The 273,670-nt window shown below is 42.9% G+C and overlaps 20 protein-coding genes and 2 pseudogenes across 31 annotated transcripts; 5 read left to right on the top strand and 17 right to left on the bottom strand.

Moving 5' to 3' along the window:
• Positions 1 to 444: 444 nt before the first annotated feature.
• LOC306783086 (citrate synthase-lysine N-methyltransferase CSKMT, mitochondrial-like) lies at positions 445 to 7,199 on the bottom strand (annotated as a pseudogene). The gene is made up of 2 exons: positions 7,082 to 7,199; positions 445 to 1,117 (listed from the first exon to the last, which is right to left on the bottom strand). The product of its transcript is annotated as a citrate synthase-lysine N-methyltransferase CSKMT, mitochondrial-like (transcript).
• A 3,536-nt stretch (positions 7,200 to 10,735) lies between these two features.
• LOC306783782 (citrate synthase-lysine N-methyltransferase CSKMT, mitochondrial-like) lies at positions 10,736 to 11,371 on the bottom strand (the record flags this gene model as incomplete). Its single annotated transcript, XM_079277593.1, has 1 exon — positions 10,736 to 11,371. The coding sequence occupies one exon, from the start codon at positions 11,369 to 11,371 to the stop codon at positions 10,736 to 10,738; it is 636 nt and encodes a 211-aa protein (XP_079133719.1).
• An 11,753-nt stretch (positions 11,372 to 23,124) lies between these two features.
• On the bottom strand, positions 23,125 to 23,760 carry LOC306782961 (citrate synthase-lysine N-methyltransferase CSKMT, mitochondrial-like; the record flags this gene model as incomplete). The annotated part of the gene is made up of 1 exon (XM_079276474.1): positions 23,125 to 23,760. One exon carries the CDS (start codon positions 23,758 to 23,760, stop codon positions 23,125 to 23,127), a length of 636 nt encoding a protein of 211 aa, XP_079132600.1.
• A 10,781-nt stretch (positions 23,761 to 34,541) lies between these two features.
• Positions 34,542 to 35,177, bottom strand: LOC306783259 (citrate synthase-lysine N-methyltransferase CSKMT, mitochondrial-like; the record flags this gene model as incomplete). The annotated part of the gene is made up of 1 exon (XM_079276835.1): positions 34,542 to 35,177. The coding sequence occupies one exon, from the start codon at positions 35,175 to 35,177 to the stop codon at positions 34,542 to 34,544; it is 636 nt and encodes a 211-aa protein (XP_079132961.1).
• Positions 35,178 to 47,544: 12,367 nt separating this feature from the next.
• LOC306783085 (citrate synthase-lysine N-methyltransferase CSKMT, mitochondrial-like) lies at positions 47,545 to 55,254 on the bottom strand (annotated as a pseudogene). The gene is made up of 2 exons: positions 55,137 to 55,254; positions 47,545 to 48,217 (listed from the first exon to the last, which is right to left on the bottom strand). The product of its transcript is annotated as a citrate synthase-lysine N-methyltransferase CSKMT, mitochondrial-like (transcript).
• A 3,701-nt stretch (positions 55,255 to 58,955) lies between these two features.
• On the bottom strand, positions 58,956 to 59,591 carry LOC306783862 (citrate synthase-lysine N-methyltransferase CSKMT, mitochondrial-like; the record flags this gene model as incomplete). Its single annotated transcript, XM_079277682.1, has 1 exon — positions 58,956 to 59,591. One exon carries the CDS (start codon positions 59,589 to 59,591, stop codon positions 58,956 to 58,958), a length of 636 nt encoding a protein of 211 aa, XP_079133808.1.
• An 18,020-nt stretch (positions 59,592 to 77,611) lies between these two features.
• On the bottom strand, positions 77,612 to 78,247 carry LOC306783457 (citrate synthase-lysine N-methyltransferase CSKMT, mitochondrial-like; the record flags this gene model as incomplete). The annotated part of the gene is made up of 1 exon (XM_079277106.1): positions 77,612 to 78,247. The coding sequence occupies one exon, from the start codon at positions 78,245 to 78,247 to the stop codon at positions 77,612 to 77,614; it is 636 nt and encodes a 211-aa protein (XP_079133232.1).
• Positions 78,248 to 87,634: 9,387 nt separating this feature from the next.
• Positions 87,635 to 88,270, bottom strand: LOC306783786 (citrate synthase-lysine N-methyltransferase CSKMT, mitochondrial-like; the record flags this gene model as incomplete). The annotated part of the gene is made up of 1 exon (XM_079277597.1): positions 87,635 to 88,270. The coding sequence occupies one exon, from the start codon at positions 88,268 to 88,270 to the stop codon at positions 87,635 to 87,637; it is 636 nt and encodes a 211-aa protein (XP_079133723.1).
• A 10,793-nt stretch (positions 88,271 to 99,063) lies between these two features.
• Positions 99,064 to 99,699, bottom strand: LOC306783664 (citrate synthase-lysine N-methyltransferase CSKMT, mitochondrial-like; the record flags this gene model as incomplete). The annotated part of the gene is made up of 1 exon (XM_079277396.1): positions 99,064 to 99,699. One exon carries the CDS (start codon positions 99,697 to 99,699, stop codon positions 99,064 to 99,066), a length of 636 nt encoding a protein of 211 aa, XP_079133522.1.
• A 16,975-nt stretch (positions 99,700 to 116,674) lies between these two features.
• Positions 116,675 to 117,310, bottom strand: LOC306783730 (citrate synthase-lysine N-methyltransferase CSKMT, mitochondrial-like; the record flags this gene model as incomplete). The annotated part of the gene is made up of 1 exon (XM_079277505.1): positions 116,675 to 117,310. The coding sequence occupies one exon, from the start codon at positions 117,308 to 117,310 to the stop codon at positions 116,675 to 116,677; it is 636 nt and encodes a 211-aa protein (XP_079133631.1).
• Positions 117,311 to 128,772: 11,462 nt separating this feature from the next.
• On the bottom strand, positions 128,773 to 129,408 carry LOC306783672 (citrate synthase-lysine N-methyltransferase CSKMT, mitochondrial-like; the record flags this gene model as incomplete). Its single annotated transcript, XM_079277409.1, has 1 exon — positions 128,773 to 129,408. One exon carries the CDS (start codon positions 129,406 to 129,408, stop codon positions 128,773 to 128,775), a length of 636 nt encoding a protein of 211 aa, XP_079133535.1.
• Positions 129,409 to 145,263: 15,855 nt separating this feature from the next.
• On the bottom strand, positions 145,264 to 145,899 carry LOC306783345 (citrate synthase-lysine N-methyltransferase CSKMT, mitochondrial-like; the record flags this gene model as incomplete). Its single annotated transcript, XM_079276944.1, has 1 exon — positions 145,264 to 145,899. One exon carries the CDS (start codon positions 145,897 to 145,899, stop codon positions 145,264 to 145,266), a length of 636 nt encoding a protein of 211 aa, XP_079133070.1.
• A 20,490-nt stretch (positions 145,900 to 166,389) lies between these two features.
• gpr156 (G protein-coupled receptor 156) lies at positions 166,390 to 176,965 on the top strand. 2 transcript variants are annotated; one of them, XM_079277529.1, is made up of 10 exons: positions 166,390 to 166,515; positions 169,024 to 169,176; positions 172,257 to 172,384; positions 172,490 to 172,625; positions 172,710 to 172,820; positions 173,084 to 173,209; positions 173,527 to 173,622; positions 173,767 to 174,003; positions 174,513 to 174,671; positions 175,165 to 176,965. In XM_079277529.1, exons 2-10 carry the CDS (start codon positions 169,060 to 169,062, stop codon positions 176,509 to 176,511), a joined length of 2,457 nt encoding a protein of 818 aa, XP_079133655.1. In that variant the 5' UTR covers positions 166,390 to 166,515; positions 169,024 to 169,059; the 3' UTR covers positions 176,512 to 176,965. The 2 variants fall into 2 exon arrangements, with proteins under 2 accessions (XP_079133655.1, XP_079133656.1); XM_079277530.1 differs by lacking the exons at positions 166,390 to 166,515; positions 169,024 to 169,176 and adding exons at positions 169,821 to 169,894; positions 170,295 to 171,361.
• A 2,494-nt stretch (positions 176,966 to 179,459) lies between these two features.
• On the top strand, positions 179,460 to 204,203 carry gsk3ba (glycogen synthase kinase 3 beta-a). Of its 2 annotated transcripts, none has more exons than XM_079276473.1 (11): positions 179,460 to 180,296; positions 186,547 to 186,740; positions 192,549 to 192,632; positions 196,693 to 196,803; positions 197,878 to 198,008; positions 198,650 to 198,756; positions 199,005 to 199,102; positions 199,243 to 199,338; positions 200,157 to 200,343; positions 200,577 to 200,675; positions 201,143 to 204,203. In XM_079276473.1, the coding sequence occupies exons 1-11, from the start codon at positions 180,209 to 180,211 to the stop codon at positions 201,211 to 201,213; spliced, it is 1,266 nt and encodes a 421-aa protein (XP_079132599.1). In that variant the 5' UTR covers positions 179,460 to 180,208; the 3' UTR covers positions 201,214 to 204,203. The 2 variants fall into 2 exon arrangements, with proteins under 2 accessions (XP_079132599.1, XP_079132598.1); XM_079276472.1 differs by having other exon boundaries at positions 199,243 to 199,350.
• Positions 204,204 to 205,255: 1,052 nt separating this feature from the next.
• On the bottom strand, positions 205,256 to 208,306 carry nr1i2 (nuclear receptor subfamily 1, group I, member 2; the record flags this gene model as incomplete). The annotated part of the gene is given in 10 exon segments (XM_079276613.1): positions 205,256 to 205,412; positions 205,489 to 205,577; positions 205,579 to 205,595; positions 205,735 to 205,822; positions 205,824 to 205,852; positions 206,910 to 207,055; positions 207,207 to 207,332; positions 207,437 to 207,477; positions 207,561 to 207,730; positions 208,120 to 208,306. Coding segments are annotated over 10 exon segments (1,050 nt in total).
• Positions 208,307 to 210,571: 2,265 nt separating this feature from the next.
• Positions 210,572 to 215,415, bottom strand: cfap91 (cilia and flagella associated protein 91; the record flags this gene model as incomplete). Its single annotated transcript, XM_079276612.1, is given in 18 exon segments — positions 210,572 to 210,643; positions 210,646 to 210,776; positions 211,014 to 211,105; positions 211,194 to 211,342; positions 211,460 to 211,681; positions 211,762 to 211,908; positions 212,093 to 212,164; positions 212,257 to 212,361; positions 212,439 to 212,572; positions 212,678 to 212,854; positions 212,976 to 213,133; positions 213,440 to 213,617; positions 213,765 to 213,949; positions 214,034 to 214,090; positions 214,281 to 214,361; positions 214,463 to 214,620; positions 215,191 to 215,261; positions 215,334 to 215,415. Coding segments are annotated over 18 exon segments (2,271 nt in total).
• A 2,801-nt stretch (positions 215,416 to 218,216) lies between these two features.
• LOC306783250 (cell surface glycoprotein CD200 receptor 1) lies at positions 218,217 to 222,908 on the top strand. The gene is made up of 7 exons (XM_079276823.1): positions 218,217 to 218,309; positions 219,380 to 219,421; positions 220,036 to 220,341; positions 220,542 to 220,811; positions 221,019 to 221,115; positions 221,212 to 221,254; positions 221,351 to 222,908. The coding sequence occupies exons 1-7, from the start codon at positions 218,240 to 218,242 to the stop codon at positions 221,438 to 221,440; spliced, it is 918 nt and encodes a 305-aa protein (XP_079132949.1). The 5' UTR covers positions 218,217 to 218,239; the 3' UTR covers positions 221,441 to 222,908.
• A 543-nt stretch (positions 222,909 to 223,451) lies between these two features.
• On the bottom strand, positions 223,452 to 225,923 carry LOC306783461 (uncharacterized protein). The gene is made up of 4 exons (XM_079277110.1): positions 225,808 to 225,923; positions 225,132 to 225,151; positions 224,993 to 225,021; positions 223,452 to 224,638 (listed from the first exon to the last, which is right to left on the bottom strand). The coding sequence occupies exons 1-4, from the start codon at positions 225,825 to 225,827 to the stop codon at positions 224,453 to 224,455; spliced, it is 255 nt and encodes an 84-aa protein (XP_079133236.1). The 5' UTR covers positions 225,828 to 225,923; the 3' UTR covers positions 223,452 to 224,452.
• A 4,562-nt stretch (positions 225,924 to 230,485) lies between these two features.
• On the bottom strand, positions 230,486 to 240,754 carry LOC306783770 (OX-2 membrane glycoprotein). 8 transcript variants are annotated; one of them, XR_013772311.1, is made up of 8 exons: positions 240,568 to 240,754; positions 239,934 to 240,009; positions 239,475 to 239,804; positions 238,019 to 238,348; positions 234,825 to 235,109; positions 234,102 to 234,203; positions 232,532 to 232,631; positions 230,486 to 232,102 (listed from the first exon to the last, which is right to left on the bottom strand). XR_013772311.1 is itself a non-coding variant. In XM_079277573.1 (7 exons), coding segments are annotated over exons 1-7 (1,140 nt in total). In that variant the 5' UTR covers positions 240,573 to 240,754; the 3' UTR covers positions 230,487 to 232,094. The 8 variants fall into 8 exon arrangements, 1 of the variants encoding a protein (XP_079133699.1); XR_013772312.1 differs by having other exon boundaries at positions 239,934 to 240,006; XR_013772313.1 differs by having other exon boundaries at positions 239,934 to 240,047; positions 240,572 to 240,754.
• Positions 240,755 to 241,755: 1,001 nt separating this feature from the next.
• LOC306783279 (Golgi pH regulator) lies at positions 241,756 to 246,948 on the top strand. The gene is made up of 14 exons (XM_079276864.1): positions 241,756 to 241,980; positions 242,292 to 242,351; positions 242,472 to 242,575; positions 242,667 to 242,773; positions 242,897 to 242,998; positions 243,139 to 243,259; positions 243,427 to 243,507; positions 243,591 to 243,700; positions 243,814 to 243,902; positions 245,230 to 245,322; positions 245,506 to 245,601; positions 245,920 to 246,009; positions 246,127 to 246,192; positions 246,288 to 246,948. Exons 1-14 carry the CDS (start codon positions 241,939 to 241,941, stop codon positions 246,492 to 246,494), a joined length of 1,368 nt encoding a protein of 455 aa, XP_079132990.1. The 5' UTR covers positions 241,756 to 241,938; the 3' UTR covers positions 246,495 to 246,948.
• A 470-nt stretch (positions 246,949 to 247,418) lies between these two features.
• pdzk1 (PDZ domain containing 1) lies at positions 247,419 to 251,349 on the bottom strand (the record flags this gene model as incomplete). The annotated part of the gene is made up of 7 exons (XM_079276700.1): positions 247,419 to 247,463; positions 248,022 to 248,333; positions 248,407 to 248,625; positions 248,702 to 248,898; positions 248,977 to 249,327; positions 250,036 to 250,249; positions 251,143 to 251,349. The coding sequence occupies 7 exons, from the start codon at positions 251,347 to 251,349 to the stop codon at positions 247,419 to 247,421; spliced, it is 1,545 nt and encodes a 514-aa protein (XP_079132826.1).
• Positions 251,350 to 262,048: 10,699 nt separating this feature from the next.
• Positions 262,049 to 272,038, top strand: cckbrb (cholecystokinin B receptor b; the record flags this gene model as incomplete). The annotated part of the gene is made up of 5 exons (XM_079277541.1): positions 262,049 to 262,211; positions 267,270 to 267,521; positions 268,288 to 268,549; positions 269,886 to 270,013; positions 271,491 to 272,038. 5 exons carry the CDS (start codon positions 262,049 to 262,051, stop codon positions 272,036 to 272,038), a joined length of 1,353 nt encoding a protein of 450 aa, XP_079133667.1.
• Between the last annotated feature and the right edge of the window lie 1,632 nt (positions 272,039 to 273,670).

The raw sequence follows: 273,670 nt of genomic DNA, 5'->3' as shown, positions 1-273,670 counted from the left end.
AGCGTGTCTATTTGTCTTCCCATATTCTCCGTCGGTGACACATCTTTTACTTCTTTGTATTTTTCATGCTCAACCAGCAGAGAGCGACATTTAACCATAGACTTTGTGCATTTAACCAACGTCACTTTAAAGTCCCCATTTCTGATTTTGCTTTGTTCATTTAGCTGCTATCTGCCAGCATCTCAGCTGCACTCAAATCCACTAGAGCGACATATTGGGCACCCCTGGTTTAAGTGGTTTGTCAACTTTTATCATTTCATAAAGAGGTCATTCTTTACCTTCAGGTTATTTTATAAGTAGTAAATCTATTGTCTCTGCTGTCGGAATGTGGAGGTCCAGTTTGGTGGATAACTCACTCTGTCTGTGTACCTTATCAATTACTTTTTACAATCACTTCAGTAGTTTACTCATTTAATATTATCACCATCCAGATGAAGAAAGTTGCTATACAATAGAGCGAGGAGTCACTTGGTAGCAGTAGGCAGTCCCCTTAGCTCCCCAACCTCCTGCACCCAAACATCTGCTGCCATCAACCCCGGCTCCTGTGCCTCCGTCTCCAGCCACAGCAGCCTGGCATCAGGGTCTTCATCAGAGAACTGGAGCAGAGACCCTGAGCTCCGCAACACCGACAAACACTGCTTCAGCACCTGATTGGCCTTCCATTTCCCTTCCTTAGACCTCAACAAGGCATCTGTGGTGCCCTTATCAACTATAAGGTCCACACTGCTACAACCGTAGTGCTCGTGGAGCTGTGTGCAGTCCAGCTCTACGAACTCAAGCCGAGAGGAAAGATTGTGAGCTTGAATGGCTTTGGTTTGGACGTGTTCATGCATTAGTCGCACAGCTATGGGGGAAATGTCTGCACAAGTGACCCGGACCGGGAGAGGAGAGCGTCTGTAAATACAGGGCCCGAAAGCAGAAGTGCCACAGCCCATAGCCAGGACTTGGAGCAAACCGTCTGGGTGGGGCTTGGTCTGCAATAGGGGCATAATGAAGTCCCGGACAGCATCGAAGCCAAAGAACCACTCAAAGTGTTTGAAGGTGTTTGTGCTGCTGCTGCTCTCAGTGTAGAAGCGGTCCCAAGTTGCTTTCTTATCCATGTTTTCAATCAGTTCAGCTAGGCAGAAACACAGATGGGATTATGTCACGAGTTAGTGAGTGAACGTTAGCAGTAAAACACATACAACTTGCCTTAATGCCTCCATCCTTCTGTCATATTTGGAGGGACTTTATGCTGAAGTAAATTTAAAATCCATCAATTTAATGTGTCAAATGTCTTTTCTTTTAATATATGATTTAAGACCTTTTCTTGGGTCCTTAGAAGCCACTAAGCTCGGCATGAAGACGATCTACCAAGCTGACAAACTCAAATGACTCACATTGCTCATTAAAATAAAAAAGCAACATACACTCAACAGTCCTGCATTGAATCCTCCCTTTGTGTACTTTATAATGCTCAGTTCATCTTTAAACTGTTAAATAGATGTGTTGATGTATCCAGGCTGTGTTATATTAGACTGCATTAGCTTGGTGTTGCCAACAAGTTTGCAACTGAGTGTGACGTTATTGCACAACAAAGTGCTACTTTATGGTCAGCTTCTGTAGCTAACATATCGGTGACAATTAGGTAAGACATCAGTGCACACACCTGCAACTCACTTTAACTTTTCTTTCTTACTTATTTGGAGGTTCACGCTATTCCCCCCCAGACCACTCGCTGTGTGCAAACACCCTGCCTGAGTCTCGGTGCAGTGACAATACAATCAAAGGTGTTATGATGTGGTGCGTTCATGGACCCAAATGCAGACTCAGGACAGCAGAGTTATTTTTCAAAAAACAATTTTATTTATTTCTCACAGGCAGAGGAAAAGACAGGAAATACATAGTCAAAAAGGAGGCGTCTCTATGCGCTCCGCATGGGTCCAAGCCGGAAAGTGGCAAAATCCTCTGAGCGGCTGACGAAGCCGACAGGTAAACAGTCACGTCAAACACAGAGGCGCGTCCTCGCGCTCCGCTCTGATCCTAGCCGGAAAGTGGCTGGCAGGCAGGCTGGAACGTCTGTGTGATACCCGAGGCTGGACACAGGAACGCCAAGACTACACAGTTGATCTCCGAGGAACTAACTGGAAGGCTTCTTCGTGCAGGTGAAAACCCGAGGCTCGACACTGGACGGTAGGTAAGTTGAACAGGTAAGGTAACCCTCCGCTCTGATCCTAGCCGGAAAGTGGCTGGCAGGCAGGCTGGAACGTCTGTGTGATACCCGAGGCTCGACACAGGACGTCAGCTAAATTAAACACAAAAACAGATTGTTAGAGCTAGAAGAGCTAGAAGAGGAGCGAGAATAAATAGGAGTGGAGAAGACACAAGAGGAGGGAGGAGATGGGTCACAGCGAGTGGAGGAGCCAGTCCTGACGTGAAGCGTTGTCGCGCCTGAAGGTTTAAAAAAATAAATACAACCATCAGACCACTGCTCCCCATCGTGGAAACAAACCAAGGACTGTTACATCATATAGACTTCTCTGCAGGCAGTTCTGTTAGTCATTCGGTATGTGAGTCTCAATGGGAGATGATGAAAGAAACGTATCAAAGTGTTAAAATAACTGTGTGACATTCAGGTTCTTTGTTCTTACCGTGCTCCTGGTTGGAGGGACTGTGTCCGTGCTGCCAGGGTTGTAGTCTGGTGGGGGACTAGGTGAGGAGCTAGAAGAGGAGCTAGAAGAAGAGAGAGAAGAAATATGAGTGGAGAAGACACAAGAGGAGGGAGGAGATGGGTCACAGCGAGTGGAGGAGCCAGTCCTGCGTTGTAAGGCTGGGATTCTACGGAGGATGATCTGTGGGGCGTCGGGGCGGTTGGGGTCCGGGATGAGGAAAGTCCTCCACGTGAAGCGTCGTCGCGCCTGAAGGTTTAAAAAAATAAATACAACCATCAGACCACTGCTCCACATCGTAGAAACAAACCAAGGACTGTTACATCATATAGACTTCTCTGCAGGCAGTTCTGTTAGTCATTCGGTATGTGAGTCTCAATGGGAGATGATGAAAGAAACGTATCAAAGTGTTAAAATAACTGTGTGACATTCAGGTTCTTTGTTCTTACCGTGCTCCTGGTTGGAGGGACTGTGTCCGTGCTGCCAGGGTTGTAGTCTGGTGGGGGACTAGGTGAGGAGCTAGAAGAAGAGAGAGAAGAAGAGAGAGAAGAAATATGAGTGGAGAAGACACAAGAGGAGGGAGGAGATGGGTCACAGCGAGTGGAGGAGCCAGTCCTGCGTTGTGAGGCTGGGATTCTACGGAGGATGAACCGTGGGGCGTCGGGGCGGTTGGGGTCCGGGATGAGGAAAGACCTCCACGTGAAGCGTCGTCGCGCCTGAAGGTTTAAAAAAATAAATACAACCATCAGACCACTGCTCCACATCGTGGAAACAAACCAAGGACTGTTACATCATATAGACTTCTCTGCAGGCAGTTCTGTTAGTCATTCGGTATGTGAGTCTCAATGGGAGATGATGAAAGAAACGTATCAAAGTGTTAAAATAACTGTGTGACATTCAGGTTCTTTGTTCTTACCGTGCTCCTGGTTGGAGGGACTGTGTCCGTGCTGCCAGGGTTGTAGTCTGGTGGGGGACTAGGTGAGGAGCTAGAAGAGGAGCTAGAAGAAGAGAGAGAAGAAATAGGAGTGGAGAAGACACAATAGGAGGGAGGAGATGGGTCACAGCGAGTGGAGGAGCCAGTCCTGCGTTGTGAGGCTGGGATTCTACGGAGGATGATCCGTGGGGCGTCGGGGCGGTTGGGGTCCGGGATGAGGAAAGTCCTCCACGTGAAGCGTCGTCCCGCCTGAAGGTTTAAAAAAATAAATACAACCATCAGACCACTGCTCCACATCGTGGAAACAAACCAAGGACTGTTACATCATATAGACTTCTCTGCAGGCAGTTCTGTTAGTCATTCGGTATGTGAGTCTCAATGGGAGATGATGAAAGAAACTTATCAAAGTGTTAAAATAACTGTGTGACATTCAGGTTCTTTGTTCTTACCGTGCTCCTGGTTGGAGGGACTGTGTCCGTGCTGCCAGGGTTGTAGTCTGGTGGGGGACTAGGTGAGGAGCTAGAAGAAGAGAGAGGAGAAATAGGAGTGGAGAAGACACAAGAGGAGGGAGGAGATGGGTCACAGCGAGTGGAGGAGGAACGTAGGGGGACGTAGGGGAACTGTCGTGCCATCTGAGGGTAAAAACACACACAACCCTCAGACCACTGATCCATATCATAGTCATTTCTCATATCACATTGAAAGGATCAGTAGCACAAAGCAGTGTGACTAGATAGAAAGTAAATGTCATACAATAAATGATACGCTCGCAAAAGTATTAGCAGAAACAAACCCAGTACAGTGCAACATGTTTGCATTTGTTTCAGTATTGTTACTGCAGGAGGCCTTCCATATGTCTACATTGACTAAAAGTCAGAAACATATCAGCACTTTTTCGATAGAAAATATCTTTTAGTGGTTCTTTCACTCTGCTGTTCATTGTGTTAATATGTATGAAAAATATCACAAGTATGTAAGAAATGTGTGAATTGTGAGTTAATATGGATTAAATATATTATCATGCGTGCATCACTTGTGATCCGTATCACCGAGAAGTTATATAAATATAAAGAAACAATATTTCTATTAGCATTTCTCAGTTTAAGCTAACGCTGGACGGTCGGGTCTATAAAGCTAACGTTAGCTAACCAAGAAAGCAGCTTTTGTTCAGATAAACTTGTTTAAACTTGGTCTCAACAGTCAAAAGTCAGTCCTAGTGGATTAATATACACTGATAACTGAAAATATTATCAATATTAGGATAAACATCGGTTCAGATAGATACATAAATAAATACATAAAAAACAGTGGTGGAAAAAGTATATAAATATCGCTTTTTTTCCTGCAAAAGTTGATCAGAATCAGACTTACCTTTATCAGTAACGTTAAGTCACGGATGCAGAAAAATCCTGGTTTGAAGGTGTTTCTTGGGAGGTTTCTTCGAGTGAAAGTAGATTTCGGCTTTTTCGAGTGAAAGTAGATTTCGGCTTTTTCTGACGGACCAACGGTTGGAACAGACTGAATTTAGAAAAAATGCACAATTTGGTAAACATGGTAACGATGGAACGTTCGACTGAGAACAGCTCGTTCTTACCTCAGAGTCTCCATCAGGTCCTCAACAGTCCTCCGCTGCACAAACAGACATTAAATACAACTTTAAGAGGAATATATCCACATGAGCTCAAATAATACAACTAACATGACATTGTGACTCAGTCTCCTGTCGCGTTTGAGAGTCACGTGACCTGCCCAGGGGTTAACCACACATTAAGTCTCCATTCAGGCCTATTTAAAAAACACGGTCTCATATAATGTCCAATAATATAGAGATGCATGTTTGCATGGAGGTTTGAGGGTGTCAGGTTGGACCCTGTCCTTGGTCCTATGTGGTCCTCCAGTGTCCACAGATTGACAGCACGTGGACCTGCTGTTTCACGTTTCCTACATTGTTGTGACAGGAAGCCAGAGTTTCAGAATAAGTGACACAAACATCAATTTGAAATAAAATGAAAACATATTTTCTGAGGTTTGTTTACTGGTCCACATCCTGTCTGTCTTTTGGGCCATCGTTGGACAAATGTCTCTCCAGAGACATTACATTTACACACCCCTGCATCACACCTGTATTACTCTCTTTGATCCATTTCCTTTTTTTTAAAGTAGAAACTTGATGTAACTTTACTAATTGATATTGTGCATAGTGGCATGTATGCACATGTTAAATGAGTTGTTTAACAAGTACTTGTGGGAAGAAGCAAAGTTAGTAATGTGCACGAATGAGTTCTTTGGTCCGAAATATTCTGCTAGGATGAACACTGTACACACTTTGGTTAGATTTTAGTCTAAAACACTGACCAAGGACTTGCTGTCGTATAATGTATGTAAATGTAGATAATGGTTGGCTGCTATGTAATAGAATTTGTCACCAAGGAATCAAACCCGAAAAACAAATGCTATTTGTACACTTGAAGCACGATTGAGATTACTTACACTTCTTTACATAATTGTTATTGTGGAAAGCATTTTGTACACAGTCTCATCTATATAGTAGTTACAGACATAGATAAAGACAAATATGATGCATATGTTCATTAATACCACTATATTTGCTGTCATCATTACTGTCTGTTTTGCTAACATGAGTAAAATATAATACAGAGATGTGTTTTATCACATCAGAGCTACAATGATCTCAATAAGTTAATGGAACAAATTGTTTTCCTGTGACGCCAATACACACATTTGTGCACTTCTAGCACTCAACCAAATTAGTTGTCAAATACTGTGTTATGCATTTGTTGGCATGTGTGTATTTGTGTGAACTTTGTAGTTTGTGGTTAGATTTTCCTTGAAAGATGTTTTGCATTCTTTACTTCACAGCTATATTCATATATATATATGTATATATATATATATATATATATATATTTATTGTTTTCTTCTTTCTACGGTCTTTGCTTCAATTAACTGCTGCACACTCAATCTGCCCTCCCTCTGGAATAACAGTATTCACAGTTTCCTGGCATGAACAGGACATCACAGAACATTGTTATCCTCCTTGTTTGTCCGGCGCACATGCTTGTGTCCGCTGTAGGATGATGGGGTAAGATACTGGCACCAAACTCCTGTCGTGTAAACCAGCAGCATATCTGACCTGTAGCATTGGATTCAGAATAGATTTTGACCGCTACCACTTTTCATAATTTGGCTCAGGATGTTTGGTGCCACCATGATGATTTTAGGATTATCAAATCCTCCTTGAATATCAAATTGTTAGCATTGATTATTTACTGAGAGTAAAGTACAGTACAACTTAGAGCTTTGCGGACAATGTCTTTATGCTACCGTTCACTCACAGGTTTGTTTGGATCATATGTATTGTCTGGCACTGGCCTCTGGCCACTGCCGTTGTTGTGGCATATGAATCACGAGATTCGATCGCTGTTTTTACCGATGCTGACAGTGAGAGTTTGAACTGTTGGGGAGAGACAGTTCTTACATTCTGCAAGGTGGCTAGGCAATCCACATGCTGCTGTCAGTGTCAATAGTGGGCGTGAGTCTTCTTCCTCGTCATATGCCAGTCTGCGTGAGGGTACTCCCGGTGGCCAATGTAGCATGATGGGGTAATATACCCTCACCAAACTCCTGTCCTGTGAACCAGAAGCATATCTGACCTGTAACTTTGGATTCAGAATAGATTTTGTCCGTCAGCACTTTTCATAATTGAGCTTAGTATGTTTGGTGCCACCATGATGATTTAAGGATTATCAAATCCTCCTTGAATATCAAATTGTTAGCATTGATTATTTACTGAGAGTAAAGTACAGTACAACTTAGAGAGCTTTGCTTATAGGAGGGATATTTTGAAATATAGTATTTATAATCATACAGTTGTAAATGAATTAACTAACTGTATAAAATGTTGGGATTTACTCTAACCTCCTACATTAGGACAGTCTTGCTATGCTCTCATTCACTCACTCATCTCTCTGGCTCTCGCTCTCTGGCTCCTCTATCAGCTGACAGTGGGCGATTTCGCCACGGCCTCCCTCAGCCAATCATATATTTCCTGTCAAACTTTAAAGACCTGTTCTCTTCTGTGCAGTCAGCTGTCATTTCAGTAGAACCCGATGTGACCCTCCTCCCCATTCATCATCACATCCGGTGTTCAAGGTTTCTTCCACTGAGGGCAGTCCCACTCCACATGCCGTCATCGAGATCTTCAGCCTGCCCCTGCTGTCTTCAACAACTCCACCAGTGTCGACTCGCCAACATTTAAACTTTACTTTGCACATTTTAATAAATGTATTTGTTCACTGTAAATGAAGTTTCTCCTGATTTAACAACCTGTGTCTCCCTGTATAAGTCTGTCAATTATCTCCCGGTGGCTTCAGTTCTATTTATTATGTTTTTTGTGATGTATGTTATGTTATTTCAAACTAATTTGCAATCATAAGAAGCGTGGTCTTTGTTGGTGAAATGTTTCTTATATACAAAGAACTTTTACTTCTCGTAAAAAAAACTCCAAATATATATATATATAGTAGAGTAAAATGTTTTAGGTGTGTTTTCTAGAAACTACAGGTCTGATGAGGAAAGTGGGAACAGGTGTGTAGGTGGGAGGGGATGTCATGTGACCAGGACTGGCAGGTCTGGGGAGTGAGCAGGGGCTGGAGAGAAGGACAGAGAGACAGGACGGGCAAAACCACCAACCCACTACAAAGTCTCTGCCCTCCCTCGAACTTCTCACACAGTTTAAGACCCTAGGTAACATAAAGACGAGTTAATGTCACTGTCTCACTATAACCATGTTTTTACTGAGATGTCTTCAGAAGGTACGAACGGAATTTTACTTAGCAACACCACGATGTAAACATACCCCAAAATCATGTCAGACAATCTTAACAAAATATGAAACTGACGAAAGGTAGGTCAATTATCGCTCCTAACTGTGCTTTAATGCAGAATGGGCCACTTAGAATTGTTTTTGATCGTTGACATCTGGGATTTTTCTGAATGAAACTATAGGCTCACTGACCTTTATTCTAATGATGCAAATGTTATGGAGCACAGAATCCAGCATGCTCCTCTAACATTTAGTAGTAGGTTAATACTTTGAAGTTAAGCACAAAATACCTCAGGATTGTACCTCATTACTTCTTGAAGGATGCACAGATTTCTGTTTGCATAAACTTACAACTGACACAATCAAGAGGATTGGAAGACAGTTAGAAAAAAAACAGATTTATTGTAATAGGACAGTATAATATGAAAGCAAAATGTACAGCAGTTACGTACTGATACTTTTATCATTTGAACTTCAAAAAAGTTATTCATCTAAGATTGAATTTCAGATTTAATTCACCTAATAATCCACATTACATGATTATTTTCACTTCACTTCAGCAATCACATACACGACAAAGGACTAAGCACAATACTGTTTCATCTAACTAAAATACAGAGAAAGCATTTCCACCTATTCCTGAGATCTGGGTGATCTGTATCTTCAGAGACCATTGTGAAAATCACGATGGAGAATGAAGCCGAATGTACCAATGTAGCAGCATGGTGATTAAGTAAACATGCATGCAGTGAAAGTACAGATCTTCCCTTGAGACCATATCTGTATCTTTATGTGGATGTCTTGAAAGACAGTGTGAAACTCCAGACCAACATACAGACAGGAAACAGGAATCTTTGACATGTGTCATATTTTGTAAATCCGGGGTGGAGCTTCTTAAACGAATGGACTGACATCCTCTTGACAGGGCCCTGAGGTCAGCACAACATTGTCCAGTCCAATCTCTCCTCCAACATCTTTCCCATGCTGAGCTTCAAAGACAACCTGAAAGACATTCAAAGGTACCATAGCATCTTCAGTTTGTAGATTCGAGAAGTGATTCAACAATATTGGGCTTGTCTTTCAAACATAGGCCACCGTGAACCACAAAAGAGTGCTTTGGCTGGTTTTATTCTTGTTAGCTGTTACAGCGCTATCGTTCAACGATCGTCGATTGAAAATACGTGTTATGAAACTATAACATTACTCACAGATTCTGGCGCTTCCTCTTTCCAGGCCACAGTGAGGAGCTCTGTCTGCCAGCCCTGGTCTCTGCTTTGGCTCTGCTCCCATACGGGGTAAGCATTATTATTATCCAGCAGCACCCTGAGAGTTCCCACATTGTGACCCACCACACGGTAGTCAAAGGTGAGGCAGAAGCTGCCCTGCTGGGTCCGGTCACTGAGAAGCAACTTCAGTTTGGCTGTATCCTCCGGCTCCCCGAGGAGCCCACTCATGGATATGTAGTACTCAGCACCTGAGAGAGTGTGTCTCATAAGTGAATGCATCTACATTGTAAAATTATCTTAAATAACCTGTAATACACATATCATTTTGTTACCGTTATGGTAGGCTACGCTCCAGTCCATGTCATCAGCCTTGTCTTGGATCCACTCACATGCTCCCTGATCAAAGTTGCAATCCAGCATAAACTCTAGGGGGTAAAACCAAAGGAGCACATTAGGAAAATGTCTTATAAATGGTCATGAAATAACAATGGAACATAAACAGATATTTGATTACTTGATTACTTGATTACATGAGTGACTTGCTGTCACTCATGTCTTGAGATACACACAATATTATTCACAGAGTTGCACATTCTATAGTTTGATAAATTAATTTCAAACAGCGTGTCTATTTGTCTTCCCATATTCTCCGTCGGTGACACATCTTTTACGTCTTTGTATTTTTCATGCTCAACCAGCAGAGAGCGACATTTAACCATAGACTTTGTGCATTTAACCAACGTCACTTTAAAGTCCCCATTTCTGATTTTGCTTTGTTCATTTAGCTGCTATCTGCCAGCATCTCAGCTGCACTCAAATCCACTAGAGCGACATATTGGGCACCCCTGGTTTAAGTGGTTTGTCAACTTTTATCATTTCATAAAGAGGTCATTCTTTACCTTCAGGTTATTTTATAAGTAGTAAATCTATTGTCTCTGCTGTCGGAATGTGGAGGTCCAGTTTGGTGGATAACTCACTCTGTGTACCTTATCAATTACTTTTTACAATCACTTCAGTAGTTTACTCATTTAATATTATCACCATCCAGATGAAGAAAGTTGCTATACAATAGAGCGAGGAGTCACTTGGTAGCAGTAGTCAGTCCCCTTAGCTCCCCAACCTCCTGCACCCCAACATCTGCTGCCATCAACCCCGGCTCCTGTGCCTCCGTCTCCAGCCACAGCAGCCTGGCATCAGGGTCTTCATCAGAGAACTGGAGCAGAGACCCTGAGCTCCGCAACACCGACAAACACTGCTTCAGCACCTGATTGGCCTTCCATTTCCCTTCCTTAGACCTCAACAAGGCATCTGTGGTGCCCTTATCAACTATAAGGTCCACACTGCTACAACCGTAGTGCTCGTGGAGCTGTGTGCAGTCCAGCTCTACGAACTCAAGCCGAGAGGAAAGATTGTGAGCTTGAATGGCTTTGGTTTGGACGTGTTCATGCATTAGTCGCACAGCTATGGGGGAAATGTCTGCACAAGTGACCCGGACCGGGAGAGGAGAGCGTCTGTAAATACAGGGCCCGAAAGCAGAAGTGCCACAGCCCATAGCCAGGACTTGGAGCAAACCGTCTGGGTGGGGCTTGGTCTGCAATAGGGGCATAATGAAGTCCCGGACAGCATCGAAGCCAAAGAACCACTCAAAGTGTTTGAAGGTGTTTGTGCTGCTGCTGCTCTCAGTGTAGAAGCGGTCCCAAGTTGCTTTCTTATCCATGTTTTCAATCAGTTCAGCTAGGCAGAAACACAGATGGGATTATGTCACGAGTTAGTGAGTGAACATTAGCAGTAAAACACATACAACTTGCCTTAATGCCTCCATCCTTCTGTCATATTTGGAGGGACTTTATGCTGAAGTAAATTTAAAATCCATCAATTTAATGTGTCAAATGTCTTTTCTTTTAATATATGATTTAAGACCTTTTCTTGGGTCCTTAGAAGCCACTAAGCTCGGCATGAAGACGATCTAGCAAGCTGACAAACTCAAATGACTCACATTGCTCATTAAAATAAAAAAGCAACATACACTCAACAGTCCTGCATTGAATCCTCCCTTTGTGTACTTTATAATGCTCAGTTCATCTTTAAACTGTTAAATAGATGTGTTGATGTATCCAGGCTGTGTTATATTAGACTGCATTAGCTTGGTGTTGCCAACAAGTTTGCAACTGAGTGTGACGTTATTGCACAACAAAGTGCTACTTTATGGTCAGCTTCTGTAGCTAACATATCGGTGACAATTAGGTAAGACATCAGTGCACACACCTGCAACTCACTTTAACTTTTCTTTCTTACTTATTTGGAGGTTCACGCTATTCCCCCCCAGACCACTCGCTGTGTGCAAACACCCTGCCTGAGTCTCGGTGCAGTGACAATACAATCAAAGGTGTTATGATGTGGTGCGTTCATGGACCCAAATGCAGACTCAGGACAGCAGAGTTATTTTTCAAAAAACAATTTTATTTATTTCTCACAGGCAGAGGAAAAGACAGGAAATACATAGTCAAAAAGGAGGCGTCTCTATGCGCTCCGCATGGGTCCAAGCCGGAAAGTGGCAAAATCCTCTGAGCGGCTGACGAAGCCGACAGGTAAACAGTCACGTCAAACACAGAGGCGCGTCCTCGCGCTCCGCTCTGATCCTAGCCGGAAAGTGGCTGGCAGGCAGGCTGGAACGTCTGTGTGATACCCGAGGCTCGACACAGGAACGCCAAGACTACACAGTTGATCTCCGAGGAACTAACTGGAAGGCTTCTTCGTGCAGGTGAAAACCCGAGGCTCGACACTGGACGGTAGGTAAGTTGAACAGGTAAGGTAACCCTCCGCTCTGATCCTAGCCGGAAAGTGGCTGGCAGGCAGGCTGGAACGTCTGTGTGATACCCGAGGCTCGACACAGGACGTCAGCTAAATTAAACACAAAAACAGATTGTTAGAGCTAGAAGAGCTAGAAGAGGAGCGAGAATAAATAGGAGTGGAGAAGACACAAGAGGAGGGAGGAGATGGGTCACAGCGAGTGGAGGAGCCAGTCCTGACGTGAAGCGTTGTCGCGCCTGAAGGTTTAAAAAAATAAATACAACCATCAGAACACTGCTCCCCATCGTGGAAACAAACCAAGGACTGTTACATCATATAGACTTCTCTGCAGGCAGTTCTGTTAGTCATTCGGTATGTGAGTCTCAATGGGAGATGATGAAAGAAACGTATCAAAGTGTTAAAATAACTGTGTGACATTCAGGTTCTTTGTTCTTACCGTGCTCCTGGTTGGAGGGACTGTGTCCGTGCTGCCAGGGTTGTAGTCTGGTGGGGGACTAGGTGAGGAGCTAGAAGAGGAGCTAGAAGAAGAGAGAGAAGAAATATGAGTGGAGAAGACACAAGAGGAGGGAGGAGATGGGTCACAGCGAGTGGAGGAGCCAGTCCTGCGTTGTAAGGCTGGGATTCTACGGAGGATGATCTGTGGGGCGTCGGGGCGGTTGGGGTCCGGGATGAGGAAAGACCTCCACGTGAAGCGTCGTCGCGCCTGAAGGTTTAAAAAAATAAATACAACCATCAGACCACTGCTCCACATCGTAGAAACAAACCAAGGACTGTTACATCATATAGACTTCTCTGCAGGCAGTTCTGTTAGTCATTCGGTATGTGAGTCTCAATGGGAGATGATGAAAGAAACGTATCAAAGTGTTAAAATAACTGTGTGACATTCAGGTTCTTTGTTCTTACCGTGCTCCTGGTTGGAGGGACTGTGTCCGTGCTGCCAGGGTTGTAGTCTGGTGGGGGACTAGGTGAGGAGCTAGAAGAAGAGAGAGAAGAAGAGAGAGAAGAAATATGAGTGGAGAAGACACAAGAGGAGGGAGGAGATGGGTCACAGCGAGTGGAGGAGCCAGTCCTGCGTTGTGAGGCTGGGATTCTACGGAGGATGATCCGTGGGGCGTCGGGGCGGTTGGGGTCCGGGATGAGGAAAGTCCTCCACGTGAAGCGTCGTCCCGCCTGAAGGTTTAAAAAAATAAATACAACCATCAGACCACTGCTCCACATCGTGGAAACAAACCAAGGACTGTTACATCATATAGACTTCTCTGCAGGCAGTTCTGTTAGTCATTCGGTATGTGAGTCTCAATGGGAGATGATGAAAGAAACTTATCAAAGTGTTAAAATAACTGTGTGACATTCAGGTTCTTTGTTCTTACCGTGCTCCTGGTTGGAGGGACTGTGTCCGTGCTGCCAGGGTTGTAGTCTGGTGGGGGACTAGGTGAGGAGCTAGAAGAAGAGAGAGAAGAAGAGAGAGAAGAAATATGAGTGGAGAAGACACAAGAGGAGGGAGGAGATGGGTCACAGCGAGTGGAGGAGCCAGTCCTGCGTTGTGAGGCTGGGATTCTACGGAGGATGATCCGTGGGGCGTCGGGGCGGTTGGGGTCCGGGATGAGGAAAGTCCTCCACGTGAAGCGTCGTCCCGCCTGAAGGTTTAAAAAAATAAATACAACCATCAGACCACTGCTCCACATCGTGGAAACAAACCAAGGACTGTTACATCATATAGACTTCTCTGCAGGCAGTTCTGTTAGTCATTCGGTATGTGAGTCTCAATGGGAGATGATGAAAGAAACGTATCAAAGTGTTAAAATAACTGTGTGACATTCAGGTTCTTTGTTCTTACCGTGCTCCTGGTTGGAGGGACTGTGTCCGTGCTGCCAGGGTTGTAGTCTGGTGGGGGACTAGGTGAGGAGCTAGAAGAGGAGCTAGAAGAAGAGAGAGAAGAAATATGAGTGGAGAAGACACAAGAGGAGGGAGGAGATGGGTCACAGCGAGTGGAGGAGCCAGTCCTGCGTTGTAAGGCTGGGATTCTACGGAGGATGATCTGTGGGGCGTCGGGGCGGTTGGGGTCCGGGATGAGGAAAGACCTCCACGTGAAGCGTCGTCGCGCCTGAAGGTTTAAAAAAATAAATACAACCATCAGACCACTGCTCCACATCGTAGAAACAAACCAAGGACTGTTACATCATATAGACTTCTCTGCAGGCAGTTCTGTTAGTCATTCGGTATGTGAGTCTCAATGGGAGATGATGAAAGAAACGTATCAAAGTGTTAAAATAACTGTGTGACATTCAGGTTCTTTGTTCTTACCGTGCTCCTGGTTGGAGGGACTGTGTCCGTGCTGCCAGGGTTGTAGTCTGGTGGGGGACTAGGTGAGGAGCTAGAAGAAGAGAGAGAAGAAGAGAGAGAAGAAATATGAGTGGAGAAGACACAAGAGGAGGGAGGAGATGGGTCACAGCGAGTGGAGGAGCCAGTCCTGCGTTGTGAGGCTGGGATTCTACGGAGGATGATCCGTGGGGCGTCGGGGCGGTTGGGGTCCGGGATGAGGAAAGACCTCCACGTGAAGCGTCGTCGCGCCTGAAGGTTTAAAAAAATAAATACAACCATCAGACCACTGCTCCACATCGTGGAAACAAACCAAGGACTGTTACATCATATAGACTTCTCTGCAGGCAGTTCTGTTAGTCATTCGGTATGTGAGTCTCAATGGGAGATGATGAAAGAAACGTATCAAAGTGTTAAAATAACTGTGTGACATTCAGGTTCTTTGTTCTTACCGTGCTCCTGGTTGGAGGGACTGTGTCCGTGCTGCCAGGGTTGTAGTCTGGTGGGGGACTAGGTGAGGAGCTAGAAGAAGAGAGAGAAGAAGAGAGAGAAGAAATATGAGTGGAGAAGACACAAGAGGAGGGAGGAGATGGGTCACAGCGAGTGGAGGAGCCAGTCCTGCGTTGTGAGGCTGGGATTCTACGGAGGATGATCCGTGGGGCGTCGGGGCGGTTGGGGTCCGGGATGAGGAAAGACCTCCACGTGAAGCGTCGTCGCGCCTGAAGGTTTAAAAAAATAAATACAACCATCAGACCACTGCTCCACATCGTGGAAACAAACCAAGGACTGTTACATCATATAGACTTCTCTGCAGGCAGTTCTGTTAGTCATTCGGTATGTGAGTCTCAATGGGAGATGATGAAAGAAACGTATCAAAGTGTTAAAATAACTGTGTGACATTCAGGTTCTTTGTTCTTACCGTGCTCCTGGTTGGAGGGACTGTGTCCGTGCTGCCAGGGTTGTAGTCTGGTGGGGGACTAGGTGAGGAGCTAGAAGAGGAGCTAGAAGAAGAGAGAGAAGAAATAGGAGTGAAGACACAATAGGAGGGAGGAGATGGGTCACAGCGAGTGGAGGAGCCAGTCCTGCGTTGTGAGGCTGGGATTCTACGGAGGATGATCCGTGGGGCGTCGGGGCGGTTGGGGTCCGGGATGAGGAAAGTCCTCCACGTGAAGCGTCGTCCCGCCTGAAGGTTTAAAAAAATAAATACAACCATCAGACCACTGCTCCACATCGTGGAAACAAACCAAGGACTGTTACATCATATAGACTTCTCTGCAGGCAGTTCTGTTAGTCATTCGGTATGTGAGTCTCAATGGGAGATGATGAAAGAAACTTATCAAAGTGTTAAAATAACTGTGTGACATTCAGGTTCTTTGTTCTTACCGTGCTCCTGGTTGGAGGGACTGTGTCCGTGCTGCCAGGGTTGTAGTCTGGTGGGGGACTAGGTGAGGAGCTAGAAGAGGAGCTAGAAGAAGAGAGAGAAGAAATAGGAGTGGAGAAGACACAAGAGGAGGGAGGAGATGGGTCACAGCGAGTGGAGGAGGAACGTAGGGGGACGTAGGGGAACTGTCGTGCCATCTGAGGGTAAAAACACACACAACCCTCAGACCACTGATCCATATCATAGTCATTTCTCATATCACATTGAAAGGATCAGTAGCACAAAGCAGTGTGACTAGATAGAAAGTAAATGTCATACAATAAATGATACGCTCGCAAAAGTATTAGCAGAAACAAACCCAGTACAGTGCAACATGTTTGCATTTGTTTCAGTATTGTTACTGCAGGAGGCCTTCCATATGTCTACATTGACTAAAAGTCAGAAACATATCAGCACTTTTTCGATAGAAAATATCTTTTAGTGGTTCTTTCACTCTGCTGTTCATTGTGTTAATATGTATGAAAAATATCACAAGTATGTAAGAAATGTGTGAATTGTGAGTTAATATGGATTAAATATATTATCATGCGTGCATCACTTGTGATCCGTATCACCGAGAAGTTATATAAATATAAAGAAACAATATTTCTATTAGCATTTCTCAGTTTAAGCTAACGCTGGACGGTCGGGTCTATAAAGCTAACGTTAGCTAACCAAGAAAGCAGCTTTTGTTCAGATAAACTTGTTTAAACTTGGTCTCAACAGTCAAAAGTCAGTCCTAGTGGATTAATATACACTGATAACTGAAAATATTATCAATATTAGGATAAACATCGGTTCAGATAGATACATAAATAAATACATAAAAAACAGTGGTGGAAAAAGTATATAAATCTCGCTTTTTTTCCTGCAAAAGTTGATCAGAATCAGACTTACCTTTATCAGTAACGTTAAGTCACGGATGCAGAAAAATCCTGGTTTGAAGGTGTTTCTTGGGAGGTTTCTTCGAGTGAAAGTAGATTTCGGCTTTTTCGAGTGAAAGTAGATTTCGGCTTTTTCTGACGGACCAACGGTTGGAACAGACTGAATTTAGAAAAAATGCACAATTTGGTAAACATGGTAACGATGGAACGTTCGACTGAGAACAGCTCGTTCTTACCTCAGAGTCTCCATCAGGTCCTCAACAGTCCTCCGCTGCACAAACAGACATTAAATACAACTTTAAGAGGAATATATCCACATGAGCTCAAATAATACAACTAACATGACATTGTGACTCAGTCTCCTGTCGCGTTTGAGAGTCACGTGACCTGCCCAGGGGTTAACCACACATTAAGTCTCCATTCAGGCCTATTTAAAAAACACGGTCTCATATAATGTCCAATAATATAGAGATGCATGTTTGCATGGAGGTTTGAGGGTGTCAGGTTGGACCCTGTCCTTGGTCCTATGTGGTCCTCCAGTGTCCACAGATTGACAGCACGTGGACCTGCTGTTTCACGTTTCCTACATTGTTGTGACAGGAAGCCAGAGTTTCAGAATAAGTGACACAAACATCAATTTGAAATAAAATGAAAACATATTTTCTGAGGTTTGTTTACTGGTCCACATCCTGTCTGTCTTTGGGCCATCGTTGGACAAATGTCTCTCCAGAGACATTACATTTACACACCCCTGCATCACACCTGTATTACTCTCTTTGATCCATTTCCTTTTTTTTAAAGTAGAAACTTGATGTAACTTTACTAATTGATATTGTGCATAGTGGCATGTATGCACATGTTAAATGAGTTGTTTAACAAGTACTTGTGGGAAGAAGCAAAGTTAGTAATGTGCACGAATGAGTTCTTTGGTCCGAAATATTCTGCTAGGATGAACACTGTACACACTTTGGTTAGATTTTAGTCTAAAACACTGACCAAGGACTTGCTGTCGTATAATGTATGTAAATGTAGATAATGGTTGGCTGCTATGTAATAGAATTTGTCACCAAGGAATCAAACCCGAAAAACAAATGCTATTTGTACACTTGAAGCACGATTGAGATTACTTACACTTCTTTACATAATTGTTATTGTGGAAAGCATTTTGTACACAGTCTCATCTATATAGTAGTTACAGACATAGATAAAGACAAATATGATGCATATGTTCATTAATACCACTATATTTGCTGTCATCATTACTGTCTGTTTTGCTAACATGAGTAAAATATAATACAGAGATGTGTTTTATCACATCAGAGCTACAATGATCTCAATAAGTTAATGGAACAAATTGTTTTCCTGTGACGCCAATACACACATTTGTGCACTTCTAGCACTCAACCAAATTAGTTGTCAAATACTGTGTTATGCATTTGTTGGCATGTGTGTATTTGTGTGAACTTTGTAGTTTGTGGTTAGATTTTCCTTGAAAGATGTTTTGCATTCTTTACTTCACAGCTATATTCATATATATATATGTGTATATATATATATATATATATATATATATATATATATATATATATATATTTATTGTTTTCTTCTTTCTACGGTCTTTGCTTCAATTAACTGCTGCACACTCAATCTGCCCTCCCTCTGGAATAACAGTATTCACAGTTTCCTGGCATGAACAGGACATCACAGAACATTGTTATCCTCCTTGTTTGTCCGGCGCACATGCTTGTGTCCGCTGTAGGATGATGGGGTAAGATACTGGCACCAAACTCCTGTCGTGTAAACCAGCAGCATATCTGACCTGTAGCATTGGATTCAGAATAGATTTTGACCGCTACCACTTTTCATAATTTGGCTCAGGATGTTTGGTGCCACCATGATGATTTTAGGATTATCAAATCCTCCTTGAATATCAAATTGTTAGCATTGATTATTTACTGAGAGTAAAGTACAGTACAACTTAGAGCTTTGCGGACAATGTCTTTATGCTACCGTTCACTCACAGGTTTGTTTGGATCATATGTATTGTCTGGCACTGGCCTCTGGCCACTGCCGTTGTTGTGGCATATGAATCACGAGATTCGATCGCTGTTTTTACCGATGCTGACAGTGAGAGTTTGAACTGTTGGGGAGAGACAGTTCTTACATTCTGCAAGGTGGCTAGGCAATCCACATGCTGCTGTCAGTGTCAATAGTGGGCGTGAGTCTTCTTCCTCGTCATATGCCAGTCTGCGTGAGGGTACTCCCGGTGGCCAATGTAGCATGATGGGGTAATATACCCTCACCAAACTCCTGTCCTGTGAACCAGAAGCATATCTGACCTGTAACTTTGGATTCAGAATAGATTTTGTCCGTCAGCACTTTTCATAATTGAGCTTAGTATGTTTGGTGCCACCATGATGATTTAAGGATTATCAAATCCTCCTTGAATATCAAATTGTTAGCATTGATTATTTACTGAGAGTAAAGTACAGTACAACTTAGAGAGCTTTGCTTATAGGAGGGATATTTTGAAATATAGTATTTATAATCATACAGTTGTAAATGAATTAACTAACTGTATAAAATGTTGGGATTTACTCTAACCTCCTACATTAGGACAGTCTTGTTATGCTCTCATTCACTCACTCATCTCTCTGGCTCTCGCTCTCTGGCTCCTCTATCAGCTGACAGTGGGCGATTTCGCCACGGCCTCCCTCAGCCAATCATATATTTCCTGTCAAACTTTAAAGACCTGTTCTCTTCTGTGCAGTCAGCTGTCATTTCAGTAGAACCCGATGTGACCCTCCTCCCCATTCATCATCACATCCGGTGTTCAAGGTTTCTTCCACTGAGGGCAGTCCCACTCCACATGCCGTCATCGAGATCTTCAGCCTGCCCCTGCTGTCTTCAACAACTCCACCAGTGTCGACTCGCCAACATTTAAACTTTACTTTGCACATTTTAATAAATGTATTTGTTCACTGTAAATGAAGTTTCTCCTGATTTAACAACCTGTGTCTCCCTGTATAAGTGTGTCAATTATCTCCCGGTGGCTTCAGTTCTATTTATTATGTTTTTTGTGATGTATGTTATGTTATTTCAAACTAATTTGCAATCATAAGAAGCGTGGTCTTTGTTGGTGAAATGTTTCTTATATACAAAGAACTTTTACTTCTCGTAAAAAAAACTCCAAATATATATATATATAGTAGAGTAAAATGTTTTAGGTGTGTTTTCTAGAAACTACAGGTCTGATGAGGAAAGTGGGAACAGGTGTGTAGGTGGGAGGGGATGTCATGTGACCAGGACTGGCAGGTCTGGGGAGTGAGCAGGGGCTGGAGAGAAGGACAGAGAGACAGGACGGGCAAAACCACCAACCCACTACAAAGTCTCTGCCCTCCCTCGAACTTCTCACACAGTTTAAGACCCTAGGTAACATAAAGACGAGTTAATGTCACTGTCTCACTATAACCATGTTTTTACTGAGATGTCTTCAGAAGGTACGAACGGAATTTTACTTAGCAACACCACGATGTAAACATACCCCAAAATCATGTCAGACAATCTTAACAAAATATGAAACTGACGAAAGGTAGGTCAATTATCGCTCCTAACTGTGCTTTAATGCAGAATGGGCCACTTAGAATTGTTTTTGATCGTTGACATCTGGGATTTTTCTGAATGAAACTATAGGCTCACTGACCTTTATTCTAATGATGCAAATGTTATGGAGCACAGAATCCAGCATGCTCCTCTAACATTTAGTAGTAGGTTAATACTTTGAAGTTAAGCACAAAATACCTCAGGATTGTACCTCATTACTTCTTGAAGGATGCACAGATTTCTGTTTGCATAAACTTACAACTGACACAATCAAGAGGATTGGAAGACAGTTAGAAAAAAAACAGATTTATTGTAATAGGACAGTATAATATGAAAGCAAAATGTACAGCAGTTACGTACTGATACTTTTATCATTTGAACTTCAAAAAAGTTATTCATCTAAGATTGAATTTCAGATTTAATTCACCTAATAATCCACATTACATGATTATTTTCACTTCACTTCAGCAATCACATACACGACAAAGGACTAAGCACAATACTGTTTCATCTAACTAAAATACAGAGAAAGCATTTCCACCTATTCCTGAGATCTGGGTGATCTGTATCTTCAGAGACCATTGTGAAAATCACGATGGAGAATGAAGCCGAATGTACCAATGTAGCAGCATGGTGATTAAGTAAACATGCATGCAGTGAAAGTACAGATCTTCCCTTGAGACCATATCTGTATCTTTATGTGGATGTCTTGAAAGACAGTGTGAAACTCCAGACCAACATACAGACAGGAAACAGGAATCTTTGACATGTGTCATATTTTGTAAATCCGGGGTGGAGCTTCTTAAACGAATGGACTGACATCCTCTTGACAGGGCCCTGAGGTCAGCACAACATTGTCCAGTCCAATCTCTCCTCCAACATCTTTCCCATGCTGAGCTTCAAAGACAACCTGAAAGACATTCAAAGGTACCATAGCATCTTCAGTTTGTAGATTCGAGAAGTGATTCAACAATATTGGGCTTGTCTTTCAAACATAGGCCACCGTGAACCACAAAAGAGTGCTTTGGCTGGTTTTATTATTGTTAGCTGTTACAGCGCTATCGTTCAACGATCGTCGATTGAAAATACGTGTTATGAAACTATAACATTACTCACAGATTCTGGCGCTTCCTCTTTCCAGGCCACAGTGAGGAGCTCTGTCTGCCAGCCCTGGTCTCTGCTTTGGCTCTGCTCCCATACGGGGTAAGCATTATTATTATCCAGCAGCACCCTGAGAGTTCCCACATTGTGACCCACCACACGGTAGTCAAAGGTGAGGCAGAAGCTGCCCTGCTGGGTCCGGTCACTGAGAAGCAACTTCAGTTTGGCTGTATCCTCCGGCTCCCCGAGGAGCCCACTCATGGATATGTAGTACTCAGCACCTGAGAGAGTGTGTCTCATAAGTGAATGCATCTACATTGTAAAATTATCTTAAATAACCTGTAATACACATATCATTTTGTTACCGTTATGGTAGGCTACGCTCCAGTCCATGTCATCAGCCTTGTCTTGGATCCACTCACATGCTCCCTGATCAAAGTTGCAATCCAGCATAAACTCTAGGGGGTAAAACCAAAGGAGCACATTAGGAAAATGTCTTATAAATGGTCATGAAATAACAATGGAACATAAACAGATATTTGATTACTTGATTACTTGATTACATGAGTGACTTGCTGTCACTCATGTCTTGAGATACACACAATATTATTCACAGAGTTGCACATTCTATAGTTTGATAAATTAATTTCAAACAGCGTGTCTATTTGTCTTCCCATATTCTCCGTCGGTGACACATCTTTTACGTCTTTGTATTTTTCATGCTCAACCAGCAGAGAGCGACATTTAACCATAGACTTTGTGCATTTAACCAACGTCACTTTAAAGTCCCCATTTCTGATTTTGCTTTGTTCATTTAGCTGCTATCTGCCAGCATCTCAGCTGCACTCAAATCCACTAGAGCCCATCGAAAAAACACTATATGTAGTAGACCAGGGGTGCCCACACCTTTTCGGCTTGAGAGCTACTTTTAAAATGACCAAGTCAAAATGATCTACCTACATTAAAAATGCTGAATATCTATATATATATATATATATATATATTTTTTTTTTTTGGTCATTAACTTACTCTGATGACTTGTGACCCGTGTGTTAGAAAATCAAGTGGCAAATCGCGATCGACATATTGGGCACCCCTGGTTTAAGTGGTTTGTCAACTTTTATCATTTCATAAAGAGGTCATTCTTTACCTTCAGGTTATTTTATAAGTAGTAAATCTATTGTCTCTGCTGTCGGAATGTGGAGGTCCAGTTTGGTGGATAACTCACTCTGTGTACCTTATCAATTACTTTTTACAATCACTTCAGTAGTTTACTCATTTAATATTATCACCATCCAGATGAAGAAAGTTGCTATACAATAGAGCGAGGAGTCACTTGGTAGCAGTAGTCAGTCCCCTTAGCTCCCCAACCTCCTGCACCCCAACATCTGCTGCCATCAACCCCGGCTCCTGTGCCTCCGTCTCCAGCCACAGCAGCCTGGCATCAGGGTCTTCATCAGAGAACTGGAGCAGAGACCCTGAGCTCCGCAACACCGACAAACACTGCTTCAGCACCTGATTGGCCTTCCATTTCCCTTCCTTAGACCTCAACAAGGCATCTGTGGTGCCCTTATCAACTATAAGGTCCACACTGCTACAACCGTAGTGCTCGTGGAGCTGTGTGCAGTCCAGCTCTACGAACTCAAGCCGAGAGGAAAGATTGTGAGCTTGAATGGCTTTGGTTTGGACGTGTTCATGCATTAGTCGCACAGCTATGGGGGAAATGTCTGCACAAGTGACCCGGACCGGGAGAGGAGAGCGTCTGTAAATACAGGGCCCGAAAGCAGAAGTGCCACAGCCCATGGCCAGGACTTGGAGCAAACCGTCTGGGTGGGGCTTGGTCTGCAATAGGGGCATAATGAAGTCCCGGACAGCATCGAAGCCAAAGAACCACTCAAAGTGTTTGAAGGTGTTTGTGCTGCTGCTGCTCTCAGTGTAGAAGCGGTCCCAAGTTGCTTTCTTATCCATGTTTTCAATCAGTTCAGCTAGGCAGAAACACAGATGGGATTATGTCACGAGTTAGTGAGTGAACATTAGCAGTAAAACACATACAACTTGCCTTAATGCCTCCATCCTTCTGTCATATTTGGAGGGACTTTATGCTGAAGTAAATTTAAAATCCATCAATTTAATGTGTCAAATGTCTTTTCTTTTAATATATGATTTAAGACCTTTTCTTGGGTCCTTAGAAGCCACTAAGCTCGGCATGAAGACGATCTAGCAAGCTGACAAACTCAAATGACTCACATTGCTCATTAAAATAAAAAAGCAACATACACTCAACAGTCCTGCATTGAATCCTCCCTTTGTGTACTTTATAATGCTCAGTTCATCTTTAAACTGTTAAATAGATGTGTTGATGTATCCAGGCTGTGTTATATTAGACTGCATTAGCTTGGTGTTGCCAACAAGTTTGCAACTGAGTGTGACGTTATTGCACAACAAAGTGCTACTTTATGGTCAGCTTCTGTAGCTAACATATCGGTGACAATTAGGTAAGACATCAGTGCACACACCTGCAACTCACTTTAACTTTTCTTTCTTACTTATTTGGAGGTTCACGCTATTCCCCCCCAGACCACTCGCTGTGTGCAAACACCCTGCCTGAGTCTCGGTGCAGTGACAATACAATCAAAGGTGTTATGATGTGGTGCGTTCATGGACCCAAATGCAGACTCAGGACAGCAGAGTTATTTTTCAAAAAACAATTTTATTTATTTCTCACAGGCAGAGGAAAAGACAGGAAATACATAGTCAAAAAGGAGGCGTCTCTATGCGCTCCGCATGGGTCCAAGCCGGAAAGTGGCAAAATCCTCTGAGCGGCTGACGAAGCCGACAGGTAAACAGTCACGTCAAACACAGAGGCGCGTCCTCGCGCTCCGCTCTGATCCTAGCCGGAAAGTGGCTGGCAGGCAGGCTGGAACGTCTGTGTGATACCCGAGGCTCGACACAGGAACGCCAAGACTACACAGTTGATCTCCGAGGAACTAACTGGAAGGCTTCTTCGTGCAGGTGAAAACCCGAGGCTCGACACTGGACGGTAGGTAAGTTGAACAGGTAAGGTAACCCTCCGCTCTGATCCTAGCCGGAAAGTGGCTGGCAGGCAGGCTGGAACGTCTGTGTGATACCCGAGGCTCGACACAGGACATCAGCTAAATTAAACACAAAAACAGATTGTTAGAGCTAGAAGAGCTAGAAGAGGAGCGAGAATAAATAGGAGTGGAGAAGACACAAGAGGAGGGAGGAGATGGGTCACAGCGAGTGGAGGAGCCAGTCCTGACGTGAAGCGTTGTCGCGCCTGAAGGTTTAAAAAAATAAATACAACCATCAGACCACTGCTCCCCATCGTGGAAACAAACCAAGGACTGTTACATCATATAGACTTCTCTGCAGGCAGTTCTGTTAGTCATTCGGTATGTGAGTCTCAATGGGAGATGATGAAAGAAACGTATCAAAGTGTTAAAATAACTGTGTGACATTCAGGTTCTTTGTTCTTACCGTGCTCCTGGTTGGAGGGACTGTGTCCGTGCTGCCAGGGTTGTAGTCTGGTGGGGGACTAGGTGAGGAGCTAGAAGAGGAGCTAGAAGAAGAGAGAGAAGAAATATGAGTGGAGAAGACACAAGAGGAGGGAGGAGATGGGTCACAGCGAGTGGAGGAGCCAGTCCTGCGTTGTAAGGCTGGGATTCTACGGAGGATGATCTGTGGGGCGTCGGGGCGGTTGGGGTCCGGGATGAGGAAAGACCTCCACGTGAAGCGTCGTCGCGCCTGAAGGTTTAAAAAAATAAATACAACCATCAGACCACTGCTCCACATCGTAGAAACAAACCAAGGACTGTTACATCATATAGACTTCTCTGCAGGCAGTTCTGTTAGTCATTCGGTATGTGAGTCTCAATGGGAGATGATGAAAGAAACGTATCAAAGTGTTAAAATAACTGTGTGACATTCAGGTTCTTTGTTCTTACCGTGCTCCTGGTTGGAGGGACTGTGTCCGTGCTGCCAGGGTTGTAGTCTGGTGGGGGACTAGGTGAGGAGCTAGAAGAAGAGAGAGAAGAAGAGAGAGAAGAAATATGAGTGGAGAAGACACAAGAGGAGGGAGGAGATGGGTCACAGCGAGTGGAGGAGCCAGTCCTGCGTTGTGAGGCTGGGATTCTACGGAGGATGATCCGTGGGGCGTCGGGGCGGTTGGGGTCCGGGATGAGGAAAGACCTCCACGTGAAGCGTCGTCGCGCCTGAAGGTTTAAAAAAATAAATACAACCATCAGACCACTGCTCCACATCGTGGAAACAAACCAAGGACTGTTACATCATATAGACTTCTCTGCAGGCAGTTCTGTTAGTCATTCGGTATGTGAGTCTCAATGGGAGATGATGAAAGAAACGTATCAAAGTGTTAAAATAACTGTGTGACATTCAGGTTCTTTGTTCTTACCGTGCTCCTGGTTGGAGGGACTGTGTCCGTGCTGCCAGGGTTGTAGTCTGGTGGGGGACTAGGTGAGGAGCTAGAAGAGGAGCTAGAAGAAGAGAGAGAAGAAATAGGAGTGAAGACACAATAGGAGGGAGGAGATGGGTCACAGCGAGTGGAGGAGCCAGTCCTGCGTTGTGAGGCTGGGATTCTACGGCGGATGATCCGTGGGGCGTCGGGGCGGTTGGGGTCCGGGATGAGGAAAGACCTCCACGTGAAGCGTCGTCCCGCCTGAAGGTTTAAAAAAATAAATACAACCATCAGACCACTGCTCCACATCGTGGAAACAAACCAAGGACTGTTACATCATATAGACTTCTCTGCAGGCAGTTCTGTTAGTCATTCGGTATGTGAGTCTCAATGGGAGATGATGAAAGAAACGTATCAAAGTGTTAAAATAACTGTGTGACATTCAGGTTCTTTGTTCTTACCGTGCTCCTGGTTGGAGGGACTGTGTCCGTGCTGCCAGGGTTGTAGTCTGGTGGGGGACTAGGTGAGGAGCTAGAAGAAGAGAGAGAAGAAGAGAGAGAAGAAATATGAGTGGAGAAGACACAAGAGGAGGGAGGAGATGGGTCACAGCGAGTGGAGGAGCCAGTCCTGCGTTGTGAGGCTGGGATTCTACGGAGGATGATCCGTGGGGCGTCGGGGCGGTTGGGGTCCGGGATGAGGAAAGACCTCCACGTGAAGCGTCGTCGCGCCTGAAGGTTTAAAAAAATAAATACAACCATCAGACCACTGCTCCACATCGTGGAAACAAACCAAGGACTGTTACATCATATAGACTTCTCTGCAGGCAGTTCTGTTAGTCATTCGGTATGTGAGTCTCAATGGGAGATGATGAAAGAAACGTATCAAAGTGTTAAAATAACTGTGTGACATTCAGGTTCTTTGTTCTTACCGTGCTCCTGGTTGGAGGGACTGTGTCCGTGCTGCCAGGGTTGTAGTCTGGTGGGGGACTAGGTGAGGAGCTAGAAGAGGAGCTAGAAGAAGAGAGAGAAGAAATAGGAGTGAAGACACAATAGGAGGGAGGAGATGGGTCACAGCGAGTGGAGGAGCCAGTCCTGCGTTGTGAGGCTGGGATTCTACGGAGGATGATCCGTGGGGCGTCGGGGCGGTTGGGGTCCGGGATGAGGAAAGTCCTCCACGTGAAGCGTCGTCCCGCCTGAAGGTTTAAAAAAATAAATACAACCATCAGACCACTGCTCCACATCGTGGAAACAAACCAAGGACTGTTACATCATATAGACTTCTCTGCAGGCAGTTCTGTTAGTCATTCGGTATGTGAGTCTCAATGGGAGATGATGAAAGAAACTTATCAAAGTGTTAAAATAACTGTGTGACATTCAGGTTCTTTGTTCTTACCGTGCTCCTGGTTGGAGGGACTGTGTCCGTGCTGCCAGGGTTGTAGTCTGGTGGGGGACTAGGTGAGGAGCTAGAAGAGGAGCTAGAAGAAGAGAGAGAAGAAATAGGAGTGGAGAAGACACAAGAGGAGGGAGGAGATGGGTCACAGCGAGTGGAGGAGGAACGTAGGGGGACGTAGGGGAACTGTCGTGCCATCTGAGGGTAAAAACACACACAACCCTCAGACCACTGATCCATATCATAGTCATTTCTCATATCACATTGAAAGGATCAGTAGCACAAAGCAGTGTGACTAGATAGAAAGTAAATGTCATACAATAAATGATACGCTCGCAAAAGTATTAGCAGAAACAAACCCAGTACAGTGCAACATGTTTGCATTTGTTTCAGTATTGTTACTGCAGGAGGCCTTCCATATGTCTACATTGACTAAAAGTCAGAAACATATCAGCACTTTTTCGATAGAAAATATCTTTTAGTGGTTCTTTCACTCTGCTGTTCATTGTGTTAATATGTATGAAAAATATCACAAGTATGTAAGAAATGTGTGAATTGTGAGTTAATATGGATTCAATATATTATCATGCGTGCATCACTTGTGATCCGTATCACCGAGAAGTTATATAAATATAAAGAAACAATATTTCTATTAGCATTTCTCAGTTTAAGCTAACGCTGGACGGTCGGGTCTATAAAGCTAACGTTAGCTAACCAAGAAAGCAGCTTTTGTTCAGATAAACTTGTTTAAACTTGGTCTCAACAGTCAAAAGTCAGTCCTAGTGGATTAATATACACTGATAACTGAAAATATTATCAATATTAGGATAAACATCGGTTCAGATAGATACATAAATAAATACATAAAAAACAGTGGTGGAAAAAGTATATAAATATCGCTTTTTTTCCTGCAAAAGTTGATCAGAATCAGACTTACCTTTATCAGTAACGTTAAGTCACGGATGCAGAAAAATCCTGGTTTGAAGGTGTTTCTTGGGAGGTTTCTTCGAGTGAAAGTAGATTTCGGCTTTTTCGAGTGAAAGTAGATTTCGGCTTTTTCTGACGGACCAACGGTTGGAACAGACTGAATTTAGAAAAAATGCACAATTTGGTAAACATGGTAACGATGGAACGTTCGACTGAGAACAGCTCGTTCTTACCTCAGAGTCTCCATCAGGTCCTCAACAGTCCTCCGCTGCACAAACAGACATTAAATACAACTTTAAGAGGAATATATCCACATGAGCTCAAATAATACAACTAACATGACATTGTGACTCAGTCTCCTGTCGCGTTTGAGAGTCACGTGACCTGCCCAGGGGTTAACCACACATTAAGTCTCCATTCAGGCCTATTTAAAAAACACGGTCTCATATAATGTCCAATAATATAGAGATGCATGTTTGCATGGAGGTTTGAGGGTGTCAGGTTGGACCCTGTCCTTGGTCCTATGTGGTCCTCCAGTGTCCACAGATTGACAGCACGTGGACCTGCTGTTTCACGTTTCCTACATTGTTGTGACAGGAAGCCAGAGTTTCAGAATAAGTGACACAAACATCAATTTGAAATAAAATGAAAACATATTTTCTGAGGTTTGTTTACTGGTCCACATCCTGTCTGTCTTTGGGCCATCGTTGGACAAATGTCTCTCCAGAGACATTACATTTACACACCCGTGCATCACACCTGTATTACTCTCTTTGATCCATTTTCTTTTGTTAAAGTAGAAACTTGATGTAACTTTACTAATTGATATTGTGCATAGTGGCATGTATGCACATGTTAAATGAGTTGTTTAACAAGTACTTGTGGGAAGAAGCAAAGTTAGTAATGTGCACGAATGAGTTCTTTGGTCCGAAATATTCTGCTAGGATGAACACTGTACACACTTTGGTTAGATTTTAGTCTACATGATTTAAAACACTGACCAAGGACTTGCTGTCATATAATGTATGTAAATGTAGATAATGGTTGGCTGCTATGTAATAGAATTTGTCACCAAGGAATCAAACCCGAAAAACAAATGCTATTTGTACACTTGAAGCACTATTGAGATTACTTACACTTCTTTACATAATTGTTATTGTGGAAAGCATTTTGTACACAGTCTCATCTATATAGTAGTTACAGACATAGATAAAGACAAATATGATGCATATGTTCATTAATACCACTATATTTGCTGTCATCATTACTGTCTGTTTTGCTAACATGAGTAAAATATAATACAGAGATGTGTTTTATCACATCAGAGCTACAATGATCTCAATAAGTTAATGGAACAAATTGTTTTCCTGTGATGCCAATACACACATTTGTGCACTTCTAGCACTCAACCAAATTAGTTGTCAAATACTGTGTTATGCATTTGTTGGCATGTGTGTATTTGTGTGAACTTTGTAGTTTGTGGTTAGATTTTCCTTGAAAGATGTTTTGCATTCTTTACTTCACAGCTATATTCATATATATATATATGTATATATATATATATATATATATATATATATATATATATATATATATATATATATATTTATTGTTTTCTTCTTTCTACCGTCTTTGCTTCAATTAACTGCTGCACACTCAATCTGCCCTCCCTCTGGAATAACAGTATTCACAGTTTCCTGGCATGAACAGGACATCACAGAACATTGTTATCCTCCTTGTTTGTCCGGCGCACATGCTTGTGTCCGCTGTAGGATGATGGGGTAAGATACTGGCACCAAACTCCTGTCGTGTAAACCAGCAGCATATCTGACCTGTAGCATTGGATTCAGAATAGATTTTGACTGCTACCACTTTTCATAATTTGACTCAGGATGTTTGGTGCCACCATGATGATGTTAGGATTACCAAATCCCTCCTTGAATATCAAATTGTTAGCATTGATTATTTACTGAGAGTTAAGTACAGTACAACTTAGAGCTTTGCGGACAATGTCTTTATGCTACCGTTCACTCACAGGTTTGTTTGGATCATATGTATTGTCTGGCACTGGCCTCTGGCCACTGCCGTTGTTGTGGCATATGAATCACGAGATTCGATCGCTGTTTTTACCGATGCTGACAGTGAGAGTTTGAACTGTTGGGGAGAGACAGTTCTTACATTCTGCAAGGTGGCTAGGCAATCCACATGCTGCTGTCAGTGTCAATAGTGGGCGTGAGTCTTCTTCCTCGTCATATGCCAGTCTGCGTGAGGGTACTCCCGGTGGCCAATGTAGCATGATGGGGTAATATACCCTCACCAAACTCCTGTCCTGTGAACCAGAAGCATATCTGACCTGTAACTTTGGATTCAGAATAGATTTTGTCCGTCAGCACTTTTCATAATTGAGCTTAGTATGTTTGGTGCCACCATGATGATTTAAGGATTATCAAATCCTCCTTGAATATCAAATTGTTAGCATTGATTATTTACTGAGAGTAAAGTACAGTACAACTTAGAGAGCTTTGCTTATAGGAGGGATATTTTGAAATATAGTATTTATAATCATGCAGTTGTAAATTAATTAACTAACTGTATAAAATGTTGGGATTTACTCTAACCTCCTACATTAGGACAGTCTTGCTATGCTCTCATTCACTCACTCATCTCTCTGGCTCTCGCTCTCTGGCTCCTCTATCAGCTGACAGTGGGCGATTTCGCCACGGCCTCCCTCAGCCAATCATATATTTCCTGTCAAACTTTAAAGACCTGTTCTCTTCTGTGCAGTCAGCTGTCATTTCAGTAGAACCCGATGTGACCCTCCTCCCCATTCATCATCACATCCGGTGTTCAAGGTTTCTTCCACTGAGGGCAGTCCCACTCCACATGCCGTCATCGAGATCTTCAGCCTGCCCCTGCTGTCTTCAACAACTCCACCAGTGTCGACTCGCCAACATTTAAACTTTACTTTGCATATTTTAATAAATGTATTTGTTCACTGTAAATGAAGTTTCTCCTGATTTAACAACCTGTGTCTCCCTGTATAAGTGTGTCAATTATCTCCCGGTGGCTTCAGTTCTATTTATTATGTTTTTTGTGATGTTATGTTATTTCAAACTAATTTGCAATCATAAGAAGCGTGGTCTTTGTTGGTGAAATGTTTCTTATATACAAAGATACAAATATATAGAAGAGTAAAATGTTTTAGGTGTGTTTTCTAGAAACTACAGGTCTGATGAGCAAAGTGGGAACAGGTGTGTAGGTGGGAGGGGATGTCATGTGACCGGGAGTGAGCAGGGGCTGGAGAGAAGGACAGAGAGACAGGACGGGCAAAACCACCAACCCACTAGAAAGTCTCTGCCCTCCCTCGAACTTCTCACACAGTTTAAGACCCTAGGTAACATAAAGACGAGTTAATGTCACTGTCTCACTATAACCATGTTTTTACTGAGATGTCTTCAGAAGGTACGAACGGAATTTTACTTAGCAACACCACGATGTAAACATACCCCAAAATCATGTCAGACAATCTTAACAAAATATGAAACTGACGAAAGGTAGGTCAATTATCGCTCCTAACTGTGCTTTAATGCAGAATGGGCCACTTAGAATTGTTTTTGATCGTTGACATCTGGGATTTTTCTGAATGAAACTATAGGCTCACTGACCTTTATTCTAATGATGCAAATGTTATGGAGCACAGAATCCAGCATGCTCCTCTAACATTTAGTAGTAGGTTAATACTTTGAAGTTAAGCACAAAATACCTCAGGATTGTACCTCATTACTTCTTGAAGGATGCACAGATTTCTGTTTGCATAAACTTACAACTGACACAATCAAGAGGATTGGAAGACAGTTAGAAAAAAAACAGATTTATTGTAATAGGACAGTATAATATGAAAGCAAAATGTACAGCAGTTACGTACTGATACTTTTATCATTTGAACTTCAAAAAAGTTATTCATCTAAGATTGAATTTCAGATTTAATTCACCTAATAATCCACATTACATGATTATTTTCACTTCACTTCAGCAATCACATACACGACAAAGGACTAAGCACAATACTGTTTCATCTAACTAAAATACAGAGAAAGCATTTCCACCTATTCCTGAGATCTGGGTGATCTGTATCTTCAGAGACCATTGTGAAAATCACGATGGAGAATGAAGCCGAATGTACCAATGTAGCAGCATGGTGATTAAGTAAACATGCATGCAGTGAAAGTACAGATCTTCCCTTGAGACCATATCTGTATCTTTATGTGGATGTCTTGAAAGACAGTGTGAAACTCCAGACTAACATACAGACAGGAAACAGGAATCTTTGACATGTGTCATATTTTGTAAATCCGGGGTGGAGCTTCTTAAACGAATGGACTGACATCCTCTTGACAGGGCCCTGAGGTCAGCACAACATTGTCCAGTCCAATCTCTCCTCCAACATCTTTCCCATGCTGAGCTTCAAAGACAACCTGAAAGACATTCAAAGGTACCATAGCATCTTCAGTTTGTAGATTCGAGAAGTGATTCAACAATATTGGGCTTGTCTTTCAAACATAGGCCACCGTGAACCACAAAAGAGTGCTTTGGCTGGTTTTATTATTGTTAGCTGTTACAGCGCTATAGTTCAACGATCGTCGATTGAAAATACGTGTTATGAAACTATAACATTACTCACAGATTCTGGCGCTTCCTCTTTCCAGGCCACAGTGAGGAGCTCTGTCTGCCAGCCCTGGTCTCTGCTTTGGCTCTGCTCCCATACGGGGTAAGCATTATTATTATCCAGCAGCACCCTGAGAGTTCCCACATTGTGACCCACCACACGGTAGTCAAAGGTGAGGCAGAAGCTGCCCTGCTGGGTCCGGTCACTGAGAAGCAACTTCAGTTTGGCTGTATCCTCCGGCTCCCAGAGGAGCCCACTCATGGATATGTAGTACTCAGCACCTGAGAGAGTGTGTCTCATAAGTGAATGCATCTACATTGTAAAATTATCTTAAATAACCTGTAATACACATATCATTTTGTTACCGTTATGGTAGGCTACGCTCCAGTCCATGTCATCAGCCTTGTCTTGGATCCACTCACATGCTCCCTGATCAAAGTTGCAATCCAGCATAAACTCTAGGGGGTAAAACCAAAGGAGCACATTAGGAAAATGTCTTATAAATGGTCATGAAATAACAATGGAACATAAACAGATATTTGATTACTTGATTACTTGATTACATGAGTGACTTGCTGTCACTCATGTCTTGAGATACACACAATATTATTCACAGAGTTGCACGTTATATAGTTTGATAAATTAATTTCAAACAGCGTGTCTATTTGTCTTCCCATATTCTCCGTCGGTGACACATCTTTTACGTCTTTGTATTTTTCATGCTCAACCAGCAGAGAGCGACATTTAACCATAGACTTTGTGCATTTAACCAACGTCACTTTAAAGTCCCCATTTCTGATTTTGCTTTGTTCATTTAGCTGCTATCTGCCAGCATCTCAGCTGCACTCAAATCCACTAGAGCCCATCGAAAAAACACTATATGTAGTAGACCAGGGGTGCCCACACCTTTTCGGCTTGAGAGCTACTTTTAAAATGACCAAGTCAAAATGATCTACCTACATTAAAAATGCTGAATATCTATATATATATATATATATATATATATTTTTTTTTTGGTCATTAACTTACTCTGATGACTTGTGACCCGTGTGTTAGAAAATCAAGTGGCAAATCGCGATCGACATATTGGGCACCCCTGGTTTAAGTGGTTTGTCAACTTTTATCATTTCATAAAGAGGTCATTCTTTACCTTCAGGTTATTTTATAAGTAGTAAATCTATTGTCTCTGCTGTCGGAATGTGGAGGTCCAGTTTGGTGGATAACTCACTCTGTGTACCTTATCAATTACTTTTTACAATCACTTCAGTAGTTTACTCATTTAATATTATCACCATCCAGATGAAGAAAGTTGCTATACAATAGAGCGAGGAGTCACTTGGTAGCAGTAGTCAGTCCCCTTAGCTCCCCAACCTCCTGCACCCAAACATCTGCTGCCATCAACCCCGGCTCCTGTGCCTCCGTCTCCAGCCACAGCAGCCTGGCATCAGGGTCTTCATCAGAGAACTGGAGCAGAGACCCTGAGCTCCGCAACACCGACAAACACTGCTTCAGCACCTGATTGGCCTTCCATTTCCCTTCCTTAGACCTCAACAAGGCATCTGTGGTGCCCTTATCAACTATAAGGTCCACACTGCTACAACCGTAGTGCTCGTGGAGCTGTGTGCAGTCCAGCTCTACGAACTCAAGCCGAGAGGAAAGATTGTGAGCTTGAATGGCTTTGGTTTGGACGTGTTCATGCATTAGTCGCACAGCTATGGGGGAAATGTCTGCACAAGTGACCCGGACCGGGAGAGGAGAGCGTCTGTAAATACAGGGCCCGAAAGCAGAAGTGCCACAGCCCATAGCCAGGACTTGGAGCAAACCGTCTGGGTGGGGCTTGGTCTGCAATAGGGGCATAATGAAGTCCCGGACAGCATCGAAGCCAAAGAACCACTCAAAGTGTTTGAAGGTGTTTGTGCTGCTGCTGCTCTCAGTGTAGAAGCGGTCCCAAGTTGCTTTCTTATCCATGTTTTCAATCAGTTCAGCTAGGCAGAAACACAGATGGGATTATGTCACGAGTTAGTGAGTGAACATTAGCAGTAAAACACATACAACTTGCCTTAATGCCTCCATCCTTCTGTCATATTTGGAGGGACTTTATGCTGAAGTAAATTTAAAATCCATCAATTTAATGTGTCAAATGTCTTTTCTTTTAATATATGATTTAAGACCTTTTCTTGGGTCCTTAAAAGCCACTAAGCTCGGCATGAAGACGATCTAGCAAGCTGACAAACTCAAATGACTCACATTGCTCATTAAAATAAAAAAGCAACATACACTCAACAGTCCTGCATTGAATCCTCCCTTTGTGTACTTTATAATGCTCAGTTCATCTTTAAACTGTTAAATAGATGTGTTGATGTATCCAGGCTGTGTTATATTAGACTGCATTAGCTTGGTGTTGCCAACAAGTTTGCAACTGAGTGTGACGTTATTGCACAACAAAGTGCTACTTTATGGTCAGCTTCTGTAGCTAACATATCGGTGACAATTAGGTAAGACATCAGTGCACACACCTGCAACTCACTTTAACTTTTCTTTCTTACTTATTTGGAGGTTCACGCTATTCCCCCCCAGACCACTCGCTGTGTGCAAACACCCTGCCTGAGTCTCGGTGCAGTGACAATACAATCAAAGGTGTTATGATGTGGTGCGTTCATGGACCCAAATGCAGACTCAGGACAGCAGAGTTATTTTTCAAAAAACAATTTTATTTATTTCTCACAGGCAGAGGAAAAGACAGGAAATACATAGTCAAAAAGGAGGCGTCTCTATGCGCTCCGCATGGGTCCAAGCCGGAAAGTGGCAAAATCCTCTGAGCGGCTGACGAAGCCGACAGGTAAACAGTCACGTCAAACACAGAGGCGCGTCCTCGCGCTCCGCTCTGATCCTAGCCGGAAAGTGGCTGGCAGGCAGGCTGGAACGTCTGTGTGATACCCGAGGCTCGACACAGGAACGCCAAGACTACACAGTTGATCTCCGAGGAACTAACTGGAAGGCTTCTTCGTGCAGGTGAAAACCCGAGGCTCGACACTGGACGGTAGGTAAGTTGAACAGGTAAGGTAACCCTCCGCTCTGATCCTAGCCGGAAAGTGGCTGGCAGGCAGGCTGGAACGTCTGTGTGATACCCGAGGCTCGACACAGGAACGCCAAGACTACACAGTTGATCTCCGAGGAACTAACTGGAAGGCTTCTTCGTGCAGGTGAAAACCCGAGGCTCGACACTGGACGGTAGGTAAGTTGAACAGGTAAGGTAACCCTCCGCTCTGATCCTAGCCGGAAAGTGGCTGGCAGGCAGGCTGGAACGTCTGTGTGATACCCGAGGCTCGACACAGGACGTCAGCTAAATTAAACACAAAAACAGATTGTTAGAGCTAGAAGAGCTAGAAGAGGAGCGAGAATAAATAGGAGTGGAGAAGACACAAGAGGAGGGAGGAGATGGGTCACAGCGAGTGGAGGAGCCAGTCCTGACGTGAAGCGTTGTCGCGCCTGAAGGTTTAAAAAAATAAATACAACCATCAGACCACTGCTCCCCATCGTGGAAACAAACCAAGGACTGTTACATCATATAGACTTCTCTGCAGGCAGTTCTGTTAGTCATTCGGTATGTGAGTCTCAATGGGAGATGATGAAAGAAACGTATCAAAGTGTTAAAATAACTGTGTGACATTCAGGTTCTTTGTTCTTACCGTGCTCCTGGTTGGAGGGACTGTGTCCGTGCTGCCAGGGTTGTAGTCTGGTGGGGGACTAGGTGAGGAGCTAGAAGAGGAGCTAGAAGAAGAGAGAGAAGAAATATGAGTGGAGAAGACACAAGAGGAGGGAGGAGATGGGTCACAGCGAGTGGAGGAGCCAGTCCTGCGTTGTAAGGCTGGGATTCTACGGAGGATGATCTGTGGGGCGTCGGGGCGGTTGGGGTCCGGGATGAGGAAAGACCTCCACGTGAAGCGTCGTCGCGCCTGAAGGTTTAAAAAAATAAATACAACCATCAGACCACTGCTCCACATCGTAGAAACAAACCAAGGACTGTTACATCATATAGACTTCTCTGCAGGCAGTTCTGTTAGTCATTCGGTATGTGAGTCTCAATGGGAGATGATGAAAGAAACGTATCAAAGTGTTAAAATAACTGTGTGACATTCAGGTTCTTTGTTCTTACCGTGCTCCTGGTTGGAGGGACTGTGTCCGTGCTGCCAGGGTTGTAGTCTGGTGGGGGACTAGGTGAGGAGCTAGAAGAAGAGAGAGAAGAAGAGAGAGAAGAAATATGAGTGGAGAAGACACAAGAGGAGGGAGGAGATGGGTCACAGCGAGTGGAGGAGCCAGTCCTGCGTTGTGAGGCTGGGATTCTACGGAGGATGATCCGTGGGGCGTCGGGGCGGTTGGGGTCCGGGATGAGGAAAGACCTCCACGTGAAGCGTCGTCGCGCCTGAAGGTTTAAAAAAATAAATACAACCATCAGACCACTGCTCCACATCGTGGAAACAAACCAAGGACTGTTACATCATATAGACTTCTCTGCAGGCAGTTCTGTTAGTCATTCGGTATGTGAGTCTCAATGGGAGATGATGAAAGAAACGTATCAAAGTGTTAAAATAACTGTGTGACATTCAGGTTCTTTGTTCTTACCGTGCTCCTGGTTGGAGGGACTGTGTCCGTGCTGCCAGGGTTGTAGTCTGGTGGGGGACTAGGTGAGGAGCTAGAAGAAGAGAGAGAAGAAGAGAGAGAAGAAATATGAGTGGAGAAGACACAAGAGGAGGGAGGAGATGGGTCACAGCGAGTGGAGGAGCCAGTCCTGCGTTGTGAGGCTGGGATTCTACGGAGGATGATCCGTGGGGCGTCGGGGCGGTTGGGGTCCGGGATGAGGAAAGTCCTCCACGTGAAGCGTCGTCCCGCCTGAAGGTTTAAAAAAATAAATACAACCATCAGACCACTGCTCCACATCGTGGAAACAAACCAAGGACTGTTACATCATATAGACTTCTCTGCAGGCAGTTCTGTTAGTCATTCGGTATGTGAGTCTCAATGGGAGATGATGAAAGAAACTTATCAAAGTGTTAAAATAACTGTGTGACATTCAGGTTCTTTGTTCTTACCGTGCTCCTGGTTGGAGGGACTGTGTCCGTGCTGCCAGGGTTGTAGTCTGGTGGGGGACTAGGTGAGGAGCTAGAAGAAGAGAGAGAAGAAGAGAGAGAAGAAATATGAGTGGAGAAGACACAAGAGGAGGGAGGAGATGGGTCACAGCGAGTGGAGGAGCCAGTCCTGCGTTGTGAGGCTGGGATTCTACGGAGGATGATCCGTGGGGCGTCGGGGCGGTTGGGGTCCGGGATGAGGAAAGTCCTCCACGTGAAGCGTCGTCCCGCCTGAAGGTTTAAAAAAATAAATACAACCATCAGACCACTGCTCCACATCGTGGAAACAAACCAAGGACTGTTACATCATATAGACTTCTCTGCAGGCAGTTCTGTTAGTCATTCGGTATGTGAGTCTCAATGGGAGATGATGAAAGAAACGTATCAAAGTGTTAAAATAACTGTGTGACATTCAGGTTCTTTGTTCTTACCGTGCTCCTGGTTGGAGGGACTGTGTCCGTGCTGCCAGGGTTGTAGTCTGGTGGGGGACTAGGTGAGGAGCTAGAAGAAGAGAGAGAAGAAGAGAGAGAAGAAATATGAGTGGAGAAGACACAAGAGGAGGGAGGAGATGGGTCACAGCGAGTGGAGGAGCCAGTCCTGCGTTGTGAGGCTGGGATTCTACGGAGGATGATCCGTGGGGCGTCGGGGCGGTTGGGGTCCGGGATGAGGAAAGACCTCCACGTGAAGCGTCGTCGCGCCTGAAGGTTTAAAAAAATAAATACAACCATCAGACCACTGCTCCACATCGTGGAAACAAACCAAGGACTGTTACATCATATAGACTTCTCTGCAGGCAGTTCTGTTAGTCATTCGGTATGTGAGTCTCAATGGGAGATGATGAAAGAAACGTATCAAAGTGTTAAAATAACTGTGTGACATTCAGGTTCTTTGTTCTTACCGTGCTCCTGGTTGGAGGGACTGTGTCCGTGCTGCCAGGGTTGTAGTCTGGTGGGGGACTAGGTGAGGAGCTAGAAGAGGAGCTAGAAGAAGAGAGAGAAGAAATAGGAGTGAAGACACAATAGGAGGGAGGAGATGGGTCACAGCGAGTGGAGGAGCCAGTCCTGCGTTGTGAGGCTGGGATTCTACGGAGGATGATCCGTGGGGCGTCGGGGCGGTTGGGGTCCGGGATGAGGAAAGTCCTCCACGTGAAGCGTCGTCCCGCCTGAAGGTTTAAAAAAATAAATACAACCATCAGACCACTGCTCCACATCGTGGAAACAAACCAAGGACTGTTACATCATATAGACTTCTCTGCAGGCAGTTCTGTTAGTCATTCGGTATGTGAGTCTCAATGGGAGATGATGAAAGAAACGTATCAAAGTGTTAAAATAACTGTGTGACATTCAGGTTCTTTGTTCTTACCGTGCTCCTGGTTGGAGGGACTGTGTCCGTGCTGCCAGGGTTGTAGTCTGGTGGGGGACTAGGTGAGGAGCTAGAAGAAGAGAGAGAAGAAGAGAGAGAAGAAATATGAGTGGAGAAGACACAAGAGGAGGGAGGAGATGGGTCACAGCGAGTGGAGGAGCCAGTCCTGCGTTGTGAGGCTGGGATTCTACGGAGGATGATCCGTGGGGCGTCGGGGCGGTTGGGGTCCGGGATGAGGAAAGACCTCCACGTGAAGCGTCGTCGCGCCTGAAGGTTTAAAAAAATAAATACAACCATCAGACCACTGCTCCACATCGTGGAAACAAACCAAGGACTGTTACATCATATAGACTTCTCTGCAGGCAGTTCTGTTAGTCATTCGGTATGTGAGTCTCAATGGGAGATGATGAAAGAAACGTATCAAAGTGTTAAAATAACTGTGTGACATTCAGGTTCTTTGTTCTTACCGTGCTCCTGGTTGGAGGGACTGTGTCCGTGCTGCCAGGGTTGTAGTCTGGTGGGGGACTAGGTGAGGAGCTAGAAGAGGAGCTAGAAGAAGAGAGAGAAGAAATAGGAGTGAAGACACAATAGGAGGGAGGAGATGGGTCACAGCGAGTGGAGGAGCCAGTCCTGCGTTGTGAGGCTGGGATTCTACGGAGGATGATCCGTGGGGCGTCGGGGCGGTTGGGGTCCGGGATGAGGAAAGTCCTCCACGTGAAGCGTCGTCCCGCCTGAAGGTTTAAAAAAATAAATACAACCATCAGACCACTGCTCCACATCGTGGAAACAAACCAAGGACTGTTACATCATATAGACTTCTCTGCAGGCAGTTCTGTTAGTCATTCGGTATGTGAGTCTCAATGGGAGATGATGAAAGAAACTTATCAAAGTGTTAAAATAACTGTGTGACATTCAGGTTCTTTGTTCTTACCGTGCTCCTGGTTGGAGGGACTGTGTCCGTGCTGCCAGGGTTGTAGTCTGGTGGGGGACTAGGTGAGGAGCTAGAAGAGGAGCTAGAAGAAGAGAGAGAAGAAATAGGAGTGGAGAAGACACAAGAGGAGGGAGGAGATGGGTCACAGCGAGTGGAGGAGGAACGTAGGGGGACGTAGGGGAACTGTCGTGCCATCTGAGGGTAAAAACACACACAACCCTCAGACCACTGATCCATATCATAGTCATTTCTCATATCACATTGAAAGGATCAGTAGCACAAAGCAGTGTGACTAGATAGAAAGTAAATGTCATACAATAAATGATACGCTCGCAAAAGTATTAGCAGAAACAAACCCAGTACAGTGCAACATGTTTGCATTTGTTTCAGTGTTGTTACTGCAGGAGGCCTTCCATATGTCTACATTGACTAAAAGTCAGAAACATATCAGCACTTTTTCGATAGAAAATATCTTTTAGTGGTTCTTTCACTCTGCTGTTCATTGTGTTAATATGTATGAAAAATATCACAAGTATGTAAGAAATGTGTGAATTGTGAGTTAATATGGATTAAATATATTATCATGCGTGCATCACTTGTGATCCGTATCACCGAGAAGTTATATAAATATAAAGAAACAATATTTCTATTAGCATTTCTCAGTTTAAGCTAACGCTGGACGGTCGGGTCTATAAAGCTAACGTTAGCTAACCAAGAAAGCAGCTTTTGTTCAGATAAACTTGTTTAAACTTGGTCTCAACAGTCAAAAGTCAGTCCTAGTGGATTAATATACACTGATAACTGAAAATATTATCAATATTAGGATAAACATCGGTTCAGATAGATACATAAATAAATACATAAAAAACAGTGGTGGAAAAAGTATATAAATATCGCTTTTTTTCCTGCAAAAGTTGATCAGAATCAGACTTACCTTTATCAGTAACGTTAAGTCACGGATGCAGAAAAATCCTGGTTTGAAGGTGTTTCTTGGGAGGTTTCTTCGAGTGAAAGTAGATTTCGGCTTTTTCGAGTGAAAGTAGATTTCGGCTTTTTCTGACGGACCAACGGTTGGAACAGACTGAATTTAGAAAAAATGCACAATTTGGTAAACATGGTAACGATGGAACGTTCGACTGAGAACAGCTCGTTCTTACCTCAGAGTCTCCATCAGGTCCTCAACAGTCCTCCGCTGCACAAACAGACATTAAATACAACTTTAAAAGGAATATATCCACATGAGCTCAAATAATACAACTAACATGACATTGTGACTCAGTCTCCTGTCGCGTTTGAGAGTCACGTGACCTGCCCAGGGGTTAACCACACATTAAGTCTCCATTCAGGCCTATTTAAAAAACACGGTCTCATATAATGTCCAATAATATAGAGATGCATGTTTGCATGGAGGTTTGAGGGTGTCAGGTTGGACCCTGTCCTTGGTCCTATGTGGTCCTCCAGTGTCCACAGATTGACAGCACGTGGACCTGCTGTTTCACGTTTCCTACATTGTTGTGACAGGAAGCCAGAGTTTCAGAATAAGTGACACAAACATCAATTTGAAATAAAATGAAAACATATTTTCTGAGGTTTGTTTACTGGTCCACATCCTGTCTGTCTTTGGGCCATCGTTGGACAAATGTCTCTCCAGAGACATTACATTTACACACCCGTGCATCACACCTGTATTACTCTCTTTGATCCATTTTCTTTTGTTAAAGTAGAAACTTGATGTAACTTTACTAATTGATATTGTGCATAGTGGCATGTATGCACATGTTAAATGAGTTGTTTAACAAGTACTTGTGGGAAGAAGCAAAGTTAGTAATGTGCACGAATGAGTTCTTTGGTCCGAAATATTCTGCTAGGATGAACACTGTACACACTTTGGTTAGATTTTAGTCTACATGATTTAAAACACTGACCAAGGACTTGCTGTCATATAATGTATGTAAATGTAGATAATGGTTGGCTGCTATGTAATAGAATTTGTCACCAAGGAATCAAACCCGAAAAACAAATGCTATTTGTACACTTGAAGCACTATTGAGATTACTTACACTTCTTTACATAATTGTTATTGTGGAAAGCATTTTGTACACAGTCTCATCTATATAGTAGTTACAGACATAGATAAAGACAAATATGATGCATATGTTCATTAATACCACTATATTTGCTGTCATCATTACTGTCTGTTTTGCTAACATGAGTAAAATATAATACAGAGATGTGTTTTATCACATCAGAGCTACAATGATCTCAATAAGTTAATGGAACAAATTGTTTTCCTGTGATGCCAATACACACATTTGTGCACTTCTAGCACTCAACCAAATTAGTTGTCAAATACTGTGTTATGCATTTGTTGGCATGTGTGTATTTGTGTGAACTTTGTAGTTTGTGGTTAGATTTTCCTTGAAAGATGTTTTGCATTCTTTACTTCACAGCTATATTCATATATATATATATGTATATATATATATATATATATATATATATATATATTTATTGTTTTCTTCTTTCTACCGTCTTTGCTTCAATTAACTGCTGCACACTCAATCTGCCCTCCCTCTGGAATAACAGTATTCACAGTTTCCTGGCATGAACAGGACATCACAGAACATTGTTATCCTCCTTGTTTGTCCGGCGCACATGCTTGTGTCCGCTGTAGGATGATGGGGTAAGATACTGGCACCAAACTCCTGTCGTGTAAACCAGCAGCATATCTGACCTGTAGCATTGGATTCAGAATAGATTTTGACCGCTACCACTTTTCATAATTTGACTCAGGATGTTTGGTGCCACCATGATGATGTTAGGATTACCAAATCCCTCCTTGAATATCAAATTGTTAGCATTGATTATTTACTGAGAGTAAAGTACAGTACAACTTAGAGCTTTGCGGACAATGTCTTTATGCTACCGTTCACTCACAGGTTTGTTTGGATCATATGTATTGTCTGGCACTGGCCTCTGGCCACTGCCGTTGTTGTGGCATATGAATCACGAGATTCGATCGCTGTTTTTACCGATGCTGACAGTGAGAGTTTGAACTGTTGGGGAGAGACAGTTCTTACATTATGCAAGGTGGCTAGGCAATCCACATGCTGCTGTCAGTGTCAATAGTGGGCGTGAGTCTTCTTCCTCGTCATATGCCAGTCTGCGTGAGGGTACTCCCGGTGGCCAATGTAGCATGATGGGGTAATATACCCTCACCAAACTCCTGTCCTGTGAACCAGAAGCATATCTGACCTGTAACTTTGGATTCAGAATAGATTTTGTCCGTCAGCACTTTTCATAATTGAGCTTAGTATGTTTGGTGCCACCATGATGATTTAAGGATTATCAAATCCTCCTTGAATATCAAATTGTTAGCATTGATTATTTACTGAGAGTAAAGTACAGTACAACTTAGAGAGCTTTGCTTATAGGAGGGATATTTTGAAATATAGTATTTATAATCATACAGTTGTAAATGAATTAACTAACTGTATAAAATGTTGGGATTTACTCTAACCTCCTACATTAGGACAGTCTTGCTATGCTCTCATTCACTCACTCATCTCTCTGGCTCTCGCTCTCTGGCTCCTCTATCAGCTGACAGTGGGCGATTTCGCCACGGCCTCCCTCAGCCAATCATATATTTCCTGTCAAACTTTAAAGACCTGTTCTCTTCTGTGCAGTCAGCTGTCATTTCAGTAGAACCCGATGTGACCCTCCTCCCCATTCATCATCACATCCGGTGTTCAAGGTTTCTTCCACTGAGGGCAGTCCCACTCCACATGCCGTCATCGAGATCTTCAGCCTGCCCCTGCTGTCTTCAACAACTCCACCAGTGTCGACTCGCCAACATTTAAACTTTACTTTGCACATTTTAATAAATGTATTTGTTCACTGTAAATGAAGTTTCTCCTGATTTAACAACCTGTGTCTCCCTGTATAAGTGTGTCAATTATCTCCCGGTGGCTTCAGTTCTATTTATTATGTTTTTTGTGATGTATGTTATGTTATTTCAAACTAATTTGCAATCATAAGAAGCGTGGTCTTTGTTGGTGAAATGTTTCTTATATACAAAGAACTTTTACTTCTCGTAAAAAAAACTCCAAATATATATATATATAGTAGAGTAAAATGTTTTAGGTGTGTTTTCTAGAAACTACAGGTCTGATGAGGAAAGTGGGAACAGGTGTGTAGGTGGGAGGGGATGTCATGTGACCGGGAGTGAGCAGGGGCTGGAGAGAAGGACAGAGAGACAGGACGGGCAAAACCACCAACCCACTACAAAGTCTCTGCCCTCCCTCGAACTTCTCACACAGTTTAAGACCCTAGGTAACATAAAGACGAGTTAATGTCACTGTCTCACTATAACCATGTTTTTACTGAGATGTCTTCAGAAGGTACGAACGGAATTTTACTTAGCAACACCACGATGTAAACATACCCCAAAATCATGTCAGACAATCTTAACAAAATATGAAACTGACGAAAGGTAGGTCAATTATCGCTCCTAACTGTGCTTTAATGCAGAATGGGCCACTTAGAATTGTTTTTGATCGTTGACATCTGGGATTTTTCTGAATGAAACTATAGGCTCACTGACCTTTATTCTAATGATGCAAATGTTATGGAGCACAGCATCCAGCATGCTCCTCTAACATTTAGTAGTAGGTTAATACTTTGAAGTTAAGCACAAAATACCTCAGGATTGTACCTCATTACTTCTTGAAGGATGCACAGATTTCTGTTTGCATAAACTTACAACTGACACAATCAAGAGGATTGGAAGACAGTTAGAAAAAAAACAGATTTATTGTAATAGGACAGTATAATATGAAAGCAAAATGTACAGCAGTTACGTACTGATACTTTTATCATTTGAACTTCAAAAAAGTTATTCATCTAAGATTGAATTTCAGATTTAATTCACCTAATAATCCACATTACATGATTATTTTCACTTCACTTCAGCAATCACATACACGACAAAGGACTAAGCACAATACTGTTTCATCTAACTAAAATACAGAGAAAGCATTTCCACCTATTCCTGAGATCTGGGTGATCTGTATCTTCAGAGACCATTGTGAAAATCACGATGGAGAATGAAGCCGAATGTACCAATGTAGCAGCATGGTGATTAAGTAAACATGCATGCAGTGAAAGTACAGATCTTCCCTTGAGACCATATCTGTATCTTTATGTGGATGTCTTGAAAGACAGTGTGAAACTCCAGACCAACATACAGACAGGAAACAGGAATCTTTGACATGTGTCATATTTTGTAAATCCGGGGTGGAGCTTCTTAAACGAATGGACTGACATCCTCTTGACAGGGCCCTGAGGTCAGCACAACATTGTCCAGTCCAATCTCTCCTCCAACATCTTTCCCATGCTGAGCTTCAAAGACAACCTGAAAGACATTCAAAGGTACCATAGCATCTTCAGTTTGTAGATTCGAGAAGTGATTCAACAATATTGGGCTTGTCTTTCAAACATAGGCCACCGTGAACCACAAAAGAGTGCTTTGGCTGGTTTTATTATTGTTAGCTGTTACAGCGCTATCGTTCAACGATCGTCGATTGAAAATACGTGTTATGAAACTATAACATTACTCACAGATTCTGGCGCTTCCTCTTTCCAGGCCACAGTGAGGAGCTCTGTCTGCCAGCCCTGGTCTCTGCTTTGGCTCTGCTCCCATACGGGGTAAGCATTATTATTATCCAGCAGCACCCTGAGAGTTCCCACATTGTGACCCACCACACGGTAGTCAAAGGTGAGGCAGAAGCTGCCCTGCTGGGTCCGGTCACTGAGAAGCAACTTCAGTTTGGCTGTATCCTCCGGCTCCCCGAGGAGCCCACTCATGGATATGTAGTACTCAGCACCTGAGAGAGTGTGTCTCATAAGTGAATGCATCTACATTGTAAAATTATCTTAAATAACCTGTAATACACATATCATTTTGTTACCGTTATGGTAGGCTACGCTCCAGTCCATGTCATCAGCCTTGTCTTGGATCCACTCACATGCTCCCTGATCAAAGTTGCAATCCAGCATAAACTCTAGGGGGTAAAACCAAAGGAGCACATTAGGAAAATGTCTTATAAATGGTCATGAAATAACAATGGAACATAAACAGATATTTGATTACTTGATTACTTGATTACATGAGTGACTTGCTGTCACTCATGTCTTGAGATACACACAATATTATTCACAGAGTTGCACATTCTATAGTTTGATAAATTAATTTCAAACAGCGTGTCTATTTGTCTTCCCATATTCTCCGTCGGTGACACATCTTTTACGTCTTTGTATTTTTCATGCTCAACCAGCAGAGAGCGACATTTAACCATAGACTTTGTGCATTTAACCAACGTCACTTTAAAGTCCCCATTTCTGATTTTGCTTTGTTCATTTAGCTGCTATCTGCCAGCATCTCAGCTGCACTCAAATCCACTAGAGCCCATCGAAAAAACACTATATGTAGTAGACCAGGGGTGCCCACACCTTTTCGGCTTGAGAGCTACTTTTAAAATGACCAAGTCAAAATGATCTACCTACATTAAAAATGCTGAATATCTATATATATATATATATATATATTTTTTTTTTTTTTGGTCATTAACTTACTCTGATGACTTGTGACCCGTGTGTTAGAAAATCAAGTGGCAAATCGCGATCGACATATTGGGCACCCCTGGTTTAAGTGGTTTGTCAACTTTTATCATTTCATAAAGAGGTCATTCTTTACCTTCAGGTTATTTTATAAGTAGTAAATCTATTGTCTCTGCTGTCGGAATGTGGAGGTCCAGTTTGGTGGATAACTCACTCTGTGTACCTTATCAATTACTTTTTACAATCACTTCAGTAGTTTACTCATTTAATATTATCACCATCCAGATGAAGAAAGTTGCTATACAATAGAGCGAGGAGTCACTTGGTAGCAGTAGTCAGTCCCCTTAGCTCCCCAACCTCCTGCACCCAAACATCTGCTGCCATCAACCCCGGCTCCTGTGCCTCCGTCTCCAGCCACAGCAGCCTGGCATCAGGGTCTTCATCAGAGAACTGGAGCAGAGACCCTGAGCTCCGCAACACCGACAAACACTGCTTCAGCACCTGATTGGCCTTCCATTTCCCTTCCTTAGACCTCAACAAGGCATCTGTGGTGCCCTTATCAACTATAAGGTCCACACTGCTACAACCGTAGTGCTCGTGGAGCTGTGTGCAGTCCAGCTCTACGAACTCAAGCCGAGAGGAAAGATTGTGAGCTTGAATGGCTTTGGTTTGGACGTGTTCATGCATTAGTCGCACAGCTATGGGGGAAATGTCTGCACAAGTGACCCGGACCGGGAGAGGAGAGCGTCTGTAAATACAGGGCCCGAAAGCAGAAGTGCCACAGCCCATAGCCAGGACTTGGAGCAAACCGTCTGGGTGGGGCTTGGTCTGCAATAGGGGCATAATGAAGTCCCGGACAGCATCGAAGCCAAAGAACCACTCAAAGTGTTTGAAGGTGTTTGTGCTGCTGCTGCTCTCAGTGTAGAAGCGGTCCCAAGTTGCTTTCTTATCCATGTTTTCAATCAGTTCAGCTAGGCAGAAACACAGATGGGATTATGTCACGAGTTAGTGAGTGAACATTAGCAGTAAAACACATACAACTTGCCTTAATGCCTCCATCCTTCTGTCATATTTGGAGGGACTTTATGCTGAAGTAAATTTAAAATCCATCAATTTAATGTGTCAAATGTCTTTTCTTTTAATATATGATTTAAGACCTTTTCTTGGGTCCTTAAAAGCCACTAAGCTCGGCATGAAGACGATCTAGCAAGCTGACAAACTCAAATGACTCAGATTGCTCATTAAAATAAAAAAGCAACATACACTCAACAGTCCTGCATTGAATCCTCCCTTTGTGTACTTTATAATGCTCAGTTCATCTTTAAACTGTTAAATAGATGTGTTGATGTATCCAGGCTGTGTTATATTAGACTGCATTAGCTTGGTGTTGCCAACAAGTTTGCAACTGAGTGTGACGTTATTGCACAACAAAGTGCTACTTTATGGTCAGCTTCTGTAGCTAACATATCGGTGACAATTAGGTAAGACATCAGTGCACACACCTGCAACTCACTTTAACTTTTCTTTCTTACTTATTTGGAGGTTCACGCTATTCCCCCCCAGACCACTCGCTGTGTGCAGACACCCTGCCTGAGTCTCGGTGCAGTGACAATACAATCAAAGGTGTTATGATGTGGTGCGTTCATGGACCCAAATGCAGACTCAGGACAGCAGAGTTATTTTTCAAAAAACAATTTTATTTATTTCTCACAGGCAGAGGAAAAGACAGGAAATACATAGTCAAAAAGGAGGCGTCTCTATGCGCTCCGCATGGGTCCAAGCCGGAAAGTGGCAAAATCCTCTGAGCGGCTGACGAAGCCGACAGGTAAACAGTCACGTCAAACACAGAGGCGCGTCCTCGCGCTCCGCTCTGATCCTAGCCGGAAAGTGGCTGGCAGGCAGGCTGGAACGTCTGTGTGATACCCGAGGCTCGACACAGGAACGCCAAGACTACACAGTTGATCTCCGAGGAACTAACTGGAAGGCTTCTTCGTGCAGGTGAAAACCCGAGGCTCGACACTGGACGGTAGGTAAGTTGAACAGGTAAGGTAACCCTCCGCTCTGATCCTAGCCGGAAAGTGGCTGGCAGGCAGGCTGGAACGTCTGTGTGATACCCGAGGCTCGACACAGGACGTCAGCTAAATTAAACACAAAAACAGATTGTTAGAGCTAGAAGAGCTAGAAGAGGAGCGAGAATAAATAGGAGTGGAGAAGACACAAGAGGAGGGAGGAGATGGGTCACAGCGAGTGGAGGAGCCAGTCCTGACGTGAAGCGTTGTCGCGCCTGAAGGTTTAAAAAAATAAATACAACCATCAGACCACTGCTCCCCATCGTGGAAACAAACCAAGGACTGTTACATCATATAGACTTCTCTGCAGGCAGTTCTGTTAGTCATTCGGTATGTGAGTCTCAATGGGAGATGATGAAAGAAACGTATCAAAGTGTTAAAATAACTGTGTGACATTCAGGTTCTTTGTTCTTACCGTGCTCCTGGTTGGAGGGACTGTGTCCGTGCTGCCAGGGTTGTAGTCTGGTGGGGGACTAGGTGAGGAGCTAGAAGAGGAGCTAGAAGAAGAGAGAGAAAAAATATGAGTGGAGAAGACACAAGAGGAGGGAGGAGATGGGTCACAGCGAGTGGAGGAGCCAGTCCTGCGTTGTAAGGCTGGGATTCTACGGAGGATGATCTGTGGGGCGTCGGGGCGGTTGGGGTCCGGGATGAGGAAAGACCTCCACGTGAAGCGTCGTCGCGCCTGAAGGTTTAAAAAAATAAATACAACCATCAGACCACTGCTCCACATCGTAGAAACAAACCAAGGACTGTTACATCATATAGACTTCTCTGCAGGCAGTTCTGTTAGTCATTCGGTATGTGAGTCTCAATGGGAGATGATGAAAGAAACGTATCAAAGTGTTAAAATAACTGTGTGACATTCAGGTTCTTTGTTCTTACCGTGCTCCTGGTTGGAGGGACTGTGTCCGTGCTGCCAGGGTTGTAGTCTGGTGGGGGACTAGGTGAGGAGCTAGAAGAGGAGCTAGAAGAAGAGAGAGAAGAAATAGGAGTGAAGACACAATAGGAGGGAGGAGATGGGTCACAGCGAGTGGAGGAGCCAGTCCTGCGTTGTGAGGCTGGGATTCTACGGCGGATGATCCGTGGGGCGTCGGGGCGGTTGGGGTCCGGGATGAGGAAAGTCCTCCACGTGAAGCGTCGTCCCGCCTGAAGGTTTAAAAAAATAAATACAACCATCAGACCACTGCTCCACATCGTGGAAACAAACCAAGGACTGTTACATCATATAGACTTCTCTGCAGGCAGTTCTGTTAGTCATTCGGTATGTGAGTCTCAATGGGAGATGATGAAAGAAACTTATCAAAGTGTTAAAATAACTGTGTGACATTCAGGTTCTTTGTTCTTACCGTGCTCCTGGTTGGAGGGACTGTGTCCGTGCTGCCAGGGTTGTAGTCTGGTGGGGGACTAGGTGAGGAGCTAGAAGAAGAGAGAGAAGAAGAGAGAGAAGAAATATGAGTGGAGAAGACACAAGAGGAGGGAGGAGATGGGTCACAGCGAGTGGAGGAGCCAGTCCTGCGTTGTGAGGCTGGGATTCTACGGAGGATGATCCGTGGGGCGTCGGGGCGGTTGGGGTCCGGGATGAGGAAAGTCCTCCACGTGAAGCGTCGTCCCGCCTGAAGGTTTAAAAAAATAAATACAACCATCAGACCACTGCTCCACATCGTGGAAACAAACCAAGGACTGTTACATCATATAGACTTCTCTGCAGGCAGTTCTGTTAGTCATTCGGTATGTGAGTCTCAATGGGAGATGATGAAAGAAACGTATCAAAGTGTTAAAATAACTGTGTGACATTCAGGTTCTTTGTTCTTACCGTGCTCCTGGTTGGAGGGACTGTGTCCGTGCTGCCAGGGTTGTAGTCTGGTGGGGGACTAGGTGAGGAGCTAGAAGAAGAGAGAGAAGAAGAGAGAGAAGAAATATGAGTGGAGAAGACACAAGAGGAGGGAGGAGATGGGTCACAGCGAGTGGAGGAGCCAGTCCTGCGTTGTGAGGCTGGGATTCTACGGAGGATGATCCGTGGGGCGTCGGGGCGGTTGGGGTCCGGGATGAGGAAAGACCTCCACGTGAAGCGTCGTCGCGCCTGAAGGTTTAAAAAAATAAATACAACCATCAGACCACTGCTCCACATCGTGGAAACAAACCAAGGACTGTTACATCATATAGACTTCTCTGCAGGCAGTTCTGTTAGTCATTCGGTATGTGAGTCTCAATGGGAGATGATGAAAGAAACGTATCAAAGTGTTAAAATAACTGTGTGACATTCAGGTTCTTTGTTCTTACCGTGCTCCTGGTTGGAGGGACTGTGTCCGTGCTGCCAGGGTTGTAGTCTGGTGGGGGACTAGGTGAGGAGCTAGAAGAGGAGCTAGAAGAAGAGAGAGAAGAAATAGGAGTGAAGACACAATAGGAGGGAGGAGATGGGTCACAGCGAGTGGAGGAGCCAGTCCTGCGTTGTGAGGCTGGGATTCTACGGAGGATGATCCGTGGGGCGTCGGGGCGGTTGGGGTCCGGGATGAGGAAAGTCCTCCACGTGAAGCGTCGTCCCGCCTGAAGGTTTAAAAAAATAAATACAACCATCAGACCACTGCTCCACATCGTGGAAACAAACCAAGGACTGTTACATCATATAGACTTCTCTGCAGGCAGTTCTGTTAGTCATTCGGTATGTGAGTCTCAATGGGAGATGATGAAAGAAACTTATCAAAGTGTTAAAATAACTGTGTGACATTCAGGTTCTTTGTTCTTACCGTGCTCCTGGTTGGAGGGACTGTGTCCGTGCTGCCAGGGTTGTAGTCTGGTGGGGGACTAGGTGAGGAGCTAGAAGAGGAGCTAGAAGAAGAGAGAGAAGAAATAGGAGTGGAGAAGACACAAGAGGAGGGAGGAGATGGGTCACAGCGAGTGGAGGAGGAACGTAGGGGGACGTAGGGGAACTGTCGTGCCATCTGAGGGTAAAAACACACACAACCCTCAGACCACTGATCCATATCATAGTCATTTCTCATATCACATTGAAAGGATCAGTAGCACAAAGCAGTGTGACTAGATAGAAAGTAAATGTCATACAATAAATGATACGCTCGCAAAAGTATTAGCAGAAACAAACCCAGTACAGTGCAACATGTTTGCATTTGTTTCAGTATTGTTACTGCAGGAGGCCTTCCATATGTCTACATTGACTAAAAGTCAGAAACATATCAGCACTTTTTCGATAGAAAATATCTTTTAGTGGTTCTTTCACTCTGCTGTTCATTGTGTTAATATGTATGAAAAATATCACAAGTATGTAAGAAATGTGTGAATTGTGAGTTAATATGGATTAAATATATTATCATGCGTGCATCACTTGTGATCCGTATCACCGAGAAGTTATATAAATATAAAGAAACAATATTTCTATTAGCATTTCTCAGTTTAAGCTAACGCTGGACGGTCGGGTCTATAAAGCTAACGTTAGCTAACCAAGAAAGCAGCTTTTGTTCAGATAAACTTGTTTAAACTTGGTCTCAACAGTCAAAAGTCAGTCCTAGTGGATTAATATACACTGATAACTGAAAATATTATCAATATTAGGATAAACATCGGTTCAGATAGATACATAAATAAATACATAAAAAACAGTGGTGGAAAAAGTATATAAATATCGCTTTTTTTCCTGCAAAAGTTGATCAGAATCAGACTTACCTTTATCAGTAACGTTAAGTCACGGATGCAGAAAAATCCTGGTTTGAAGGTGTTTCTTGGGAGGTTTCTTCGAGTGAAAGTAGATTTCGGCTTTTTCGAGTGAAAGTAGATTTCGGCTTTTTCTGACGGACCAACGGTTGGAACAGACTGAATTTAGAAAAAATGCACAATTTGGTAAACATGGTAACGATGGAACGTTCGACTGAGAACAGCTCGTTCTTACCTCAGAGTCTCCATCAGGTCCTCAACAGTCCTCCGCTGCACAAACAGACATTAAATACAACTTTAAGAGGAATATATCCACATGAGCTCAAATAATACAACTAACATGACATTGTGACTCAGTCTCCTGTCGCGTTTGAGAGTCACGTGACCTGCCCAGGGGTTAACCACACATTAAGTCTCCATTCAGGCCTATTTAAAAAACACGGTCTCATATAATGTCCAATAATATAGAGATGCATGTTTGCATGGAGGTTTGAGGGTGTCAGGTTGGACCCTGTCCTTGGTCCTATGTGGTCCTCCAGTGTCCACAGATTGACAGCACGTGGACCTGCTGTTTCACGTTTCCTACATTGTTGTGACAGGAAGCCAGAGTTTCAGAATAAGTGACACAAACATCAATTTGAAATAAAATGAAAACATATTTTCTGAGGTTTGTTTACTGGTCCACATCCTGTCTGTCTTTGGGCCATCGTTGGACAAATGTCTCTCCAGAGACATTACATTTACACACCCCTGCATCACACCTGTATTACTCTCTTTGATCCATTTTCTTTTGTTAAAGTAGAAACTTGATGTAACTTTACTAATTGATATTGTGCATAGTGGCATGTATGCACATGTTAAATGAGTTGTTTAACAAGTACTTGTGGGAAGAAGCAAAGTTAGTAATGTGCACGAATGAGTTCTTTGGTCCGAAATATTCTGCTAGGATGAACACTGTACACACTTTGGTTAGATTTTAGTCTACATGATTTAAAACACTGACCAAGGACTTGCTGTCATATAATGTATGTAAATGTAGATAATGGTTGGCTGCTATGTAATAGAATTTGTCACCAAGGAATCAAACCCGAAAAACAAATGCTATTTGTACACTTGAAGCACTATTGAGATTACTTACACTTCTTTACATAATTGTTATTGTGGAAAGCATTTTGTACACAGTCTCATCTATATAGTAGTTACAGACATAGATAAAGACAAATATGATGCATATGTTCATTAATACCACTATATTTGCTGTCATCATTACTGTCTGTTTTGCTAACATGAGTAAAATATAATACAGAGATGTGTTTTATCACATCAGAGCTACAATGATCTCAATAAGTTAATGGAACAAATTGTTTTCCTGTGATGCCAATACACACATTTGTGCACTTCTAGCACTCAACCAAATTAGTTGTCAAATACTGTGTTATGCATTTGTTGGCATGTGTGTATTTGTGTGAACTTTGTAGTTTGTGGTTAGATTTTCCTTGAAAGATGTTTTGCATTCTTTACTTCACAGCTATATTCATATATATATATATGTATATACATATATATATATATATATATATATATTTATTGTTTTCTTCTTTCTACCGTCTTTGCTTCAATTAACTGCTGCACACTCAATCTGCCCTCCCTCTGGAATAACAGTATTCACAGTTTCCTGGCATGAACAGGACATCACAGAACATTGTTATCCTCCTTGTTTGTCCGGCGCACATGCTTGTGTCCGCTGTAGGATGATGGGGTAAGATACTGGCACCAAACTCCTGTCGTGTAAACCAGCAGCATATCTGACCTGTAGCATTGGATTCAGAATAGATTTTGACTGCTACCACTTTTCATAATTTGGCTCAGGATGTTTGGTGCCACCATGATGATTTTAGGATTATCAAATCCTCCTCGAATATCAAATTGTTAGCATTGATTATTTACTGAGAGTAAAGTACAGTACAACTTAGAGCTTTGCGGACAATGTCTTTATGCTACCGTTCACTCACAGGTTTGTTTGGATCATATGTATTGTCTGGCACTGGCCTCTGGCCACTGCCGTTGTTGTGGCATATGAATCACGAGATTCGATCGCTGTTTTTACCGATGCTGACAGTGAGAGTTTGAACTGTTGGGGAGAGACAGTTCTTACATTCTGCAAGGTGGCTAGGCAATCCACATGCTGCTGTCAGTGTCAATAGTGGGCGTGAGTCTTCTTCCTCGTCATATGCCAGTCTGCGTGAGGGTACTCCCGGTGGCCAATGTAGCATGATGGGGTAATATACCCTCACCAAACTCCTGTCCTGTGAACCAGAAGCATATCTGACCTGTAACTTTGGATTCAGAATAGATTTTGTCCGTCAGCACTTTTCATAATTGAGCTTAGTATGTTTGGTGCCACCATGATGATTTAAGGATTATCAAATCCTCCTTGAATATCAAATTGTTAGCATTGATTATTTACTGAGAGTAAAGTACAGTACAACTTAGAGCTCTGCTTATAGGGGGGATATTTTGAAATATAGTATTTATAATCATGCAGTTGTAAATTAATTAACTAACTGTATAAAATGTTGGGATTTACTCTAACCTCCTACATTAGGACAGTCTTGCTATGCTCTCATTCACTCACTCATCTCTCTGGCTCTCGCTCTCTGGCTCCTCTATCAGCTGACAGTGGGCGATTTCGCCACGGCCTCCCTCAGCCAATCATATATTTCCTGTCAAACTTTAAAGACCTGTTCTCTTCTGTGCAGTCAGCTGTCATTTCAGTAGAACCCGATGTGACCCTCCTCCCCATTCATCATCACATCCGGTGTTCAAGGTTTCTTCCACTGAGGGCAGTCCCACTCCACATGCCGTCATCGAGATCTTCAGCCTGCCCCTGCTGTCTTCAACAACTCCACCAGTGTCGACTCGCCAACATTTAAACTTTACTTTGCACATTTTAATAAATGTATTTGTTCACTGTAAATGAAGTTTCTCCTGATTTAACAACCTGTGTCTCCCTGTATAAGTGTGTCAATTATCTCCCGGTGGCTTCAGTTCTATTTATTATGTTTTTTGTGATGTTATGTTATTTCAAACTAATTTGCAATCATAAGAAGCGTGGTCTTTGTTGGTGAAATGTTTCTTATATACAAAGATACAAATATATAGAAGAGTAAAATGTTTTAGGTGTGTTTTCTAGAAACTACAGGTCTGATGAGCAAAGTGGGAACAGGTGTGTAGGTGGGAGGGGATGTCATGTGACCGGGAGTGAGCAGGGGCTGGAGAGAAGGACAGAGAGACAGGACGGGCAAAACCACCAACCCACTAGAAAGTCTCTGCCCTCCCTCGAACTTCTCAGACAGTTTAAGACCCTAGGTAACATAAAGACGAGTTAATGTCACTGTCTCACTATAACCATGTTTTTACTGAGATGTCTTCAGAAGGTACGAACGGAATTTTACTTAGCAACACCACGATGTAAACATACCCCAAAATCATGTCAGACAATCTTAACAAAATATGAAACTGACGAAAGGTAGGTCAATTATCGCTCCTAACTGTGCTTTAATGCAGAATGGGCCACTTAGAATTGTTTTTGATCGTTGACATCTGGGATTTTTCTGAATGAAACTATAGGCTCACTGACCTTTATTCTAATGATGCAAATGTTATGGAGCACAGAATCCAGCATGCTCCTCTAACATTTAGTAGTAGGTTAATACTTTGAAGTTAAGCACAAAATACCTCAGGATTGTACCTCATTACTTCTTGAAGGATGCACAGATTTCTGTTTGCATAAACTTACAACTGACACAATCAAGAGGATTGGAAGACAGTTAGAAAAAAAAACAGATTTATTGTAATAGGACAGTATAATATGGAAGCAAAATGTACAGCAGTTACGTACTGATACTTTTATCATTTGAACTTCAAAAAAGTTATTCATCTAAGATTGAATTTCAGATTTAATTCACCTAATAATCCACATTACATGATTATTTTCACTTCACTTCAGCAATCACATACACGACAAAGGACTAAGCACAATACTGTTTCATCTAACTAAAATACAGAGTAAGCATTTCCACCTATTCCTGAGATCTGGGTGATCTGTATCTTCAGAGACCATTGTGAAAATCACGATGGAGAATGAAGCCGAATGTACCAATGTAGCAGCATGGTGATTAAGTAAACATGCATGCAGTGAAAGTACAGATCTTCCCTTGAGACCATATCTGTATCTTTATGTGGATGTCTTGAAAGACAGTGTGAAACTCCAGACCAACATACAGACAGGAAACAGGAATCTTTGACATGTGTCATATTTTGTAAATCCGGGGTGGAGCTTCTTAAACGAATGGACTGACATCCTCTTGACAGGGCCCTGAGGTCAGCACAACATTGTCCAGTCCAATCTCTCCTCCAACATCTTTCCCATGCTGAGCTTCAAAGACAACCTGAAAGACATTCAAAGGTACCATAGCATCTTCAGTTTGTAGATTCGAGAAGTGATTCAACAATATTGGGCTTGTCTTTCAAACATAGGCCACCGTGAACCACAAAAGAGTGCTTTGGCTGGTTTTATTCTTGTTAGCTGTTACAGCGCTATAGTTCAACGATCGTCGATTGAAAATACGTGTTATGAAACTATAACATTACTCACAGATTCTGGCGCTTCCTCTTTCCAGGCCACAGTGAGGAGCTCTGTCTGCCAGCCCTGGTCTCTGCTTTGGCTCTGCTCCCATACGGGGTAAGCATTATTATTATCCAGCAGCACCCTGAGAGTTCCCACATTGTGACCCACCACACGGTAGTCAAAGGTGAGGCAGAAGCTGCCCTGCTGGGTCCGGTCACTGAGAAGCAACTTCAGTTTGGCTGTATCCTCCGGCTCCCCGAGGAGCCCACTCATGGATATGTAGTACTCAGCACCTGAGAGAGTGTGTCTCATAAGTGAATGCATCTACATTGTAAAATTATCTTAAATAACCTGTAATACACATATCATTTTGTTACCGTTATGGTAGGCTACGCTCCAGTCCATGTCATCAGCCTTGTCTTGGATCCACTCACATGCTCCCTGATCAAAGTTGCAATCCAGCATAAACTCTAGGGGGTAAAACCAAAGGAGCACATTAGGAAAATGTCTTATAAATGGTCATGAAATAACAATGGAACATAAACAGATATTTGATTACTTGATTACTTGATTACATGAGTGACTTGCTGTCACTCATGTCTTGAGATACACACAATATTATTCACAGAGTTGCACATTCTATAGTTTGATAAATTAATTTCAAACAGCGTGTCTATTTGTCTTCCCATATTCTCCGTCGGTGACACATCTTTTACGTCTTTGTATTTTTCATGCTCAACCAGCAGAGAGCGACATTTAACCATAGACTTTGTGCATTTAACCAACGTCACTTTAAAGTCCCCATTTCTGATTTTGCTTTGTTCATTTAGCTGCTATCTGCCAGCATCTCAGCTGCACTCAAATCCACTAGAGCCCATCGAAAAAACACTATATGTAGTAGACCAGGGGTGCCCACACCTTTTCGGCTTGAGAGCTACTTTTAAAATGACCAAGTCAAAATGATCTACCTACATTAAAAATGCTGAATATCTATATATATATATATATATATATATATTTTTTTTTTGGTCATTAACTTACTCTGATGACTTGTGACCCGTGTGTTAGAAAATCAAGTGGCAAATCGCGATCGACATATTGGGCACCCCTGGTTTAAGTGGTTTGTCAACTTTTATCATTTCATAAAGAGGTCATTCTTTACCTTCAGGTTATTTTATAAGTAGTAAATCTATTGTCTCTGCTGTCGGAATGTGGAGGTCCAGTTTGGTGGATAACTCACTCTGTGTACCTTATCAATTACTTTTTACAATCACTTCAGTAGTTTACTCATTTAATATTATCACCATCCAGATGAAGAAAGTTGCTATACAATAGAGCGAGGAGTCACTTGGTAGCAGTAGTCAGTCCCCTTAGCTCCCCAACCTCCTGCACCCCAACATCTGCTGCCATCAACCCCGGCTCCTGTGCCTCCGTCTCCAGCCACAGCAGCCTGGCATCAGGGTCTTCATCAGAGAACTGGAGCAGAGACCCTGAGCTCCGCAACACCGACAAACACTGCTTCAGCACCTGATTGGCCTTCCATTTCCCTTCCTTAGACCTCAACAAGGCATCTGTGGTGCCCTTATCAACTATAAGGTCCACACTGCTACAACCGTAGTGCTCGTGGAGCTGTGTGCAGTCCAGCTCTACGAACTCAAGCCGAGAGGAAAGATTGTGAGCTTGAATGGCTTTGGTTTGGACGTGTTCATGCATTAGTCGCACAGCTATGGGGGAAATGTCTGCACAAGTGACCCGGACCGGGAGAGGAGAGCGTCTGTAAATACAGGGCCCGAAAGCAGAAGTGCCACAGCCCATGGCCAGGACTTGGAGCAAACCGTCTGGGTGGGGCTTGGTCTGCAATAGGGGCATAATGAAGTCCCGGACAGCATCGAAGCCAAAGAACCACTCAAAGTGTTTGAAGGTGTTTGTGCTGCTGCTGCTCTCAGTGTAGAAGCGGTCCCAAGTTGCTTTCTTATCCATGTTTTCAATCAGTTCAGCTAGGCAGAAACACAGATGGGATTATGTCACGAGTTAGTGAGTGAACATTAGCAGTAAAACACATACAACTTGCCTTAATGCCTCCATCCTTCTGTCATATTTGGAGGGACTTTATGCTGAAGTAAATTTAAAATCCATCAATTTAATGTGTCAAATGTCTTTTCTTTTAATATATGATTTAAGACCTTTTCTTGGGTCCTTAGAAGCCACTAAGCTCGGCATGAAGACGATCTAGCAAGCTGACAAACTCAAATGACTCACATTGCTCATTAAAATAAAAAAGCAACATACACTCAACAGTCCTGCATTGAATCCTCCCTTTGTGTACTTTATAATGCTCAGTTCATCTTTAAACTGTTAAATAGATGTGTTGATGTATCCAGGCTGTGTTATATTAGACTGCATTAGCTTGGTGTTGCCAACAAGTTTGCAACTGAGTGTGACGTTATTGCACAACAAAGTGCTACTTTATGGTCAGCTTCTGTAGCTAACATATCGGTGACAATTAGGTAAGACATCAGTGCACACACCTGCAACTCACTTTAACTTTTCTTTCTTACTTATTTGGAGGTTCACGCTATTCCCCCCCAGACCACTCGCTGTGTGCAGACACCCTGCCTGAGTCTCGGTGCAGTGACAATACAATCAAAGGTGTTATGATGTGGTGCGTTCATGGACCCAAATGCAGACTCAGGACAGCAGAGTTATTTTTCAAAAAACAATTTTATTTATTTCTCACAGGCAGAGGAAAAGACAGGAAATACATAGTCAAAAAGGAGGCGTCTCTATGCGCTCCGCATGGGTCCAAGCCGGAAAGTGGCAAAATCCTCTGAGCGGCTGACGAAGCCGACAGGTAAACAGTCACGTCAAACACAGAGGCGCGTCCTCGCGCTCCGCTCTGATCCTAGCCGGAAAGTGGCTGGCAGGCAGGCTGGAACGTCTGTGTGATACCCGAGGCTCGACACAGGAACGCCAAGACTACACAGTTGATCTCCGAGGAACTAACTGGAAGGCTTCTTCGTGCAGGTGAAAACCCGAGGCTCGACACTGGACGGTAGGTAAGTTGAACAGGTAAGGTAACCCTCCGCTCTGATCCTAGCCGGAAAGTGGCTGGCAGGCAGGCTGGAACGTCTGTGTGATACCCGAGGCTCGACACAGGACGTCAGCTAAATTAAACACAAAAACAGATTGTTAGAGCTAGAAGAGCTAGAAGAGGAGCGAGAATAAATAGGAGTGGAGAAGACACAAGAGGAGGGAGGAGATGGGTCACAGCGAGTGGAGGAGCCAGTCCTGACGTGAAGCGTTGTCGCGCCTGAAGGTTTAAAAAAATAAATACAACCATCAGACCACTGCTCCCCATCGTGGAAACAAACCAAGGACTGTTACATCATATAGACTTCTCTGCAGGCAGTTCTGTTAGTCATTCGGTATGTGAGTCTCAATGGGAGATGATGAAAGAAACGTATCAAAGTGTTAAAATAACTGTGTGACATTCAGGTTCTTTGTTCTTACCGTGCTCCTGGTTGGAGGGACTGTGTCCGTGCTGCCAGGGTTGTAGTCTGGTGGGGGACTAGGTGAGGAGCTAGAAGAGGAGCTAGAAGAAGAGAGAGAAGAAATATGAGTGGAGAAGACACAAGAGGAGGGAGGAGATGGGTCACAGCGAGTGGAGGAGCCAGTCCTGCGTTGTAAGGCTGGGATTCTACGGAGGATGATCTGTGGGGCGTCGGGGCGGTTGGGGTCCGGGATGAGGAAAGACCTCCACGTGAAGCGTCGTCGCGCCTGAAGGTTTAAAAAAATAAATACAACCATCAGACCACTGCTCCACATCGTAGAAACAAACCAAGGACTGTTACATCATATAGACTTCTCTGCAGGCAGTTCTGTTAGTCATTCGGTATGTGAGTCTCAATGGGAGATGATGAAAGAAACGTATCAAAGTGTTAAAATAACTGTGTGACATTCAGGTTCTTTGTTCTTACCGTGCTCCTGGTTGGAGGGACTGTGTCCGTGCTGCCAGGGTTGTAGTCTGGTGGGGGACTAGGTGAGGAGCTAGAAGAAGAGAGAGAAGAAGAGAGAGAAGAAATATGAGTGGAGAAGACACAAGAGGAGGGAGGAGATGGGTCACAGCGAGTGGAGGAGCCAGTCCTGCGTTGTGAGGCTGGGATTCTACGGAGGATGATCCGTGGGGCGTCGGGGCGGTTGGGGTCCGGGATGAGGAAAGACCTCCACGTGAAGCGTCGTCCCGCCTGAAGGTTTAAAAAAATAAATACAACCATCAGACCACTGCTCCACATCGTGGAAACAAACCAAGGACTGTTACATCATATAGACTTCTCTGCAGGCAGTTCTGTTAGTCATTCGGTATGTGAGTCTCAATGGGAGATGATGAAAGAAACTTATCAAAGTGTTAAAATAACTGTGTGACATTCAGGTTCTTTGTTCTTACCGTGCTCCTGGTTGGAGGGACTGTGTCCGTGCTGCCAGGGTTGTAGTCTGGTGGGGGACTAGGTGAGGAGCTAGAAGAAGAGAGAGAAGAAGAGAGAGAAGAAATATGAGTGGAGAAGACACAAGAGGAGGGAGGAGATGGGTCACAGCGAGTGGAGGAGCCAGTCCTGCGTTGTGAGGCTGGGATTCTACGGAGGATGAGCCGTGGGGAGTCGGGGCGGTTGGGGTCCGGGATGAGGAAAGTCCTCCACGTGAAGCGTCGTCCCGCCTGAAGGTTTAAAAAAATAAATACAACCATCAGACCACTGCTCCACATCGTGGAAACAAACCAAGGACTGTTACATCATATAGACTTCTCTGCAGGCAGTTCTGTTAGTCATTCGGTATGTGAGTCTCAATGGGAGATGATGAAAGAAACGTATCAAAGTGTTAAAATAACTGTGTGACATTCAGGTTCTTTGTTCTTACCGTGCTCCTGGTTGGAGGGACTGTGTCCGTGCTGCCAGGGTTGTAGTCTGGTGGGGGACTAGGTGAGGAGCTAGAAGAAGAGAGAGAAGAAGAGAGAGAAGAAATATGAGTGGAGAAGACACAAGAGGAGGGAGGAGATGGGTCACAGCGAGTGGAGGAGCCAGTCCTGCGTTGTGAGGCTGGGATTCTACGGAGGATGATCCGTGGGGCGTCGGGGCGGTTGGGGTCCGGGATGAGGAAAGACCTCCACGTGAAGCGTCGTCGCGCCTGAAGGTTTAAAAAAATAAATACAACCATCAGACCACTGCTCCACATCGTGGAAACAAACCAAGGACTGTTACATCATATAGACTTCTCTGCAGGCAGTTCTGTTAGTCATTCGGTATGTGAGTCTCAATGGGAGATGATGAAAGAAACGTATCAAAGTGTTAAAATAACTGTGTGACATTCAGGTTCTTTGTTCTTACCGTGCTCCTGGTTGGAGGGACTGTGTCCGTGCTGCCAGGGTTGTAGTCTGGTGGGGGACTAGGTGAGGAGCTAGAAGAGGAGCTAGAAGAAGAGAGAGAAGAAATAGGAGTGAAGACACAATAGGAGGGAGGAGATGGGTCACAGCGAGTGGAGGAGCCAGTCCTGCGTTGTGAGGCTGGGATTCTACGGAGGATGATCCGTGGGGCGTCGGGGCGGTTGGGGTCCGGGATGAGGAAAGTCCTCCACGTGAAGCGTCGTCCCGCCTGAAGGTTTAAAAAAATAAATACAACCATCAGACCACTGCTCCACATCGTGGAAACAAACCAAGGACTGTTACATCATATAGACTTCTCTGCAGGCAGTTCTGTTAGTCATTCGGTATGTGAGTCTCAATGGGAGATGATGAAAGAAACTTATCAAAGTGTTAAAATAACTGTGTGACATTCAGGTTCTTTGTTCTTACCGTGCTCCTGGTTGGAGGGACTGTGTCCGTGCTGCCAGGGTTGTAGTCTGGTGGGGGACTAGGTGAGGAGCTAGAAGAGGAGCTAGAAGAAGAGAGAGAAGAAGAGAGAGAAGAAATAGGAGTGGAGAAGACACAAGAGGAGGGAGGAGATGGGTCACAGCGAGTGGAGGAGGAACGTAGGGGGACGTAGGGGAACTGTCGTGCCATCTGAGGGTAAAAACACACACAACCCTCAGACCACTGATCCATATCATAGTCATTTCTCATATCACATTGAAAGGATCAGTAGCACAAAGCAGTGTGACTAGATAGAAAGTAAATGTCATACAATAAATGATACGCTCGCAAAAGTATTAGCAGAAACAAACCCAGTACAGTGCAACATGTTTGCATTTGTTTCAGTATTGTTACTGCAGGAGGCCTTCCATATGTCTACATTGACTAAAAGTCAGAAACATATCAGCACTTTTTCGATAGAAAATATCTTTTAGTGGTTCTTTCACTCTGCTGTTCATTGTGTTAATATGTATGAAAAATATCACAAGTATGTAAGAAATGTGTGAATTGTGAGTTAATATGGATTAAATATATTATCATGCGTGCATCACTTGTGATCCGTATCACCGAGAAGTTATATAAATATAAAGAAACAATATTTCTATTAGCATTTCTCAGTTTAAGCTAACGCTGGACGGTCGGGTCTATAAAGCTAACGTTAGCTAACCAAGAAAGCAGCTTTTGTTCAGATAAACTTGTTTAAACTTGGTCTCAACAGTCAAAAGTCAGTCCTAGTGGATTAATATACACTGATAACTGAAAATATTATCAATATTAGGATAAACATCGGTTCAGATAGATACATAAATAAATACATAAAAAACAGTGGTGGAAAAAGTATATAAATATCGCTTTTTTTCCTGCAAAAGTTGATCAGAATCAGACTTACCTTTATCAGTAACGTTAAGTCACGGATGCAGAAAAATCCTGGTTTGAAGGTGTTTCTTGGGAGGTTTCTTCGAGTGAAAGTAGATTTCGGCTTTTTCGAGTGAAAGTAGATTTCGGCTTTTTCTGACGGACCAACGGTTGGAACAGACTGAATTTAGAAAAAATGCACAATTTGGTAAACATGGTAACGATGGAACGTTCGACTGAGAACAGCTCGTTCTTACCTCAGAGTCTCCATCAGGTCCTCAACAGTCCTCCGCTGCACAAACAGACATTAAATACAACTTTAAGAGGAATATATCCACATGAGCTCAAATAATACAACTAACATGACATTGTGACTCAGTCTCCTGTCGCGTTTGAGAGTCACGTGACCTGCCCAGGGGTTAACCACACATTAAGTCTCCATTCAGGCCTATTTAAAAAACACGGTCTCATATAATGTCCAATAATATAGAGATGCATGTTTGCATGGAGGTTTGAGGGTGTCAGGTTGGACCCTGTCCTTGGTCCTATGTGGTCCTCCAGTGTCCACAGATTGACAGCACGTGGACCTGCTGTTTCACGTTTCCTACATTGTTGTGACAGGAAGCCAGAGTTTCAGAATAAGTGACACAAACATCAATTTGAAATAAAATGAAAACATATTTTCTGAGGTTTGTTTACTGGTCCACATCCTGTCTGTCTTTGGGCCATCGTTGGACAAATGTCTCTCCAGAGACATTACATTTACACACCCGTGCACCTGTATTACTCTCTTTGATCCATTTTCTTTTGTTAAAGTAGAAACTTGATGTAACTTTACTAATTGATATTGTGCATAGTGGCATGTATGCACATGTTAAATGAGTTGTTTAACAAGTACTTGTGGGAAGAAGCAAAGTTAGTAATGTGCACGAATGAGTTCTTTGGTCCGAAATATTCTGCTAGGATGAACACTGTACACACTTTGGTTAGATTTTAGTCTACATGATTTAAAACACTGACCAAGGACTTGCTGTCGTATAATGTATGTAAATGTAGATAATGGTTGGCTGCTATGTAATAGAATTTGTCACCAAGGAATCAAACCCGAAAAACAAATGCTATTTGTACACTTGAAGCACGATTGAGATTACTTACACTTCTTTACATAATTGTTATTGTGGAAAGCATTTTGTACACAGTCTCATCTATATAGTAGTTACAGACATAGATAAAGACAAATATGATGCATATGTTCATTAATACCACTATATTTGCTGTCATCATTACTGTCTGTTTTGCTAACATGAGTAAAATATAATACAGAGATGTGTTTTATCACATCAGAGCTACAATGATCTCAATAAGTTAATGGAACAAATTGTTTTCCTGTGACGCCAATACACACATTTGTGCACTTCTAGCACTCAACCAAATTAGTTGTCAAATACTGTGTTATGCATTTGTTGGCATGTGTGTATTTGTGTGAACTTTGTAGTTTGTGGTTAGATTTTCCTTGAAAGATGTTTTGCATTCTTTACTTCACAGCTATATTCATATATATATATGTATATATATATATATATATATATTTATTGTTTTCTTCTTTCTACGGTCTTTGCTTCAATTAACTGCTGCACACTCAATCTGCCCTCCCTCTGGAATAACAGTATTCACAGTTTCCTGGCATGAACAGGACATCACAGAACATTGTTATCCTTGTAAGAAATTTGAGTAAAAAACTGTAGTTAGTAGATATAATAAAAGTGTTTAATAATTCATAATTAATAATTCATAGTTAGTCATAATCATAAGGGTTTTGAGAATGCATAATTAAGATAAACATAAGCATGAAACTTCTGCCAAGTGCAGAAGTATAACTTTTATTTTGAAGGATTATTATAGAAGGGTTTAAAACGTAACTGACAGTCATTGAATGTGATGATGAACTCAGAGCCAGACAGTAGAATACACTCCTGGAAGTTAGCCAATAGGAATCGGGATAAACGGAGGAGGAGGTGTTTCGAACAAATGTGGGAGGTTTATTTTGAAGACTTTTTCCTCGCTCTCTCTCTCACCTGGATGCTCCCGGACGACAGATGTGTTTTCACCGGAGGAGCCGAGCGAGGTTTTTTGCAAATGGGGTTTTATTGTTTTAATATGTCATAGGAGTGTACACTCCAATGTATAACTGTAAATGTACTTACATCAGTGGAATTAAATTCCTTATAATTGTGAATCAGTTTCGGTAATGTTTTTAGCGCCGTGTGTCTGAAAAGCTATCATTCCACGTGGGCTAGCCGGCTACATTTTCATTGTGAGGAGATTTTAGCCTCAACAAATTTGGCGAACCCCAGATGGGACAGTCTTGCCGGCCTCGCTGTGTGTGCTGACGGCGGCATTAGTCAAGCAGACAATCCTGGGCCCACAATATCGGTGGGCAGAGCCGTTTCATGAAATCTGTGAGTTAGTTTCTAGGAATCTTAGAGGTATTTCTGCTTGGCTAAGCGCTGCTAACGGCTAACGCTACGTTGCCGGTGGGTACGTTCCAACGAGGGAGGCCATGTTCCACTGAGGTAAGTACGATTTGCTGTCTGAAGTATGATGAACTTAAGGGATTAGTCAAGAGTATAAGGATCCTAAGAATTAATTAAAGACGGACAGCGCTGTGTAAGTAATTAAATCATCACATTTGTACCAAGCAGTTGATTAGCTAGAGCGGGCTAGCTTTGCATCGCTCTGAGATCCTCCGGCTCTGGGGTGCATGGCTGGGTTTGTGCTGACAACTGTTCAAAAGCAGGTATGTAACTTGGCGGACTGAGATTTCGTGGCATTCCGGCTTTGGCTTGCAACCCTTTGCGGGTCTCGTGCATGAATTTTCGGGTCTTGAAAGCGTACGCTGTGTAGCGTAGCTAGGCTAGCGGGAGTTAGCTTCTGAGGCGCAGACTTCAGGAAAGACACACTCGCTTGTTTTGGCTGTGAATGTATAATCAGAGGGTCGTGTGGATGATTCAGAATACGTAGAATAACGGCTTTTGGCGGTGCTAGGCGGACTGGGCGAGTGGGTGACGCTGGAAGTGTATAACTCGTGATCAAACGTAACAATGACCTCGGGTCTGGAGAAGCTAAAAGCCGGTTAACCGGAGGTTTAAGGGAAAAAAAACCGGACAATAAGTCCGATAATACGTGTGACTAGTCTGTGTTTTAGCAGCGTGGAAATACGTTTAAACTGATGAATAAATAAGTCCAATAATACGTGTGACTAGTCTGTGTTTTAGCAGCGTGGAAATACGTTTAAAATGATTGATATTGCATGACCGCGCTGTGGGGAGCTAACGCTAGCTACGTGTAGCTCCGGCGTTGCGGTACGCTGTATGTAAAATAAGTGCTTATAAAATAAAATAACGGCTGGATTGAGAGAGGAGACAGAAGGCGTATGAGTGGAATTAAAGTGTGGGATTTTGGTGATACTTGTGTGTGCGTACGCTGTATTAGAAGCTCCGTTTTTTTCGTTAGCATTGCGGTTAGCATATCTGTACAAAAAAGCCGGTTTCATGACAACTTCCGGTTTGGCGCAGAACAACTTCCGGTTCGGCGCAGACGGCAAGGCAAGTTTATTTATATAGCACATTTCAAAGTGCTTCACATAAAACCATTAAAAGCATCAGAACATAAGGCAAAAGAAAAGGAGATTTAAAAACAATTAAACAGAAGAAGGACTAACTGCAGGTAACCGTAAAGAAGTGTTTAGAATCTGAATTTTCAGAGATTCATTGTCTAAGAGCTGTGAGCTCATATCCTGACCTTAGTTTTAATTAAGCATTATAACTTTAGTCGTTGACTTTGGTTTTAGTTCAGCATTTTAACAAAGATTAATGGTTTCAGTTGTGTTTCTTCAATTCTTGAACTTAATTGTGACTCAGTATTGTGCAGACCAGAGTGTAAGTGCAGTTCAACAGTTTGACTTACATTGGTATTTCTGATTGAATATCTTTGAACACAGTTATTGATTTTTAAAGTTGAATTTAATATTTAATTGATTAATTATTCATTGTTTTTTAATTTCATTTTACTTCCAATTTTAAACCTTTCGAATTCTGATTTGGAACTGGATTGTGATTGTGATTCTGATTTAGATGTTGAGTTTGATTTCGGAATTCCAGCTTCAATTTTGGATTCGAGATTCCTTCACATATCCAGTATTGACTAATTTTGGTACATTTACTATTTTACATAGTTCCTAAGAATCAATTTTGACACGGACGGCGCAACATATTTGAGAGATCGTTGACCTCTCTTACACTACAGACGTATGCTAACATTTACTGCTGAACTTTTGGCAGTTCTGTGTTTGTTTTAGTCAAGGTGCGTGGCTGAGTGGGTCCAGATCTGGGAAGTGGAGCAGTGGATCCCAGTTTTGGAGTCAACGGCCACACGCCATACAGCACAGAGGGTGAGTTGACTTTGATTCATGTGATGACAAGCATGCACATTTAATACACACATTTGAATACTCCTAGGCTGCATAATGTTTACATTAAAGAAGCAGAGTAAGGAAGTAGGAGCACTGGTAAGAAGACTAAAATGTGAAGTAACAGAAGTAGAACGCATTAGAAAAGATTTGCAACAGCAGATAGAGGAAAGACGAGCAGAAAGTAAAGAAGACGAGGATATAAAGAGAATGCAGCGGCGACTGCTGAAACTGCAAGTAGCAGAGGTCGACAGAGAATTAAATAGAAAAGTTCAGGCCAAGAAACAGATGATAGCAGCAGAAGCCCAGCAGCAACAAAATCCAGCAGTACCAGCCCCCACGGTGGTGTACAATCAGCCCCCACCACGATGCAGAAGTGGTGCATCCAACAGAGGGAGAGGTAACGATAAAGGGGGGCGTGGGGGTCTTGTAAGTAAAGGAGTGTGCTACGTATGTGGGAGAGAAGGTCATTGGGTGAGGGATTGCCCTCATAAAAGAGCAGGCGGATATGGCCAACCAGGAAACAGAGAAAACCCTGACAGGTTTGGTGAGTGCTACGTATGTGGGAGATGGGGCCATTGGGCCCGAGACTGCCCAAGGCAAATGGGAAGAGGAAGACAGATCAGTGCAGCACCACAACATGCTCCGTTCCCACCACAACATCAGCAGTACCTACGACCAGGTCCAGCTGGACCTCCTCCCACGAGACATCAACAGATGCCCATGCTGTCACCAGGACCATGGGGGGGTTCAGTGTATAGCCAGCCATGTGATCCCTTACAGCAGAGATATCGAGGTGAAGGGGAGATATGGTAAGGTGTCAAACATTTTTTGTAGATCCACATTTAGAATAGTTTTCAGTAAAGGTGCGACTCACAATTTTTGAGATTTAATAACGTCATGATAAACCACAACTAGACTTGCTAACTCTAGAAATTGAGAAATATACGGGAGCTCTAACTAACATGAGCCGAGTGTTGTTTTCTCAGGTGACAAACGCAGAAGCAGCAGCTGACGAAAGGAAGCAGGCTGATGTGTCACCAGGCAGTCTGGTGTGGATAAGAGTCCATGAGCGCAGGTGGAGTGAACCAAGGTGGACCGGTCCATGGGAGGTAGTATTGGCAACCTCACTCACTGTGCAGCAGCGAAGGTAACGAGTGTGACACTCGCAGAGACAGGAGTGAACATCAGACAGGAAAATTTGAAGTTAAAGACACCTCAAAAGAGGGGTTAGACAGTACTGAAGATGACGTTTCCCCCACAGTTTAAGCGAGGGCGTCCATTAGGAGACTCTAGGGTCAGTGGGTTATGGAAGTCTGTAATTATTTTATTCCTGAGTTCAGTAGCTTCCCTCTTAGTATGTGGAATTAACCACAGACAGGAACCAGATCACATGCATGACTACATCAGGATTCGACATTTAGCCTCAGTAGCTAATCAAACCGATCTTAGACCACGTAGAGAGGCTTCTCCGACGACACTCACCTATGAAAATGTAACTCTCACTCTTACGTTCAAAGAAGGTACAACATCAACGGTCCAGGTCGACTTCTGTGAAGTCGTTTCCGGTCCCAGGTATGAACACATCTACGGGTGGATGTCCAAAACCTTGTGCATCATAACTGACGAGTGTGGGCCCGCCACAAATAAGTATGGTAAGCTGTTATCGTATCATAACTGTGATTGTGAAGATTGGGGATGGGCAACGATGAATACAGGTGGCGAGGGTTTAGGAAAAGACCCCAACCCAGGTCTTAAAGACCGACTAAAGATGTTAAATGCCCCAGCTTCTTATCACATGTGTAGAAAAGGGGTGGGTAGATGTAATCCTTTAAGACTTACCTTAACAGACCCAAAATTGACTGACGGAGGACTTTACGTAGTACAGGGAAAGGCTACTGATAGTCCTGCCCCACAAGGGCTCATTAGGATTATTGTTAAGCCTGTAAAAGACCAGGTTCGACATACGACTGACGCAGAGAATGAGGTAAGGGGTGGAAACCGGAATGGCAGATGGGAATTTATGGTGGGTACAATATACGGCTTCAAGCCAGTAGTACAGATTGTATTGTGTGTTTAGGATCTAGACCCCTAGCAACACCAGTTCCTTCAAGATTCAGACTCCTAAGTCCTGAATTAGTTGTATTTTAACTCTGTTTACTGATGACACTTTGCCCCTCCATCACACTTGTCAGGGGCTGCACTGGGATTACCCACCTGTAGAATATAATACCCCACCTCTGTTCAAGGTTTCAGAGGGTCCATTTGATTGTATAGCCTCAGATACAGCTATGGGGCCCAATGTAGGCAGTATTATTGAAGCAAATTGTAGCAACAGTCACAATGCTAGCGACTATCTATATAACAGTGTGTTAAGACAGACAGCACCCAGAGCTGATTTATGGTGGTGGTGTGGAGGAGGAACCATATATCCAATCCTGCCTAAAGATTGGACAGGCAGATGTGCATTGGTGCAACTTATATTACCATTCTATATCTTGCCTGTCAATGATGTAACATATAAAGAACTCATCTCTCCACACCCACATGCTAACAGAAGATCCAAAAGAGATGCTGGTAGGCCGAAGGGAGCCTTCGATGACCAAGTATACATAGATGGCATAGGAGTGCCAAGGGGGGTGCCGGATGAATTCAAAGCCAGAAATCAGATAGCTGCCGGTTTTGAATCTGCATTTTTCTGGTGGGTAACGATTAATAAAAATGTCGATTGGATCAACTACATTTACTATAACCAACAGCGTTTTGTAAACTTCACCAGAGATGCCATATCAGGACTGCATGCACAGCTGGCGAAGACTAGTTTAATGACCTTGCAGAACAGAATGGCATTAGATATGATATTAGCAGAGAAAGGTGGCGTTTGTCAGATGTTTGGGACTGCTTGCTGTACTTTCATTCCAAATAACACAGCTCCTGATGGATCGGTGACCAGGGCTCTGGAGGGACTGACAGCACTCAGCCAAGAGCTAGCGGAGAACTCTGGTGCCGCTGATCCATTCACCGACTGGTTGGAGAGTATGTTTGGCAAGTGGAAACATAGCATCCGTGGACTTCTACAGGGGTTTATTGCTTCAACGATGAGCCAGACACCAGTCCAGGGCAACCAATTATGTGTCGAGGATGAGGGAGAATTGGAGCTTCTGATGGCCACAGTCTAGATGAGGCCACCAGCGGTGCCATAGCGGAACTTCACAAGCGGTTCCTGACCATCCTCTCGGAGATCCTGAAGGACCTGATAAAGGCCCAGATGGACTTCTAACACATCCGGTGAGATATTGGAAATTAGGGAAATAGACTGATTGTTCTGGATGAGTAATTTGAGATTTTATTTTTGTTTAATGGGTTATAATGGGATTTTAGGGTGTAGAGATTAAGAAATGTAATTTTGACAGGTGTAAAAGAACAGTCAAGGCTTCTCAGTATGTGTTCTCTAGCCTACAGGCTGTATCCTGATCCTGCCAGCCCCAAGACATGGAAGGCAGTGATTTTCAACGCAGTCGATCTTTTCCTTTGTTACGGATTCTATCTTTCCCTTTTTAAATTTTCCTTTTTGTCTTCCTTTTACGGACTCAATTTTTCCCTTTTTTACGGATTAAATTTTCCTTTTTCGTCTTCCTTCTACGGACTCAATTTTGAAACGAACTGAACAGAAATACTTGAAATGATATCTGTGTGCATGAATTGTTTGCCTCTGTTTAGATAGATAGGAAGCCTCTCCCTGGATTGAGTAGGGGGGAGGTCTCCAGGGACATTTGAAAAACTAACTACATTCGAGTAGCTAACTCACAGTGAACTGTGAGTTAGGGGGGAATTGTAAGAAATTTGAGTAAAAAACTGTAGTTAGTAGATATAATAAAAGTGTTTAATAATTCATAATTAATAATTCATAGTTAGTCATAATCATAAGGGTTTTGAGAATGCATAATTAAGATAAACATAAGCATGAAACTTCTGCCAAGTGCAGAAGTATAACTTTTATTTTGAAGGATTATTATAGAAGGGTTTAAAACGTAACTGACAGTCATTGAATGTGATGATGAACTCAGAGCCAGACAGTAGAATACACTCCTGGAAGTTAGCCAATAGGAATCGGGATAAACGGAGGAGGAGGTGTTTCGAACAAATGTGGGAGGTTTATTTTGAAGACTTTTTCCTCGCTCTCTCTCTCACCTGGATGCTCCCGGACGACAGATGTGTTTTCACCGGAGGAGCCGAGCGAGGTTTTTTGCAAATGGGGTTTTATTGTTTTAATATGTCATAGGAGTGTACACTCCAATGTATAACTGTAAATGTACTTACATCAGTGGAATTAAATTCCTTATAATTGTGAATCAGTTTCGGTAATGTTTTTAGCGCCGTGTGTCTGAAAAGCTATCATTCCACGTGGGCTAGCCGGCTACATTTTCATTGTGAGGAGATTTTAGCCTCAACATCCTCCTTGTTTGTCCGGCGCACATGCTTGTGTCCGCTGTAGGATGATGGGGTAAGATACTGGCACCAAACTCCTGTCGTGTAAACCAGCAGCATATCTGACCTGTAGCATTGGATTCAGAATAGATTTTGACCGCTACCACTTTTCATAATTTGGCTCAGGATGTTTGGTGCCACCATGATGATTTTAGGATTATCAAATCCTCCTTGAATATCAAATTGTTAGCATTGATTATTTACTGAGAGTAAAGTACAGTACAACTTAGAGCTTTGCGGACAATGTCTTTATGCTACCGTTCACTCACAGGTTTGTTTGGATCATATGTATTGTCTGGCACTGGCCTCTGGCCACTGCCGTTGTTGTGGCATATGAATCACGAGATTCGATCGCTGTTTTTACCGATGCTGACAGTGAGAGTTTGAACTGTTGGGGAGAGACAGTTCTTACATTCTGCAAGGTGGCTAGGCAATCCACATGCTGCTGTCAGTGTCAATAGTGGGCGTGAGTCTTCTTCCTCGTCATATGCCAGTCTGCGTGAGGGTACTCCCGGTGGCCAATGTAGCATGATGGGGTAATATACCCTCACCAAACTCCTGTCCTGTGAACCAGAAGCATATCTGACCTGTAACTTTGGATTCAGAATAGATTTTGTCCGTCAGCACTTTTCATAATTGAGCTTAGTATGTTTGGTGCCACCATGATGATTTAAGGATTATCAAATCCTCCTTGAATATCAAATTGTTAGCATTGATTATTTACTGAGAGTAAAGTACAGTACAACTTAGAGAGCTTTGCTTATAGGAGGGATATTTTGAAATATAGTATTTATAATCATACAGTTGTAAATGAATTAACTAACTATATAAAATGTTGGGATTTACTCTAACCTCCTACATTAGGACAGTCTTGTTATGCTCTCATTCACTCACTCATCTCTCTGGCTCTCGCTCTCTGGCTCCTCTATCAGCTGACAGTGGGCGATTTCGCCACGGCCTCCCTCAGCCAATCATATATTTCCTGTCAAACTTTAAAGACCTGTTCTCTTCTGTGCAGTCAGCTGTCATTTCAGTAGAACCCGATGTGACCCTCCTCCCCATTCATCATCACATCCGGTGTTCAAGGTTTCTTCCACTGAGGGCAGTCCCACTCCACATGCCGTCATCGAGATCTTCAGCCTGCCCCTGCTGTCTTCAACAACTCCACCAGTGTCGACTCGCCAACATTTAAACTTTACTTTGCACATTTTAATAAATGTATTTGTTCACTGTAAATGAAGTTTCTCCTGATTTAACAACCTGTGTCTCCCTGTATAAGTCTGTCAATTATCTCCCGGTGGCTTCAGTTCTATTTATTATGTTTTTTGTGATGTATGTTATGTTATTTCAAACTAATTTGCAATCATAAGAAGCGTGGTCTTTGTTGGTGAAATGTTTCTTATATACAAAGAACTTTTACTTCTCGTAAAAAAAACTCCAAATATATATATATATAGTAGAGTAAAATGTTTTAGGTGTGTTTTCTAGAAACTACAGGTCTGATGAGGAAAGTGGGAACAGGTGTGTAGGTGGGAGGGGATGTCATGTGACCAGGACTGGCAGGTCTGGGGAGTGAGCAGGGGCTGGAGAGAAGGACAGAGAGACAGGACGGGCAAAACCACCAACCCACTACAAAGTCTCTGCCCTCCCTCGAACTTCTCACACAGTTTAAGACCCTAGGTAACATAAAGACGAGTTAATGTCACTGTCTCACTATAACCATGTTTTTACTGAGATGTCTTCAGAAGGTACGAACGGAATTTTACTTAGCAACACCACGATGTAAACATACCCCAAAATCATGTCAGACAATCTTAACAAAATATGAAACTGACGAAAGGTAGGTCAATTATCGCTCCTAACTGTGCTTTAATGCAGAATGGGCCACTTAGAATTGTTTTTGATCGTTGACATCTGGGATTTTTCTGAATGAAACTATAGGCTCACTGACCTTTATTCTAATGATGCAAATGTTATGGAGCACAGAATCCAGCATGCTCCTCTAACATTTAGTAGTAGGTTAATACTTTGAAGTTAAGCACAAAATACCTCAGGATTGTACCTCATTACTTCTTGAAGGATGCACAGATTTCTGTTTGCATAAACTTACAACTGACACAATCAAGAGGATTGGAAGACAGTTAGAAAAAAAACAGATTTATTGTAATAGGACAGTATAATATGAAAGCAAAATGTACAGCAGTTACGTACTGATACTTTTATCATTTGAACTTCAAAAAAGTTATTCATCTAAGATTGAATTTCAGATTTAATTCACCTAATAATCCACATTACATGATTATTTTCACTTCACTTCAGCAATCACATACACGACAAAGGACTAAGCACAATACTGTTTCATCTAACTAAAATACAGAGAAAGCATTTCCACCTATTCCTGAGATCTGGGTGATCTGTATCTTCAGAGACCATTGTGAAAATCACGATGGAGAATGAAGCCGAATGTACCAATGTAGCAGCATGGTGATTAAGTAAACATGCATGCAGTGAAAGTACAGATCTTCCCTTGAGACCATATCTGTATCTTTATGTGGATGTCTTGAAAGACAGTGTGAAACTCCAGACCAACATACAGACAGGAAACAGGAATCTTTGACATGTGTCATATTTTGTAAATCCGGGGTGGAGCTTCTTAAACGAATGGACTGACATCCTCTTGACAGGGCCCTGAGGTCAGCACAACATTGTCCAGTCCAATCTCTCCTCCAACATCTTTCCCATGCTGAGCTTCAAAGACAACCTGAAAGACATTCAAAGGTACCATAGCATCTTCAGTTTGTAGATTCGAGAAGTGATTCAACAATATTGGGCTTGTCTTTCAAACATAGGCCACCGTGAACCACAAAAGAGTGCTTTGGCTGGTTTTATTATTGTTAGCTGTTACAGCGCTATCGTTCAACGATCGTCGATTGAAAATACGTGTTATGAAACTATAACATTACTCACAGATTCTGGCGCTTCCTCTTTCCAGGCCACAGTGAGGAGCTCTGTCTGCCAGCCCTGGTCTCTGCTTTGGCTCTGCTCCCATACGGGGTAAGCATTATTATTATCCAGCAGCACCCTGAGAGTTCCCACATTGTGACCCACCACACGGTAGTCAAAGGTGAGGCAGAAGCTGCCCTGCTGGGCCCGGTCACTGAGAAGCAACTTCAGTTTGGCTATATCCTCCGGCTCCCCGAGGAGCCCACTCATGGATATGTAGTACTCAGCACCTGAGAGAGTGTGTCTCATAAGTGAATGCATCTACATTGTAAAATTATCTTAAATAACCTGTAATACACATATCATTTTGTTACCGTTATGGTAGGCTACGCTCCAGTCCATGTCATCAGCCTTGTCTTGGATCCACTCACATGCTCCCTGATCAAAGTTGCAATCCAGCATAAACTCTAGGGGGTAAAACCAAAGGAGCACATTAGGAAAATGTCTTATAAATGGTCATGAAATAACAATGGAACATAAACAGATATTTGATTACTTGATTACTTGATTACATGAGTGACTTGCTGTCACTCATGTCTTGAGATACACACAATATTATTCACAGAGTTGCACATTCTATAGTTTGATAAATTAATTTCAAACAGCGTGTCTATTTGTCTTCCCATATTCTCCGTCGGTGACACATCTTTTACGTCTTTGTATTTTTCATGCTCAACCAGCAGAGAGCGACATTTAACCATAGACTTTGTGCATTTAACCAACGTCACTTTAAAGTCCCCATTTCTGATTTTGCTTTGTTCATTTAGCTGCTATCTGCCAGCATCTCAGCTGCACTCAAATCCACTAGAGCCCATCGAAAAAACACTATATGTAGTAGACCAGGGGTGCCCACACCTTTTCGGCTTGAGAGCTACTTTTAAAATGACCAAGTCAAAATGATCTACCTACATTAAAAATGCTGAATATCTATATATATATATATATATATATATATTTTTTTTTTTTGGTCATTAACTTACTCTGATGACTTGTGACCCGTGTGTTAGAAAATCAAGTGGCAAATCGCGATCGACATATTGGGCACCCCTGGTTTAAGTGGTTTGTCAACTTTTATCATTTCATAAAGAGGTCATTCTTTACCTTCAGGTTATTTTATAAGTAGTAAATCTATTGTCTCTGCTGTCGGAATGTGGAGGTCCAGTTTGGTGGATAACTCACTCTGTCTGTGTACCTTATCAATTACTTTTTACAATCACTTCAGTAGTTTACTCATTTAATATTATCACCATCCAGATGAAGAAAGTTGCTATACAATAGAGCGAGGAGTCACTTGGTAGCAGTAGTCAGTCCCCTTAGCTCCCCAACCTCCTGCACCCAAACATCTGCTGCCATCAACCCCGGCTCCTGTGCCTCCGTCTCCAGCCACAGCAGCCTGGCATCAGGGTCTTCATCAGAGAACTGGAGCAGAGACCCTGAGCTCCGCAACACCGACAAACACTGCTTCAGCACCTGATTGGCCTTCCATTTCCCTTCCTTAGACCTCAACAAGGCATCTGTGGTGCCCTTATCAACTATAAGGTCCACACTGCTACAACCGTAGTGCTCGTGGAGCTGTGTGCAGTCCAGCTCTACGAACTCAAGCCGAGAGGAAAGATTGTGAGCTTGAATGGCTTTGGTTTGGACGTGTTCATGCATTAGTCGCACAGCTATGGGGGAAATGTCTGCACAAGTGACCCGGACCGGGAGAGGAGAGCGTCTGTAAATACAGGGCCCGAAAGCAGAAGTGCCACAGCCCATAGCCAGGACTTGGAGCAAACCGTCTGGGTGGGGCTTGGTCTGCAATAGGGGCATAATGAAGTCCCGGACAGCATCGAAGCCAAAGAACCACTCAAAGTGTTTGAAGGTGTTTGTGCTGCTGCTGCTCTCAGTGTAGAAGCGGTCCCAAGTTGCTTTCTTATCCATGTTTTCAATCAGTTCAGCTAGGCAGAAACACAGATGGGATTATGTCACGAGTTAGTGAGTGAACATTAGCAGTAAAACACATACAACTTGCCTTAATGCCTCCATCCTTCTGTCATATTTGGAGGGACTTTATGCTGAAGTAAATTTAAAATCCATCAATTTAATGTGTCAAATGTCTTTTCTTTTAATATATGATTTAAGACCTTTTCTTGGGTCCTTAAAAGCCACTAAGCTCGGCATGAAGACGATCTACCAAGCTGACAAACTCAAATGACTCACATTGCTCATTAAAATAAAAAAGCAACATACACTCAACAGTCCTGCATTGAATCCTCCCTTTGTGTACTTTATAATGCTCAGTTCATCTTTAAACTGTTAAATAGATGTGTTGATGTATCCAGGCTGTGTTATATTAGACTGCATTAGCTTGGTGTTGCCAACAAGTTTGCAACTGAGTGTGACGTTATTGCACAACAAAGTGCTACTTTATGGTCAGCTTCTGTAGCTAACATATCGGTGACAATTAGGTAAGACATCAGTGCACACACCTGCAACTCACTTTAACTTTTCTTTCTTACTTATTTGGAGGTTCACGCTATTCCCCCCCAGACCACTCGCTGTGTGCAAACACCCTGCCTGAGTCTCGGTGCAGTGACAATACAATCAAAGGTGTTATGATGTGGTGCGTTCATGGACCCAAATGCAGACTCAGGACAGCAGAGTTATTTTTCAAAAAACAATTTTATTTATTTCTCACAGGCAGAGGAAAAGACAGGAAATACATAGTCAAAAAGGAGGCGTCTCTATGCGCTCCGCATGGGTCCAAGCCGGAAAGTGGCAAAATCCTCTGAGCGGCTGACGAAGCCGACAGGTAAACAGTCACGTCAAACACAGAGGCGCGTCCTCGCGCTCCGCTCTGATCCTAGCCGGAAAGTGGCTGGCAGGCAGGCTGGAACGTCTGTGTGATACCCGAGGCTCGACACAGGAACGCCAAGACTACACAGTTGATCTCCGAGGAACTAACTGGAAGGCTTCTTCGTGCAGGTGAAAACCCGAGGCTCGACACTGGACGGTAGGTAAGTTGAACAGGTAAGGTAACCCTCCGCTCTGATCCTAGCCGGAAAGTGGCTGGCAGGCAGGCTGGAACGTCTGTGTGATACCCGAGGCTCGACACAGGACGTCAGCTAAATTAAACACAAAAACAGATTGTTAGAGCTAGAAGAGCTAGAAGAGGAGCGAGAATAAATAGGAGTGGAGAAGACACAAGAGGAGGGAGGAGATGGGTCACAGCGAGTGGAGGAGCCAGTCCTGACGTGAAGCGTTGTCGCGCCTGAAGGTTTAAAAAAATAAATACAACCATCAGACCACTGCTCCCCATCGTGGAAACAAACCAAGGACTGTTACATCATATAGACTTCTCTGCAGGCAGTTCTGTTAGTCATTCGGTATGTGAGTCTCAATGGGAGATGATGAAAGAAACGTATCAAAGTGTTAAAATAACTGTGTGACATTCAGGTTCTTTGTTCTTACCGTGCTCCTGGTTGGAGGGACTGTGTCCGTGCTGCCAGGGTTGTAGTCTGGTGGGGGACTAGGTGAGGAGCTAGAAGAGGAGCTAGAAGAAGAGAGAGAAGAAATATGAGTGGAGAAGACACAAGAGGAGGGAGGAGATGGGTCACAGCGAGTGGAGGAGCCAGTCCTGCGTTGTAAGGCTGGGATTCTACGGAGGATGATCTGTGGGGCGTCGGGGCGGTTGGGGTCCGGGATGAGGAAAGACCTCCACGTGAAGCGTCGTCGCGCCTGAAGGTTTAAAAAAATAAATACAACCATCAGAACACTGCTCCACATCGTAGAAACAAACCAAGGACTGTTACATCATATAGACTTCTCTGCAGGCAGTTCTGTTAGTCATTCGGTATGTGAGTCTCAATGGGAGATGATGAAAGAAACGTATCAAAGTGTTAAAATAACTGTGTGACATTCAGGTTCTTTGTTCTTACCGTGCTCCTGGTTGGAGGGACTGTGTCCGTGCTGCCAGGGTTGTAGTCTGGTGGGGGACTAGGTGAGGAGCTAGAAGAGGAGCTAGAAGAAGAGAGAGAAGAAATAGGAGTGAAGACACAATAGGAGGGAGGAGATGGGTCACAGCGAGTGGAGGAGCCAGTCCTGCGTTGTGAGGCTGGGATTCTACGGAGGATGATCCGTGGGGCGTCGGGGCGGTTGGGGTCCGGGATGAGGAAAGTCCTCCACGTGAAGCGTCGTCCCGCCTGAAGGTTTAAAAAAATAAATACAACCATCAGACCACTGCTCCACATCGTGGAAACAAACCAAGGACTGTTACATCATATAGACTTCTCTGCAGGCAGTTCTGTTAGTCATTCGGTATGTGAGTCTCAATGGGAGATGATGAAAGAAACTTATCAAAGTGTTAAAATAACTGTGTGACATTCAGGTTCTTTGTTCTTACCGTGCTCCTGGTTGGAGGGACTGTGTCCGTGCTGCCAGGGTTGTAGTCTGGTGGGGGACTAGGTGAGGAGCTAGAAGAGGAGCTAGAAGAAGAGAGAGAAGAAATAGGAGTGGAGAAGACACAAGAGGAGGGAGGAGATGGGTCACAGCGAGTGGAGGAGGAACGTAGGGGGACGTAGGGGAACTGTCGTGCCATCTGAGGGTAAAAACACACACAACCCTCAGACCACTGATCCATATCATAGTCATTTCTCATATCACATTGAAAGGATCAGTAGCACAAAGCAGTGTGACTAGATAGAAAGTAAATGTCATACAATAAATGATACGCTCGCAAAAGTATTAGCAGAAACAAACCCAGTACAGTGCAACATGTTTGCATTTGTTTCAGTATTGTTACTGCAGGAGGCCTTCCATATGTCTACATTGACTAAAAGTCAGAAACATATCAGCACTTTTTCGATAGAAAATATCTTTTAGTGGTTCTTTCACTCTGCTGTTCATTGTGTTAATATGTATGAAAAATATCACAAGTATGTAAGAAATGTGTGAATTGTGAGTTAATATGGATTAAATATATTATCATGCGTGCATCACTTGTGATCCGTATCACCGAGAAGTTATATAAATATAAAGAAACAATATTTCTATTAGCATTTCTCAGTTTAAGCTAACGCTGGACGGTCGGGTCTATAAAGCTAACGTTAGCTAACCAAGAAAGCAGCTTTTGTTCAGATAAACTTGTTTAAACTTGGTCTCAACAGTCAAAAGTCAGTCCTAGTGGATTAATATACACTGATAACTGAAAATATTATCAATATTAGGATAAACATCGGTTCAGATAGATACATAAATAAATACATAAAAAACAGTGGTGGAAAAAGTATATAAATATCGCTTTTTTTCCTGCAAAAGTTGATCAGAATCAGACTTACCTTTATCAGTAACGTTAAGTCACGGATGCAGAAAAATCCTGGTTTGAAGGTGTTTCTTGGGAGGTTTCTTCGAGTGAAAGTAGATTTCGGCTTTTTCGAGTGAAAGTAGATTTCGGCTTTTTCTGACGGACCAACGGTTGGAACAGACTGAATTTAGAAAAAATGCACAATTTGGTAAACATGGTAACGATGGAACGTTCGACTGAGAACAGCTCGTTCTTACCTCAGAGTCTCCATCAGGTCCTCAACAGTCCTCCGCTGCACAAACAGACATTAAATACAACTTTAAGAGGAATATATCCACATGAGCTCAAATAATACAACTAACATGACATTGTGACTCAGTCTCCTGTCGCGTTTGAGAGTCACGTGACCTGCCCAGGGGTTAACCACACATTAAGTCTCCATTCAGGCCTATTTAAAAAACACGGTCTCATATAATGTCCAATAATATAGAGATGCATGTTTGCATGGAGGTTTGAGGGTGTCAGGTTGGACCCTGTCCTTGGTCCTATGTGGTCCTCCAGTGTCCACAGATTGACAGCACGTGGACCTGCTGTTTCACGTCTCCTACATTGTTGTGACAGGAAGCCAGAGTTTCAGAATAAGTGACACAAACATCAATTTGAAATAAAATGAAAACATATTTTCTGAGGTTTGTTTACTGGTCCACATCCTGTCTGTCTTTGGGCCATCGTTGGACAAATGTCTCTCCAGAGACATTACATTTACACACCCGTGCATCACACCTGTATTACTCTCTTTGATCCATTTTCTTTTGTTAAAGTAGAAACTTGATGTAACTTTACTAATTGATATTGTGCATAGTGGCATGTATGCACATGTTAAATGAGTTGTTTAACAAGTACTTGTGGGAAGAAGCAAAGTTAGTAATGTGCACGAATGAGTTCTTTGGTCCGAAATATTCTGCTAGGATGAACACTGTACACACTTTGGTTAGATTTTAGTCTACATGATTTAAAACACTGACCAAGGACTTGCTGTCATATAATGTATGTAAATGTAGATAATGGTTGGCTGCTATGTAATAGAATTTGTCACCAAGGAATCAAACCCGAAAAACAAATGCTATTTGTACACTTGAAGCACTATTGAGATTACTTACACTTCTTTACATAATTGTTATTGTGGAAAGCATTTTGTACACAGTCTCATCTATATAGTAGTTACAGACATAGATAAAGACAAATATGATGCATATGTTCATTAATACCACTATATTTGCTGTCATCATTACTGTCTGTTTTGCTAACATGAGTAAAATATAATACAGAGATGTGTTTTATCACATCAGAGCTACAATGATCTCAATAAGTTAATGGAACAAATTGTTTTCCTGTGATGCCAATACACACATTTGTGCACTTCTAGCACTCAACCAAATTAGTTGTCAAATACTGTGTTATGCATTTGTTGGCATGTGTGTATTTGTGTGAACTTTGTAGTTTGTGGTTAGATTTTCCTTGAAAGATGTTTTGCATTCTTTACTTCACAGCTATATTCATATATATATATATGTATATATATATATATATATATATATATATATATATATATATATATATATATATATATATATTTATTGTTTTCTTCTTTCTACCGTCTTTGCTTCAATTAACTGCTGCACACTCAATCTGCCCTCCCTCTGGAATAACAGTATTCACAGTTTCCTGGCATGAACAGGACATCACAGAACATTGTTATCCTCCTTGTTTGTCCGGCGCACATGCTTGTGTCCGCTGTAGGATGATGGGGTAAGATACTGGCACCAAACTCCTGTCGTGTAAACCAGCAGCATATCTGACCTGTAGCATTGGATTCAGAATAGATTTTGACTGCTACCACTTTTCATAATTTGACTCAGGATGTTTGGTGCCACCATGATGATTTTAGGATTATCAAATCCCTCCTTGAATATCAAATTGTTAGCATTGATTATTTACTGAGAGTAAAGTACAGTACAACTTAGAGCTTTGCGGACAATGTCTTTATGCTACCGTTCACTCACAGGTTTGTTTGGATCATATGTATTGTCTGGCACTGGCCTCTGGCCACTGCCGTTGTTGTGGCATATGAATCACGAGATTCGATCGCTGTTTTTACCGATGCTGACAGTGAGAGTTTGAACTGTTGGGGAGAGACAGTTCTTACATTCTGCAAGGTGGCTAGGCAATCCACATGCTGCTGTCAGTGTCAATAGTGGGCGTGAGTCTTCTTCCTCGTCATATGCCAGTCTGCGTGAGGGTACTCCCGGTGGCCAATGTAGCATGATGGGGTAATATACCCTCACCAAACTCCTGTCCTGTGAACCAGAAGCATATCTGACCTGTAACTTTGGATTCAGAATAGATTTTGTCCGTCAGCACTTTTCATAATTGAGCTTAGTATGTTTGGTGCCACCATGATGATTTAAGGATTATCAAATCCTCCTTGAATATCAAATTGTTAGCATTGATTATTTACTGAGAGTAAAGTACAGTACAACTTAGAGCTCTGCTTATAGGGGGGATATTTTGAAATATAGTATTTATAATCATGCAGTTGTAAATTAATTAACTAACTGTATAAAATGTTGGGATTTACTCTAACCTCCTACATTAGGACAGTCTTGCTATGCTCTCATTCACTCACTCATCTCTCTGGCTCTCGCTCTCTGGCTCCTCTATCAGCTGACAGTGGGCGATTTCGCCACGGCCTCCCTCAGCCAATCATATATTTCCTGTCAAACTTTAAAGACCTGTTCTCTTCTGTGCAGTCAGCTGTCATTTCAGTAGAACCCGATGTGACCCTCCTCCCCATTCATCATCACATCCGGTGTTCAAGGTTTCTTCCACTGAGGGCAGTCCCACTCCACATGCCGTCATCGAGATCTTCAGCCTGCCCCTGCTGTCTTCAACAACTCCACCAGTGTCGACTCGCCAACATTTAAACTTTACTTTGCACATTTTAATAAATGTATTTGTTCACTGTAAATGAAGTTTCTCCTGATTTAACAACCTGTGTCTCCCTGTATAAGTGTGTCAATTATCTCCCGGTGGCTTCAGTTCTATTTATTATGTTTTTTGTGATGTTATGTTATTTCAAACTAATTTGCAATCATAAGAAGCGTGGTCTTTGTTGGTGAAATGTTTCTTATATACAAAGATACAAATATATAGAAGAGTAAAATGTTTTAGGTGTGTTTTCTAGAAACTACAGGTCTGATGAGCAAAGTGGGAACAGGTGTGTAGGTGGGAGGGGATGTCATGTGACCGGGAGTGAGCAGGGGCTGGAGAGAAGGACAGAGAGACAGGACGGGCAAAACCACCAACCCACTAGAAAGTCTCTGCCCTCCCTCGAACTTCTCAGACAGTTTAAGACCCTAGGTAACATAAAGACGAGTTAATGTCACTGTCTCACTATAACCATGTTTTTACTGAGATGTCTTCAGAAGGTACGAACGGAATTTTACTTAGCAACACCACGATGTAAACATACCCCAAAATCATGTCAGACAATCTTAACAAAATATGAAACTGACGAAAGGTAGGTCAATTATCGCTCCTAACTGTGCTTTAATGCAGAATGGGCCACTTAGAATTGTTTTTGATCGTTGACATCTGGGATTTTTCTGAATGAAACTATAGGCTCACTGACCTTTATTCTAATCATGCAAATGTTATGGAGCACAGAATCCAGCATGCTCCTCTAACATTTAGTAGTAGGTTAATACTTTGAAGTTAAGCACAAAATACCTCAGGATTGTACCTCATTACTTCTTGAAGGATGCACAGATTTCTGTTTGCATAAACTTACAACTGACACAATCAAGAGGATTGGAAGACAGTTAGAAAAAAAACAGATTTATTGTAATAGGACAGTATAATATGAAAGCAAAATGTACAGCAGTTACGTACTGATACTTTTATCATTTGAACTTCAAAAAAGTTATTCATCTAAGATTGAATTTCAGATTTAATTCACCTAATAATCCACATTACATGATTATTTTCACTTCACTTCAGCAATCACATACACGACAAAGGACTAAGCACAATACTGTTTCATCTAACTAAAATACAGAGAAAGCATTTCCACCTATTCCTGAGATCTGGGTGATCTGTATCTTCAGAGACCATTGTGAAAATCACGATGGAGAATGAAGCCGAATGTACCAATGTAGCAGCATGGTGATTAAGTAAACATGCATGCAGTGAAAGTACAGATCTTCCCTTGAGACCATATCTGTATCTTTATGTGGATGTCTTGAAAGACAGTGTGAAACTCCAGACCAACATACAGACAGGAAACAGGAATCTTTGACATGTGTCATATTTTGTAAATCCGGGGTGGAGCTTCTTAAACGAATGGACTGACATCCTCTTGACAGGGCCCTGAGGTCAGCACAACATTGTCCAGTCCAATCTCTCCTCCAACATCTTTCCCATGCTGAGCTTCAAAGACAACCTGAAAGACATTCAAAGGTACCATAGCATCTTCAGTTTGTAGATTCGAGAAGTGATTCAACAATATTGGGCTTGTCTTTCAAACATAGGCCACCGTGAACCACAAAAGAGTGCTTTGGCTGGTTTTATTATTGTTAGCTGTTACAGCGCTATCGTTCAACGATCGTCGATTGAAAATACGTGTTATGAAACTATAACATTACTCACAGATTCTGGCGCTTCCTCTTTCCAGGCCACAGTGAGGAGCTCTGTCTGCCAGCCCTGGTCTCTGCTTTGGCTCTGCTCCCATACGGGGTAAGCATTATTATTATCCAGCAGCACCCTGAGAGTTCCCACATTGTGACCCACCACACGGTAGTCAAAGGTGAGGCAGAAGCTGCCCTGCTGGGTCCGGTCACTGAGAAGCAACTTCAGTTTGGCTGTATCCTCCGGCTCCCCGAGGAGCCCACTCATGGATATGTAGTACTCAGCACCTGAGAGAGTGTGTCTCATAAGTGAATGCATCTACATTGTAAAATTATCTTAAATAACCTGTAATACACATATCATTTTGTTACCGTTATGGTAGGCTACGCTCCAGTCCATGTCATCAGCCTTGTCTTGGATCCACTCACATGCTCCCTGATCAAAGTTGCAATCCAGCATAAACTCTAGGGGGTAAAACCAAAGGAGCACATTAGGAAAATGTCTTATAAATGGTCATGAAATAACAATGGAACATAAACAGATATTTGATTACTTGATTACTTGATTACATGAGTGACTTGCTGTCACTCATGTCTTGAGATACACACAATATTATTCACAGAGTTGCACATTCTATAGTTTGATAAATTAATTTCAAACAGCGTGTCTATTTGTCTTCCCATATTCTCCGTCGGTGACACATCTTTTACGTCTTTGTATTTTTCATGCTCAACCAGCAGAGAGCGACATTTAACCATAGACTTTGTGCATTTAACCAACGTCACTTTAAAGTCCCCATTTCTGATTTTGCTTTGTTCATTTAGCTGCTATCTGCCAGCATCTCAGCTGCACTCAAATCCACTAGAGCCCATCGAAAAAACACTATATGTAGTAGACCAGGGGTGCCCACACCTTTTCGGCTTGAGAGCTACTTTTAAAATGACCAAGTCAAAATGATCTACCTACATTAAAAATGCTGAATATCTATATATATATATATATATATATATATTTTTTTTTTTTGGTCATTAACTTACTCTGATGACTTGTGACCCGTGTGTTAGAAAATCAAGTGGCAAATCGCGATCGACATATTGGGCACCCCTGGTTTAAGTGGTTTGTCAACTTTTATCATTTCATAAAGAGGTCATTCTTTACCTTCAGGTTATTTTATAAGTAGTAAATCTATTGTCTCTGCTGTCGGAATGTGGAGGTCCAGTTTGGTGGATAACTCACTCTGTGTACCTTATCAATTACTTTTTACAATCACTTCAGTAGTTTACTCATTTAATATTATCACCATCCAGATGAAGAAAGTTGCTATACAATAGAGCGAGGAGTCACTTGGTAGCAGTAGTCAGTCCCCTTAGCTCCCCAACCTCCTGCACCCCAACATCTGCTGCCATCAACCCCAGCTCCTGTGCCTCCGTCTCCAGCCACAGCAGCCTGGCATCAGGGTCTTCATCAGAGAACTGGAGCAGAGACCCTGAGCTCCGCAACACCGACAAACACTGCTTCAGCACCTGATTGGCCTTCCATTTCCCTTCCTTAGACCTCAACAAGGCATCTGTGGTGCCCTTATCAACTATAAGGTCCACACTGCTACAACCGTAGTGCTCGTGGAGCTGTGTGCAGTCCAGCTCTACGAACTCAAGCCGAGAGGAAAGATTGTGAGCTTGAATGGCTTTGGTTTGGACGTGTTCATGCATTAGTCGCACAGCTATGGGGGAAATGTCTGCACAAGTGACCCGGACCGGGAGAGGAGAGCGTCTGTAAATACAGGGCCCGAAAGCAGAAGTGCCACAGCCCATGGCCAGGACTTGGAGCAAACCGTCTGGGTGGGGCTTGGTCTGCAATAGGGGCATAATGAAGTCCCGGACAGCATTGAAGCCAAAGAACCACTCAAAGTGTTTGAAGGTGTTTGTGCTGCTGCTGCTCTCAGTGTAGAAGCGGTCCCAAGTTGCTTTCTTATCCATGTTTTCAATCAGTTCAGCTAGGCAGAAACACAGATGGGATTATGTCACGAGTTAGTGAGTGAACATTAGCAGTAAAACACATACAACTTGCCTTAATGCCTCCATCCTTCTGTCATATTTGGAGGGACTTTATGCTGAAGTAAATTTAAAATCCATCAATTTAATGTGTCAAATGTCTTTTCTTTTAATATATGATTTAAGACCTTTTCTTGGGTCCTTAAAAGCCACTAAGCTCGGCATGAAGACGATCTAGCAAGCTGACAAACTCAAATGACTCAGATTGCTCATTAAAATAAAAAAGCAACATACACTCAACAGTCCTGCATTGAATCCTCCCTTTGTGTACTTTATAATGCTCAGTTCATCTTTAAACTGTTAAATAGATGTGTTGATGTATCCAGGCTGTGTTATATTAGACTGCATTAGCTTGGTGTTGCCAACAAGTTTGCAACTGAGTGTGACGTTATTGCACAACAAAGTGCTACTTTATGGTCAGCTTCTGTAGCTAACATATCGGTGACAATTAGGTAAGACATCAGTGCACACACCTGCAACTCACTTTAACTTTTCTTTCTTACTTATTTGGAGGTTCACGCTATTCCCCCCCAGACCACTCGCTGTGTGCAAACACCCTGCCTGAGTCTCGGTGCAGTGACAATACAATCAAAGGTGTTATGATGTGGTGCGTTCATGGACCCAAATGCAGACTCAGGACAGCAGAGTTATTTTTCAAAAAACAATTTTATTTATTTCTCACAGGCAGAGGAAAAGACAGGAAATACATAGTCAAAAAGGAGGCGTCTCTATGCGCTCCGCATGGGTCCAAAAGTGGAAAGTGGCAAAATCCTCTGAGCGGCTGACGAAGCCGACAGGTAAACAGTCACGTCAAACACAGAGGCGCGTCCTCGCGCTCCGCTCTGATCCTAGCCGGAAAGTGGCTGGCAGGCAGGCTGGAACGTCTGTGTGATACCCGAGGCTCGACACAGGAACGCCAAGACTACACAGTTGATCTCCGAGGAACTAACTGGAAGGCTTCTTCGTGCAGGTGAAAACCCGAGGCTCGACACTGGACGGTAGGTAAGTTGAACAGGTAAGGTAACCCTCCGCTCTGATCCTAGCCGGAAAGTGGCTGGCAGGCAGGCTGGAACGTCTGTGTGATACCCGAGGCTCGACACAGGACGTCAGCTAAATTAAACACAAAAACAGATTGTTAGAGCTAGAAGAGCTAGAAGAGGAGCGAGAATAAATAGGAGTGGAGAAGACACAAGAGGAGGGAGGAGATGGGTCACAGCGAGTGGAGGAGCCAGTCCTGACGTGAAGCGTTGTCGCGCCTGAAGGTTTAAAAAAATAAATACAACCATCAGACCACTGCTCCCCATCGTGGAAACAAACCAAGGACTGTTACATCATATAGACTTCTCTGCAGGCAGTTCTGTTAGTCATTCGGTATGTGAGTCTCAATGGGAGATGATGAAAGAAACGTATCAAAGTGTTAAAATAACTGTGTGACATTCAGGTTCTTTGTTCTTACCGTGCTCCTGGTTGGAGGGACTGTGTCCGTGCTGCCAGGGTTGTAGTCTGGTGGGGGACTAGGTGAGGAGCTAGAAGAGGAGCTAGAAGAAGAGAGAGAAGAAATATGAGTGGAGAAGACACAAGAGGAGGGAGGAGATGGGTCACAGCGAGTGGAGGAGCCAGTCCTGCGTTGTAAGGCTGGGATTCTACGGAGGATGATCTGTGGGGCGTCGGGGCGGTTGGGGTCCGGGATGAGGAAAGACCTCCACGTGAAGCGTCGTCGCGCCTGAAGGTTTAAAAAAATAAATACAACCATCAGACCACTGCTCCACATCGTAGAAACAAACCAAGGACTGTTACATCATATAGACTTCTCTGCAGGCAGTTCTGTTAGTCATTCGGTATGTGAGTCTCAATGGGAGATGATGAAAGAAACGTATCAAAGTGTTAAAATAACTGTGTGACATTCAGGTTCTTTGTTCTTACCGTGCTCCTGGTTGGAGGGACTGTGTCCGTGCTGCCAGGGTTGTAGTCTGGTGGGGGACTAGGTGAGGAGCTAGAAGAAGAGAGAGAAGAAGAGAGAGAAGAAATATGAGTGGAGAAGACACAAGAGGAGGGAGGAGATGGGTCACAGCGAGTGGAGGAGCCAGTCCTGCGTTGTGAGGCTGGGATTCTACGGAGGATGATCCGTGGGGCGTCGGGGCGGTTGGGGTCCGGGATGAGGAAAGACCTCCACGTGAAGCGTCGTCGCGCCTGAAGGTTTAAAAAAATAAATACAACCATCAGACCACTGCTCCACATCGTGGAAACAAACCAAGGACTGTTACATCATATAGACTTCTCTGCAGGCAGTTCTGTTAGTCATTCGGTATGTGAGTCTCAATGGGAGATGATGAAAGAAACGTATCAAAGTGTTAAAATAACTGTGTGACATTCAGGTTCTTTGTTCTTACCGTGCTCCTGGTTGGAGGGACTGTGTCCGTGCTGCCAGGGTTGTAGTCTGGTGGGGGACTAGGTGAGGAGCTAGAAGAAGAGAGAGAAGAAGAGAGAGAAGAAATATGAGTGGAGAAGACACAAGAGGAGGGAGGAGATGGGTCACAGCGAGTGGAGGAGCCAGTCCTGCGTTGTGAGGCTGGGATTCTACGGAGGATGATCCGTGGGGCGTCGGGGCGGTTGGGGTCCGGGATGAGGAAAGTCCTCCACGTGAAGCGTCGTCCCGCCTGAAGGTTTAAAAAAATAAATACAACCATCAGACCACTGCTCCACATCGTGGAAACAAACCAAGGACTGTTACATCATATAGACTTCTCTGCAGGCAGTTCTGTTAGTCATTCGGTATGTGAGTCTCAATGGGAGATGATGAAAGAAACGTATCAAAGTGTTAAAATAACTGTGTGACATTCAGGTTCTTTGTTCTTACCGTGCTCCTGGTTGGAGGGACTGTGTCCGTGCTGCCAGGGTTGTAGTCTGGTGGGGGACTAGGTGAGGAGCTAGAAGAAGAGAGAGAAGAAGAGAGAGAAGAAATATGAGTGGAGAAGACACAAGAGGAGGGAGGAGATGGGTCACAGCGAGTGGAGGAGCCAGTCCTGCGTTGTGAGGCTGGGATTCTACGGAGGATGATCCGTGGGGCGTCGGGGCGGTTGGGGTCCGGGATGAGGAAAGACCTCCACGTGAAGCGTCGTCGCGCCTGAAGGTTTAAAAAAATAAATACAACCATCAGACCACTGCTCCACATCGTGGAAACAAACCAAGGACTGTTACATCATATAGACTTCTCTGCAGGCAGTTCTGTTAGTCATTCGGTATGTGAGTCTCAATGGGAGATGATGAAAGAAACGTATCAAAGTGTTAAAATAACTGTGTGACATTCAGGTTCTTTGTTCTTACCGTGCTCCTGGTTGGAGGGACTGTGTCCGTGCTGCCAGGGTTGTAGTCTGGTGGGGGACTAGGTGAGGAGCTAGAAGAGGAGCTAGAAGAAGAGAGAGAAGAAATAGGAGTGAAGACACAATAGGAGGGAGGAGATGGGTCACAGCGAGTGGAGGAGCCAGTCCTGCGTTGTGAGGCTGGGATTCTACGGAGGATGATCCGTGGGGCGTCGGGGCGGTTGGGGTCCGGGATGAGGAAAGTCCTCCACGTGAAGCGTCGTCCCGCCTGAAGGTTTAAAAAAATAAATACAACCATCAGACCACTGCTCCACATCGTGGAAACAAACCAAGGACTGTTACATCATATAGACTTCTCTGCAGGCAGTTCTGTTAGTCATTCGGTATGTGAGTCTCAATGGGAGATGATGAAAGAAACTTATCAAAGTGTTAAAATAACTGTGTGACATTCAGGTTCTTTGTTCTTACCGTGCTCCTGGTTGGAGGGACTGTGTCCGTGCTGCCAGGGTTGTAGTCTGGTGGGGGACTAGGTGAGGAGCTAGAAGAGGAGCTAGAAGAAGAGAGAGAAGAAATAGGAGTGGAGAAGACACAAGAGGAGGGAGGAGATGGGTCACAGCGAGTGGAGGAGGAACGTAGGGGGACGTAGGGGAACTGTCGTGCCATCTGAGGGTAAAAACACACACAACCCTCAGACCACTGATCCATATCATAGTCATTTCTCATATCACATTGAAAGGATCAGTAGCACAAAGCAGTGTGACTAGATAGAAAGTAAATGTCATACAATAAATGATACGCTCGCAAAAGTATTAGCAGAAACAAACCCAGTACAGTGCAACATGTTTGCATTTGTTTCAGTATTGTTACTGCAGGAGGCCTTCCATATGTCTACATTGACTAAAAGTCAGAAACATATCAGCACTTTTTCGATAGAAAATATCTTTTAGTGGTTCTTTCACTCTGCTGTTCATTGTGTTAATATGTATGAAAAATATCACAAGTATGTAAGAAATGTGTGAATTGTGAGTTAATATGGATTAAATATATTATCATGCGTGCATCACTTGTGATCCGTATCACCGAGAAGTTATATAAATATAAAGAAACAATATTTCTATTAGCATTTCTCAGTTTAAGCTAACGCTGGACGGTCGGGTCTATAAAGCTAACGTTAGCTAACCAAGAAAGCAGCTTTTGTTCAGATAAACTTGTTTAAACTTGGTCTCAACAGTCAAAAGTCAGTCCTAGTGGATTAATATACACTGATAACTGAAAATATTATCAATATTAGGATAAACATCGGTTCAGATAGATACATAAATAAATACATAAAAAACAGTGGTGGAAAAAGTATATAAATATCGCTTTTTTTCCTGCAAAAGTTGATCAGAATCAGACTTACCTTTATCAGTAACGTTAAGTCACGGATGCAGAAAAATCCTGGTTTGAAGGTGTTTCTTGGGAGGTTTCTTCGAGTGAAAGTAGATTTCGGCTTTTTCGAGTGAAAGTAGATTTCGGCTTTTTCTGACGGACCAACGGTTGGAACAGACTGAATTTAGAAAAAATGCACAATTTGGTAAACATGGTAACGATGGAACGTTCGACTGAGAACAGCTCGTTCTTACCTCAGAGTCTCCATCAGGTCCTCAACAGTCCTCCGCTGCACAAACAGACATTAAATACAACTTTAAGAGGAATATATCCACATGAGCTCAAATAATACAACTAACATGACATTGTGACTCAGTCTCCTGTCGCGTTTGAGAGTCACGTGACCTGCCCAGGGGTTAACCACACATTAAGTCTCCATTCAGGCCTATTTAAAAAACACGGTCTCATATAATGTCCAATAATATAGAGATGCATGTTTGCATGGAGGTTTGAGGGTGTCAGGTTGGACCCTGTCCTTGGTCCTATGTGGTCCTCCAGTGTCCACAGATTGACAGCACGTGGACCTGCTGTTTCACGTTTCCTACATTGTTGTGACAGGAAGCCAGAGTTTCAGAATAAGTGACACAAACATCAATTTGAAATAAAATGAAAACATATTTTCTGAGGTTTGTTTACTGGTCCACATCCTGTCTGTCTTTGGGCCATCGTTGGACAAATGTCTCTCCAGAGACATTACATTTACACACCCGTGCATCACACCTGTATTACTCTCTTTGATCCATTTTCTTTTGTTAAAGTAGAAACTTGATGTAACTTTACTAATTGATATTGTGCATAGTGGCATGTATGCACATGTTAAATGAGTTGTTTAACAAGTACTTGTGGGAAGAAGCAAAGTTAGTAATGTGCACGAATGAGTTCTTTGGTCCGAAATATTCTGCTAGGATGAACACTGTACACACTTTGGTTAGATTTTAGTCTAAAACACTGACCAAGGACTTGCTGTCGTATAATGTATGTAAATGTAGATAATGGTTGGCTGCTATGTAATAGAATTTGTCACCAAGGAATCAAACCCGAAAAACAAATGCTATTTGTACACTTGAAGCACGATTGAGATTACTTACACTTCTTTACATAATTGTTATTGTGGAAAGCATTTTGTACACAGTCTCATCTATATAGTAGTTACAGACATAGATAAAGACAAATATGATGCATATGTTCATTAATACCACTATATTTGCTGTCATCATTACTGTCTGTTTTGCTAACATGAGTAAAATATAATACAGAGATGTGTTTTATCACATCAGAGCTACAATGATCTCAATAAGTTAATGGAACAAATTGTTTTCCTGTGACGCCAATACACACATTTGTGCACTTCTAGCACTCAACCAAATTAGTTGTCAAATACTGTGTTATGCATTTGTTGGCATGTGTGTATTTGTGTGAACTTTGTAGTTTGTGGTTAGATTTTCCTTGAAAGATGTTTTGCATTCTTTACTTCACAGCTATATTCATATATATATATGTATATATATATATATATATATATATTTATTGTTTTCTTCTTTCTACGGTCTTTGCTTCAATTAACTGCTGCACACTCAATCTGCCCTCCCTCTGGAATAACAGTATTCACAGTTTCCTGGCATGAACAGGACATCACAGAACATTGTTATCCTCCTTGTTTGTCCGGCGCACATGCTTGTGTCCGCTGTAGGATGATGGGGTAAGATACTGGCACCAAACTCCTGTCGTGTAAACCAGCAGCATATCTGACCTGTAGCATTGGATTCAGAATAGATTTTGACCGCTACCACTTTTCATAATTTGGCTCAGGATGTTTGGTGCCACCATGATGATTTTAGGATTATCAAATCCTCCTTGAATATCAAATTGTTAGCATTGATTATTTACTGAGAGTAAAGTACAGTACAACTTAGAGCTTTGCGGACAATGTCTTTATGCTACCGTTCACTCACAGGTTTGTTTGGATCATATGTATTGTCTGGCACTGGCCTCTGGCCACTGCCGTTGTTGTGGCATATGAATCACGAGATTCGATCGCTGTTTTTACCGATGCTGACAGTGAGAGTTTGAACTGTTGGGGAGAGACAGTTCTTACATTCTGCAAGGTGGCTAGGCAATCCACATGCTGCTGTCAGTGTCAATAGTGGGCGTGAGTCTTCTTCCTCGTCATATGCCAGTCTGCGTGAGGGTACTCCCGGTGGCCAATGTAGCATGATGGGGTAATATACCCTCACCAAACTCCTGTCCTGTGAACCAGAAGCATATCTGACCTGTAACTTTGGATTCAGAATAGATTTTGTCCGTCAGCACTTTTCATAATTGAGCTTAGTATGTTTGGTGCCACCATGATGATTTAAGGATTATCAAATCCTCCTTGAATATCAAATTGTTAGCATTGATTATTTACTGAGAGTAAAGTACAGTACAACTTAGAGAGCTTTGCTTATAGGAGGGATATTTTGAAATATAGTATTTATAATCATACAGTTGTAAATGAATTAACTAACTATATAAAATGTTGGGATTTACTCTAACCTCCTACATTAGGACAGTCTTGTTATGCTCTCATTCACTCACTCATCTCTCTGGCTCTCGCTCTCTGGCTCCTCTATCAGCTGACAGTGGGCGATTTCGCCACGGCCTCCCTCAGCCAATCATATATTTCCTGTCAAACTTTAAAGACCTGTTCTCTTCTGTGCAGTCAGCTGTCATTTCAGTAGAACCCGATGTGACCCTCCTCCCCATTCATCATCACATCCGGTGTTCAAGGTTTCTTCCACTGAGGGCAGTCCCACTCCACATGCCGTCATCGAGATCTTCAGCCTGCCCCTGCTGTCTTCAACAACTCCACCAGTGTCGACTCGCCAACATTTAAACTTTACTTTGCACATTTTAATAAATGTATTTGTTCACTGTAAATGAAGTTTCTCCTGATTTAACAACCTGTGTCTCCCTGTATAAGTCTGTCAATTATCTCCCGGTGGCTTCAGTTCTATTTATTATGTTTTTTGTGATGTATGTTATGTTATTTCAAACTAATTTGCAATCATAAGAAGCGTGGTCTTTGTTGGTGAAATGTTTCTTATATACAAAGAACTTTTACTTCTCGTAAAAAAAACTCCAAATATATATATATATAGTAGAGTAAAATGTTTTAGGTGTGTTTTCTAGAAACTACAGGTCTGATGAGGAAAGTGGGAACAGGTGTGTAGGTGGGAGGGGATGTCATGTGACCAGGACTGGCAGGTCTGGGGAGTGAGCAGGGGCTGGAGAGAAGGACAGAGAGACAGGACGGGCAAAACCACCAACCCACTACAAAGTCTCTGCCCTCCCTCGAACTTCTCACACAGTTTAAGACCCTAGGTAACATAAAGACGAGTTAATGTCACTGTCTCACTATAACCATGTTTTTACTGAGATGTCTTCAGAAGGTACGAACGGAATTTTACTTAGCAACACCACGATGTAAACATACCCCAAAATCATGTCAGACAATCTTAACAAAATATGAAACTGACGAAAGGTAGGTCAATTATCGCTCCTAACTGTGCTTTAATGCAGAATGGGCCACTTAGAATTGTTTTTGATCGTTGACATCTGGGATTTTTCTGAATGAAACTATAGGCTCACTGACCTTTATTCTAATGATGCAAATGTTATGGAGCACAGAATCCAGCATGCTCCTCTAACATTTAGTAGTAGGTTAATACTTTGAAGTTAAGCACAAAATACCTCAGGATTGTACCTCATTACTTCTTGAAGGATGCACAGATTTCTGTTTGCATAAACTTACAACTGACACAATCAAGAGGATTGGAAGACAGTTAGAAAAAAAACAGATTTATTGTAATAGGACAGTATAATATGAAAGCAAAATGTACAGCAGTTACGTACTGATACTTTTATCATTTGAACTTCGAAAAAGTTATTCATCTAAGATTGAATTTCAGATTTAATTCACCTAATAATCCACATTACATGATTATTTTCACTTCACTTCAGCAATCACATACACGACAAAGGACTAAGCACAATACTGTTTCATCTAACTAAAATACAGAGTAAGCATTTCCACCTATTCCTGAGATCTGGGTGATCTGTATCTTCAGAGACCATTGTGAAAATCACGATGGAGAATGAAGCCGAATGTACCAATGTAGCAGCATGGTGATTAAGTAAACATGCATGCAGTGAAAGTACAGATCTTCCCTTGAGACCATATCTGTATCTTTATGTGGATGTCTTGAAAGACAGTGTGAAACTCCAGACCAACATACAGACAGGAAACAGGAATCTTTGACATGTGTCATATTTTGTAAATCCGGGGTGGAGCTTCTTAAACGAATGGACTGACATCCTCTTGACAGGGCCCTGAGGTCAGCACAACATTGTCCAGTCCAATCTCTCCTCCAACATCTTTCCCATGCTGAGCTTCAAAGACAACCTGAAAGACATTCAAAGGTACCATAGCATCTTCAGTTTGTAGATTCGAGAAGTGATTCAACAATATTGGGCTTGTCTTTCAAACATAGGCCACCGTGAACCACAAAAGAGTGCTTTGGCTGGTTTTATTATTGTTAGCTGTTACAGCGCTATCGTTCAACGATCGTCGATTGAAAATACGTGTTATGAAACTATAACATTACTCACAGATTCTGGCGCTTCCTCTTTCCAGGCCACAGTGAGGAGCTCTGTCTGCCAGCCCTGGTCTCTGCTTTGGCTCTGCTCCCATACGGGGTAAGCATTATTATTATCCAGCAGCACCCTGAGAGTTCCCACATTGTGACCCACCACACGGTAGTCAAAGGTGAGGCAGAAGCTGCCCTGCTGGGTCCGGTCACTGAGAAGCAACTTCAGTTTGGCTGTATCCTCCGGCTCCCCGAGGAGCCCACTCATGGATATGTAGTACTCAGCACCTGAGAGAGTGTGTCTCATAAGTGAATGCATCTACATTGTAAAATTATCTTAAATAACCTGTAATACACATATCATTTTGTTACCGTTATGGTAGGCTACGCTCCAGTCCATGTCATCAGCCTTGTCTTGGATCCACTCACATGCTCCCTGATCAAAGTTGCAATCCAGCATAAACTCTAGGGGGTAAAACCAAAGGAGCACATTAGGAAAATGTCTTATAAATGGTCATGAAATAACAATGGAACATAAACAGATATTTGATTACTTGATTACTTGATTACATGAGTGACTTGCTGTCACTCATGTCTTGAGATACACACAATATTATTCACAGAGTTGCACGTTCTATAGTTTGATAAATTAATTTCAAACAGCGTGTCTATTTGTCTTCCCATATTCTCCGTCGGTGACACATCTTTTACGTCTTTGTATTTTTCATGCTCAACCAGCAGAGAGCGACATTTAACCATAGACTTTGTGCATTTAACCAACGTCACTTTAAAGTCCCCATTTCTGATTTTGCTTTGTTCATTTAGCTGCTATCTGCCAGCATCTCAGCTGCACTCAAATCCACTAGAGCCCATCGAAAAAACACTATATGTAGTAGACCAGGGGTGCCCACACCTTTTCGGCTTGAGAGCTACTTTTAAAATGACCAAGTCAAAATGATCTACCTACATTAAAAATGCTGAATATCTATATATATATATATATATATATATATTTTTTTTTTGGTCATTAACTTACTCTGATGACTTGTGACCCGTGTGTTAGAAAATCAAGTGGCAAATCGCGATCGACATATTGGGCACCCCTGGTTTAAGTGGTTTGTCAACTTTTATCATTTCATAAAGAGGTCATTCTTTACCTTCAGGTTATTTTATAAGTAGTAAATCTATTGTCTCTGCTGTCGGAATGTGGAGGTCCAGTTTGGTGGATAACTCACTCTGTGTACCTTATCAATTACTTTTTACAATCACTTCAGTAGTTTACTCATTTAATATTATCACCATCCAGATGAAGAAAGTTGCTATACAATAGAGCGAGGAGTCACTTGGTAGCAGTAGTCAGTCCCCTTAGCTCCCCAACCTCCTGCACCCAAACATCTGCTGCCATCAACCCCGGCTCCTGTGCCTCCGTCTCCAGCCACAGCAGCCTGGCATCAGGGTCTTCATCAGAGAACTGGAGCAGAGACCCTGAGCTCCGCAACACCGACAAACACTGCTTCAGCACCTGATTGGCCTTCCATTTCCCTTCCTTAGACCTCAACAAGGCATCTGTGGTGCCCTTATCAACTATAAGGTCCACACTGCTACAACCGTAGTGCTCGTGGAGCTGTGTGCAGTCCAGCTCTACGAACTCAAGCCGAGAGGAAAGATTGTGAGCTTGAATGGCTTTGGTTTGGACGTGTTCATGCATTAGTCGCACAGCTATGGGGGAAATGTCTGCACAAGTGACCCGGACCGGGAGAGGAGAGCGTCTGTAAATACAGGGCCCGAAAGCAGAAGTGCCACAGCCCATGGCCAGGACTTGGAGCAAACCGTCTGGGTGGGGCTTGGTCTGCAATAGGGGCATAATGAAGTCCCGGACAGCATCGAAGCCAAAGAACCACTCAAAGTGTTTGAAGGTGTTTGTGCTGCTGCTGCTCTCAGTGTAGAAGCGGTCCCAAGTTGCTTTCTTATCCATGTTTTCAATCAGTTCAGCTAGGCAGAAACACAGATGGGATTATGTCACGAGTTAGTGAGTGAACATTAGCAGTAAAACACATACAACTTGCCTTAATGCCTCCATCCTTCTGTCATATTTGGAGGGACTTTATGCTGAAGTAAATTTAAAATCCATCAATTTAATGTGTCAAATGTCTTTTCTTTTAATATATGATTTAAGACCTTTTCTTGGGTCCTTAAAAGCCACTAAGCTCGGCATGAAGACGATCTAGCAAGCTGACAAACTCAAATGACTCACATTGCTCATTAAAATAAAAAAGCAACATACACTCAACAGTCCTGCATTGAATCCTCCCTTTGTGTACTTTATAATGCTCAGTTCATCTTTAAACTGTTAAATAGATGTGTTGATGTATCCAGGCTGTGTTATATTAGACTGCATTAGCTTGGTGTTGCCAACAAGTTTGCAACTGAGTGTGACGTTATTGCACAACAAAGTGCTACTTTATGGTCAGCTTCTGTAGCTAACATATCGGTGACAATTAGGTAAGACATCAGTGCACACACCTGCAACTCACTTTAACTTTTCTTTCTTACTTATTTGGAGGTTCACGCTATTCCCCCCCAGACCACTCGCTGTGTGCAGACACCCTGCCTGAGTCTCGGTGCAGTGACAATACAATCAAAGGTGTTATGATGTGGTGCGTTCATGGACCCAAATGCAGACTCAGGACAGCAGAGTTATTTTTCAAAAAACTATTTTATTTATTTCTCACAGGCAGAGGAAAAGACAGGAAATACATAGTCAAAAAGGAGGCGTCTCTATGCGCTCCGCATGGGTCCAAGCCGGAAAGTGGCAAAATCCTCTGAGCGGCTGACGAAGCCGACAGGTAAACAGTCACGTCAAACACAGAGGCGCGTCCTCGCGCTCCGCTCTGATCCTAGCCGGAAAGTGGCTGGCAGGCAGGCTGGAACGTCTGTGTGATACCCGAGGCTCGACACAGGAACGCCAAGACTACACAGTTGATCTCCGAGGAACTAACTGGAAGGCTTCTTCGTGCAGGTGAAAACCCGAGGCTCGACACTGGACGGTAGGTAAGTTGAACAGGTAAGGTAACCCTCCGCTCTGATCCTAGCCGGAAAGTGGCTGGCAGGCAGGCTGGAACGTCTGTGTGATACCCGAGGCTCGACACAGGACGTCAGCTAAATTAAACACAAAAACAGATTGTTAGAGCTAGAAGAGCTAGAAGAGGAGCGAGAATAAATAGGAGTGGAGAAGACACAAGAGGAGGGAGGAGATGGGTCACAGCGAGTGGAGGAGCCAGTCCTGACGTGAAGCGTTGTCGCGCCTGAAGGTTTAAAAAAATAAATACAACCATCAGACCACTGCTCCCCATCGTGGAAACAAACCAAGGACTGTTACATCATATAGACTTCTCTGCAGGCAGTTCTGTTAGTCATTCGGTATGTGAGTCTCAATGGGAGATGATGAAAGAAACGTATCAAAGTGTTAAAATAACTGTGTGACATTCAGGTTCTTTGTTCTTACCGTGCTCCTGGTTGGAGGGACTGTGTCCGTGCTGCCAGGGTTGTAGTCTGGTGGGGGACTAGGTGAGGAGCTAGAAGAGGAGCTAGAAGAAGAGAGAGAAGAAATATGAGTGGAGAAGACACAAGAGGAGGGAGGAGATGGGTCACAGCGAGTGGAGGAGCCAGTCCTGCGTTGTAAGGCTGGGATTCTACGGAGGATGATCTGTGGGGCGTCGGGGCGGTTGGGGTCCGGGATGAGGAAAGACCTCCACGTGAAGCGTCGTCGCGCCTGAAGGTTTAAAAAAATAAATACAACCATCAGACCACTGCTCCACATCGTAGAAACAAACCAAGGACTGTTACATCATATAGACTTCTCTGCAGGCAGTTCTGTTAGTCATTCGGTATGTGAGTCTCAATGGGAGATGATGAAAGAAACGTATCAAAGTGTTAAAATAACTGTGTGACATTCAGGTTCTTTGTTCTTACCGTGCTCCTGGTTGGAGGGACTGTGTCCGTGCTGCCAGGGTTGTAGTCTGGTGGGGGACTAGGTGAGGAGCTAGAAGAAGAGAGAGAAGAAGAGAGAGAAGAAATATGAGTGGAGAAGACACAAGAGGAGGGAGGAGATGGGTCACAGCGAGTGGAGGAGCCAGTCCTGCGTTATGAGGCTGGGATTCTACGGAGGATGATCCGTGGGGCGTCGGGGCGGTTGGGGTCCGGGATGAGGAAAGACCTCCACGTGAAGCGTCGTCGCGCCTGAAGGTTTAAAAAAATAAATACAACCATCAGACCACTGCTCCACATCGTGGAAACAAACCAAGGACTGTTACATCATATAGACTTCTCTGCAGGCAGTTCTGTTAGTCATTCGGTATGTGAGTCTCAATGGGAGATGATGAAAGAAACGTATCAAAGTGTTAAAATAACTGTGTGACATTCAGGTTCTTTGTTCTTACCGTGCTCCTGGTTGGAGGGACTGTGTCCGTGCTGCCAGGGTTGTAGTCTGGTGGGGGACTAGGTGAGGAGCTAGAAGAGGAGCTAGAAGAAGAGAGAGAAGAAATAGGAGTGAAGACACAATAGGAGGGAGGAGATGGGTCACAGCGAGTGGAGGAGCCAGTCCTGCGTTGTGAGGCTGGGATTCTACGGAGGATGATCCGTGGGGCGTCGGGGCGGTTGGGGTCCGGGATGAGGAAAGTCCTCCACGTGAAGCGTCGTCCCGCCTGAAGGTTTAAAAAAATAAATACAACCATCAGACCACTGCTCCACATCGTGGAAACAAACCAAGGACTGTTACATCATATAGACTTCTCTGCAGGCAGTTCTGTTAGTCATTCGGTATGTGAGTCTCAATGGGAGATGATGAAAGAAACTTATCAAAGTGTTAAAATAACTGTGTGACATTCAGGTTCTTTGTTCTTACCGTGCTCCTGGTTGGAGGGACTGTGTCCGTGCTGCCAGGGTTGTAGTCTGGTGGGGGACTAGGTGAGGAGCTAGAAGAGGAGCTAGAAGAAGAGAGAGAAGAAATAGGAGTGGAGAAGACACAAGAGGAGGGAGGAGATGGGTCACAGCGAGTGGAGGAGGAACGTAGGGGGACGTAGGGGAACTGTCGTGCCATCTGAGGGTAAAAACACACACAACCCTCAGACCACTGATCCATATCATAGTCATTTCTCATATCACATTGAAAGGATCAGTAGCACAAAGCAGTGTGACTAGATAGAAAGTAAATGTCATACAATAAATGATACGCTCGCAAAAGTATTAGCAGAAACAAACCCAGTACAGTGCAACATGTTTGCATTTGTTTCAGTATTGTTACTGCAGGAGGCCTTCCATATGTCTACATTGACTAAAAGTCAGAAACATATCAGCACTTTTTCGATAGAAAATATCTTTTAGTGGTTCTTTCACTCTGCTGTTCATTGTGTTAATATGTATGAAAAATATCACAAGTATGTAAGAAATGTGTGAATTGTGAGTTAATATGGATTAAATATATTATCATGCGTGCATCACTTGTGATCCGTATCACCGAGAAGTTATATAAATATAAAGAAACAATATTTCTATTAGCATTTCTCAGTTTAAGCTAACGCTGGACGGTCGGGTCTATAAAGCTAACGTTAGCTAACCAAGAAAGCAGCTTTTGTTCAGATAAACTTGTTTAAACTTGGTCTCAACAGTCAAAAGTCAGTCCTAGTGGATTAATATACACTGATAACTGAAAATATTATCAATATTAGGATAAACATCGGTTCAGATAGATACATAAATAAATACATAAAAAACAGTGGTGGAAAAAGTATATAAATATCGCTTTTTTTCCTGCAAAAGTTGATCAGAATCAGACTTACCTTTATCAGTAACGTTAAGTCACGGATGCAGAAAAATCCTGGTTTGAAGGTGTTTCTTGGGAGGTTTCTTCGAGTGAAAGTAGATTTCGGCTTTTTCGAGTGAAAGTAGATTTCGGCTTTTTCTGACGGACCAACGGTTGGAACAGACTGAATTTAGAAAAAATGCACAATTTGGTAAACATGGTAACGATGGAACGTTCGACTGAGAACAGCTCGTTCTTACCTCAGAGTCTCCATCAGGTCCTCAACAGTCCTCCGCTGCACAAACAGACATTAAATACAACTTTAAGAGGAATATATCCACATGAGCTCAAATAATACAACTAACATGACATTGTGACTCAGTCTCCTGTCGCGTTTGAGAGTCACGTGACCTGCCCAGGGGTTAACCACACATTAAGTCTCCATTCAGGCCTATTTAAAAAACACGGTCTCATATAATGTCCAATAATATAGAGATGCATGTTTGCATGGAGGTTTGAGGGTGTCAGGTTGGACCCTGTCCTTGGTCCTATGTGGTCCTCCAGTGTCCACAGATTGACAGCACGTGGACCTGCTGTTTCACGTTTCCTACATTGTTGTGACAGGAAGCCAGAGTTTCAGAATAAGTGACACAAACATCAATTTGAAATAAAATGAAAACATATTTTCTGAGGTTTGTTTACTGGTCCACATCCTGTCTGTCTTTGGGCCATCGTTGGACAAATGTCTCTCCAGAGACATTACATTTACACACCCGTGCATCACACCTGTATTACTCTCTTTGATCCATTTTCTTTTGTTAAAGTAGAAACTTGATGTAACTTTACTAATTGCTATTGTGCATAGTGGCATGTATGCACATGTTAAATGAGTTGTTTAACAAGTACTTGTGGGAAGAAGCAAAGTTAGTAATGTGCACGAATGAGTTCTTTGGTCCGAAATATTCTGCTAGGATGAACACTGTACACACTTTGGTTAGATTTTAGTCTACATGATTTAAAACACTGACCAAGGACTTGCTGTCATATAATGTATGTAAATGTAGATAATGGTTGGCTGCTATGTAATAGAATTTGTCACCAAGGAATCAAACCCGAAAAACAAATGCTATTTGTACACTTGAAGCACTATTGAGATTACTTACACTTCTTTACATAATTGTTATTGTGGAAAGCATTTTGTACACAGTCTCATCTATATAGTAGTTACAGACATAGATAAAGACAAATATGATGCATATGTTCATTAATACCACTATATTTGCTGTCATCATTACTGTCTGTTTTGCTAACATGAGTAAAATATAATACAGAGATGTGTTTTATCACATCAGAGCTACAATGATCTCAATAAGTTAATGGAACAAATTGTTTTCCTGTGATGCCAATACACACATTTGTGCACTTCTAGCACTCAACCAAATTAGTTGTCAAATACTGTGTTATGCATTTGTTGGCATGTGTGTATTTGTGTGAACTTTGTAGTTTGTGGTTAGATTTTCCTTGAAAGATGTTTTGCATTCTTTACTTCACAGCTATATTCATATATATATATATGTATATATATATATATATATATATATATATATATATATATATATATATATATATATATATATATTTATTGTTTTCTTCTTTCTACCGTCTTTGCTTCAATTAACTGCTGCACACTCAATCTGCCCTCCCTCTGGAATAACAGTATTCACAGTTTCCTGGCATGAACAGGACATCACAGAACATTGTTATCCTCCTTGTTTGTCCGGCGCACATGCTTGTGTCCGCTGTAGGATGATGGGGTAAGATACTGGCACCAAACTCCTGTCGTGTAAACCAGCAGCATATCTGACCTGTAGCATTGGATTCAGAATAGATTTTGACTGCTACCACTTTTCATAATTTGACTCAGGATGTTTGGTGCCACCATGATGATGTTAGGATTACCAAATCCCTCCTTGAATATCAAATTGTTAGCATTGATTATTTACTGAGAGTTAAGTACAGTACAACTTAGAGCTTTGCGGACAATGTCTTTATGCTACCGTTCACTCACAGGTTTGTTTGGATCATATGTATTGTCTGGCACTGGCCTCTGGCCACTGCCGTTGTTGTGGCATATGAATCACGAGATTCGATCGCTGTTTTTACCGATGCTGACAGTGAGAGTTTGAACTGTTGGGGAGAGACAGTTCTTACATTCTGCAAGGTGGCTAGGCAATCCACATGCTGCTGTCAGTGTCAATAGTGGGCGTGAGTCTTCTTCCTCGTCATATGCCAGTCTGCGTGAGGGTACTCCCGGTGGCCAATGTAGCATGATGGGGTAATATACCCTCACCAAACTCCTGTCCTGTGAACCAGAAGCATATCTGACCTGTAACTTTGGATTCAGAATAGATTTTGTCCGTCAGCACTTTTCATAATTGAGCTTAGTATGTTTGGTGCCACCATGATGATTTAAGGATTATCAAATCCTCCTTGAATATCAAATTGTTAGCATTGATTATTTACTGAGAGTAAAGTACAGTACAACTTAGAGAGCTTTGCTTATAGGGGGGATATTTTGAAATATAGTATTTATAATCATGCAGTTGTAAATTAATTAACTAACTGTATAAAATGTTGGGATTTACTCTAACCTCCTACATTAGGACAGTCTTGCTATGCTCTCATTCACTCACTCATCTCTCTGGCTCTCGCTCTCTGGCTCCTCTATCAGCTGACAGTGGGCGATTTCGCCACGGCCTCCCTCAGCCAATCATATATTTCCTGTCAAACTTTAAAGACCTGTTCTCTTCTGTGCAGTCAGCTGTCATTTCAGTAGAACCCGATGTGACCCTCCTCCCCATTCATCATCACATCCGGTGTTCAAGGTTTCTTCCACTGAGGGCAGTCCCACTCCACATGCCGTCATCGAGATCTTCAGCCTGCCCCTGCTGTCTTCAACAACTCCACCAGTGTCGACTCGCCAACATTTAAACTTTACTTTGCACATTTTAATAAATGTATTTGTTCACTGTAAATGAAGTTTCTCCTGATTTAACAACCTGTGTCTCCCTGTATAAGTGTGTCAATTATCTCCCGGTGGCTTCAGTTCTATTTATTATGTTTTTTGTGATGTTATGTTATTTCAAACTAATTTGCAATCATAAGAAGCGTGGTCTTTGTTGGTGAAATGTTTCTTATATACAAAGATACAAATATATAGAAGAGTAAAATGTTTTAGGTGTGTTTTCTAGAAACTACAGGTCTGATGAGCAAAGTGGGAACAGGTGTGTAGGTGGGAGGGGATGCCATGTGACCGGGAGTGAACAGGGGCTGGAGAGAAGGACAGAGAGACAGGACGGGCAAAACCACCAACCCACTAGAAAGTCTCTGCCCTCCCTCGAACTTCTCACACAGTTTAAGACCCTAGGTAACATAAAGACGAGTTAATGTCACTGTCTCACTATAACCATGTTTTTACTGAGATGTCTTCAGAAGGTACGAACGGAATTTTACTTAGCAACACCACGATGTAAACATACCCCAAAATCATGTCAGACAATCTTAACAAAATATGAAACTGACGAAAGGTAGGTCAATTATCGCTCCTAACTGTGCTTTAATGCAGAATGGGCCACTTAGAATTGTTTTTGATCGTTGACATCTGGGATTTTTCTGAATGAAACTATAGGCTCACTGACCTTTATTCTAATCATGCAAATGTTATGGAGCACAGAATCCAGCATGCTCCTCTAACATTTAGTAGTAGGTTAATACTTTGAAGTTAAGCACAAAATACCTCAGGATTGTACCTCATTACTTCTTGAAGGATGCACAGATTTCTGTTTGCATAAACTTACAACTGACACAATCAAGAGGATTGGAAGACAGTTAGAAAAAAAAACAGATTTATTGTAATAGGACAGTATAATATGGAAGCAAAATGTACAGCAGTTACGTACTGATACTTTTATCATTTGAACTTCAAAAAAGTTATTCATCTAAGATTGAATTTCAGATTTAATTCACCTAATAATCCACATTACATGATTATTTTCACTTCACTTCAGCAATCACATACACGACAAAGGACTAAGCACAATACTGTTTCATCTAACTAAAATACAGAGTAAGCATTTCCACCTATTCCTGAGATCTGGGTGATCTGTATCTTCAGAGACCATTGTGAAAATCACGATGGAGAATGAAGCCGAATGTACCAATGTAGCAGCATGGTGATTAAGTAAACATGCATGCAGTGAAAGTACAGATCTTCCCTTGAGACCATATCTGTATCTTTATGTGGATGTCTTGAAAGACAGTGTGAAACTCCAGACCAACATACAGACAGGAAACAGGAATCTTTGACATGTGTCATATTTTGTAAATCCGGGGTGGAGCTTCTTAAACGAATGGACTGACATCCTCTTGACAGGGCCCTGAGGTCAGCACAACATTGTCCAGTCCAATCTCTCCTCCAACATCTTTCCCATGCTGAGCTTCAAAGACAACCTGAAAGACATTCAAAGGTACTGTAAGAAATTTGAGTAAAAAAACTGTAGTTAGTAGATATAATAAAAGTGTTTAATAATTCATAATTAATAATTCATAGTTAGTCATAATCATAAGGGTTTCGAGGATGCATAATTAAGATAAACAAACATGCAGAAGCATGAAACTTCTGCCAAGTTGCAGAAGTATAAACTTTCATTTTGAAGGATTATTATAGATGGGATTAAAACGTAACTGACAGTCATTGAATGTGATAGTAAACTCAGAGCCAGACAGCCGAATACACTCCTGGAAGTTAGCCAATAGGAATCGAGATAAATGGAAGGGGAGGTGTTTCGAACAGATGTGGGTGGTTTAAGTTAAAGCCTTTTTCTCTCTCACCTGGATGCTCGCAGAGAACAGACGTGTTTTTTATATCTGAGGAGCTGAGTAGAGTTTTTTGCAAATGGGGTTTTATTGTTTTAATATGTCATAGGAGTATATACTCCATATGTATAACTGTAATCGTGCTTACATCAGTGGAATTAAATTCCTTATAATTGTAATCCAGCCTTGGTAGCGTTATTATTGCAGCGTGTCGACGGCACATGGCAGTCACATGTGCTCTGGCCTTCTCTCTTGTTGTGAGGTAAAATTCTTCCATAACAAATTTGGCACCCCAGATGGAGACTTCCTTACCGGCCTCGCTGCGTGGGCTGAAGGCTGCACTGGTCAAACACACTTCCGGGGCCCATCATATCGGTAGGCAGAGCCGTTTCATGAAATCTGTGAGTTAGTTTTGTAAGAACTTTAGAGGAAGTGTCTTTGGCTAGCGTTGCTAACAGCTAGCTCTGAGGTGCCGGTGAGGACGTTCCCCGGAGGAGGCCTCGTTCCACTGAGGTAAGCTATGATTTGCAGTCTGAAGTATACTAGCAGGGTGAGCAGAGGGGACTAGTTCAGTGAATACTGAGATTCAGAGCGTTTGGTAAACTGCGAGGACTGGGAGCGCTGAATCGATAAGCGTTGATGGGCGGCAGCCCTGATAGGCCGAACTGCGTGTTCTTTGGGAGTGGCGGACCAACACTGCTCGGTATAGGTAAGAGCCCGATGTCCGCGGATTACCTCGCCGGCCTTACCTAGAGTTTGAGTTTTGGATGGTGTGGTTCAAAATGGAATAAAGACACTGACAAGAAGGAGCTGGTGAGCCAGGACAGCTTCGGTAGCTTTGGAAGCAACCAGGCACTGCTGCCGGGAATCGAGTCTGCAAAAGGTAAGATTGCCGCGGGGTGCTGGGAGGCTTTTGAATGCAAGATATTAAAGGACGTTCGGGTGGGTAAAAGATAAATAAGTCCGGTAACAATTGTGTCTTGTCATGTGCGTGGTTGCCGTGTTGGCGATACGATTGTGAGAACACACTGGGTGAAAGGTTATATACGACGATCGTAGGGTCTGGTTAAACCAGAGGGTTTAAGGAAAAAAAACCGGACGATAAGTCCGATAATACGTGTGACTAGTCTGTGTTTTAGCAGCGTGGAAATACGTTTAAAATGATGACTAAATAAGTCCAATAATACGTGTGACTAGTCTGTGTTTTAGCAGCGTGGAAATACGTTTAAAATGATTGATATTGCATGACCGCGCTGTGAGGAGCTAACGCTAGCTACGTGTAGCTCCGGCGTTGCGGTACCCTGTATGTAAAATAAGTGCTTATAAAATAAAATAACGGCTGGATTGAGAGAGGAGACAGAAGGCGTATGAGTGGAATTAAAGTGTGGGATTTTGGTGATACTTGTGTGTGCGTACGCTTTATTAGAAGTGCCGTTTTGTCGTTAGCATTGCGGTTAGCATATCTGTTACAAAAAAGCCGGTTTCATGACAACTTCCGGTTTGGCGCAGAACAACTTCCGGTTCGGCGCAGACGGCAAGGCAAGTTTATTTGTATAGCACATTTCAAGGTGCTTCACATAAAACCATTGGAGGCATCAAAACATAAGGCAAAAGAAAAGGAGATTTAAAAACAATTAAACAGAAGAAGGAGTAACTGCAGGCAACCGTAAAGAAGTGTTTAGAATCTGAATTTTTCAGAGATTCATTGTCTAAGAGCTGTGAGCTTATATCCTGACCTTAGTTTTAATTAAGCATTATAACTTTAGTTGTTGACTTTGGTTTTAATTCAGCATTTTAACAAAGATTAATGGTTTCAGTTGTTCTTCAATTCTTGAACTTAATTGTGATTCATTCTTGTGCAGACCAGAGTGTAAGTGCAGTTCAACAGTTTGACTTGCCTTGGTATTTCTGATTGAATATCTTGAACACAGTTATTGATTTTAAAGTTGAATTTAATATTTAATTGATTAATTATTCATTGTTTTTTAATTTCATTTTACTTCCAATTTTAAACCTTTCGAATTCTGATTTGGAACTGGATTGTGATCGTGATTCTGATTTAGATGTTGAGTTTGATTTCGGAATTCTAGCTTCAATTTTGGATTCGAGATTCCTTCACATATCCAGTATTGACTAATTTTGGTACATTTACTATTTTACATAGTTCCTAAGAATCAATTTTGACACGGACGGCGCAACATATTTGAGAGATCGTTGACCTCTCTTACACTACAGACGTATGCTAACATTTACTGCTGAACTTTTGGCAGTTCTGTGTTTGTTTTAGTCAAGGTGCGTGGCTGAGTGGGTCCAGATCTGGGAAGTGGAGCAGCGGATCCCAGTTTTGGAGTCAGCGGCCACACGCCATACAGCACAGAGGGTGAGTTGACTTTGATTCAGGTGATGACAAGCATGCACATTTAATACACACATTTGAATACTCCTAGGCTGCATAATGTTTACATTAAAGAAGCAGAGTAAGGAAGTAGGAGCACTGGTAAGAAGACTAAAATGTGAAGTAACAGAAGTAGAACGCATTAGAAAAGATTTGCAACAGCAGATAGAGGAAAGACGAGCAGAAAGTAAAGAAGACGAGGATATAAAGAGAATGCAGCGGCGACTGCTGAAACTGCAAGTAGCAGAGGTCGACAGAGAATTAAATAGAAAAGTTCAGGCCAAGAAACAGATGATAGCAGCAGAAGCCCAGCAGCAACAAAATCCAGCAGTACCAGCCCCCACGGTGGTGTACAATCAGCCCCCACCACGATGCAGAAGTGGTGCATCCAACAGAGGGAGAGGTAACGATAAAGGGGGGCGTGGGGGTCTTGTAAGTAAGGGAGTGTGCTACGTATGTGGGAGAGAAGGTCATTGGGTGAGGGATTGCCCTCATAAAAGAGCAGGCGGATATGGCCAACCAGGAAACAGAGAAAACCCTGACAGGTTTGGTGAGTGCTACGTATGTGGGAGATGGGGCCATTGGGCCCGAGACTGCCCAAGGCAAATGGGAAGAGGAAGACAGATCAGTGCAGCACCACAACATGCTCCGTTCCCACCACAACATCAGCAGTACCTACGACCAGGTCCAGCTGGACCTCCTCCCGTGAGACATCAACAGATGCCCATGCTGTCACCAGGACCATGGGGAGGTTCAGGGTATAGCCAAGATACATAGATGGTTGCCATGTGATCCCTTACAGCAGAGATATCGAGGTGAAGGGGGATATGGTAAGGTGTCAAACATTTATGGTAAGGTGTCAAACATTTTTTGTAGATCCACATTTAGAATCGTTTTCAGTAAAGGTGCTACTCACAAATTTTGAGATTTAATAACGTCATGATAAACCACAACTAGACTTGCTAACTCTAGAAATTGAGAAATATACGGGAGCTCTAACTAACATGAGCCGAGTGTTGTTTTCTCAGGTGACAAACGCAGAAGCAGCAGCTGACGAAAGGAAGCAGGCTGATGTGTCACCAGGCAGTCTGGTGTGGATACCTCACATGCAGTAAAGGTGAAAGGTAAAACTGGAGCTACTTGACACCACCTCACTCACTGTGCAGCAGCGAAGGTAACGAGTGTGACACTCGCAGAGACAGGAGTGAACATCAGACAGGAAAATTTGAAGCCAAAGACACCTCAAAAGAGGGGTTAGACAGTACTGAAGATGACGTTTCCCCCACAGTTTAAGCGAGGCCTTCCATTGGGAGACTCTAGCTTCAGTAGGTTATGGAAGTCTGTAATTACTTTCTTCCTGATTTCAGTAGCTTCCCTCTTAGTATGTGGAATTAACCACAGACAGGAACCAGAACACATGCATGACTACATCAGGATTCGAAATTTAGCTTCAGTAACTAATCAAACCGATCTCAGACCACGTAGAGAGGCTTCTCCGACGACACTCACCTATGAAAATGTAACTCTCACTCTTACGTTCAAAGAAGGTACAACATCAACGGTCCAGTTCGACTTCTGTGAAGTCGTTTCCGGTCCCAGGTATGAACACATCTACGGGTGGATGTCCAAAACCTTGTGCATCATAACTGACGAGTGTGGGCCCGCCACAAATAAGTATGGTAAGCTGTTATCGTATCATAACTGTGATTGTGAAGATTGGGGATGGGCAACGATGAACACAGGTGGCGAGGGTTTAGGAAAAGACCCCAACCCAGGTCTTAAAGACCGACTAAAGATGTTAAATGCCCCAGCTTCTTATCACATGGGTAGAAAAGGGGTGGGTAGATGTAATCCTTTAAGACTTACCTTAACAGACCCAAAATTGACTGACGGAGGACTTTACGTAGTACAGGGAAAGGCTACTGATAGTCCTGCCCCACAAGGGCTCATTAGGATTATTGTTAAGCCTGTAAAAAGACCAGGTTCGACATACGACTGACGCAGAGAATGAGGTAAGGGGTGGAAACTGGAATGGCAGATGGGAATTTATGGTGGGTACAATATACGGCTTCAAGCCAGTAGTACAGATTGTATTGTGTGTTTAGGATCTAGACCCCTAGCAACACCAGTTCCTTCAAGATTCAGACTCCTAAGTCCTGAATTAGTTGTATTTTAACTCTGTTTACTGATGACACTTTGCCCCTCCAACACACTTGTCAGAGGCTGCACTGGCATTACCCACCTGTAGAATATAATACCCCACCTCTGTTCAAGGTTTCAGAGGGTCCATTTGATTGTATAGCCTCAGATACAGCTATGGGGCCCAATGTAGGCAGTATTATTGAAGCAAATTGTAGCAACAGTCACAACGCTAGCGACTATCTATATAACAGTGTGTTAAGACAGACAGCACCTAGAGCTGATTTATGGTGATGGTGTGGAGGAAGAACCATACATCCAATCCTGCCTAAAGATTGGACAGGTGCGTTGGTGCAACTTATATTGTCATTCTATATCTTGCCTGTCACTGATGCAACTTATGGAGAACTCATCTCTCCACGCCCACATGCTAACAGAAGATCCAAAAGAGATGCCGGTGGCCCGAAGGGGGCCTTTGATGACCAAGTGTACATAAGATGTCATAAGACTGCCAAGGGGGGTGTCTAATGACTTTCAAGCCAGAAATCAAATAGCAGCAGATTTAGAATCTGTTTTCTCTCAGAGGGTGATGATTAATAAAAATGTCGATTGGATCAACTACATTTACTATAACCAACAGCGTTTTGTAAACTTCACCAGTGACGCCATATCAGGACTGCATGCACAGCTGGCGAAGACTAGTTTAATGACCTTGCAGAACAGAATGGCATTAGATATGATTTAGCAGATAAAAGTGGCGTGTGCCAGATGTTTGGGTCTGCGTGCTGTACTTTCATTCCAAATAACACAGCTCCTGATGGATCGGTGACCAGGGCTCTGGAGGGACTGACAGCACTCAGCCAAGAGCTAGCAGACAACTCTGGTGTCACGAATCCGTTCACCGACTGGTTGGGAAGTATGCTTGGCCAGTGAAAACATACATTTTTGGCAATCGTAATTATTCTGTGTGCTGTCATCATAGACCGCCTAGTTGTCTGTGGATGGGGGTTCCCTTGCATCCGTGGACCTCTACAGGGGTTTATTGCTTCACCGATGAGCCAGACACCAGTCCAGGCAACCAGTTATGTGACGAGGATGAGGACGAATTGGCGCTTCTGATGGCCACAGTCTAGATGAGGCCACCAGCGGTGCCATAGCGGAACTTCACAAGCGGTTCCTGACCATCCTCTCGGAGATCCTGAAGGACCTGATAAAGGCCCAGATGGACTTCTAACACATCCGGTGAGATATTGGAAATTTGGGAAATAGACTGATTGTTCTGGATGAGTAATTTGAGATTTTATTTTTGTTTAATGGGTTATAATGGGATTTTAGGGTGTAAAGATTAAGAAATGTAATTTTGACAGGTGTAAAAGAACAGTCAAGGCTTCTCAGTATGTGTTCTCTAGCCTACAGGCTGTATCCTGATCCTGCCAGCCCCAAGACATGGAAGGCAGTGATTTTCAACGCAGTCGATCTTTTCCTTTGTTACGGATTCTATCTTTCCCTTTTTAAATTTTCCTTTTTTGTCTTCCTTTTACGGACTCAATTTTTCCCTTTTTTACGGATTAAATTTTCTTTTTTTTGTCTTCCTTTTGCGGACTCAATTTTGAAACGAACTGAACAGAAATACTTGAAATGATATCTGTGTGCATGAATTGTTTGCCTCTGTGTAGATAGATAGGGAGCCTCTCCCTGGATTGAGTAGGGGTAAGGTCTCCAGGGACATTTGAATAACTAACTACATTTGAGTAGCTAACTCACAGTGAACTGTGAGTTAGGGGGGAATTGTAAGAAATTTGAGTAAAAAAACTGTAGTTAGTAGATATAATAAAAGTGTTTAATAATTCATAATTAATAATTCATAGTTAGTCATAATCATAAGGGTTTCGAGGATGCATAATTAAGATAAACAAACATGCAGAAGCATGAAACTTCTGCCAAGTTGCAGAAGTATAAACTTTCATTTTGAAGGATTATTATAGATGGGATTAAAACGTAACTGACAGTCATTGAATGTGATAGTAAACTCAGAGCCAGACAGCCGAATACACTCCTGGAAGTTAGCCAATAGGAATCGAGATAAATGGAAGGGGAGGTGTTTCGAACAGATGTGGGTGGTTTAAGTTAAAGCCTTTTTCTCTCTCACCTGGATGCTCGCAGAGAACAGACGTGTTTTTTATATCTGAGGAGCTGAGTAGAGTTTTTTGCAAATGGGGTTTTATTGTTTTAATATGTCATAGGAGTATATACTCCATATGTATAACTGTAATCGTGCTTACATCAGTGGAATTAAATTCCTTATAATTGTAATCCAGCCTTGGTAGCGTTATTATTGCAGCGTGTCGACGGCACATGGCAGTCACATGTGCTCTGGCCTTCTCTCTTGTTGTGAGGTAAAATTCTTCCATAACAAATTCCTTCTCTCTTGTTGTGAGGTAAAATTCTTCCATAACAGTACCATAGCATCTTCAGTTTGTAGATTCGAGAAGTGATTCAACAATATTGGGCTTGTCTTTCAAACATAGGCCACCGTGAACCACAAAAGAGTGCTTTGGCTGGTTTTATTCTTGTTAGCTGTTACAGCGCTATAGTTCAACGATCGTCGATTGAAAATACGTGTTATGAAACTATAACATTACTCACAGATTCTGGCGCTTCCTCTTTCCAGGCCACAGTGAGGAGCTCTGTCTGCCAGCCCTGGTCTCTGCTTTGGCTCTGCTCCCATACGGGGTAAGCATTATTATTATCCAGCAGCACCCTGAGAGTTCCCACATTGTGACCCACCACACGGTAGTCAAAGGTGAGGCAGAAGCTGCCCTGCTGGGCCCGGTCACTGAGAAGCAACTTCAGTTTGGCTATATCCTCCGGCTCCCCGAGGAGCCCACTCATGGCCATGTAGTACTCAGCACCTGAGAGAGTGTGTCTCATAAGTGAATGCATCTACATTGTAAAATTATCTTAAATAACCTGTAATACACATATCATTTTGTTACCGTTATGGTAGGCTACGCTCCAGTCCATGTCATCAGCCTTGTCTTGGATCCACTCACATGCTCCCTGATCAAAGTTGCAATCCAGGATAAACTCTAGGGGGTAAAACCAAAGGAGCACATTAGGAAAAAGTCTTATAAATGGTCATGAAATAACAATGGAACATAAACAGATATTTGATTACTTGATTACATGAGTGACTTGCTGTCACTCATGTCTTGAGATACACACAATATTATTCACAGAGTTGCACGTTCTGTAGTTTGATAAATTAATTTCAAACAGCGTGTCTATTTGTCTTCCCATATTCTCCGTCGGTGACACATCTTTTACTTCTTTGTATTTTTCATGCTCAACCAGCAGAGAGCGACATTTAACCATAGACTTTGTGCATTTAACCAACGTCACTTTAAAGTCCCCATTTCTGATTTTGCTTTGTTCATTTAGCTGCTATCTGCCAGCATCTCAGCTGCACTCAAATCCACTAGAGCGACATATTGGGCACCCCTGGTTTAAGTGGTTTGTCAACTTTTATCATTTCATAAAGAGGTCATTCTTTACCTTCAGGTTATTTTATAAGTAGTAAATCTATTGTCTCTGCTGTCGGAATGTGGAGGTCCAGTTTGGTGGATAACTCACTCTGTCTGTGTACCTTATCAATTACTTTTTACAATCACTTCAGTAGTTTACTCATTTAATATTATCACCATCCAGATGAAGAAAGTTGCTATACAATAGAGCGAGGAGTCACTTGGTAGCAGTAGTCAGTCCCCTTAGCTCCCCAACCTCCTGCACCCCAACATCTGCTGCCATCAACCCCAGCTCCTGTGCCTCCGTCTCCAGCCACAGCAGCCTGGCATCAGGGTCTTCATCAGAGAACTGGAGCAGAGACCCTGAGCTCCGCAACACCGACAAACACTGCTTCAGCACCTGATTGGCCTTCCATTTCCCTTCCTTAGACCTCAACAAGGCATCTGTGGTGCCCTTATCAACTATAAGGTCCACACTGCTACAACCGTAGTGCTCGTGGAGCTGTGTGCAGTCCAGCTCTACGAACTCAAGCCGAGAGGAAAGATTGTGAGCTTGAATGGCTTTGGTTTGGACGTGTTCATGCATTAGTCGCACAGCTATGGGGGAAATGTCTGCACAAGTGACCCGGACCGGGAGAGGAGAGCGTCTGTAAATACAGGGCCCGAAAGCAGAAGTGCCACAGCCCATAGCCAGGACTTGGAGCAAACCGTCTGGGTGGGGCTTGGTCTGCAATAGGGGCATAATGAAGTCCCGGACAGCATCGAAGCCAAAGAACCACTCAAAGTGTTTGAAGGTGTTTGTGCTGCTGCTGCTCTCAGTGTAGAAGCGGTCCCAAGTTGCTTTCTTATCCATGTTTTCAATCAGTTCAGCTAGGCAGAAACACAGATGGGATTATGTCACGAGTTAGTGAGTGAACGTTAGCAGTAAAACACATACAACTTGCCTTAATGCCTCCATCCTTCTGTCATATTTGGAGGGACTTTATGCTGAAGTAAATTTAAAATCCATCAATTTAATGTGTCAAATGTCTTTTCTTTTAATATATGATTTAAGACCTTTTCTTGGGTCCTTAGAAGCCACTAAGCTCGGCATGAAGACGATCTACCAAGCTGACAAACTCAAATGACTCACATTGCTCATTAAAATAAAAAAGCAACATACACTCAACAGTCCTGCATTGAATCCTCCCTTTGTGTACTTTATAATGCTCAGTTCATCTTTAAACTGTTAAATAGATGTGTTGATGTATCCAGGCTGTGTTATATTAGACTGCATTAGCTTGGTGTTGCCAACAAGTTTGCAACTGAGTGTGACGTTATTGCACAACAAAGTGCTACTTTATGGTCAGCTTCTGTAGCTAACATATCGGTGACAATTAGGTAAGACATCAGTGCACACACCTGCAACTCACTTTAACTTTTCTTTCTTACTTATTTGGAGGTTCACGCTATTCCCCCCCAGACCACTCGCTGTGTGCAGACACCCTGCCTGAGTCTCGGTGCAGTGACAATACAATCAAAGGTGTTATGATGTGGTGCGTTCATGGACCCAAATGCAGACTCAGGACAGCAGAGTTATTTTTCAAAAAACAATTTTATTTATTTCTCACAGGCAGAGGAAAAGACAGGAAATACATAGTCAAAAAGGAGGCGTCTCTATGCGCTCCGCATGGGTCCAAGCCGGAAAGTGGCAAAATCCTCTGAGCGGCTGACGAAGCCGACAGGTAAACAGTCACGTCAAACACAGAGGCGCGTCCTCGCGCTCCGCTCTGATCCTAGCCGGAAAGTGGCTGGCAGGCAGGCTGGAACGTCTGTGTGATACCCGAGGCTCGACACAGGAACGCCAAGACTACACAGTTGATCTCCGAGGAACTAACTGGAAGGCTTCTTCGTGCAGGTGAAAACCCGAGGCTCGACACTGGACGGTAGGTAAGTTGAACAGGTAAGGTAACCCTCCGCTCTGATCCTAGCCGGAAAGTGGCTGGCAGGCAGGCTGGAACGTCTGTGTGATACCCGAGGCTCGACACAGGACGTCAGCTAAATTAAACACAAAAACAGATTGTTAGAGCTAGAAGAGCTAGAAGAGGAGCGAGAATAAATAGGAGTGGAGAAGACACAAGAGGAGGGAGGAGATGGGTCACAGCGAGTGGAGGAGCCAGTCCTGACGTGAAGCGTTGTCGCGCCTGAAGGTTTAAAAAAATAAATACAACCATCAGACCACTGCTCCCCATCGTGGAAACAAACCAAGGACTGTTACATCATATAGACTTCTCTGCAGGCAGTTCTGTTAGTCATTCGGTATGTGAGTCTCAATGGGAGATGATGAAAGAAACGTATCAAAGTGTTAAAATAACTGTGTGACATTCAGGTTCTTTGTTCTTACCGTGCTCCTGGTTGGAGGGACTGTGTCCGTGCTGCCAGGGTTGTAGTCTGGTGGGGGACTAGGTGAGGAGCTAGAAGAGGAGCTAGAAGAAGAGAGAGAAGAAATATGAGTGGAGAAGACACAAGAGGAGGGAGGAGATGGGTCACAGCGAGTGGAGGAGCCAGTCCTGCGTTGTAAGGCTGGGATTCTACGGAGGATGATCTGTGGGGCGTCGGGGCGGTTGGGGTCCGGGATGAGGAAAGACCTCCACGTGAAGCGTCGTCGCGCCTGAAGGTTTAAAAAAATAAATACAACCATCAGACCACTGCTCCACATCGTAGAAACAAACCAAGGACTGTTACATCATATAGACTTCTCTGCAGGCAGTTCTGTTAGTCATTCGGTATGTGAGTCTCAATGGGAGATGATGAAAGAAACGTATCAAAGTGTTAAAATAACTGTGTGACATTCAGGTTCTTTGTTCTTACCGTGCTCCTGGTTGGAGGGACTGTGTCCGTGCTGCCAGGGTTGTAGTCTGGTGGGGGACTAGGTGAGGAGCTAGAAGAAGAGAGAGAAGAAGAGAGAGAAGAAATATGAGTGGAGAAGACACAAGAGGAGGGAGGAGATGGGTCACAGCGAGTGGAGGAGCCAGTCCTGCGTTGTGAGGCTGGGATTCTACGGAGGATGATCCGTGGGGCGTCGGGGCGGTTGGGGTCCGGGATGAGGAAAGACCTCCACGTGAAGCGTCGTCGCGCCTGAAGGTTTAAAAAAATAAATACAACCATCAGACCACTGCTCCACATCGTGGAAACAAACCAAGGACTGTTACATCATATAGACTTCTCTGCAGGCAGTTCTGTTAGTCATTCGGTATGTGAGTCTCAATGGGAGATGATGAAAGAAACGTATCAAAGTGTTAAAATAACTGTGTGACATTCAGGTTCTTTGTTCTTACCGTGCTCCTGGTTGGAGGGACTGTGTCCGTGCTGCCAGGGTTGTAGTCTGGTGGGGGACTAGGTGAGGAGCTAGAAGAGGAGCTAGAAGAAGAGAGAGAAGAAATAGGAGTGAAGACACAAGAGGAGGGAGGAGATGGGTCACAGCGAGTGGAGGAGCCAGTCCTGCGTTGTGAGGCTGGGATTCTACGGCGGATGATCCGTGGGGCGTCGGGGCGGTTGGGGTCCGGGATGAGGAAAGTCCTCCACGTGAAGCGTCGTCCCGCCTGAAGGTTTAAAAAAATAAATACAACCATCAGACCACTGCTCCACATCGTGGAAACAAACCAAGGACTGTTACATCATATAGACTTCTCTGCAGGCAGTTCTGTTAGTCATTCGGTATGTGAGTCTCAATGGGAGATGATGAAAGAAACGTATCAAAGTGTTAAAATAACTGTGTGACATTCAGGTTCTTTGTTCTTACCGTGCTCCTGGTTGGAGGGACTGTGTCCGTGCTGCCAGGGTTGTAGTCTGGTGGGGGACTAGGTGAGGAGCTAGAAGAAGAGAGAGAAGAAGAGAGAGAAGAAATATGAGTGGAGAAGACACAAGAGGAGGGAGGAGATGGGTCACAGCGAGTGGAGGAGCCAGTCCTGCGTTGTGAGGCTGGGATTCTACGGAGGATGATCCGTGGGGCGTCGGGGCGGTTGGGGTCCGGGATGAGGAAAGACCTCCACGTGAAGCGTCGTCGCGCCTGAAGGTTTAAAAAAATAAATACAACCATCAGACCACTGCTCCACATCGTGGAAACAAACCAAGGACTGTTACATCATATAGACTTCTCTGCAGGCAGTTCTGTTAGTCATTCGGTATGTGAGTCTCAATGGGAGATGATGAAAGAAACTTATCAAAGTGTTAAAATAACTGTGTGACATTCAGGTTCTTTGTTCTTACCGTGCTCCTGGTTGGAGGGACTGTGTCCGTGCTGCCAGGGTTGTAGTCTGGTGGGGGACTAGGTGAGGAGCTAGAAGAAGAGAGAGAAGAAGAGAGAGAAGAAATATGAGTGGAGAAGACACAAGAGGAGGGAGGAGATGGGTCACAGCGAGTGGAGGAGCCAGTCCTGCGTTGTGAGGCTGGGATTCTACGGAGGATGATCCGTGGGGCGTCGGGGCGGTTGGGGTCCGGGATGAGGAAAGTCCTCCACGTGAAGCGTCGTCCCGCCTGAAGGTTTAAAAAAATAAATACAACCATCAGACCACTGCTCCACATCGTGGAAACAAACCAAGGACTGTTACATCATATAGACTTCTCTGCAGGCAGTTCTGTTAGTCATTCGGTATGTGAGTCTCAATGGGAGATGATGAAAGAAACGTATCAAAGTGTTAAAATAACTGTGTGACATTCAGGTTCTTTGTTCTTACCGTGCTCCTGGTTGGAGGGACTGTGTCCGTGCTGCCAGGGTTGTAGTCTGGTGGGGGACTAGGTGAGGAGCTAGAAGAAGAGAGAGAAGAAATATGAGTGGAGAAGACACAAGAGGAGGGAGGAGATGGGTCACAGCGAGTGGAGGAGCCAGTCCTGCGTTGTGAGGCTGGGATTCTACGGAGGATGATCCGTGGGGCGTCGGGGCGGTTGGGGTCCGGGATGAGGAAAGACCTCCACGTGAAGCGTCGTCGCGCCTGAAGGTTTAAAAAAATAAATACAACCATCAGACCACTGCTCCACATCGTGGAAACAAACCAAGGACTGTTACATCATATAGACTTCTCTGCAGGCAGTTCTGTTAGTCATTCGGTATGTGAGTCTCAATGGGAGATGATGAAAGAAACGTATCAAAGTGTTAAAATAACTGTGTGACATTCAGGTTCTTTGTTCTTACCGTGCTCCTGGTTGGAGGGACTGTGTCCGTGCTGCCAGGGTTGTAGTCTGGTGGGGGACTAGGTGAGGAGCTAGAAGAGGAGCTAGAAGAAGAGAGAGAAGAAATAGGAGTGAAGACACAATAGGAGGGAGGAGATGGGTCACAGCGAGTGGAGGAGCCAGTCCTGCGTTGTGAGGCTGGGATTCTACGGAGGATGATCCGTGGGGCGTCGGGGCGGTTGGGGTCCGGGATGAGGAAAGTCCTCCACGTGAAGCGTCGTCCCGCCTGAAGGTTTAAAAAAATAAATACAACCATCAGACCACTGCTCCACATCGTGGAAACAAACCAAGGACTGTTACATCATATAGACTTCTCTGCAGGCAGTTCTGTTAGTCATTCGGTATGTGAGTCTCAATGGGAGATGATGAAAGAAACTTATCAAAGTGTTAAAATAACTGTGTGACATTCAGGTTCTTTGTTCTTACCGTGCTCCTGGTTGGAGGGACTGTGTCCGTGCTGCCAGGGTTGTAGTCTGGTGGGGGACTAGGTGAGGAGCTAGAAGAGGAGCTAGAAGAAGAGAGAGAAGAAATAGGAGTGAAGACACAATAGGAGGGAGGAGATGGGTCACAGCGAGTGGAGGAGGAACGTAGGGGGACGTAGGGGAACTGTCGTGCCATCTGAGGGTAAAAACACACACAACCCTCAGACCACTGATCCATATCATAGTCATTTCTCATATCACATTGAAAGGATCAGTAGCACAAAGCAGTGTGACTAGATAGAAAGTAAATGTCATACAATAAATGATACGCTCGCAAAAGTATTAGCAGAAACAAACCCAGTACAGTGCAACATGTTTGCATTTGTTTCAGTATTGTTACTGCAGGAGGCCTTCCATATGTCTACATTGACTAAAAGTCAGAAACATATCAGCACTTTTTCGATAGAAAATATCTTTTAGTGGTTCTTTCACTCTGCTGTTCATTGTGTTAATATGTATGAAAAATATCACAAGTATGTAAGAAATGTGTGAATTGTGAGTTAATATGGATTAAATATATTATCATGCGTGCATCACTTGTGATCCGTATCACCGAGAAGTTATATAAATATAAAGAAACAATATTTCTATTAGCATTTCTCAGTTTAAGCTAACGCTGGACGGTCGGGTCTATAAAGCTAACGTTAGCTAACCAAGAAAGCAGCTTTTGTTCAGATAAACTTGTTTAAACTTGGTCTCAACAGTCAAAAGTCAGTCCTAGTGGATTAATATACACTGATAACTGAAAATATTATCAATATTAGGATAAACATCGGTTCAGATAGATACATAAATAAATACATAAAAAACAGTGGTGGAAAAAGTATATAAATATCGCTTTTTTTCCTGCAAAAGTTGATCAGAATCAGACTTACCTTTATCAGTAACGTTAAGTCACGGATGCAGAAAAATCCTGGTTTGAAGGTGTTTCTTGGGAGGTTTCTTCGAGTGAAAGTAGATTTCGGCTTTTTCGAGTGAAAGTAGATTTCGGCTTTTTCTGACGGACCAACGGTTGGAACAGACTGAATTTAGAAAAAATGCACAATTTGGTAAACATGGTAACGATGGAACGTTCGACTGAGAACAGCTCGTTCTTACCTCAGAGTCTCCATCAGGTCCTCAACAGTCCTCCGCTGCACAAACAGACATTAAATACAACTTTAAGAGGAATATATCCACATGAGCTCAAATAATACAACTAACATGACATTGTGACTCAGTCTCCTGTCGCGTTTGAGAGTCACGTGACCTGCCCAGGGGTTAACCACACATTAAGTCTCCATTCAGGCCTATTTAAAAAACACGGTCTCATATAATGTCCAATAATATAGAGATGCATGTTTGCATGGAGGTTTGAGGGTGTCAGGTTGGACCCTGTCCTTGGTCCTATGTGGTCCTCCAGTGTCCACAGATTGACAGCACGTGGACCTGCTGTTTCACGTTTCCTACATTGTTGTGACAGGAAGCCAGAGTTTCAGAATAAGTGACACAAACATCAATTTGAAATAAAATGAAAACATATTTTCTGAGGTTTGTTTACTGGTCCACATCCTGTCTGTCTTTGGGCCATCGTTGGACAAATGTCTCTCCAGAGACATTACATTTACACACCCGTGCATCACACCTGTATTACTCTCTTTGATCCATTTTCTTTTGTTAAAGTAGAAACTTGATGTAACTTTACTAATTGATATTGTGCATAGTGGCATGTATGCACATGTTAAATGAGTTGTTTAACAAGTACTTGTGGGAAGAAGCAAAGTTAGTAATGTGCACGAATGAGTTCTTTGGTCCGAAATATTCTGCTAGGATGAACACTGTACACACTTTGGTTAGATTTTAGTCTACATGATTTAAAACACTGACCAAGGACTTGCTGTCATATAATGTATGTAAATGTAGATAATGGTTGGCTGCTATGTAATAGAATTTGTCACCAAGGAATCAAACCCGAAAAACAAATGCTATTTGTACACTTGAAGCACTATTGAGATTACTTACACTTCTTTACATAATTGTTATTGTGGAAAGCATTTTGTACACAGTCTCATCTATATAGTAGTTACAGACATAGATAAAGACAAATATGATGCATATGTTCATTAATACCACTATATTTGCTGTCATCATTACTGTCTGTTTTGCTAACATGAGTAAAATATAATACAGAGATGTGTTTTATCACATCAGAGCTACAATGATCTCAATAAGTTAATGGAACAAATTGTTTTCCTGTGATGCCAATACACACATTTGTGCACTTCTAGCACTCAACCAAATTAGTTGTCAAATACTGTGTTATGCATTTGTTGGCATGTGTGTATTTGTGTGAACTTTGTAGTTTGTGGTTAGATTTTCCTTGAAAGATGTTTTGCATTCTTTACTTCACAGCTATATTCATATATATATATATGTATATATATATATATATATATATATATATATATATATATATTTATTGTTTTCTTCTTTCTACGGTCTTTGCTTCAATTAACTGCTGCACACTCAATCTGCCCTCCCTCTGGAATAACAGTATTCACAGTTTCCTGGCATGAACAGGACATCACAGAACATTGTTATCCTCCTTGTTTGTCCGGCGCACATGCTTGTGTCCGCTGTAGGATGATGGGGTAAGATACTGGCACCAAACTCCTGTCGTGTAAACCAGCAGCATATCTGACCTGTAGCATTGGATTCAGAATAGATTTTGACCGCTACCACTTTTCATAATTTGGCTCAGGATGTTTGGTGCCACCATGATGATTTTAGGATTATCAAATCCTCCTTGAATATCAAATTGTTAGCATTGATTATTTACTGAGAGTAAAGTACAGTACAACTTAGAGCTTTGCGGACAATGTCTTTATGCTACCGTTCACTCACAGGTTTGTTTGGATCATATGTATTGTCTGGCACTGGCCTCTGGCCACTGCCGTTGTTGTGGCATATGAATCACGAGATTCGATCGCTGTTTTTACCGATGCTGACAGTGAGAGTTTGAACTGTTGGGGAGAGACAGTTCTTACATTCTGCAAGGTGGCTAGGCAATCCACATGCTGCTGTCAGTGTCAATAGTGGGCGTGAGTCTTCTTCCTCGTCATATGCCAGTCTGCGTGAGGGTACTCCCGGTGGCCAATGTAGCATGATGGGGTAATATACCCTCACCAAACTCCTGTCCTGTGAACCAGAAGCATATCTGACCTGTAACTTTGGATTCAGAATAGATTTTGTCCGTCAGCACTTTTCATAATTGAGCTTAGTATGTTTGGTGCCACCATGATGATTTAAGGATTATCAAATCCTCCTTGAATATCAAATTGTTAGCATTGATTATTTACTGAGAGTAAAGTACAGTACAACTTAGAGAGCTTTGCTTATAGGAGGGATATTTTGAAATATAGTATTTATAATCATACAGTTGTAAATGAATTAACTAACTGTATAAAATGTTGGGATTTACTCTAACCTCCTACATTAGGACAGTCTTGTTATGCTCTCATTCACTCACTCATCTCTCTGGCTCTCGCTCTCTGGCTCCTCTATCAGCTGACAGTGGGCGATTTCGCCACGGCCTCCCTCAGCCAATCATATATTTCCTGTCAAACTTTAAAGACCTGTTCTCTTCTGTGCAGTCAGCTGTCATTTCAGTAGAACCCGATGTGACCCTCCTCCCCATTCATCATCACATCCGGTGTTCAAGGTTTCTTCCACTGAGGGCAGTCCCACTCCACATGCCGTCATCGAGATCTTCAGCCTGCCCCTGCTGTCTTCAACAACTCCACCAGTGTCGACTCGCCAACATTTAAACTTTACTTTGCACATTTTAATAAATGTATTTGTTCACTGTAAATGAAGTTTCTCCTGATTTAACAACCTGTGTCTCCCTGTATAAGTGTGTCAATTATCTCCCGGTGGCTTCAGTTCTATTTATTATGTTTTTTGTGATGTTATGTTATTTCAAACTAATTTGCAATCATAAGAAGCGTGGTCTTTGTTGGTGAAATGTTTCTTATATACAAAGATACAAATATATAGAAGAGTAAAATGTTTTAGGTGTGTTTTCTAGAAACTACAGGTCTGATGAGCAAAGTGGGAACAGGTGTGTAGGTGGGAGGGGATGTCATGTGACCGGGAGTGAGCAGGGGCTGGAGAGAAGGACAGAGAGACAGGACGGGCAAAACCACCAACCCACTAGAAAGTCTCTGCCCTCCCTCGAACTTCTCAGACAGTTTAAGACCCTAGGTAACATAAAGACGAGTTAATGTCACTGTCTCACTATAACCATGTTTTTACTGAGATGTCTTCAGAAGGTACGAACGGAATTTTACTTAGCAACACCACGATGTAAACATACCCCAAAATCATGTCAGACAATCTTAACAAAATATGAAACTGACGAAAGGTAGGTCAATTATCGCTCCTAACTGTGCTTTAATGCAGAATGGGCCACTTAGAATTGTTTTTGATCGTTGACATCTGGGATTTTTCTGAATGAAACTATAGGCTCACTGACCTTTATTCTAATCATGCAAATGTTATGGAGCACAGAATCCAGCATGCTCCTCTAACATTTAGTAGTAGGTTAATACTTTGAAGTTAAGCACAAAATACCTCAGGATTGTACCTCATTACTTCTTGAAGGATGCACAGATTTCTGTTTGCATAAACTTACAACTGACACAATCAAGAGGATTGGAAGACAGTTAGAAAAAAAAACAGATTTATTGTAATAGGACAGTATAATATGGAAGCAAAATGTACAGCAGTTACGTACTGATACTTTTATCATTTGAACTTCAAAAAAGTTATTCATCTAAGATTGAATTTCAGATTTAATTCACCTAATAATCCACATTACATGATTATTTTCACTTCACTTCAGCAATCACATACACGACAAAGGACTAAGCACAATACTGTTTCATCTAACTAAAATACAGAGTAAGCATTTCCACCTATTCCTGAGATCTGGGTGATCTGTATCTTCAGAGACCATTGTGAAAATCACGATGGAGAATGAAGCCGAATGTACCAATGTAGCAGCATGGTGATTAAGTAAACATGCATGCAGTGAAAGTACAGATCTTCCCTTGAGACCATATCTGTATCTTTATGTGGATGTCTTGAAAGACAGTGTGAAACTCCAGACCAACATACAGACAGGAAACAGGAATCTTTGACATGTGTCATATTTTGTAAATCCGGGGTGGAGCTTCTTAAACGAATGGACTGACATCCTCTTGACAGGGCCCTGAGGTCAGCACAACATTGTCCAGTCCAATCTCTCCTCCAACATCTTTCCCATGCTGAGCTTCAAAGACAACCTGAAAGACATTCAAAGGTACCATAGCATCTTCAGTTTGTAGATTCGAGAAGTGATTCAACAATATTGGGCTTGTCTTTCAAACATAGGCCACCGTGAACCACAAAAGAGTGCTTTGGCTGGCTTTATTCTTGTTAGCTGTTACAGCGCTATAGTTCAACGATCGTCGATTGAAAATACGTGTTATGAAACTATAACATTACTCACAGATTCTGGCGCTTCCTCTTTCCAGGCCACAGTGAGGAGCTCTGTCTGCCAGCCCTGGTCTCTGCTTTGGCTCTGCTCCCATACGGGGTAAGCATTATTATTATCCAGCAGCACCCTGAGAGTTCCCACATTGTGACCCACCACACGGTAGTCAAAGGTGAGGCAGAAGCTGCCCTGCTGGGCCCGGTCACTGAGAAGCAACTTCAGTTTGGCTGTATCCTCCGGCTCCCCGAGGAGCCCACTCATGGATATGTAGTACTCAGCACCTGAGAGAGTGTGTCTCATAAGTGAATGCATCTACATTGTAAAATTATCTTAAATAACCTGTAATACACATATCATTTTGTTACCGTTATGGTAGGCTACGCTCCAGTCCATGTCATCAGCCTTGTCTTGGATCCACTCACATGCTCCCTGATCAAAGTTGCAATCCAGGATAAACTCTAGGGGGTAAAACCAAAGGAGCACATTAGGAAAAAGTCTTATAAATGGTCATGAAATAACAATGGAACATAAACAGATATTTGATTACTTGATTACATGAGTGACTTGCTGTCACTCATGTCTTGAGATACACACAATATTATTCACAGAGTTGCACGTTCTGTAGTTTGATAAATTAATTTCAAACAGCGTGTCTATTTGTCTTCCCATATTCTCCGTCGGTGACACATCTTTTACTTCTTTGTATTTTTCATGCTCAACCAGCAGAGAGCGACATTTAACCATAGACTTTGTGCATTTAACCAACGTCACTTTAAAGTCCCCATTTCTGATTTTGCTTTGTTCATTTAGCTGCTATCTGCCAGCATCTCAGCTGCACTCAAATCCACTAGAGCGACATATTGGGCACCCCTGGTTTAAGTGGTTTGTCAACTTTTATCATTTCATAAAGAGGTCATTCTTTACCTTCAGGTTATTTTATAAGTAGTAAATCTATTGTCTCTGCTGTCGGAATGTGGAGGTCCAGTTTGGTGGATAACTCACTCTGTCTGTGTACCTTATCAATTACTTTTTACAATCACTTCAGTAGTTTACTCATTTAATATTATCACCATCCAGATGAAGAAAGTTGCTATACAATAGAGCGAGGAGTCACTTGGTAGCAGTAGTCAGTCCCCTTAGCTCCCCAACCTCCTGCACCCCAACATCTGCTGCCATCAACCCCAGCTCCTGTGCCTCCGTCTCCAGCCACAGCAGCCTGGCATCAGGGTCTTCATCAGAGAACTGGAGCAGAGACCCTGAGCTCCGCAACACCGACAAACACTGCTTCAGCACCTGATTGGCCTTCCATTTCCCTTCCTTAGACCTCAACAAGGCATCTGTGGTGCCCTTATCAACTATAAGGTCCACACTGCTACAACCGTAGTGCTCGTGGAGCTGTGTGCAGTCCAGCTCTACGAACTCAAGCCGAGAGGAAAGATTGTGAGCTTGAATGGCTTTGGTTTGGACGTGTTCATGCATTAGTCGCACAGCTATGGGGGAAATGTCTGCACAAGTGACCCGGACCGGGAGAGGAGAGCGTCTGTAAATACAGGGCCCGAAAGCAGAAGTGCCACAGCCCATAGCCAGGACTTGGAGCAAACCGTCTGGGTGGGGCTTGGTCTGCAATAGGGGCATAATGAAGTCCCGGACAGCATCGAAGCCAAAGAACCACTCAAAGTGTTTGAAGGTGTTTGTGCTGCTGCTGCTCTCAGTGTAGAAGCGGTCCCAAGTTGCTTTCTTATCCATGTTTTCAATCAGTTCAGCTAGGCAGAAACACAGATGGGATTATGTCACGAGTTAGTGAGTGAACGTTAGCAGTAAAACACATACAACTTGCCTTAATGCCTCCATCCTTCTGTCATATTTGGAGGGACTTTATGCTGAAGTAAATTTAAAATCCATCAATTTAATGTGTCTGTTCTGCAGAGCTTGACTAGAGATATACCGACTCAACACATTTAAACCTGGGAGAACAAACAATCTGCAGCCACTGGGTCAAGTTCTGAGAAAACACGTATTTTATTCTGCGCAGGTGCATCAGCTTAAATAGACAGTCACATGACACACTCACACCTGAAATGCATTGGCAATAATTGGGAACACAATCAGTTGCTTCAATTAACACCCCCACTTGATCACACATTATTGACAACCATAAATCATACAAGGGGAAAAACATGGAAACCAACTGCACTTAACTGCACTTAACTGGCTATGCCCCAAACAAGAACATGGAAAAAGTATGTAGCTTTGCTTTAGTAGCTGGTTTTGTCATCAGGTCAGCTACCATCCGGTCTGTTGGGCAATACTCCAAACATACTTTACAGTCATTAACAGTTGATCTCACAAAATGGTATTTTATATCAATGTGCTTACATCGCTGTCTGCTCACTGGATTCTTGGCTAATGCAATTGTACCTTGGTTATCTTCAAAAATCTTAGGTACATCATACAGACAGTCATCAAGATGTTCAAGCAGTTGAGATAAGTAAAGACACTCTTGTGTGGTTGCGGCCAACGCCATATACTCTGCCTCACAAGTTGACAGTGCTACCGTTGGCTGCTTTTTGGTCTTCCAGGAAATCAGAGGACCATTCTCACTCAGACTAACACAATAACCAGTTGTACTGCGTCTGTCAGTTGCATCACCTGCCCAATCTGCATCACTGTAAGCAAACAACCTCAGCTCATCACATTTTCTGTAACACAACATTTTGTCATTTGTGCCCTTCAAATATTTCAGTACATGCTTAACAGTTGTCCACTGCTCTTCTGTCGGCTCACTGAAATGCTGTGACAGTCTGCTTACAACAAAGCTCAGATCAGGTCTGGTGCATGAGGTTAGGTAGATTAGGCTACCCACTGCCTCTCTGTATTTTCTGGGGTCACCTAGCTTCTCATCAGTGTAATGCAGCTTTGGTTCACAAGGTGTTGACCTGGGCTTACAATCCTGCATATTAAACCTGTCAAGCAGCTTGTCAACATAGCTCTGCTGTGACATGGTCACACATCCATTACACTGGTCAAAAGTGATACCAAGAAAATTCTTCAGTCTGCCCAAATCTTTCATCTGGAACTTCACAGCAAGCATCTTTTTCACTGCTTTTAAAGCACTCTCATCACTGGCTGCAATAACCAGGTCATCAACCCAGATCAGTAGGATCACCTTGTCATGTTCCGTTTCTCTCTCATAAACACAGTGATCGGCTGGATTCTGTACAAACATATTTTCACATAGATAGTCATGCAACATTATGTTCCAGTTTCTACCTGATTGTTTAAGCCCATATAGTGACTTCTTTAGTCTACACACCATCTTCCCATTTGTCTGAGATTTTACATCATAACCCTCTGGCTGTTCCATGTAAATCTCACAATCAATTGGTGCATGTAAGTAGGCGGTTTTAACATCCATCTGATGCAGGATCAGATCCTCCTGGGCAGCTTTCTGCATCAACACTCTCACACTAGTCAGGTCGGCAGTAGGAGAAAACGTTTCTCCATAATCTACACCCATCCGTTGACTGTATCCCTTGGCTACATAGCGGGCCTTGTACTTGTCAGATCCATCAACATTGGTTTTGAGAGTATACACCCATCTACCCCCCACTGCTTTCTTGCCCTCAGGTAAGGTGGTCAGAGTAAATGTGTTGTTATCCCTCAGTGCCTTCATCTCCTCATCCATTGCATCTATCCACTTACTTGAGTTGGATGAAGACACAGCATCTCTGAACGTCTGTGGTACATTACAAACCATCCTGTAGCAATAATCAATGTTGATCTGAGCCTGATCACTCTCTATCCCATAGAAGTCTGGCCTCCTCCTCTCTCTAGCAGGGTATCTCCGTGGAGACTGGGATTCGGGCTTGACTCCACCTGTCTGTAGGCCTATCTGGCTTGGACCTGGCCTAGCTTCTGGGATGTCGTTCTGCTCGGGTTGGTCAGGGTCAGGTCTGGTTGCGTTAGACTGCACACCAGTGTCATCGTCGGACATGTCATCAGTCTGCTGTCCCTCAACACAGGACATGAACCTCACCAGTCGGTGCTTCATCACCTTCCTGCTGTCAGGGTAGTAGACCATATAGGCTGGACTGTTCTTGTCATAACCAACGAAGATGCCCTTGTCAGACCTTGACTCTAGCTTCTTCCTGTCCTGCCTGTAGGCGTAACATACAGTACCAAACTTCTGCATCCTGGAGACATTAGGTCTCCTTCCTGTCAGCATAAAGTAAGGTGTCTCTCTAGTGCGGTTGTTGAAACATCTATTCCTCACCACTGCTGCTGTCTGGACCGCATACGGCCATAGCTCCTTGGCTAACTGGCTCTCCAAGAGCATACATCTCGCCATGTCAAAAAGGGTTCTCCAGTTACGCTCAGCAGTGCCATTCTGGTGTGGTGAGTATGGTGCTGATCTTTCATGTCTGATTCTATTCCTACGCAGTAGAGCTTGGTAACCCTGCCCTGTGAACTCTGTACCATTGTCAGACCTGATACACTTCACTTTCCCATATGGGGCTGTGTCGGCTAGAAACCTCTCTGTGGCTTCTACAGTGTCCCTCTTGTACTTTAGATAGTACACAAACACTGCACTTGAATAGTCGTCAGTAAAGGAAAGTGCATACCTATACCCTTCCTTGGACTCTGGGTCAATGGGGCCTGACAAGTCAGTGTGAACCAGCTCTAAGGCTGATTTGGCCCTCACATCAGGCTTCCTGTTTCTGCTCTGAGTGAACTTGCCCTGAGTACACACTTCACATATCATGGGTTTGGACGCTTTACCCCTGATTGACATTCCATCCACAACATTCTCTAACTTCATGACATCATCAAAATTACAGTGCCCCAAAATCTCGTGCCACGTCTGAATATCATGACAGCTCATACATTGATCATCACAGTCATTGTTTACTGACACAGTAGGCAAATAGAACAGTCTGTTATGCTCATAAATGAGGAAGCGCGTACCGTCTCTATACTGCAAGACGTTTTCTCCTTCCTTGAAGATCACCATTGCCCCACGATAAGTTGCAGCTCTCACGGAGAAGATGTCTTGGGGATACGAGGGGATGTACAGCGCCTGCTTCAGTGTGGTACTGAGGTGCCGCCCCCTGCTGTCGATCAGACACACCTCGGCGTCTCCTCTGCGCTCCGCGACCCCCGTGCAGCTTGTGCCATCGGCCAGCTCCACGCAGTGCGTCTCGGACTGGAATCGGTCATCGAAGTTCTTGAACTTCGCCAGGTCAGTGATGATATGCGCCGTCGCACCGGTGTCCACCATCAAGCCCTTTCTGGTGACACCGCTTCCTGGCTCGCTGGTCACCAGCTTGAACACGAAGGTGTTGTCATCCATCTCCTCGGACACTCCACGCGCGTTGTCCCGCTGCCACTGTCGCCATCCACCTCGCCGTCCGGTACTCTCGCCCTGGCCGTACCACTGTTGACCACGCTGACAGTCTCTTACCTTGTGACCTCTCTGGCCACAACGGAAACACACAATGTCCCCGCTCTCGGTGCTGCGTGCACCTGCGCCTGCTGGGGCAGCCCTCCTTGGATGCGCCTGGGCCCTCATGACATTGTCGTCGGCCGCAGCTGTGCGCATACCTTCAGTGCTCTCATAACTGCGCAACTTAGTCTTGAACTCCGCAAAAGAGAGAGTCTCATAACTTTGAGTGATAAAAATGGAAAAAGGCTTAAATGAGTCTGGCAGCCCCTTCAAAATCATTGCAACCAATAGTCCATCGCTTAAAACCTCTCCAGCATTACGCAGCGCTGTGATCGAAATCTCAGCACGTATGACATAGTCAGTCACACTCTCACTACTCATCTTTTGCAAAGAAGTCAGTTCTGTATACAGGCATACAATGCGGGGCTTACCCTTGCCTGCATAATAGTCACGCAAAATCCTGAGCGCTCCACGCCCGTCATCCGCTGCCTCTCGCATGACCAGAGACAAACTTTTGTCATCAAGGAATTGGATCAGTTCCGCGTACGCTTCCGCGTTCTTCGCCGCATCCTCAGCCAGTGCGTTTTCTTCTGCGCCATCGGCGGGCTGATTCAAAATGGTGTCCTTCAGTTTCTGCAACCGCAGATGTCCCAAAAACTTTGTCTCCCACAGTTCATAGTTCTTTTCGTCCCCATTAAAAACAAGACGAGACCAACGTGAACTCGTATGTCCGCTCATGGTGCTGGCACTCCAATCCGTGAGATACGCACACAAGCAAATGTCTCTCAGTGGCTACTCACGCCGGATATCTCTTTGCACAAACGTCTAACGCATCTGGGCCCATAACCTGTTCTGCAGAGCTTGACTAGAGATATACCGACTCAACACATTTAAACCTGGGAGAACAAACAATCTGCAGCCACTGGGTCAAGTTCTGAGAAAACACGTATTTTATTCTGCGCAGGTGCATCAGCTTAAATAGACAGTCACATGACACACTCACACCTGAAATGCATTGGCAATAATTGGGAACACAATCAGTTGCTTCAATTAACAGTGTCAAATGTCTTTTCTTTTAATATATGATTTAAGACCTTTTCTTGGGTCCTTAGAAGCCACTAAGCTCGGCATGAAGACGATCTACCAAGCTGACAAACTCAAATGACTCACATTGCTCATTAAAATAAAAAAGCAACATACACTCAACAGTCCTGCATTGAATCCTCCCTTTGTGTACTTTATAATGCTCAGTTCATCTTTAAACTGTTAAATAGATGTGTTGATGTATCCAGGCTGTGTTATATTAGACTGCATTAGCTTGGTGTTGCCAACAAGTTTGCAACTGAGTGTGACGTTATTGCACAACAAAGTGCTACTTTATGGTCAGCTTCTGTAGCTAACATATCGGTGACAATTAGGTAAGACATCAGTGCACACACCTGCAACTCACTTTAACTTTTCTTTCTTACTTATTTGGAGGTTCACGCTATTCCCCCCCAGACCACTCGCTGTGTGCAGACACCCTGCCTGAGTCTCGGTGCAGTGACAATACAATCAAAGGTGTTATGATGTGGTGCGTTCATGGACCCAAATGCAGACTCAGGACAGCAGAGTTATTTTTCAAAAAACAATTTTATTTATTTCTCACAGGCAGAGGAAAAGACAGGAAATACATAGTCAAAAAGGAGGCGTCTCTATGCGCTCCGCATGGGTCCAAGCCGGAAAGTGGCAAAATCCTCTGAGCGGCTGACGAAGCCGACAGGTAAACAGTCACGTCAAACACAGAGGCGCGTCCTCGCGCTCCGCTCTGATCCTAGCCGGAAAGTGGCTGGCAGGCAGGCTGGAACGTCTGTGTGATACCCGAGGCTCGACACAGGAACGCCAAGACTACACAGTTGATCTCCGAGGAACTAACTGGAAGGCTTCTTCGTGCAGGTGAAAACCCGAGGCTCGACACTGGACGGTAGGTAAGTTGAACAGGTAAGGTAACCCTCCGCTCTGATCCTAGCCGGAAAGTGGCTGGCAGGCAGGCTGGAACGTCTGTGTGATACCCGAGGCTCGACACAGGACGTCAGCTAAATTAAACACAAAAACAGATTGTTAGAGCTAGAAGAGCTAGAAGAGGAGCGAGAATAAATAGGAGTGGAGAAGACACAAGAGGAGGGAGGAGATGGGTCACAGCGAGTGGAGGAGCCAGTCCTGACGTGAAGCGTTGTCGCGCCTGAAGGTTTAAAAAAATAAATACAACCATCAGACCACTGCTCCCCATCGTGGAAACAAACCAAGGACTGTTACATCATATAGACTTCTCTGCAGGCAGTTCTGTTAGTCATTCGGTATGTGAGTCTCAATGGGAGATGATGAAAGAAACGTATCAAAGTGTTAAAATAACTGTGTGACATTCAGGTTCTTTGTTCTTACCGTGCTCCTGGTTGGAGGGACTGTGTCCGTGCTGCCAGGGTTGTAGTCTGGTGGGGGACTAGGTGAGGAGCTAGAAGAGGAGCTAGAAGAAGAGAGAGAAGAAATATGAGTGGAGAAGACACAAGAGGAGGGAGGAGATGGGTCACAGCGAGTGGAGGAGCCAGTCCTGCGTTGTAAGGCTGGGATTCTACGGAGGATGATCTGTGGGGCGTCGGGGCGGTTGGGGTCCGGGATGAGGAAAGTCCTCCACGTGAAGCGTCGTCGCGCCTGAAGGTTTAAAAAAATAAATACAACCATCAGACCACTGCTCCACATCGTAGAAACAAACCAAGGACTGTTACATCATATAGACTTCTCTGCAGGCAGTTCTGTTAGTCATTCGGTATGTGAGTCTCAATGGGAGATGATGAAAGAAACGTATCAAAGTGTTAAAATAACTGTGTGACATTCAGGTTCTTTGTTCTTACCGTGCTCCTGGTTGGAGGGACTGTGTCCGTGCTGCCAGGGTTGTAGTCTGGTGGGGGACTAGGTGAGGAGCTAGAAGAGGAGCTAGAAGAAGAGAGAGAAGAAATAGGAGTGAAGACACAATAGGAGGGAGGAGATGGGTCACAGCGAGTGGAGGAGCCAGTCCTGCGTTGTGAGGCTGGGATTCTACGGAGGATGATCCGTGGGGCGTCGGGGCGGTTGGGGTCCGGGATGAGGAAAGTCCTCCACGTGAAGCGTCGTCCCGCCTGAAGGTTTAAAAAAATAAATACAACCATCAGACCACTGCTCCACATCGTGGAAACAAACCAAGGACTGTTACATCATATAGACTTCTCTGCAGGCAGTTCTGTTAGTCATTCGGTATGTGAGTCTCAATGGGAGATGATGAAAGAAACGTATCAAAGTGTTAAAATAACTGTGTGACATTCAGGTTCTTTGTTCTTACCGTGCTCCTGGTTGGAGGGACTGTGTCCGTGCTGCCAGGGTTGTAGTCTGGTGGGGGACTAGGTGAGGAGCTAGAAGAAGAGAGAGAAGAAGAGAGAGAAGAAATATGAGTGGAGAAGACACAAGAGGAGGGAGGAGATGGGTCACAGCGAGTGGAGGAGCCAGTCCTGCGTTGTGAGGCTGGGATTCTACGGAGGATGATCCGTGGGGCGTCGGGGCGGTTGGGGTCCGGGATGAGGAAAGACCTCCACGTGAAGCGTCGTCGCGCCTGAAGGTTTAAAAAAATAAATACAACCATCAGACCACTGCTCCACATCGTGGAAACAAACCAAGGACTGTTACATCATATAGACTTCTCTGCAGGCAGTTCTGTTAGTCATTCGGTATGTGAGTCTCAATGGGAGATGATGAAAGAAACTTATCAAAGTGTTAAAATAACTGTGTGACATTCAGGTTCTTTGTTCTTACCGTGCTCCTGGTTGGAGGGACTGTGTCCGTGCTGCCAGGGTTGTAGTCTGGTGGGGGACTAGGTGAGGAGCTAGAAGAAGAGAGAGAAGAAGAGAGAGAAGAAATATGAGTGGAGAAGACACAAGAGGAGGGAGGAGATGGGTCACAGCGAGTGGAGGAGCCAGTCCTGCGTTGTGAGGCTGGGATTCTACGGAGGATGATCCGTGGGGCGTCGGGGCGGTTGGGGTCCGGGATGAGGAAAGTCCTCCACGTGAAGCGTCGTCCCGCCTGAAGGTTTAAAAAAATAAATACAACCATCAGACCACTGCTCCACATCGTGGAAACAAACCAAGGACTGTTACATCATATAGACTTCTCTGCAGGCAGTTCTGTTAGTCATTCGGTATGTGAGTCTCAATGGGAGATGATGAAAGAAACGTATCAAAGTGTTAAAATAACTGTGTGACATTCAGGTTCTTTGTTCTTACCGTGCTCCTGGTTGGAGGGACTGTGTCCGTGCTGCCAGGGTTGTAGTCTGGTGGGGGACTAGGTGAGGAGCTAGAAGAAGAGAGAGAAGAAGAGAGAGAAGAAATATGAGTGGAGAAGACACAAGAGGAGGGAGGAGATGGGTCACAGCGAGTGGAGGAGCCAGTCCTGCGTTGTGAGGCTGGGATTCTACGGAGGATGATCCGTGGGGCGTCGGGGCGGTTGGGGTCCGGGATGAGGAAAGACCTCCACGTGAAGCGTCGTCCCGCCTGAAGGTTTAAAAAAATAAATACAACCATCAGACCACTGCTCCACATCGTGGAAACAAACCAAGGACTGTTACATCATATAGACTTCTCTGCAGGCAGTTCTGTTAGTCATTCGGTATGTGAGTCTCAATGGGAGATGATGAAAGAAACGTATCAAAGTGTTAAAATAACTGTGTGACATTCAGGTTCTTTGTTCTTACCGTGCTCCTGGTTGGAGGGACTGTGTCCGTGCTGCCAGGGTTGTAGTCTGGTGGGGGACTAGGTGAGGAGCTAGAAGAGGAGCTAGAAGAAGAGAGAGAAGAAATAGGAGTGAAGACACAATAGGAGGGAGGAGATGGGTCACAGCGAGTGGAGGAGCCAGTCCTGCGTTGTGAGGCTGGGATTCTACGGAGGATGATCCGTGGGGCGTCGGGGCGGTTGGGGTCCGGGATGAGGAAAGTCCTCCACGTGAAGCGTCGTCCCGCCTGAAGGTTTAAAAAAATAAATACAACCATCAGACCACTGCTCCACATCGTGGAAACAAACCAAGGACTGTTACATCATATAGACTTCTCTGCAGGCAGTTCTGTTAGTCATTCGGTATGTGAGTCTCAATGGGAGATGATGAAAGAAACTTATCAAAGTGTTAAAATAACTGTGTGACATTCAGGTTCTTTGTTCTTACCGTGCTCCTGGTTGGAGGGACTGTGTCCGTGCTGCCAGGGTTGTAGTCTGGTGGGGGACTAGGTGAGGAGCTAGAAGAAGAGAGAGGAGAAATAGGAGTGGAGAAGACACAAGAGGAGGGAGGAGATGGGTCACAGCGAGTGGAGGAGGAACGTAGGGGGACGTAGGGGAACTGTCGTGCCATCTGAGGGTAAAAACACACACAACCCTCAGACCACTGATCCATATCATAGTCATTTCTCATATCACATTGAAAGGATCAGTAGCACAAAGCAGTGTGACTAGATAGAAAGTAAATGTCATACAATAAATGATACGCTCGCAAAAGTATTAGCAGAAACAAACCCAGTACAGTGCAACATGTTTGCATTTGTTTCAGTATTGTTACTGCAGGAGGCCTTCCATATGTCTACATTGACTAAAAGTCAGAAACATATCAGCACTTTTTCGATAGAAAATATCTTTTAGTGGTTCTTTCACTCTGCTGTTCATTGTGTTAATATGTATGAAAAATATCACAAGTATGTAAGAAATGTGTGAATTGTGAGTTAATATGGATTAAATATATTATCATGCGTGCATCACTTGTGATCCGTATCACCGAGAAGTTATATAAATATAAAGAAACAATATTTCTATTAGCATTTCTCAGTTTAAGCTAACGCTGGACGGTCGGGTCTATAAAGCTAACGTTAGCTAACCAAGAAAGCAGCTTTTGTTCAGATAAACTTGTTTAAACTTGGTCTCAACAGTCAAAAGTCAGTCCTAGTGGATTAATATACACTGATAACTGAAAATATTATCAATATTAGGATAAACATCGGTTCAGATAGATACATAAATAAATACATAAAAAACAGTGGTGGAAAAAGTATATAAATCTCGCTTTTTTTCCTGCAAAAGTTGATCAGAATCAGACTTACCTTTATCAGTAACGTTAAGTCACGGATGCAGAAAAATCCTGGTTTGAAGGTGTTTCTTGGGAGGTTTCTTCGAGTGAAAGTAGATTTCGGCTTTTTCGAGTGAAAGTAGATTTCGGCTTTTTCTGACGGACCAACGGTTGGAACAGACTGAATTTAGAAAAAATGCACAATTTGGTAAACATGGTAACGATGGAACGTTCGACTGAGAACAGCTCGTTCTTACCTCAGAGTCTCCATCAGGTCCTCAACAGTCCTCCGCTGCACAAACAGACATTAAATACAACTTTAAGAGGAATATATCCACATGAGCTCAAATAATACAACTAACATGACATTGTGACTCAGTCTCCTGTCGCGTTTGAGAGTCACGTGACCTGCCCAGGGGTTAACCACACATTAAGTCTCCATTCAGGCCTATTTAAAAAACACGGTCTCATATAATGTCCAATAATATAGAGATGCATGTTTGCATGGAGGTTTGAGGGTGTCAGGTTGGACCCTGTCCTTGGTCCTATGTGGTCCTCCAGTGTCCACAGATTGACAGCACGTGGACCTGCTGTTTCACGTTTCCTACATTGTTGTGACAGGAAGCCAGAGTTTCAGAATAAGTGACACAAACATCAATTTGAAATAAAATGAAAACATATTTTCTGAGGTTTGTTTACTGGTCCACATCCTGTCTGTCTTTGGGCCATCGTTGGACAAATGTCTCTCCAGAGACATTACATTTACACACCCCTGCATCACACCTGTATTACTCTCTTTGATCCATTTCCTTTTTTTTAAAGTAGAAACTTGATGTAACTTTACTAATTGATATTGTGCATAGTGGCATGTATGCACATGTTAAATGAGTTGTTTAACAAGTACTTGTGGGAAGAAGCAAAGTTAGTAATGTGCACGAATGAGTTCTTTGGTCCGAAATATTCTGCTAGGATGAACACTGTACACACTTTGGTTAGATTTTAGTCTAAAACACTGACCAAGGACTTGCTGTCGTATAATGTATGTAAATGTAGATAATGGTTGGCTGCTATGTAATAGAATTTGTCACCAAGGAATCAAACCCGAAAAACAAATGCTATTTGTACACTTGAAGCACGATTGAGATTACTTACACTTCTTTACATAATTGTTATTGTGGAAAGCATTTTGTACACAGTCTCATCTATATAGTAGTTACAGACATAGATAAAGACAAATATGATGCATATGTTCATTAATACCACTATATTTGCTGTCATCATTACTGTCTGTTTTGCTAACATGAGTAAAATATAATACAGAGATGTGTTTTATCACATCAGAGCTACAATGATCTCAATAAGTTAATGGAACAAATTGTTTTCCTGTGACGCCAATACACACATTTGTGCACTTCTAGCACTCAACCAAATTAGTTGTCAAATACTGTGTTATGCATTTGTTGGCATGTGTGTATTTGTGTGAACTTTGTAGTTTGTGGTTAGATTTTCCTTGAAAGATGTTTTGCATTCTTTACTTCACAGCTATATTCATATATATATATGTGTATATATATATATATATATATATATATATATATATATATATATATATTTATTGTTTTCTTCTTTCTACGGTCTTTGCTTCAATTAACTGCTGCACACTCAATCTGCCCTCCCTCTGGAATAACAGTATTCACAGTTTCCTGGCATGAACAGGACATCACAGAACATTGTTATCCTCCTTGTTTGTCCGGCGCACATGCTTGTGTCCGCTGTAGGATGATGGGGTAAGATACTGGCACCAAACTCCTGTCGTGTAAACCAGCAGCATATCTGACCTGTAGCATTGGATTCAGAATAGATTTTGACCGCTACCACTTTTCATAATTTGGCTCAGGATGTTTGGTGCCACCATGATGATTTTAGGATTATCAAATCCTCCTTGAATATCAAATTGTTAGCATTGATTATTTACTGAGAGTAAAGTACAGTACAACTTAGAGCTTTGCGGACAATGTCTTTATGCTACCGTTCACTCACAGGTTTGTTTGGATCATATGTATTGTCTGGCACTGGCCTCTGGCCACTGCCGTTGTTGTGGCATATGAATCACGAGATTCGATCGCTGTTTTTACCGATGCTGACAGTGAGAGTTTGAACTGTTGGGGAGAGACAGTTCTTACATTCTGCAAGGTGGCTAGGCAATCCACATGCTGCTGTCAGTGTCAATAGTGGGCGTGAGTCTTCTTCCTCGTCATATGCCAGTCTGCGTGAGGGTACTCCCGGTGGCCAATGTAGCATGATGGGGTAATATACCCTCACCAAACTCCTGTCCTGTGAACCAGAAGCATATCTGACCTGTAACTTTGGATTCAGAATAGATTTTGTCCGTCAGCACTTTTCATAATTGAGCTTAGTATGTTTGGTGCCACCATGATGATTTAAGGATTATCAAATCCTCCTTGAATATCAAATTGTTAGCATTGATTATTTACTGAGAGTAAAGTACAGTACAACTTAGAGAGCTTTGCTTATAGGAGGGATATTTTGAAATATAGTATTTATAATCATACAGTTGTAAATGAATTAACTAACTGTATAAAATGTTGGGATTTACTCTAACCTCCTACATTAGGACAGTCTTGTTATGCTCTCATTCACTCACTCATCTCTCTGGCTCTCGCTCTCTGGCTCCTCTATCAGCTGACAGTGGGCGATTTCGCCACGGCCTCCCTCAGCCAATCATATATTTCCTGTCAAACTTTAAAGACCTGTTCTCTTCTGTGCAGTCAGCTGTCATTTCAGTAGAACCCGATGTGACCCTCCTCCCCATTCATCATCACATCCGGTGTTCAAGGTTTCTTCCACTGAGGGCAGTCCCACTCCACATGCCGTCATCGAGATCTTCAGCCTGCCCCTGCTGTCTTCAACAACTCCACCAGTGTCGACTCGCCAACATTTAAACTTTACTTTGCACATTTTAATAAATGTATTTGTTCACTGTAAATGAAGTTTCTCCTGATTTAACAACCTGTGTCTCCCTGTATAAGTCTGTCAATTATCTCCCGGTGGCTTCAGTTCTATTTATTATGTTTTTTGTGATGTATGTTATGTTATTTCAAACTAATTTGCAATCATAAGAAGCGTGGTCTTTGTTGGTGAAATGTTTCTTATATACAAAGAACTTTTACTTCTCGTAAAAAAAACTCCAAATATATATATATATAGTAGAGTAAAATGTTTTAGGTGTGTTTTCTAGAAACTACAGGTCTGATGAGGAAAGTGGGAACAGGTGTGTAGGTGGGAGGGGATGTCATGTGACCAGGACTGGCAGGTCTGGGGAGTGAGCAGGGGCTGGAGAGAAGGACAGAGAGACAGGACGGGCAAAACCACCAACCCACTACAAAGTCTCTGCCCTCCCTCGAACTTCTCACACAGTTTAAGACCCTAGGTAACATAAAGACGAGTTAATGTCACTGTCTCACTATAACCATGTTTTTACTGAGATGTCTTCAGAAGGTACGAACGGAATTTTACTTAGCAACACCACGATGTAAACATACCCCAAAATCATGTCAGACAATCTTAACAAAATATGAAACTGACGAAAGGTAGGTCAATTATCGCTCCTAACTGTGCTTTAATGCAGAATGGGCCACTTAGAATTGTTTTTGATCGTTGACATCTGGGATTTTTCTGAATGAAACTATAGGCTCACTGACCTTTATTCTAATGATGCAAATGTTATGGAGCACAGAATCCAGCATGCTCCTCTAACATTTAGTAGTAGGTTAATACTTTGAAGTTAAGCACAAAATACCTCAGGATTGTACCTCATTACTTCTTGAAGGATGCACAGATTTCTGTTTGCATAAACTTACAACTGACACAATCAAGAGGATTGGAAGACAGTTAGAAAAAAAACAGATTTATTGTAATAGGACAGTATAATATGAAAGCAAAATGTACAGCAGTTACGTACTGATACTTTTATCATTTGAACTTCAAAAAAGTTATTCATCTAAGATTGAATTTCAGATTTAATTCACCTAATAATCCACATTACATGATTATTTTCACTTCACTTCAGCAATCACATACACGACAAAGGACTAAGCACAATACTGTTTCATCTAACTAAAATACAGAGAAAGCATTTCCACCTATTCCTGAGATCTGGGTGATCTGTATCTTCAGAGACCATTGTGAAAATCACGATGGAGAATGAAGCCGAATGTACCAATGTAGCAGCATGGTGATTAAGTAAACATGCATGCAGTGAAAGTACAGATCTTCCCTTGAGACCATATCTGTATCTTTATGTGGATGTCTTGAAAGACAGTGTGAAACTCCAGACCAACATACAGACAGGAAACAGGAATCTTTGACATGTGTCATATTTTGTAAATCCGGGGTGGAGCTTCTTAAACGAATGGACTGACATCCTCTTGACAGGGCCCTGAGGTCAGCACAACATTGTCCAGTCCAATCTCTCCTCCAACATCTTTCCCATGCTGAGCTTCAAAGACAACCTGAAAGACATTCAAAGGTACCATAGCATCTTCAGTTTGTAGATTCGAGAAGTGATTCAACAATATTGGGCTTGTCTTTCAAACATAGGCCACCGTGAACCACAAAAGAGTGCTTTGGCTGGTTTTATTATTGTTAGCTGTTACAGCGCTATCGTTCAACGATCGTCGATTGAAAATACGTGTTATGAAACTATAACATTACTCACAGATTCTGGCGCTTCCTCTTTCCAGGCCACAGTGAGGAGCTCTGTCTGCCAGCCCTGGTCTCTGCTTTGGCTCTGCTCCCATACGGGGTAAGCATTATTATTATCCAGCAGCACCCTGAGAGTTCCCACATTGTGACCCACCACACGGTAGTCAAAGGTGAGGCAGAAGCTGCCCTGCTGGGTCCGGTCACTGAGAAGCAACTTCAGTTTGGCTGTATCCTCCGGCTCCCCGAGGAGCCCACTCATGGATATGTAGTACTCAGCACCTGAGAGAGTGTGTCTCATAAGTGAATGCATCTACATTGTAAAATTATCTTAAATAACCTGTAATACACATATCATTTTGTTACCGTTATGGTAGGCTACGCTCCAGTCCATGTCATCAGCCTTGTCTTGGATCCACTCACATGCTCCCTGATCAAAGTTGCAATCCAGCATAAACTCTAGGGGGTAAAACCAAAGGAGCACATTAGGAAAATGTCTTATAAATGGTCATGAAATAACAATGGAACATAAACAGATATTTGATTACTTGATTACTTGATTACATGAGTGACTTGCTGTCACTCATGTCTTGAGATACACACAATATTATTCACAGAGTTGCACATTCTATAGTTTGATAAATTAATTTCAAACAGCGTGTCTATTTGTCTTCCCATATTCTCCGTCGGTGACACATCTTTTACGTCTTTGTATTTTTCATGCTCAACCAGCAGAGAGCGACATTTAACCATAGACTTTGTGCATTTAACCAACGTCACTTTAAAGTCCCCATTTCTGATTTTGCTTTGTTCATTTAGCTGCTATCTGCCAGCATCTCAGCTGCACTCAAATCCACTAGAGCCCATCGAAAAAACACTATATGTAGTAGACCAGGGGTGCCCACACCTTTTCGGCTTGAGAGCTACTTTTAAAATGACCAAGTCAAAATGATCTACCTACATTAAAAATGCTGAATATCTATATATATATATATATATATATATTTTTTTTTTGGTCATTAACTTACTCTGATGACTTGTGACCCGTGTGTTAGAAAATCAAGTGGCAAATCGCGATCGACATATTGGGCACCCCTGGTTTAAGTGGTTTGTCAACTTTTATCATTTCATAAAGAGGTCATTCTTTACCTTCAGGTTATTTTATAAGTAGTAAATCTATTGTCTCTGCTGTCGGAATGTGGAGGTCCAGTTTGGTGGATAACTCACTCTGTGTACCTTATCAATTACTTTTTACAATCACTTCAGTAGTTTACTCATTTAATATTATCACCATCCAGATGAAGAAAGTTGCTATACAATAGAGCGAGGAGTCACTTGGTAGCAGTAGTCAGTCCCCTTAGCTCCCCAACCTCCTGCACCCAAACATCTGCTGCCATCAACCCCGGCTCCTGTGCCTCCGTCTCCAGCCACAGCAGCCTGGCATCAGGGTCTTCATCAGAGAACTGGAGCAGAGACCCTGAGCTCCGCAACACCGACAAACACTGCTTCAGCACCTGATTGGCCTTCCATTTCCCTTCCTTAGACCTCAACAAGGCATCTGTGGTGCCCTTATCAACTATAAGGTCCACACTGCTACAACCGTAGTGCTCGTGGAGCTGTGTGCAGTCCAGCTCTACGAACTCAAGCCGAGAGGAAAGATTGTGAGCTTGAATGGCTTTGGTTTGGACGTGTTCATGCATTAGTCGCACAGCTATGGGGGAAATGTCTGCACAAGTGACCCGGACCGGGAGAGGAGAGCGTCTGTAAATACAGGGCCCGAAAGCAGAAGTGCCACAGCCCATGGCCAGGACTTGGAGCAAACCGTCTGGGTGGGGCTTGGTCTGCAATAGGGGCATAATGAAGTCCCGGACAGCATCGAAGCCAAAGAACCACTCAAAGTGTTTGAAGGTGTTTGTGCTGCTGCTGCTCTCAGTGTAGAAGCGGTCCCAAGTTGCTTTCTTATCCATGTTTTCAATCAGTTCAGCTAGGCAGAAACACAGATGGGATTATGTCACGAGTTAGTGAGTGAACATTAGCAGTAAAACACATACAACTTGCCTTAATGCCTCCATCCTTCTGTCATATTTGGAGGGACTTTATGCTGAAGTAAATTTAAAATCCATCAATTTAATGTGTCAAATGTCTTTTCTTTTAATATATGATTTAAGACCTTTTCTTGGGTCCTTAAAAGCCACTAAGCTCGGCATGAAGACGATCTACCAAGCTGACAAACTCAAATGACTCACATTGCTCATTAAAATAAAAAAGCAACATACACTCAACAGTCCTGCATTGAATCCTCCCTTTGTGTACTTTATAATGCTCAGTTCATCTTTAAACTGTTAAATAGATGTGTTGATGTATCCAGGCTGTGTTATATTAGACTGCATTAGCTTGGTGTTGCCAACAAGTTTGCAACTGAGTGTGACGTTATTGCACAACAAAGTGCTACTTTATGGTCAGCTTCTGTAGCTAACATATCGGTGACAATTAGGTAAGACATCAGTGCACACACCTGCAACTCACTTTAACTTTTCTTTCTTACTTATTTGGAGGTTCACGCTATTCCCCCCCAGACCACTCGCTGTGTGCAAACACCCTGCCTGAGTCTCGGTGCAGTGACAATACAATCAAAGGTGTTATGATGTGGTGCGTTCATGGACCCAAATGCAGACTCAGGACAGCAGAGTTATTTTTCAAAAAACAATTTTATTTATTTCTCACAGGCAGAGGAAAAGACAGGAAATACATAGTCAAAAAGGAGGCGTCTCTATGCGCTCCGCATGGGTCCAAGCCGGAAAGTGGCAAAATCCTCTGAGCGGCTTGTAAGAAATTTGAGTAAAAAACTGTAGTTAGTAGATATAATAAAAGTGTTTAATAATTCATAATTAATAATTCATAGTTAGTCATAATCATAAGGGTTTTGAGAATGCATAATTAAGATAAACATAAGCATGAAACTTCTGCCAAGTGCAGAAGTATAACTTTTATTTTGAAGGATTATTATAGAAGGGTTTAAAACGTAACTGACAGTCATTGAATGTGATGATGAACTCAGAGCCAGACAGTAGAATACACTCCTGGAGGATAGCCAATAGGAATCGAGATAAATGGAGAGGAGGTGTTATCGAACAGATGTGGGAGGTTTAATTTAAGCCTTTTTCCTCTCTCGTGTCATGGCTCTCGGAGGACGGACGTGTTTTTCACCTGAGAAGCTGAGTTGAGGTTTTTTGCAAATGGGGTTTTATTGTTTTAATATTTCATAGGAGTATGTACTCCAATGTGTAACTGTAATCGTGCTTACATCAGTGGAATTAAATTCCTTATAATTGTAAACCAGTTTTGGTAGCGTTATTGATGCAGCGTGTCGACGGCACAAAGCCGGCCACATGGCTGGCTCCGGCCTCCCCTTTGTTATGAGGTAAAAATACTACCGTAACAAATTTGGCACCCCAGATGGGACGGTCTTGCCGGCCTCGCTGTGTGTGCTGACGGCGGCGGTAGTCAAGCAGACAATCCTGGGCCCACAATATCGGTCGGCAGAGCCGTTTCATGAAATCTGTGAGTTAGCTATTAGGATCTTAGGGGAATCTCTGCTTGGCTAAGCGCTGCTAACGGCTAACGCTACGTTGCCGGTGGGTACGTTCCAACGAGGGAGGCCATGTCCACTGAGGTAAGTACGATTTACTGTCTGAAGTATGATGAACTTAAGGGATTAGTCAAGAGTATAAGGATCCTAAGAATTAATTAAAGACGGACAGCGCTGTGTAAGTAAGTAAATCACCACATTGGAATCAAGCAAGCTGTGGTACGGGCGAAACTGCTTTGCTCATGCTGGGAGCCTCCTTCGGCCCAACATAAGTATTGTTAGGCCTGCAGATAGCTAGTTTAAAGCAGTTATGTAGCGAGGCGAACTGAGATGTTGTGGGCTTTGAGGGGCTTAGGTGTGCAAACCTTTGTGGGCTTAGTCCACGAATGTCGGGTCACGTCGCATAAGTTGCTTAGGGAGCTAGGCTAGCGGGAGTTAGCTTCTGAGGCCGCAGGCTTCAGGAAAGACACACTCGCTAGCTTTGGCTGTGAATATAATTAGTGGATCATGTGGTGATTCAGAGGGCGTAGAATAAGGGCTTTGGTGAAACTAGACAGACTGGGTGAGTGGTTTGTGGCGTTGGAAGTGAATAACTCGCGTTTCATATACGTAACAGTGAGCTCAGGTCCGGCGGAGCTAAAGCCCGTTAACCGGAGGTTTAAGGGTTAATAATAACAATAATACGTGTGACTAGTCTGTGTTTTAGCAGCGTGGAAATACGTTTAAAATGATGACTAAATAAGTCCAATAATACGTGTGACTAGTCTGTGTTTTAGCAGCGTGGAAATACGTTTAAAATGATTGATATTGCATGACCGCGCTGTGGGGAGCTAACGCTAGCTACGTGTAGCTCCGGCGTTGCGGTACGATGTATGTAAAATAAGTGCTTATAAAATAAAATAACGGCTGGATTGAGAGAGGAGACAGAAGGCGTATGAGTGGAATTAAAGTGTGGGATTTTGGTGATACTTGTGTGTGCGTACGCTTTATCAGAAGCTCCGTTTTTTCGTTAGCATTGCGGATAGCATATCTGTAAAAAAGCCGGTTTCATGACAACTTCCGGTTTGGCGCAGAACAACTTCCGGTCCGGCGCAGACGGCAAGGCAAGTTTATTTGTATAGCACAGCTCAAAGTGCTTCACATAAAACCATTAAAAGCATCAAAACATAAGGCAAAAGAAAAGGAGATTTAAAAACAATTAAACAGAAGGAGTAATTGATTAATTATTCTAATAATAATATTAAACCTAGTGTTTTGAATCTGTCATTACATTAGTACTAAAAGAGACTGACATCTGGTGACTTAGAGAGACAATCACAGCATAGTTTTATGCCACCCAGTGGCTTCCTAGATAAATTACACAAAACAGTCTTAGAAATTCATTGTCTATGACCTTTGTGCTTACATCCTGACTTTAGTTTTAATTAAGCAGTATAACTTTAGTTGTTGACTTTGGTTTTAATTCAGCATTTTAACAAAGATTAATGGTTTCAGTTGTTCTTCAATTCTTGAACTTAATTGTGATTCATTCTTGTGCAGACCAGAGTGTAAGTGCAGTTCAACAGTTTGACTTGCCTTGGTATTTCTGATTGAATATCTTGAACACAGTTATTGATTTTAAAGTTGAATTTAATATTTAATTGATTAATTATTCATTGTTTTTTAATTTCATTTTACTTCCAATTTTGAGCCTTTCGAGTTCTGATTTGGAACTGGATTGTGATTGTGATTCTGATTTAGATGTTGAGTTTGATTTCGGAATTCCAGCTTCAATTTTGGATTCGAGATTCCTTCACATATCCAGTATTGACTAATTTTGGTACATTTACTATTTTACATAGTTCCTAAGAATCAATTTTGACACGGACGGCGCAACATATTTGAGAGATCGTTGACCTCTCTTACACTACAGACGTATGCTAACATTTACTGCTGAACTTTTGGCAGTTCTGTGTTTGTTTCAGTCAAGGTGTGTGGCTGAGTCGGTCCAGATCTGGGAAGTGGAGCAGCGGATCCCAGTTTTGGAGTCAGCGGCCACACGCCATACAGCACAGAGGGTGAGTTGATTTTGATTCATGTGATGACAAGCATGCACATGTAATACACACATTTGAATACTCCTAGGCTGCATAATGTTTACATTAAAGAAGCAGAGTAAGGAAGTAGGAGAGTTGGTAAAATCCAACGGACAAGCTGAGTTTGTGCCATGGGGACATCGAGACATGGACGCACTGGAAAAGGCGTTGCCACCGCTGGCAGGTGGAGCCAATCCGTGGATCCGTGTCTTTGAAAAACTCACAGCAGCTGATAAATTGGCATTGGGAGACATCCGTGCCGTGATGATCCACACCGAAGGAACAGCCAAATTGAACATTTTGGAGGTAAGTACAGGAACGACCAACAGGGGGGATGAAACCCCATTTGACAACTTTCGAGGAGTTTTCTGGTCAGCAATGCGGAGAATCTGGGCCAAAAAACCAAAAACGAACTCTCTTTCGGGACTGAAGATAAAACCAGAGGAAGAAACCCATCAGTACCTGAGGAGAGCTGAAGAAGAGTGGCAGAGGGCAACAGGGGGGAGACATGACGGCAATGAAGCCACCACTGTAGTATGGCGACACACTGTGCAGATGGGCCTGCCTCCACCGGTACGGACAGCGCTGGGAGAAGTAGTAGGCTTGAGCAACATGAAAGATACCATGTGGAGGAAACACCTAACTCACTACAACCAGCGACAGCTAACTGAGAAGACAAAAGGACAGGAAGACATAAAGAGCATGCAGCGGCGGCTGCTGAAACTTCAAATAGCGGCGGCTGACAGAGAGATAAGTAGAAAACATCTGGCCAAGAAACAGATGGCCGTAGACAAGGCTCAGGCCTCACGACAGCCCCAATATCCAGCTGCACCCCCGACCTCATACCAACCAAATCCAGCAGTACCAGCCCACACAGTGGTGTACTACCAACCTCCACCACATTATAGAGGCAGAGGACGTGCACGGGCATCCAACAGAGGCAGAGAATATGGAAGAGGCAGAGCTTACCAAGCAGGCGGATATGGCCAACCAGGAAACAGAGAAAACCCTGACAGGTTTGGTGAGTGCTACGTATGTGGGAGATGGGGCCATTGGGCCCGAGACTGCCCAAGGCAAATGGGAAGAGGAAGACAGATCAGTGCAGCACCACAACATGCTCCGTTCCCACCACAACATCAGCAGTACCTACGACCAGGTCCAGCTGGACCTCCTCCCATGAGACATCAACAGATGCCCATGCTGTCACCAGGACCATGGGGAGGTTCAGGGTATAGCCAAGATACATAGATGGTTGCCATGTGATCCCTTACAGCAGAGATATCGAGGTGAAGGGGAGATATGGTAAGGTGTCAAACATTTTTTGTAGATCCACATTTAGAATAGTTTTCAGTAAAGGTGCGACTCACAATTTTTGAGATTTAATGACGTCATGATAAACCACAACTAGACTTGCTAACTCTAGAAATTGAGAAATATACGGGAGCTCTAACTAACATGAGCCGAGTGTTGTTTTCTCAGGTGACAAACGCAGAAGCAGCAGCTGACGAAAGGAAGCAGGCTGATGTGTCACCAGGCAGTCTGGTGTGGATAAAAGTCCACAAACGCAAGTGGAGTGAACCAAGGTGGACCGGTCCATGGGAGGTAGTATTGGCAACCTCACATGACACCACCTCACTCACTGTGCAGCAGCGAAGGTAACGAGTAAGACACTCGCAGAGACAGGATTGAACATCAGACAGGAAAATTTGAAGCCAAAGACACCTCAAAAGAGGGGTTTAGACAGTACTGAAGATGACGTTTTCCCCACAGTTTAAGCGAGGGCGTCCATTAGGAGACTCTAGGGTCAGTGGGTTATGGAAGTCTCTAATTACTTTCTTCCTGATTTCAGTAGCTTCCCTCTTAGTATATGGAATTAACCACAGACAGGAACCAGATCACATGCATGACTACATCAGGATTCGACATTTAGCCTCAGTAGCTAATCAAACCGATCTTAGACCACGTAGAGAGGCTTCTCTGACGACACTCACCTATGAAAATGTAACTCTCACTCTTATGTTCAAAGAAGGTACAACATCAACGGTCCAGGTCGATTTCTGTGAAGTCGTTTCCGGTCCCAGGTATGAACACATCTACGGGTGGATGTCCAAAACCTTGTGCATCATAACTGACGAGTGTGGGCCCGCCACAAATAAGTATGGTAAGCTGTTATCGTATCATAACTGTGATTGTGAAGATTGGGGATGGGCAACGATGAATACAGGTGGCGAGGGTTTAGGAAAAGACCCCAACCCAGGTCTTAAAGACCGACTAAAGATGTTAAATGCCCCAGCTTCTTATCACATGTGTAGAAAAGGGGTGGGTAGATGTAATCCTTTAAGACTTACCTTAACAGACCCAAAATTGACTGACGGAGGACTTTACGTAGTACAGGGAAAGGCTACTGATAGTCCTGCCCCACAAGGGCTCATTAGGATTATTGTTAAGCCTGTAAAAAGACCAGGTTCGACATACGACTGACGCAGAGAATGAGGTAAGGGGTGGAAACCGGAATGGCAGATGGGAATTTATGGTGGGTACAATATACGGCTTCAAGCCAGTAGTACAGATTGTATTGTGTGTGTAGGATCTAGACCCCTAGCAACACCAGTTCCTTCAAGATTCAGACTCCTAAGTCCTGAATTAGTTGTATTTTAACTCTGTTTACTGATGACACTTTGCCCCTCCATCACACTTGTCAGGGGCTGCACTGGGATTACCCACCTGTATAATATAATACCCCACCTCTGTTCAAGGTTACAGAGGGTCCATTTGATTGTATAGTCTCAGATACAGCTATGGGGCCCAATGAAGGTAGTATTATTGCAAATTGTAGCCACAGTCACAACGCTAGCGACTATCTATATAACAGTGTGTTAAGACAGACAGCACCTAGAGCTGATTTATGGTGATGGTGTGGAGGAAGAACCATATATCCAATCCTGCCTAAAGATTGGACAGGTGCATTGGTGCAACTTATATTGTCATTCTATATCTTGCCTGTCACTGATGCAACTTATGGAGAACTCATCTCTCCACGCCCACATGCTAACAGAAGATCCAAAAGAGATGCCGGCGGCCCGAAGGGGGCCTTTGATGACCAAGTGTACATAAGATGTCATAAGACTGCCAAGGGGGGTGTCTAATGACTTTCAAGCCAGAAATCAAATAGCAGCAGATTTAGAATCTGTTTTCTCTCAGAGGGTGATGATTAATAAAAATGTCGATTGGATCAACTACATTTACTATAACCAACAGCGTTTAGTAAACTTCACCAGTGACGCCATATCAGGACTGCATGCACAGCTGGCGAAGACTAGTTTAATGACCTTGCAGAACAGAATGGCATTAGAGATGATTTAGCAGAGAAAAGTGGCGTGTGCCAGATGTTTGGGTCTGCGTGCTGCACTTTCATTCCAAATAACACAGCTCCTGATGGATCGGTGACCAGGGCTCTGGAGGGACTGACAGCACTCAGCCAAGAGCTAGCAGACAACTCTGGTGTCACGAATCCATTCACCGACTGGTTGGGAAGTATGCTTAGCCAGTGAAAACATACATTTTTGGCAATCGTAATTATTCTGTGTGCTGTCATCATAGACCGCCTAGTTGTCTGTGGATGGGGGTTCCCGTGCATCCGTGGACCTCTACAGGGGTTTATTGTTTCACCGATGAGCCAGACACCAGTCCAGGGCAACCAATTATGTGTCGGGGATGAGGGAGAATTGGAGCTTCTGATGGCCACAGTCTAGATGAGGCCACCAGCGGTGCCATAGCGGAACTTCACAAGCGGTTCCTGACCATCCTCTCGGAGATCCTGAAGGACCTGATAAAGGCCCAGATGGACTTCTAACACATCCGGTGAGATATTGGAAATTTGGGAAATAGACTGATTGTTCTGGATGAGTAATTTGAGATTTTATTTTTAATTAATGGGTTATAATGGGATTTTAGGGTGTAAAGATTAAGAAATGTAATTTTGACAGGTGTAAAAGAACAGTCAAGGCTTCTCAGTATGTGTTCTCTAGCCTACAGGCTGTATCCTGATCCTGCCAGCCCCAAGACATGGAAGGCAGTGATTTTCAACGCAGTCGATCTTTTCCTTTGTTACGGATTCTATCTTTCCCTTTTTAAATTTTCCTTTTTGTCTTCCTTTTACGGACTCAATTTTTCCCTTTTTTACGGATTAAATTTTCCTTTTTCGTCTTCCTTCTACGGACTCAATTTTGAAACGAACTGAACAGAAATACTTGAAATGATATCTGTGTGCATGAATTGTTTGCCTCTGTTTAGATAGATAGGAAGCCTCTCCCTGGATTGAGTAGGGGGGAGGTCTCCAGGGACATTTGAAAAACTAACTACATTCGAGTAGCTAACTCACAGTGAACTGTGAGTTAGGGGGGAATTGTAAGAAATTTGAGTAAAAAACTGTAGTTAGTAGATATAATAAAAGTGTTTAATAATTCATAATTAATAATTCATAGTTAGTCATAATCATAAGGGTTTTGAGAATGCATAATTAAGATAAACATAAGCATGAAACTTCTGCCAAGTGCAGAAGTATAACTTTTATTTTGAAGGATTATTATAGAAGGGTTTAAAACGTAACTGACAGTCATTGAATGTGATGATGAACTCAGAGCCAGACAGTAGAATACACTCCTGGAGGATAGCCAATAGGAATCGAGATAAATGGAGAGGAGGTGTTATCGAACAGATGTGGGAGGTTTAATTTAAGCCTTTTTCCTCTCTCGTGTCATGGCTCTCGGAGGACGGACGTGTTTTTCACCTGAGAAGCTGAGTTGAGGTTTTTTGCAAATGGGGTTTTATTGTTTTAATATTTCATAGGAGTATGTACTCCAATGTGTAACTGTAATCGTGCTTACATCAGTGGAATTAAATTCCTTATAATTGTAAACCAGTTTTGGTAGCGTTATTGATGCAGCGTGTCGACGGCACAAAGCCGGCCACATGGCTGGCTCCGGCCTCCCCTTTGTTATGAGGTAAAAATACTACCGTAACAGGCTGACGAAGCCGACAGGTAAACAGTCACGTCAAACACAGAGGCGCGTCCTCGCGCTCCGCTCTGATCCTAGCCGGAAAGTGGCTGGCAGGCAGGCTGGAACGTCTGTGTGATACCCGAGGCTCGACACAGGAACGCCAAGACTACACAGTTGATCTCCGAGGAACTAACTGGAAGGCTTCTTCGTGCAGGTGAAAACCCGAGGCTCGACACTGGACGGTAGGTAAGTTGAACAGGTAAGGTAACCCTCCGCTCTGATCCTAGCCGGAAAGTGGCTGGCAGGCAGGCTGGAACGTCTGTGTGATACCCGAGGCTCGACACAGGACGTCAGCTAAATTAAACACAAAAACAGATTGTTAGAGCTAGAAGAGCTAGAAGAGGAGCGAGAATAAATAGGAGTGGAGAAGACACAAGAGGAGGGAGGAGATGGGTCACAGCGAGTGGAGGAGCCAGTCCTGACGTGAAGCGTTGTCGCGCCTGAAGGTTTAAAAAAATAAATACAACCATCAGACCACTGCTCCCCATCGTGGAAACAAACCAAGGACTGTTACATCATATAGACTTCTCTGCAGGCAGTTCTGTTAGTCATTCGGTATGTGAGTCTCAATGGGAGATGATGAAAGAAACGTATCAAAGTGTTAAAATAACTGTGTGACATTCAGGTTCTTTGTTCTTACCGTGCTCCTGGTTGGAGGGACTGTGTCCGTGCTGCCAGGGTTGTAGTCTGGTGGGGGACTAGGTGAGGAGCTAGAAGAGGAGCTAGAAGAAGAGAGAGAAGAAATATGAGTGGAGAAGACACAAGAGGAGGGAGGAGATGGGTCACAGCGAGTGGAGGAGCCAGTCCTGCGTTGTAAGGCTGGGATTCTACGGAGGATGATCTGTGGGGCGTCGGGGCGGTTGGGGTCCGGGATGAGGAAAGACCTCCACGTGAAGCGTCGTCGCGCCTGAAGGTTTAAAAAAATAAATACAACCATCAGACCACTGCTCCACATCGTAGAAACAAACCAAGGACTGTTACATCATATAGACTTCTCTGCAGGCAGTTCTGTTAGTCATTCGGTATGTGAGTCTCAATGGGAGATGATGAAAGAAACGTATCAAAGTGTTAAAATAACTGTGTGACATTCAGGTTCTTTGTTCTTACCGTGCTCCTGGTTGGAGGGACTGTGTCCGTGCTGCCAGGGTTGTAGTCTGGTGGGGGACTAGGTGAGGAGCTAGAAGAAGAGAGAGAAGAAGAGAGAGAAGAAATATGAGTGGAGAAGACACAAGAGGAGGGAGGAGATGGGTCACAGCGAGTGGAGGAGCCAGTCCTGCGTTGTGAGGCTGGGATTCTACGGAGGATGATCCGTGGGGCGTCGGGGCGGTTGGGGTCCGGGATGAGGAAAGACCTCCACGTGAAGCGTCGTCGCGCCTGAAGGTTTAAAAAAATAAATACAACCATCAGACCACTGCTCCACATCGTGGAAACAAACCAAGGACTGTTACATCATATAGACTTCTCTGCACGCAGTTCTGTTAGTCATTCGGTATGTGAGTCTCAATGGGAGATGATGAAAGAAACTTATCAAAGTGTTAAAATAACTGTGTGACATTCAGGTTCTTTGTTCTTACCGTGCTCCTGGTTGGAGGGACTGTGTCCGTGCTGCCAGGGTTGTAGTCTGGTGGGGGACTAGGTGAGGAGCTAGAAGAAGAGAGAGAAGAAGAGAGAGAAGAAATATGAGTGGAGAAGACACAAGAGGAGGGAGGAGATGGGTCACAGCGAGTGGAGGAGCCAGTCCTGCGTTGTGAGGCTGGGATTCTACGGAGGATGATCCGTGGGGCGTCGGGGCGGTTGGGGTCCGGGATGAGGAAAGACCTCCACGTGAAGCGTCGTCGCGCCTGAAGGTTTAAAAAAATAAATACAACCATCAGACCACTGCTCCACATCGTGGAAACAAACCAAGGACTGTTACATCATATAGACTTCTCTGCAGGCAGTTCTGTTAGTCATTCGGTATGTGAGTCTCAATGGGAGATGATGAAAGAAACGTATCAAAGTGTTAAAATAACTGTGTGACATTCAGGTTCTTTGTTCTTACCGTGCTCCTGGTTGGAGGGACTGTGTCCGTGCTGCCAGGGTTGTAGTCTGGTGGGGGACTAGGTGAGGAGCTAGAAGAGGAGCTAGAAGAAGAGAGAGAAGAAATAGGAGTGAAGACACAATAGGAGGGAGGAGATGGGTCACAGCGAGTGGAGGAGCCAGTCCTGCGTTGTGAGGCTGGGATTCTACGGAGGATGATCCGTGGGGCGTCGGGGCGGTTGGGGTCCGGGATGAGGAAAGTCCTCCACGTGAAGCGTCGTCCCGCCTGAAGGTTTAAAAAAATAAATACAACCATCAGACCACTGCTCCACATCGTGGAAACAAACCAAGGACTGTTACATCATATAGACTTCTCTGCAGGCAGTTCTGTTAGTCATTCGGTATGTGAGTCTCAATGGGAGATGATGAAAGAAACTTATCAAAGTGTTAAAATAACTGTGTGACATTCAGGTTCTTTGTTCTTACCGTGCTCCTGGTTGGAGGGACTGTGTCCGTGCTGCCAGGGTTGTAGTCTGGTGGGGGACTAGGTGAGGAGCTAGAAGAGGAGCTAGAAGAAGAGAGAGAAGAAATAGGAGTGGAGAAGACACAAGAGGAGGGAGGAGATGGGTCACAGCGAGTGGAGGAGGAACGTAGGGGGACGTAGGGGAACTGTCGTGCCATCTGAGGGTAAAAACACACACAACCCTCAGACCACTGATCCATATCATAGTCATTTCTCATATCACATTGAAAGGATCAGTAGCACAAAGCAGTGTGACTAGATAGAAAGTAAATGTCATACAATAAATGATACGCTCGCAAAAGTATTAGCAGAAACAAACCCAGTACAGTGCAACATGTTTGCATTTGTTTCAGTATTGTTACTGCAGGAGGCCTTCCATATGTCTACATTGACTAAAAGTCAGAAACATATCAGCACTTTTTCGATAGAAAATATCTTTTAGTGGTTCTTTCACTCTGCTGTTCATTGTGTTAATATGTATGAAAAATATCACAAGTATGTAAGAAATGTGTGAATTGTGAGTTAATATGGATTAAATATATTATCATGCGTGCATCACTTGTGATCCGTATCACCGAGAAGTTATATAAATATAAAGAAACAATATTTCTATTAGCATTTCTCAGTTTAAGCTAACGCTGGACGGTCGGGTCTATAAAGCTAACGTTAGCTAACCAAGAAAGCAGCTTTTGTTCAGATAAACTTGTTTAAACTTGGTCTCAACAGTCAAAAGTCAGTCCTAGTGGATTAATATACACTGATAACTGAAAATATTATCAATATTAGGATAAACATCGGTTCAGATAGATACATAAATAAATACATAAAAAACAGTGGTGGAAAAAGTATATAAATATCGCTTTTTTTCCTGCAAAAGTTGATCAGAATCAGACTTACCTTTATCAGTAACGTTAAGTCACGGATGCAGAAAAATCCTGGTTTGAAGGTGTTTCTTGGGAGGTTTCTTCGAGTGAAAGTAGATTTCGGCTTTTTCGAGTGAAAGTAGATTTCGGCTTTTTCTGACGGACCAACGGTTGGAACAGACTGAATTTAGAAAAAATGCACAATTTGGTAAACATGGTAACGATGGAACGTTCGACTGAGAACAGCTCGTTCTTACCTCAGAGTCTCCATCAGGTCCTCAACAGTCCTCCGCTGCACAAACAGACATTAAATACAACTTTAAGAGGAATATATCCACATGAGCTCAAATAATACAACTAACATGACATTGTGACTCAGTCTCCTGTCGCGTTTGAGAGTCACGTGACCTGCCCAGGGGTTAACCACACATTAAGTCTCCATTCAGGCCTATTTAAAAAAACACGGTCTCATATAATGTCCAATAATATAGAGATGCATGTTTGCATGGAGGTTTGAGGGTGTCAGGTTGGACCCTGTCCTTGGTCCTATGTGGTCCTCCAGTGTCCACAGATTGACAGCACGTGGACCTGCTGTTTCACGTTTCCTACATTGTTGTGACAGGAAGCCAGAGTTTCAGAATAAGTGACACAAACATCAATTTGAAATAAAATGAAAACATATTTTCTGAGGTTTGTTTACTGGTCCACATCCTGTCTGTCTTTGGGCCATCGTTGGACAAATGTCTCTCCAGAGACATTACATTTACACACCCGTGCATCACACCTGTATTACTCTCTTTGATCCATTTTCTTTTGTTAAAGTAGAAACTTGATGTAACTTTACTAATTGATATTGTGCATAGTGGCATGTATGCACATGTTAAATGAGTTGTTTAACAAGTACTTGTGGGAAGAAGCAAAGTTAGTAATGTGCACGAATGAGTTCTTTGGTCCGAAATATTCTGCTAGGATGAACACTGTACACACTTTGGTTAGATTTTAGTCTACATGATTTAAAACACTGACCAAGGACTTGCTGTCATATAATGTATGTAAATGTAGATAATGGTTGGCTGCTATGTAATAGAATTTGTCACCAAGGAATCAAACCCGAAAAACAAATGCTATTTGTACACTTGAAGCACTATTGAGATTACTTACACTTCTTTACATAATTGTTATTGTGGAAAGCATTTTGTACACAGTCTCATCTATATAGTAGTTACAGACATAGATAAAGACAAATATGATGCATATGTTCATTAATACCACTATATTTGCTGTCATCATTACTGTCTGTTTTGCTAACATGAGTAAAATATAATACAGAGATGTGTTTTATCACATCAGAGCTACAATGATCTCAATAAGTTAATGGAACAAATTGTTTTCCTGTGATGCCAATACACACATTTGTGCACTTCTAGCACTCAACCAAATTAGTTGTCAAATACTGTGTTATGCATTTGTTGGCATGTGTGTATTTGTGTGAACTTTGTAGTTTGTGGTTAGATTTTCCTTGAAAGATGTTTTGCATTCTTTACTTCACAGCTATATTCATATATATATATGTATATATATATATATATATATTTATTGTTTTCTTCTTTCTACGGTCTTTGCTTCAATTAACTGCTGCACACTCAATCTGCCCTCCCTCTGGAATAACAGTATTCACAGTTTCCTGGCATGAACAGGACATCACAGAACATTGTTATCCTCCTTGTTTGTCCGGCGCACATGCTTGTGTCCGCTGTAGGATGATGGGGTAAGATACTGGCACCAAACTCCTGTCGTGTAAACCAGCAGCATATCTGACCTGTAGCATTGGATTCAGAATAGATTTTGACTGCTACCACTTTTCATAATTTGGCTCAGGATGTTTGGTGCCACCATGATGATTTTAGGATTATCAAATCCTCCTTGAATATCAAATTGTTAGCATTGATTATTTACTGAGAGTAAAGTACAGTACAACTTAGAGCTTTGCGGACAATGTCTTTATGCTACCGTTCACTCACAGGTTTGTTTGGATCATATGTATTGTCTGGCACTGGCCTCTGGCCACTGCCGTTGTTGTGGCATATGAATCACGAGATTCGATCGCTGTTTTTACCGATGCTGACAGTGAGAGTTTGAACTGTTGGGGAGAGACAGTTCTTACATTCTGCAAGGTGGCTAGGCAATCCACATGCTGCTGTCAGTGTCAATAGTGGGCGTGAGTCTTCTTCCTCGTCATATGCCAGTCTGCGTGAGGGTACTCCCGGTGGCCAATGTAGCATGATGGGGTAATATACCCTCACCAAACTCCTGTCCTGTGAACCAGAAGCATATCTGACCTGTAACTTTGGATTCAGAATAGATTTTGTCCGTCAGCACTTTTCATAATTGAGCTTAGTATGTTTGGTGCCACCATGATGATTTAAGGATTATCAAATCCTCCTTGAATATCAAATTGTTAGCATTGATTATTTACTGACAGTAAAGTACAGTACAACTTAGAGAGCTCTGCTTATAGGAGGGATATTTTGAAATATAGTATTTATAATCATACAGTTGTAAATGAATTAACTAACTATATAAAATGTTGGGATTTACTCTAACCTCCTACATTAGGACAGTCTTGCTATGCTCTCATTCACTCACTCATCTCTCTGGCTCTCGCCCTCTGGCTCCTCCTATCAGCTGACAGTGGGCGATTTCGCCACGGCCTCCCTCAGCCAATCATATATGTCCTGTCAAACTTTAAAGACCTGTTCTCTTCTGTGTCATTTCAGTATAACCCGATGTGACCCTCCTCCCCATTCATCATCACATCCGGTGTTCAAGGTTTCTTCCACTGAGGGCAGTCCCACTCCACATGCCGTCATCGAGATCTTCAGCCTGCCCCTGCTGTCTTCAACACCTCCACCAGTGTCGACTCGCCAACATTTAAACTTTACTTTGCACATTTTAATAAATGTATTTGTTCACTGTAAATGAAGTTTCTCCTGATTTAACAACCTGTGTCTCCCTGTATAAGTCTGTCAATTATCTCCCGGTGGCTTCAGTTCTATTTATTATGTTTTTTGTGATGTTATGTTATTTCAAACTAATTTGCAATCATAAGAAGCGTGGTCTTTGTTGGTGAAATGTTTCTTATATACAAATAACTTTTACTTCTCGTAAAAAAAACTCCAAATATATATATATATATATATATATATATATATATATAGTAGAGTAAAATGTTTTAGGTGTGTTTTCTAGAAACTACAGGTCTGATGAGCAAAGTGGGAACAGGTGTGTAGGTGGGAGGGGATGTCATGTGACCAGGACTGGCAGGTCTGGGGAGTGAGCAGGGGCTGGAGAGAAGGACAGAGAGCCAGGACGGGCAAAACCACCAACCCAGAAAGTCTCTGCCCTCCCTCGAACTTCTCACACAGTTTAAGTCAGGGGTGCCGCCACGTCATTTTATGTGGCCCGCGAATCCGCCACAATTTATGTTCTTTTTTTTTATTAAAAAAATTAAAGTTAGATTTGATTATAAAAATATCCCCATAGTTGAAATTATGAGATAGAAAGTCGAAGTTATGAGATAGAAAGTCATAATGATGAGATACTTAAACACACAGTCACAGAAGCAGCTCTGTGGCTGGTTACACTTGAAATGGAAATATTATTGTGAGTACATTGAAGACTTTAAACGTGGCTTTACAACAGATAAAACACTTCACGTGGGATTGTGCAAACGCACCCTTGAAAGGATTTTAAGCATTGAACAAAGTTATTGTATTAACTTGTCTTTGATATTTTCAATAATAGTTTGATCTTTGATAGAGTAATGTGTGTTTCTTAACCCTAAATTAAAAGGATTTAATTTATAATATTATAATAACAGCAATGTGCTTAAATAGAGTTTTACATTTATATAACTGCATGTACAATATTTTAACACTTGAATAAACAATAATCAAATGCAGAGACAGTTATTTACCAATATGAGGAGTTACATTTACACAGTCTTACAGTTACAACCGGCCCTTTGAGGCCGACCGTGATGCTGATGTGGCCCGGAGTGGAAATGAGTTTGACGCCCCGTGTGTGTGTGTGTGTGTGTGTGTGTGTGTGTGTGTGTGTGTGTGTGTGTTTTTACATGAACCAATCAAACCATTTTGTAGATTGAATGTGTCCAGGTTCATTTGCATATGAAGGTGAGTTCTTTCTCGAGGCTGAATACTGGGAGACTCTTTTATGTGACCCAGAACCAACAGATGCCAAGGCGAGTGCATTCTGCTAATCCTTAAACATCACCTGCCAAGAGCCATTAACTACTTTGTTTCCTCTTCTCTCGTCTCTTTTCACACCTTCTGTTCCTATCTCAGCGGTTCGTTCAATTTCTTTTCACCTCGCTGTTCCTTTCAGCCTGGCTGGCAAGAATGATGCTTTGAGTTTCACATATTTGGTTTGCTTTGAATGGTCTGTGACCAAGTCCCAGCTTGGTTCCAAGTGTTTCTTTTCTCCCGTCTTCTTCACTATCTTTCAAACACGTGTGCACATAGGACCCGTCTAACAGCAGAGGCCTAGGAGAAACTCCAGTACACTGTGTGGAGTTACACCTCAGGCTCACGGCAGGAAGATGGCGTCTCTGTTGTAGCCCTCTGCAACTCTGCAAAGTAAATGCATCTGTGTGGTCAAATTTCTCACACGTCTTGTTGACATCGGTCGTAATTTCGGATACATTCCATCTAAATTGTGTGTTTGGTTGCTGCATGTTATTGGGGTGCGGTACTCTTTACCTTCACATTACATTACATTCAGTATTGCAGGTGGTCAAAGAGCAAAGTACGTTGGCGTACTCTAAGCCTCTTATCGCCCTCAGTGAGAGGCATACCGGCTCATATCAGCTCACAGTGTGCATTAACATGCATGGCAGACCTCACACATGACGAGTTTCAAACGTACACTCCGCTGAGCCTTTACACACGACTGCCACACACACACACTGCAGACGCCCTCACAACAATCAGATGCTGTCTTCAGAGTTATACAGCTAATCCTCCTTCAAGGAGAAAGTCTGGTTCGAGGGAGGAGGTGGTAGAGGTGGTTCAGGGGGAAAGTAATGAAGTGGTGGGCGGATAATCATCTACTGCTGTGCTAACAATGTTTGATTGTCCCGGTGAATCTCTTGAAACTTGAAAAATGTCTCTTGCCACGGTCGCTCTTGACCCAACGTCACTCCCTCATTCATTCAGCTCGACAGAGTCTTTGTAGTAAATGACAATGTAATAACATCACAATGTAAGAAAATCTTCCTCCAGCTGAGCAATACTTTTTGGGCATTTTCTTTTTTGACACAGTGATAAAGGCAGATATGAATGGGGTCGAGGGAATTGGGGTTTTCTTTTCATTTTCCTTGAGCCTTCAATCCCCATCTTCCTCAGCATTTCCTGGAACTTTGATTGCATCTCTTTGCTCAGCATGGAGATTACACAAATAACGGAGGAGAGATAAGACCTGTGGTTGAAAGCTGTGGAAAAACTGTAAGTGGACCTTGATTTGAGATTTCTTTTTTTGTCAAAAACCTTTCAAATGCACCCAGTCCCACATTATTATTAAAAGACATTGTTATTACAACTTCAATTGAAATACTTCATAGCTGCTTCGATTGATATTCTTAATTAGCTAATGGTTAACTAAGTTTATTGAAGCATTTAGCAGCTTAACAGTCGATATTTCCCTCAGATGTTGGCGGATCAAAACAGTGAATAATTGTGGACACACACAACTCCAAATAAATGCTGATGTTGCTTTTTATATGTTGAAACTAAATAGTTATGGAGGGTGAAAAATGACATAAATATCAATAAATAATTAAATGCATAAATAATTGTATGAATAAATACAGGAATAAATAGGCTAATGAGGATTGGTTACAGGAGTCCTGTGATCCAGTCGGGTCTACTGCCTTGCTGAAGATGTTTTTACAAGCCATTTCAAATCAATTACGATCATTAGCGAACGATTTAGAGAATCATGGTCTCAACTTCTATCTTCAGTATGTTAAAACCCCTAAAAAACAACTAAAGCAGATTTAAGTACATCATTATTAAATGTTATAATTTGCTAAACTGCTTCTGAGCTAATTTCTACATCAACTCATTCACAGAGTCAGCTATCATCATTATCTATTTATCCGTACATACACAAGGACTGGAGCCTGCAGGGGAGCCTTGATCCAGCAGTGCTGATCCAGGTCCATAGCAACACTGCAGGAGGAGCCGCAACCTTCCGGGATTTGTCTTTGGGTATGTTATTGGGCAAACCTGGACATGTCACAGGGGAGCGTCCAGGCTCTGGCAATGACAGTGTCGGGCCGTAGGGGGTTAGTGTTGCCTCACTCACACACTGAACAATGCGTTGACGCCCACACAGTCTCAAACACAGAACACTGTGGTCAGATGTTGAATCACAGCTGCAGATGCTTCCACGTCAGGAAACGGTGGTGCTGCCTGTCAGGAATGGTTCAACAGGAAATGGTGTGTCACTGGCTTAAAAGCTTTTGCTTGTTATTTATTTTGGTTGGTGGACTTCCAGCTGACACATGTGCACAATGTGGCAATCCATTAAAAGGTGGCGACTCTTTTGTGTTAGAGTTGATCCCCGGTAAACCTCAGAAGCACGACATGTGTCCTGTTTCATCTTTTCATCCTGCCTGCAAGCTGCTCCTCTTTGACTTGTGCTTTTTGAGCAACAGCCACATGTCCCCATGAAATATTCAAGATCCTGGTAATCTGAGGATCGGTGCAGTCCACCTGCCGCTGGTGCAGTCCATCTTGAACCTGATCTTGAGGGAAACCTGAGAGTGATTGCCACGCTTTGGGTGTAACAGAGATGGCAACTGTGTTTCAGTCCCTCAATGGGAGTGCTGGCGTGGTGTCATTTGATCTGAAGGCACAAGCGAACATTTGGAGTTTAGAGGCTATTGTCTCATTTTCTGCTAGAGTTCAGCTGACTGATTAGTTGCATATTTGTTATTCTTTTTTGTGTGTGTGTTTTTACTCTAAAACATGACTGTGGAAGCATGTTATCACCACAGTACCAGCATTAGTTAACAGAGGATCCTGTTGTCAGGTACATAGCATGACACTGAATAGAAGAGTGTTGCCTGTATTTGATTGATTGTCATGCTTAACATAATGGCGTGATCTTCCCAATGCTTACATGTTTACAGCTCCTTCGATTTTTAAACTAAAAAGTATTCTTACAATGAAAAGAAAAATGTCTTTTGCATTCTGCTGGACCTTGTCACTGAGCTAAAACACAATTGTATGATTTAGACGTTTAAACACATGGATACATCTTCTATAGCTCACAGGATTGTGAAACATATTTTCCTCTCCAGTGATGAAAAGAGCATCAACAAACCTGCTTGTACAGAAATTGTAATATGTGCAAAAGTCCGTCCTGATAGAAATCATGATTGGTGACTCTTCATAAGTGATCCTTGTGGTTGGCTATGAAGATGTATCATTGTGTTTAAAAGGATTCTGAGTTTACATCCAGGGTTTACAAACATTTGAAAGCGAGAGTGTGAATGAATGGTAAGGTCTATGACTGGCTGAATGAATATTTGCATGATCTCTTTTTTAACTTTGTCTGTGTTTCTGCTCCCCACTAACAGCTGCTGTCAGTGATGGTGACACTCCCTCATCAGGAATGACCCTGTGTGTGTGTGCTCACACTATAAATCCCCATGACATCTTAATAACACCTCTATGCCTCTTATGGCTGGTGGAACGAATGCAGAACTATTTCTGCTGGCTCACTGCTCTCAGACAGAAGCTCCTTTTTTTTAAATGTGTTTTACCAGCCAACCAGCTATTTTGACAATCTGTTTGTCTTTCCATTAAAACAAGTGCTGTTATTCAGTATATATTTGTTTAGTGTTCCGCCTTGTCCAACATGCCACCCAGTCCCCCGAGGCTCCCGCTGCACCCACACTGTTCATGCACCATGGGTCACATCACACTCTGAAACATTTGGTGGGCAGTTGGAGCTAGAGAGAGAGAGAGAGAGAGAGAGAGAGAGAGAGAGAGAGAGAGAGAGAGAGAGAGAGAGAGAGAGAGAGAGAGAGAGAGAGAGAGAGAGAGAGAGAGAGAGAGAGAGAGAGAGCGAGAGAGAGAGAGAGAGAGAGAGAGAGAGAGAGACTCCTCCCTCCCTCAAAGCTTAAATGAAAACTCATTGCGTTCACCTCACGCAGTGAGGTGAACATTTCCTGACTGACAGGATCTTCCAGGGCTGTAGGGCAGTTTGACGGACATTACACGTCTGCAGTAATGGGACCTTTGTAGCTATGTTAGATAACATATTATCTTACATTATTTCCGATTGTTAATAACTTTCTCAGCCTTGCGCGATGGAGCCTGACGCGGGACGAGACGATGGGATCCTCTGTGCGCTCTGGAGACCGAGGTTTGCTTTTTTAGATGATTCCTCTTTGGTTCCTTTCCTTTCCTCCTTCACTGGTCTACGTCTTAATTTCCTCTCAAGTGATTTGATTGACAAGTTTGACAGTTTACCGTGCCGCTGCATTGATGCAGCACTGGGTGAACACATGTTTTTACGCATCTCTTTCACCAAGTAAGAGTTGATTCATTTATGCGGTGTTGATGGAGATCACAGGTCTAGATTATGCATTAGTTCTATTTAATGCTCCATGACGTCCATGAAGTCTGTAAATAAATGCTTCATAACTTAACTATTCATATTCTTCTTCTTAATATTATTATTACAACAAGTATAAGTCCACAGAACGCGTCCGTGAACTAATATGCTAACTAGTATTTAGTGTGTACACACCAAAAGTTGCATCCCTGCTGTGACGCATTTCCTCAGGTGTTCAGCTTGAAATGGTCACGTGGTTTCATACAGCACAAGCGCAGACTCCGTTCAGATCAAAGATGACTTCTGATGGAATTTTGACAAATTGGGGGGACTGATATACAGCCGGGCTGTAAAAGGCACCATGTGGACGTGTGCCGGACCTGAGGCGGGATTTCAGTGCAGTAATTGCACTCTAACTCGGCTGAAAGAACAAACATATAAACGGATTACTAACTGAGGAGGAATGTTTCAATATTGGCCCCTGAACAGGGCTTTACCTCTGGCAGCGCCCATGGTTACAATCTTAAAAGAGAAAGAGTGAGACTGACAGGACGATGAATGGGCTTTACTCCATGCAGTATATTATTAAAAGTTTGGTGAAAGCCATGGAAAACTCAATTCTCTCTGAGTGCAGAGGTTTGTCAGAAATGGGTGAAATTTTGCACATAGTTAGACACATAAAAGAAGAAAAAAAAAGATTTAAAGAGAGACCCAAGGGCAAGTTACCAAGTGGAAGCTAAGCTGCACTCATTAGGCCCGCCCTATTTAAACAAGGAATACAGAGATAGCTGCAGAGCAACTTGTTGTTTATTCTTCAGGACTTCAAAAGACACTCCTCAAGATTATTCTGAACAGTGAATAACATGTCCGTAAAACCTAACTCAGTCTGGGGGAGGGCTCTGTTGACCTTTGACTTCTGCAGGGTGGCGGTTTTCTCCCAAACTGAAAGCTACAGAGGCAGGATTTTGAAAAAACAGCGGAAATGCCTCTCTCTGTCATCTTTCCCTACGGAAAGCAGCAGAACTGTGATCTATACTTGGAAAGTGACGACAGGACATGAACAGGAACTCCAGACGTTTCCCAGATATGCTGCCCAGCGGGCTTCATTCTTCTGTTGACACCATTCATTTCTGGAAATGTGGGCTTCACTCAATAACGTACACCAAAGGAGTCTGTCAAATAGAACATCTCCGTCTCATGTTGGGTGGATTAACATATAGTTTACGTCCAAAAGTCAAATGCAAGTCAAAGATTTCCCACACTGCTCTGTTTTGATTGAATCCCAGAATCCAACTATCCCAGAGCGCTTTGGGTATCTTCGTCATTCTCCAGACAATGACGAGATGTGTGATGTCTAATAACACACGCACTTGTATCGATGCAAGTGGTCATCCATGGTCTCGACAACATGCAGCTGAGTCACTGCAGCGTATAGCCTACATCAGACTCTTAGCCTGTGTTATAGCTCAGAGTATCGGGTGATACCATGCCGCATAATTAAATCCACAACATGTCAGTGCAGCACGGGTAGCCTCATAAAAATGCCAAGAGTGACAAACAGTTGTTTGGTCATACTCTCCAAAGTTTGATTTCGGTTTCAGGGGCCTTAAATAACCTGGTTAATAGCAGATTATATGGTCCTCAGTAAAACGAGGTCTTTTGACATATTGATTGTGTTACATTTTCTTTTGTTTCGCTCACCCTTTCGCGTGATGCACACATGTTTATCACAGCAGAGAGCGTTCCTGTGTTGACTGGTTCACCTCAGTAATGACGTAGTGCTGGTGGAAATTGAGGATAAGCAGAATCCCACATGCTTCCTGTCACACAGGCCGAGTTCTGGCTCCTCGGGTTTAGTTCTGTGGCGGTAAATACTTGACGCTATTTGGGCATTTCCATTCTAACCTTGATTTCACCCTAAACTTAATGTCTGTTGGGTTCATTTGTGTTTCTAATCTCAAGCTTTTTACTTGGTGTAATATCAATGATGTACAAAATCCCTTCCATGCTTGCAAAAATCCTCCTCTCAGAGGTTTCTGTCATAGCACCACACTGTGGTGGCTAAAAGTCTTACAACTAATTTGTGTGACCTTAAAAAAGAAGCAGGACTTCATGGGAAATGTGTTTCTCTGCGGTCCAGTGCCTGTTGTTTTGGAGCTCAGAGAGCGCTCTCATTTTTAAGATAAAGGTGCAGTGAAAATGTTTTGACCGAAACAGGTGCAAAGAATATGCATTTACCCTCTGAATGGCAAGTCAGTTTTACAAAGAACAATTTTCATGTCATCATATCCGTCTTATCATCTGTTTGTTCCTCAGGATTTGTGTGTGAAAGTGGACGGACTGGGGTCAGTAATGGAGCCTAAGCTGAACTGCAGCTCCCAGTGTGATTCTCCACTCTGCTTCATCCACTCAGCAGTCAACAGGCAGGAGGGTCTCGACATTCTGCAGAGACTATGTAGTCTCAGCACGGTAATCACTCACACTCACACACACACACACACACACACACACACACACACACACACACACACACACACACACACACACACACACACACACACACACACACACAGTCAGACAGACATAGCTTTCTTAAATCCAGCATGGCTGATCAACAGAATATTTTTGGCCCTCCTAAAGGTTAAGGTTAAAACCATATGTACATATACACATACATATGTTGTTGATTATTTTGACAGTGCATGTAAGAAATGAATCACATTATTCACACAAGGCTGAATTACATACAATGCAACTTACATTTTTAACTTCCGATTAGTTATCACTTGCAGTTTTTGGCAAAACATTCACTGCTCTTGATAAACTTGGACCTATGGCTTAAAATGTGGGGAATTCCCATCTTTCACCAGATGGTGAAACCACCCACACAAATGAAATACATTGAATAAAAGCACACTAGAAATGTGTTATTTACCACTTGAGAAGACAGTTCAATAGTAGACATCTAGACATGTAAAGCCAGGCGAGTGAAGCTATGTTTAGTATCGTCATAGTTGCTGGTGCCTTTAAGAGAAGGGTGAGTGGAGACCAGCAACATGAGGCGGGCACAAGAAAGTCTAATGTGACTTTGCAAATAGAAACCAAAGTAGTAAAGCCACTGTGTCAGGGAACACAAGCACTCTCGTGTAGACTCCTTTCCTCTCCGTGCTACACCACATAACGCGAGGTAAGTTATCTCTTTGATTTATTTCATGCTTTATGATGTTAATTTATGCATTTGTCAGTTTCAACACGCTCACAGGGGAAGGGAACCCTGTGCTGCACACAGTGTGTTTGCTTTATGGTGATTATGTGACTATATTATATTTTAATATCCTGTTTTATTTTATTTTAAAGTCATAACAATTCTTTTTTTATTAGTTTCTGTAGAACTCAGTTCACATAAATTGTTCAGCTAGAAGGAAATATCCTGTAATGAAATGTAACACCATGCATTTGTTACTATTCATGGACGTAGACAGCTCACCAGGCACAACTGTTTCTAAACCTAATCGTAAAATGGAAAGGACCAGAGACAAACTTTTCTTTAAAATCCCACCTGCTTTTCTCTCTGGATGTGTTCCCAGAAATGGCTGCTGTTGGCAGTGTGCTGACTGAGGAGCAGCTTCTTTGCCCCATCTGTCTGGATTTGTTCAACCAACCAGTCTCCACTCCTTGTGGGCACAACTTCTGCAGGGACTGCATACAAGGATACTGGCAGAGTGCTCATCTGTCGCAGTGCCCCATGTGCAAGCAGAAGTTCTACAGGAGGCCTGAGCTCAAAGTTAACACCTTCATATCTGAGGTGGCTTCCCAGTTCAAGAATTCATTGGAAAAGAAAGACGACGAAAAAGTCCGTACCGTGGACCAGTATTCAAGCCATAAAGGAGAAGTTTCATGCGATGTGTGCGTTGGAAAAGGAATCACGGCTCTTAAATCATGCTTGGACTGTTGTGCCTCCTTCTGTGAGACTCACCTGGAGCCCCATCATGTCCTAAACACCTTTAAGAAACATCACCTGATCAACCCCATAATGAACATGCAAGACAGAGTGTGTAAGAAGCATACAAAACTGCTGGACCTGTTCTGTAACACTGACCAGACTTATGTGTGCCAGATCTGTATTAAGAGAGACCACAGTGCTCATCACACTGTACCTATAGAGGATGAGAGCAGTGACAGGCGAGCTCAAATCGGAAGGATAAATGCAGAAGTGGAAGAAATGATTAATGTCCGACATGAGAAAATCTGCGACATCAATCAAACTGTTCAGCTCAGCAGGGGAAACACAGAAAGAGAGATTGAAGAGAGTATGCAAGTCTTCAACAATCTGCTCCACTTTGTCCAGAAAGGTCAAGCTGAAGTGGTGGAGGTGATTGGTGCAAAGCAGAGGCAAATTGAAGACAAGGCCAGAGGACTCATCATGGAGCTGGAACGGGAGATCAATGAGCTGAGACGGAGAAACGCTGAGCTGGAGCAGCTCTCGCACACCAAAGACGACTTCCTTCTTATCCACAGCTTTCCAGCTGTCTCCACACTGCCAGCCACCAAAGACTGGTCTGCTACCTGTGTAGAGAGTGTTGTGTACGTGGGCACGGTCAGGAGAGCAGTCAGGAGAGTAGCGTGTCAGCTGGAGGAGACAGTAAAGGCTGAGGTGAAGAGGCTATGTGAGACCGAATTTCAGAGGGCTCAGCAGTGTGCTGTGGATGTGACTCTGGACCGTGATACAGCTCATCCCAAACTGGTGCTGTCTGAAAACAAGAAACAGGTGTTTCACTGTGATGTAGCGCTGAGCCTCCCGGACAATCCGGAGAGATTTTACCCTGGTGTCAGTGTTTTGGGAAAGGAGGGTTTCTCCTCACGCAGGTTGTACTACGAAGTCCAGGTGAAAGGCAAGACACAGTGGGATATTGGAGTTGGGCTTCAATCCGTCAACAGAAAAGGAGGGAATACACTTAACCCTGAGACAGGCTACTGGGTTCTGGGGATGAGGAAAGACAAGAGCTACTGGGCCCTCAGCAGCACTCCTATCCGTGTGCCTTTGGTCGGGAAGCCCCAGAGAGTCGGGGTGTATGTGGATCTGGAGTGGGGGCAGGTTTCTTTTTACGACGCAGAATCTGCTTCTCATATCTACTCATTCACTGGATACTCATTCAATGAAAGACTTTTCCCCTACTTTAACCCTCGGCGTAATCATGGCGGAGTCAACTCTGCTCCTCTCATCATCTCGCCTGTCAACGTCTGAAATCTGACATTTCATCTCTTCATGTTGCTTCCAACTGTTTTTTTTATAATCATCTCTGATTTTTCAAATGAAAGTTAGCAAAGGTCCAGCATGTTACGGTAATTGCTGTTCTGTTTGCCTTAATAAAGTTTGTTCATTCATCTGAATCCTGTGTACTTCTTTTTGTTGCTTTTACGTCACATCATTTACAAAATGGAGGGTTCAGAACACATAAAAACAGTAATCAAATAATGCACATGTGCAGCTACACACCTGTAATATTTGGAATGGATTCTGAGGAGTTTGCGTTTGCATGTGTGTGCAGATGGCAGTGGAGCTCCCAAGGCGGTCTCTCTCCCCAGTGTTGAGTGCTGTGGTGTGGACGCTGCTCTCCTGCGGAATCCTGCTGGCTTTCTGCTTCCTGCTCTTCACCATGCGCTTCAAAAACAACAGGTAGTCTACAAAGAGAAACACATCTATAAACATTCAAAATATAGTTACTGAATTAACTGATCAATTGTGTGTGTTTGTGTGTGTTTGCACATGTTGTATTGTCAGGATAGTGAAGATGTCCAGTCCCAACCTGAATGTCTTGACTCTCTTTGGAAGTGTCCTCACCTACAGCAGCGGCTTCTTGTTTGCCGTTGGGGAACGATCACAATCACAAGGTGGAGCATCCACAGCTGTGCTACAAGTAAGGCCTGCAGTCTCCCTCAATCCTTCATTATGTTGTTGGGTAGATCATTGTTGGATATTTATGCAGTGCTCTCTCCTCCAGGCTCGGATGTGGACTCTTTGTGTCGGAAGTACCCTGGTGTTTGGCCCAATTTTGGGGAAGACGTGGAGACTGTACAGAGTGTTCACCCAGCGAGTGCCTGACAAGAGAGTGGTAGGAATGCTCCCCCAGCCTTTGTCTTGTCTTTATTTTATTGATGTAAACCTGGATCCGCATACAGAATGATTTTTGGGGATTTACAGATTTAGAGGATTGCTGAGCCTTGGTAAATGCTCTCTTGTTTTTTTCTATAACTTTCTTTTATATATCACTTCCAAACAGGTTATTATTGACAGTGTTCCGTAACTGGGGTCTCCCAGAGTGTTACTTTTGTTGTATGACATTGAAGTGATTGGTGACTTTACCTTCTGCCTCAGATAATCCGAGACATCCAGCTGATGGGCATGGTGGCTCTGTTGATCGTGGTGGACATGCTGGTTCTCACCACCTGGAACCTCACAGACCCGATCAGGTGTTCACGATCTGTCGGAGCTGTTGTCAAGGTAGAATTCAATGGTGGTTTTCTGTGGGGCGGAAAAGAAAGTTTTAAAACAAGTAAAGATTGTGTTGTTTGATTACAGAACAGTTTGAGGATTACGACACGTAGAAATGAATTGCCAACACCTTTTTTCATCCGATTGTTTATTGATGTCAAATAACAATTGTTTGGTTTTTTTAATGAAATTGCAAGAAAGTTTTACTTTGTGACTGCGAAATCACAAACTTCCCAATCCTCTAATGTAATTAATTATAGACGTGTTGGTGACATAACCACATTTATTCAGGTTGCAGCCCACTGATACATTTTTTCCTGATCTAGGTGGTGGAGAGAGACATTTCCTACTCTTTGTCTCACCTGGAGACCTGCTCCTCTGTATACTCGGATCTGTGGGTTGTCATTATTGCTGTTCAGAAGGTAAGTAATCTCTATTTTATTGAAATGCAATTTTACGTTGGATTTCAATAAAATCGAGATTCCTTCATTGTAATGGTAGTATGATTTATTGATTTACATTTTCTGTGGCCTATGTCGTCACCTTTTCCCCACTTTTCTCCTTAGGGTTGTCTTCTCCTCTATGGGACGTATCTAGCTGGTTTGACCAGCAATGTCAGCCACCCTCCCGTCAACCAGTCTCCCACCATCATGACAGCCGTCACTTTGGTCACCCTCTTTTCGGCTGTGGCCGTCCCTGTGTCCATCTTCCTGCAGGCCTGGCCCAATCTGGTTTATAGCACTGTGGCTGGAGCCATTTTCATCTGCACACTGGCTACCAACTGCATGCTGTTTGTGCCTCAGGTAAGAAAAAATAGCTCAAGATACACACGTGAATTTTTCAGGCAGAATTGTCATCGAATCATAAGATAATATGTCTGGAAACCAGCAGTCAATCCGACAGGCGGAAACTCTACATAGACACATGAATGACAGACGTATGACTTTCTCTCTTAGTCTTGACAAAAGTAGTAAAATCGTGTCTGTGGTGCCCGAACCTCTATTCTCTATCTGCGTATCAATTTGCCATGTCTGTCAGTGAAATGTGACTCACACAGAAGGTGTGAATGAGTCAAAACTACGTAGGTTGTTGCAAACAGGTTTATGACTCTCGAAGTGTGTGGCAGTGGCTGTATGTCACAACAAAGGAATGCATCTTCAGTGGAAAGGAAGGAAATATTTGAAAAGTGAGTAATACGCTCAAACACACCTGGTCAAAAGTCTTGTGTGAAATGGTCCTGGATTAATTACTCGTGTGTGTAATGTATCTATGGCTGAAAGTTAGCGTGACACACTGTTTCACCAACATGCAGCTGACTCAGTGGCGGCAGTTTGAAGAGGACCAGAATAACCCAAGTCAGATGGCCAAGTATTTCAGCAGCCCCAGTAAGAGCCAGCCCTCGGTGTCCAGCCAGGAGGAGATGTACTACCTGTTGGGGGAGAACAACTCCATGAAAAAACTCCTTACTGAGGTACTATATCAGTTTGAATCTACTAATTACTAAGAATATCAAATAATTCATGAGCTGGTCTTATGGACCTAGGTCAGCTGCCTTATAATGTGACGTTGCATATTTGTTTTAATTCGTTGTCAATTCTTACAATTTGTCATTGATTACAAAACACAACTTTTATAGTTTTTAGTTTGTCTTGTGTTGTTTGTTGTTGTTAGACGAAGTTTTTTTAAGTTCGGTCAATTCATTTTCCCAGACTTGCTTTAAAATTCATTCGACATGATGAGTGAAGCCAGCAGTGATCTCAAACTGGCAACAATCCCTCGAAAACATGTTGCCGGACAGATTATACGTTCACTCTCTCTTTTTATTAAGGGTGTCTGTTAGCTGGGACTTGCACTAAACCACTGCCGTTAACCAGTTGCAATACATTGGAAATTGCTTGACAAGATTCTTCAATGCTATATGTGTCGGAGTGTTCAAGCTTGTGTTTTTTTGTTACAATTTCCAGAAGAGCGTTGTGATTGACAGTCTGCAGGAGCAGGTGAACAACGCCAAGGATAAACTCCTGCGACTCATGTCAGCCAGCCAGCCACCCGAGGACCAGAACCTCAACTCCACCTCCACTCAGACCACAGAGCTTCAGTCTAACGGCCCCGCTTCTTCTTCTCTACCTCAGAGAGACACCAAATCCCAACTCTCGCCGCCACATCTCTACTCTCACCTCACTGCTGCTGCTGATACGCCTCCCTCTGCTCAAAGCTCCTCAGCTCCTATTGCTGCTTCCTCTCTTCTCCCTGGTGATATGTATGATAGTGAAAACCAGAGAGGTGTCTCTACCGCTGGGCTCACAGGTAGAGACACAGCTGGGAAGGGAACAAGGGAGGATCTCAAACAACCCTTGTCCCTCAAGTCCCCTGGCTCACTCAGGACAGCAGAAGAGACGGTTCACTTTGTCACTTCCCTACAATCCCATAGAGGGTTAAACCCTTCTCAGTTTGAAACTTTCAACAATCAGAGTGCCCTAACATCCCAGCTGCCAAATGCCAGACCAACTGGTTTTGTAAGCAGCGAGCAGTTGCAGGAGATCCTCCAGGAGCTTAGTGTGGATGCAGTCATGGAAATTGCACTGCGATCACCCGGTCAGACGTCCAGAACGCCCAGAACGCCCAGAACGCCCTCTCAGCTAAAATTTACCAAAGCCTCTGCTCTTTCCCCTCTCTCCCTCCGCACACCGCGCACTCCTCATCCACCTGTTCTCTTCCGCTACCCCAGCATCTCCCCCTATGCGATGAGGAAACGTCGGCCGCCCTTCCACTCCTGCAGAAAAGGGTTGCCCCCTCCCTGTTTCTATGCAGGGTCAGAGGCTGCTGGATGTGAAAAGATAAGGGAAAACTGTGAACTCCAAAATCCAGGCAAGCGCCCTGACAGGGTCACTGTGGATGGTGCCCTCCTCCAGGTTCACAACCCTGACTTCGAGCTGGAGGAGGAGGAGGACGAGGAAGGGAATGAAGCGATACAGAAATTTCGGAGGCATATTTCAAGGTCCCAAAGACGCTCAGTCTTGCCGTGTGCAGATCACACAGCTCCACCTGATGTGGAATTAGGTGGCGATAATGAGCGGCACCATAGACGCATTAGAGACTCCTGTGGCTACTGGGACTCTGACTCTAGCAGCTCAACAGACTACGATTACTACCACCGTCCCTACTGTGACTCCTGCCTGCAGCGAGGCTCTCTCCTGTCATCAGACAGCTCCTCAGACTCCTCTGACAGCGAGTACGACGACAACACCCGCCTGTACCGCTCCCCACACCCTGTGGTATTCAAAGAAGACATCAAACCCACCTTTGTATGAGCACAAATTTACTGCACTTTACATGTTCATCCATTTCCACCACTTGAATTAATGTCCGAAGAAACGTTGTACAGAATTAGCATGTAGGATAAAGCAGGCACAATTTGCTTGAGGCTAATGTGCATCTGTAATGGGAGATCATCTGTTTGTAACTTTCAGGAGGAACGTGTTTGGAATACTGTATGACAAGAGCATTAGTATTCTTGAATCTTGCATTGTGGGTCAGAGTGGTGCTTTTATTAGATTTATAAAAACTTTTGTAGCTCACAAGCAGACAACGCTGTTTACTTTTTAATATTACTTATGGCAGTATGTGTATATTTCTGCTGTCAGATGACATCCCTTACATTATGTTTTCACAGGACAGCTGAAATGTGCTCTATATTAGCTATTGTGTATATGCTGTATTTATTGTGATATTTATAATACGATGTTTTGGTGTTTACAGAATTCTTCACTGTACCCTTTTTATTGTTTTACATTATCAACACATTCCTTAAAGTGTATGCCATTTTATTGTATGGTCTGCATTTTGTTGTTTACGTTTTGCTTGTTCCTCCTTCATTGCCTACAATGCTCTACATCTGTTGTGCAGATGCTTCCAATCTACAACTGGTTTACGAGACACCACGCCCACACCGTCAGAGCAACTCGGTAAAAAACGGGTCACTTTTACTTTAACACACTTCATTATTATCTCAGTATTATTGACCTGACTCATTAAGAGTATTTAATGTGCAAAGGTCACAGTTATCTGGAGTGTGTGTCTTGTCTGTGTGCTAGACAGATTTTCAAACCCTCTTTTTTTAAAAGACACTTCACATCACTTCATTCTGCATCTTCTCCGCTTTTATACAGTGGAGAAGTGATTAACCAGCTGGGGGCCACATGTCAAAAATAAGTCCCTATTATGCCCCCACACTCACATTCCCTCAACCCATTTTGCCCAGAGTCCTACAAACCAATCTGTATTCATATGCTGTAACACCCAACTACAGGTTTTGTTGTTAGTTTGGGAATTTTAATAATATTACTCGCCCTGTTTTTTTTTTATATTTCTCTTCCCTGTCTTGGCCTCTCTCTCTCTCACTCTCTTCCACTATCTCCTCTTTGTCTCTATGTCATTTTTTCTTCGGCTAATGGGACAATGTGTGTTTGCCTGAGGTGGTGTTGCTGTGAAGGGAAAACAGCGTCTTGCGTTACTTCTGCTCTGCTGCCTATTTTTTGAGACGCCACTGCTCTCTATTCTGCATATGAACCATTGAAGGGCAGCCTGGGAGAAATTCCTTTTGATATAGAGCATAACAGAGTATAAATAACCCACACAAAAGACAGATACCAGCATCACTGTGTAGGAGGAAAGACTTTCCAGCCAAGTGACCCGCATTCTGTTCAAGATGGGGATAACTGACGTACAGTGATAAAAATGTAGTAAAAGAGTTGTCAATCACATTTCTTTTTCAAAATAACACGATAGTCCAAAGCTATCCTCTACCTCCTTGAACACGTATTACATACTGAATAAAAGAGTGATTAGTTGACCTTCAGGAACCCTTTATAATGAGTTTATAAGTTGTAACTATTGGCTTTATTAATGGTTAATCAATTATTTACTAATGCTCTTTCGTCAGTTTATAGCCCTTACTGTAATAATAAAAAATGGGTTGCCAAATTGTGAAAAATCCCTTTGACTGATTGGACTGTATGACCACTTCACTTGTAAAATGGGTTTCACTGGATCCGGATGCAAGTTGATTTATTAACAACTTTATTATCACCAACACTATTTTCAGTATTAATGGCTTACCAACATTTATAACAACATTACGCCAAAGAGAAACAAGAAACCAACAACCTGGCAACACAAAATGTGTTCTCATTAACAGCTGATCTACTGGGTGAGTAAAGATTCAAGGCTCAGCTTTGTTGTCATTAGGCAGGAAGGAGAGATGCTGATTTAGCCCCCCTCCATGCTACACAGAGACGAAATGTGGGCAACAAATAAGGCAAAGACTAGTCAAATTACAAAACATTGATTTTTGAACAGTGATAGTTGCACTGAAAGAAGAAACTACACTTCATTTACGATGGAAAACATACAGTTATGCATATATACAACGTGTACAAAATCACTGTAACATTATGCTCTAAGCTGTGGTGTAAAGAGTTAAGGTAGGCATAGTCCAAGGGAATGAGGGTAGTGCAAAGGGAGTGATATAGTGGTGTGATAAATGATTTACCATTAATAAAGCAATTAGTTCCGAATTATAAACCCTTTATAAAGGTCACCCTGTTGGAAAGTATAGGTTAGCGCATAAAAGATAACGATGTAGGGTTGACAATAACCTGAATAAAGACTTGTAGTGTGACAAGGCAGCCATGCACGTATTCACACACATTATTAAAATTACTAAGCATTATCACATTAATTAAATGGATGTGACGGAGGGCTGCGTGTATATACAAATGTGAAAGAAGAGAGATAGTGGACGGCCTTCTGTGACTAACATAGCAACAGTGCTGCATGACCACCGGTGCTCTGTGACAGCTGGGTCCAGTTGAGCTGACAGTCTGGTTTTGGAGCGCCATTGGCTGACAAAGTGATCAGTACTGGGAGCAGATCCGCCCATTGTCCATGCCGCGGCATGGGAAAAATCCTTTGAAGTCATGAGGGCGGTGCCAAGGAAATATGCCATGTGGTGCTCAAGAGCGGCGTTGTCATTGGACCACAGGAACACGGTTAACGCCCATTACTGAAGGAGACCCTATCTGATTGGCTGTATCGGCCACCCCAGATTCCCCGTTTGCGCGTTCACAGTTTTCCTATTCTCGGTTGACGTTTACGTCAACAGCGTGAACCTCCTGCCACGACGGCGGAGCAATCCCTGTAACCTTTTACGGAACTGGCGCAGCTAACGTGCGTAGCGACAAAGACAGCGAGCCCGAAACCTATGGGGAAGGAATAAAAAAAGAAATTCGGTATCGTCGCACTCTGTACCTAAAGACCATCGTTTTCTGAAGAGGTCGCTGCCCCGGAGCTTCGGTGAGGACACCGACATTTGACGGCAACGAGGGCGGTCTTTGATTCAGCGCGGAGCCATTGAATTCGTGGAGGAAAAACTGGAATAACTAGCAGATTTTCCGTTGGACGGTCTTGTAGGCTAGGGTATAGCGAGGGAGCCGCCATGGCAGTCGGATCATTGAGCCTCCACATCGGGATATGAAGAGGATCTGCATGTGTCCAGAATCGTCCAGAAAAAACGCCGCATTAACCTTTAGAACCGCACCGGATCAGCCCTCCTAACACCTGATCTCTCCCTGCTTCTTCTTTGTGAAATTGATTCTGCACCCAGAAAGACATTGGTTTTAATCGGGGTGGGGGGCCACAGGGAGAGGCCAGATTCATGACTATTTTAGTTGGAGACGTGTCTTCAAAGGTCCGCTGAAAGGAAACCTGGAATATAAGGAAGAGAATGCTGCTCTGATTGACCATTGGTGGGCAGGAAAGGGTAGTTTATTAGGCGCTAAGAACTAACGTTAGACTTGAAGATAAAGGGATTATAGTGTGCTTCCTTTACTGTCATCCGTTTTTTTTTTTTTTTGGATGAGAAGGTTTAACGAATCGATCAGCTCTGCCGTTTAGCAAGTCACAGTCTCCCGAGTCGAGAGAGAAAGAGAGAACCAAAGGGATCGGATCATGTCGGGTCGGCCCAGGACCACATCCTTCGCGGAGAGCTGCAAACCAGTGCCGCAGCCCTCTGCTTTCGGCAGCATGAAAGTCAGCAGTAAGTACACCCTTAGTATTTCTCCAGGAGCCTTCCTCTGCTGCATGCACGAGGCCCACCGAGGGTTACAACGTCCTCGCGAAATCTCTTCACGCGAACCGGGTTGAAAATGTGTCACGCGAGCATGACGTTAGCTCCGGGTAGCCTAGCCTAGCCTAGCCCTGTCATATATCTGTGTTACTGAGATTGGACGGTTCTGAGTGGCAGGCACGCACGCACGCGCGCACACACACACTGCACGCCTCGGTGTGAGCCGCTGGCCTCTGATGCGCGGCCCCGAGGCCGGTCATCCTGACCAGGGTTAGCAGGCCGGGCAGGGCCGCGCCGGGCCAGAAGGAGGTACGGTTGGCACCAACCCAGGTCAAAAATCCAGCCCTCTCTTTGCACTGCGGATCCGGTCCACTCGGGTGCGGATCAGATATCATAACGCTATTACTACATAGCATACTATTGAGTTAAAGCGATAGGTTCGGTTGTATTACGCAACTGCCAAAGCGGAAGGTGCGCCCACGGTTGACTCGGGCGAAACGGACGTGAACCCGGAGAAGGGCAGGTTCATTGATCATATGGGCCGTGTCGAAATCGGTGTGACACCCACAGCATCCTGTGTACACGGAGCCACGTAGTGACACCGTGCCTGAGGCTGGTTTTAGACTGGCTGCAGAGATGGAGTTGGTCCATACACGTATCTATTTTGTTATCTGCTTTATATCGTCTCTGTTACTATTTCAAGGCATGTAGAGCTCACTCACTTGTCCACCGCCTGTTCAATGTCATCTTTACAAACTGGCTTCTTTAAGCATTTTATCACACTGCACGTGTGTCATAGATTGCAGATAGTACTCAAGTCTGGACCATATAAGATGGCGCTGTGAGACTGGTTATGGGGGTTTATCTTAACATAATATAGCTTCAATTAAAATTACAGTTCATGAGAGTGAACTTAGTGATATGAATGACTGATGATCATATCCACGTTATTGACAGCTGTCCTGGTTGGAGACATCTACTGTACCGACCCTTTCTTATCTTGCATGGAGGCACACATTTGGGTGTGTGTGAGGGGGGAAATGCTGGTGATGCTTCAGGGCTGTGGTGTGATTATGATGTGTGTTATTGGGGTAAGGCTTCAAGCTGAGGCTCTTCTCTGGGCCTTGGCACTGGAAATCACTCAGACGAGGACCCACACACACACACACAGGAAGATGCACACCCATCCCAAATCTTAATACATATCTTGCCCCAGTTACGGGTGTTGAAGTGCTGGTGTGTCCTTGCTCTGCAGTTTAAAAAGTGTTGGGCCAATCAATAAGTCAGCCGAATGTCCTAATTGTTGTTCAGATGTAAGCTACTGAAATGTAAGGTGGCCCTTGTGGACTTAACGTTACTTGAGCTTTACACCGGTGTCTCGCTGTGGTTTTCTCAGCCCCTAAAATGTGTTTTCTCCGAGAGACTCATCTGCTAAGCCGATACATCATTATCAGTCATTAAAGGCGGGAGTCGCCCAATGAATTGTGTTTAATCATTTGACTTCTACTAGCAGGTGGTGTTCAGCCCCGTAGAGGAAAGACTCTGATTGCATCGATGTCCCCTGAGACAATCAGTCAATACACGAAGCAGCAATGAGCTCTCGATCTGTATTTTAACTGGAAATAATAAGATAACTAGACTCTGAGCCCAAACAACAGCACCCTGGTGAGAAACTGTCTTTGGATTCAACGTGGCAGCGTCACGTTATTCAGTTCTCTTAACACGGTTAAGCAACATGTTATCAAGGTATAGGAATTGGATTAACGGTGCCTATGACTGGCACAGGTTTGAGGAAAGCAATTGTATTTGCTGGCTTCAAACTAAATCTGTAATGTAGAACTATGTGAGGCAACCCCTTTGATATAGCCTACGTCATTACCATAGATTATCATATGTTGCTTTTTCAAACTAGTGACTGCAGAAACCTCATATAGACTTTAAAGAAATCAGATTAGTCATTCAGAGAACCACAATTTGCAATTTCAGCTGTATCATGATTGTACTTTGGACTAAATTGATATAACGCCATGTCACCTTGTTATTATCTACCTAGACTTGTTTTCTCTTCCAGCATGTCTTCCACCATTACCCTGACCTCCGCCATCCATTGGGAGACATATCACCTCTAGTCGTGTGTGTGTGAGAATAACTCTGCTGATTATCTCAAGCAGCTGTAGTCAGTGTGTATAATCCTGGAGAGAACACTCTTACCCCTCCTACGCAGACAGACAAGAACACACACACACACACACATACACATACATATACATTCACCCGTTTGCACACCCACATGAGCTCTCTTTGGTTTTGTTTTTTGGGGTGAGGCAGCTGGCGAAGAACAATGAGCGGCCTGTTTAGCATTTCAAAGCTGCAGCTCTCTCCCACTCTCCCTCGTTCCCTATTTTCTCCCCTTTCCTCTCTGTATCCTCTTTCTCGTTTTTGCAAGTGCCGATGGGAGCGAAACGGACCAATTCTACTCGATTCCAAATTGAAACGGAAAGCAGATGAGACGAGAAGCAGCAGAAAGCCCCCTCACAGGATTTAAGAATACAGCGAAGTTTTGATGGCTGGAGACACGAGTGAGATGATCAATCTGTGGGCGGTCTGTTGGGTGTAGTCGGCGCGGTGGCCGGGCTGGGCAGCCGTGACCCTACAGGATGCACGCCACTGTGATATCTAAGATCTCTCCACCCACATGGTGTCTGGTTAAAAAAAAAACCCCCAGTGATACCTCAATGTCTTGATCTTTTGCTGAGCCAAAAGTCTAGCCGTGTCAGCGATGACATTCCTGCGACTGGATATTCCAGTAATGTAGAGAATTATCTCATCTGCCTTGCACACTCTGCTCTTTGCATGAGTGTGTGTGTGTGTGTGTCTGCACGCATTAACACCGCGCGTCCTTTGCTCCTCTGTTTTTTTGTTGTCCAGGAATTTAGCAAATCACTTGATACATTCCTCAAAGAATGTCCCTTCGCCCCGCAGTCCAGTTAGTTACATTCCGTGCATTTTGTAGCCTAAAATCTTTTAATGTGTTAAGCACACTAACGTGGTCTTAACCCGATTTGAGTGAGTGCATTTTGAAGTGATTGATAGTGATATGATAGTACTCGGCCTCTGTGTTTGAAGTCACAGCGCGTGTGGTATGTGTGATCTCATTTAACTGCGACAGACAAACGGTTAATACATGCTGTATAAAGGATTGTATGCGTTTGCCAAATTTCACAGAGGAATGTACACCAACAGTTTGGCAGGTGCACATTCTGTGGCGTTCACTCGGAGTGATTAGACATCAATGGTGTGAAAATGATCCCTCATGTAGTAAATATATGAATAATGTTACCGCTACAGCCTGATAGTATCTCGTAGATTAACATAGCAAATTATTCCCCGTATAGTACCTGGAAAGTAATATGCTAGTAATAAGCTCCAAAGGGAAAAACATGGTCCTCTGTATAAAGTGTTCCCTTGTTCTGATTGCAGAGTATCTGACTTTGAGTTGCTGCAAATGGTTTTAAGAGATCCTATCCTGTCAGACGGGTGTCGATCTCGAGGTAGTTTATTTTTGAACACCACGTAATACTTCTTGGCCATATATCTTGGAGAGTTGGGCACACTGTATGCATACCAGCAAGTATTCTACTTCTAGGAGCAAAAGATTTATGGGCTCAAATAAGGCCCAATAAAACGTTGAGCTCGTGAAATGATGTGCAGAAGTCATTTCAAAGCATGCGACTGTACATCACCCTGGTAAACCTCCGAAAAACTGTCAAGTTTGCACAGGTGTAGAAAAGATTTGTGGTCGGTATTATCTCAAATGCATTTTACTTCATGAAAATACACCCACTTTTGACTACCAATGTGAGTTGGCAGTGAATGTTTTTGGTCTTGTACTTGAATCACAGTGATTTGGTAATTTCATTTTCGGCTGTAGATTCATTCAGTAACTTTAAATGATACCCAGGCCCACACGTGTCCTGCAATGGCTCAACGGTGGTGTTTTTTTTTCCCGGAGCCCCATTAAATCCACATGTTAGGGGCGGGGCTATAGTCTGGTGACCTGAATTGGCGTTTGACGCCTCTGGCTCCTGTGTCACTCTGTAGCCGAGTGATACAGCATGTGAACATGAACTGTGATTTGTCACGCTAATTATGTTCTCGTGGCAGACTCATTGACAAAGTCATTATGCTGCGATCACATGTTGCAAGGTGTTTGTGCTTTCCTCTATAGGAATTTGGGCATAATTCAGTTTACTGAGAAGGTGCTTCTAGGTTGAAATGATTGTGACTGTTTTCTACCAGTATAAGATGGAGAGGAATCCGTGTGAAAATGGACAGTTTTTAAGTGCGTAAGGCTATCTCAGATTAGTGTGTGAAAGTTTGTGCTTCACACAGGCTTCCATTCGCTGACGTGCAAATGCAAGAAAATCAATGGCAATCTGATTGCTTGGTCATTCCTTGTCTGTATCAGTGTGAGATCTCACTGTGAGCTGTATTTGTCTGTCTGTGTGTGTCAGCACAGTATGTGTGTGAGCGTGCACAGACATTTCTCCCGGTTTAAGGAAGTGCAGAGGCGTAGAAATGGCCCTGCTGTGGGCCGAGTCATCTCTCGCTCTCTCTCTCTCTCTCTTTTTTTCGGAAAATCTATTTCTGTCGCTACAGAATCAGTCTTCAGGTTCTCTTTCTAGCCTTGATCCTGGAGAGTGACTGTCTGTTGGTTTCTCAGACCTTTCGCCCCCTCTTCCCCCTCCACTCTTTTTTTTTTCCTGTTCTTTGATCATAATCACATCTTCAGTAATTGGACCACTCCCTGGTCACACAGTGGAGTGTGTGTGTGTGCAGGCACTACTTAAGTCAAAATCAATAACCCTGTTGGAAAAAACAAGCCCAGCAAGCCAATGAAAAACGGACCAGTGCACCTCTGCACTGGTGTTAGAACAACTCAAGCCATGCAGGGCTAATTAAGCCAATCGTGTTGTTGATTTAAGAACTTTAAGTTACCAGATGTCAGCATTAGATGGTCACTACCTCCTCATATGGACAGGATGCCGTGTCCTCCACGTAGAGCTGCTTGGCTACCACAGCACGCTGCACAGCGTTTCTATGAAATAACACCATGATCTGGAACAGTCACGGTTATTCAGCAGCACTAATCCACCCAGCAACATGGCTTTGTACCCACTGCGAGTTGTTAACAAAGGACAGTCTTGGCAGCTCAAAAAAAAATCTTAATTAAGACAATTTTTTCGCAATTCCATTCACAAAATGATTACTTTAGGTGCGTGGGTGTTTTGGCTCAAACACAACCTTTCACTGCTGCTGCTGGTGCAACAGAGGAGTATGCTAATGAGATGAGTAATACACAGGGTGGAGCAGGTGTCGCGGTGGGATTTTGGTGGCGTTTTGTGGTGAATTTGAGAGCTTGTAAGATAGAGGAGCAGGCCCGCGACGCCCGGTCGGCCTTTTCACTGCCAGCTAATGTGAATTTTGCTCCTTGACACTTCTGTGGGGGAAGGTAAGGGGGGGAGGCACAGGGAGAGAACCACTTAACCAGGAAAAAGCCTCCACGTCATGATCTCAGGGGAGCAGAGCTGGTTCTGACTGACAAGAGAGGAACGAATAAAGGAGAGGAGGAGCATTAGCCTCATATACGCTGTTGTTAGCTTTTGACTGTTCTCTGATACTTATCCTGGGAATCTCTTCGGCCTGTCTGTACACCGTGGTCGTGGTTGAGTCCCCTCAAAGTGCTCCGACACACTGCAAACAAATCTCACGTTCAAAAGACAATCTTCTGAGCTCGGGCGCTCTGTTGGAGCTCAGCAATGATTCACACTCAGTCAGTCAGCTGGGAGCTGATCAGTGCAAGCACAGCTGTTGACCACAAGCAAAAGCAAGTACTGCTGGAACAAATGGGGGGGGGGGGACTGGCTGAAGAAGGAGGCTGTTTCTCTCGGCCAAGAAATCTCTCAGCAGGAATTCAACCTGTGAGAGCAAATGATGAAGTTTAATTTCTTCAGCGCTCGGACTATTAGTTGGACACTACAAGCAATTTAATAAAAAGTGCACATTTGAAATTGTAATGAGCATTTTTCACTTTTGTTTGACATTTACAAAGCTGTCAGTCTCTGATGTCAGTTTGCTCTCTCTCCCATACCTTTCAACAGAATCTGTGCATATCACGATTGTGAGCATCCGCATTTCATCTCTCTGTCCCTCTCTTTAGGAGATAAAGATGGCAGCAAGGTAACGACAGTCGTGGCCACCCCAGGCCAAGGCCCCGACCGGCCACAGGAGGTGAGCTACACGGACACTAAGGTCATTGGCAACGGCTCGTTTGGCGTCGTCTACCAGGCTAAACTCTGCGACTCCGGAGAGATGGTGGCCATCAAGAAAGTCCTGCAGGACAAGAGGTTCAAGGTAAAACAAACGCAATGCATCTCTCGGCTTCCGCAACTCCCTCACTTGTCAACGAAAAAGCAAGACGCTTCCGGACGGATAAAAGCTGCATCGATAAATAAGCATGCACTTGTACTCATCCTTTTTCCCTTTAACAGCGTAATGTGTAATGACTGCGACTAAGTAACTGTGAAGGAGACATGAATGGAGTGATCCTTCACAAGAACAGTGAGATCAGCGAAGCCGCGAACAAAGAGAAAACAAAGGCGAAACTTCTTAGCGTTTCGCAATTTGGCACATCCTTGCTTTAACGCGTGTGTTTTCTTGCAGGGAGTGTGTGTGTGTGTGTGTGTGTGTGTGTGTGTGGTAGTGGTGGGAGAGTCTCTTTTTTATTTTATTTTATTTTTCATCTTTTTCATCATGTCATTCATCAAGTCCACACAGAGCTCTGCAGGAGTTTCTTCCTGTGCTTTGAATAGATTTGACGGATGGCTTGTTGTTCCTTTGCTGGGGCGACAACGTCTGTGCTCCCTTTACTCTTGGCCGGGCCAGGGGGGGGGGGGGGGGGGTCGGGCCGGGCCTCCGTGTCCCTGCTGCTTGCTTCCAGCTCACAGATAAAGGACCTGAGACTGCCAAGCCTGCAGGACAGCTGTTAAGATTCTCATTAAGTTCAGAGTCTTCAGAGCTGAGGTTAATGGTTGCACAGTGCCTGCATCGGTCATATTCTGTTCCTGTGTAATACTGCATACATGCTCAGCACGTTATCAAACTGGGACCAGTGTTGAAATCGTGTGTTTTGAACCTATAATCTACATTTGTTTGGTGCACTTAGCTTAAACTGATTCAATACATCAGTGCTGCAATAAATCCCACCTTCATTAAGGTTATATTATGAGAGTGGCCAACAATCATGTATATAAATGTGGTGGACAAATTATTAGTAACACATCTCACAATATTACACTATAATATACCAGCACCACAAACTCCAAATACCATGTATAAAACCTTGGAAAAAAAAGAAAAAAGCCAGGACAAAGATGTTTGAATGTTACGTCCTGGGTCACGTTGATCTGTTCTATACACGCAACCTTTTAGTTTGTTGTGTCTATATCCCACATTCCCTGACTTTCATAGACCAAGGCACAGCATATAAAGCCAAAGTACACAGTTAAGATGATGCAACACAACGTGTGACTAAAATGTTTTCCATTATGTGAGCGGTAAAAAGCCTGCACACTGTGACTCTGGCTCTGTGATTGTGGCTCATTTCCACATCTTGTAGTTATAATAGAGGAGATTAGACATTGGTAAGAGGCACCTTTTTAAATTTTTGATAGTTGATAGATAAGGGAAAAAGGCTTTCTCACTTTTTCACTGAGACTTCGATGAGGGGATCGATACCACTCTCATGTGTGTCCAGTATTTATGAAGCTGCAGCCACTAGCTTAGCTTAGCACAAAGACTGTAAACGGAGGGAAAAGCCACCTCGGTTCATACGTAACAGAATTCCCGTTCCAGCAATGACTATCTCCCCGTGTTTGTGGTGAGTTAAGCTAACCGGCTAATGGTGGGCCGGCTCATATTTACTGCACAGACATAAGAGTGCCATAAATCTCCCAACTATCAGAAAGAAGTAAACTAGCTTAGGCTATGAATGCTGTTATATGTGGTATATTTGTCCCGATTGAGATACTCACTGAATACTAAGTTTATCAATGGATTATCTTGATTTTTAATGGGTAAGACGGAGCTAGTCACCATCCCTCCGCTATGAGGGTAGTGCTCATTATTTTCTATCTATTGTGTATCTCGGGGTGCGTTACGGGAGAGGACAAGGACAGTGAAGGCAGGACGAGCTTAGGTGTCCCTGTACCTCCAGCTCCCGTGAGAGTCACTCAAGTTCAGTCAAAGTTGACTCGGATGTGTTCGCCCTTCAGCAACCGGTTCAGCTGAATACTTCAGCAGCTCAGTGCCCTCAGGGCTAACCTTTTTTGGAGGATCAGCACAGTTGTTCAGCAAGTGCTAGTCCTTCGCTATCCAAAACCAGACAAGATGAATGATGTCCCTTTTTTTTTTTTTTTTTTTTTTTTTAATGGTGTCCACCATCTGTCTCAAAATCCACATTTGTCCGGGACACAAACTATTTGTGGCTCTGCATGCTGGCCACGATAAACTCCTATCCTGCTTGTCCTGTTAACCTGTGGTTAGCAGGACACGCTAGCAGATGGCATCTTTACACAATGCTCAGCTGAAGATCCCCCACATTGTTCTCTTCGTTTAGTGTTAAATCTCCTCCTCAGAGCGGAGCCGCTACCTCAGCCGTCTTTCGCTCGGTCTGCCTTCTCTTCTGTCTCGTTGCTTCTACTCGCCCGGCCGGTCCTTCACTGCCAACAGCTTGTTTTAAAAAAATGAGGCAAAAGAGCGCTGACTCCTCACATGACTGCCAAGCACGCGCCAGTAAGTGTGTGTAACCCCCCCGACACACACACAAAAAAAAATATATATATATATATACATATATATACATACACACACACACACCTGCGTTCTATTTTCTTCTTATTCCTTCTCCTCTTCAAAAGTTTTCTCTCTACACTTCTGCTTTTTTTTTGTCTGATGTGGTGTTCGTCTGTGAAGTGAGCCTGGGTTAACAGAACCATACCAGTCCTACATGAATGCTTTATCTTCTCACACACACACACACACACACGCGTCAAACAGCGTAATCATGTGAATAGGCTCTGTGTTAGGATGGAGATGATGAATATGTGAGGCAATCTTGTTGGGCTTACAATATGCTCCTGGTGCATTATGGGATAGGTCCTCCTCCACTCCCATCAGAGGGATCCTATATCATCCTGTTGGAAAATGGATGCACACACATACACACACGGTAATGGTACTTACACAACATTGTTAAAGGATGAATCTGGTGATTCTCTGTCGTTTCATTGTATTTGTGACTTACAAGTATTGTTTTGGCAGTCGAAGCCTGCTGTAGCTTATCCCTCCGCGTCATATTGTTCTCCAAAACTAAACCCATCATTGAGCCACATTGTTTCACGGGGCGACATGTTTCATTACAATGAAGATGGACACAATCCCACATACACCACCCTGCTACTGTGCTACTGTGACTAATCACCGGAGACACAAATGCGTATTCATCTGCAGCTTTTCCCAATAAATGCACAATTTACATTTGTTTTTATTAACTTTGGCTAAGTTACGTATTTGTAATCCCTTTGTTAAAGATTCGATAAGCTGTTACCAAAGGGTGTGTGTGACAGTAAACCTCCAAGGTGTAGCACCTCTAGCAGCCTGAAATTGAGGTGTTCTCTTTCTGTCTGCTGGCTGGTGCTGACACACTGGAGGATGGCCGGTCAGCAGGAATGACTGCAGTATAAGTGGAGCAGCTGGGCAGGGCTGCTCATCAGCCTGTCTGCTCCTCCTCCATGTGGTACCATCTTTCTCACATACAACACAGGCACAGCCTCAAACACTCCCACTGAGCCACTGCAAGAAGACGAGGGCGTTGCCTTCGATGGCTGGTCCGTGACCCACACCCTATGATGTCACTTTAAGGCGTGTGTGTGTGTGTGGGTGCATCCTAGTTGTGTGAAGGGTGAAAAAGCATGGAGAGGGGACTGTGGGAACCATTTGTTTCTGCCTCTAAGTGAGTTAGACTGGGCTGATTGTCTATACCAGGCCATTGAGCTGGAAGATGCTGCTGAGATGAGGTCTTGCTTTAGTGGACAGACGACTCGCTCGGCTCTGTTAAAAGATGAATGAGAGGGGATTAAATCCTCATAAAGTGGCATAAAAGTGTGGAAGGACAGCAGCTTATCATGCTCCAGTCAGCATGGCCCTGATCCACATAACGGGGGATCTCATTAGTCACCCAGTCAGTCAGCTAGCACAGTTCTTCACTATGTTTTGTCATCCTTATTCAGATGGTTCCGGCTGATCAGGCAAATTCTCAACCTGCTGTATGTCTCAAAGCTGTAGAGCGGAAGCATTTAGCCAATTCATTTATGATATTGTTTATAACTGCTAGTGTCATTTTAAAGCAAAATGTACTTCTTAAATGTGGATATTTGCTGGTTTTCTGTTCTTTGTTTGTAAGATAGAAAAAAGCAATTTCAAGACATCACCTTTTAACTTGTGATGACATCGTCTTTCTATTTTCACCCGTCATTATTTTAAGGTCCCAACTATCGATCAAGTTCATTATCTTTAATTGTTCCATCTACAAAATGCCAGATAGTGGTGCAAAATGTACTAAAGCCCAAGGTGGCGTCTTCAAATGTCAGAACAGAACAGTTAACTGTCAAATAAGAAGAAATAATCCCTCACTAGAGGCTGGAGCTAGGCCTGAACAATGAAGTGATTATCAAAAGAGACAATCATTTCAGCTCTAAAGGGCGAACACATCCGAGTTAACTTTGACGAAACTTCTGCGTCCTCCAGTATCTGAACAAATGCACTTTTAACGTTTCACGCTTCGAGGTTGATGGGCTTTCAGTCAGTCAAGGCAGCTCATGAGCTGCTCTGCTTTTACACCAAAGAACACATGTTCCCCAGCACAGGTCCGACCTGTGTGCTATTTTTATTTATTTATTTATGTTTACACCAAACCTGAAGCCTGTGTTTACACAAACAGCGTATCGGGTCACTGCTCTGTGCTCAGCTAGTTAATCGCTCATCCCGTAAGAGCACCGCTGACCCTTCTCCACTGCTGGTCAGTCACTCTGTCTGTTTAATTCTACAACGGAAGCTTCTCGATAGATGTCGGCTGTGAGCTGGTTACTTTTTGGTTGTATACATTGTTTGTATTCGGCATGTACACACCTTGATGTTTACAGAAATGGTTCATCCAAAATACAAAATATGAAAAACCTGGAAATTATAGTTCCATATTATGCGGATTTAACATTTATGCGAATAAGAGCGACAAACGAGGCTTTATTTTATGTAAATCCCACATCCTGACATCCTTTCTGTAATAGTCTCATATTCAGAATACTAGTATGCAAGTCATTGCGGTGAGTGTGGGGGCTTCGGGCAGTTATAGTACAAACAATTAAGAGTGCAAAACCCCCCATTCTACTGTTCAAGCCGCTCAAAATCTGAACCATAATGAAGCCGTTATAGCTTTATGTAATGCTTGAATTCCTTGATAATGTTGGCGTCCATATGCACAACCATGTTCTGCATGGACACACTGTATATGAGTAGAGATGGAGCGCTCTACCAGGGTCCAGTGCTTACGTCTTGTTCCAGTGGCCCCGTGAGGGCCTGTAACTCGTCGTCACGCTCCAGGCCCCCAAGGCAACTGTGACTTTAACGTATTTATTTCTCACATCTTTTCCTCAGACGTGTCCTGCATTCGAGGGGCTTTTTTTTCTCTCTCTTTAAGTGTTGCTTCCTTTGATGAGAACAGGAAACATGCCACACAATACATAATTGTGTCATCACGTTTCAGCCCCATGGGATTTATTCGACCGTGAAGGGATGAATGTCAGTTTCTTTTCTCTATTGATCAGCTTTCTTCTGCTGCTACCACATCCAATTTTCTTGAGCTTGTGACAGTGACGTGGCTGACAAGGAGGTGACTGTTTCAAAAATGCTTGGTGGTATATGCGTACCACATGTAACTAACATGTCACTGGCATGTAATGTCTAACTTCCTACTGGACTCTCGGTCCACTAGAAAGTGTTCAGGGTCTCCTAAAGGTCCGCAGACTCTCTTCTTGAACCATGAGCCTGAATCTTGCATGCAATATGAAAACTGTAACGTGTCATTCCTGTTTTTATTTTGTGCAGAACCGTGAGCTGCAGATCATGAGGAAGTTGGACCACTGCAACATAGTCCGCTTGCGCTACTTCTTCTACTCCAGTGGAGACAAGGTCAGTCAGCTGAGTGTGTCTGAGGTTTGTCTCTGGACTGCATTTTTGATTATATGTTTAATACCGCTCTGCAAGGTAAGCGTCAATAAATAGAATATTTCATTCATATTTATTTATGAAATTTCTTTCATTTTCAATAGCGCCATAAGGTTGCCTGGAGTGTTTTAATGACTAAGCGGAGTTATGAAGTAATTCAGCTTTCTCCCATGTTCAAGACCTAGTGTCATGATTAATAATCACAATAATAAATAATGCTAGCGTTTATGCCATAGCTGTTCAGACATAGTCTTTTTCATTTTTTCCTGGGAATTTTCTGCCTCTTTCAGACTACTTTTTAAAATTTATTTTTAATTTTGCTGTGTTGGCTTTTGAACTCTCTTCCTGTCAGCTGCACCCTTTTATGTCGTCCTCTTGGCCTCGATAGGGAAGTCCCTCTGTCTGCCTCTCTCTGTCGGCCATCGGAGGTCTCCTGGAGACTACAGGGCATATGTCATATCAACCAGCTGAAAAACAGGCAGGGGTCCATGTGTCAAATATAGACACGAACCTGGCAGACGAGCTGTTGGGACTATACCCGGAATTCTTCCATGTTGCACACCTACCGAGGCCAAGGAAAGCTGTGGGGGATTATAGAAGGGAGGTGATGATGTGGGTGGGTGGGAGGAGAGACGACTGAGTAAGGGTTTATTATAGACACCCCCCCCCCCCTCTCCTCCTCCCATCCATGCTCTTAAGCCCCACCCCTCCCCTCATGCCATGTGGTCACTGACCTCTGGGAATCTCAGTTGATTTCTTGGTATACTGACAGCTGTGACTTGACCCTGCAGCTTTCCCATCATGACTTTCGCAATCACAGGAATTGTTGTTTTGATAACCCACAACTATCATCCATCTCTTTTATTACTTTCACCTTTACACCTTTTAAATCCCCCCCCCCCTCCTCCCATGTGTCCTCCTTTCATGTATCCATTTCTTCTCCCTCCTCCTGTTCCCCCTCACCACATCGCTCCAGGCTAATTATGGAGACTGGCACTGTGTTGTTGGTATGGGGATTTACCACCCATAGAGCCGTGACTTAGAAAAGAGAGGGTAGGGGCAGGGGGGGGCAGAAGTAGGCGAAAGGTAAATCGCCTGGATAGGGGAGCTTAGCGGATGGATGGAGAGTTACAGATGAATGACAGATGTTAGCAGAGGGTGAGGCAGAGATAAGATGTGGTCAGGTGTGTGTGGGTGCTGTTGGTGTCCTGATGGGAGGGTTCATGCTGGGTGCAGCTGTGAGCCAGTCTATGACTGCTGCTACCGTAGCGGCCGGCATGTGCACAGGTAGTCTTATGTAACTGCTGGCATGTGGCGTGCTTGAGACACACAGTGTGCTTTTGCTTTTACCCTTTAACCACTCGTATAATACTGTTCAAACAGAAGGCCACGGGTCCAAACAGCGTAGGCAGGTCGGCAAATAGCGGACCGACTTCAAAATATGCCGTCGCAAAGAGAGTGCGTGTAAAACGTTAAGCTGACAGAGTTGCTCTCCGCTGTGGCTGAACCAAATGTTGTTCAGCCCCCGTTGACCCCCACCTGTTGTCAAGTTCCCATTAAGTCCAGTGACCACAGCAGACTACTATTGGAAGCTCAGAAGGCCCCTGTAGAGCTGGACTCTGAGGCAGTTGTACACTTTGTGTGGTTGGTAATCCAGCTGAGGGACGAACTGTCTGAGCTGTTGTCTGTGCTTTTCTGCGTTTTCTCTGCTTCGAGCAGAACTGTCACATCTTTGTATTTCCATGTTTGATCCACGGAGCTCTCATCTTTAGGCTGGATAGACAACCAGGCACTGCCCCAAGGCCCCAAAACCTCAGGGTTCACCAGATTCACCATGTGGAGATTACTTTGTGGTATTTTAGGGCTCTTTCTCAAAATGTGTTAAAACCTAGTTTCAAATCCTTTCAGTTTATATTGTGGAGGGGGAGAAATGCTTGTGTGGGCCCACGGCTTAGTTTTTGGCCTGGGTCCCCGTAGCAGGTCAACGTCACCCTCATCTCAATGTTGCTCTCTCGTTGCTTCTGGGTAATCAGCCAGGTCTGGTGTGTAGTCAGTTGATTTATGTGTTATCCATCACATTCTGAGCACATGGTTAGGAAGCTCACATGCTAGTATAAGCTACACTTGTGGAAACTGACACATGAACTGTTTATTACCACACAGGTTCCATTTTCCCCTTCTCTTACACAACACAGCATCATGGTATGATGTATAGCTGAGACAGTTGTTCAGGTGCAAGCAGCTTTTCTCAGCAAATTAGAAGCTGAATTATTTAGCCGGGAGTGAACAAGGAGCCAATCAGATCCCCCCCACCCCCGGTTAACCATTTGGGAACAAGCCAAGGAAGTGGCTTTGTACTGAGGCAGGAAGTGAGTCATCGCTGTTGCTAGGCTAAATATAGCTTTGATGGCGCTAGCAGGAGGCGGAGCGGGCCTTCTAGTCCTCACAAATGTTATCAATGGGAGTTTTCTAGTGGGTGCACTACACACACACACACACACACACACACACACACGGCATCGAGAGACACACGCAGAGAGTGTTAGGGGGGGAGGGTGATGCCAGTGACAGAAGAGTGTGGAAGCAAAGCTAACCATGTCTGAGAGCTGTTTGGGAAACGCTGCTCATCATCACTGATATCTACTGTCGCCTGTCTCCTCGTCCTAATGACCCGGTATTTTATTCAGTCACCATATACAGTATGTGCGTCTAATTGTCTGAGTGGGAGCGGGAGAGAGCAGTCGGTACAAAGCAGGGCATTGAGCTGACAGAAGGGTACCACACAGGCTGTCTGGGAGCTCTTCACAGGAACAAGCTCGTTCATCGTGCTTTGCAGCCAGCTCTGTCCACCATCACTGCTAAAAGATGGGGTTGTAGACCCTGCTCCAGACCAAATGATGATTTCATTATCCCCTCAAGGCAGTGCGTTTAACACTAGTCAACGGGGCAGGTCACTCCTCCGCTGGTGATATAAAACATAAGAACGCTCCTGGCTACAGTGTGGTGATTCAAAAAGGTGTGAACAAATGTTTTTTTTTTTTTTAATCCACCGCCGAAAATAGTCCCCAACAAAGGAACCGTTAACATTCGAAAACTGCATTGCTCAGCTGTTTTCGGAAGTTACCGAGCATGCTTTCAAAAACGTAACTCTGTTTTTCTGAGTAATCAGTAGAAACCAAGAGACTCTGGGCTGAGTGTCACAGGCAGAGTAGCGAGGTCAGAAAGAATTGAGAGAACCATTGTTGTGTTTTGGTATTTAAATGGGATCATAATGCCAGGCAGGAAATGTATGAAGGCACTTATTCCGGTGACTAAATCGCCCAAATAGTCCACTGTCCATCGATTCAGCCATTTTAAGGCTCGACTGTTCCTCCCTAACAAACCACCAATGACAGAGAGGCTAGCTGTGAATGCATGAATTCATTTCCGTACGAGCTACGAGTGCGACTTGACTTTTAGGTCTCCAACAATGGACTCACGAGAAACACCAGATGACTCGTTGCTTCTTCTCGAAGGAGAAGGGAAGTGTTCGAATAATTGGGTCTGAGGCAGCATCCTCTCAGGGTCAGTGTGCTCCAGAGTTTAACGTGCACAACCCCGCCCTCCAACACGGGCCTCCCCCAACCAGGAAACGAGGAAATGATATCAATGTCTGGGGCCACTGTTGGAGCACAGGCCGTTATAACGCATCGATTGTGTGTTTCCTGCCCTCGGGGGACGAGTCCTACACAATGGATCCCCAGTTAGACTGTGAAAAGTAATCGGCTACATCAGCTCACAGACAGCTTTTTTCAGCAGGGAAAGACGTATCATAATGGCCGACAGAGAGGGAAGAGGACGAAACTATTCTCCAAAATAAATGAACATGTGTGGCAGCTGACGTGGATTTTTTTATTTCTTTTTTTGCATTGTTTGTTGTCATACTCAATGTAAAGGGAACTGTTTTGCTTGACATTGCAAACTATGACGGATTATTTTTGTTAAAACTATTTTGTGTGTGCATGTTTGTGCTCCTCTCCAACAGAAAGATGAAGTGTATCTGAATTTGGTTCTGGATTACGTTCCTGAGACGGTCTACAGAGTGGCCAGACACTACAGCCGAGCCAAGCAGACTCTGCCCATGGTTTATGTCAAGGTGCGTGTGTGTGTGTGCGTGTGTGCGTGTGTGTGAGTCCTCAACCACCACAACAGTAATTGGTGTGGTCCGCTTTATTAACAAAACCTGGGAAAGACCATATTAAATTAAACTCCATGTTCAATATGTTATAGCATCATCATCTCAGCAGAGTACCGTATATTATATCCAAAGAATGTAATAAACCAAAGGGTGTCGTCTCTGCTCTATTGTGTTCGTGAAAGATATGTGATGAAACTTCCATTTACTTTATTAAGACCCGAACCGTAGGCATCCATAAAGCGACTACACATTCCTAATGTTTGTTTTCTAAATTTCTAAAAGATTAGTTGTCACTGATTGAGTATTTCTGATTGTGACAGGTATGTGAGGCAAATGTGCGAATAATTAGCAAAAGCAGAAAAGTCACTGCACATCGCCCGTCTCTTCACTCTGAATCATTTTCAGTGAAATAATTTAAAAAAAAAAAACACACACACACCTCCAGTTTATTAGTTCCAGGAAGCGGAGGAAGCACTCTGTTACCCTTTTAACTACGCACACCAATATGAATATTAATCAGTACAGGAAATGTGGGATGAGAAGAGCTTGAGCACATACAGTATTGGTTCACCGTATTACCGCAAAGAAGCGTGAGTGATCACCTCACAAGAAAATAATGTAATGTTTTCGACATTCAGAATAGGTGAATCATATAAAGACGTCGCCTGCTTGTGTTCTAGATGTTGTGTTGGTTGAAAAGAGGTATTTCAGAGCTTAACATGTTTCGCATAGAGGACATAATCCGTTTTGTATACAGATATCGCCAAAATCACAAGTTTTTGATTGAGTCTGAGGGGCGAAAGAAGGCATTTTGCAGTTACAGACTCGTGGTTTGTTTTATCTCCACACGGCCTTGGTAACAAGGGTCAGGAGTTTACAGAGGCAATGCGAGACGCTGTCACTTAAACATGATAAAATGTTATGTACTTGACCGGGCTGAAATAGATTTCTTGAGTGATTGTTTCTAGACTTTAGCCCTGTTATGAAAACTGAGCTTGATGTGTGTGTGTGTGTGTGTGTTTCTGTGCATAGTTGTACATGTACCAGCTGTTCAGGAGCCTGGCCTACATCCATTCTTTTGGGATCTGTCATCGGGACATCAAGCCCCAGAATCTGCTGCTGGATCCAGAGACCGCTGTGCTTAAGCTCTGCGACTTCGGCAGGTGAGACTCAGTAACTCAGTAACTGTTACGAGTCAACAGTGGTCAGATTTCTTTTTCCTGTAGTTCAGAGAAATAGTTTGACATTCTGAGAAATGCCCTTTATTCGCTTTCTTGTAGAGAATATGAAGCTGCAGCCGCTTAGCTTAGCTTAAAGACTGGAAATGTCTCTGTCTGAAGGAAACAAAGTCAAATCAAATCTTTATAGGTTCTGATAGGTGATTTTCTTTACCTATGGATAGAGCCACGCTAGCTGTTTCCCTCTGTTTCCAGTCTTGATGCTAAGCTAAGCGTCTGACGGCAGTTGCGTCATATTTAGCATACAGACATGAAAGCGGTATCAGTCTCCTCCTCTAACTCTCAGTAAGAAAGAGAAAATGTCAAACGACTCATTTGAAAGAATTTGGTCTTGTGCTGAGCTAAATGATTGCTGTTAAGTGTTCACTGAAGAGTTTGATGCTCCTTCACAATTTAAGCAATCGACTGAAAATGTCACCCAGGGAAGTTCATAAGCAAGTAGGCTGCGTTTAAAAAAATATTTTTTTACTTTAATCAGAAAGTCACTTACTTTTCTGTGTACATCCTAATCACAAGGCTTTTCTTCAGGTTCGATGATGATGATGTGCTTTTGATTCTTTGTGCAGTGCGAAACAGCTGGTCCGTGGAGAGCCCAATGTGTCCTACATCTGCTCCCGCTACTACCGAGCCCCCGAGCTCATCTTTGGTGCCACTGACTACACGTCCAGCATAGGTAGACTGACTCCAGCTGTCACCGTCAACACTTTAACCCTTCAGCCTCTTAATAAGCTTCACCTCGGCACATAGATGATATTTGATTGTAAAGATAAACACATACTGACTGAGATAATCAGATGTTCTGTATTATTTTGCTGCTCACGCAGACTCGTCCAGAGGATCGAGGTCATCTCTGCCCCTCTGTTGCTCGTATCGGACATCTTTCTTTGACCTGTCTTTTCCTCTTTTTCTTTTTTTTTTTAGATGTGTGGTCAGCTGGCTGTGTTCTGGCAGAGCTGTTGCTAGGACAACCAATCTTCCCCGGTGACAGTGGAGTAGATCAATTGGTTGAAATCATCAAGGTAATGACTGGTGGTGACCCACAGGGCGTAGAAGTCTTCATATGTGAAACTGAAAGTTTCTTTTGATGTGATGAAGAGGAATTCAAGTCAGAGACATAATGCTCTTGTTCTTGTCTGCCGTTTCCTTTTTTTCTCTCCAGGTTCTCGGGACCCCAACACGAGAACAAATTCGTGAGATGAACCCCAACTACACCGAGTTCAAATTCCCCCAGATTAAGGCACATCCTTGGACTAAGGTGAGTCAACAGGTACAGGAGCCCTTTTACTTCTCTTAAGATCCACCGCTGCTTCATCGCTTGCCTCCATGCTTGTGTTTCCAACATTACCCGCATGTCGCTCCGCAGGCATCCAACTCCATCAACATCCACCCAACATCAGCCCTAAACAGCCCTGAGCTGTGTAGCCCCCCATAAAGAATGACTGATAAAACACACAAGACTCAGTCAGTTGTCATGAAACTCTTTAGTGTTCGGATTTCACAGATGTAACGCCACAGTCCTTTGAAATCAAGCTGAGAGATATGCTTCTTCCTTAGTTCTTGACAATTTGTCCATCCTGCTCAGTCAGTCCTTCCTTTGCTCTGCTTTATCTCCCAGTTTATTAAAGACAAGTCGGCCCGTCGACATCAGATACATTCGTTCTCCACTTCGCGCTCTCATCTTGGTGCGTTACAAGTCATGGGGAAAATAAAACGGGTGGGAAACGGTAAAGAGACATTCTCTCTCTTCCTGGCTGTCCCACCCACAGGTCTTCCATTGGATAACAGAGTCGTCCAATAAGCAGGCAGTATGTCATCCCGTTGCCCTCTCAGGGGCCCTGCAGTGGTCGCTCTCTGCTCTCTGCCTCTTCACTGCTATTGATTTTTATTTACCCCTAAAAGCAAATAATTACATTTGACTGACTCATAAAACACACTGGGGATATTCTTTTTTCATTTTCAAGTTCATTTTGTGTGTGTGTGTGTGTGTTAGCAGCATTGGAATATCTTCTTTTATTTGCCAACACTTCACGTGGTCCCTGCTGACATCCGTATTTGTGTCGAACTGTCGTTCAGGTGTTCCGGCCGCGTACGCCTCCGGAGGCCATCGCCCTGTGCTCTCGCCTGCTGGAGTACACGCCCACGGCCCGCCTCACCCCTCTAGAGGCCTGCGCACACTCCTTCTTTGACGAGCTGCGCGACCCCAACGTCAAACTGCCCAACGGGAGAGAGAAGCCCTCCCTCTTCAATTTCACCACCCAGGGTGTGCACATGCATATATATTCAGTTTATTAGTGTAGAGGACCGAAGTAGACCTGCAAATATTAACATTTTCAACTAAAACGGAAGCTGTTGCATGAATATTTTTGAAAGAAAAGTCAATTAAGAGATTATCTAAATGGTTGCTGATGAGTTTTGATCAACTAACCGTTTAAAGGACTAATTGTTTCATCTCTAAATCAGTCAACATGTACACGTTTGCTGTTTCTCTTTCAGAGTTATCCAGTAATCCCTCTTTGGCCTCCATACTCCTCCCTGCCCACGCCCGCAGCCAGGCCGCCGCCTCGACCCCAACCAACACCTCTGCCACCACAGGTTTGACCCGCGCTTCCTTCAACAGGCCCCTTTTTAATGCAGCGTGAAGGCTCTATTTATCTGTTAGAATTCCTAGTTGTGACTTCTATTGCTGCTGACTTTAAGTGTTTACTTGTGTTAAAGGTGGTGTGTAAAAAGCACTGTGGGCGTTTAACGCTGCTATGCAAGTTGCTTTGACCAGAGAGTTGACTGCTTACCTTTTCTACAGCATTGCAAAATACATCCTTTCACACATTTATACCTGAGACCGCCCAAAACAACCAGTAACTGTTGGGCACTGAGCAGCTCCAGTGGGGTGTAAAAGATCCTTCTTAGTAGTAACTGAGGAAGGTGATGAGCTGTCTATGTTTTCCCTGTAAAGGGCGACTCATCACTCTATTTGCTGTCCCTCACTCGCCAATCTCCTCAAACTTTGTTTCAGTAATTGTTTCACTTGAACGATCATCTCCTCCTCGTCCTGTCCACAGATGGCAGCAGCACAGAGCGAGGTCCCAGCACCACCACCGCCTCTGCCTCGGCCTCCAACTCCACCTCCTGAGCCCACAGATGACCCGCCCGCCCCGGTCTCAGCCCCAGCCCACGGCCTCTCCATTGCCCTGGCCAGGGGGTGAGCTTCGCTCAGCTCTGCTCTGACCTGCTCTCCTCCCTGACAGCAGCGGAGTGATGCCGACGCTGTCCGGGTTCAACAGCTAGCCAACAGCCCCATGCCACGACCACAAACAAAGCATCCCTTACAGCATCTCTTTTATCCCTGACTTGCCCCTCATCCAGCTGTTTGAACTCTACTCCATCCTCCGTCAAAGACGTCTCTCCGTGCCCTTTCAACAGGGAAGGAAAGCGCAGGGCCAGAGCTGTTGTCGACTGTACTATTGATAACAGTACACTGTACATGTATACACAATGCTAGCCTGCTAATGAGGACAATCTGTAGAAAAAGTCCTAAGCTGTTCCCCTTGGCCCTCTCCCTATCTGGCCTCCCCCTCCCCCTTTTTGTCATCCTCCACATTGTCCCATTTTTCTGCACCCTTTGACCTCTGACCTCATGTGTCCCCTGGCCGATCCCACCTATGGTTCCTCCTGTAGTGCATGGCCTGAGTATGGTTAGGATCACCCGGGGGGGGTCATCCGCCCTTTCACTTCACACCTCCACTTCCACAGACAAGGCATGAGGCTCACGCACGGGTATACACACATACACACTCATAAACACACACACACACACACACATCCTCACACACATGGGTGCATGATGATCCTGATGTATGTGGAAAGAAGCAGTCCCCTTGCGGGGGTAAAGTTTGGACTTTTTTTTTTTTCTTTCTTTGCCTTGTTTTTAAATGGTCAGAAAAGCTGTTTTACTCGACCTTGTTTTTAATTTTAGTTTTGTACTCCTGGACAGATGTTTTCAGATTGCCACGTGCAATGGATGTGACATGTATCTGGTCCTGTGTGCTTGTATAATATATACATACAATACAAAAACAAACACGCATACATACACAGTTTATATATTACTTTTCCTTATGTATAAAAAGTATATATAGATATATGTATATTAACTACAATGGTTCAGAAATCATTTATGGTGAGCTCATATCTGGCTGAGCAGTGGCAATATTTGCCGCTGCCTAAGGACAATAGATTTAGATATGGTGGTGTTTTTGTTTTCTTTGCTGGAGTGCGGTTAGATTCCAGCAGTCTCTTCCTTGTTCTCCTGTGTTGTCTCTATTAAGGCTGTAGATGGATTTAGGGCATTGCTCTATTTCTCCCGTCTTTGTACCGACTCTGTCTGTGACAGTGTTTCTGTGACAGTGCAGTGTCTAGACAAACCCCTTTCCCCGTCTCGCTCCTCCTCGTTCTCTCCGTCTCTGTGAAGAATTCGAGACGTTTCTTAACACTTTTCTTTCCTCGGCGCCTTGAGAAGCCTTGAGCGGCGGCCCCTCGGCTCATCTCTGGCTGTGGCACGTGTTGCGGCCACTGAAGTGTTAGCCTAGCCTTCTTTCTCCTCGACCCGCCGCACATAGAGCCACTCGGTACAGTCTGTCCAAGCGTCTTACTTACAGAGAATACTCGCTACATTAAAAAAGAAAATAAGAAGAAAAGAGAAAAAAAATCAGAATTTGTATATACAGTATAAATGCGCCTCACCAAAATTCTGACATGTATGACTTGTATTTTTGTTTTTTTATGTTTATTATTTTTTCCATGTTGTGTTCAAGGTATGTATATATGCAGACCCATGTACTGTTTATGAGCAAAAACAAAGATGACAAAGGGTATGGAAAGACATGAAAAAAGATTTAAAAAAACAAAACAATCAGGGCAAAACTGATGTTTGTGGATATTGTAGATGATGATGATGATGATGATCAGCTTTATCCAGCCATATGTTCAATCTTACCTGTACAGTAGATGACAGCTGTATTATTGTAACAAGAACTAGTCATGTATAGTGTAACTATAGTTTGGAGTGCCTTTGCTTTCATACACCTTCGCCTTGTTCCCCTCCTCACCCAGCCCCCGCCATCACCCTCCCCCTCCCCATTGTGACTCTCCCTTTGGTGCTGTTGAATGTCCTGCTATCCCGCAACACACGCACACAGTCCCACTTGATTTTCAGTCCCCTCCACTCGCACCGCTTCCCCTTTTTCATTGCACACTTATTGTAATATACAGACATTTTCCTTAAATGAAGAAACAATTCGACAAGTGTTTATTTTAATAGTTGTTTGTCTTGGACACACACGTGCACGCACAAACATGTATACCATAGTTCTGGCACGGGCTCTGGGGCATGAAGTGAGGGGAGGGGGGGGTCCTCATATACTGTATGTGTGTATATGTATACACACAAACAATACAGTACAGTTTCTGTGTTAATCACAGTGTTGGTCCTGTTACCAAAGCCAAACTAAAATATACCGGTAGTTGTGATGAGCCATCCTCAGAGGCAGTGATGTATTCTGTCTCTCTTCTTCTCTCTCTGGATATTTTGTTGTCGATCTGTCCTCTTGCGTGTTCTCCTTCCTGTCAGCATACTTGGACGGTGGGAGGGATTCGGTAGCACCTAAGGTCGAGTCATGTAGCCTCTCTCCTGTCTCCTGCTTGCTGTAATTTCGCATTCATGGACGTGTTGCTAACCACCACACAAAAGTTTCACCACCTCACCCTTACCCCTAACTCCAGTTCACTAAAAACACCACAAAGGTTACCAAAACAGAGAACAAGCAAGTGTACATGCTAGTATAATATATTATACTAGCATGTACACAATGCTAACTGGGGTTAAAGAAAAGAAAAATCATAAAGAATACTACAAAAACATCATGTATAACAGTACTACTACTTGAATGCCTCCGTTTGTGACTGAACTTTTTCTTTCTTTTCTTATTTTTTTCTTTCTTTTGTTCTGTGAAGGTAAGCTAAATGTGCACCTCTGTAAATATTCCCTCTGCGTGCTCTGAGGAATAGTTCCCTGGTACTGTAATTTGCATTAAATAAAGAGTAGGATAGCCTGGAAATGATCGCGCTCTTTGTCTGTTCCATCTTCTTTTAGTGCAATGGACGTCAGAGATGGTATGTATATAAGCCAGTTCAGAGTGATTTAGTCTTAAATGCATCAATATTTTCAGAAAGGTGAGACGTATGAATGTTTACGAAGAGTTCTGACTCGGTCTCAGATGCCAAATAGCAGAACCAGCAGCTACACATTCAACATACTTTAGAAAATTGTGATTAAGTTGATAAGAATTTTCTCTCACTATACTTTCCCAGCGAGTACACAAGATGCTGGCTCCAGCATAACCAAATATATAGAAAAGACAGAAACACCAAAATCTATAAGCTCGATCTCCTGGGTAACATAAATGTCCAGAGGTATAAAAAGGGAAATGATTGTATTAGTTTAGCTGTGAGATATATGAACGACGAGGAACAACAAAACACAGAAACGACGAAATAAAATCATTCTAAAAATATAAACTTGCCAGGATACTTTTTATGGAATTGTTCAGGCTGTGCCCTGTGATCTACTTGACATTGTTAGGCTTTCAATTGTCCACAGTGGGGCAGTGTTTGCCTAATTATGCTGTTAATGGAGCAGAGGCACCATCACGCACTACAGTCTGGAGAGCAGTTGTATTCACAGTGACACTAAACAACCTGAGGTATAAAATGCAGAGATTGTCTTTGCAACTACAGCTCGTTTCCGTCTATGAGAAAACACATCATGGTCTTTTGAAAACCATTAAACCTCAAAACATAAAGTGAACACTCATTGATAGACACAATGTGTACTTACTGTAAGCAAAACAAATAACACACACATGTCAAATCCACCATAATCCACCGGTACTGTAACCACTTAAAACAAACTTTGTAAAACTTAATCCTGCCTTACTTACTTACTCATGGCTTCTTTGACGTGTGGGTGACCGATGATAGTTTACAGCAGGACTAACAATCATCTATGTTTTAGACCATCACTTTTTAACACGTGCACAACAACAAAAACAGAATACTTTGCCTTAAATCAATGAGCCCATTCAGCTGGTCCTGTCCATGTACAGTAGATGACAGTATTAAAAGTCATGACAGCAGTTTTTACTGACCACCTCCATTATGAGAGGCGAGATGATGTCTGGCTGGATGTCCTGGATCTGCAGAACCTGTTTGCTGTACTCCTCGGTCATTGTTCTCATCTCCGTGAGACAGGCCATCACTTTAGGGTACAGCAAGCTGAAGGCACAGAGGAAACACAGGCGGTTCAATCTGTCAGAGGTTTCAGTGAGTGAACTGAGAGTATTTCACTCATTGCTTTTCTGGTCCTGTCCTCTTGAAGTCAATCCAGGTTTTTAGTGTCAGTGCCGTGTTTTCATGAAGCTTGTCAATCGCACCGTGTTGCTTGCACACCAGGACGGTCTGAGAGATCAAATAAAAACAAATCTCTACCAATGAGAAATACATTTTTTATGTTTGGCTGGGTACTAATTAATGCACACTGTTTCTAGGGTTTACATATTCAGCAATATCAGCAAGGACTGTGATGAAGTGCCGCTACCTGGAGAAAGCAGGGACACGGCCTGCATGAGAACGTACTCTTCGTCCTGCAGGCCCAGTTTGCGCAGCGTGTGGTGAAATCTGAGCAGGAGGCTCCAGCAGGAGCGGCTGGAAACCCGCTACAAAACGACACGACAGAGATGTCAAGCCAATGATAGACCATGAGACAAGTGGAAACATGGAAAACATTATGACTAATTGCTAAGTAAAAATGGATCATAATGTTTGCAGGGGAACCAGAGATGTTGTCTTGTCAAAACTACGGTGCCTACATGACTCTAAATGAAAGTCACCCACTTTGGTTGCAGATTCAGGTCAGTATGAATGAGCTGCTAACCTCAATTGTTTTGTCAGCACCGACCTGTATATGTTCAAAAAATCTGCAGCCTCAGCTTTTATGTGAATATAGGCTTTTCATTTAATATTTCAGTTTTAAAAGTATTCACTGTAAGTCAATTATGGGAAATATAGACAACATTATTGTCAGGATTACTTCAACAAGATATTTTTCTGTTTTAACAAAAGTATTAAAGATCACAAGCTAAGAAGTTTTAGTTTTCATCTAATGCAATGAATACAGGTGCATAGGAAGAGGAAATCATGTGAAAAAGCTTGAATTTTGGCACACTGTCGTCAAAGACATTTTCTTTAGAGATGCATTAAAACATCCAAATAGAATAATATTCCGTGTGGCCTGAATTATTTCCGAATCTTATTGTGAATATCCCATAAACATTTTTGAGAGACATTGTGCACAGGATCAGTCTTAATAAAGAGTGTCTGCCAGCCGAGGGAGTACACAGCTGGAAGTCAACGAATGAATGGCTACATCTCTTCAGTTTGTCTTTATAAAAGCAGCAGACCGCACCAGTTCGACGACATTCTGGTGAGCTTTCCTCCACGCGTCACGTTACACCTCTGTGAACATGACGGGCGAGAGAAGTGCACACACGTTCACAGGTAAAACAGTACTACCACTTTGCAACTTCACATACAAAGATGCAAGTTCTAATCGACACCGAAACAAATTAAATGTGGAACTTCCACCTCATTGACCCCTTCATCACGTAACAAAAAAAAAAGGTTTTATAATTACAGTGCTGTTTGTAATGTCTAGGCAGTGGATACAGCCAAGCCTCCTCCTTTGAACATGTGCAAAAGCGTGACTTGGCTCACCTCGTACAGCGTCATCGATGCAGTATGTGATATGGCCGCATTCCCAGATGCCTGTGTTCGCATTGAACACCATGTTGAAGCGGATCTGCATCATTTCAAAAGTGGCTCCCTTCAACAGAGCAATTTGGTCCCCCATGTTGAGAGATCTGTAAGACACGCACACACACACAGACACACACACACACACACACACACACACACACACACACACACACACGTAACAGTGAGTAACTTGTTCCAGGTAGACATCAGTTCTAAAACAAAACATATTTGATATGCATTGAGGCACACATTTACCGGAAGTCCCTGAGACTTTTGGAGAAACTAATTATGTCCTGAATCATGTAAGTGGTGAGGTCAGTCACATGTGGAAGAGCCGAGAAAACACTGGTTTTTCTCTGACCTCTTCGTCCTCGTGGTTCTCTTGTTTTTCAAAGGAACCAGAGAGACTGGAGGAGGAGGAGGAGGAGGAGGAGGAGGAGGAGGGCGAGAGGGCGGGGGAGAGGAAGCAGAGTGAGCTTTCAGACTGGTTGAGCTCACTCGCAGGAAGGACGTTTCTATCGATGGGCTGAAAAGATGAAAGCATTGTTCAGACATGTGAAAACAACGACAAAGACAACACCTCCAACACGCTGGCAGTCGTTCACGCACCCTGAAGCCACTGAAGCGGTAAAACGCCGAGTCAAATGAGTTGTGGTGGCCACAGAGTAGCTCCTGAATGGTTTCCTGTTGTTGGGAGGACAGCTGTATTGGTGCGTCAAGCATCTTCTTCGACTGGATTCGGATCCTCCGCTCCAACACCTTCTTCTCAGACATGACCACTACAAGGACACAAAACATACCTGCATGTATAGAAATCTGATCTCAAAACAGTTTCACAAAACTAGCACTCCAGCAATTGAAATATGAACTCCTCAGCTCTAATTTAATTAATTTAATAAGTCAAACATTAAGAGATATATAATTGCATTTCAAGTATGGTTTTAGCAAAGATGCACAGGTTTTGGAACAACAGAGCATGCGACTGGAGTTGTGTGAGAGTGTATGTTTTGATATAGTTCTGCTGAGCCCCATTTTCTTGAAAGTTTTCTTCAATAATTCAAGGCAACACGGGGAGAGTAATTGATGTAGAAAGAGAAGGGACAGTTTTGCTGGAGAGATGAAATGCTGTGTGGCTCAGTATCCATTTAAATTCATCTGATGATTATACTTGTTTGGTGCCTCGTTTCAGAAATGCTGAAGTGGAAGTTGAGGTGGAAACCCTTGGCCAGATCTTCACACACACCGCAGGCTTGGGGCTCCTCATCTTCCGTCACCTCTCCGTCCTCATCCACCACTTCATTGTGCCTTGTGAGCGCTTCTCGGATGCTCTGCACTCCAGTGTCCTTCTGACTCATTCTCCCCTGTGAGGATGATGAGATCATTCTGTCATCGGTATACTCCCTATTGATTAACTTTAAGTACGACATTGTTTACGGATAAAAATGACAAGTCCCTACAAAAAAAACAAAATTTGCATAAGATGTATGCTCTGCAATAATGAGCTGTGACGCGCTTACCTTCTAACACAACAATATTGGGGCTGAATTCATTTGACAAATGGTTGCAGACTCATTTTCTTCTGTTGCATCGTTGAATAAAGGTGCAGTGACGCATGCGTTTGAATGAAGGCTCAGTTGAGCTATTTAAGACTCTTAAAAGCCTTACATTGTAATCCATTCCCTGAGGCTAAATGATCACAGTGGGGAACCATTTCAAACTCCATCAAAGAGCATCAAGTAACACCAAGTACTCTGAAGTGCCTTAATTGCAGCGGTGCCAAACAGTCAATAGTGCACACGCTTTCAACAGAACCACTTTATACTTTATTACTTCCAATGACACATAAAGTTGCTTGATCTGTCACAGTGATCATAACTTTTATAACAGTTTTGTATAATTGTATTTTTGTTTCAAATCTTCAAGTCAGTGAACTGAACTGACTGAGAGGGACAGACCTGAAGAAAGTGTATTTTTTTCCAACCTCAAATACGTATTGTCAGTGTCAATCAATGTGCTACTGTAAATACATCATCAATCCACTATATGACATTGTTAACCACAATCATAATGCGTGTTTTATGCAGGCCTAATGTGATGTGCTTTTAATAACCTGTTACCATTCCTGTAAAATTAGCCAGACACAACCAGAACCAGTAAACGTTTTACTTCCGCTTACACAACCGTGTGACTGGCAGTGATTGAGAAACATCTGTCGATTCTCAATAAGCACGCACCTCTGTCCTCATTCTGTTAACTTGGTGGGCAGAAAAAACGTTGTGACACAGTCCATTCACATTTTATATAAGTCTAAACAAAACAACAACAACAGGTAAAGTGACTCTTATATAATCTGAAATACATCTCCTTTACCTGGTTAAAGGTCGAGCGTTAATCAAACAGTGATCGAGATCATTCCACTCACTGACTTGGTGACTCCAGATGTCCACACAGCTGTCAGTAGCCCACTGCTCTTCGGTAGCCTCGGATTTACTTCACACTCAACAGGTGAGAACGAGTGTCGCATTATCTCTCTTCCTGCTGGCCGTGTTCTTTGATGTTTCATACCCTGGCTGCAGACTGCGGGGACGGGCCTGTCGGCAGATAATGTGTGTGTGTGTGTGTGTGTGTGTGTGTGGGTGTGTGTGTGTGTGTGTGTGTGCGCGTGTGTGTGCCTTTGCCACCAACGCAGCCCCCAAAGTCCCCAAAACAATGTACAAGTAAACTTGATAAACAATTGCTGCATCTGCTGAAGGGCGGACGACTTTTGCATTTTGATAGGCGTCTATTCAGTTTTAAAACAACTTTTTTTTTATTACAGTTCAAATAGAGAAAATAGAAAATAGAAAATTTGTGACAGTGTATTTTTTCTCTCCTTAGCGTTCTCCTAAACTCTACAGTAAAATGATTTGGGGTTACCTGAGCACCATTGTGACCCCAGTTACTCCACACATTGATGTCGGGAGTGCCGAGGCCATAAGGGGCTAATTTGTTATGCATTCCGTGTAAACAATTTTTAAGCATTGAAAATCCAGCTTTGTTTCCGTCCCATGCTGCATTTATGACAACTGCAAATGGTGAGACTTAAAAAAAAAATTGCATTCGACTGAGAGCTAAATTGCTGTCAGTCATTACAGGCTTATAGGAATTCACTACCACATCAAACGTCTTTCTATAACTTCCTATCTCACTTTAAAGCACATTTCTCTCTGTAAAACGTGTCCCTGAAAAAAACTCAAATTTCTGTCAAAATAAAATGAGAAGTGCTTCAGTGTGGTGGAGGAAAGCAATCAACTGATTAAGGTGGAGCGCAGGTGCACCAATACCAACTGGCACCAGTATAGACTTAACAAATATCTACAGCATAATACAAGCCTTCGTCCAGGGCCCCTATCAGGCACTCCATACCATCACAGCAGCCCAACTGGCAGAGTCCCCAAATACAAATGGAGCTTGTACTTGGACCCTGTCAGAAGATGTAGGAATATACTGACCATTCTAGTTAACGTAGTAATAATCAAAAGGCTACAATCAACCCATAAACCCACAATGATGAATATGAACTTTAATAGCGTTGATGAACAACACATTTAGACATCAGACTGCATTTCAACACGTTATATTTATAGTCCTCTCTTTACTCTGTTTCCTTCCCCTTCTCCTGCTCCACTTGGCTGATCATCTCCTCGAGGACCCGGTTGGAGGCTCTTTCAGAGGGACAGGTCAACTGCGATGACAGGAGAGTACTAGGAAGGATCCCAGAATGCTCAGCAGCTCCCTGAATGATGCTCCGAGCTGCTTGTAAGTGCCTATGCTGCCTGTGGTGCACTGGGGGAGAGAAACCACACAGTTAGACCACTGGTAAATCTATCATTTAACTTCATCAGTCAATTGTCATTTATTGTTTGCTTCTATTAAGGCAACGGGTCTTAAAACGCGGTGCCTTTTTATCTGTTTGTAATTGTCGGTACAAATACCATCTGCTCATCATTTTCAATCATTTTGACATTGTTTTCTATGATAACAATGTGTGAATACAGGGAAAATAGAAAAAATCTCCCAAACCTCTTTGCCTGACAGTGATCTTCTCGACCTCTGGGATGAGGAAACTGTACGTCAACTCAGACACAATCTCCTCCGACTGAAGATTGTCTCGGCTAAACACACAAGTTATCTTTGGTCATTGTTGCTGCTTTGAAATTTCTGAATATAAAACATTAGCTGGCATGCTGAGGTATCCATTACCTTTCCTCCAGGGCACAGGCGATGTCGTTGACCTCCTTTGCCCTTCTGTGGATCTCCTCTCTGGCCTGCTTGTCAGCTGTCTGCTCCGAGGTCGCTAGGATGATGTCCTCCAAATACAAATCCACAGTTTCCTGGTGCACCTGAACCACCTGTTACACAGTGTTGAGGACACACACACACACACATGCAAAGCAATAACACCTGTGCACCGCAAACACATATTATCCTTTGCACACTCGCAGCTAACAAATGACACATGTACACACTTGTCTGAAGATCTCATCTTCTTCTCTGCGTCTGCGGTCCTCCACCTGTCTCCTCCCACTCTCCTCAGCCTCTCGCAGGCGACGGTCTCTCTCAGCCAGTAGTATAACGGCATGGATCCTACGCTCCTCCTGGAGGTGAATCAGCCCCTTGGACAAGGCGTCGAATAGGTGTTCAAGCTCGGCGCCTACCACTCCTGCCCGAGAAGCCTCCTCTTGAGAGGTCTGGGAGGGGAGAGAGGAGGCGCAATGAGATTGTTTGGAGTTGGTAACATTTTGCATGTGGATGTGACTTTGTTTTTCACCTCATGTCTATGTTTGTCTCTCTGTTCTTTAAGGGTCATCACGAGCCCTTTGTCAGCTTTCTGTAGCTCTTGCTCCTCCCACTGCAGGGCGTGGACAGTCCTCAGTTCCCGAAAGAGCTCCAGATGGTTCTCCTTGCCCTTAAACATCTGTAAAACAACACAGACAGAAGTGAATAGAGAGGAAATAGAGTCCTTGCAACTTAAGAACATTTAAACATTTCTGGAGGCACTTCAGCCATTAAAAACACGTAACGGACATGCAAGTAAACATGCACACACACACACACACACACACACACACACATGCATGTGCATGCAGACATGTTCAGACCTTGTATTGAATACTTCTTCCTGTCAGTAATTTCTGTAAGTGGATGACTGCGAGCTCTATCTCCTCGTCCCCCTATAGCGGGACACATGAATGAGTTAACAATAAAATGAAACATGTAGGATGAGGAAGGATAATGTCAATTAGAGTCAGAGACATTTGCTGACCTCTGGTGGCTCCTCCACTATGGGAGTGACAGGACGGGGAACGGGCTTCTCCCTCTTGACAGGAAAACGCGAAGCTTTTTGCATATTTTCCTCCTCTCTCAGGGCCTGTGGACCAACAATCGGTAATGCATGTGTATGTAGAACGTAAGTGATATTCTTGAACATATTTCTTTCTGCTTTACCTTATATTTTTTCAACATTTCTATTTCTGGGCACTCAGGTGGACTGATCACATTCTTGATGACTTTGGGCTGATGTCTTTTCACCCATGGCTTGAGGTCTGAGGCAGAGAGTCCTGCCTCTATCTCCAGCAAACCTATGATTGACAAAAAGTTTAAGGTTTCCTTGAAAATAAACGGATAATGTTGTCTCCGAGATGCTGGTATGGAGATGATCCACACTTCTACTTGAAGATTCAGACCTTCATATGCGTTCAAGTAGTGGCTTTGTAACTCATTGTTGCAGGTGTTCCTGTTGGAGAATGTATCCCTGCGGCTCCGAGGGGCACTTGTCTGAATATCCGTATGGCTTTTGACAATGCCAAGTCGCCCTATCTTCGCCTCCACATTTCTCCCCTTGGCTTCCAGTTTTCTCAGTGCTACACACAAAATAACCACGGAAAAAAAGAAGAGATGGATGAAAGGGAATTTGAAAAAAACCTTGAATAATACATTCACGATCGAGATATGATGTTAGAGCAGAGCCAGCGGTTGTCTTACACCTGGTGTAGTCATTGTCAATCTTGTGTAGCTTGGTCTTTTTGTCTTTTTGGAGCTTAGAAAATATGTGGTTGAGTCTCTCGCTTGTGACTTCTTTCTGGGCCTCATCTCTTTGCCTCAAGAGGTCCTTCAGCACAGTAAGACGAGCATCTTGCAACCTTGTCGCCACCACAGAAAAAAAAGAGCATGGCAGAAGGGCAGGTTTTGCATGGTGAAGACAGGAGGAACATCAAGGGGAAGGAGGCGGGTCACAGAGATTACTTAATAAGTCAACATAGTCAACGTACACTTGTGATGGCAGAAGGCTTAAGATGCTACTTGGTACATGCTAACAGGTGGCTCAAATCTGTGCCAAACTGCACTAACACCATGCTGGATGAGTAGTGGTTTACTTATCTATTCATGTCTTTTCTTGTTGGAAATAAAAAGTCAAATGACAGCGGTTAAGGTGCAGCACCACTCACTTCTGGATTTCTCCTTCTCTGAAAGCCCACTCTTTGACCTCCATCTCCTCCATCATGCGTCTCCTTTTCTCCAGCTGACTAAGGTCATCCAATGGAGGAAGAGTGGTCGCCCAAGCTCGTTTGGCACGTGCCCGCTCTATCATTTCTACTTCTGCCAGGCCTGCAGGCAGACCACGACCTAAGGTACAAGTAGACGAATAACCTGGTAGGTGTCGGTAAACTATTCAGCTGACCACCAGTGGGACAGCTGAATATGTCTGGTTTTAACAAGGTAATTATACATTATAGTCTCTTATAGTGAAGATCTGAACAGTTGATCATGTACCCCAAGTCAAAGCTGCCATTTGCAGGAGTTCTGAGGGCGTTGTCCCAGGTTGCACCACATACTCAGGGCTGTACGGGTCTGTCTGTGTTTCACTTTCCCTGTAGTCTGTCTGGACCCCGACAGTGAAGTGGGCGGGCTGTTCAGAATGCTCAGCATTCTTTCTGCCAGAAGATACAACGTCTTCTCTGATGAGACAAAATGAGAGGATGCACCCTCGAACAGATTTGGCTGGAAAATAAAAAAGCGTGATGAATCAATGCGGTACTTACTTAGGCAACGCACAAATTGCATGCGGGGGAATCTGCTCTGCAAAGGGAATCAGAGGGCTAAGGGAAACAGAATGGAACGTCTCGTCAGAGACACGGTCAAGATCTAAAGTGGAAACTGTGGCAATATGCCAGTTATACTTTGTAAACTGTCATAATATCAGGTTGAGGAAACTGCTGCACAAGGTTATGGTTGTATTCCACCGTATTCACAGCTATGAATGAGTGAGCGCAGACAGGCCAATCAAACCGTTTAAAGTATTTCCAGCGATCAGCTCCGGTCACATGGCACTCCTCCCTTTTCAGCCACGACTGAGCGTTTGGAATAACCCTGTCAAGTAGATAATGCCAAGACACCCAGTGTATATTTGTCAAGAGTAACGTAGTCAACCTTGAATTAATACTCATTACAATGGTGTCTGTTCGTGTTACCCAGCCAACTGCTGCAATGCCTCCACACGCTGTTCCGTGTGGCCTCGCCAGCGACGATCCATAAAGGCCGGTACTGGGTCTGCTGGGTCCAGCTGAACGGTATACCGTGGGTAGTGGGACAGGTCACTGAACATCGACTCAAACACAGGCACTCTCCTCTGATAAGGGCAGAGAGAAATACAGTCAGCGAGTGCATTTCATGTTCAGTCTGTTTCTTTATTCTCATGTGTAAACAGCAGCAACAGATACAATGTTGGCTGTGGGTCCGAGTTGAAGAGCAAAGGGAAACAGAAAGTGGGTCAATTGTGCCATCTTTTTCCTAAGCTCAGTGTTAATGGTGTGAAATAAAAAATATGAATTTAACTATACACAATACAATATTATAGTACAAGCTTCATTTGTATGCTCTTATCTAATAAATGCAGCTTAAAACAAACACTATTCTGACAATAAATCGGTGAAGTTCTAGATGAGTTTACGGTATACGTGTAAACAACTGAGAACAATACTGTCATTTTTAGACAAATCTGTGAGCAACAGAACTTAATCAACATAAAACATAAATAAGTTAACAATTGACCCATATGTCTTATGTTTAAGAGTTGCTAAGCCAAAATGAGTGTTGCCTTTAACTTAGCTAGTATTTGGGCAAAACAATAAGAGTTACAACACATTAGGGCTCAACAAAACCAATATGTTGCTGTAGGACACATGTCGACGCAACTTACTATTCGGCCCTGAGACGCACTGACTCTGGACCTGGCATGGTCCACCTCCGATGACACCGTGTACACAGGATCTGTGGAGAGACAGTTCAGTCAATGTGTAAATGGTATCATTGCATTTAACGCTATATTATAAGTATACTTACCATATAAGTGGTCATAACGCCGTTGTGGCATCACAACTTTAGAGGCTTCATTTGTCTTAGGATTCGTGCGAGTGACGCTCATTTTCTCGCTCATTTAAATTAAAAATCGTGGTTTTCTCTCTCAGACAGCTCTGTGGTGTTTAGCGATGTAACCATGGTGACGGTAAACTCGGGGGGTATTTTATTATCTGCACAAAACATCGTGTCGTTGAAAGAGCAGGCTTCACGAAAATGAGACTCTACAAATGACGTGGTCGTGCATTACATGTGTTTTTTGATGAAAAAGTCAAACGTCCGAGACTGTAGCGAACAAAACAAGAGGAGAAGATAAGGAACTACAACTCCCAGGGATCATTTCGGAGCGCAGCGTTCTTCGCCCCGGCTGTGTCCCATTCGTGCTTTGGTCGATTTGAGGCTCGATAGTGTGGAAGAAAAGACATTCTCCTGACAAAACATGAAACGTGATTCCTCTATAAGAAAGAGGAGATTATTTCAAACTAATTGTCACAACATGAACATATAACATCGTTACAGAGACTCCTGTGTTTAAATGTTGCGGAAGGGAAACGTTCAAACGAGGACGTGATATCTACTCCCGGGAAAAGCGATTCCTCTCATGGATGGTTCCGCCCCCTTTGCGTCTCGCCTTACAACATACACTTTACATTATAATAATGAAATTATAACCCCAGTGATGGAAAATAAAGTACATGTCATCTGTTTCATGTTATATGTGTGCATATAGACTAGTCAACATATAGTCAGAACTGTTTAATACAGTGCCCCAAAATTGATCAGCTAGTCCTACAAATTTAAAAATATGTTGCTTAATGTTATTGCAGCTAGACCAGGGGGTAGAATAGTATGTTTCTATGTTAATGTGAAAATGAATTATACTTTTATTGAATTATCCTGCTTCGGTGTTTGAATGGTAAAATTATATGTATTTGATTTACTTTGACAAGAGTTCATCAGTCACAGAGGAAGGCTTGCCCCATTAAATGTACATCAGGAGCTTCTTTTGGCTATTACTCTTTTTCAGAAGACACATTCTTTGTTTCACTTCATACATCTCTCTTTTTTCTTTACCCCTCAGAGCATATTTTTGGTGAGCCAAAAAGGTTGATTTTGACATCAACAGGAAGTCTGTGTTATCAAAGGAAACAGCCACACACACACACACACACACACACACACACACACACACACACACACACACACACACACACACACACACACACACACACACACACACACACACACACACACACACACACACACACACACACACACACACACACACACACACACACACACACACACACATATATATATATATATATATATATACTCAGAGCATGTGGCACAGAGAGTATTGTCTTTCTCAAATTTTTTTTTAGTTTTGGATTTGAGGAACACGGCTGACCAAAGCAACATTTCTTCACAGCTGTAAAAAAAAAAGAGCCAGTTTTAGTGCCAAGTGTGCCAGCTCACAGTCAGCTGAACTTATTTTTGTTTAATAAACACTGTCTAATATTAGATCTTCGAAAAAGGAGAACACGCTTGTGCATGGTAAAAGCTGGATTACTGCAACTATCACTTCCTCACATTAGTGCCAGTATACTGTTTTTGAATTCCCAAACTCAGCATTTTATGAGGACGGGCAAATAAGTGCTGGCCGAGCTGTGGGTTGATTTAGTGTTCAAGCAGAAGATTTTATGGAGGCCTCTCTTTCAGAAATGGTGTATCTGCATTGAATGTTCATTGTCACAGTTATGGGCAGAGTGAGAGTACACTCAGCAAACGGAAACTTCGAGTTTTTATTGTTCATCCGCCCAATCTGATTTTATTCGGGGCAACTAATATGAAGATGTCTCATTCCATCTCATGAACCACAAACTCCGCATTGAGCTTGCAGATCATAACCACATCCACACAATAACTATACCTAATGCGTTGTTGTCAGTTCATTTCTGATCTGCAAACCGAGGATGGAGTCAGCACCTCTGCATTGTGTAACCGTTACAAAGCAAGATGTTCATACACCAGCAGAAACCAAATTACACTTACTCAGCACAAAAGATTTCGTCTCTATAATAACTATAATAGATTATTTTTATTGTGTTATGGTGAGAGGGCGTTTCTGATATTTTGTCTACACTATTTAAATGAATGAGGATAGACTACACCTCTCAGTTTAATGCAAATGCGTTCAACAACAGCAGCTCCAAAAGGCCTATTTAGAATCAACACACCTGTCTTAGTTTGAATAACATCTGAACATTTGAACATTAAAGAAGGTGGGATTTATTGCAATGCTATTGTGTTACACTGTATTAGATGTACGAGCATTCATATAGTAATGCAGTCTGAGCCATGTTGAATTTTATCGATGGTATTGTACATGTACAAAATGTGACCGTGTCTAATGTATCTGCTGTGCAACGTTGTCTTGCTTAGAGTGTTCACACATACGGCTTTGACAGAGATGTAACTAGCAAGAAAGGAAACTGGTATCTTGTCAGACGTCATCCTGTGTGGGAGCAAAAAGGCAGATGTTTCAGTGGAAAGCGGTTTGGAGAGGGGGGAAGAGAACAATGAAGGGAGGGATTAGTGAGTCACATGTCCTTTATATTTGTTTGTCATCAGGAGTGTCAAGGATGTTCAGTTTGTCTGGATGGGTGGAGAACTCGCTCGACCCAAACCCTGAGCTCATTGGGCAAAAATAGAGAGAGAGAGAGAAAGAGAGAGGGAGAGAGAGAGAGAGAGACAGAGAGAGAACCAGGCAACTCAGTTTGATGTCACTGTAGACAGAGTTCAGGACTGAGGATTCGGTTAAAGACTTGATGTGTTTCTCACAGCGCTGCAGGTTGCCAGTCTACGGAGGAACCTGAAGACAACTGGCGATGAGGCACATGATGTGGGTTTATGCTGTGCTTATCTTCGTGTTGTCTGAAGCACGGAGCATGGATACAGGTTTGAACATACATTCATTTTACTCACAAGTGGTTTGAGCACTTTAGATTATTTAGCCTTGGTAAGATACAGCTTTTAGATACAGACGCTGTTATTTTGAGGCGCACAAAACCTCCACAAATATGATCTCGTTAGGAGTTGCCTCTGATAATTAGCAACATGGTTCATGTTATTAAACCTACGGATTCATATTTTTCATACTGTAATTTGTGCCACTTTATAGGCTATATGTATGTTTTGTGAGTGTATTTCCCTTAACATGCAATGTAACTCAAATATTATACAGCCATAATAATATCGTTCATTACTGTATATTCTGTGACATGTTAGTAATATTTGGATGAGTAGTAAACTGTAAACGGTGAGACGCGCTGCATTTTCTGTGAAGTTGTCTGTGGTGTGACTCACACAGTGTAGTAGACAGTCAGTGGAAAGAACATGCTCGGAGGCCGGGGTAACGCACAAGCTGACAAGGGAGGAAAATCTTCCACAACACATAAAGTGAATGAAAAAGTTGCCCCATATTCTCTGAACAAGCAGCACGCTGCCACCAGCTTCCTCAGTGGAAATCATGATTTCAGATCAGGGTAACACCATGATGCACATTTTCTCCACTGTGTGGTCTCTGAGAGGTGGAAGAGACGCTTCTGTTTCGAATCTGTGGTTTCGCCATCCCACTTCATGCATGCCTGTTTGTTCACACCTGTCAGAAGTAAACAAATCTTAGACCCCCATGACACCATGAAAGTCACTGGGGGAGGTTATGGAGAGATTCAATGAAACTATTTTTGTTGTTTTTTTCTGTTTAGATTTGCTTTACAAAGGTCAAAGTAGTGCATTTTCTGCCACATCTGTCTGTGATTTAGCCCTGCTGCAGCTGTTCAAGTCACACCAGTTTTAATTGAATCGCTTCACACCCTTACTAATACTACCTGACGGATAAGAGATGAACCCGTTGATTGTTTCTCTGCTAATGGAACATCTCAGAACAAATCACTAACTGCATGCTTTCTGACTGATACATCTGATTTTACTAACCTTTTCCTCACATCCACCTCCATCTCTCTCAGGAACTAATCACAGCACACGATCTGTGAACCTCACAGTTTATGGTAAACACATTTCCCCTTTTCTATTTCTATTATTTTGGAAGGCAATTATGAAGTATTCATAAGGGGCTATACCAAATGTTTGCCCGCATTACAAAAGTAGGCTGATTACACATTGTTCTCATTCAGTAGCTCTTAGAATACATGTTTATATTCTGCAACGATAAAACAATATTCTGAAGGAAAGCTGATGTGTTTGAATTTATTTCAAATGACATTCTAATATAATTCTCCTCCGTCCAATAATGATGAATGGTTTAAGCCAATTTATCATGACTTATTTATTTTGGGATATTTTATTGTAAGTAATAGAAATAAGAAACAACAAATATGATTCATTTTATAGCTGTTTTCATCTTGTGTAATGCTTCATGGCTTAAGTTATATCTGTGTTACATGCTATTTATAGTTTGTTTTGTTATTTCTTTTGTTGGTTTGTTTTTGCAGTTCCACGTCCCATGTAGAATTGAAGATGTTTTTATTTTTTTGCATGTTTCTTTGTGTATATTAGGACATGCTCACTGTGTATAGAATAAACCCAAGCCATATAATCAGCCCAGTCATTGGACCGCTATGCGCACACATTATATAATGCAACTATCCTTTTCTCTTTTCAGCTGTCAGACATTTAGCTTTCAACCAGGGGACTGAAGTTAACCTGACATGCAGCAATAAGACATGGAATGAGATGCTGTTTGTTATCTGGAAGATACAATTTCAAACCAAAAAAGAATGTAGGATATCTTTTAACGATGGCAAAAACGATGATTCCTGCAATGATGGCAAATCACTCCGAAACACATCCAGCGCCTTGTCCTACCTTCACATCCCAAACTTCTCAGATACTGACCAAGGGCGATACGAGTGTGAGTCGGTCTACAAAGGAGGATACGACAATCTTGCCATCCATGTGGCTATCACAGGTAGGAAAGATTCATGATTTCAAGAGCCACGGAATCAATAAGGTTGTCTAAAAGGGTCAGTTCACCCAAATCACTGTGACAAAGATTAATAAAACATCAATTTCTGTTTTACTTGCCGAGATTTTTTTGTGATTTGGTTACAGCGAGCTGAAGTATAGGTCTATTCGGTGAGTCTCATTTCTCTTGTTTTGTTTTCCCAGGCCCAGTTCCTCCCAATATATCCTCCTGGTTATACCATAAAGACAACAAGATGGTGGCAGTGTGCAAGGCCGAAAGAGGAAAACCTGCTGCCACCATCAGCTGGAGTCATATGGGAAACGTATCGTCTGTGACAAATGACTCAGATGGATTTTTTACAGTAGAAAGTCGCCTGGAGCTCCGCGAGGGAATGGACACAGAAAACCTGAGCTGTGCTATCCGGCACCCAAACTGGACAGGGGAAAGGATTTTGGTACTGAAACCCGAAAAAGGTCAGGCTCTTGCAGAGTGGACAGTATGAGAGACAGAATTTAAGCTGTGGGTTTAGTGCAGAAGCAATAAGGTTAAATAAAGTGTTTTTATTTCATCTTTTTGGTAAACATTGACTCGGTGACTTTATAGTGGTTAATTAGATGTTATGTGCTGTATTGATACTGCAGCTTTTTAACAAACCTTTCATTTTCACTCTCTCACTGCAGGTTATTTCCCTTGGCTGTACGTCCTTATTGTTCTCGTAATCATTGTGATTTTAGCAGGATTTTCATTCTTGGCACGAAAGAAAATAATGACATTGAGGTAAGAATTTCCATTTCATGAAAAATGACTTACAATGACTCCTTAAACTTTTTATGTTGAATCACGAGCTGGTTTGTGTATCCACCTTTTTGCCAGGCGATGCCAGCCGTCCGACAGCTCACCATCTAAATCACCACCGGTAGGTAATCCTCTATGTCTGCAGTTTGTAGTTCTGTGTGTTTCACTGTTCACACATTGCTGAGCTTTGTCTGTGACACCTTTCTGGTTATTACAGGCAGAAGATGTGGAGGAAGTGGAGCCCTACGCCAGCTATGTTCAACGTGTGAACTCCATCTATAATTCATCTGCAGATTTTTTCACATAAAATCCTGCACATGCATCACGTTCACACGCTTAAATGCACATGACTCTTTGTGAGAAACGGAAGGCTGTGAAAGTGAGAAATGGTGAAATAGTAAAGAGGAGAGTGAGATGAAAGACTTCCGAGAAGGGAGGGAAGTCTCTCCGTTTAAAGTCTGCCCCAAGTTAACTCTTGACTGATGGAACAGGGGATGTATCTGATGTCACACACTGGCTGCACTGCACATGCAGCCCACTACTCTCTGTGTGTGTGTGTGTGTGTGTGTGTGTCATGGAGAACATTAATAATAACTGTAGTTACAAATGCAAGGAATTGCTGAATTGGAAAGAATACCGCCTTCAGCCGGACTCAGTGCGTCGAGACTACAGAACGTTTGATGTAATCATGAACTATATGGGTGACAATTACATGAACATTATTATCATTTTTATTTTTAACATATATTTATTTATAGATAAATGTGAAGCGATGCTCACCTTTTAACATATTCTAGCTTTGGTCAACCCAATACGATCCCAATTAGAAAACACAGCTGTAAAATTGCCTCAAGATAATATTACGTGAGGTATTCATGTAATGTCAAATTATGTAATTGTGTGTATTGAACACACATCCAAATATACAGTTTCCACTGCTAAACTCTACAAAATTAAAAAGAACACTAAAAAGTATACAGGATGTACATTTTTCCTTTTTTTCCACTCTGGTAAATATTTTAAAAGGTTAAATATCAAGATTACTTTTGTTATCAATTGCAGCAAACTGATACTTGCTTGAACATCCACCCTTTCTCACCCGTTTTGAATAATATTCGCACCAGACCATCCTAATAAATGGTGAGTTTTGGAATTTGGGTCAAGACTCTCATGACGAGTTTAAATCCATTTCTCAAGAAATTGATTTAGAGGAAGTGGAAAATAGAAAAAGGACTGTCCTGCCATCTGCTGGTGGAGATCAGAAAATAGTCCATCATCATCATCATCATCATCATCATCATCAACATCATCATCATGCATCACAGTCCATGATTAAAGAGCTGTATTTAACATCCTGAACATTAATATAGCAGCAAACAACTATCATCTCTGTAAAGTGGAGTTATGTCTACCTGAGCAGAGAATGAAGTCGCTCTCTGTATGTATTGATATCCAAGCTTCTCCTTGCTTTGTTGACATAGCCTGTGACATGTGAGATTGCCCTCAGCTCATGGCCGCCACTCTGCACTGCTCTTGTATGGTGGTTACAGCTGATAATGCTGGAAGCGTTACAACCACCCTCCCTTAGGTAAACACTGTTAGCTCTGTCAGCGCTTTCGCCAATGTTTGAGCTGTTACTGCTGTTAGCTTTGAGCCGCCGTTGAGAGGCAATCAAAATGCTCCCGATCCTGTATCTTAAAGAGAAGTCTGAATAATACTAATATGTACCCACGTGTCCACATGTACATTGAAACAGGTTATGCTTGATGTAACAATTCCCCTGATACACGTGCAGCCAGGGTCTCGACTTTCTATTTGAATTCTGCTATTAAAATGGCTGCAGCAACTATAATGTGTCTCAACCTCACACTGATTATTTAGTTGAATAGAAAAGAGGAAACTGTCAAATGAATTTCTGTCCACAGAACATGATGCACTTGGACTCGCTTAGTTTTTTACTTCACAGCGCTGTGAAATGTAGCAAAGAACCTTACCGACGGTTTGACCTGAAAAGAGATTATTGCCATGATTTCTCTCAGACGTTTTCAGTGATTCAGTTGATTAATACAACTGAATAATCAACGAATGTGGTAAAAGGGGTTTTAATGACTGCAAAATATCAATGAAACCACAAAGAAACAAATGCAACTTGCAGTAAATTACACCACTTTACTTTTTTATATCCATCTGGTCAAACAAATCCTGAAGCATTTTCAAAATGCTTCTACAAGACGTGAAAAATATAAATTCTGAAGCCTTAAATATCTATTTGTATTGTATCTGGTGCATAGTTCTCAGGAGCAATGTTACAAAATATGCACAAACTCTAAGCAGTTTGAGGTGTTTGCTGCGGACACACTTTTATAAACATTACATTCTTCCATCATGGATTGGCTAAAGTGGCAAAGGCCACAACTGCACACACAATTCTACCATTTTATTATACAAACATTTTAGTCTGGGCATAATGCGCGCTGTTATTGAAGTCTGGTTCAGGCATCTTGACGTAGGGTTACGTTTCTGCAACTGTTTGCTTATGAACACAGATCAAACTTTTATCAGCAGTAGAGAATAACAGTGACAGCAGATGTGCTGTTAATATATTAACCATCCTGACTAGGAAGTCACACTTGGGTTTCTTCTTTCGTTTCTTCTTCTTAAGCACTCTGTGTTTACAGGGTTTCATAGCGGCCATTCTTTTCCTTTCATGGTGGAAAAAAAGGTCTACCGCACATATACCCCTTGCAGGCAACAGCATTTTGAAGACAAATGTTACAACAAACAAAAGCAAATGAAAATAATTTCAAAATTCAACACAAAGTGGCGTAAAGATTAAGATACAGATTCTCACTCATTCAGGTAACTAACTTGCTCTGCCATTTTAAAGACGTTCAAAATAGATATAACCTCTTGCATGAGTGTCAAAAAATGGCCAAACACCAACGCTATACGTCCAAAATTCATACTACATACAGTATGTATTACATAGTAGTAGTGCACACACCGACGAAGCCAATTTGCTGACAATCTTTTCTGCCATTTAAAAAGGTGCTATAATATAAAAGTTAGACACACGACAAATGTGATGCAAGTTTGTCTTCTCTAGAAAGGAACAAGACAGTTTTCTCAATAGTGGAGCGAAACATGAGGGTGATTGGTGTTTCCGCAACCACCTGCTGTTGACCGTGGATGTTTTCTTCACTTTGTCACAGTTTCTTCATTGAAGATCAAGATTTGATTAACAAGACTTTGTCCTGTTTGTGCTATCTACGAGTCCTGCATCTTGCAATAGTCCGAATAAACTTCCCCTTGTTTCTATTCACCCCATGAGCACATAATCGTCTGCACCGTCGTCTTTAGATGAGCACTCAGACACGCGGTCAGGTTGACGTGCTGCTGGGACACGAACTATTGCGTAGTCACAATCATCATCATCGGTGTCTCTGGTCCTCGATCCTTTGGCAGTGCTGTGGTCAATCGAGGCGTACGTTACATCCTCGTGAGGCTGTCATGAGATAATACAAAGAGTAAGATGTCAATCCTGAACATGATTTATGTTACACTTCATTATTTATTCTTTTTTTCCACACAGGACTACTGCAACCAGCACGCTTTTTTTCTTGATGTGGGTTGTGGTTTTGACTTCCTGCAACTGAAATGAACAGCGTCACAGTTTCTTTTACAACAGAGGCCTCACATTAATGTTCACCCAGTCTGCAAATTTAAGGGGGCAGCACCTCGGACCGGGCTATCATAACAGCACAGGAACACCCCTGTGTCCCATGAAAAGCTGGAGCTGATAACTATGGAGATTTATCCTCAACAAAAATAGACTCAACATTGATGTGGGCAGGTCTACCTTAGAATGTGTGCTGCTGTTTCCATCTGCTGCACAATCACATGGAAGAGAAAATGTAAATATATAACATCACACACAGCAAAACTGTATAAAGTCTGTTTGCTAAATATTGTAAATGCCATAATAAATGTACTTTTACCTTTCTGGTGCTTCCTTATTCTGACAGTAGAACAAATGATGAAGACCACAATAAAGATGCGATCATCCGGAGCATTGAACAGAACAATAAAACCCATTAGTGTGGGGAAAATAAAATGACTGAGAATGTTAGTTTAGCTTCCAGAGGCTGGAGGCGTATAGGTTTTTACCCCACAGCAGTATTTCCTTGGCAGTTTAAAAGATGACGGCTGCTGCAACAGGAAACACTCCAGATATGCAACCCACATCTATCTATGAGCAACTGTGTACTGTATGTCAGCGACTAACAGCACAGGTTGTGGAACTTTCCATGCTTCTAGGTCAACGTCAACATTTTATAACGATACAAACTGCACTGTTATACACTGTCAATTCTTTAAGTTGGACACTGAGTCTGTTGTTATCACCACTATTTCCTCATTGAAGCAAATACACAAGCTGCTTAACATGGGGCCAAAATACAACAATGTTTCATTTAAACATGTGCTTCCAGCTCTTTTATATTCTTTTTAAAAAGTGGTCTTTCCCACAGTTTCTTTTAATGTCATCAGTCTTGTTTTATGTTGTCAGTATACACTTCCAGGAAAGTTTTAGAGCCGAATCACCACCTGCTGAAAAATTGCTCTGAGGCATGTGAGGGTGCCTTCTACTCTGCGCATCTAAGGATGATCACCTACCTTGAAGTGCAGTTTCCCATGATGTGCCCACAGAGTCTGGATGTTCACACTGTATTCGTCAAAAGGTGGCAGGTTCATGTGCTTGGTTGCTGCTGCAACCCTCAGCCTGACAGTGCTATAGACAGTGATATCGCTCTGCTGCACATGGGCTGGAGAGAGAGAGTGAGAGGGGGGGCTGTACCATACAACAGCCTTTTGTGTGCCCACACACACACACACACACACCTACACACACACACACACACACACACACACACACACACACACACACACATATTCATACAACACACACAACACAGCCCGGTCCAGCAAATTTACATAAAAAAGTGTCCCAATAAAAACGGTTGGCGGTGATGCCTGTGGAGTTGTCATCACTTTGAGTCGAGAGATGTGAAATGTCCAAGTCTTAGCAGCAGACATCTCAAAACGTCTGCAAGTAAAATCTAAATTCTCTGCGTATCTATATCACAGGGGCTAAGCCGATCTAGGAGTAAAACTCTTGTTGCTGTCAGCTCTTTTGCATGATTGTGCAAATTTTCTTGCTGAAGAATATGAGGAAGTCACTGACATTTCTCTCCCGTGAGGTGGAAACTCGGTGCAGTTTACTTTACAAACGGCGTCTATTTTAAGAGTAACAGATCTTTATGGATGTGATGATGATCATTCGGTGATATTTCTTTAACATGCAAAATGCAGTAAAAGCAGTTTTGTAAAGTCTAAAAAAAGCAACTTCGAATGATGACGTTCACTATTTTAAGTTTTGATCATTTCATCTGTCAAATATCAGATGTTTGATAGTACGTACATTTTAAGAAAACGTAGACGAATTCCATGTACTCAAATGCAGCGGATGGTATCACGTTGTACACTGGAGGGCACTGTTGGAGCAGCCCGAGTGATTCTCAAAGCACTGAGCAGGAACATGACCTCAGTCTACAGAAAGGTAAAATGGCATCTGGTTGCATTGTTTAAAAAAAAGCAAGAAATAAAAAACACTGTACAGTGCCATCAATCAAATACATTCACATCCACCAATCATCCACACCTGTGACGAAAACAAATAATGGTTCATGTATATTTCACTTTTTTCATCCAAGGCTCCTGAGACACTTTAGCACAGCGTAGGAGGGTTGTTGGTTGAGATGATGCAACTGTGTCCCTGGAAATTGATCTCCAGTTCCCTGACAAGAACTGTCAAGTTCACTCAATAGTCTTGATAACTATAGTGTCTCAGTTTGTGCACTGAGAATGACCTACAGCTGTTTAAATAAGTATTTCTGTAACCGTGTATTGCAGAATCAAATTGCAAAGATAATACACAATAGCAATCTTCACTTGTGTGCACAGCATCAACTGTGTCTTGCCACGACATATTGAAATACACACATGTCACACTAGTACTATGGCCATTACTTTACACCTGTGCACACAGAGTGGGTCAAGCATTATCTTATTTAAGATCACTGTATGAATTGTGTAAAATACTATTGGCGAAGGTCTGGAGGGACAGAAACATGATTATGATCAATAGATTGTGATGCTGAGCAAAAGCAGTGATGTGTGGGATCTTCTTTTCTCAAAAACGAATCATTTAACCCAGATGTTGAAGAGTCATAATGGTGTCAAGAAAGAGTATTTTATTTCATCTTGTTCTGGTGTTTTGATGTCACAGGAAAAGTCCACTCACATGATACCCGACCTCCCTATTATCCTGCATTACACCTGCTCTCCAAGTACTGCAAAAAGACCACCATCACAAGCTCCCCCGATGGCAAACACAGCAGATGAAAGTCAAGTGTCAGACCGTGTAGTGGATGCTGTCGTCAACCACCGACCTGTCAGAGAACAGCATGCCGAGACTCCACGAAAATAAAAAAGCAGGATATGCTGCCTACAATGTTTGCTGAATATTTTGGATCAGTCACATTTGACAAATACACGGATGGAAAAATGTACTCAAGTATGTGGTCGTGTCATGGAACAGGGGCCAAGAAGTTAAGCGATCAACCACACTGCAGAAGAGGTGAACGGAGGAGGCTTGTGGTCCCGCAGATGCACACGTTCATCAACTTAACCCGGCAAGACCATGAAGCAGCTCAGGCCAAGCTTTTTATTATTAATTTCTTATTTTTTGGGGGGTTTTTTTCTCCTACAATCATTTCATTTACATGACTTTGAGGGCTTTGTTGACTTGTTTAACTTTGTTGTTCAAAGCTTTGGTGGGTTGTTTATAAATGCCAGTGGGTAAGTAGATTCGTCTTTTGGTATGAGGACTGAAGTTCGGGAGCCGTCTATATCTGTTAAATAAATTCCAGTGTTGGCTGATCTGTGACTGTTTGAATGAATCATGGTGTCCTTGATATTTATCTTTGCATTCAGTTGAGATGACTATTTAAATATTTTAAAGAAATAATCGTTTGACCAGCTCATCCTATAGTTCTACGTGGAATAATCCTAATACTCTCCGAGACTGAGAGATGACATTTTGAGCAAATTGACTTACTTCATGAATCTGGTATTTTGTCTCACACATTTCCTGTCTCACACAGCCCTCTGTGTTTTTCACAACCACCAGCGGAAATGCAGTAGCAGGCCCCTCGACCACACCGGTGTGGTCTGAGTTCAAAAGTGCAGAAAGTTAAAAAGATTGAAAGATTTCTTGACATCATGTGTGGTGACAGATGTCTCACCTGTGCTCAACACTGAGACCTGAAACCTATATAGCCATTTCTTGGGCTGGTCTGCAGCAACAATAAAAAACAGTTGATGAATGTTGAATCCATGGCTTAGCTCTGTGGTCAGTGTTTAAAATGTTAGCGTTAAATTATATCTTATCAAGCTTCAATTAGTAAAATGAAGTTCTTTGCTTTCATGAATTAACAATGTTAGCTGTGAAATCTTGCTGAAATTTGGGGGGATAACTGGAAAACAAAGCCGGACGTTGACATTTGAGTAACTGATTAGATTACTAACTATTACATCAGAAATACCACAATACTTTTTCCAAGTCAAATTATTTCTGCGTCTCATTTGCAATCTGAAAGATGACAAAATTGAGAACAGAATCAGAAAATCAGGGATTGCTCACCTCATAAGGCCTTAAATCACTGATCACTGCCCATCATGCTGATAACATAATTCAGTTTCCTTTAGATGATGTCCAGTGGAGCACAGTGTTTCTTCTGTTGTAATCAATTTAACGGCACTCACAAAAGGTCCTTTGACTCAGAAATGGCATGTGGAAAATGTCATGAAATGCTTCTCAATAGTGTGACCTGACTTTTATGTTTCTTACAGAATACTCACTGGAATGCATACTCAAGAGAGGAAGGAAGGTGAAAAGTTGAATGTAGTACGTGCGTCTGAACATCCTGTGAAATGACTCAGTGAACTTCTTTTCATCTCAACAACGGTGTTTGGTAGTTATAGCCCACACACAAGTTCTGCTCCTTTAGGTTTTCTCTCTTTCTCAAACACACACACACACACACACACACACACACCACACACACACACACACACACACACACACACACGCACATGAGTAATTGTGTCTTTTCTCTGGTGGACAAAGCCCTGGTTCAGGCAGCAGCGAGATAGAGAGCGTGGAGGCTTGTGTGACATCAGTGTTTGAGATGGGCCCGATTAGATCGAGCCTGACGTCACTTACAGAGTGGACTCTGCAGCATTTTCACTTAGAAATCATCTGATGAAGTGTAGAGGAGTGCTGAATACTTGTGATCCTATACTCCCTCTTGGATGCCCACAGTGTGGATAAAACATAATGCTCTAGAATGCTCTTAAAGGGAGAAAGCGTCACAAAGTGCCTTGTCGGGTACCGCTCCAGTCGAGAAAACGTGATGAAGCGCCCTCTGGGGGCCTTTCTAGTAGAGTTAATAAATAAGTGGATCAGTTGTGATTTATGATTTAAAAAAAAGATCTTTAAAAAACAGTGAGTGGGTAATGTGAAGTTAAATAACACATTTTTAGCTTTAAAAGTATCCTCTTTTCTCACACACATGAACTCGCCTGGTTGTAAGCAATGAAACATACCTTTCAGTAGAACAAAGGAGGTAAGAGTTGCATCTTAAAGGAATAGATTTCTAAACCATCTGAGTGTTGAATTGAACCTCTAAAAGTCATGCAGACACCCCCCCCCCCCCACACACACACACAAACATAATATCCCACCACAAACAAATATGTGATTTGATTGAGTGTGTGGTCCACAGTACTGCAGCTTAGAAAACCTTCTAAGCAGGAGAGCCAAATACTGTATATGTGATCCAAACTGTTATCATGTTTTTATTTTTAACAACCATGATATTGGGAGCTGATTGAGTTTTTCCCGTGCTTGAGTTAACATAACTAATAAAATCAAAAGAGAACTGCCATGCGCTGCAGGCTCAGTGAGTGAACGTGTGTGCTCAACGTGTGTGTATGTGTGTTTTATTTGCTCTGCGAGGTCCATCACCATCCATCTGGCTTTTGATGAAAAAGGCACCAAAAAATGAGCATCTGGCAGCAAGGTTTGGCACATCGGAAAATAATTTCATGTTTTTCTGAGAGGTACAAAGCTGAGCTGAAGAAGCTGTAAGAGTGGCAATGAAAGATTCTAATTTGATAAAGCTTCAAAAAAGTATACTTTTTAAATATTTTTATTTGTCTATTTGTTGCATTCACTACACATACACTTTACATCGTCGGTCACAATGCATCATTTCATATTTTCTTGACTGTAGTTGCTCTGCTACAGGGCCAGATACATTTCAATTTGTTTCCAACAAATGTTCTGAAACCACATTTCCACATCCATAATTATTCTAATGTATAAGCTCTGAGCTTATAATCAGTGTTGTGTGCATAGTGAAGCTAGGAATGCTGTCTAAAGTCTTGTTAATGGTGACCGATTCATATGCTTTGATATACAATAATATTTCAGCATAAAGCTTACATTGTATACTGTACAGATGCAAACATGATATAACCTAAAAGCTTCACTGTATTTTAGGCATTTAGGTGCCACTTTGATCCAGAGCAACGTACAAATGAGCATTTTGGCATTTAACCATCATCAAACCCCTAAGCCGATTCTCCACACCCCGACCTGTATGCTCTCACTCACATCTTCACACACACGAAGGCAGCAAGACATGCATTCCTTTCAGGGGCACCAAAAAGGTTTCAGTGTAGCTTCCTCAGGGAATTGATTCAAGCTACCTGACCGTGGAATTTAACCCCTAACCAATAACCACACACACACACACACAGACGTTGAAACATGTAGAAAAGTTTGCAATAGATATTACACAAACAAGACATAAGTCTGCAGCCCTCTTAGTTGAACAAGTGAAGACCTCACCCAGCTTTAACAATGTACAGAAGTGACGTAGGCCTTCGGCTGAGAAGTAAAACCTCAATGGTGAGCTTATACTTTCAATTAGCTTTGTTATTTAAAGGATAAAGCTCACCAGATTCTTTATGTTTCCTACTGAAAAAACAAATCCCATTAAAATACAGAAAAAGGTGTCCTCCACAATGCTAGTTTGTCAGGGGAACTACTGTAACTAAGATGTGAGCCTTTGATGAAATAATCATTTATTTAAGGCCCTGTATAGTTTTGAACAATTATTACTGAAACTGGGGTAAACATGACATTTGTTGGGGACTATTTTCAGCAGTATATTAATTACAGTGCCCATGTCCTCGTCATCGGTGCATCACGTAGCTCATAATGAGTTTTTGTTAACAGTTTTCGAACAACAATGCAGGGCCATGCTGTATCAGACTGTTACACAGACTATGGTTGTTACTGGAATCAATTCATTGTTGGTTTTAGTCTTTTCATAGGATTTGTTGAATCAGAAAAAATGTATTATCACCACACTTATCCTTTCAGGACCAGGTAAAAGACGGAGACAAACAGTGGGAAGTATTTAAAGGACAATATTGGACTTTAATTTGCCACAGAGTCACTCTGCTGTATGTTGTAGAGAGTGTGGCCATCGACTCAATCAGTTACAGAGCCAGAGAGAAAATGATTCCTTATTGACTTCATGTGAGGACAGCCTGGAGATTATATAAGAGTCGGGGGCAGAGGCAGAAGAGATACATCGTTGTACAGTTGGCGTTCATGAATAGGATTGTATTTGTCATCCTATGGATGTGTGTCAGAACATCTTCCCTTTGTACCAAGATGATGATGATGATGCAGGGAAACAATTCTGCAAAGGGTGACTCTGAGAAACACTGCCCCTTCTTTACAGCGTCTGGTCTCCTCTGAGAGATTAATCAGCTGAAAAGAAATACATGGAGAACAATGAGACAAATGGAAGAACGCATGATACTTTTTTTCTTTGAAAGTTCAGTGTTTTCTCATATTCTTGAGAATAGTTTCTCATACATTTTCAGAAAGAAAAATAAGATTTCAAATCCGACATGGTGCAGCTACGACAGCATGACAACGCTATTAATGAGGACCATCAAATTCAGATCCAAACCTGAAATCGTTTGACTGCTCTTTAAAAAATCACCAAGTGACATCACAGCTGCACATTCAGTAGCTATACACACTGGTACGGCAAACTATGACATCTCAGCTGTAGGATTATACAAAGCAACAATTGCATTGTGATGGTAACATTTTCTGAGCTAATACAATACATGATCTGGAGTGGTGAAGTCTGGATAACACAGTTATAGTTAAAGCATTTTAGCAAATTACGTTTCAACATGGAAGCCTTTCTCGGAGCAAGAGGCGGCAGTAGGAGACGGGTCCGACGGCACACCTCACATATGAGGAACGTCTCCTGTGTAAAAGTCTGCTGCAAGTAAAATAGAAATCAAGAAAGCCACACATAGATGTTATAAAGACGTTTGTTAACATTTGCATGTGTGGAAAAAAAATAGTGGAGTAATTGAGTAGAATCCAATCTAATGCCAACACTAAACGTCAGTTTTCTAATGTGCTGTAAAGGCTAGGTGGGCACCAGAGCTCATCACTCCAGATCCTGTCTCAGTTGTCCTGTCTAAGGCACCAGATTGAGCTCTGCTGATGTGCTGCCTGTGAACAGTGTTATTCTGTATCGCACTAATAATGCCATGGATCTTTTCCTTCCTGCAGATAGAAAACATTGATTGGACATGCGAATAAAGTGCAGACGGAGTGCAGGTAGAAAAAAAAGGTTAAGAAGGCAGTCATGTTCTCAGGAGTTAGATGATATAAACACGATACCATGTGAATGAGGAGCAATGTTGTTCGCTCCAGTTGACTTGAACGACCTCAGAAGAATGCTGTGTCTTTAACGCTGCAGCATTTTCACAAGCTATAGTTTGTTGTTTGGTTCGTCACAGCTTTTGGTTTTGTTGAAAACAGCCGCTTGTTGCAGCTAAAAGAGACTAAAAGGCTCTGCAGAGTTAATGAGAAATGGAGACCCACTGTTCATATAAAAAACATTGATTAATGCAGCTATAAAGTTTAGTTCATGCTGATATTATAGCAAGTTTCCAAATGTCTCCTTTAACACATCAGCAAATATTACTATTGTGAGGGTCGCATTGACGTTTGTCACTACGGTATTCTAATAACAGAAAATACAGCCTTAGAACAGGTTACAGAGCCTCTCTGGGGTCCTAAAAATGTGTTTTTATTGATCTTCAAATTACTTCTTAAGAGAATGATAGTTGTGAATCTGTAGACATTTTCCCAAACAAGCCAGGAGAGCGAGGTCAGCTTCAGGAAAGCTACAGCACTACACAAAAAGTGCCACAAAATCATTCCCAGCGTAGTCAATACCTCTGATCACCTGTCAGTTAACATAACGGGAAATAAATGAAGTTACAATCCTGTGCCCTTGTGTTAATTGTTCACTTATCTCCTGCTGTATGCCAAATACATGTCAACAAAGGTTGAGTATTCCGATATCAAAATATCTCCTTTCTCGTCCTGTAAAAGATGAAAATATTCTTGTCAACTCATCTGATTCTGGACGACTAGCTACCACATCCACCATATAAAACTGCTCCTGGCCATTAGCAAGTGGTTGGTTGTAGGTAACAAATTGTTTGCTGGTGTTTTTTGGTTGAGATGTAATCTATTAATCTCTCCCTCATTCTCCACCGCCTAATTTCTGAATGCAGTACAGTGTGAGTGGAGGCCCCATATTTTTGAGATTGACAAGAATTATATCCCCACTGTCCTCTCTGCACATCTCTATCTAAATGGCCTAAAGGGTGTGTAGATACAAGATGTTACACTTGGCAAGATCACTTGTTGGTGACAAATAGGATCTCACCTTCTTTGCGCAAGAAACACTTCCAAAGGCAGAAGCAGAGGGACATGACCAACAGGGCAGCCACCGTAGTGACAGAGATCAGGATGGTGAGAGCCGTCCCAACTAGGAGGGAGAAGAAAAGTGAAACGATCAGCAGTTTTATGATCTTCCATATTTCTACAGACTGCAGTGTGCAAAAGTCAGACCGCAGTCCTAATAGCTCCGAATGAATTGAATTTAACAAAGCAACAAATTGATCATCTTCGTCAGCTGTCAAACAAACATCACATCACATATACGTGACAAAGCATGTCTCCATGGAAAGGGCCAAAATAGAAAACCAAAACACTGTAAAACAAAAAAAACAAAGATTCAGTACAACGTAATACATTACACTCTAACTTTCTGGTGTTTATTTGGCAGTTCTCTGATCGGTACGGTGCTCTGTTCAATTTAATTTAGTGTGAGTATCAGTACAATGTGCAGATCTTTTTTCTGACTTTGGTTTTCAGATTGTTCTTTTTTTATCCAGCACCTGTCTAAGTTTTTTTGGGATGTGCACGCTATGTGTCCTTTACAGTCGCCAATGATCTCTGCTTTCTTTAGTGTTCTTAGGAAGTTTATTTTTCCAAATATATCTCATGTGATGAGGGCATCAATAACTGTGCCAGAACAAATAAAGAAACAATGCTTTATTGAGGTCAAGTATCTCATTGGAGCAACGGTTCACCGAGACCAACTCACTTTTAGTGTTCATGGATACAGCAATCGGTGACTCAAGCCCTTTGTGGTGGACCAAGCATTTGATGGACACGTCTTTCAGCAGCCCGGATCGGACAGTCAGCGTACTGATGACCAGAGTGGTCCCATCGCCCTGTGGGAGCTGTGTTGTCACAGGGGGGCCCATGGTGCGGTTATCCCTCTCCACATTCCACACTATCTCTGCTGGAGGCCGTGACACTGAGGTGCAGTTGGCTTCGATCACACCGGGAGAGGTGGTCTTGTAGCTCACCTGAGGTTTGGGCAGCACTGGGAGAAATACACAGAAAAAACTAGAACAATCACAACACACTGGCATACACAAACAAGCTCATACTGTGGTCGACGTATATGACACATATGAAATCCAGATTGTAGTTTAGTTTGTATTGTACATGTTCAAAGTGTCTTTGGGTAAATTGCTAAGATAATACCTGAGCAAAACCTTAAAGCCTTTGATCAGGTAGGAATGTGAATTCATGTACTCTTGAGTTCCATCAGTAAATCTCTGGCTGTTTTCAATTCTCTGTTCTCGCTCTGAAACTGAGCAAGGAATGTGAGGCACTGGAAACGAGAACATTTTTGTTGACAAGAATTACGTTCAGCCACAGATATTCAGCCCTCGTAGTTTCAGCGTCTTCTCGGAGTTCTAGTTGGTGAGCTTCACCCTCCATCGCTCTGGATCGCATCAGATTTCCACAACAGGAAAACATCTTCATAACAATCCAAAACCATAATGACCTGTGAGTGAGCACAAAGCTGGTGTGAAAGTTGGCTGTTTGCGAAAATGAAATTCCACAGACTTTCCTAACTATATTTCTCCCTATAAAGCTCCGTAAAGCTGCATATTATGTGGGTGATCATTTTCTGTAAGTTCATCACTATTTCTGTCTCACTTTGAAGAAACACATTTTATTTCAGTGACTTACTCCAGATGTAAATGTGCCTTTGAGATCATGTGCCTTTGCATGTTTTATCTACCGCTGTGTGTGGACAGCATGTGTGAGAGAGGGAGTAAAGGAGGGGGCGTCACATCATCCAGGGTGGGATGAGAGTGGAAGACTGTTGGCAGCCATACACAGCAAGAAAAAATACAAAACATTAATGCTAATCGTGCTTCACTACTGGAAACACCTACTGTACTGTACAGTTCAATTTCAAACAAAGGCGCAACTGTTTGTTGAGATAACTGTCAGAGAAAGGGAGCAGGAGAACATGAGCAAAGAGAGAGACAAAGCACAGAAGGGATCTCTGTCTGCTGCAAACACTGACACAGTCATGCATCCAGACCTCACTCCCTGCCTCCATCATTCTTTCGAATGCTCCATTCTTTACATGGACACACTCTTCTGTGTTTGTGTGTTAACAAACCAGCCGACAGCTTAGCCTTACTATATATCATGAAAACATTCAGCAGCTACAATCAGGAAGAAAAAACAAAAACATTCCTGTCGAAATCCAAAGGGGCACCTGTCTTTCCTGCAGACACAAAAGCCAAAATTGGGTCTCTTTGAATTCACGTGCATGTCTGACTCCATCATCCCGCACAAGCTCATGTCTTTCCAGCTCCCACATCTAACATAGTCACTCACTACTACACCTCTGCAAAAATGTGCATCTGAACAACTCTTAAAAAGAAAAAAATTGCAAGTGAGGTTAACATAAAAGTGACATTTTTGTGAAACAAAGCAACAAAGGAGATGACTGCAGTGAGAACAAAAGCATTGACAACAAATCAATTTATCTGCCCTGAATGTCAGCATTTAGCAGCATGGCTTTAGAGATGGAAATATGGGTCAGTCTGTTGGTCCAACACTTAAGTCCAGAATAAAATATGTCAATTTGATGGTTTGCCATGAGGTTTTGTGTGTAATTTGATACAGAAATTCAGTAAGACTTCTAATAACATTGTTGATCACTGGACAATTCATTTAGCACCACCAACAGGTCCATATCTTCAATCAAAGAATGCCTCAACAACAAACAAATGAACTCCCATCAGCCTGATATGTATTTTGTGAGTAAAGGATGGATTCTGTTCTTTTTTTGAAAAGCTAATATGAGGCTTCAGTAGTCTGAGTTAATCAGATAAAGTGGGTATCTGTCTGAGTTTTCACAGACAGTGTTTCCTTGCTGAACCACTGCAGAGGGATTTTGGTTTTCCGCAAAAGAAACACCGAGCTGAAAGGATTATTTCAACAGGCTTGTCCAGAAAGCTGCAGCTCGCCTGGTGTTCAATCGCCCCAAGTTCTCCCACACAACTTTCCTTCTCCGTTCTCTACACTGGCTCCCTGTAAGAGCTCGCATCCAGTGTAAGACTCTGGTGCTAGCCTACAGGGCAGTGAAAGGAACAGCTCCTTCCTATCTCCAGGCCATGGTCAAGCCCTACACCCCCGCCCGACCACTTCGCTCTGCTGCCCCGAGGCTCAGAGGTCCCTGCGGCCGATCGACCCGGTCACAGCTATTTTCTGTCCTGGCCCCTCAGTGGTGGCAGTCGCTGCCCATCTTTCGGCTGAAAAACTGAAAACTCACCTCTTCAAGACTTCTACTTAGCACTTATTGTATTCGTATTAGTTTGTTGCACTTATTGTATTAGTTTGTTTCTGCACTGTACTTATGCTCTGGTTTATGCTCGTAGATGCTTGTTTAAAAAAGGAGATGCACTTATGACTTCTGGTGACGAGTAGTTCTGTTGAATACCGATGTTGAATACACTTATTGTAAGTCGTTTTGGATAAAAGTGTCTGCTAAATGACTGTAATGTAATGTAATGTCATGTATTATTTGTTTCTAGTCTTTATGCTAAGCTAACCTAACCGGCTGCTGGCAGTAGCCTCATATTTACCGCACAAACACGAGAGGGGTATCAATCTTGTTCTTTAACTCTCTGCAAGAAAGCGAAAAATTAACCAAACTATCAAACGATTCTTTTAAAATGTCATTTTAGAAACGTATCCTTTAATCCAGCCTGATGACCTCATTCCTGCTCAATACAGTAAAGCGAAATCTCACTTTTTATAACACAAACATTGACTGATAGACAGTATGTACACTATATTGTACATAACCTGCTCTTTCCTCAAGTTTTCCTCACCTATTCGGCTTCTGTGTGGGCCATACTTTTACATAATGTAATATGATAATCATCAATAATGGGAGCTGTGTCAAAAGAAGTTTACCATATGTGACGAGGCAAACTGTGGACGTCTTCGGCCCGTCGAGATGTGTGTTGTACAGGCAGGTGTAGCAGCCCTCATCCTGGATAGCGACAGGCTGGATGGTGAGCTGACTCTCTGACAGGGAGGCACTCAGCCAGACTCTTCCCTGGAACGATGGCTCTATCATGGGGTCGCTCCGCTTTGCGAAGGAGGCCACCTCTGTGGAGTCACCTTGTGCAGACGTGTGTTTCCATATGATCTGTTGAACCTTCTCAGGCAAACCGTAGGAGCACGAGAGGGAGGCCTTCTTGCCGCTCACTGCTGTCTTGTTGCTTTCAACGGTGACTTGAGCTGGGAGTAAGAAAAGAGCCCACCATCCAGTGGTAGAATGATGGATGAGGAGAAAAGACAGAAGAAAAACAGGACAACAGGGGGACAGAGAGTGAAAAACAGGACAATATTCAGAAATACGAGGAGCCCAAACAGAAACCAGTCACTGGAATCTGCAACAGCTGTTTCTGCTTAGAAAGATGAGCCCTCCTTCTCTTCCACTGCTGCACTGCTCTTTATTAATATGGCCGACTGAGCCTCTGAGAGGTTAGGGGGGGGGGGTTACATATTTCTCAGTAAATCCCCAGAGCGGATTGATATTGAGGTTGTAGGGAGGAGTAACTGTCTCTGGAGTCTTCTGGAGTATTGGTTTTGTTTCATTTTAAAGGGCGGGGGCAAGGGGCAGACTTCCAATATCAGCGATGCTACTTTCACGTAACATTGTTTAAAATGTAATTACGAGCAGCAGAGAGGGAAAAACTGTTTGCGTCAGCCACCAATTTGTAATTCACACCCGAACTGACGATAACTTCCATAGAGCTGTCAACAAACTGTTAGCAAAGTGGCTGCACATCTATATTACTAACACTAATACAATAGATGCATCTGGTTTAAAAGAAATATAATTCCTCAAACTCATAAACAAATGGATGTGAATGACACTGATGCCTGTATCAAACAGAGGCCAGATCTCATTCGGGTGTCCGATTCTGGATAATTGAGCTCCTCGATATATCTCAGTCTCCCTTCTGTGTGTCACCGTGATCATTACTCATCCTGGCCTCACATGGATGCTTCTCCCACCTGGTTCAAGAACGTCACAACCATGTCACAATAGCAGAGACACTTGGGCCAAAAAAGACCTCATGTTTCATCGAAAGCTGTCCTCTCAGGGTTGAATAAATGTCAGAGACCCGCATGTTGATTTTGCTTCATCCCTGCATTTCTAGCTCTCTAACAGGCCAGCATGTCGTAACAGTACATGGTTTTAAACCTTGGCACTGGAGAACCAAGAACCTATACACTGATACTCATTTTAAATTGCTCTCAATATAGGCACCAACAAGATTAGACATTCATCTTGTCTAAACTGTAACTAATTGCGTCCTTGTTCACAAAATGTGTGGTCATTACAGGTCTTACTCACAGGTAACAGTGAGGCACGTCTGTCCCTGCTTTGAACCGGAAGGATGCATGTCAAAGATGCAGGTGTAGCAGCCTTCGTCACGGAAACCCACCCTGCGGATGGTGATGGCTGAGGTGTCTTTTGGCGAGGAGGCGAGCTCCACGTACTGCTGTCCGCTCACACTGTCTTTGTTGCCGGGTTGGTAGCTCAGCAGGGTCTGGTTTTGGACATCCAGCCAACGCACCTGCCTCAGAGACTCACCTCGTTCCCTCAAGACGCTGCAAGTGAGAGTGAAGGGCTTCTCCACTGGAGCTTCTAAACGCGCTGGTGCTGTTACCCTGCCTGAAACACCTACCAAAATAAAAACAACAACATTATAATATGGATAAAAAAAACCTACATAATATTATGTATGTACTTTGGTGTGACACGAGTTCTCGATGTCAGTTGTTCGATGCATTTTCATCATGGCAGACTCACCCTGTAGTCTTCCCACCATCAGGAGGATTAAACACACCTGCACACCTTTCCTACAGGAGGCCTGGATCATCATCTTCTTCATCACTCATTTAACAGGGAGGAGAAAGAGCGGTACTGAGAATGTCACAAGTAACAGTCAGCCCAACATGAACTCAAACGCTCCTTTAAATTATATAACTGGTGGTCACAGTGATACAGGAAGAACTTTGAAGAGTCCGATTTTTCCTATACTCCGAGAGAGAATTCAGCTCATGAGTTCACTAGATACTGTTACATTACATACATACATTACATTGCATAAAACCATGCAGAAAACTATTCAGTGGGAGGCAATGCAATGCAAAAGAAGTCCTCATGTGCTATACCAATATATTTCAAGATGCAATACAAAGCTATTCATATGAGAAATAGATCAGAAATAAATTATCCTTGGGTGTCAGAGCTCTTTAAAATTTGAACAGATTTGTTTTCTGCCACATCACTGACTAAGTTAAACTTGCAATGGACATAAAAGTATTGTAGTCAAATAACATCACAGATATACAGCAATTACACAAAGGTTCCACTATTTTTGATTTAGGCTATATTTTCTATTCCGTGTCACATACATTATGACATGAATTATGACACTCACCTACTTGTCCTAATGCAAAAGGTAAAAGCCAACGGTTGAAGATGTTCTACCTCTGCAACATCTTGTACATCCTTATAACCCAGCAGTCTTTCGAAACATCACTCCAGACCAAGCGAGAAACTATTTTTACTCCTCCGTGTGTTTTCTATTCTGCGCCCCTTCAGCACAATGAACACCAGCCGGTGGCAGCTCCAAGCCTCCAGTTCTCTGGATGCAGTGGAGTTTATGAGTGCGGCCAAAGCCACCGCGCAGTTTGGATTAAACAGCGCCCTCCAGTGTCACTTTTTATATTGTTTTGTGATACAGGTGGAGATTTCAATTATTTGATCCACTATTAATGCTTTTACGCTTTAAAAAGTTACAATTGAGTAATTGTTCTATTAATTAGGATTTCATTGTGGCCCATGTATGCGATGACAGAAATAGCCTACCACAGGAGAAAATTGTTAATTTGCCCTGCAACTTTCACTTCCAACTCATCTCTATTGTCCGGAGATAAATCATCAATAAAAATAAATAAACGCATACAAATGTTTAATTTACGTGCATCCACAATGTTGATACAATTTAATTGTAGAATCATTTATGTAAAAATATCAAAGTAAACGTATTTGCAGTAGTCCAGTTTATAGATTCAAGTATCAAACAGTACTCGTTGTGAAGAGTGCACTGTCTAGAAGAGTAAGGATGAAGCAATAATTACAGAAACAATAATCACGTGAAGTAAACAAACCAAATCTTTTCTAACTTTGGCAGAAACTGTTGTGTTCATGAGGGACTCACACGCTCAAATATAGAGGTGGATTGAGAAAATAACAATACATTTATGGACATTTAAAGACAAAAAACCCGATTATTATCATCGTTATTATAATTATTACTATTAGTAAAAGTATAGGCAACTTGTTCTTGGTTGTGGGGAAAAGTAGCAGTTTTGTCGCCCTCTGTAGGCAAACACGGTAAATACTACAGCGTAACAAAGGTCCTCAGAACGTTAATGAAAGTAACGTTAACCAAGTTCATGATTTACTATCAATCAAAAATGCTTTTAAAAATGTTTCAAGGTTCATGAATCATCGTATTACATCGTACATCGTATCATGCGATTTTCTTTTCTTTTTTTGAGACGTCTCAGTTGTGCGACGGAAGTGTATTTTATCGGACTCATTTTGATGACGTAACAACATGGGCTACCGTAGTAATTTGACAGCTGAACAACAAATGCTCTTAAAATGAGCTCATTAGTGACATAAACATTTGAATCCCGACTTTTTTTTTACACATTAGCATGAATTATAACTGTCCTCTACCCTGCTACACCTGAACGGTCAGTTTATTTCGCGGACTAAAGGCTGTTTTACAGATATCACCATGTCGTTCCTGGTGGACTCAGTCATCATGTTCACCTCACAGGTAACGTTGATAGTGAGTTATTAATAAAGTCGACACATCGCAACGTGTGCTATTTTCACTGAACTAGTTCATACAGCGCCAGCTAACGTATTAAAATAGTATCTACTCAACGTTGAACTTCAACGTCCTGTAGACATGGTGTGTCTATCTAAATTAATTTCATAATATGACACACTTTACTCAATATCGAGATTAACATCTTCCCACGTCAGCATAACAGCAGTTTATGTGGATTCAACTGGAAATAACTTTTTATTGTGTTTCTTCATGGACCACATCTTTCTCCAAATAACTAATTTATTCCAACACAGGTGCTGTTCTTTGGGTTTGGCTGGTTATTCTTTATGCGGCGGCTGTTTAAAGATTATGAGGTACAGTGTTATTAAACACAAGTGCATTTCCACCTGGTTATCTCCAATAGAGCTGTAGGCCTCATCAAGCACTGGACGTCCTCTCTACTAACTGTAAACTGCTTTTGTGTTTGTTGACAGGTGCGACAGTATGTCGTCCAGGTGGTTTTCTCCATCACTTTTGCTTTTTCCTGCACCATGTTTGAGCTCATCATCTTTGAGATCCTGGGTGCCTTAAGTAGCAAGTGAGTACATGTTCTGTGGACTATAACTCTGTTGTATTGCTGCTTCCTTGCAGATGAATAATTTTCAATTGTTGTCTTGTCTTTGCCACAGCTCTAGGTATTTTCACTGGAAGCTGAATCTGTATGTGATTCTGCTGGTCTTAATCTTCGTGGTGCCTTTCTACATCGGATACTTTGTTGTCAGCAACATACGCCTGTGTAAGTATAGCTGTTTAGCCGGGTATTGAAAAGAAAATGCTAAAAATGTATTACGCAATTTTTGACGGTTGTAATTTCACACATTATGTCACAGAAAGCTGTTTTCTTTGTGTCTGTGTGTAGTACAGAGACAGAAGCTTCTGTTCGCTTGTATGGTGTGGTTTACCTTCATGTATTTCTTCTGGAAGTTGGGAGACCCATTCCCCATCCTGAGTCCAAAACATGGTCAGTGTGCATTGGTCTCCTCTCTGCGCACCTTTACGCCTCGTTTCTTGTTCCTCATACTTTGTAGAGGCCTTCGTCTGTAAAGGTGGTTGATAGCCAAGTGAAACACTGTTGGCAGTCTGTTGTTGTCTTTTCCCCAGGCATCCTGTCCATTGAGCAGCTCATCAGTCGTGTTGGTGTGATCGGAGTCACCCTCATGGCTTTGTTGTCTGGGTTTGGTGCGGTCAACTGTCCCTACACATACATGTCCTATTTCCTCAGGTAAGCTGTGGGTTTTCTCTCAGGTTACCTTCAGCAGCCGCATCACACAGCTTGTTAATCTCAGTCTGTTTATATGCGTCAGACATTATTGTCGGGAATGACATATTGTTGTTTTCATGACGCATGCGGCCATTGCTTTGATGCTTCCTGCTTGGTTCTTTTCAAAGGAATGTAACAGAAAGTGACATCCTTGCTCTGGAGAGGCGGCTGCTCCAGACTATGGACATGATTGTCAGCAAGAAGAAACGGTGAATACAAAGTATTACTTATCTTGTTGATGGAATGAATACAACAAATTATCTGACTACTGCAATTTGTTCTCTGTGTGTAGAATTGCCATGACGAGGAGGCAGATGTACCAGCGTGGGGAAGACCAGAACAAACAGACAGGATTCTGGGGCATGATCAAGAGTGTTACCTCTACTCAAACAGGCAGCGAAAGTATCCTTTATACTTATATGGACTATGATTTCCAAATGTCTGTTACCAGATAACTGTGTACTAATTGTTTACAGTGTTTGTAGTGGATGTCAGCCTTAACTTATTCCCTCCAGACCTATTTCTGATCCAGCAGGAGGTTGATGCTCTAGAGGAGCTGAGTCGGCAACTCTTTCTTGAGACTGTGGATCTGCAAGCCACTAAGGTAACACACGTGCATGCACACACACACACACACACACACAAGGCCGCGCAAGCACACTGTGCTCCACTTAACTATGAAGAAACAGAGTGAATAAAAAAGAAAAATACAGAAGAACATGCAGGCAAAAATGCAGGTGGAAATGCAAAAACAATGCACACTGCCTGCTCAGCACCAATCAGCAGACAGACACAGTTAGAGACTTGCTAGTGGACATTATAAAGCATATGTATTTGATGTTTTTTTTATATAAAAGAGTATATAGCAGCTAAAGAGCCAGATATTTCCTTCAGGAGTTGGTGGAGAAAAAACAAAAAAGGAGTTACTATTGGACTTACATTCAGCAGTAAGACACAAACAGGATCCAAAGGAATGATAATGTTGCTCCATAACTGCTGGGTGTGTAAATAAGTAACTCTTTGCTGACGCATATCAACATTGTGTTGTCCCAACTCTCAAGTGATCAAACACAGGTTAAGTATGCTTTAATGACTATTTTATGACTCTGTAAACCAAAGGCTCAAAGTATAATCTGTGGTGCAGTTTCTTTGACGACCGAGGACCGTCAACAAAGAGTCATCTCCCAAAACACATTCTTAATTGCGGCTATCAGTTTGGAGCTTTATCAGCTTCTAATCTGTGTACAGGCGTGGATGCTAGTTTGTGTTCCCTGCCATTATATACACCAATTTATAAAGTTGTTAGCTTACAATTAAGTATTATCACATCCATAACACACACATCTACAGTAATGTCTCACTGGAGTCGTAGTTCTGTGCACCTGATGAATGTTCGTCCAGTGTTTACTGGACTTGGAGTTAAGTAGCGGGGCTAAGACTCAATCGTACAGTAAACGTGCTGTAAAACAATTCGCTAAAAGCTCTGTAGAGCTGCAATCTTAATTCTCTTTCATTCTAGTTTTGCTGATTTTTGCTGGTTCAACCACACTAAACCTAAACGTTGGTTCTATTAAACATAAAACAACTTTACTTAAACATCTGTCACATAAATACAAATCAGTTTCTATAAAAGATGTCAAGAGTCAGGTTTATTACTATATATCCTCACATGCAGGATAACATCACAGGACCTTGTAAACAAACAGCTTTTGATGGCGTACTGCCAGGTCTGCTCTTGACTTATCACATGGTTCAATCAGATCAGATAAAGAATGATTCTGCAGATGCCCACATGTGAACTGACATTTGCACTGGGGCCAGGCTATGGTACCTGCTGACATTACATACACACACTTCTATCTACACACACCTTTTCCGACATGCGATAAATGATTACTTAATGCTTTACCACCACCTTTCCTTATCTTTAGGAGCGAATTGAGTACTCGAAGACATTCCAGGGAAAGTACTTCAATTTCCTCGGCTACTTCTTTTCCATCTATTGTGTTTGGAAAATCTTCATGGTGAGAACATTCGCACTTATATTCTGGCTTTGTGTCTTTCCCTCACCTCACACATAGATTCTGTGAGTGCTACGGCCCAATTAGATAATCACATGTTGTTGTGTTTTTCTTATTGTTTGAGGTGCAGTTAAAAGAAAAGTACCTTTTGTGTCTTTTTCAAAATGCCCCTTCTATCCACCATAGGCCACAATAAACATTGTGTTTGATCGAGTTGGAAAGACGGATCCAGTGACGCGGGGTATTGAAATTACAGTCAACTACTTGGGCATCCAGTTTGATGTAAGACACACACACACACACACACACCTGCAGTAATAGTCACATGTTTCACTGCATGATCTGTAAAGATAATTGCCAGCACATTGTCGTCTCTCTTGCTGCTTTCTCTGCTGCGTACCTGATCATGATCGCATTCAATCTTTTCCCACGTAGTTAATTATTTAATTGCGTTATAACTAACACTCTCAGAATATGGCAGTAAGTTTACATTTAAATAGATACACGATGAATGATTGACAGTTGTCATCTTCCTTTCCTACTCCCAATTAAAACATGTTTTGCTTTGTTTTTCATTTATTCTCTTTCGCCGCTTCTCAGGTCAAGTTTTGGTCCCAACACATCGCTTTCATCTTGGTGGGGATAATAATCGTCACCTCCATTCGTGGCTTACTCATCACCCTCACTAAGGTAAAACTATCACATGATACTTGTTGAAATGGCTACAGATCTATAATAAATGTGATATTTTCTTTGAAATGATGCTGTTCAACCACCGGTTTAATGCTCCTTGTTGTTTTTTTTTAGTTCTTCTATGCAATATCAAGCAGCAAGTCGTCTAATGTCATCGTGCTCGTCCTCGCTCAGATCATGGTGAGTGTGTTGCTTTATAGTTATCTTGTAACACAGAGCACAGCCTCCAAACAACAGATAAAGCAACACCTTCTCCGCCTGTCTCACTCCACCAGGGGATGTATTTTGTATCGTCCGTGTTGCTGATGCGTATGAGCATGCCGCTGGAGTATCGCTCCATCGTGACGGAGGTTCTGGGAGAGCTGCAGTTCAACTTCTACCACCGTTGGTTTGACGTCATCTTCCTGGTCAGCGCCTTGTCCAGCATCCTCTTCCTTTATCTCGCCCACAAACAGGCACCAGAGAAACAAATGGCCTTCTGATGCCCTACATCCCCCCCCTCCCCCCCCGGATTTGACTACTGACCCTTGGGTGACTTTGAATCTTGACATCCAGAGATCAGTTGTTGTTTTTTTTAATATGTGGGAGATAATTATATCGAATGCCTGTTCCTGAATCAGGAATGGCTGATTGTTGGATGCAAGTGATGGGGAACTGTTGGAGCACATTAGCAAAACACTTTGAAAGTGGACTTTCTTGAGTTGAAATATTTGCAGAACAGACATTACTATTAGTAATTTCATTTTACCTGCAAATGCAAAGACTTAAATGATTATTATTTCGTCCAGAACGATCTTCTGGAGCTGTACTGTTCACAGCAAATCAGTGCTTCACTGCTAATGAAGTGTGAAAGGACGATACGAGGAAAAGATCAAGATGGCATTCATGATCTCCACCCTGAAGCAAAATATGTCAGTTAATTGTGAATAAAACCAAATACTCATAAAGTAAGCTTGTTTCAGATAGTATGTTTTCATTTTTTGTTGTTAGTTGAAATTGTCATTGATTTAATTTCCTTTTAGAACATTGAATGAAGGCAGCAGTCTTTGCACAGAGAAAAACAGACATGAAAGGTCACAGTATGTACTGGTGATAATAACAGCTGAAGCTCTTAAGCTTTGGTAGATGTTTTACGTTGCTCAGATCATTAAGTAGAGCTACTATTTTCATCAAAGGAAGACAAAAGTATTCACGAAAAGTATTCTCAGCCTTTAATCATGCAAATATCCTGCCAGATATTGTCAGTACATTTCAAAAGTCTTGACTGTCCTTTTGTTTCTGCATCTCTTGTCTCCTGTGATGTCGATTGGATGATTGAAGCCTACACAGCTGATTGTTGAGTAAATGATGGATCAACATTAGATTGACAAAGGCCAAATCGGAGAGCGGGTCCTTTCGGTGATTTTTCAGAGTCTCTCATCTGCACTTTCTTCAGATGAAGATGATGGCGTCTAGAAGACAGAGGGCAAACAAAATCACAATTATTTTACACAGTTTACATTTTTTTTTCTCTATGAAGGGTTGTCGTTGAAAAGATAGAAAAGAACTGACATGACATGAAACGGCACAAAACAAACCACTGCTAACACTCATGGGGAGTCTCGTATGTTTTGCAGGTATTTATTCATAAACCAAAGTACTGAACCGATTCAAAGTGTGACCTGAAGATGGCGCTAATGAAATCTCTAGCAATCACCAAAGTTGTTCCAATTCATATTTAGGGGAACATAAATGTCTGTATGGAATTTCGTGGCAATCCATCCAATAGTTGACAAGACATTTCACTCAAAACCATAAATGATTACCTCATGGTGTTGCTGGTGATTGGTCACTAGGACTCATTGTTTGCGGAACATCAATGTCTGTCCAAAACATCCCTCCAATAGTTGTTGAGATATTTCAGTCTGGACCACAGAGGTGGACAGACCGACAAACCCGACATTGCCATCCCTGGAGCCGCACAGCTAGTGAAATATATCACCTGTGAGGCTTTACAAAGCACCACTCACCCTCTCTCTTGCTGCTTCAGTTGGGGTTTCAGGTCTGGCCTTCTCGTGTCTCTCTTCCTCTGGAGTGTCTGCAGTGTGGACCTGAGCATAAGATGTTTCTCCGAGCAGCAGGCGTGTGATGGTCACTCCTTTAGCTTGGAGTTGGTCATAGACGCTTTCGTTAGCCACCAGCAGCTCCAGAGAGTTGCCACTGCTGCGGATCATCTCCACCACCTCATCATGGCTGCTCCGCTCCACGTTCACCCCGTTGACCTCCACCACAATGTCGTCATCCTCCAGATCCGCCCTGTCGGCCACTCCACCTTTAACCACCTGAAACAAAGTGTTTTGTCACCAGTTTGATATGAAAATGATGAAATGCTGGAGATTTCTGTACTTCCTATACCTCCTTGATGTGATTTCCAGACACCCCCTGGATGCCATTTAGGTGAAAGCCATAGCCAGTTGAGGCCTTTTCCATCTTACACAGTTTGGGCTTGAGCTCCTCCTTCCTACTCTGAACGGGTGTGGATTGTTTGACAGGAGCAGGTAAATTGAGGGCCTCTCTGTAACTGGGCGGTGAGCTGGAAACCTCCTCCAAGAAGACTATAGGAGACACTTGGCCCTGTGAGGGACACAACGATGACATTTAGATGGTCTGCAGTCTATTGTTGAAGTTTGACAGTGGCACTCTGACTCACTTGCTGATACATTTGGTCCGTGTCTTTGTCCACCACTAGGAGGCAGCATTTGTTTCCACTCTGCATGATCTTGTCCACCACCTGCTCATGGCTGCATCTGTCCACCTCCTTACCGTACACAGCTACTAGTCTGTCCATTTCCTTCACACCTGCTTTGTCTGCTGGGCTGCCTCTGTCTAAGTCCTTGATGAAGTGGCCTGCGTGGAGTCAACGAGCACACTGTTAAAGCACAGCCTTCTCTCTGCATTAAAATACCAGTTGTTTGTGATATTTACATATGGCATTGCCTGTTTGGTGCTTCTTCTCCTCCTTGAGCAGGAAGCCATAGCCATCAGGTCCTTTGGTCAATTGGATGATGCGAGGCTTGCGTGGGAGATACTTGGCAGTGGCTAACGATGCTCTTATCTTCATATGCTTGTTCTGGAAGTACCTGTCTGTTTCCTCGTCAACCAGCAGGAACATGATGCTGCTGCCGCCAGCCAGTTTGATCTTGTCCACTACTTGATCGTGTGTGGAGCCTTCTACGTTCTCCCCGTTAAACTCCACCAGGCGGTCGTGGACACTGACCCCAGCCCTGTCAGCCACACCTCCTCTGGTCACCTCTGTCATGAACAAACCCTGCTCACCTAGAGAAGATGTTATAGCAGATATGAAAGCTATGCAAAGATTAAATGGACTCATACAAATAGTAATAGCCTACTTTATAGATTAGTTATAAGCCATTAATAACAACATTATTTGGTGGCCAGGTTGTGCAAATCACTTTGGCTTGTTTTCATTTTCCTTGGATATGTCACTTGCTTTTAATGTAGGGTTTTCTGGCAGAAAGCCATTTCTGACTGAAACCCCGCCCCTTTTTTCCTCTAGCCAATATAATCACAAACAGCAAATGACGTGCTGTTTTGACTTTCACCACAAGTCCTACAAGCTTGCTTCATTCGTATGTATTTAAGTTATTGATATGTTATACATATCAATCAAAATGCTTCCTCAATGGACACGCTAAAGATCTAAATGCATTACAACAAAGAGTCATTCTGGAGGAGCATCTGAACTAACTTTCACAATCTGGCAAACCCAGAAGTTATTCTAATTACGGACTTGTTCCTGATGGATAAAGAATTACAAAAGTTTTTTTTTAACCAATAATAAAGCCAATGTAGTAGTTACAATTTCTCCTACATTTTCTCTTTCATCGTATAATCTACACACATGGGTAGATTAATTAAACAGGTTTAATTGTATGTCGTTATTTAGTGCTTTTTAAAGCACTCTTTCATTCTTTTCATCATATGCCCAAAATTGACATTCCTTAACCCGTCTCGTCATCTCACCTTTGACTGAGCGAATGGAAAACCCATAGCCTGAGCTGGACTTAACCAGGTAGCAGAGTTTGGGCTTTAGAGCCGGTTTGGCCCCACCGTTGGCAACTGGTGTGCTCTGAGGGTCGGACAGGTTCACTCCCGTTGCTTTGGCTTGCTCGTAGGAAGCTTCATCCAGGATGTGAAATGTGACCGATGCTCCACTGTTTCTGATCATGTCCACCACCTGTCCCGGGGGAACACATACACAGCAGAAGTGTTTTCATAACGATGCCTGTAACAGTACAATTCAATCATCCTATGGAGCCTCAAAACTGACAAAATGTACTCCAACATATAACAGAATACACAATACACTCATAATACTAGTTTAATGAGTAAAGTTGTGTTTAAGCAGGAATATAAAGCATTTTACTATTTATTTGACCTCTAATCAGTTCGTTAAAAAAGCAACAATCTCTTCATTTCTTTACTTTATCACCAATCAGATGAATTGATTAAGACTCCTCTTCTATCTAAATGTCACTAGCTTGTTAATTTTTCGACTCCTTACTTCCTCTTTTATTTTGCGTCTTGACACACATTTAATTGTTTGTGTGTTATATACTCTCCGCATACAACATTCATGAAATTCCTCACCACTCTCACAGTAACTAAAACATCTTAGCAGCAGCAATCTAATGCTGACGCCACTTTGAAGTTGACAGACACCATACTTCTATCTTCACATCATCTTCAAGGGTCTCTTATCTTCATCAAGGACTACAATGGACATCCTGTGTGTGATTTATTGCATCTTCTCATAATGTTAAATATACTAAGCTCAAAAGGTTTAGGTGGTAAGCTGCTATAATGGGTATTCCCATGTCGTTATCACATTAGCAGCATGGAATTAGAAATGGCATATTGACCATCAATCAAGTACACTTTATTTGTATAGCCCCTTTAATTAATGCAGGCTAGTGCATTTCAAAGTGCTTCACAGATGACTGATGAAAGTATTACATTTCGTATTTCACTCCAAATGAATAAGCTTCTACATCTTATCATCTTTGGGGCTCCATATCTCAGAGTTCTGATTGATTTAATTGCACTGCGGTAATTCCACATCCTACTTACGTCTGAATGTGACAGCCCATCAACAAATGTTCCATTGACCCGCAGGATGCGGTCTCCGTCTTTCATGCCAGCCAGTTCAGCTGGACCGCCCATTTCCAGGCAGCGGACCAGGTGACCGGCCACAGCATACTCCACCCTCAAGTAGAAGCCAAACGAATGACCCGGCCTCTTGGTTAGAGAAATCACCTTCGGCTTGTACCCGGCCATGTCCTAACATGGAAGAGAGGGTCAATAATATACACACACACAATCAAAAATGATATCTTGTAATGCCCTTTATGACACAAGCTGCTGTCTTTGTCTCCAAATATTATCAATTGCAAAATCAAAGTGATGACAAAGGAAATATTCTCAGCATATGATGTAGTCTACAGACATTTTGAGGCTGTGATATGCAAACATAAACGAGGGACATACAAACATACAGTAAAGTGCTATTTTGAAGTTACAGAACCCTTCAGTAAAGGAGTATATCTGCAGTTATTTGATTTATTTATTTCCTTAGCAATCTGTCCTGTCTCCCCCCTTTTGCTGTCACTCTTTTAACTGTCATTTAACAGCAGATAACCCTGGACCTGAAGAAGCAATAGAAGTGCTGATAACTTCAGATGCAAAGTTAATCTTCCATGTCAGCACTCTAGTGGCAGTTAATTGTTAACAGCAGGCACAGCTGACTGTGGTGACGACTCTCCGTTATGAAGACAGTTTGGACTTTGAATGCACAGTGAGGGATTTCTCTGTAGCCCTTTAGTTAGACTGGCATTTCCATGTGGGAAGGTTGTAAAGTGTGTGTGTGTCCTACTGGCTAACATAGTTATTGTAGGATACTGTGTGTTCTGTTAGTCACGCAGCTTTTCCTGTGTCGTAACCACCGTGTACTGACAAGTCAAACAGACCTAGCAAATATAAGATCCCAATAATTAGTGGTTTGGAGTCGGTGTGCAGTTGTTGTTTTTTTTAGTTAATACTGTTTTCCAACAGCTTTGCACTTCCATGTGATGTGCAGCACAATGACAAAATGACGCTCCAATTACAGTTCATGCCATTTTATCAAACCTTGAAATCCCTGATTTTCCCATTATTTTTTTATTTATTTACTTGAAACAAACAAACAAGATGGCCCTACTATACAGGAACAGTGTAACGCATGTCGTCAATTCTACATCTACTTTCCCGACACTGAACTGAAGCTAGTTGATGCCTACATTGAGTGCAATATTCAAAGCCAAGACAGTTTTTATGACAAATACCTGTACTTAGATGTACGATGAAAAAAAATGTTCACAGATTTCACTTAAATTCTGCCATATTGAGTGTTTTTGAAAACATTGGAATCTGCACTAGAATTTAAAGTAACAGTTTGTGGTTAAGCATGCCCAGAAGAGGGCACTTTGTATAGATTATAAAGTTAATAGATCTAGTATCAGAATTACACTTGAAACAAAACAAACATACCTCAAATTAACTATATTGCCTTCATAAAAGCCTCTCATCTATTATTTTTATATTGACGAAGAATTTATACTGTACTGCATGTTTGTGGTTTCAAATCTTTTTGTCTTGTGTGACCCCTTAAAACGAAGCAATGTCTACCTGCGACTCCTTATCATGTTTGTGACCAACTCAACCAAAAACTGAACTTTCACTTTGTTTCACTTAGTTTCAGAGGCCTAAAGTGGTACAAATGTCAGTAAATCTTTTTTTCTCTTTTTTTCAATCAACAAACAAACAACAATAAATGTTTTTTGCTTTGTTTCTAATGTCATAACTCTTCAGATTTGGATTAAGGTCTGGAATTGGCCTTTGAAAACATTCTGCTCTATGTGTTAAATAATGTGAACATGAATTCCAGGGACACAGTATGGTGGAAGGTTTAAAAATTAAACTCACCAGCTCGTCTCTGCTCAGTGTCCCAGTCGTCAGGAGGAGCTCACCTGTCACTGCTTGGCTGTTAGCTAATGTGTCTTCAACCTGTGCTCCCCCCCCCCCCCCCCCCCCCCTCCGTCTCTCTGCAGGGACTTTGACGTGCCAAAGGTGAGCCTAAAGGGTGAGTTATTTAACAGCGCCTCGTGTCAGGAATGTCTCAGGAGGCGATGGCCCTGTGCAATCTGTGCTCAGAAATGAAGATGGAACCAGGAAGCAGTCATCTGTTTGGTGGTCAAAGGTTCACCACGCAGATGGCAATAAGCAAGGAATCGTTATGGTTTGTATACATTACGGTCAGCACTGCATTAAGGGAAATGCATCATGGGTACCAATTTGTATTGATCTCATTTCTATCAAGGTTTTTATTTGTGGAACAAAAATCTGTTTAAATACACTGCATTGCTTGGCAGTATCGCGTTACTCTGAAGCTATAAGCTAAAACAATATAATTTGGGTGTTCATATTGCACCAACAACTCTACTTTCTTAGTAGTAAAACTAACTTTCAAATAAATGAAATGATGGTATATAAAGACAGAAAAACATCATCTGTCAGTTTATGTTTTCTTTTTACTCTCATCTACCGTGGATAACGCTTTTGGTTCCTTCTATACGTTATATTTTGACACCTGTACACAGTTGCCAATTTATTAGGTACACCTAACTAAATTCGACACTAATTCAACAGCCCTTTACCTTCACGAAGGTTGTAAATTGCAGGTTTTGCTCAACTGTTTAAGGGAGGTGATCATTGTCACTTAAGAGGCTGTAGTTTGCCTCCTGGGACAATATACAGTATATATTTGCAGCAAGGTATTAACGAAACTAACTCAAATAGAAGTCAACAGCCACGACAACAAAAGCTGTGAATGATCTGCATGATTTTGTTTCCTCTAAAACTTCTTCTTGCTTCTAAATTAACAAAACGTCAGTGACACTTAACTGGTAAAAGCCTCGATAAACTTCAGACAGGTTCAGAGAGTCTTTCTAAAAAGACAAAAAAAGTTTTACCTACTTCCCAAAATACATGTTGCATATCAATACGATACAACAGTAAGAATTAAAGCCTACTTAGTCAACCCTGAAGGGACTAAATGGACATTTATTTTCAGAAAGACACCCACAACATTCACAAAGTTCAGGGTGAAGTTTCTCAAGTGTTATGGTTGCTGTGGTCCGTAACTATGGGAGAGTCCTTTGGTTATAAAAGGCTTATTACAATACTGCTATCCCTGGGATGGGACAAAGGTGATAAAAGCTCAAGCTCAACCAAAGCCAAGCAAAACAAATCTGCAAACTGTAAAAGAGAATTCATCACTGTGCAAGACTTGTTGGTAGCATGGCTCTTTTTTATATTGTACTCTGAATTAAATTAAGTAAATCTCAGTCAAGGAAAAGTGATTGATTTAAACATTGATAACAACACTTTTTGGTCCACTCAGTCATCAGCAGTTCTTCTCATTCCCTTTCTGAAGTGAAATATATTTTGAAACATTTAGTCGACATTGTCAAAATAAGGATGGAGCTGCTGTGGACTGAGGAGAGACCAAGTAACACCATTTAGGATCCCACAAGAGGACAATCTGTTGGAGTGAGGCTCTGGCTGCTTAACATTGCGTTTCTGCCATCTACTGTTGTCATAACGAATAATTCTGGGCATTTTCCAACAATGGAGAAATACATTATTGTTGGAGAGGTGCAATTTATTTACTTTGCATAATGTAACACATATTTGTGTGTGATGACGCATGTATTTCCATGTGTGTGTGTGTGTTATCCACGTGTGTTTACCGGGTGTGTTGTTGTGCGTTTGTGCACATTAAGTCTGTGTACAGTGAGTATGTCATGGAAGTTGTGCAGTCGGCAAAGTGTTCAACTGTTTTGGTTCAGTGGAAGTAGCTGCAGTACATCATGGTACTCTACAAAGAGGATTACATATTTAAGGTACACAAGTACAGGCAGTAATGTTACCTCAGTCCCAAATATGAGTATCCTGAACCTTTGTACCTTTCACTCCCTGCTAGGCACTGGCAACACGGAGTGAAGCCCGACATCAATTAATTTGCAAACACCCACATAGAGAGTGGACCACCGAGGGGAAGTATGAGTCAAATCATTGTTTGATGCCATTTAAATTGTGCCATAAATTACATGTGGATGAAGAACTTTTTAAGTATGTCATTATTTTTTTCCCACACAAGTAAAAAATCCACTTTGTTTGGTCTCAGTAACATTTTGTGTCTCTGAGACCAAACAAGCGTTTCCTTTCCCATAAAGCACTTGCAAAGCCTTTTAGTCGACGCTTTGAAACATGCATGAGCTGCACTTTTATGTCATCCTTCTCTTTTTGCCACACTGCTATTTTTTCACAGCGAATTACCGCCACCAACGGTAATGCATATCGACAGATATGCGTAACTGTTGGTGGAAAGATCGACAGACACCCATTACCATCCTCTACAGTTCGCAGACTGTGTCAAGTCGCCCCATGCTCATGCTGTACAGTGCATTGAGAATTGGTGATATAAACAAGACAGCACTCCACCTTCAAAGCGACAATTCCTGATTTTCTTGGTCACTTGGGGGCAGCGGAAACAAGCTGTGTAACATAACATTAACATATCATCACCTGTTAAGTTCAATTCAATTCAATTCAATTTATTTGTGTATAGCCCAAAATCACAAATTACAAATTTGCCTCAGAGGGCTTTACAATATGTACACATTTGACATCCTCTTGTCCCGGGACCCTCACATCAGAACAGAAAAAACTCCCCAAAAACCCCTTTAACAGGGAGGAAAGAGGAAGAAACCTGCGGGAGAGCAATAGAGGAGGGATCCCTCTCCCAGGATGGACAGAAGTGCAATGATGTCATGTGTAGAACAGGACAGTGAATTACAACACATTCAATGTAATTACAGCACATTCAATGTATGACACAACCACGACAGGAGGCAACACCTGGTCCAGGTAAACCCGGATACACAGGAACCTGTGAGGCGAGAAAGCACAGAGACTCTGGTGAAGAAGCAGGTCAATAATGTGCATTAATGGTATCGGTAATATGAAATAGGAATGTGAGTAATAATAAAAGTGACATCAGCAGTTGTAGTGAGCAGGGCCATGGTAGGAGGAAGGACCAGGGTCCAGATGAAACCATGCTCCATGGAAACCTGTGAGGAGAGGAAGCACAAGGACTCCGGGGAAGAGACAAAATGAGTACTGTGCATTAATGGTATCGGTAATAGGATTAATAATGTTAACAATGAAGATCGTAGTAGGTGTCAGCAGGGCCATGGCTGGTTGAAGAACCAGTGTCCAGATAAAACTGCGGTCATCCTGTGAGGCGAGAAAGCACAAATACTCCGGGGAAGAAGTAAAGTTAGTAATGAGCATTAATGGGACATCAATGCATACAGACGGAGGTGAAGAAGAGGAGGAGAGAGGTGCGCAGTGTAGGAAGTCCCCCTGTAGTTTTTGCCTGTACCAGTTTGTCCATGGGCCGGTCCAAGGCAAGCCAGAGCCAGCCCTAACTATAAGCACTATCAAAGAGGAAAGTCTTAAGCCTACTCTTAAATGTGGTGAGTGTGTCTGTCCCCCGGACTGAAACGGGAAGCTGGTTCCACAGAAGAGGAGCTTGATAACTGAAGGCTCGGGCTCCCATCCTGCTTTTTAAGACTCTAGGAACCACAAGTAACCCTGAATCACTGGATCGCAACTCTCTAGTAGGGCAGTATGGTACTATAAGCTCTTTAAGATATGATGGAGCCTGACCAATTCGGGCTTTGTAGGTAAGTAAAAGGATTTAAAATTCTATTCTAGATTTTACAGGGAGCCAGTGCAGAGAAGCTAATCCAGGAGTAATATGATCTCTCCTCTTAGTTCTTGTTAGTACACGAGCTGCAGCATTCTGGATCAGCTGGAGAGATTTAAGAGACTTATTAGAGCAGCCTGAAAATAAGGAATTGCAGTAATCTAGTCTAGAGGTAACAAATGCATGAACTAATTTCTCTGCATTGCTTTGAGACAGGATGTGCCTGATTTTTGAAATATTACGTTGGTGAAAAAAGGCAGTCCTAGAAATAAGTTTTATCTGAGAGTTGAAAGACAAATCCTGATCAAAGGTAACTCCAAGATTCTTGACGGTGCTGCTGGATGCCAGCGCAATGCCATCTATAGAAACTACATCATTAGATAACTGATTTCGGAGGTGTTCTGGGCCGAGTAGAATAACTTCAGTTTTGTCTGAGTTTAACATCAGGAAGTTGCAGGTCATCCAGGTTTTTATGTCCTTAAGACACGCTTGCAGTTTAGCAAGCTGGTTGGTTTCGTCTGGTTTGATCGATATATATAATTGAGTATCATCTGCATAACAATGAAAGGTTATAGAGTGTTTTCTAATAATATTACCTAAAGGAAGCATATATAAGGTGAACAAGATTGGTCCAAGCACAGAACCTGGTGGAACTCCATAACTGATGTTGGTCTTCGTCGAGGCTTCATCATTTACATAAACAAACTGAGATCGATCCGATAAATAGGATCCAAACCAGTTCAGTGCGGTTCCTTTGATGCCAATATAATGTTCCAGTCTCTGAAACAGGATGTAGTGGTCTACAGTGTCGAACGCAGCACTAAGGTCTAACAGGACAAGAACAGAGACGAGTCCTTTGTCTGATGCGATTAGAAGGTCATTAGTTATTTTTAGCAGAGCTGTCTCTGTGCTATGATGCTTTCTAAATCCTGACTGAAAATCCTCAAATAAACTATTGTTACACAGAAAGTCACACAACTGATTTGCAACTGCTTTCTCAAGGATCTTAGAGAGGAAGGGAAGGTTAGAGATCGGTCTATAGTTGGCCAACACCTCTGGATCCAGAGTGGGCTTCTTAAGAAGAGGTTTAATCACAGCTACTTTAAAGGACTGTGGTACATGACCTGTTACTAAAGACAGGTTGATGATATCTAATAAAGTTGTGCTAATTAATGGTAGCACTTCTTTAAGCAGCCTAGTCGGTATAGGGTCTAAGAGACAGGTGGAAGGTTTAGACGTAACAATTGTTGAAGTCAGTTTGTCAAGGTCAATGGGAGTAAAGCCATCTAAACATATATCAGGGTTTACAGCTGTTTCTAAGGTTACTCTATTTGTGGAAAGATCGGTCGAGGGCAGGAGATTATTAATGTTCTCTCTAATAATCATAATCTTATCATTAAAGAAGTTCATGAAGTCATTGCTACTGAGGTCTATAGGGATACTCGGCACAACAGAGCTGTGACTCTCTGTCAGCCTGGCTACAGTGCTGAAGAGGAACCTGGGGTTGTTCCTATTTTTCTCCATTAACGATGAGTAATAAGCTGCTCTGGCATTACGGAGGGCCTTCTTATATGTCTTAAGACTGTCTCGCCAGAGTAACCGAGATTCTTCCAAGTTAGTGGAACGCCATGTTCTTTCAAGTTTTCGCGATGTTTGCTTTAATTTGCGGGTTTCAGGGTTATACCATGGAGCGAATCTCCTTTGTTTTACCAACTTCTTTTTTAAAGGAGCAATAGAGTCTAGTGTCCTTCTCAGTGAGCTTGTAGCACTGTCGACAAGATGATCAATCTGGGTCGGACTAAAGTTAGCACAGTAGTCCTCTGTTATATTGAAGCATGGTATCGAGTTAAATACAGACGGAATCACTTCTTTCTTTCAATTGAGCTATGGCACCATCAGATAGACATCTAGTGTAGTAACTCTTGCTTAACGGTGTACACTCCGTTAGTAAGAATTCAAAGGTTATTAGATAATGATCCGATAGAAGAGAGTTCTGTGGATAGACTATTAAATCTTCTATGTTAATGCCATAAGTCAGAACCAGGTCGAGAGTGTGGTTAAAACAGTGAGTGGGTTTCTGTACATTCTGACAGAAACCAATCAAATCTAATAATGAAATAAATGCAGTACTGAGGCTATTGTTCTCGACATCCACATGAATATTAAAGTCACCTACAATAATTACTTTATCTGTTTTAAGGACGAGACTTGATAAAAACTGAAAAAATTCCGATAAAAACTCAGAATACGGACCTGGGGCCCGGTACACTATAACAAATATAACTGGCGGTATTGTTTTCCAGGCTGGGTGTGAAAGACTAAGAACCAAGCTTTCAAATGAGTTATAGTCTAGTTTAGGTTTAGGGTTTAATAATAGGCTAGAGTCAAAGATGGCTGCTACTCCACCTCCTCGGCCGGCGCCTCGAGGAATGTGAGTATTGATATGACTTGGAGGAGTTGATTCATTTAGGCTGACATATTCATCATTACTCAGCCAGGTTTCAGTCAGACAAAATAAATCAATATGATTATCTGATATTAGCTCATTTACTAGTAGAGCTTTAGATGACAAAGATCTGACATTTAAGAGTCCACATTTAATTATCCTATTTTGTTGTACTGTTGCGGTGGTTTTAACTTGGATTAAGTTATTTTGTTTCACTCCTCGATCGTTTATTTTTGATTGAATTCATTTCAGTGGCCGTGGGGCAGACACAGTCTCTGTGTGGTTTTGCGTGAGTAACTGCTCTAATGGAAGCTCAGAGGAGTGTGTAAGACTGCAACTCTGCTTCCTGTTCTGATCTCTGTGTTGTTGTGTTGTTGATACAGGGAACTTGCTAGCAAACCGTTAGCAGATAATAACAGACATTATCATTCATTTGGAGTCCTATTTTTAGAAATTCGCAATGAAGCTCGCTGTGGCCGAGGGGAGCTTCAGATACAGGTGATAATAATTTTTTGTTTCATCACTCTTCTGCTTTCATCACTCTTCTGCTTAAATAAAAGAGCAAATAGATTAAATGCATTACTGGCCATCTCTAGTTCAGTGTTTGTCTTGTCAAACAGCACTCAGGTGTAAAAACATGATGGCGCAGGACTGTCTGGCACCAATTGAGAACAACAGCAGGAAATGTTAGGATCTGTGTAGGATTGAGGGTGTCAGTCTCCACGCTTGTACACAGACACTTTCACACATGCACACCTCCAACCCACCACTCACTCACTACCGGCCTGGAGCTGTTTGAACAATCGATCTCTCGGGTCCAAGAGCTACAACCAGAGAAGAGATGAAGTGAGTGGAAGGAGACAGCAATTGTCTTCAGCTTGGCTTAGCACTGATGCATTCACTATCCATTACCCTCAGTCATCACCTTGTGTTTGCCAGAGAAGGGAAAGAAGAGTTTCATGTCTTTCCGTGACACCTGCCTGGATTACTGAATCCTCCAGTACTGCTGCAGTTTATTTGATCTGAAACCTAATGTTTACAGTAATGGCAGTAAAGAATGCATATATAGCGCCAGAGGATACAGACATGAGCTGTAAAGTGCCACCCCAGAAGTGATTATCTCCAACCTGTCTTCATCAGCAGTGGAGCCTCAGTAATCAACACACTATGCCAGTTTGTGATTACAGCACTCAACTGGGAGCACTAGTCTCTCTCTTCATCTTGATTGGCATCCTCATGGCTTGTGTATCTGGGGTAAGTGGCCCTGACCTAGAGTCAGCTAATTAGACCAGGAGAATGATTAAAGGTGGGCCGCTTCAAATAATGACCCCTATTTTTTTTTTGTATCTGGGAGTCATTCGAGAATACGTATCGGCCAAGCAGCTGGTCCCCGCTCGCAACAGCAATAGCATGCATCAGAGAGCAGCGACATTTCAACCTCCCAAATGTACAGGTGCCACGAAGAGACAGTCCACGCTCGTCTCCAGCTGAATACAGCACAACGGTGCAGCCGGACTCAAACACAGCGACTGTGGCTCAATGGGAGAGCAGGGTCGTCCTTCAATCAGAGAATCGACAGTTTGATCCCCAGCTCCGCTAAGTGCCTTGCCCAAGGACACATCGACATCCATGTCTATGATTAACCCCGAATTGCTGATAAACAAGATATAATGAGGAGGATAACCTGAGTAGATGTGACTTAAGAGAACAGTGATTTCCATTGCACGTTTATGCTCTTGCAAAAGACGGAGACAAGAATGTAACACGTGGGTATATTTTGCGGAACATTTCTCATCAACACAGAGCATGTTGTTCATTCACCAAAAAGACAGTAAGTGCACTCACATTCCACATGAGGGCAACGGTGCGCATGTAAAACCACCACAGGCGCTGTTGGTCATCTGGCGAGGGGGCGAGGGGGCTGGAGCCAAGCAACCGTCTACACCTTGGAGAGGTCGCCAAGCTGACACATAGACTATTCACACACATTCACATATATACGGGCAACTTAGAGTCGCTAATTAAACAAGCATGCAAAATATCTGGTCTGGATAAAGTGACATTGCGTCATTCATTTTTTTCTTCATACAAATGGTGTGTGTGAATTCTCCCCCAGTCTCATCATTTACATTGCCCGGCAGTTTTACTGTAGATCTAAGTTTTTTTGTCATTTTTTTTTTATTTTCTAAAATTGCAGAGATACATGCAAACGCGTATAAGGCCTTACATGACAAGATGATAGCTGAGGATAAGATATGGCAGTGAGATTATCACTTTCTGAGCGAAAAGAACAATACAACTTCCTTGATGACTGTCCACTGGACCGTTTTTTGCTGTCCCTCTCTCTCTCTCTCTCTCTCTCTCTCTCACTATATGACAGTCTCCCAGTCCATTCTGCGCTCACTCGGTCCCTCCATGCGGTTCACTTGGCAAAGGCGCAGCAGTGCGCCGCGATCTCCCTCTCCCATGGAGCGCTCCGACCTTTGATTAACGCGTTTAAGTGGAAGACATATCTACAGGAAAGGTGAAAAAAAAAAAAAAAAAAAGTAGATCGCAGTTTTTAGTTTGTTTTGGAGTTTGTAAAGCGACACGTTGCCTCAGTCTCAAGCGTGAAGGACTATGCAGGCTAGTTAGTTGACCACTGGAAAGGCTCACACGACAATTTGCAAGCGGTCCCAATCGAACTTGTTGTAACCTTTGAGACACAACTGAGTCAAAACATGGATTCCTATGTGCGAAATGAGACATTTACGTCTCCCGAGTGCGTCGGAGCGCAGACTGATGCGCTGCAGAACGGATCTGGTGACGGCAGCATGGGAACATCAAACATCACCTGCGGCAACGTTTCCACACTGATCATTCCTAAACGTGTGAAGCACAAAGGTGAGCGGACACAAAGCTTACTCGACATTATCACCCGGAGGTTAATCAAAAAGTGCATCTGTGACCACATTTTTTATTGAATTGTCTTTAAGGTGCATGAATTGACTTAACAACCTCCAGCACATGGAGGCAACAGTTCAGCAAGAAAATTCATTTAAGCTTTCCTAAAGCCCACCCCTCAGTTTACACAACGTTAGGTTGTTAATGAAGGTTTATTGAGACATGATAGGCTGAAAGGGAAAAAAGAAGAATTTGCGTGGTTCATAATTATTTCACCTTTAAAAAGGAATGGTTTATTTCATTTTACTAGGATATGATATTGTGACGTGAGCAATGAGAGAGAGAGAGAGAGAGAGCGAGAGAGAGAGAGAGAGCGAGAGAGCGAGAGAGAGAGAGAGAGAGAGAGAGAGAGAGAGAGAGAGAGAGACATGGAATCAAATCCTGGCCACACAGGGATTTATTCATAAAAAAGTCACATGGCTGCCCTATCTGGACTGTGCCTCTTGGTCGTGCTTGCTGCTTCCTGCTGTTTAAAAAAACAAAATCGAATATGTGATTCTATTTTGCATAACATTAAAATTTCCGAGCATGTTATTCAAACTGAGGGTGTAAAGATGTGTCGTATGTTGTACAGATTTTAAAACTCTCAGAGGCAAATGTTTGATTTAGAACTATATTTGGTAAAACTGACTTGACTTGAGCTTGTGAAAAAGAAAGAAAGTGCGTCATCAGTCTTGCAATTTCCTCTCAGTCCTCCTGCTGTTTCATCAAACAACACCTGCTATTTTCACTTGCTCAGCAGTTGTTTCTCAATGTTTACCTGCGTTGATGATGTGTGTGCGTGGGCTACGTGTGTGTAGAAGACTGATTGTGCATCTTCGTTATGATGTTGTTATTATGAGTGTTGACAGCTCATAAGTGAAAGATATACGTTTCTTAACTGAATGATTTCACTCCATGCATGTTTACGTCACATCTTCACCACGAGTGTGACCCATGATAGTGAGCTAAATCAGTACAGTGGAAATTACAGACTGGGGACAAGTGACAAGTACAGATCAAGACCGCCGTTTCTGGTGCAGCAGCATGGTTAAGTTGGGAGCTTGCACTATTATATTATTTCGCCCACACAGATAATCACTTCTCTTCAGTTTGGCTTTTTGCTGCCTTATTTTGCTCTATTTAGCATCTTCCAACAAGACCACACGCGCATCTTCAGGGTAGGAACAAATGAGGATGTCTGACCTTGTACAGCTGCTGTCGTCATCATTACTCACTCTGTTACCCCCCGAGTTTGATTACTGCTCCACCATGTTCCGTCATCTCCTCTCCCTGTCCATTACTCTGACCCTCTGTGTTTATGGAGCAGATTAGGTGGCGCCATCAGATTCCCACTAGGTTGCCCTTTGGTATGAATGAAGACATGCAGCATATGTGGGAAGACTTTAAGTGGTCCGGACCGTGGCACATGCTTTGACAGCCCTGCTCTGCAGGGCGACGTGTCATGTTCAGACTCCAAATCAAACGAAACAGGCCATGAAAAAAGGAATTTGGACAAAATAACTCCCCACTATGCTTACAATTTCCCTCTTCACTCTCACCACTTCTCTCCGGTGCTTATTCCACAATCTCCATCGCTCACACCCTCTCATCTCACTGCCTGCTGAGAGCTGAGGTGTTTAATACATGCATGCACTACGCGCAGAGCGACCAACATGCTGCTTTGTAGTGCGACTGCAGTGGGCTCTGCGGCTCGTGTGTTGTAGTCTGTCAGTCAACAGTAAGTGGTTTCGTCCGGTGCCTCCATCAACTGTTCCGGGGGTGCAGTTGGCTTAGTGAAAAGGCTCAGATGACATTTACGATGCTGGATTAGCTAGCTGTGACATTTACCAATACCTTGGTCTTAGAAGAGCAGAGCCGGCTTTTCCCTGATAGGTACAGAAGGCCAACTGAATATAATATCTGAAAACTGAATCAGAGAAACAGATGAGACCTTATATATTCATGGGTGGAATACAAACCCCATTCTTAATGTATTCACTATTTCACTGCATATCTAACAATAGACTCTGCCACTACAGTCTACTTTCAACTTGAATTATTTTAATGTTAATGTCAGCAGGAAATCTGTTCACCGGCCTTTCACATTCAACACTTAAATTGATGATAAATTAACAGCGATGATGCGTTGAAATTGAGGTTACACAAGAGGTGGAAAAGCTTTAATGAAGTTTGCATTTGCACAGGTGACACCAAACAGTGTAGAATATATAACATGCATGTACACACGGGTGTCCAATATAGCGGCATGCTGTGTGCATCCGACAAAATAGAGACTGAGATCTGCAGGTAAAGAGGTAAAGCACTCTATAATAAGATGAATATGGCAGAAAAATTGAAGCACTATTCTCTGACATATCATGATTTCTGCAAATAGGAAACCTCTCGACGTTGCAACAAAGTGACAGTGCTCACAGTGCTGCTAGTCTGTAAACAGAGAGCAGACTGTGTGCCAGAGCCGACGGTCAGCCACGGTTGATAGGCACTGCACTCGCACAGTCATGAAACCAGCTCCCCACACTTCGAGCGCTGCGGGCTTCCCTTCTGTCATTTGGCTCTTTGAACTGAAAATAGTTCCCCAAATAATTAGTGGAGCAGAGTGCAAACTAAACATTGCACAATGGGCAGTGTTTGGTTTCTGTAATGTCTGGATTTTTCCTATAAAGTTGTAGTATAGCAGCTTCAGTGTTACGTCTTCAGTGACAGTCGGTGCATTTCTAGAGGCTCTCATAACAGGGATTTGTCCACCAGTTGTCTGTCACAGGTGGTGAAGCACTAAAAACTGGTGGAATATTGATAATACACCCACATCAGGAGCACCACATGCAGCACAGCTGCAGATCAGCTCAAAGAGCAAGATTCACAGCGAGAGTGAAAACACTTAACCTGAGGGAACTATCTCGCTCTTTGGCCGCTCCACTATGTTAACCAGCTAGTCACTACATTTGTCTGGCTGAAAGAAGCTACAGTATATAATACAGCGGTGTAACAATACAATGGACAGCTGATGCAGATGTGCCTCACATCATATGTATTTGAAATCGCTTGATAAAGACAGCTCCGAGGCAACAATGTCTCATGCCCGATACTAGAGGTGGTGAGTTATCTCGCAACATCAAAAAGTATATTTCAGTATGCAGCATGGTGATCCTTGTTCATCCCTGTTTCCCCTTTGTAGGTTCACTTGCTGCTGGTTTGCTCCTTATTGTTTTGAGTTAAACCAACTGGGCTGTTTGTTAGTTTGGAGGGTTTTTGTAAAATATCCCTTTCCTCTAGTGAAGCAGAGTGCCATTGTTGGGAGGGCACCCACCAAGCACTGTTGCAAATATCGCAAAATATTAATCCAAATGCAGGTTGGTGAGGGGAGGTGATGAACATAAATGCTTACGTGCCATTATCCTACTTTCATATACAGTATGAACCACACATCTGAGCGTTTTCGATTGTCCACTTTAACCTCATGCCAATTGTGCTGCGGTGTTCAGATTCTTACATCTCGACCTGAATGTAATGCTGCGTTTTGATAAGCACACAGATTACAGTATGTGCCCAAGCCAAGCTGTGCACAATTCACACAAATACATTTCAGGTGGATTTTTGTCAATCAATGAGTCAGGTTCAGGACAACTGTAATTACATGTGACAGGCCAAGGGAAATATGGGTATGTTTTGTGTTTTTAACACCATTTGTGATGGTGAGTCAGTGAGCTGTAAGGGCTCTGGTCCTTCAAGAATAACCCTATCAGATAGAAAACATGAATCAATGGCTGCTGCGCAAGCTGAAAAGCTGGTATTTTCTAACTTATAAAAAATATTGTGAAATAGAAAATACTGTGGCCTGCAGCGCAAAGCCTGTCTGCTCCCTCAGCCATTGGCAGCTTCACTGGATCACATACAGAAGTCCATGTTTCTGAGTTATCTTCATCTCACATGAAAATATTAATGTTGGTAACCAAATTCGACACACACAAAGTGCTTGGCTGCTCAGTATGAAAAACTACACGTGCAATCAAAATGATAATTTCGCCGGATGATTTGTCTTTTATGACGATTGGACAGGTACTGCCTTGGATATTTTTTGTGAGCCAAACCTGGCAACACTGGTTGCAGCTAACTGGTGACTTGCCATGCCAGTAGAAATATGTATGCAACAACAGCTGTCAAAAACAAAACAAGCCAACCAGGCTCACTTTGTCCAAGGCTGGTGGTAGAAATCTCATGAGCCAAAAAGGAGCAGCAGGTAGAAGCTTGTCAGTTATGTAAATCTGTTTATGATTGTTTTCAGGTGGTGCAAGTTCGACATAACTCAAGCACAGCTGGACTCAACCAACTTATCCTCATACAACAGTTTGAATATGATATATTACGAAAACATTTCATTTTTCGTGCCTTTTCCTACGACAGTCCAGCAACACGATGTCACTTTCCGCTTGTTACGCGCATACAGTCTTTTCAAAAATATATTTCCATCTTCACAGGAAACCACTTGGCAACAAAACTACTTGGTTAGGATTTGGTAAAGATTGTGGTTTAGGTTAAAATAACTATGGAAGTGGCGTTACTTAAGTACGGCAGTTACTTCTCGTTGTGAAAGACTGGTTTTTGTTTGACCCATCCACCGCCCTTCAAGCCTGTTCTATGTATGTTTATCTCGTCCTTAAAACTTCCTTTTTCATAATTACTTGGATTACATATAAATTGATTTTGTACAATATCAACTAATTACAGTGCTTTCATTTTTGTAGGTATAGCTACGAACGCCGTATGAGAACAGCCGGAAACACAACAACTTTTTTTATATTTTACTGTATTTAGCATTGAGGTATAAACAACTGTGATATTACAAAGAAATGACCAGAGCAGTGAGTTTGTACCAGTATTTGATTACCCTGAATATAGAACGAGCACAAAGTTTAGAGTTAGAGTTTAGAGTTATTTATTTATATCGGGCAACCATTTCCCTTTCTGACATATGCTCCCCGTCTTTCTGTGTAACAGATGATGACCACACACTGCGGATCCTGCTCTACTCTCTCATCTTCTTTCTGAGTGTGTTCGGCAACCTGCTGATCATCGTGGTGCTGACGGTCAATAAGCGCATGCGCACCGTGACCAACACTTTCCTGCTGTCGCTCGCCGTCAGTGACCTGATGCTGGTCGTCTTCTGCATGCCCTTCAACCTCATCCCCAGCATCCTCAAGGACTTCATCTTTGGAGCCGCCATGTGCAAGATAGTGTCCTACCTCATGGGTGAGAGGAGGGGGAGCATTGAGGCAAATATACAGACTTTCTATCGGTAGATTTGCCATCATTCAGTATAATAACATACCTGTGTCCTAAATCCCGTCCTTGGTCAATTATTCACTTCTTCTAGCATTTCGTAGACATAAATATTAGCTTACTCAATCAGCTGATAAAAAACCAACAGATCAATTATAGTGGAAGCATTGTTGGTTGCAGCTATATTTATGAAGGACAGCTGAGGAAAACGTGGACAAACCCAGGGGAGAAACTGTAGGCTGATTGTTCTTTGCTTCTGTGGGATCTGCTCTAAAGCTGCCCTCATTGGTACGGACACAAAGCAGTGCACCCCTGGGTCCTGCCTCGCACACACACACACTCACACACACACATAGTCTGTATTGTGTCTTTTCTCGTTGAGGACGTGGATAAGAGAAGTAAAGAGTCATTTCCCGTCTTGCCCTGTCAGGAGGGAGCTGGACGATAACATCAGTGGCCTAGGCCAACATGATTTCTTCTACCAAAGACTAAGATAACCGTCCCTACCTCCTATCTCACACTATACTCATATGTTAGCCCATTTCCACAGAGCGCCACCTTTTGTTCTCGGTTACGATTGCAGATATTATGTGCGCATTGACAAACATGTTTTTATTACTTTTTTTATTACTGGTCCCACGCTCTATTCTGAGCGGTAATAACTACATTCATCAAAAGAAAAGATAGCATGGGTGTCTTCTTACAATTTGAAATAATCAGTTTTGTTATTCCACAGGAATATCAGTGAGCATATCCACATTTAGCCTGGTTGCCATCGCGATCGAGCGCTACAGCGCCATCTGCAACCCCCTGAAGTCGCGGGTGTGGCAGACCCGTTCCCACGCCTATCGGGTGATCGCTGCTACGTGGGTGCTTGCCCTCGTCGTCATGATCCCTTACCCGATCATCAGCGACTTGGAGTCTTTTCATCGTCCTGACAACACCACTGCTCACCAGTGTCGCCACATGTGGCCCCTCCCAAAAGCAGAGCAGGCCTGGTGAGTGTTTACCGTAGATGGTGGGTCCTTTAAGCAATCCCAGTTCTTTAAAAAGGGTTTCTTGAATATGTCCAGAATGACTGTGTTGACATGCAACCATGTGGAAAAGAATCGTTAGCGATTGTGTATTTTATGTTTTTAGTGTATTGCTTTTATATATGATGATTTGAATGTAAAGTGTCTTTGAGTATTTTGAAAAGCGCTATATCAATAAAATGTATTATTATTATTATAATAAGGATTTATTTTGTTGGCTCAACAACCACATTTAAGGTATTTTTAATGTTAAAATAGTCACATTACATGGAGTTTGTAAAAAAAAAGATATACAATGATTTTTCTTTATGAATTAGAAAAGGTGGATGAATGGTTTTACTTAAGAAGTGCTGTAAATATAACTGGAGATATACACAAGCTGCTTTTCCTTCACCATCAGTTACATTTCCAGAGTAACCGAGCACACAGCAGATAAATGCAACTTAACATAAAACCTGCACTCAGATCATCCATCTTGCTAGCCATCTGGACAATGTGTGGCTTTGTATCAAATCAATTTCAGATGACCTGCGTCTGAATGTGTGTGTGTGTGTGTGTGTGTGAGTACTTTAAACATCTCATTTACTTCCATGTTAGGAAGGCTGTCTTTAGCAGCTCTCACTTTCTGCCTGTGTGTGTGTTTCACTGCTTTTGTGTTTGAATGTCTTTGTCTGACTGTCGGCTTGCTTGTTGGTGTTTAAATATGTGCATGAGCACCAAGTCTGTGTCTCTAGTGTATTACCCTTTGATTTGATTTTAACAGAGAAAAGAGTTATTTGTATCTGAAAATAATTGAAATACACAAAAAGGTAATTTTTCAATATTTACAGCTGTTATGAAGGTATTTCCAGATTCCCCAAAGACTTGCCATCTGGAGGAAAGAATGCTTTGATAAAAAAAAAAAAGTTAAATATATATTTTGAAATGATTTCGGGTGTATTTTATGCCTTTATTAGAATGCAATAGTGGAGGAAAACCTTTGTCTAAAACGTATTTCTATTCAGGACACTGGAAACATTTTGTACAACGCAATAAACATGTTCTTTTGTATGAAATTCCAAATTCCAAATATATGTTTCTTATTTTGGTAGACATCACACAAGCTGAGCAAGGACACATGTCATTTTGAATTAGGAAGACAGTTTTTTTCTGAAAAACAAAACATAAACAATGCTTAGCTCTGTGACTCAAACATAAGGGTAATGGTAATACATTTATACGTGAGATGTACAAACTGGGGCTACATGAAAGCCTGAATTCATGGACATTGGGATCTTTCCCCTCTTTATGTCTCTTATAGGTACATTTTGCTGCTGCTTGTGCTGTTTGCAATCCCGGGGTTGGTGATGATTGTGGCCTATGGATTGATCTCCAGGGAACTTTACAGAGGCATCCAGTTTGAGATGGGCCACAAAAAAGACTCTACCGGTGAGATCATGTACACTGCATGTGGAAAACATACAGACAATAGTAGGGTTAATGGCCTAGAGGGCAATTTGGCTCGCAGACACCAGCCAATTAATAAAAAAGGAGTAAAAAATACTGACTCTAGGAACTTTCTGCACGGAGACAGACAGATGGACAGGATGGAGACACTTTATTTTAAGTTACATTAGTTAATCTACATGTATGGATTCACAATATCAGAGAATGTTCTTGTTTCTCAAACTGAGATTACCAAACTAACATTTTCAACAGATGTAGATGGACCAGAGCAGGAATAATTAAAAAAATTGAGGAAAATAATACATAATATGTGAGGGTGGCTCATGCAGGTATTGTACATATGAATACCAAATCAATTACATTATTCAATATCTTTATTCATCTCCAGAGGGGTGTTCGGTGGCCCATGCGCCGTGCCGAGCCACTAATTAAAAAATGTAGTTAATACAACCTATCAATGACTACTTACATATGTAACTTAATTTACATAACCCTAAACATACTTATTTTAGCCCTGACTGTGATATTTTGCCAAATCTAAAAAGTAGTTTTGTTTTCTAAACAGTATTTAAAACTGCCACCGAGCACCCGTACAAGTTGGGAATGAGAGTTAAATGAAATGCAAAAAGCTTAAAATACATGCTGCTCCTTCCCATGAGATCACATTGTGTCAAACTGTGTCTCTTGAATGTCATCACAATATCCAGCCCCTACCAACTACACTCTAATGTTAGCATTTACATGTGAATGACGAGGAATTTCATTTTAATCACAACGATATCATCAGCGCCACAATCATTGTAATGTGTGCAGGTTAAGTGGAGCGTAACCTTTTGTGGGCATGTGCGAGTGCGTCGAGGAGGACAGCAGTATTTGCCGGTGCTCCATCAGAGGATGGAATTGGCTGGCAGCTGCGGGCCCGGACATCCTCATCTGTTTGGTCTCAGAGAGAAAGAGGTTGTCCACAAAAAATATATAATCCAGCTCAAGAGACAAAGAGCAAGGGTTAAAAACAACTGGAATAAAGAATATAGAACTTCTAAAATAACAATTTTGATTTAAAAATCCAGGCGTGGTTTACTACCGTACCAGTTTCTGGTTGCATTTGCTTGACTAGAAGCTCTCATTGTACTTTAATGTCAATTAAATTTGATTATTAAATTACAACATCCCCTGCTGGGGCTCAGAAGGAATTGCTATTCAGTCTTTTTTTCCACCAAGGTGAACTGCTGCTTTTTCAAGAGCTATGATTCACTCAAAAATAAACTAAGAAATGGGTGAATGTGTCATCACAGAGCTGTGCTTATTTGTTCATTTAAGATTTTCCAAAATGAACTGGCTGCAGGACATCTCATGACTTCCCTGTTCAATTTACTCAGGCAGAGGTCATTTTAGAGTTTTAAATACAATACCTTTGTGTCACAGTAATACTTTTTTTTTACTCTGCACTCCCACACAGATGTGAAGAATGGACTCACCTCCGCTGTGTCTACTGGCAGTGACGATGGAGATGGCTGCTACGTTAATGTTGTCCAGCGGCCACACTCCATGGAGATGTCCACCATGGCTGCATCCAGCAGGGCAATCAAGGCAGAAAGACCACGCAGCAACACATCCGAGGCCAAGCTGGAGGCCAAGAAGCGGGTTATCCGCATGCTGGTGGTCATTGTTGTCCTGTTCTTTCTCTGCTGGATGCCTCTGTACTGTGTCAACACCTGGCGGGCTTTTGATGACATCTCTGCCAAAAGCGCCCTCTCAGGGACGCCCATCGCTTTCATCCATTTGTTGTGCTACACCTCCGCCTGCGTCAACCCAATGATTTACTGCTTCATGAACACACGTTTCCGCAAAGCTCTGCTGACCACGTTCGCGTGCTGTGCTGCACCATGCCGCCACCACCGCCGCCGCCGTAGTGGGCTACGGGACAACGAGGAGGATGCTACGGCAATGGGAGCGTCCATGTCTAAGTTCAGTTACACCACAGTCAGCACCACGGGAACCTGCTGAGGCAGATGGATGCAGGCATAATCCAGAAGAGACAGTTACTGCGGCAACACAGCACCCCGCGTCCTTTGTCTTTAGGCCTATTCTGTACTCATAGGGACAGTAATGTGGACTGGAAAAAACAGGCCAAATAGTGTCGTAGGATAGAAGCTTCAACCACGACTGTGAGTAAGGTTATGTAGGGATCATTTAATGAAACCCAGTCTTACAGTGTAGTACATACCACCATAGCTATAAATGAAAAAAGCACAGAAAAAAACCCAGATCGTACATTTATTTGTTGTCACAGTTGACCGAGACAAATAGGCTGTTGAGATGTTTACTCATATGTGTGTGTGACTTCAGTGGTGGGCTGTAAGGCATTTTAATAACTTCGTAGTCAGTATGTAGCTTTAAAAATAGGAAGACTGTTTGCTATGTAACTTTAAAATTGTTTTTTTATATCGTGCGGTCGGTTGTGTATCTGTGTTAATGGCAGTAATGTAATTGCCTTGTGGACTAAGTGCCTGGTTCTAAATACTATGTCATATTTGTCTATTGCTGATTTGTCACACTCATCAGGGGCAACATTATCACAGGCAAAGTGTAGCCCGAAGGTTCCTGGAAGTGGAGTTTAAAGACTAAAATCTTCTAAACAAACTGAAACAGAATTTCGTCCTGATGGGACCCGACAAAAGAGCAGGTTGTCAGTTCTCCATGGCTCCGTGGTTTGCAGAAAACACTTCAGTGGTATAAAAAGCTTAGACGGGCAGTGCTGATGCCTGGTGTTGTGGTTTGATACTGTAGTGCGAGCCGCCTTCGTGTTTTTGCTGACAGATTCTTCTGTATATGCTGTAATGTTTGTATTGTGTCCTCGCAGGTGAACACAGTATATGAGAAGGATGACTTGGCACTTGAATTGTGTTTCCTTCTCATGGGTAGTGATGTGGGTTATTTAAGAGACCATTTAACGGGTCCTATATTATTATATTCCTGACCGTATTAGAAAAACACCACTGAGTACAGCAGAAGGTTCTGTATTTTGCTATTGCTATGAGGACAAAACATGTATTAGACGTTGATGAAGTCACTAGCAGTAAGCTTATAGCTGACACAAATATGTTATATACGTACCATATGGCAACATGGACGGGTGATTTTTATGTTAAGTTTACTGCAGCCTTATGCTTTCAAGGAGACAAGTTCCCTTAGTTCAGTGACTTGCAGTCTCTGTTAAGTTCACGTTCAGGTTTACAAAAATGACAGCCAGGTTTCAGAGGTCTCTGTTGGTCAGGCCCTGTCGAGCGTGCCTGACTCTGGCTCCCCTGCTCACTTCATACTAATTGTGTTACAACCTCAACCCTGCCAGGCTGAACAGATGAGCATATTTCACTGAGTGCACCAAAGCACAATGCTGTCAGCCTCTCAACTGATAGATGGATGCCCAAACTTTGTAAGCATTTTTTTTGGAAGATTGGCCTGCATCTTTTGCGGTTTATTGTGTGCATCGTTCAAAATATGAATCATGGTGAAGCCTTACTATGAGATCAAACTACAGTTAGAAAGAATTTGATCAGCCGAAAGCTCAAACTTACGTTACGGAAATATAAAAGCAAATTACGTATCGAATTGAATTATGTGTCCAGCTCCTCTTCC

Source organism: Melanostigma gelatinosum (assembly GCF_949748355.1).
Source record: "Melanostigma gelatinosum genome assembly, chromosome: 10".
NCBI classification, from domain to species: Eukaryota; Metazoa; Chordata; class Actinopteri; order Perciformes; family Zoarcidae; genus Melanostigma; species Melanostigma gelatinosum.
This window is presented reverse-complemented; position numbering and strand designations above follow the sequence as displayed.

Excerpts from the sequence above, each read along its gene's own strand:
- gpr156 (XM_079277530.1), top strand. The coding sequence starts at position 170,297 with ATGGCTGCTGTTGGCAGTGTGCTGACTGAGGAGCAGCTTCTTTGCCCC. Across the intron at positions 171,362-172,256 it reads AGGAGACAGTAAAGGCTGAG|ATGGCAGTGGAGCTCCCAAG; the intron begins GTGAAGAGGCTA and ends ATGTGTGTGCAG. Across the intron at positions 174,672-175,164 it reads TGAAAAAACTCCTTACTGAG|AAGAGCGTTGTGATTGACAG; the intron begins GTACTATATCAG and ends TACAATTTCCAG.
- gsk3ba (XM_079276472.1), top strand. The coding sequence starts at position 180,209 with ATGTCGGGTCGGCCCAGGACCACATCCTTCGCGGAGAGCTGCAAACCA. Across the intron at positions 186,741-192,548 it reads TGCAGGACAAGAGGTTCAAG|AACCGTGAGCTGCAGATCAT; the intron begins GTAAAACAAACG and ends TATTTTGTGCAG. Across the intron at positions 199,103-199,242 it reads AATTGGTTGAAATCATCAAG|GTTCTCGGGACCCCAACACG; the intron begins GTAATGACTGGT and ends TTTTCTCTCCAG.
- LOC306783250 (XM_079276823.1), top strand. The coding sequence starts at position 218,240 with ATGAGGCACATGATGTGGGTTTATGCTGTGCTTATCTTCGTGTTGTCT. Across the intron at positions 218,310-219,379 it reads AGCACGGAGCATGGATACAG|GAACTAATCACAGCACACGA; the intron begins GTTTGAACATAC and ends CATCTCTCTCAG. Across the intron at positions 219,422-220,035 it reads TGTGAACCTCACAGTTTATG|CTGTCAGACATTTAGCTTTC; the intron begins GTAAACACATTT and ends TTCTCTTTTCAG.
- LOC306783461 (XM_079277110.1), bottom strand. The coding sequence starts at position 225,827 with ATGGGAAACTGCACTTCAAG. Across the intron at positions 225,152-225,807 it reads ATGGGAAACTGCACTTCAAG|AATAAGGAAGCACCAGAAAG; the intron begins GTAGGTGATCAT and ends TTCTACTGTCAG. Across the intron at positions 225,022-225,131 it reads AATAAGGAAGCACCAGAAAG|CAGATGGAAACAGCAGCACA; the intron begins GTAAAAGTACAT and ends GTGATTGTGCAG.
- LOC306783770 (XM_079277573.1), bottom strand. Across the intron at positions 238,349-239,474 it reads GACGTGCCTCACTGTTACCT|CTCAAGTCACCGTTGAAAGC; the intron begins GTGAGTAAGACC and ends TCTTACTCCCAG. Across the intron at positions 235,110-238,018 it reads AGTTTGCCTCGTCACATATG|TGCTGCCCAAACCTCAGGTG; the intron begins GTAAACTTCTTT and ends TATTTCTCCCAG.
- LOC306783279 (XM_079276864.1), top strand. The coding sequence starts at position 241,939 with ATGTCGTTCCTGGTGGACTCAGTCATCATGTTCACCTCACAG. Across the intron at positions 242,576-242,666 it reads CTGGGTGCCTTAAGTAGCAA|CTCTAGGTATTTTCACTGGA; the intron begins GTGAGTACATGT and ends TCTTTGCCACAG. Across the intron at positions 243,903-245,229 it reads TGGATCTGCAAGCCACTAAG|GAGCGAATTGAGTACTCGAA; the intron begins GTAACACACGTG and ends CCTTATCTTTAG.